General features: G+C 39.3%; 8 protein-coding genes and 3 long non-coding RNA genes across 26 annotated transcripts in view; 7 read left to right on the forward strand and 4 right to left on the reverse strand.

Moving 5' to 3' along the window:
* The first annotated feature begins 21,056 nt into the window (after window positions 1–21,056).
* Window positions 21,057–59,915, forward strand: SLC28A3 (solute carrier family 28 member 3). The gene is made up of 18 exons (XM_053931862.1): window positions 21,057–21,113; window positions 28,620–28,724; window positions 32,649–32,731; window positions 35,222–35,313; window positions 36,693–36,882; window positions 38,742–38,886; window positions 40,100–40,213; window positions 42,095–42,172; window positions 46,665–46,745; window positions 47,709–47,789; window positions 48,785–48,910; window positions 49,225–49,355; window positions 50,124–50,292; window positions 51,919–52,116; window positions 54,705–54,786; window positions 55,544–55,642; window positions 58,068–58,191; window positions 59,679–59,915. Exons 1-18 carry the CDS (start codon window positions 21,057–21,059, stop codon window positions 59,779–59,781), a joined length of 2,058 nt encoding a protein of 685 aa, XP_053787837.1. The 3' UTR covers window positions 59,782–59,915.
* Window positions 59,916–116,887: 56,972 nt separating this feature from the next.
* On the reverse strand, window positions 116,888–125,097 carry RMI1 (RecQ mediated genome instability 1). 2 transcript variants are annotated; one of them, XR_008435461.1, is made up of 3 exons: window positions 125,000–125,097; window positions 120,192–122,587; window positions 116,888–116,966 (listed from the first exon to the last, which is right to left on the reverse strand). XR_008435461.1 is itself a non-coding variant. In XM_053968922.1 (2 exons), the coding sequence occupies exon 2, from the start codon at window positions 122,557–122,559 to the stop codon at window positions 120,685–120,687; it is 1,875 nt and encodes a 624-aa protein (XP_053824897.1). In that variant the 5' UTR covers window positions 122,560–122,587; window positions 125,000–125,097; the 3' UTR covers window positions 119,792–120,684. The 2 variants fall into 2 exon arrangements, 1 of the variants encoding a protein (XP_053824897.1); XM_053968922.1 differs by lacking the exon at window positions 116,888–116,966 and having other exon boundaries at window positions 119,792–122,587.
* A 101-nt stretch (window positions 125,098–125,198) lies between these two features.
* Window positions 125,199–145,360, forward strand: HNRNPK (heterogeneous nuclear ribonucleoprotein K). Of its 6 annotated transcripts, none has more exons than XM_053968926.1 (16): window positions 125,199–125,286; window positions 127,724–127,802; window positions 127,898–127,973; window positions 128,836–128,946; window positions 130,256–130,312; window positions 131,828–131,871; window positions 132,756–132,828; window positions 133,335–133,448; window positions 134,396–134,524; window positions 134,986–135,293; window positions 135,639–135,693; window positions 139,459–139,509; window positions 143,268–143,289; window positions 143,367–143,449; window positions 143,909–144,078; window positions 144,899–145,360. In XM_053968926.1, the coding sequence occupies exons 3-16, from the start codon at window positions 127,926–127,928 to the stop codon at window positions 144,927–144,929; spliced, it is 1,296 nt and encodes a 431-aa protein (XP_053824901.1). In that variant the 5' UTR covers window positions 125,199–125,286; window positions 127,724–127,802; window positions 127,898–127,925; the 3' UTR covers window positions 144,930–145,360. The 6 variants fall into 6 exon arrangements, with proteins under 6 accessions (XP_053824901.1, XP_053824904.1, XP_053824898.1 ...); XM_053968929.1 differs by having other exon boundaries at window positions 125,200–125,286; window positions 127,898–127,974; window positions 128,849–128,946; XM_053968923.1 differs by having other exon boundaries at window positions 125,200–125,286; window positions 144,838–145,360.
* A 1,390-nt stretch (window positions 145,361–146,750) lies between these two features.
* Window positions 146,751–154,102, forward strand: QNG1 (Q-nucleotide N-glycosylase 1). The gene is made up of 4 exons (XM_053931689.1): window positions 146,751–147,187; window positions 148,189–148,448; window positions 151,883–152,078; window positions 153,402–154,102. Exons 1-4 carry the CDS (start codon window positions 146,851–146,853, stop codon window positions 153,632–153,634), a joined length of 1,026 nt encoding a protein of 341 aa, XP_053787664.1. The 5' UTR covers window positions 146,751–146,850; the 3' UTR covers window positions 153,635–154,102.
* A 724-nt stretch (window positions 154,103–154,826) lies between these two features.
* On the forward strand, window positions 154,827–183,181 carry KIF27 (kinesin family member 27). Of its 4 annotated transcripts, none has more exons than XR_008428751.1 (18): window positions 154,827–154,944; window positions 156,413–156,807; window positions 158,810–159,010; window positions 160,332–161,260; window positions 167,696–167,839; window positions 170,854–171,057; window positions 171,585–171,760; window positions 172,149–172,282; window positions 172,901–173,056; window positions 174,125–174,330; window positions 175,188–175,385; window positions 175,739–175,852; window positions 176,858–177,034; window positions 177,666–177,878; window positions 180,583–180,781; window positions 181,232–181,396; window positions 181,947–182,785; window positions 182,973–183,181. XR_008428751.1 is itself a non-coding variant. In XM_053932672.1 (17 exons), exons 2-16 carry the CDS (start codon window positions 156,510–156,512, stop codon window positions 181,375–181,377), a joined length of 3,495 nt encoding a protein of 1,164 aa, XP_053788647.1. In that variant the 5' UTR covers window positions 154,827–154,944; window positions 156,413–156,509; the 3' UTR covers window positions 181,378–181,396; window positions 181,947–183,181. The 4 variants fall into 4 exon arrangements, 2 of the variants coding, with proteins under 2 accessions (XP_053788647.1, XP_053788648.1); XR_008428750.1 differs by having other exon boundaries at window positions 181,947–181,991; window positions 182,096–183,181; XM_053932672.1 differs by having other exon boundaries at window positions 181,947–183,181.
* Window positions 183,182–183,959: 778 nt separating this feature from the next.
* On the reverse strand, window positions 183,960–190,113 carry LOC128782369 (uncharacterized). 2 transcript variants are annotated; one of them, XR_008428752.1, is made up of 4 exons: window positions 189,746–190,113; window positions 189,330–189,561; window positions 184,558–184,663; window positions 183,960–184,169 (listed from the first exon to the last, which is right to left on the reverse strand). It is a non-coding gene; the product is annotated as an uncharacterized LOC128782369 (long non-coding RNA). The 2 variants fall into 2 exon arrangements; XR_008428753.1 differs by having other exon boundaries at window positions 189,369–189,561; window positions 189,746–190,112.
* Window positions 190,114–190,189: 76 nt separating this feature from the next.
* On the forward strand, window positions 190,190–216,068 carry UBQLN1 (ubiquilin 1). 2 transcript variants are annotated; one of them, XM_053932674.1, is made up of 11 exons: window positions 190,190–190,460; window positions 201,948–202,099; window positions 205,846–205,961; window positions 207,368–207,630; window positions 208,330–208,488; window positions 209,098–209,341; window positions 209,840–209,982; window positions 210,869–210,952; window positions 213,367–213,482; window positions 213,796–213,964; window positions 214,754–216,068. In XM_053932674.1, the coding sequence occupies exons 1-11, from the start codon at window positions 190,305–190,307 to the stop codon at window positions 214,907–214,909; spliced, it is 1,758 nt and encodes a 585-aa protein (XP_053788649.1). In that variant the 5' UTR covers window positions 190,190–190,304; the 3' UTR covers window positions 214,910–216,068. The 2 variants fall into 2 exon arrangements, with proteins under 2 accessions (XP_053788649.1, XP_053788650.1); XM_053932675.1 differs by having other exon boundaries at window positions 214,757–216,068.
* Window positions 216,069–223,969: 7,901 nt separating this feature from the next.
* Window positions 223,970–232,867, reverse strand: IDNK (IDNK gluconokinase). Its single transcript, XM_053932354.1, has 5 exons — window positions 232,694–232,867; window positions 232,562–232,592; window positions 231,980–232,066; window positions 228,294–228,337; window positions 223,970–224,979 (listed from the first exon to the last, which is right to left on the reverse strand). Exons 1-5 carry the CDS (start codon window positions 232,732–232,734, stop codon window positions 224,619–224,621), a joined length of 564 nt encoding a protein of 187 aa, XP_053788329.1. The 5' UTR covers window positions 232,735–232,867; the 3' UTR covers window positions 223,970–224,618.
* Window positions 232,868–237,458: 4,591 nt separating this feature from the next.
* LOC128781974 (uncharacterized) lies at window positions 237,459–240,044 on the reverse strand. The gene is made up of 3 exons (XR_008428595.1): window positions 239,872–240,044; window positions 238,719–238,804; window positions 237,459–237,745 (listed from the first exon to the last, which is right to left on the reverse strand). It is a non-coding gene; the product is annotated as an uncharacterized LOC128781974 (long non-coding RNA).
* A 153-nt stretch (window positions 240,045–240,197) lies between these two features.
* LOC128781975 (uncharacterized) lies at window positions 240,198–242,225 on the forward strand. Of its 2 annotated transcripts, none has more exons than XR_008428597.1 (3): window positions 240,198–240,286; window positions 240,894–241,000; window positions 242,106–242,225. It is a non-coding gene; the product is annotated as an uncharacterized LOC128781975 (long non-coding RNA). The 2 variants fall into 2 exon arrangements; XR_008428596.1 differs by lacking the exon at window positions 240,198–240,286 and adding an exon at window positions 240,332–240,396.
* An 11,251-nt stretch (window positions 242,226–253,476) lies between these two features.
* Window positions 253,477–288,358, forward strand: part of FRMD3 (FERM domain containing 3) — a 123,544-nt gene continuing 88,662 nt past the window's right edge. The window contains exons 1-2 of one of the 4 annotated variants that reach the window (XM_053931589.1): window positions 277,489–277,780; window positions 279,988–280,042. In XM_053931589.1, the coding sequence (XP_053787564.1) occupies window positions 280,004–280,042 (39 nt within the window). In that variant the 5' untranslated portion in view covers window positions 277,489–277,780; window positions 279,988–280,003. Of the gene's footprint in view, window positions 253,576–277,488; window positions 277,781–279,987; window positions 280,043–288,358 lie in introns of those variants that run through there. The other 3 variants (XM_053931591.1, XM_053931588.1, XM_053931592.1) reach the window with 3 other exon arrangements.

The following is a 288,358-nucleotide window of genomic DNA, read 5'->3' on the forward strand; positions in this document are numbered from 1 at the left end:
GAAAGGAAGTGCTTAATTACTGTATATTTCTTATCTATTATGAGTGAAAGCAACCAGAGAGAGCCTGTATTATATAGACCTACATAAAGAAAGGGACTGTTTAGAAAATCCTTTGTGTTTTGCATCAGTAGCTTGTTCTCTGCTCAACTCATTTCCTAGCTCCCCTCACTATGTCATAGGTAATGTATGTCTGAAAGTCACATTTGCACCAGAACTGGCCACACAACACCAAGCACTAACAGTGAAAATGCATCTTCATTTCAGCTACTGATTTACAGAATCATAGAATCATATAGCTTGGAAAAGACCTCTAAGATTACAGAGTCAAACAGCTGTAGTGCTGCCAAATCCACTAAACCACATCCCTGAGTGCCACATCTACACATATTTTACATACCTGAAAAAATGGTGACTTCATACCTGAAAAAAATTTTGACTGGGCAGCCTGTTCAAAAAACTCTCCAATTCTTTCGTTGAAGAAATATTTCCTAATATCCAGTCTAAACCTCCCCTGGAACATGGCAACAGGCCATTTCCTCTTATCCTAACTCATCAAAGGTTATACATGTCCAAAACATGAACATCCACTTTCTCCAGAAGAATGCTGCCAAAGGTTCTGTCCTGGTTCTGACCAGGACATGGTTAATTTTTGCAGTAACCAGGAAAGACATTATTCCATTCTACCTCGTATCATGAGTGGGGACAAAAGACACTCTTCTGAGGAGAAGGGGTTCCTTCTGGTCAGGAAAACATAGTGGGGGAAGCCATCTGGTAATTGGCTACTGTTGCAGGCTTTCCATGTGAATTCTTTATTTTTTCATACATTTTGTCATTAATATTGTTGACATTACTGTTTGTTTTCTTACCACATTGCTGTTTCCAGTAAGTTCCTTTAATGTCAGTCCATGATCTCTGCCTTTGGTGCTTCCAGCTGCGGGGGTGGGCAGGAAGGGGAAGCAGTGTGTGGTTTTAGCAGGAATACTAAATTGGAGAATAGTGTGACAAAAGGCTTTAATGAGGTCCAGGCAGATAGCGTCCACAACCTTTTACACATCCAGGTCACTTGTCATAAAAGAAGACCAGGTTGCTCAAGCAGGACCTGCCTTTCACAAACCCCTGCTCAGAGGTCTGAGTACCCTGAGGATAACTGGTCTGACTATTAACCATTAATACAAAGAAGACACTAAGTACCCCAGTCTTTTCCTCATTCTTTGCTGCAATGTTTCCTCTAGCATCCAATAAAGGATTGAAATTCTCCTTGGTCCTTCTTCCATTCTAATGTATTTGTAAAAACATTTTTTGTAATCTCTTACAGCAGTAGCCAGATCAATTGCTAGCTGGGCTTTTACCTTCTAACTTGCTCCCTGTATAACCTAACAATATCCTTGTAGTTCTCCTGAGTTCCTGCCCCTTCTTCCAAAGCTAGTAAATCCTCTTTTTCCCCCTGATTTCGTATGAAAGTTCCCTATTCTTTTAAGCCAATTTTCTTCTCCACCATCTTGTCTTTCAGTACACTGGGACAAGTGTGCTCTTGTGCATGTAAGATTTTCTTTTTGAAGAATGTCCAGTCTTTCTGGAACCCTTTGTTATTAAGAACTGCCTCCCAAGGAATTCTTTAAACCATCATCCTGAATAGGCCAAAATGTGCCCTCCAGAAGTCCAAGGCAGTGGCTTTGCTGACCTCTCTCCTTCTCCTATCATTTTGGGTTGCTGGCCTAAGCTGGCCACCACATCACCCACCAGTATAATAACAACAGCAGGTCTAGTGTGTTGCGGAGTGCCTTCTTGCGTTACCCCAGAACCCCGGATTTCTCCCCTGAAGATTTCCTCCCAGGTGTATCAATCACTCCTCCTTTCCCCATCCTGACCCCTGCTGAGCACTGTCTGTCACTTCTGGCATTCCAGAAGTGCGTCAAGTGATTGGCAGATTCAAAGGATGCCCTCCACCCCCGGGGGGGCATTGGGCCATCCAAATGTCCTTTGTCCCTTGAGACCTCCTCTCCTGTACCTGGTTGGTGGGCTCCCTATCCCTTCCCCCCTCCCCTCTCCCAGGGAAAAAAGAGGGGAACCAGCCGGTCCAGGCAGTTCTGATGGAGCAGTGACGGGATTCAGAGGCCTGCAGGGAGTTCTGCTTGGAGCTGTTGCTACATTCAGAGGCCTGCAGGCCAGAATAAAAACTCTGGATTAAACCCTCCATCAGAACCAACTCCTTTCCTTCACCATTGCCTCTGAGGAGCAGACCCTCTGCAAGAGGAAGCTCCATGCCGCCGCCACCTGAGCTCTGGCTTGTCTGGGCTTGTCTCCATGCGCCCAGCTGTGACATCCAGCTAGCCAAAGGTGTCTCTGGGGTGAAACACCACAGTTGCCGCCATTTGGTCCAGCAGCAGGGGCCAGACAAGCCAGGGCACGTCCCATTCTCTATATTGGAGCCACCAATACTAGTGGAGTACCTTACCTGGCTGGCTCCCTCACAAGCTGCATCAGAAAGTTATCTTCCACACACTCCAGGAACATCCTAGACTGCCTCCTCTCTGATCTGTTGTTTCTACCTGTTTCTGGCAGACATCTAGTGAGTTGAAGTCCCCCACAAGAACAAGGGCCAGCAACCACAAGACTTCTCCCACCTGTTTATAGAATATTTCATCTACCCCTTCATTCTGGCTGGATGATGTCTAACAGACTCCCACTAGGATATCTGTTTTGTTGGCCTTCCCCCTGATTTTTAACCATAGACCTTACTGTTACTATCATTAAGCTCTAGAATATCAAAACACTCCTGACAAACAGGGCTACCCTACCAATTCTCAATTGTCTATCCATTCTGAAGCATTACTGTAGCACTTCAGTTGTGCAAGTTATCCTACCCTGTTTCCATGATGGCAACTATGTTAATGACTTCCAGCTCCTCCTGTTTGTTGTCCGTGCTGTGTGCATTGGTGTCCTGTCACTTTGGAGAGGGACTTTGCAGTCCTGTCACTTTGGAGAGGGAAGAAGCCCTAACTTCTATGTGAATATAAAATTAAATCTATGCCACCTTGATCTGGTCTTTCTATATCAGCTACCAGGATACAGCAAAAGAACACCACAGGAAAAGGTAAAAAATTATTTTTCTTAAGGTAGCATTTTTATATTTTTCTTTTTTCTTGCAGGGTAAAGTTTCTGACATAGTCAGGATTCTCTCAGACACCAGTGGGTTACATGAATCTAGAAACTCAGTCAGTTTCTCAGTTTGGTTAGAAGAATATGGTGCTGTGTTCTCTGAGCTTGCAAGTGTTTTTACATGGATGTTTTATGTTCTGCTTTCCTAAGCCTCCATAAATAAGACTCTAAGCCCATTTACTTCATTTGAGGCATTTTAACAGAATATTGAACAAAGCATTATCTCTTCAAAGAGAACTGTTACATAATATACTTATGGATTTAAAAATTGATACATGCTTAGAATTCTATGGATTTATGTGCTTGAGAAAGAAAGACCTAATGGATGTAGTTTATAGTAAGTATGTTAGATTGATACCCTTTTTTATAATCTATTAATATTTGAAATACAGTTCTATTCCTATTATTTATACATACTTTAGAATATAATTCATCTTATTTCTGTGATGCTTTATCAGTAACCTCTCCACATTTCTACTAATTACATTTTTACAATGACATATTTTAAGGCTATACTGTATTTGTCTCCAACTTTGAAATTCATGGGCAACCATAAATTCAGAACTTTAATACAGTGTTTTAATGTTTCTTAAGAGAGGAGAGCAGGTGTAGGTATGGAAAACCTCCAATTCAAAAAAAAAAAAAAAAAAAAAAAAAGCAAATAAATACAAAGCAAGGAATCAAAGGATTTTAAAGCCACATCAGACTCTTCATGGGGAGTGGGAGGAGGAGAAAAAGAATACAATATACATTCTAGCTGCAAATACGTCTTTAAGACAAGATACCTGCACCATTTTTTTTTCATCTTGCTTAGCTCAAAGTGCATAACACTAGTATAAAATCAGATATCCTTGCTGGGGGTATCTGTCTTACAGATATGCTTAAGCAGGATTTAGAGCCAGAATCTGGGGTGAATGCATCTGTGAATGCATCCATTCAGATGCGAAAATGAAACTAGGAAAGGTATATTAACTCTCCTGTTTGACCTAAAATTTTGTGAGACATTATTGGTTCTGTTTCTAAATTTGACAAGGATTGTCTACCTCCCACAAAAGCATACAAGAAAGAGTTCTTTGATAAGTACTGTCCAGTTGAATGTTGCAAGTACATTTCTTAAACACAAACTCTGACAAAAGTTCGTTCACTGCTTTGTCTCAAAATGCAGCCAAAAGAGATTGCCTCATTTTTGTAATAAACAGCAAATAAAGCAGTCATATAGGCAGCAGAGAATCAGTTTGTAAGCCTCCTCTGATGGGATTCAAGCCATGAAAATACCCAACTGACCCTGTTATCATCAGAAAAGATATAGAGAAAATTAGGAATATGAACTCGCATCCCTTTCTCCTACCACCTTCTCTTTTTGGTCTGAGAAATTTTATACTTTTTCCCCAGTCATGATATATGTGCAGGAGAAAAGAACTTGTTGGAGACAAGCAAAAAGTTGAGGAGCACAGGTTGAAGACCTGTACCAGCAAGCTTGTCTACATGGAGTGCCTTAAGATCAAACACTGAGGGTAGTCTAGCATATTAAGATAGCCCCTACCAACTCCTCAACCCCTCTTTAAAGGGATAAAATTTAACCACATCCCTGCTTTCAGGTATTTCCTATTGACTTATTCAGGTTACAGATTTTCTGGGGCACTATTCTGAAATACAATTGCCCTTACTTACGATAAAATGAGAGAAGGGCCTACAGCTCTAAGGTTTATATTTCGGTCCTGCACCACAACTTTGACTTCCAGATGTTCATATTTATTGGTTTGAATTCTCATTTTTTAGTGTCATTAGGTCAGCTTTCATAGTACTCTCACAGAATATGCCAGAAGAGCACTAAACAGTCCATCCTTCAAGAACGACCTCATGTAAACAATTACCACCTTATTTCATACTGGTTCAGCATGTAGCTCACTTACAATTTGTCTTTAATGAGGTGATAAGTCTTTCAATTTAAGACAAAAACTGCAGCGACACCTTTGCTCTTCACAGATGTGCTATTTAAGATTTCTCTTTTTCCACACCCCAGGTGCTAGCAACTGCTATCTTGCTGTAGGTTGCCCCCCTTGCAACACAGTGCGTGTGGATGATTCCTATCTCCCTGGCCAGCAAACCAGCTGCATTAACTTCAACAGTTCATGTAATAGTTTGAATTAACTTAGTTTATTTTGCTTGATCTGAATAAGGAAGTATTCCAGGACCAGTTTAACAAAACACAATAGTGGGAGGTGGAAATTTCAAACCATCCAAGAAAGATACCCACAGGGAGAGAACAGTAACATCTTTAGGTGATGCTACTGCACTCATAAGGGAACATCTCTCCATTATATAAAATGCAGTTTCAGAGTCGATAATACTGGAGCTTTAAACTACTGAATTACCAGACATTATCAATTTTATTTGAATCAGGTGTAGATATATAATTGTATTTTTATCAAAATAACCATTGCAAACAATTCCTGATCCAATAGAAAGTTATGGCAAATTATGTTTGTTCCAAAATAAAATTTGCCTGCAATGCCACAAGCAAAATACATTAAAACCACTTCGGGAGGGGAAGGTAAACATATTACTTTGGTAGGTTTTATCATAGTAGTGCAGCTTTTTTGATCCATATACAAGTACTGCAAAGTCTAGGATTAACATCTCTTGAACTACATGTGGTTTAAAATCCTGGCTAAGTTTCAGATCAACACTTAATCTCAACATTTAGACCAGACATTTAGACCATTTCAACAATATTGCAGCTCCTTTAACATCTAAGATAAAGGAAATCTATAAAACTAAATTAACCAGACTAATAAAAGTTCCTTTAGTCAAGTGAAGTCTGTATGTGGAGAAAAGCCCTGCCCTTGCCATTTGTATAGATGTGCTGATGAACAGCTGAGTGGGTGGTTGCAAGAACACAAGTCTTCTCTGCTCATCCAAACCGGTTTTTAATTGACAAGGGAGACAAAGCTTTCTACTTTCTGGCTGCTGGTTTTTAAAAGACCCACAAAATCCCAAAAAAACAAACAAGCTGCTCACAAAAATTTGCAACTCAAAACCAGCCTCCTATAATTTTAAATCTGTAGATTATTTTTTGTTTGTAAAACTGGGAAGGCAAAGAACTAGCTCAGAACTGATATTTGCACTGCAGATATTCTAGCCTCTGTTCTCTGAATTGTTTCCGTTTGCGTTGGGTTTTTTTTGGTTTTTTGTTCTATTGTTTGAGTGGAGTGTGTTCAGTTATTATTTCTATTATTATTTCTGTATTTCCTAGAGGCACTAAAGAGAATCTGGGTTCGAGTAAATTAAGTTATCCAAGACATTTAAAAACTTGCAGTCTTTTTTTATGAGTGGATTTTGCACTTTTAGTTTAAATTACTGGGAGCTTCATATAGTGAACATCTTTTCAAATGAAGTCATTATCTCTGTGTACTCAAGAAGATAATGGGACACTCCCTCAAGAAGATAATGGGATAGTCCCTCTAAAAATCCCTTTTACCATAAAATTTCAATGAAATTTTTCTGTTTGGGTAAAGCAGCAAATAGTATTACATACTCCTGAGCACCATCTACTGGTACCTGACTAATTCTTTATTCACTAGAGCAATTACTGTTTTTTCTCAGTGAGCAGCTTTGTATTTCTATGATTTGGACTCTTAAGGGGGGTGGGGGATCAGAGCTGGGGGGAGACTTCCTGTTTTACTAAAAAGGGGAGAAGCTGACTAAATTGAAAAAAAGATTGTATTTCACAAAAATATTCCTGTCACCCACAGCAAATGCATTACAAAGCTATCTCAGTTTTTACAGCTCATTTTTGGAATGCATCAGTACCTTGGAATGCACAGTTCAGGACTTGTAACAACCCAGCTTTTACACATGCAACCCAGGGCAACAGGGGCTTGGCTACATAGACTCACTTGGGAGGACAGCAAGAAAAGATTACATGAGATACTAGGGTATAAATATATAATGGGTCTTAATAAATTATGTGGGTTTATCTCACAATGGCTATAGTCATTACAGTTCCAGCATGAAGCAATAATCCACTCTCCAGAAGTGGTGCCTTGGGAGACAACAGCAACCAGTGTTTCTGTGTTGTCCTTCCACTATCCCCAATATTGACCTGTCTACGGAAAACAGTTGGCTAGGAGTTTCCATGGGAAATGGTTTTTCATATAATTTTTTTAACTGTACTCTGTAAAAACTGAAATTTTTCATGAAGAGAGTCGAACAAAACAGGCATGGCTGTATCCTCTCTGGACTCTTAACAGCTAGCTCTGGGAAAGCACTGGAACCACCAAGGGCTGCAGTTGCAGAATGGTATCACATTCCTACTAGGTATCCAGAGCTGGAGAGAGCCTCAACTGTAGGTTTCAGAACACCTAGCTTCTCCCTGGGAGACCTATAGCCAAGTCAGTAAGTTCAGAATGTGGATTCACAAAGGAAATAATAAAAGACCTTTACAACTACACCCTAAATAAATTATTTGAATCACTGATAACTAAAGGTCCTCAAATTCTTCATCCCACAGAAAATGCTAGAAAACTGATTTACTTTTTCCAAAGAGAAGAGAATATTTTTTGAAATTTCCATGGAGGGGAATTTCAGTTGCCAGAGTGTTCTGAGCAAGATTACTCAGTGCATTGCTATCTTCCTAAATCCAGCAATTGCTAGTCATTCCTTCAGGAGATGAAAAAGAGACTAAAGCTCTCTTCTCTCTCCAAACACATACACACACACACACATACATATACACACACACACATATCTTAATATCTCCTGGAGCCATAGTGATTTCAGCAAATGTTTTCAATGGACCCTGTAACTTTTGAATTCTGATTAGTTCAACTCCTAGCTCCCAGCAGTACTGCTTCACTTAGCATAAATTATTTATTTATTACCAAGAATTTCAAGGGGATGAGGAATAATTCAGCTTGATAAAAACAACAACTACCAGAAGGAGACTGAACTTCCCATGCAGTAAAAGGGGAAAATTAATGTTCATTGCTTTTCAAATAAAAACATATGAAAGGACGACTCAACTGGACATGAAAATCCCCCAGCCTCATCACTAAAATTATTAATAAGTGGATCAAGTATGTAAAAGCAAGCAATACTAAATATATACTGCTTTATATCAACTAAAGACCTCTCTTAGCATTTGAGGGAGACTGAGTTGTTTTCTTGTGTGATTTTTTTTAAATCTTGATGTCATTTTTTTTGGGCAAAAAATCCAGAGTTTTGAGCATTGTGAAGAAAGCCATAATGTAACATGAATTTATTGCATACTGTAAAAACTATCACTTGAGACCAACAGATTCTCTCCTCTGAAATAAGCAGGAAAAGAAGAACTGAAACAGAGAGGAGGGGGACCTTAAAATATATTTTCAGTCTAATTAACTGTAAAGAGCTGATTGCATTAAGGAAAGAAAATATCTACCCAGAACTCTTCATTGCTCAGTTTTACTGGGGCATCAGAATGCAGCTTTTACTTAGTGGTACCATTTTAATCTGCTGTTCATGTGTACAAAAACAAAAAAAAAAAAAACAGACAAAACCAAACCAAAACTGAAACACAAGCATTTACACAAATTTTATTTGATAATAAGGTAGGTTTGATGCAATTTTCAGAGCACAGAACAGGTTGAAATTAGGTACTGGTATATATGTGCTAAGGTGGTTTGTGCATTCCTGCTCACTGTAGCCCTTGTATTGAACCAGGGTGCACTTGCCAACTCCCACTAGATGGTTTCTTGATGCCTTTCTTCCTCTGCCATTTCTGTGCAGCATTAGTAGGGGATTGGTTTGGTCATCTGTACAAGCTAGACACTCTCAGTTAATCACTTCCAAAAGTATCACTAGTGGTGAATCAGCAGGAAGCTGTGCAGGAGGCTGTTCGTTACACCTGGGGACTGCTCTCACCTACTCACCTACTATGTTTAGAATTATTCTATAGCACCTGCAAGTTAACAAGTACTTCAGCCACTGCAGAAGAATTGTAGTCCCTTGAAGACAATAATTATTGGAGGCTAATGCTGTCATAACAATCCTATCTTCGTTTTTAATCAATAAAAACGAGATAAATGTTATTAGCTGCACTGTGATAGATTTCAAATCTGTTTACCTAGCTTTTGTCCTGAGATCGAACACACAGGGTCAGCAAGAGCTCCCAAGGTAGAAAGTCAACAATAACTAGGAAAATGAAATAGTTAAAGGAAAATAGTTTTTGGCAGCTGTGGCATTAGGACTGAAGAGACTAAATCATATTTATTGTTCTTCCACTCCTCTTCTGTGACTCCCTTCTGCCCTGCACCCCTTTCCCAAAATGTCTACAGCTCTCCGGAGACTGCATTAAACAGAGCTAATGGAGTTACCAGTGGAAGAACCCAGAACAAATACTGCCATCAAGTGTCCAACAAGCCTGTTTGCAATGCAGACTCTTCATCAACATCTGCACATGGAGATGAGGGTGTTAACTCACGGCAGCCATTGATGGTGGATGTTCATCGACAATTCTCTCTGATAAAAACTCAAACAGTTAACAAATCTCAACGTACAGGTCAATGCAAACCCATCCTCCTGGGGACAACAGAGATACATTAGAGTCTAAAAAGTGTAGCCAGGATGGGAAATCATCATCCCCATGTCTGGGCTTCTGTAAGCTGTACAGCCTATTCTATTTCCTGGAATGCCTCAAAATTGAATTTAAGTGTTTTCTCTTGGTTCAGAACTTAGGTGTGCTGTCAAGAGCTTCAGCAGAAAGAGCACTTAAGGGTGGGATCACTGCTGCCACCCTCATGGGCTGCCATTAATGTGGGTGTCAGTCAATGCACTGACCACAGTGCAAAAACACCCTACAACATCCAAAAGGATCTCCCAACCCACAGGGCACCCCCAGGGCACTGCCCACCCAAAGGCAGGAACCAGCTCCTGGGCCTTATCCCTTCTTCCCCCTTATTTACTTGGGAGGTGACACCACACTGCCTGCCTGGACCTCTGATTTACTGGCAACAAACCCTTTCCCCCTCTTTATCTTTTGATCTTGTGGCTCAATTTCAACAAAATCTAACTGAATGTATGTAGTTTTTGAAAATTGGTGATTTCCAGTAAAAACTAGAAACCATAGCTGAGTTTTATTCTTATTAATCTTGTGAGATGGCTGATTCATAAAAATGGCAGGGAACAGATGCCTTTTCATTAAAAATATTTATACTTCAATTTTTCACTGTTTATTATTTTAGGCAGGTAATGTATGAAGAGTTCTTTGTAGTCATCAAAAAAAAGTGTGTCCTCTGATGATGCTAATTTTCACTCTGTAACTTACTATATGAATGATGTAAATAAAAGTTTTGAGGGAATTGTGTTCAAACAACAATAATCAGTACAAAAAGCAGGAGCAGGAAAGTTTTCTGGTTAAACTGTCGTCAGAGAAGTTTGAAGGAGACTGATGGTGAACAGAAATTGTGCAGCTTCTTAAAGCTTAGGAATCACCAGGACAGGGTCTAGGAAGTTGAAAGGCAGAGAAAGAGATTAAAGAAATGGTAAAATTAAAGGATTAGGAAAGCCAACTGAAATTATAAGGAATTTACAATAAATAAAGCTGTAGACTAAAGCAGAAACATCATTATATGGAACAACCAAGGTAAAAACATAGAAGAGATTAAATAGAATACATAGCTTCAGTATTACATGTGGCATAAAAGTGAAGACTAAAAGCCTGAATATGACATAGGAAGATAATCAGATAATCAATGTCTCTAAATGGAATCCAAGACTCTTAACAAAAATATAATTTTATAGGCAGCAGTGGGTTAATTATTCCATGTGTATTCATTATCAGTATAATAGTAATTAGTACTACTGACCATAGTTGAGCTTTGGGATCCTTATATTGACAAAGAAAGGAAATCCTTACTTAGGAAGGCTAGATGTAAACAAGATAGGAGTGATTTAATATAGGTGTTGAAAAGAGGAAGATTACAGTTAATCCAAGTAGTATAGATACCACAGCAAAACAGAAGGTGGGATTTCAGTATCAACAGAGGACATGTTCCTGTGTCTCCACGAAGGATCTGGGACCAAGGATGACCTCCCCGTTTGAGAGCTCTCACAAGCAGCAGGGGAATCTAGCAGTCTCTTTCAAGTCCAACTTTGACACTTGTATGATGTGAATGTACACTAAAGAGTGCATCTGTCAGTATGCATGGACCAGATATGTCTTTTTAATTATTTCGTCAGGGAATCAGGGTATACATATGAATAATCATGTACGAGAAATAGGAAGAATAATGCTTACGTTCACTATTCAGACCTGAAAGACAGCTCAAAAGACCAGTGCTTGCTAACACTGTCACTTTAGAATAAACAGAGACTTCCTGCTCTGACAGTCTCTGGTGTGTGGCCTAGCTGGAGAGCCCCACACATACTGTATTTCTGCTACCAAGAAATGTTACTCCTCTGCTTAAAATTGCATAATTTATTAGAGCTTGTTTCCCCATTCCAAGAAAGAAAGGGGTCAGGAAGTGCACCTAGCCTTTCATAGTTCTACACATCAATCACTACGAGGACGGTAATACGATTCCCACACAGTGTGGTTTGGTGCTGCCTAACAATTAATCTTATATACAGCTGGTGCAAGACAACTCTGCAAGGCAATTTGCTTCCAGTGGAATTTTCGAATATACTTTAAAGCACTTATGTGTAATGCTTTGTAAAATGAATAATCCATCACAAATAATTAGAGCTGTCCTTAGAGGAATTGGCTACTCAGTCAGAAACAGATGTGTCGTGTTACTGGTTAGGCAGGGCCTGAAGAGTCAGTTTTTCTGATGGAAGGTCTGACTTGGATGTTAGTTAGCAACTCCAGAGGGTGTCAATGGACAGTCTATTTAATGTGAAAGAAGTCCACAAAGGAAGGTAAGAATCGAAAAAGAAGTAGCAAGTACTTTTTCAGTGGTTAAAGGGACATGTGACAAGCTATTTACTGGTTTGTTTTTTTTTTTCCCATGTGGTATTCACTATTCAACAGCCAATTGCTAGTTTTCTGCAACACAATATCTTTTCTATCATTATGCTCTGCACCCGGTTCCATAATTAACTAGAACATCTTGCCCTCAGGTTGCAATTCTTTCCTGCTTTTAAACTAATTATGTACTTTTTAGTCCAATGGTAAACAAATTATTTTCCCCCTCACTACTTTTAAGCTAGGTTTGACTCGTCATACATACTGAATATGCCTGACTCACGCTACTGTGTTGTGTTTGGGTACTCAACAAAGGTTTGGAAATGGATCCTGGAAGGATTAGAGTTTGGCTTTCTTCATGGTACACTCTCACCTAACTTCTTAAAAAGGTCTCATTTATTCACCACTAACATTCAAGGATCTCATAGACTTATACAGGACAAAACACGTGGAATTAAAGACATGTAGAGAAATTCCAACCTGTCTGCCACAATTCAAAGGAACTATATGGGGAATAAGAAGACTAAAGTGAACAGGATCCTCTGTGTAGAAGCTTTGTGCATATGTATCACCAAATTTCAAGAGTGTTTTTAGTTCAAGATAGATAAACAAGCTAGTGTCATCAATCTTTGCATCTAGGTCACGCAAATCTGCTAGACAGCACTCTGTTGAAAAATCTGGAAGAAAAATTACACTAGTGGTAGGGTGAAATAAGATAGATTAGTTTTTTCTGTCAGAAGCACAATAAAAATTGTCTTTAGGTTATGTTGAGTCAGTTTTATGAACAGGTTACTCTATCAAGCAGTATATTTTAAGAAACTCAAAAGGTCATTAGGTCAGGAAATATTTAGCTGAAATTGTACTAATGAACCAGCAATACATACAGCCTGCAGTACAGAAACATTATAATAAGCTTTGGAATGTCTTTGCGCACAGGCAAACGAGAGCTGCAAAAATGAGTCTGCAAATACAGATTTCACACTAATAGATTAGTTGCACAAACACAGGATCCACTGGTGAAAGGAGGAATAATTTATGGTACTGGTTGTCCAAATCCACTTGCGCCCTGTTAAGCCCTTTGCCTTGACAGACAAGATGTAGTTTTCTGTCTCTTGCATCTTAAATGAATATCCCAAATTTCTTAGTGAGGAGTGGGAGATTGCAACTCCTTGTATTAAACCGCGCTTAGAACATTTATTCTTAGGCATAATTCCAGGCTGGCTATCTTGCAAGATGAGTTTGACTGTTTCCCAGACAAAGCAAACAGTACAGGGCGTGGGTGAAACGGTCTTGCTGGGATGACACAGGGCACAAACACCTCCAGACTTCAACACTCAGTACATTTCAGCTGGAAGAACTGGTCTGGGCAAGTCTGTGATGCTGGGGCAGCCCAGAGGGCTCCATATTGTTCTCTAAGCCGGGTCCTGCCTGAAAGCTATTAGGATGATAACAATTCATCTGTGTTAACAGCGGTATGTTAAGAGTGCTATTTAGCCACTGTTGACCTCTTCTCTTAACACTTCTCAGCTGCTGCAAAGGCCTGAACTTCTAAATATCCATTAGCAATTCAAAAGATCATTTTAAATAGTGCTTCTCCCTCCCCTGGAGGCAGCAATCTTGAAAAATGCCCTGGAGTTCAAACCCAGTGCGCGTGTTGTCCTTGGTTGGTGTAGTATTTCAGAACCCTGGAATTTATTTTCTATTCTGAAGCATGTTTTACTTTGACTTCTACATATGGTCAATAAATGCAAAATACACAGATAGAAAAAATATTAAAAGGGTGCTCAATCATATTTAAGTATTTCAACGAACCAAGTTCTTGATATTCAAAGGGTAGGATTCTTTCTTGTAAAAGGTTTTCATGCTTCTGTTTCTTTCAAATTGCATTCAGCACTCAATAAATGACCTTTAATAGAATCATGCTGGGTGTTCCCATTGCATCAAGCAGAGAGATGCTGTATCATCTAGTGCACCTAGGGAACCAGTATGAGGGAGACATTTAGCACAGTAACTTAGAATTCAACCTCATTTGTCTTCAAGACTTTATCCTCCATACCGGTCTCATTTTGGAAGATTTGCTTTTGCTGTAGACCTCTGGAATATTAATTCAAAACCTCAGTGTGTTCTTGCCCTGCTTCCAAGTCATCCACTCCACTAAAATTTATGTATGTAATTAAAGTAGTATTGTTTAGTGGAAGTGTATGAATACTGTATTTGCCAGTCTCTCAGAGGAAGTATCAGCATCACACAAGCAAAAAAAACCTCAAAAAACCAAAATAAAACTCAACCAAAACAAACAGACAGACAACCAAAAAGTAAAAGTTAATGAGTAAGAAATTTGCCCCAGAAGAGCTTGTATTATATAGCATTTCATGTCCTTGGATAGGCCTTGTTACCTGTCCTAGATAAAAAGTACTTCTAGTACTAGCACACTAAATCAGAGGTACTCAGAGTGGCATGCATCCTCTACCTCCCATAACATTTTTTTAATGTTCTTAAGGAGCCCCTGACACTAGAGGTGCTGTAAATTAGAGCATAACCCTTAGCTCTGTTATTCCAAAAATAGAAGCTTGCTGAACTGCCAGTGTGACCAGGTGATGGTTTTTAAAAAAAGGAAAAATAGGACCATTTGCTGGCAGTTAAGACAGTCTTACAGAGACTTCAAGGTTAAATCTCTCATCAATGCTACTGCTTTTCAAATCTAAGCAACTTGGACTGCAGTTGAAGGTACAGTTCCATATAAAAGTTCTCAACCTCACTATGATGATTCCAGCCCTATAAACTGTGCTGGTTGCCATTTTTATAGCAGTGAATCTTTGTTGTCTGCATAATGAGTGTCTCCACAGGGAACCACACTGAACACTGTATATTCACAGCAAATTACCTTGGATCCCAATAACAATGAGTGATTTATCATTAAATGTAAGGAATGTAAGTTCAGATTTTTTTTTACTCTCTCTTCATTTCCCAGCCAGTGATGGTTCCCACTACCAGGTTTAAGCTCCTGCTTATCATCAACCTCTTGCAGTTCCAAGCTCCAGAAACCCTATTAAGTGTGCAAAGAAAGCAATAATCACACAGAAGAATAAGTTCTGTGTTATGAGTATAGCTTTTCTTGTAGACAGACATCTAAACACTTTCAGAACTTTTGCCCAGGTTTTTTAGTTTTCTGATCTATGGCTGTCCTCTTTTTACTCCTTTTGAAATTCTTTATTATAAGGAAAATGTTGATTTATGCTGCTAGAGCTTGAAAATCGATATTGAGCTTATACTGCACTGTCAGGATATCTCTATTTACTTATGTAGGAAACAGTTCAAGAAGTAGGTAAGTAGTATTGTTTGGATAGCAACTGCAACAAACAAATACACAACAAGCACTGGAGAAAAAAAACAAACCAACTTGTAATATTCTCACCTCACTTTTTAACAAGTAGCAATAGTTTATGTTGGTTTATACCAAATTGCTTTGTTTTAAGAAGAATACTCTCTGACCTGTACACACATTCACAGACTGAGTGGCAGTTACAAAAATTATTTCCTGTGATCTTTTGCAGTGATAATGTAATGCTTTTGTGGAGAACCAAATCTCTCTAACAGGACCGTCAGTCACTATGCAGATGGTGCAGGACTCCCCACTGAAAGCGTTGCAATGGCATCTTCACTGGATCAGATCAGACTCCTGAATTGTATAATTGAGATAAATTTTTACAACTCTAGTGATCCTGCTAGATTCTTGTCCTATAAGTAGGATAACTACCCTAATAAGGACATAATAAATTCCTATGGGCTAATTTTAAGTACCTACAAAACATTCTAATTATCTTGGCAGTGGATGAAAGACTATTCGACCTTACTATTCCTACATATGCTGGAACAGTTTCTAGTCGTTATTCAAATTTTCTTATCTGTGCACATTTTGGCCCAGAGGAGCTCTCAGGATTACTCAGTTCCTCCACCCAGGATATCCATTGGCACATCTCAATGTGCACGTAACACCTCTCAACTTGTGTCAGCCCCGTATGGGAGCTGCCAACATAAAGCTCTGGGAATCCAGCACTTGGGGAGATCCAGTGTCAACTAGGTAGTTGCTTTGAGACAAAGCAAGCTCGGAGTTCAGTGAAGTAATTTGTCACAAACGAGTCCATTGTCTCACCCGTACAGAAACAAGCTGGGAAGTTCCCCTGAAGCACTACAGGTACACCCAGAGGCATGCCTTTGTATACGCAGTCCTTGCAAATGCCAGCTACAATGCAACTAGAAAGAATTTGACTTTCTTCCTTATATCACTATTATAAATTGATTTCCCAACTGGGTTGGTCATATCTGCCTTACAGGAAGTGCAACAAGGTCCAGTTTCCACAACAGGAGTGATTGGCTGCCCAGGTTTCTTTTTTTTTTTTTTTTTTTTTTTTTTTTTTTTTTTTTTTTAACTTTACTTTTGCCTTTTGCCACAAGGTCAAACACAATAGCCCTCAAAGCCCTTGTCTTTCCTCTGAGGAGTCTTAACCCCCAAATTCATTCCTTTTGTTAAACATGCACTTCTTTTGAAGTGTTTCCATCCTGTGAAGGGGCAACTTTAATTCAGCTGGGAAGTATGCAAATGTTTCATTTCTACTGTCACAGAAAAACGAGGAAGTGAAAAAAAAAAAACAAAAAACCAAAGAGAAACAAGGAAGATAGTAAGTCTGCTCAAATTCATACTGATTTCAAAAGATCGCAAGGGAGAGCTGCGAGACAGAGTAAGAGCTGGAGATTTACTGGGCCAGGGTCTATGACTAGCAAGAACCAAAAACTGAACTCAGAGCAGAAGCTGGGAGTAATAGAGGCAGCACCTGGCCACTCATCCACCTCATTTACAGTCACTTTGTACAAACATAAACGATTTTTAAAAATAGAGATCCAGGGGTCTGTGTCCACATGTCATCAAACTTGACACCATTTTGATTTTTTTAAACTGATTTTATCTTACTAAGAGCTTTTCACTGTCTGCTTTTCCTTTAAAAATGTAAGAGCAGTACCTGAGAATTTGGAGGGGAAATTGCCATTTCATAAAAACAAGTCCCAAAGTCAAGAAAACTCTCCAAGAAAACTTTGTGTTGAGGGACAATTTTACACACATAAAAAATTGTTTTTCCTTTCCCCAAGACAGTACTTTCTTCCCTTCGCCTTTTATTCTCAAGATAATGTGGAGGGTTATAGTTTATCTTTGACACTGGTATGAAAATATTTCTAAAAACTGAATAGGCCATACTGCAAAAACCTGAAGCTTGTAGATTATAGACGTTAAAAAAAAAATCTTTTTGGCCCATGTTTTTTCAAATATGGAAGGTACCTTTTTCACTCTGAGAAGTCAGAAGAGGGATAAGCAGTACTGGCTAGATAAATGTTAGGATATAGAGCAAAATGTAAATCAGTCTTCTACTTCCCAACCATTTTTCAATGGTAACCAAGGTCTTTTTCATTCACCTTCCCTCTGAGGTGTAGTTTACTTAGGGCATGTATGAAAAGTTATGATTTGATTATTTCAATGCTTTTGAAATTTTTCACTGAAATGTTCTTGAAATCACAGCTGAGTAATATTTACAAACCTATACATAATGAATGGGATCAATTAAGAATGTAAAATTTTGAATTTCTGAACTTTGCGGGTTCTAACTATGAAGTTGCTTCTCACAGTTCAACAATGAAAAAAACCCAGAATGACTTTACTCTTTTTTAGATACCTTACTCATTTCTTCATACTCCTGCTAATCTTCTCTATGCACCTAGCAAATTATTAAGAATTATGTTGCTATATATTTGCCTGCTGTGTGTACAGTAAGCTGTGCTGTTTGTTAATATTTTTATACTACCCAAAAAACCTTTCTGGCTTTCACCATTCTGTGTGCCAATATCAGAGCAAATTGAGCATTGCTGTGCCCTTACTTGAAGAAAAAAGAGGTTCTGAATGCTTTACCATGTGACTAGGATTTCAAGGCAGGAGTATATAGCAGTGGGAAGGTTTCATTTGCTAACAAAATATTTTATTTACTTGACACAGTACTCTGTTTCTTTGCCACTCAGACCTCTAAGCAAAAAGCCATCTGAAAGCCTTTCCTACTAACAAGATTTCTTGTTTCCTTCACCTGCATTAGAATACAAGGTAAAACTCTCTAAGGGTGTGGCAACATTCTTCTTCCTTAAAAAATTTCTGGGGAATGAGAGAAACCACCTTTCTCATGTTTTGAGGACAGGATTCAAGAAAATAGCTGATTATATTCAAACCTTTTAAAAAAACATTAATTAAACAAAAGTTTATTCATTTTCTACATTTTAGTCATGGGTATGATGAAATAACAGTAGTTTGCTGTGTCAGCTCTACAATAATATTGTAAAAATACCCAACATGTTAACATTAAATTTTCTTTAGTCTGTATATGAAAAGTAGTTTCTGCTTTTCCAGATTGTTGGTTTAATACAATAAAATGCTTTTTTTTCCCTAGTTTCTCAGGCCTGCCAACTGAAAAAAGCATCATTCTGTCAATAAATTGATAAACTTCTACCACTAAAAATGAAAGTGAGAAGCATCCAGAAAAATTATTCCTTCAAATGAAAATAAACTTCCTCCATGTACCTTTCACACTAGGAAAAATATAAATCTCATTTATATGTGAAATTCAGTGAGACAATTAGGCCTTTTGATTGGTCTTCCTCTAAATAAGACAGAGATTCCAGAGTTTATGCAGAAATAGTGGGATGGAAGTTTCCTATCACTATTCTTTCAAAACAACGCTAAGATTATTGTAAATTTTTTCTCTGATATTAGTCAGTAGAATTTTGGCAACGCATATTTGTTTCAGCCTAGCAATTAATCTATTTTTGTAAAAACACCCTAAAATTTAAGAATGTGAGTCTTTAATGCTTTCTCGTGGGCAAAGGAATCACATAAGAGGAAAACAGACATCCAGGTTTGTTATCAGTTGAGATGGTGAGTTGCAATATTCCTCAGACACATAACATATCTTGATATAAAAAAGTCATATCTTCAAGTAAGTATTAAACTAACCAGAAACAGGAAGGGTTTGCTGTAAATCAAATATTAAATATAATTCTGACTTATCATGTAAAAAAAAATCAGTTAATTACCTAATTTTCTTTAAATATATGGTCCTCTGTCCACCAAGAAATAACAATATTTCATAGTTTTTATAGTGAGTTCAGGATTTTTCTTGGATGTGTGGGTATTTTTGTTTTAAAGATCCTGTGAGTTTTCTAACATAAAATAAAATTTAAAGGAGGAAACCACACTGAAATTATTGAGTCAGTGTTATTCTGAGGTTTTTTTTTTTAATGAGAAAAATGTTTTAAAAATTATCTAATGGCAATGAGGAACTGTCTTGTAACTGTTAGGAGGGTAGAACTTTCTTCCATCCATGCAAATGCAGATTACAGATTTTAAGATTGTATAGACTGGATTTCAAAATTATTCATTTCATTGTTTCCCCTACCTTCCTGTGGCAAAAGCATGTTCAAACCTGGAGGGGGGAGAGAAGGAAGAAAGGAAGGGAAAGCAGCTGAGGTATGCAGAAATCAGCAGGCAGTTGTATAAAAACTTGCTAAAGATATTTGCAGTTATTTCTTGCTGAAGATTATTGTGCAGAGAGAAATAATTAGTCAGAAAATGTCCTCTATTCACAGGGCACATACAATCACCAATAAACAAGTTGACTTCAAAACCTGGGTCTCCAAAAATATTCTGAACACTGCAAATCTAAAAATCATTAAAAACCATGCACTCCTGGCCAAAAAAAAAACCTCAGCTAGTCCTCCTTTTTGAGCAGTAGTTATAATATTCAGAAAGCACATATTGCAACAGTATGATTTATAATACTGTAAAAAAGTTGGAAGATTACTCAGAAAGATGCATCATCTTAATTTTCATGTAATTGTTCATTATTTTGAATAATATATTCAGTCATGCCAATCCATTCTGGTTTTATACGTAAAACAGGGCACAGTTTTTTGCTTTTTACAGGGTGAGGCATAACTTGTGACATTTTCCATCTGCATGTAAAAAGTTATGAATGTAGGCAGCTAATGAATTCATAAATATGCTTTGCTGTATTTCCAAGAAACAGAACACTGTCATTTTTTCTGTTCTTAATGGCAAAATTTTTATTCACACAAATCCTGACATTGGTGTCTGTAATAGTACTAGAGTTTTCAGGACTTATACAGAACAAGCTGTATACATGAAGTCCATAGTCAACAAAAAACATGGGTAAGAGGCCCAACTGATAGTTCTAAGAATATCTATTTTCAGTACTTGCAAACAGTAAGCCTGAAAAGTATCATAAAACCTCTTCAGTTAAAGATGAGTGATCTGTGGACAGATAATTAAAAGACTCTGTGCCATGAAATACAGGATGCCAACTGAAAGTGGCTTTACCAGCACTTGTCAGAGTTTTGAGTGTTGTTCACATTCTCGTTTTTTTTCTCCTGCTAGGTGAAGTCCCCAGCTACTATGAAAAATAAAGCTACCATAATATCACAAAAATAATGACTTGAGAATACCTTTAAAAAGGTTGGGGGGGGGGGAAATTTATTGGCCTTTCAAAATCTGAACGTGGAAGTTTTCATCCCACGCAAGTGAGGAAAGACAGAAGTCATATAAGTACACACATTTGCCTTTAGGACCACCCAGAGATATACTGTGTAAAATATGTTTCTTGCAGGTATCCTCCATTCTTGTCTCTGAAGGCCGTTTTCCGTGCTGGCCAAAAGGGGCTGTGCTAGTGGAGCGAGAAGGTGGAGCTAAGTGGGAGTAAGAGTAACCTGAGAAGGCGTCCAGCTAGCTTGACTTCAAGTGATACCGGTCCTGTGGATGCATTAAGCAGGTCCTGGCTGATTCTGCCCAGTACTGCAAGTAGCTTCCAACATTCCAACATTCACCCAAAAACTCCATACCACGCACATGGAGCTGACGGAGACCAACCGTGATCACTCAGGAGTGCACAATTTGGCCTTCCAGGTAAGCGTGGTTTCCTTTGCTTTCTGGGAAAGAGGAAGGAGTTAAAAACATTTGAACAATGTTGAATTCAGACCCCGAACAAAGAAAAAGCATTTTCTGCGCTCTGCCTGCAGGTATTTTACAACATTCTACGTGCTGATACCCTGCCAAAGTACACGGCTATTGTGAAAAAAAAAAAAAGCTGAGCACAATTGACTTATTCAGGAGTGTGCTCTACTCAGTGGTATACAACTAGCTTTGAAAAGTGTCCTGACTTGGTAATATTTCATAGGCTGGTGGATCTCACAACTAGCTCCCATTTGCTGTATCAGTTGCTGGCTTTTCCTGAGGATAGGTCATTTACAGTTCTGTTGAAGAGAAGGTCAGCATTATGCAGCAAACACATAATTCATCAAAGCAATGTATTTCAATAATATGAGAAAAATTATAAAGTAATAATGTAATCATAGTGGGGCATATCATTCTTCCATGCATGAAGTAAGCGCAATTGTCTTCTACTCTCGAGAAGAGCACAAACAGAAGGGGCCAACCCAGAAGGTTTTGCATTTTCTGGGCATAAAGTAATATTAACAGCCATTTAAAAACCGCAGATTTCATGAGCGGAAGCACAAACCACTGCAAAAAAGCAAACAAACACCACAAAAAAAAAAAATCAAAACCACAAAAGTATTTAGTTATTGTTTCTTAGTGCCCAGCATCCCTGTGCTTTCACTGGAATTAGAGCAGACACAAACAGAAACTTGCGAACCCGCAGCCGGGCTGGCTCACCGTACTTGTTGGTAAAAGTAGAATAAGTCGGGGAGAGACAGTGGCTGTGAAATACTCTCAAGAGGGCTATATTAACAAAGCAGATCCTTGCTCTCCTTTGCAGTCTCCGCTCCTTACACTGCCCCTGATCTCAGCTAGCAGGAAGTGGCTAGCTGATGTGGGTATCTGCCGACACTATCCAAATAACACAGAACCGTCTCTGTGGATGCTAAGCATGTGGACATAACATCATCGACATTCAACCACTCTGTATATTTATTCATTGCGCTATATGGACAGAGAGGCCCGTCAGGAAATATTTAAGGAATGTAGGTAAGAGAGTTAACTCTTAAAACACGATCGCCCAGTGGTTAGGGCTTTCTCCTGAGTAATCAAAACACCCTCAACTCATTTGTGCTTCGGAGCAGATAGATAAGCAAATTGAACTTGAGTCTGTCAGTTCAAGTGAACGAGATAAGAGGTTTTATCCCGTGTTTTCACACAAAATATGAGCCTAAGCTAGTGCCATCCGCTTCCTAAATCTGTGCTTACGAACTCAAAAACGCTCGGTATTGAATTCTCTTAAATGGCATAAGCCGAAAATCACCTTTTTTCTCAGAGATCTGTGTAGCACAGTGTAGTCACCCGGATTAACCCTCTGCCTTATGCAGCTAGCTTACCGGGCCATTTTTATTTACTTTTACACTGTCTTATCTCTGTTTCAATATGTAAGTCACTCCCTAGAAAAAATAAGACACAGAAGGAAATAGGTAAAATTCCGTACACAAACAAATCACAGTAAAAGCCACTGAAAAGGAAACAATCTCATAATTTCCCATTATTTCTTGTGTTTAAAGCTTTTCTTGCGCAAATGAACATTTTAATTCCTCCAAAATAAACGTGTCTTAATGTATTAAGCAATGAGTATCTTGCCTGAACCACAAAATATAAAAATGTTCTGGAAAAGGTGTAATTTAAACCATTTTAAGTATCTGTGCAGGTACCATTTTAAGTATCCATAGGTACCTTCAGATGCACCTGAACCACTTAATGATTAATGCACAAAGGGATAAAGTAAGAGAGGGACAAAGTAAATCCGAATTAGGCAATTTACAAGGTATCCAAGTTAGTAAAACAGCTCTCAATGTAATACAGAGCAGCTCAAAGCTAAGAAGTGATCGGTGAAGGATCATATCAGATCTTTATTAAGTCAAGAATGAGAAGCATTGTGCTTTCTATTGCAAAGGGACACTAACAGGATGAAGAAGTTGCAATAATATAGAGTAGTCTGCTTTTTGATTTGTCACACAAATGGTCAAAGGGCGATAACTATGAGCTCTTTTCAAATTCTCAGTTGCTATTGATATGTAAACACACCTCCATTTGTACTGTACTAGGATTTTCACTGCATCACCATTTTCAATGGTAGTGTAGTACACCCTCATTTAACAAATGTTAACTTTCAGATGGGATATGCATCCATGCAGCACGAAGTTAATTACGAAGTTAATACCATTAACTGCATTTTTTAAATGCCTGGTTCTGCAAAATATCAGCTACTTCTTTTGAACACTATGCAGTTTCCACTTGAGCATAGTGTTGAAATTGCAGGTCCTGCATTATTACCTTGTGATAATGCCAGTACCTGGGAAACCCAGAAGCAACTTTCCCCCTTATTAACAGCTCAAAATGGTCTCAAAAGACAACAGACAATAAACCCCAAACGTACACCTCTGCTGTTTCTCTCTTTGTTTCTCTCTTTTTGATATTAGGAGTATCTCAATTACCAACAGCTATTTGGGTGTAATACAATGAGTGAGCTTTTTCTCTAGTTTTTAAGAAGATACATAGCTTTCCTTACCCATACTGCCAGTCTTCTCTACCACACTTCTACCCTTCAGTAATAAAGTATTTAACTTAATAAAACCCAATGCAGTTGTTAAGACTTACATGCTAAAGTTACCTGCTTTGGATGCTGCCTCACAGGTAGAATCAACAGATTGCTGTACTGTTTATAATGAGACATCCAGATTGTTAATTTTTTTTCATCTTAAAAATGTAATGTAATTTAAGGAATTTAGATCATTATCCACAATTCAGAAAATTGTTCCTCCTAAGTGTCTATGTACCAGCATAACAGATTGTGTATCTATAGCTACAATAATATCATGCATAATGTGTGGAAATGCTACTGTGTCTCTTGTCTTCAAGGTGGTTTAATCAACCTCATACATGGCACTGGCTGGCTGGAGGACCACTATACTGCCCCCAGTTTCCTGCTCAGAAACCCTGTATCACTAACAATCACCCTAAAACTGATATTATATTTACTTAGCTTGTCTTTAGCCCTCATTAAAGAGGCAAAATTTTTATCTGATCAGTTCTGATGATTCAGATCTCTGATAACATTAGACATCAAGCCACACTTGCTCCATAAGGAATGATAAAAGCTGCATCTTAAAAAGGAACAGTAGGTGGGATGAATAAACTGCCCTACAGTTAAAAGCAACACAGAGGCAAACGTAAATACAGCACAAAGGGAAGATAACAGCTAATAAATATTTATTGTTCACTGGCCTTCTATTCCTAGCATTATGATGCATTAAACAGTCCATACCTGTTTCTGTAGCACAGCACGGTCTTAAGTTGACTTGAGGAAGGATCCCCTTTAAAATTATTACCTTTGCTCACAGTGCATAGGACATTTGTATTGCCATAATGCATGCATCCATTTAATTCAAACAAGGATAAAACATATCCTAAAAAATGCAATTTCTGTTTATTTCCATTTTTCACAGCTTCCTAGATACTCTTGTCTGGTTGGTTAATTAAGACTATAGATGTTATTAAGAATTTATATTTCATGAGCATCACTGTTATGTTCACCCTTGGAAATGAAGGTGGTATTGCACTGCATTATTTAACCAGATCCAGACAGAAAATTATGTAATCCTGCTCCACATTTTCTAAACTGGCTTTCCAAAGCCTTTTTTTTTCTTTTAATTAAAAATCCCTACATTTCAGGATAATAGCCAACTATCCTATCCTGACAACCTAAATTTTTTAAGGAAAACAACTTAGAAATGAAGAGTCTTATTTACAGTCCTTTTCAAAACAGCCCACGAAGATGTAGCCTGCTAAATTTATATCTAGCAGAACTTTTTTCTTATCTGTTGTTTATACAACTCATTTGCTGTAGTTTAGTGCATGGATAATTAACATTCATCCTTCCTGCCTTGTAGACTGAGTTTTCTAATTTGAAAGGTATTTATGAGTGCTGTAATTATTAATTTAAATAAATTCTTCCTCAATATTTAAAATGCATTTAAACTCCAGAATCATGCACTGGCTAACAAAAGTTAGTACATGAGGAAAACCTAGATGCATGGTGTTCAGGGTCACTGAATATTTAAGAAAAGCAAGTTTGGACCTGTAAACTAGATGGTTTCACTTCTACTGGGCAAATACAATTTAAAATCTTATGAGATGCAACAAAATCCGACATTATATATTACTTTTGAAGCATCTGTTTTCCTAAGTTTCTTGACTATCCTTATTCTAATCTCCAGTATAATGTAAGGACCCACCCTTAAACCATAAACAGTTTAAGCAGCTGCCTCCATGCAATGTTGGCCAGCCTATTTTCCTCCCTAACCAGCATAAGCAGTAACACCATCTACTCCAGAGTGTCTGCTATTGTTAAAAGCACAATAGAAGTTATTAGCCCTTTGCAAAATCCATCCTCCTTCAAAATCAAGGAGGAGATGGCAGGGTACATCAATGAATGTAGTCCTGCAACACTTCTGGGTGAATTAACAGCTTGTCAAGAGGGAACTAAACAAATATTGAAAGAGCATACACAGTTGGGATAGCTATGTCCTTGTCATTTAATCAAGTATTTTACAAGAGGGGAATTCCAAGCTCTTAAAGTAAAGCAGTTTGTGAAAGCAGAAACACTGCAAAGCACTTTTCATATTACAAACGTTCAAAATAGATGGACCAATACTGTAATCCTTTAACTGTGCACTAAAGCAAAGAAAATTTTCCCATCGAAGCTTCTCTGTGAACTTCCTACTCTCTCATGTCACCTGGAGGTCGAGCAGGTTCAGAAGTGACTTTACATGCTGCTGTACTGGCTTGTGCTTATAACAGGATTGTGCTAACTGTAGTTCCTAAGGCTTGAACACCCATTTTCTCTTGCACTGTTTTGTTCTCCAGACATTTACAGGGAGCTTGAAAAGGATACTGAGTAAATGAGGTAGACGTTTTCTGCCTGTGCTGAGTTGCTTACATATAGCAATCAGCAACAGTAGGTGATAAACACAGACTAAAATTTTGTTGAGGAGTTCCTTCAGCACCTCATACACTAAGTAAGCAGGAAAAGGGAACAGGCAGTTTTATTTGTCACTTGAATATTTCTCTTCTTATTAGAAATTTAAAATGGATTTTTTTTTTCCTTCAAGCAGTAGGGTTAAATAACGTGTTTTCACCAAACAAAACAAACAAAAAAAATCTATAAGGGGAGAATGAAGACACAGTTCTTAAAAATCAGCTGTGAAATAAGAAAATTACTCAGCTTCATAGCACTCATTCAAAGACTGTTCTAGTCAACAGAAATCTTACTAAAGTAAACGTGTTATCAATAGTAATTAACCAGTTTCTACTGAATCAGTAATAATCCAGAAATGTGATATGATCAGTTGAAATAGCAACATTTTAAATTCACAGAGAAGGACACCAGTCTGTCCATCTGCAGCGTGGGCTACTGAATTCCAGCAACTGTGTGATGTTCTTACTGGTGTTGTTACATTACTCATACATTCATATATTTTAATTATTCTATAAATGAAACTTCTTATGTAATTATTGCACTTGAGCAGTGGGTTCACTGGAGTGACTTCTAGAGGTGTCTTCCAACATAGATTATTCTTTTCTTCTGTATTTCATAAATAGCAACTTGCATGCTTATTTTTCACACATTTACTGAAAAAAGTTCTAAGAAATCTCTGCTTTTTCTTCCTCAGCAACAAGTATAGAAGTCTTCAAAGACACCATTCTCAGGAATGTGTGTATGTGAATTACAGAAGTATAGCGCTTTGACTTTGCTGTGCTGTCCTGTGTAGTATTTTTAATATATTTCAATGCTACAGTTAATCTCTGCTTCTTGTGATTTTTTTTTTTAATTGTATGGAGTGTTCAGTAGTTGTGTTTGTTGCTGGCTGCAAGGGCAGTTACAGCAAACCCCTATGATGGTATGGTTAGAAGGCACAAGTAACAAGTGTTTCTGAAACAGAAATACCTCTCTTAAGGGAAGGAAAAGATACTCTTCACCCAGAAGTGAGAAAACTGACATATCAAGGCCACAGCACTTGAATAAACAGCCTCTTGTGATTCCTCTCTTCTCCGATACACAAAAAGTTACAAAACCACTTTGACTGAAACTGATTTTTTGTGAACTTTAGAGGGCAAAGTAGTTTTTAAGGAAAAAATTTACTGAGCATTGTTCTAGTTGCTTCTAAGGCCATGCTTCTGCTAAGAGGCAAAATTCAATTTATTTCTAGTAGTACTGCTTATTCCTGTCTTTAGAAATTTTTATTAATTTACTATGATCCGGGTTATTTTGTATTGTTCATGTGGAAGTGATTGTTTTCATTGTAAATACTAATTTACAGAGTCTACTACCATGTAAATAATGAGATACTTCATGCAGCAAAACCCAGTGAAATTACTGTAATGTAACTGCTGCCATAAGAAACCACTGAAATACAAAACATTCACAACAATTGCAGATGTAAGTTATCTGAAATTTTGTTTAGGTAGCTTTCTTACAAAATCAAGAACTAGATGTTCTAGGTCTGTTAAAAAGAGGTAACTTATCCTTCAAAATTATAAGGAACAAGAAAATTGAGATTCAGGATTTATTTTTTAAAAAAATTAGAAATAATTGGGCTGGTAATGTCAGTCTTCATCTCTGTGATAAAAGGTATACCTTAGACGATTAATGTGGTAAAGCTAACTCCTCTCTTTAAAGATACCCTGAGTGTTTTATTCTAAGAGCAATACAAGTACATGTTCACATTTACTCCATATGTATAAGGAGCATAAATACTGGAGCAAAGGTACAAACAATTGGGGAAGGCCCTAAAGAGTCCATTTTGCTCTTGGTGAGACAGCCTGGATTTTTAGAAACTTGTTGAACCAGTCTTGAGACAATGAACAGCACAATTCACCATGGGAAACGTTTAGTCAAGAAAACAGCAGATTCACATTAGTTGAGCACCATTCATGACCAAGGCACCTTTGTGCACTAGTGCAGGGACCCAGCCAAGCTTTGCACACCAAGTTTTGGGCTCCCTTTTGTGGTAAAGTTACACAGAGAATTGTAGAATCATTTAGATATTTAAAGACCTATAAGATCACTGAGTCCTACCATTTTCCTACCATAGCACCATCATGTCCCCAAAGTGCCACATCTACATGTTTTTGGGACACTTCAGGCATGGTGAATCTGTTACTTCCCCAGGCAGCCTGTTGCAATGCCTGACCACCCTTTCAGCAAAGAAATTTTTCCCAATATCTAAATAATAATATTTTTTTTCCCAATAGTCTAAACCTCTCATGGTGCAACTTGTCCCCATTTCTTGTCACCCATTCACTTGCTTCCATGGTAGCCCAGGCATCAGATTATAAATCAGTTCTTACTATACACAAGAAAGGCTTTCAGCTTCTGATTTGAACCAATATAATTTCTGCTTCTAGAATGACAGTGATGAACGTGTGGATGATACAAGTCTGAAAGGCCTTGGAGACAATTCACAGAGAATCAAGAATTCACAAAATAAGGAAACAGTGCATATTAATCAGGTATGTTTTTTCCTTTTTTCTTTCTTCCAAATAACCTTATGAAAGTTAGTAAGCCTCAAAGTTAATGTCAACAATGTATTAGTTTATCCAAGACAGATATTCTAACAAAATCTGAATATAATTTAACATTTATAAACGGACAGGGAAGTATGTTCTCTTCTCAAAAAATACATTAAAGAAAAAAAAATTCCATGTGTAGGGTTCAGAAAAAAATGTATTCCAATGTCATAAGGGCTTCATACAAGATACAAAAGAGGCATCAGAAATGGTAATCAGAGGGAAGACTGGACAAGGAGTTGCCCTAAAAGCATTTTCTCATGAGAAGGTGAAAAAAGAGAATCTGTAATCATTGGTTTTAGAGATACAATCTTTCAGTCAGACAAAGAATTCATAATACTAAGTGTTTAATAATAAATTAATATTTAATTATTAAATAAACGTCCTAAATAGGGAGAATTTCAGGCAAACACAAATTGAGGCAACAGGTCCTGTGTAAAACTGACCAGAGGAGAAGAGAGCACAATGCAGATTATTGTAATAATAAACACATTCATTTTGACTTCTTTTGACTGTATGTTTGTTTAAGCCCACATACTGAGTATCCCACTATGAAAACATGAGTCAGGTTAAAAAAATCCGCAGGTATTTTACGATTGTTAGGTATTAATATTTTCACATCCTCACTCCAGAAATAACTTGCTACTCTAAACATTCTATTCTGTTGTAATCATATCTACTTGCCAAGTTTGGTAATGGTACTCAAAGCAGCATATAAGAAATACTTGATGCAGTGGGTACTCATTTCTATCTTCTACTGTTTTCTTGAATATGATCAGAGGCAACAAAGACATGGTGCAAAGTAATGTCTCTGCTTTCAGAGTTGAATCAATTACAGATATACTGTGATGGAAAGGATCACTTAGAATGTTCTGATAAGCACTCCTGGGAACTAGATTGGAATCTGACATCCTAGGAGAGAGAGGTGGTAGATGGTGTCTATACCTTCATCTTCAAAAAAGCTGGCAAAAAGGAAATTGTTAAAACAAAAAAAAAAAAAAAACCAACAACTCAAAAAGGATTTTCAGAACAGACTGAAACTGTAGAAAATTGGAGAAAAGTACTGACATCTATGAAAGCTTTATTTTTATCAGAGAAACCAATTTCCCAACTGAAAAAGTTCATCCGAAAACATTCTGCCACTATTTGGTGCAAGAGTATCAGAGATGTGTATATTTGCACCAACAGTTTCTCTGGCACACTGTGACAGAGGCATAAGAGTTTATTTTGAGGATCTTTACAGTACGGACTTAGCAGTGTCTCCCTTTGCAGAAGTCCACATGCTCCACACAACCCTTAGGTAATTCTCAGCAAGGGCCAATACTCCCCACGAACCAAACCTGGTATCTTGTTTGGCCATGAAAACAAATAAAAGGGGTTTGTATCCATTCTCCAATTTCCTTTTGTATCTACACGCTTTCACACAAAGTTGTCTTTGATTTCAGATTTTTTCACATTTTAATGTCATTGTAGGAAAGCATTTGTGACAATAAAAGAGTGATACAGTAATATTCTAAGCATATTAAATACATTGTGAACAATGTGAAAATATGTAGATTGATGCTTTCGTAATTGAAATACTCAAAAGAAAAAGAATAGCTTATATTCTCAAGATAAACCATATACTTCACAAATTCAGAGGACCAGAGTTCAGGCTATGGGTGATCTAGGCACAGGGAGTATGTTGTGGCATGGGGAAAAGAGATAGGAGAGCATGACCTGGCCTGGGCAGTGCATGAAGTGCTGGCAGTGGGAATGATGGTGGGGATGAAAGTAATATCTGTAGCTTCAAGCTGTGACCAGGGGAGTTGACACAGTGCCAAAGGGAGTGTAGCTGCCTGCAAACGTGAAAGCATGGCACTTCCACCTGGAGGGCTGGGGGTCTCCTGATTTTATAATGTAGGTTAAAAAATCTGTGAGAAGCACTGGTATGCAATATATTCCAAATGTAGGCTCAGGAATAAATGATATTTACATATAATTTATGACCACTCAGTGTCCCTCAGACAAGAAGCCTACCTTGTACAGCCATTGAGAAGAGTACTGCCAGTTACCAAAAGTAATAGTAACTTAGTAGGCATTTTTCATGTTTGTTTTATTTCACAATCAAGACGAAAGAGGCAAAGAAGTTGAGTTTAGTGAAGATGCAGTCATATATTGCAGTGCAGCTCCATAGAGCTGCACAGCACCCTGCTCCAAAAACTGCAGCCAAGAGGACCAACAGACTCCTGCTGTTTTTATGCTGAGCTTTCCCTAGGAGACTAAACAGCAGCTTCTGTGTATATACTACTCTGGTCTCACCATGTGTTACTTTTCCCTTTGAGACCATTAAAGCCTGAAGATACTTGACAGGCTGAGAGAAATGTGGCTGGTCAGCTGGGAGAAGAGAAGCTCCAGGATCCCACTGTGGTCTTTCATCACTTAAAGGGGGCTTACAAAAAAAAATAAGGAAGAGGAACTTTTTATAGGGGCATGTAGGATATAGGGGACTGGATTTAAATGGAAAAAGGGTAGGTCTAGATCAGATATCAGGAAAAAAAAATTTACTGTGAGGATGATGAGGCCCAGAGAAGTTGTGGATGGCCCTGAAGGTCCTCAAAGTCAAACTGGATGAGGCTTTGAGAAACCTGGTATAGTGTAGGGTGTCTCTGCCCATGGCAGGGGGTTGGAACTCTGATCTTCAATGATCTCTAAAGTCCCTTCTAACCCAGGCCATTCCATGACTCTGTGGTTCAAGTCTCTCCCTGGCCACTGAGAGCTCTCCAGGGCTTCTGGCAGCATCTGCAGCAGGACAGACAGAATGCAGGGGCCAGGACAAGGTCTGTGGTGGGCCTTGCTTTCCACAGCAGACTGGGGAATTGACTTACCATAAACAAAAGTGACAGAATAACAAAAGGTAAACTCACCTGTTGATTGCCACTGCTTCAAAAGTGGCTGAGCACTGTGGGCCGCTCTTGTAAAGAGGGTAGGACATGCCACCAGGCCAGGCCAAGACTGTCTGTCATCGCCCTGGTCATGGCCAGACACTCCAGGGCAATCAGCCGGTCACGGTGCTCAAAGGGAGAGGCACGAGTGCCACATGCAGGTAGGCTGCTGTCTTTGAACGCAATGGTCGCCTGCACTGGGCCCTGGCCACTCTGCAAGCCCCACCATGAGCATGGAGGTAAGTAGCCATGGGACAAGCTCCTTCCTGGTGCCCCACCAGAGTGGGACGGGGGAAGAGGTGCAGCGTGGGCATGACAGCCCCCACGGGTGTGCTGAGCAGCTTTGAAGGGCTGTGCCCTTCCTGGCTGCCTCAAGGCAGTCCTCACACAGGGTGCAAGGCAGCCTGTAGCTGTACAAAAGCTTTAACAGTGCCATGCTTATGTGGACTCAGGCAACAAGTTTTCTTAAGAATAAAATTGTTGGCTTAGTTAAATTTTTAAAACACTGAGATTCGCCCTGTTTAACCAGTCTCCATATACAGAAGTTCCATCATATTAAAGTTCTGCAAAGAGACAACCAACAAAACTGTGTCTATAGTAGGTGCTGGACAAGCTGGCTAATTCACAGCTTGCCCTTTTCAAATGTATGCAGTTGTACTACCTATGAGGCGCTGCCCTCTTCAGCTCTGAGTAATGCCGGTATTTCCCTGTCCCACCCTTTATTTCCCTTTTGAAAATGGTGTGAATGGCTTGGGAAGCTCTTCAGCTGGTCTAAACACTGATGACAGATTTGGTGGCAGATGGGAGAGCAGGAGCCATGAATGCAGTGCAGACAGGAAATTCTAGAGACTGCTTCAGCCAGCTGCCAGTGGAGATGGTTTTTTGCACCTTACCTAAGAAGCATAAACCCCTCTGACAATCTCGGCACTGATCTGCTTTCCAGGGAGATGAATACATCAATATTGAGAGTGATCTGCATGAAAACAAACGTGCCTCCACAGATGATGAGCAACCACACTTGAAAGGGTAATGTGTTTTTTGCATGAGTAAGTCTACCACTCCAACCTGGCTTAAGCAAAAACCTGCCAGTGTTTATGCTTCTGGAGTGACAGCTCTAAATTTCACTGCCAACCCCTATGCTACACAGACCTTTGTTATTGCTTAGCAGTTTTTGTAATGCAGAAACACAACTTGTTTAAAATTATTATATCTTACAAATGACATCTGTGATTGTGGAACTATCCTTTTAAAGCCTTGCAAATTAAAGGACCAATATTTTTTTTTTCTGGTACAATAACTTCTTTTCCAATATTTCTAGAGCAGTGTTTTTTACACAGAAGTCTTAAAGAGTAGTCTCTTTCAGGAAGTTGAAGATTCACTAGTGTCTTTCAGTTTGCACAGCCATTTGCTCCAGCACAAAGTAAGAACAGAATAGCTGTGAAAAAGGCCATTTTGATGGAACAAAAGTTTTACTTTGTGTTTGCTCTAGTGATCACAGAGTGAAAACACACATCCACATTTTACTTGAGGATTAGGTATTTTTTGTGAAAACTACAAACCCTGTTTAAGGCATTAAATAAGTTAAGACACAATACTTAAAATCATACTAAGTGTTCATATGTGTCACTGATCTCTTTCAAAAGATAGTACTGAATAGCCTGTAGTCTAAGACAAAGCCCTTTTGAAAGATCAGCCTGTTGATAACACAGATTCACTGCAAGTGCAAGGTTTTAACATTCCTTTAAGTACATGCACAAATGAGAATTATTTCTGAGTTACAAAATGCAAGCAATAATAGTTTCGACATATAAATATTTTATATTAATGTGCTTAAGTGGGATCTGTTTTTTCAACATCTTCAGTTATATTTCAAGTCTATAGGATCAGCTTTTAGAAAAGAATGTTTCCATATTAAATTAACCATATTTCATAAGAAACATTTTTTATGCCACCTTTCAGAACAGAGCTACATATTTATGACCTATGAGCTTAAATATTTAAGATATTCTGGTACCAAAGTAATAATAGTCTAAATTAATAAAATAAAAAGGAGAGATGTTAGTAAAAGAAGAAAATACAAGAAATTTTAATCTGAAAGTGACATTTTTAAATCCCACAGTGCTCATAAGTAGCAGTTACAGTATTTTTTTGCTTTTCTTGGGTGGACCATAAATTTGATAAAGTAATTGCCTTTTTAATCTATTTGTCTCACATTTCTCCTATTTTCTTTTCCTGTTGTATCTGATCTTTCTGCTGAGATTGGATAGATAACCTAATGTTCTTACAAGTTAGAAAAAAAAAAAAATTATGATTTGTGAAGCAACAGGAATTCCAAGAACTGAAACTGAAGTATCAAAAGCAATCAAGATTTCTCTGAGAACCTATTACTCTTTGTACTTGCGAAGGAGTGTGTACCTGCTCTGTTCTTCAGTGTGCTGATATAATTTAAATTAATATTTCTTGTTTCTCTCAAATTTATTTTAAATTAATTGAATTTTTTGAGTGCAAAAAAGAAGAAGAATATGCTGGATTTCAGCGTGCATCTAACTCCAGCTGCATTAATTTCCAAACAAGTACAGTCTGGATAATTAGCATCTCTAAATATAACATTGCCTTTATGGACTGGGAATGCAAGAGACTGCTTCAGAGTTGCCTCTCTAAAGCAGCACCTCTGAGATGACAGAGACATAGCTGTAATTTTTTCCAACTTGCACAATATGAAGGTGTTTTTTTAACCACTGCTTCTGTAATTGATATATGTTCACGTTATCAGCATATTTAACATTGGAAATCTCTGTTGAATTAACTCCCTTAACTGCTATTTCACTAAATTTTGACCTCCCTCATGAAATTGTGCTCTTACCTTTAGTGAGGAAAACAAAGAAAGTGAAATATGTTATAATTGGAAGAACTGATACTACAGCATGACATTCAAATATAACAAACCATTTTAACTTCTAAGAGGTGATGAGATGAAAAGTTAGTGTAATAACACCCAAATTTTAAAAAGTCCAGAAACATCTATGCTCACTGTAATAAGGTTTTAGATTGGTATTGGTTATTTTACACACACAAATGCAGCCTTTGGCCTTCGCAATTACAGCAATACTACTATTCCACATAGTAATGCTAGGCTGCCTGTATTAACAGACTTTGTGGGTCTAGTAATGGACACTGAATCTTTTAACTACCTACTCAGTTTGCACTAACCCTGTTAACAAATCTCTTCACAGAAGAGCTGCACTTCAGAGGGTAGCAAAACTGGCCTGCTGAATTTGGCCCATTATGTAGATGATAGATTATCCCATTAGATATCTGCCATATTTTCTTTTTCACCCGTACAAAATCAACCCAAAGAAGTCCCTCTCAAAAGGCACTTTATATTTGGCATTTTGAGATCCAAATATAATCCTCTCCAGGTTTAGTGAACTTCAGCGGAGAAATTTTGATCAATTTAACACAATTTTCTTCTACAAAAGTTTACATTTCTATTCTTTGTTAATATTTTTTTCCTAGGCATTTAGAAAAAAGGTATGATGAAGTCTGTGAATTTTGCAAGAAACATAAAACCAGAATTCATTATGTGGTCTATGGAATTTTAATAACAGGTATAGTGTATTACACCCAGGATTCCTGAAGCCTTATTTGTTTACTTGTATGAGATTATAGGCTGCACTGTCTTTGTCTGGCATAAAAACTCTTGACTCTCTTTAACAATACATTTCAAAGTAGTTAAGAATTTAGTCCCAGAGAAAATTCCAGATTGCAAAACTTCCACTCATTCCCAAACATAACAAAAGCACAAATCTTGCTAAACTGCTTCTCCAGCATGTTTAAAGTCTGACTAGCAATTACACTTGTGATAACAGCATAGTTCAGACTTTGTGTCTACTCCATTACCAGCTGACTCAAAAACTGCAGTTTCAGTAACTTGTCCAAGACCATGAAATCACTTTAAAAACTGTCAGGCACCAAATAGGACTGAACTTAAGTCATCAGGCTGGAAATGAAAATTTTCTTTGCTGCCCCATATCACTCAATATTCACTGCAAATTTTTTCTGGAGTAAATGTATTTATGACAGTATGCACTGCAAAATCATTCAGATATTCTTCTTTCTCCCTTTACTAATTAGCCAGTAGATTGGTTTGTTTCCTTCTACTTCACCAAGTTTGTTTTTGAAATCTTCCTACTTGAACACTGAGAACACAGAGACTTGAAATGTATCTATGAGACAGTACACCAGGAGGTGGTTATAAAAGTGTTGCTTGCATGCTGAGTATCCTGCCCTCATAACTCATCTTGTCTTGCTTTATCATAGTACAGACATATTCCAGCTCAAGAAAGTGAGTTCTAAGAATATGTCAGGATTTCATACATCAATTCCATAAAAACCAACTTGCATTACAAAAATCAGTAGTCCTTCTTTTTTTTTGCCACAGACAAAATCCAATCATTCTTTACAAGAACTGAATTTTTTGGCCAGCATTTATCTACAGTGAACCTGTCAAATAAATAATTAAATCGTTACTTTATGAAATAAATTAATTGTAAGCTTCTGATTACTTGAGGTCATCAAATCAGTCAATTGACATATAAGAGTTTGTTTCTAGTTTTATTCTCATCCTCTTTTGAAAAAAGGAGCATGACTCATGCTCTTAATTCATACCTTTTACACAGGAAAAAGAAGTTCTTGTAGATGGGTTTAATTTTTCTGAGTGATTAACATGTTTCATGTGAACTTACCTTGGCAAAAGCATAGAATCTGCTTTGACGGAATGAGAGTCACCTTTCATAGCAATAAGCATATCATAAGTAACAAAATTATCCAAAAAAGTAAGATTTTTCTGTATTTAGGCTGAGAGTCAGAAAAGTACAGAAAAGATAAACATAGGCCTGACTTTGATCACCTCTTATAAATTTAAAATTTGATCTTGTTTTTAAAAAGACCAACCTAACTGGCATGTATATTCTTGTTTCTGTGACAGCATACTTGGCAGTAGTCATTGCAGCCTGCAGTTTGAATTTTCAGAGAGCTTTGCCACTCTTTATCATCACTGTCCTAGCCATCTTCTTCATCTGCTGGGATTTTTTAATAGCTAAGAATGAAGACAGAATTGCTGTATTCTTTTCCCCTGGAGACCGATATCTGAAAAAACAGTGGTTTTGGCTGAAATGGTAAATATTAATTACTTTCTATTTATGTTGAAGGACAATGCATTAGTAAAGTTACCCCTATGATTCTATTTCAGCTTACTTCCCTATAAGAACAGGGAGATGGGTCAATCACATATATCTCAATAAAATCACAGAATAATTCAGTCTTTACCAGGAAATATCAGAAACATATTCAGGATTTCAATGCAGTAGCTAGGGATCAAAACTCTTGGCAGAAAGCATAGAAAAGTACCACGAATTGAGGTGGGAAGAGTTTCTGGTTTAAAGAGAATATGTTCACAAAAGTTTGTGTGTTGCAGCCTTTTGTATTCATTCTGAAAACCTGAAAGTTCTTCACTATTCACAGAGCTGTTAGGTCATAAGAACCTTAATTCTAACATTTGCAAACTGCTAAAGTATATTATCTAGACACTTTTTCCATGTATCCCCCTGGCAATTTTTACTTGACCTTCAGGAATCAAAACATGCCAGCCAGATTTAATGTCATAATAAGGTTGTATAACCTTAATTTGGGATTAGGAGACATTCATCTGGTAGATAAATGGTAGATAATTATACATTGCCAGACACTTATTTCAAGTGTTCCTGAGCAGTGATCAGGGATCTTGAAGTTATCCCTGGCAAAATGAGGAGAAAAAGGAGTCTTGTAGACCAAAGAAAAAACAAATGAAATATCATTAAAAAGGAAGACAAAATTGGCCAGCTACCATCTGTTTCAGCTAGGTCACCTACCAGCTGAGACAGAAAGAGTTTCAAGGAGTTTGGGATAATGTCCCAGATTATTCTTAAAATTTAGAAATGGCTTTACTAAGAAAGGTGTTAAAAAGCTTGTGGTCCTTCTGCTCAGGAGCCACATTAGAGAGCAGACACACAGAGGCATTTCCATTAGATGATCTGGCAGCCTCTCTGGGAGAAGGAGCAAAAGGAACAGGAGAGCCCTGATGAGTAGATGGAACAAGTCAGGAGCAGTAAGTGCTGCAATCCTTAAACTGTATATATCACAGATTAGGTGCTTAACTGTTTTCTTCCAAGAGGCAGAAAGTCCCTCAGGTGTAGAAAGGGTTACTCATCATTGCAATGGCCTAGCCATTTTGTGGAGTTTGCCTGCAACGTTTTTAATCCCCATCTAAAGATCAAATTGATGTTTGTAGGTGCCACTGAAATTAGTAAAACCTTACCGTTAGACAGAACTAGCATTAAAGACTTGGGACAGAGTTTGTTTTCTCTCTGTATATGGGATGATGTATTTTGTTGCCTTCCAGGCTGTTGTTACAATAATTCCCTTCAATAAATGAGCTTAACATGGTTCTGATAGTAGGGACCATAGAAACACTGAAACACAGATATACATGTCATTGTTTCTGAGATAGCTGAACAGACTATAAATGGTTACAAAGAAATGAGCTGTTTATAGGCTTCTCCTTAGTAGAGTGTGCTTCGTAGGCCCACCAGCTAAACAGCACAGTGCAAATCGTAAATACCACAGCCTCTCTTGCCCAGAACTAAAGATTCAATAAGGGAAAGGAAGGGAAAGAAAAGATGGAGATAAAGTGAGAATGGAAGATACCACATTTCATTTAATAGAAATAGCACCCAGACAAGAATCACTCATGCTTTTTTTTTGGGTTTCCTCCCATACAATGGCTTGGAGGACATTTCTTCCAGATGCCACCAAGTGATGTTGCCAGAGGTGCATCAGCAAAGGCAGGTTCCTGCTTGTGTAGAGCTGCAGGTTTCAGTGCAACACATTGTACAGAGAGTGTATTCACAAACAGACATGTAAATGTTTTGGGTATGGAAAGGGAAAGGAATATCCCAAACATCTTTTTCAGGATATTGTGATGCTTTTTACTTTATAGGGTGTTGTGTGGAGCTCTTATTATAATGATCATCTGCTGGCTCATCTTTGACACAGCAAAACGAGGATCCCGTCAGCTAATCTCTTTTGGTGGGCTTGTGATGTATGTTGTCCTGATGCTTCTCTTTTCCAAATATCCAACCCAAGTGAGTATTCCATGATGCACTTTTTTGCACTGTATTTAATTTCTGAGGAGAGTAATTTTGCTTTTGGGGACTCCAAGGTGTTGGAGTTGTACAGCACCTGTCTCTCACCATTTGGGAAGCTGCTGCCTACCTTCTGTTCCAGCCCTGATACAGTTCAAGCTGAGATAGGCCTTTTCCATGCTTTCACCCACAGGAGCCTCACCACAGTTCTCAGCGCATCACAGTCACTTATTTGAGGACATTGTCATAACATCAGTACAAATTGCCTGGAACCAGGGATATGATAGACTTGTGTAGGTCTTAACCCCTCACAAGATTGTTTTCCACTGCAAATTCAGCAGCTGGGGCTGAGCTGATGTCCTCACTTTTTGCTCACCCACTCCCATAGGTTCACAAATGCCATTTATTTTAATTTTCCATCAGAAATGTCCACTCTGTTTTGCTGTGGTATTACAAAGGGCTTTGTTCAGCCCTTTACCAATTACCACTTCAGCTTTTAATCCTGTTTGCATGCCTCATATACCTCTGCATTTTTTCATTAATTATACATCCATTGTCCAGGTCACTAAGTTTTCCTAATACTTTTCATGACTTCCATCAGTGCTGAGACTTTCTCAACAGGTGAAGTCCTGTCAGCAAGGACTAATGGACTTGCCCTATCCTTTGCAACTGCTGCTGTCTCCAGCTGAGGTGAAAACTCATACTTCAAATGTTTTATGCTCTCCCATGAGCCCTCATTACACCTAATTGGTTTGTGTTATTCAAATATGATCTGATTAAATTAGAGAATGCCATCTCATCTCTTTGTTTTGCCAGTGATTTGATTCAATTTTCACAAAACAAAGACGTTTTCTGAGGCAGCAGAACAGGAATCATCAGTGTAATGAAGAGAAACTCATCATAGGCAGCCACAGTTTCTCCTACAACTGCCTTTATATGATGAATCACTATATAAAACTGAGCGGTTCTCAAGTATCAAAAGTCTTTAATGCTACCGGACAGAAACAGAGTTGAAAGGACAAGCCCTGTAGCAAAATCTCCTTATGCTCTGTCCAGATTTGTGAAGATCCAAGTCCCCTAAAACCTGTTTTGGCAGCTGCTCCCATTCTGGAGTATAGTCAGATTATCTCTTTACATTATTTAAACAAACATCCAAAGTAAACTATTATTTATTTAAACAACAAGCAGCTTCTTTATTTTTCTGTCTGTCTAGGTTGCTTGGAGACCAGTATTTTCAGGAATAGGAATGCAGTTTATTCTTGGGATTCTTATTCTGAGGACCAAAGTGGGTTTTGATGTATTTAACTGGCTAGGCATTCAGATCCAGGTAAGCTGTTGAGCAAAATCCTTACTTGTTTAATAGAATTTTCTGTCTTGAGAGTCTTACATTATACAAACAGGCTGTTCAAGGGTCCATTTGTCCCTTGATTTTTTCTTCTCTTGAGAAAAACTGGATTCTCAGGTAATTGACTTCCTGAGTTCAACCTGTTGTTGTTGTTGTTGTTTAGTTAATACAATGGCCAGATTAATGCCATTTATTAATGGCTTTACCATCATTGAGCTGAATTTATAAATTGGAACTCTTGACACACAAATTAATGTTGTGTTAGGGCACTCATAGGAGCTGTTAGAAATGGCTCAATTCCAAATCATTCTTGCAATAAACACAATATGCTAAAAAGCCTTGGGATTTAGGGCACAGCCCTAATTATCTTCAGAGCAGCAACATTCCTGGCATCAGCGACATTTCATAGTCCTCATGACATATAAGAAAATTAATTCAGCTACATACAGGAGGCAAAATCCAGATCTGCATGCTAGAATGGATCTCTAGAAATTGGATGGGATCTATCCACAGGTATCCCTGCAGACACAAGGTTTTTTATCCAAAATATACATTAGAGAGTACTCACTGAAGGACATTCAGACTTTTCAGCTCAGGGATACTATTCTCACAGCTGTTCTTCACAGGTAATTAAGGACATGTAAAGCCAGAGAGAGCAGAATGTACTGTTTCTGTGCAGGAGCAAAGGCACAAATCTGATGTCTGTCTAATCTGCAAGCAGTGGGAGTCATCTGGGTTTTGTCATCAGGTTCTCAGTCTCTGAGTGAAGCAGGTCTGGTGCCCCCTTTTGCTAGCTACATATTTTCAAGTCTTACAGTCTATCCTGTCAGAACTAATTACTGTAGCTATTATAAACTGTATTTTAACTCCATTTTAAACTGTATCAGTAATGCATATATTTGCATCAGAAGTATAAAAATGCATTGGGTCAAAATTTAAAAGTAGAAGATTCCCTCAGGCTAGCTCTTAGCTACACCTTTCAAAACTCATTACGTCAGTGTATTAAAGTACAAGTCCTCCGGGCTTCACCCGGGTGCCCAGCCTGTCCGGGGGAAAACCCTCAGAGGACTGGTCCGCGGGGAGGATGTGGCGGGACCCGGATAGCTCCACCGTAAGGACGAGAGGGCTCCGAAGTGGCTTTATTCCTAGAGGCTTTATTTCAGGAGCGTCGCAGGAACAGGAGGGAAAAACGGGGGGCACGGACTCTCCAGAAGGGAGCCAGCTCCGGAAGCCCCGAGGAAAGGCGGGGCTGGGTATTAAGGGCAAAGAAGTGTGAGTGGTTAGGGTACAGAACAGCCAACGGGCAACGGGTGAAGAGGGGAGACAGAGTGGGGTGACATACAGAGAACTAATCGGGGTACAGAGGAGGAGTGGTATTCTAACAGGAGCCAATGGGGGTAACAGAATAACTGAACTTTCTGGAACTGGGGAGTATGCTAAACATTGATGGACAGCTCTTCTGGGGTGGAGAGCAGCAGCTGATTTCTAAACTGTTGCTGCCTCCCAAGGGAGAGCAGGAACCCCTCCCACACATCAGTTGTCAAATTTCCATTTTAAGCTGTATAATTCATTGAACTTATTTGCATCAGATGGAGCATAGAAGTGCATGACAGCACTGAGATTAAAAAGTAAATGTTTTTTTCAGTGTAGCTTATGGCCTCTGTTGTGTCTGGTACTCAACAGAACACAGCAGATACCCTCAGTTCAGCCAAATACAGTCAGCAAGGCTTGGACTCCTACAAATCAGAGCCCTGGCTTCTTGGACCTCACCATATTTCTGCAAGACAACTAGCAGTATTTTGTTGGATTTTGGCTCTGGGTATCCAGAGCTTACAGCTAATTTACTTTGGTTTCTGTTCCCAGACGTTTCTGGAGTACTCTGATGCAGGTGCCAAGTTTGTGTTTGGTGACAAATATACAGATCATTTCTTTGCTTTTAAGGTAAGATGGTTGTTATACGCTGTATGTGGCAGATAAACAATGGTAATTAGAACAGTATAGCTGGGAAATAAATGGTGTAGCTTGTGATACCTGTGTAGTCACCAGAGAAATCAACAGGTAAACTATTCCTTATTATGTGATACTCTGAATAGAAAATTTGGGAACACTTTCATTCACTGCTAATCACTGAGTTAGATTGCACTTATTTAGTCCAATTATAACAACATATGATGTTGACATGTAGACAGAATTTTGGAATATTTTTCTGCAAGGAATAGGTTAAAAGGCTTGTACCTGTCCACTGACAGAAATACTACTTCCTTTTATCTTACCCACCTCTCCATGACTAAAAGTGCTCTGCCATCCTATGCTGTTGTGCCCTTAAGTGCTGTACAGACCACTGCTTCACAGACTTTCCCCCTGAAAAAGTGGAGAGCCTAGATGTGTATTTATTCATGCCTGGGGGAAGGGCTACAAACTGCATAAGCAGGAAGAATTACATTATATTGCATTAGTAAGATCACAGGGAGATTTCCCATCTCTGTCTTAAGAGACCTTTTTGGAAAACAGCTGGAATACAGCTTATCTGCTCTGTGGTCTCCAATCTGCACCAACATCCTTCCTGGTTTTGCTCTGAGAAGTAGCTCATGCCACAATGCCTGCTTAGGCTGAAATCAAGAACATACAAAGCAAAAGAAACCCCAAACCAACCCAAATAACAAATAAATAAACTTCAAACAAATATGATAAATGTATCAAGACTTACTTGGAGACCATTCTTTTGATATTTCAGATATCTGACCATGAGCTTACATGCCTTTTCTCCTATTTTTTTCTTGAGGTGATATTCCAAACTAGATGTTCTGCAAACTTAGCTCTTTCATTACTTGAGAGAGAAAGCGCTATCTGTAAAATAGCCTGCTACTAAGAACAGTAAGAACATCTCAGAAGGGGGAAAAAAAAATTAGGGATTTTATCAATTAATATGAATTATATTTTAAGAGCAGTTTTTTTGTACCTTTTATTTCACCTTCCAGGCTTCTCCTGCCTTTAGTTTGGGAGGTATTTACTTTACTTATTTGAGCACTCAAATAACAATTTTGATTCTCAACTACATGTTTTAGGGATAAAACTATTTCATTCCCACCTCCCCCCATATAATTTTTCTCATAGTTTTTGACAATGCTTTATGAATATGTTTCCTTCAAGGTGATTCCTAGTCCTCACTGATGATACAAAATACTCTGCTTACTAAAGCCATAACTAGGGACTAGACAGCCAAAAGTTTGCTTCTGCATAGGCAAACATACATCAGTCTTATCCTATGGTTCAAGCCATCAAAACCATGGAATTTCTATAAGATGATAACAGGAACAAGTAGATTATTCTCATCTTGAAAAACAAGAAAACCAGCTGGTTTTCAGAGGTGTAGATATATAGGAATATATATATATACACACACACACACACACACACATATATATATATATATATGGTAAATAGAATTGCAGACAAGTGTACAGCAATATCAAAACATGCTCCAACTGCTCCTCCTCTAGACAGGGAATTCCCTCTTCCAACAATAGTGAGTGACAACCAGCCTGTTCTCCCTTGAAACACTTACCATTTATTTAGACATTAAGTTGGTCCAAGGTGCTTTTTTGCGTCTTTCAGACATTTTATGGGGTTTGCATGTTGTGACGAGCTCTTCACAATCTTGCCCCAAGATATTTCAAAGCATTGTCCAAAAGGCAATGCCTAGCTCCTGAGAGATTAGACAAGGGACAGGAAATGTCTGTCAGAGTCCAGTTGTATCCATACTGCACCCTGAGCAATATGCAGGGATATACCAGTTTTCTGCCAGGTGAAGTGGACATGTTACCAGAGCAGACAGATCCCATTTGTGCTTATGCACACTTGTTTATGTTCTGACCAGTTCCATCAGTCCCACAGTGTCTTTGAGCACACAGTTCTGGAAGCACTAGTTAGTCAAAAATGCACATATTTGCATGCATAAACCAGTTTATTTTAAACATGTATTTGTGCAGGCAGATGCAGAGTTTCAAGAGTTCTGAAAAAAACTTGCTTGCCCACATAAATAAGCACTTCCAAGTACTTAAGTAGATGGAAAAGACCTTTTAGTATTAAGTCTTTTGTCCTGGTGACTACGAAAGACAAAGTTGGCTTTGAGCAAGGAAGAAATTAGACTTCTGTTATATCTGTAGCTTCTTTTTTACACCAGGAGAACTATGGTTCCCTGATAAAAGCTTTGCTTTGAAGGTCAAACTTTAGGAGTGTATGAAAAAGCAGGATGTTTCTTAAACATCAATAGCAACTTCTTTAAAGGAAAATAGTGAAAAAGTTAAACATCAAGCCACAAATAGGAGGGGAGTTGAGAGCAGCCAACAGTTTTAACTTCCTCCTCTGTATGGTAATAACAAAGGAAAAGGCAGGGGAGAAAGATACTAATTTTACAAAACTAAACTGTCTGCTGTTACTGCATGGCAAACTATCCCTGCAGAATTGCAAAAAGAATCAAGGAACCAAGCTAGAGAAAGCAGCATTATATTAATTTATTGAACAGCACAACAATATTGGTTAATTGCACTCTGTCCTTTCAGTGAAAGGTTCTGATCATCAAAATTGAGTTTCTAAATGTTTATCAAAATTGTTTATAGTACCAACTCTCCTCTAGAAAGGCATAGAGTCTATGTACTGAAAAGATCTGAACTAACAAAGTGGTTTGTTGTTTTTCATTCTGTTACTTAATTTTATTTATAATGCATTATGTCATTAGTGAACACACATGAAAGCTTCCTAGTCTTCATGGCTGTGGGAAAATGACTGCAGACCCTGTGGACTGATAACTGGGGATACACTTCAAGGAAACTGAGGGGTTATATTCCTATTTTAACAGGAGTTATAATGCAGGGTTAATCACAGTTACTGCTTTCTGGATGGAATATGGTTGGTGCATGACCTGAAACTCTTCCAGAATGATTCTCCATCACCCGTTAAGGGGGATGGAATGGAGGGTGGAGGAGTTGAGGCACTGCAGCCAGACTCTGTGGAAATCCTTGCAGGGAAGGGAACTCAGTGGTACTTTGTAGCTGATAAACTGCATACCAGCTGATAAACAGTATACCAGGGAAAGAGGGGAAGATGTTTCACTGGTGAGCCAGCAACTGTGGCAAAATCCCTCTCCTTCGACAAACTTGCTTCATTAAAGCCTAATAATAATATTAATGTACACCTCCATGTCAAAGTTACCTGCTCCTGATGTGTGAACACCCCTCATAGGAATGCACTCTACATTCTTTTTGACTTATTTTTAAAAGCAAAGGGAGAGAATTTTTGCCAATCAGTAACAAAGGTATGTATGACTAGAGTCACTCAAACTCCACATAAACATAAAGAAATAGAATATAAGTAAGTTGAGAATAGGGGAAAGTTAGGGGAAACTCCATCTTAACTGCTGGGATCAGTCAATTAGCTGAACCTGTCTTCTTCCCCATAGGGACACTTGTAAAGTGGTAAGAACCAGTCTCTATGTGCCTTGAATACTTTTGCTCGGGATTAGAGCCTGTCTGTGTATTCCTTTTGCAGTCAGATACAATCAGCAACAATCTTCTAACCTAAACATGTTGCAATTTTATGTTAATGAGAGTGTTATTCCTTAAATTATTGTGAATCCTTCATGGGTGCTGGCAGTTGGCAGCAGGTAATACACTCTAGTAAAGGGCAAGACCTGCTGAGAGGACTCCCTTATGCTGGTGGTGTGTTTCTCTAAGACAGTCAAACCACTCTCCAATCCAGCAGGACTGCTCAGTTAAGGGTCTCCCTAATGGGATGCTGAAAGACTGATCAGCTGCAAGGGTCTTGGCTTTCCTGGGACATTGACAGACAAATTAAATGCGAAGGGGCAAATAAGTCTCTCCACACTAAGGGTCTAGGAAGCCTTCCCTTTTCACATGACAGTGATACTGTTTTAGCTGTAACTAATCTGTCTGACTAATTTTGGACCTTTTGGGGGTGGATTTTTCTTTCTGTTTTATACTAGCATAGAAATGGTGGTGTCCTGTGTATTTCACATACTTGAGAATCATGTTATATTAGTTTTATTCAGGGTGAAAACCCAATCAGAGAGTGGTTTTAATAGCCCATCAGAGAGTGGGTTAGGCATTCATGCAATTCTTTTAAATTATGTTGAAAGTATTTTTCAGTATCCACTGTAAGAGACCTATATTCACTTTTTGTATTTACTAAGTATATACCTTTAAATAGATTCTTTTTAAAGGATGTAAATGTTTGAATTGACTTAAACATAGCTATAAACTTGTGTATATTATGCTAAGCTAAACAGTTTCTAAACAATTAGAGTCGTGTTATAAAGCTATGTAGATAAATGAAAATTATTTAATTACACTGCAAACAGGAAGGTTAGGAAGGAAACCACTGTAGAAGTTTTAATTATCTTCTGTCTTCAAATCAGGTATTGCCAATTGTGGTTTTCTTCAGTACGGTTATGTCTATGCTTTACCACATTGGATTCATGCAGTGGCTTGTTGGAAAGGTATGCATTTTTGCCAATTAGATGTTCATTTGGCTAGTGTGGGAAATGTTTTGAACATGTGCAGAGGAGCCACAGGCTGGAAATAGTTCCAGATGTTACCATTGCAAAATCTTGATTGGCATCTCTCAGTCTGGTTTCTTTGCTTATGTCATATTAATTGTTAGATTTGTCTGGTTAGCTTTAGCGTTCCTCAGATGCCATACTTGCTTAAATCTTCCTTTCTGCCTGCCCTTCTCCCAGCCCTCAAAGTGCATGATGGAGATTAAATCACTGAGAGTGAATTTCTGCTAAGCATTTCAGTAGCAATTGCATATACCTTCCTATCACAGATACCCAGATAAGATCAAAGCATGTTCCTCATCTCACTCTCTTAAGTGTTCATTTCTGTCAGCATCTGTGTCAAGTGCTACTGTCTACTAAGATCAAGTCCACTTCTGTTGTCTCTGTCCAATAAATGTCATATGAGGGAAAAGATCTTCCTCTATGGTGTTAGTTAAACTATTTTGAAGATATTCTTAAATTAAAAGTTCTTTGCCCTTTGCATTCCCAGGATTGTTATATAGGCACAATGAACATCGTCTAGCTGACATTAGTGTGCTAAAATTGCAATGAGACATTTTTAGCCTTAGTCTAAGTTTCACATTTTTTTCCCTTCATATGATCCAAGTATTTTTGGACAAGAATATAAGTAATAAGAACACATCAAAATATCTGTTTTGTTTAATTTAGTTTAACATTTTTATGCCCAGAAGGAGCCTGGAGTACTTTCAGTTCTGTTAAATTACTTCTCCGTCTTATTCTAGCATGTACCAATTACATGAATGTGCTATACTTTTAAGCTGAAATCATTAACTCAGGAAGTATTGTAAGATATCTCTGAACTCTTAGATTGCTATGATTAACTCAAGAAGGGCATAGAACAGGCAGAACAAATTTTTGTTTCCTTTTTTATAATCATTTTAGGTTGGTTGGATAATGCATGCCTTCATGGGAACTACTCCTGTTGAGTCTCTGGTAGCTGCGGGTAACATATTTGTGGGACAGGTGAGCTGGAGCACTGAAAAACATGCTAACATGTAACAATATTACAGAATTTAGGGAAATAATGCTGCTCATTGAACAGCTGTGTATTAAAAAAATAATCTCTTTCAAAGCTAGGATTCCACTACGTCAAGTCTGATGATATGTTTCCAAAATTGCAGTATGTTCATTGGCAGTATTGGCAGTGATGCACAGTGGAAAGGATTTGGGAAACGATATGTTTTCCCAACAGAAGGTCAAGCATAATGTAGATGGTAGATCTCCCCGCTAGACTACTCCAAGGCTATGAAGAAATAACAATTTCAGAGTTCTTTTTCAGTTGAGAAGGCCAGTGATACGAAAAGATGGCACACAAAGGAGGCAAGGGCAGGAGAGAGACAATGAAGAAAACTAAGATCCAGGGTTAGCAGCATAAGGCCTTATTCACAAAAAGAGTGGACAGCATCTAACAGGCCACTTTAATGGGAAATGTATTAAACCCACATTTACAATAATGTCTGTCCCAAGCTTAGTAGCAATGTAGAAAGATCAACAATTGACATCCAAGCCCAAATGCACTATTAGCATGATATTTAGCAGTGGCGCATCACCACATCACACTGCTTCAAGATTTAGAGTGGTACCATTGCGCAACTCTGCCTCCAGGATGTGCTCGCACATATGCTAGAGGAATGTGTTTCACTTGACTAACAGCCTTATTTGTGGGTCAGACCTGTGGCTGTCTCTAAGTCACTCAGAATTGGAATAGAATTTCTTGGCAGTTTCACTGTGCTTTTCAGGGAGACAGCAAACCAGCAAGAATTGTCTTCAGACATTCTCTTTCTTGGGATAAAAAAGCCCAATCTATTGAAATTGGAGCACTTGCTAGCACTAGGATTAACTAGTCAAAGATACCTAAGAGAGTATGATGCAGACACTCATTTTCCTGCTCTTAATAAAAGAAATCTTTGGGCTTTTATTAGGGGTTTCTTAATTTGGTGCTTGTTTTTCACTTCCAGACAGAGTCTCCTCTCCTGGTACGGCCCTACTTACCATATATCACGAAATCTGAACTCCATGCAGTCATGACAGCAGGATTCTCAACTATTGCTGGAAGCGTCTTAGGAGCATATATTTCTTTTGGGGTAAGACAGGGGAAAAGAACTAGAAAATGTATAGTTTATCTGAAATATTTTGAGTATTTCACCCAGCTACAATGCTTTGAAAGTATCCCTCAATAATTCCCACTGTTTGTGGGGCTTTCTTTGTCTCTGAAGGAATTAGCCACAAAAATCCCTGGTCTTCTGGCAGCTCATTCTCTTAATTTCCTTATGAGCAATATGAACTTTTAATGACCTCCTATAGAAAAATCATACAAACTTAAAAAATTAATTGCATTCCTACATGTTTGTGCGTAATATGGTTATCATGGAATATTTTCTGTCACCTGGAATTCTAGGTTTCCTCCTCCCACCTACTGACTGCTTCCGTTATGTCAGCGCCAGCATCATTAGCTGCCTCCAAATTATTCTGGCCTGAAACTGAAAAGCCTCTGGTAACTCTGAGGAGTGGCATACAAATGGCAAAAAGGTAAGCTGATCTAGGTACTAGTTAATACTGCTGCAAAAATGAGGTCTGGAAAAATAACTCTTCACACATAAATTTTAGGTCAATTATGTGGTAGGTGTGCAAGCAATAAATTAATTACAGACTATATACTGCAAATGGTTGATTTATGAATTCAGGTGAATGCGCCCCATTACAATCTAACATACGCCAAGCACCTGGGCCAAGATGTAAACTCTCCAAAGAAAGAGGGAAATGCCTACCTGAGGTGACCTGCCAGGAGGCTTTCTCATTTGTAATGTTGCTGTCTTTTTTCTGAAATGAATCTGCAAATGCAAACCTGTAAAAAGCAAAGTCAAAGCAATCATTTCACAGCAGCAGCAAATTTGTTGCCCATCTGCAGGGACACTTCTCTTGAGAACGACAGGGAAAGCAAAAAGGCTTCTAAGGATCTGTTTCTGAATGGCCCAAGCATTTCTCTAAGGGCTGTGTGGAAGTGACCACTGCCTAATCCAAGCAGTGTTACAGTTTTGAGATCTGATCCATACCTTGCTCAACCCTGAATTTACCAGAATTCATCCTCAGGGCACCACAAGCATATGCATCGTGTCTGCCATGAGGATTGACAGGAAAAGCCTACTTCACCTCATCATTCCTCTTCATTATTTTCTCTATGAGTGTACAGGCTGCTTCAGTATTAGAATTCTAATCAAATGCATGTAGCTTTTAGTTCTGTTATTTGTTCTTGAATTTAAAGATATTCATACTCTGGTTTTCTCTTCATTGGCAAAGTGAATCAAAGAATCTGCTGGAAGCAGCCAGTCAGGGTGCCTCTACGTCCATCGGGCTAGTAGCAAACATTGCTGTGAATGTGATCTCCTTCCTTGCACTGCTGAGCTTCCTCAACTCAGCCCTTTCTTGGGTGGGCAACTTGTTTGACTATCCACAGCTGACCTTTGAGGTATGATCTCCAGTTTCTTTGTGCAGCTGACATACATGCATAATTTGTCTTTCTCCAATTTAAGTGCTTGTGTGGTTTGTTTGTTGTTGTTTTTTGTTCTCATTTTGTGTTTTAACATGATTTAAACCCATATTTTATTTGCATGTTCTGAAAAAATTCTTAACAGTTGAAGTAAAATTTTTGCCATTAAAGTATTTCTGTATCTATTTCTGTATATATCTACTGAACTGTATTAGTTTGCATATGGTCTCCCTGTGTGGTGTTCTTGCTAATGCTCAGGGTATCTTTACACAGAGTAGGGTAGCACCTGCCTCCTCTGACTTGGCAGTGCAGCACATCTGTCAGTTACACGCTTGCCAAGCCATTAACATCTCCTTCAGCTAAACATAAAATTGGCTTTAGCTTCAGAAGGTCCCATCAAACCCTTAATGCTCACTTAGATGGGCAAACTGGGGAAAGGCTGGACTTGCCTGAAACCAGACTTACTTGATATCAGCTAGTTCTCAGTACAATTACAAAGTAAAACCCAAATCACTCAACAGAGCAAATAGGTTTCAAATAGGACTTCTGTTTGAACCTAGGTCAATATGTCATTTTTGACCCAATGCAATCACCTAGTTTCAGTGGTTTGGGCCTTTTTGTTTTGCAAGACCCTAATAAAAGCCCAGTGAGAAACATAGATATACCTTGTCTTAAAGGTGCTGCCAAAGTGAATAGTTACTCATAACAGATATGGCTTCAGCAACACTTAGTTATTACCCTGCCAGGCTTTCACAGATATCTCACTGCACCCTGGACACCCATAGCTGAGGAGAGGCACAAGTATGCATTCCTTAGGCATACTTGTGCAGGGGCTGGTATTTTCATAACTGCTGGGTGGACAGGTACATAGTCCACAAGGAATTGAGACATAGAGACATGATGCATGCAGTCAGTCTTCCCTTGGGAGACACACTATCGTGTAACCTTCTGTGAGCAGAGAAACCAGCCAGAAATAGTAACTGCTTAAAGACCTCCATTATATTCCCTAAGGACAATCTGACCAAAGCCTTTCACAGTTGGAAATAAGCTACACTGTGATATGGGATTTCTTTTTCAATTTGCATAAATCTTATAATGCCAGCAAAAAATAGGTACAGCTTTAATTATGTCAGATGCACAGCTTTTATGCAGGGACAACTCTTTTGTTTACACCAGTTGGAGTCCAATAACCTGATAATTAAGCATGTTCATTAACACATTTGATTTAATCTAGCAGAAGAATTAGAATCCTCAGTTCTCTTATCAGCTCTTTTAGTTCAATCTTCATTCTTTTTGTCAAACACTGTGCCCAATTTGAAGCCATTATTTGATGGAAAAGAAGGCACAGAAACCTTTGTTTTATTTTACATATAAAATTAGGGATATATAAATATTTTCTTATATCTAGACTCTGGATTAACGTTTTAAAAGGTACTCAAGCATGTCTGACAATTAAAAACTCCCAGAGTTTGTGGCAGCAAATATTGAAGGCAAATTTTCCTCTGCTAAAATAAAACCATCCTTATTTTAAGTTTAGAAAACTTACTGTCTGCTATTGTTCTTTGGCATGTATTTTGACCTGTTTTTTTCTTATACATTCTGCAGAACATTTGTGCTTATGTCTTCATGCCATTCTCTTTCATGATGGGAGTAGACTGGGAAGACAGTTTTATTGTTGGTGGACTACTAGGTTACAAAACTTTCTTCAATGAATTTTTGGCTTATGAGCGCCTTTCAAAACTGATTCAAAACCGAGAAAAGGGTGGAAGCATGTACATTAATGGTGTGAAACAGTATATGACAGTAAGTAAAATTTTCTGTTCTACAGATTTATTTGATCAAATACTTCAATGCTGAAACTCGACATATTTTTTAATATGGGCATTAAATGGTTGCATAATTACTCTAAGATGTGTCTTTGAGCAACAGAGTTCAGTTATGAAAGTGTAGCATTGCTCTGTGCAGTTGCTGTGACTGTCATTGCCCTCGCTGTCTTGAACGAGCATAGAAACAGAAGGGCATGAGTTTGGGGAACATGCAGTATCCCACACGACACCACACTTAAGACAGAGGCTGTCCTCAAGGCAAGTTTCTTCTTACCTGATTCTCAGCACTTCTCTATGAGCTACTCTCCCAAGAAGACCCTGAGGAAGAACTTGAGGATCCTCCTGCCCTCAGAGGTTTGTCCAAGCATTAAACTTGAAGAGAGGCATCTAGCAAGCTCTAGCAGGTGGCATTACTGGCACATCTTTGCTGTAGGCTATTGTTCCCTCTGCAGAGGGCAGTAATAAGACATGTAGTACATGCCATACACCTCCCTTGCCACACTGAATCCAACCAGTCTGTCTCAATCAAGCCTTCCAGCCTTGTCCCACCTCTCATTCACAGTTTACCCAACAGATGTGTAGCTCCTACTACAGAGCCCTGAGAAAGGCAATGCTAAGGGCATCTTGCATGTGTGCACAGCGCCAAAGATGATTCAGTGATGAAAGACCTTTGTGGACATGACTGCTCCACTATCTGGCATTCGCACACACAGCACATGCTGAATTCGTCCTGAGCACTGGCAACTATGATATCCAACTTTACACCTCCATTGATCCGTCTTTCTTAAATCGAGACAGATTGTCACTGTAGAGAAACCCTGAATTAGGAGGTATTTTGTGCAGCTCTTATTTGCTTCTTTGAATCAGATTGGATGCTGTGGATACCTCTTATATTAAAAATCAAAACCAAATTCCTGACCACTTGCATTCCTGATTAACAGAACATATTTCACATGTGGAGGCAGAAAGCCAGGTGTTTTGAACAAATATTCATACTCTTGTCTGAGCGTCCATTACCAGCGTTCCTCAAATTTTGGGCAATAGAACCCTGGGCTAGAGTGATCTTTGATGTGCCATACTATAGCTGTGCTTCCTTCTACTACATGAATATGACACTGAATTCCTGCATGAGTGAATAAGGATTTTTTAGTATGGAACAGAGCCTTAAAACACAGATCCTAGGACCGCTATTTGACTTTTTTTTCCCCACATAAGATTTCATATAGAACTTTCACATTCACTTCGAATACCTACAAGGACCTGTATCAACTTCCATATACAGGTGAAAAGCTCTGAGAAACATAAACAATTTTGATTCATAATGCTGGTAAAAATTGGCTGATAAGCGTTATAATTATAGCACAACAGTTCAGGTGAGGGTGTGCTTGGCTTCCATTTTTAATTTCTCTTCAGCTTCAGAGCTCTCTAATTCATCCACACAGATATTCTAGTCAGACTGAGCAAACAAGTGTCTTCACCTGAGTCATTAATTACATGGCTTCCTGTTTTCAGAGCTAGGAAAGTGCAAATGAAAGCAGCGTACACAGAGCTTTTTCTAGGAAAAGCTGGTAGAGTGGGTACTTGAAAAACATTTTCCTGCATTTGTACAGATTGATTGAAAGTATCTACAAATTGATGTTCATAAAAGAGGAATTAATCCAGAGGAACTTCTAATAAAGAGGAAACCTGCTAGAACACTCACTCATTTTCAGCTTGAACCTAAACCACAGTAAATAGGAATTCGGAGCTGCCAGGGGAACAAAAATCCATTTGCTGAGATATGTTGTCTCCTTTCTCAAAATGTTTGAACTACATTTATCTGAAGGCTTGCAAGGTTGGTAGCCTGATTTCACCTAAAGGACCATTTTGTGTCCTGTGAGGGGTCCCTCTGTGGAGACAAAGGCCAACCTTGTCTCTGCTCTGCAGTCCAGGCTTAGTTGGTGTTACCCAAGGGGAGAAAGGTGGCAGAAGACAGAAATAAGCTGTTAGTGGGGATTCCAAAATCATAATGTCCCTCTCTGCTTGTCAACACACTCATGTACCTACTTACCTACTTAGTAGTAGACCAATTTGTCTTTGCACAGGGTGGAAGCATGTACAAAGTAGCTTTGTAATATAGAGCCCTCTGCTTCTTCAGGGTAAAAGAATTCAGGGATGCATATGAAAACTTGAGGTTTCAAAAGAGTTTTATAGAAGCATCCAGCTGTGAAAAACAAGTTGAGTTATAGCTCTCTGACTCATACTTTCAGAAAACAGCAGTTAAATTGCCACTAGTAAGATAAGATTTTTTTTTCTTTAATTACTACTACTCACTTCAAAAAGGCACAACAATATATGTGAAAGATAAAATCATTACATAGTTTGACAGTCCTCACATGGGCAATGGGTGTAAAAGTCTGTGACTTTCAACAAGGGAACAAGTCTACCTTTCTGAAAGCCAGACCTTGGGCACTAACCAAGCAAAACAGTTATTTTTGTACTCAGAGCCACAATGCCATGTTTTCAGACCTTTAAATCACAATGAGCTGTTTCAAACCACTCAGAGGGTGTGTCTTTACTTTTCAGGTTCGCTCTGAAGTCATTGCCACCTATGCTCTCTGTGGATTTGCCAACTTCGGCTCCCTGGGACTGGTAATAGGAGGCCTGAGTAAGAACCACTCTCATAGACAATTTGTTTGTTAAGCAAATCCCAAAGAAAGCACCAAAAGGAGCAGGCTGGGGGTGAAGCTTAGCAGCATTAGGGGCTGAGCAGCTGCTCTGCTAAAGCTTAGCATTCAATTGTGAATGGAAGGGCACCCAGAGAGGTACAGGCTTTGTCTGGGAGAGGTGCTGAAGGCAAGGGGAAGGAGCCAAGCCCCTCTGATAGACTTCCCTGTTTAGACCTCAAACATGAAGTTGAGCTACTACTGCCCATGAGCTTCAGGAGAAGCAGGTCAACTCCATAGCATGCTGTAGGCTTATAGGGAAAGAATTTTAAAAAAAGCTTTTCAGATCTCAGTGGAAAAAGAAAAATTTAAAATCTGAATTCCTCACCAGGCAGCCAGATGGCTGGCAATCATCTTTACCCTGAAGCCACAGTGGGCTGAGCAGTGGAGGAGCATAGAGGAGCGAAACCTAGCCATAGGGACAGACCCTTCTGAAGGGCACAGTCATCCAGCAGAGACATGCAACCTGCCAAAGAAAATGAAAGTTACCATTTTGAATATAAGCCACCCTCTTAACAAAGAGAGCCAACACTGGCACTTGGCCTTCAAATAACCCACTAAAAAATGTCCCATTTTTCCTCCATGTTTCCCCTAGTTTAAACTGCAGTGTGGGAAATTACTCCTGCAGGGAAAAAAGCTGGCAGATTCACCTTCCTTATATGTATTTCTGTTTGACATACACTTTTGTTTTTCTTCTAGCAAGCATTGCTCCCTCAAAAAAGAAGGAAATAGCTGATGGTGCTTTCAGAGCAATGATTGCGGGAACTGTGGCCTGTTTCATGACTGCCTGTGTTGCAGGTACAATGCTCGGGTTTGGTGTCCCCTGCAGTGAGTGACCACCACGTGGCAGTACACCAGCACCATACTATATCCACTTAGGCTGCCCCTGTCACTCAAACACAAGTATCTCTGTGCTTGGCAGGATTCAAAGTTGATATGAGATAAAAGGTTCTTGAAAACTAGAATTTGAAAAGATGTAAATATTTCAGTTCTCCATTATGCCTGTGTTTTTAGGAGAGGGGTATGGGTATGGTGTTTTAATGGAGGAGTGTTTTGTTGGGTTTTTTTAGTTAGTTGGTCTGTGCAGAACATGTGACTCATAAACAAAGCAAATTATAGATGAATTGCAATCCATCCTCCATACCACTAGTTACAGGAATAGAGAACTAATTTTGGAAAAGAAACAGAAAAGTGGAATGAAAGAATGTAAAAGAGTAACAGTGAGTGAGAATCTGAACAACTCTTCGTCATAATGTTAAGTCGATATTTTGAGAGAATATTATTTCCACAGAGCACTTAGGCTTGTGAAATGGTTCTAAAATGGGACTCCTTTTTTCCAAAATTTCAGCTTCAATTTGAGTGAAAAATCACAATGCAACAGTCATTTTAGGGAGTAAATTAAAAAGAACAAATTAATTATTCAAAAGATTAATTAATGGATATGTTTCAGTATGTTATAGGTAAAAATTGACCCAGCCAAATTAAGAAGAAATAAACAATTTTTATTATAGCGATCAAATTCTATCTGAGCCAGCCACAAAGAGAAGGACAGTGCTGAGCCCGGGATCAGCACTGGGTGAGACACAGGTCTGACCCCTCTAGCAGAGGGTCTCCTATGCTTCATACCACCCGTTCTGCACAAGCAGTTTTTATACAGTTTATTTTGCTTGAGGCCAGGATTTCGGTGCTCAGCCTTTTCTTTCCATTCAAAGTCCCACATATTCATAAGGTTTCTTTTCTCTGCGCCGGGTTGAACAATCCGAGGTCCGGGAAGCGATGTACATCGGTGATTGAGTTACGATGTACATCGGTGATTGAGGTACGGGAACCCAGCATTGAGATGCATCTTCTGGAGGTTCCAGTGATCCCAGTCTCGGGTAGATGTCGGGACAATCATCGCCTGGGAGTTCCTAGATCATCTTGAGAATCCAGGGAGACACATGTATTAACTTGTAAATGAAACCTTATCGGCAATGGTTTCAACATATGTGAGGCAACCCCCCTGACTCTGGCTCGCCTGCTTTATGCCTATATTTTAATCATATAAAACTTCTACCCATATATCACTTTATAGGCATGAATTATACATACTACGCATAACAAATAGGTTATAAATTTATCCTCAGTATTTCACAATCCCTTTTCCAGCTCTCTTTACTGAGCATGTAGTAGACAAAATTGGTATGACATGATATGACAAAGGTTAAAGCACTCATATTTCAACAATGAAGAAAGATCTTGGTACTTTATGTAGCTAAAACCACTATGTCAATTTCTACCATAATTCTCTATGCCTTGGTGTTCATGGTAGCAACAGAAACATACGTATTTTAAAGAAAAGCTCACACTATTTTCTGAAGGCTACAGAACCAGCACACTTGAAATAACATTAGTCTCACAGCCATCCATAATATTTTAATATGTGACACTACTCTGCATAACTGAGGAACCAGGAAGCCCTATTAAAATGTGTCATTTCACAATACTGATGTTAAGAATAATATTGTGAACAGCCACTGAGAAAATCTCTCCAAAATAATAGAATGTGCTTTGGAACGAAAATTGCATTCCACCCACTCCTGCCATGGTAAATGCTTTCCTTATGCTCAGGAGAAAGTAGAAAAGCCAAGCAATTTCTATTACCCCAGTTAAGATAATAACATATTAAAAATGTGTCCAAGTTCTACAACATTACATATAGAAGGAGCTATCACTTTAATACTTTTTGTGTCTCCATTACTCCAGTGACTGATGTCATTTGTATTTGTAGGAAATTTTAGAGAATACGTAGCAAAGCAAACTCTAGTTGAAACAAAATAAGAGGTTCTGTATTGACTTGCACTTCTATAAATGCAGCATAGCTTCATTTCAGTTAATGAAAACACACTGACCCAGCAGAGAGAAAGGCTTTACTATATAATATTAATACCATTAGAGGCAGGAAACCAAAATTATCCAAGTGTAACAGGTTGCTGTAGTTTAATTTCTACATATAAAAAGTAAATAAATTGTTGTGGTTGCTCCTTAATTCAGTTTTTAAAAAGTATTTAGATTAGAAGTCCCACAGTTCAAAGGTTTTGGCCTGGTACATTTACATAACCACTTCAAATGGTGATTTTGTGTCAGCCAGAATGGTTAATTTGATCATGACTTCATGACTCATATTCTCAAATCTTACCTTCCTCTTCATTATTCATTAAGAAAATTGTAACTTACTTCACAGGAATGCTTACTGTCCCTAGTCTGGAAGTTCCTTGCCACATCTTATTAGGAAATGCTTCCAACTTCACAGATTTCCCTGCCAACAGCACAGAGATAGTTGAATGCTGCCAGCAACTCTTGACCAGGTATTGAGAACCCTTTATCCTCTGAGAGTAAAATTAGGGAGTTCATGTCTTCACTGGAAACCTTTTTTTTTTTTTTATTTGGCCTCTTTTCTTAGGCATCTGCTTTCAGTGAACTATTGTCTTTTAGAGGAATGGCTATTGAATTGCTGTTGAATTGTATTCTTCTTGGGGCATTTTTCCATTGAATGACAAACACCTACAGAACCAACAGACAGTTCAAAATATCTTTGTTGAAACCTCCTCATGAGAGAAGGGTCAAGCACTGCTCTCTCTGTGGTGACCAGTGACAGGACCCCCAAGGGAATGGCCTGAGGCTGTGTCAGGGAAGGTTTAGGTTGGGTGTTAGAAAGAGGTTCTTCCCCCAGAGGGTGGCTGGGCACTGGAACAGACTCCTCAGGGGAAGTGGTCACAGCACCAGCCTGACAGAGTTCAAGAAGCATTTGGACAATGCTCTCAGGCACAGGGTGTGACTCTTGGGGATGGTGCTCTGTGCAGGGCCAGGAGTTGGCCCTCAATGATTCTTCGTTTATCTCAAATACTAACAAGAAAATAAATCAAATATTTGAACTAATATAATGTTAACCTAGTATTTGAGGTTAGCAATAGCTTAAAAAAAGTCAGGAGCCTTTCCCTCCCTTCCCTCTTCTGTCTGTAATGTGACTGAAGATAATAATAATCAGGCCTGTTTACATTGAGAACTTTACATGCATTTAAAGTAGAAAAATATTTCAAGATAAATGTATTTCACAACTCTCTATCCATGGTAGAGAAGAAATATTGATATTAATATATATTCAGATATACTTAACACTATCTCACAAAGAACCAAAGGTCTATGTGTTTAGGTTATGGCAAGAACCTTTCAAATTTGTCCTAATGCACTTTCTTTTTTATTTTTTCTTTTTTTCTATTTTCAAAACTAATTACTTTAGAAATAAATGCTCTTAATTCATAGGTTTTTTTTTTCTTGCTATTGAAAAAAGAACTTACACAGCAAAAATAATCTTTGGGTACATTCATTCATTGTTATTTCTTCATTACTCCAACTTTTCCTCATCACACTACTTTTGGCTCTACCTTGTTGCTACAAAGACAAGAACATGTTCTATTTTTAGCAGAATCAATGTTAAGCAGATGCTTTTAAAATGTAAAGATATTGAAAAGGGAAGTGAAGCCCTCAATCATTTCAGTCATCTAGGGGGATATACCAGAGGCATGAGGACTTGCTACAGAAAACCAGAAGTTATCCTGATAAAAAGTGAGAACATCTGGATGTAGCACTTGGCTGGAGTTGGGAAAGTCTTCTCTCTGTTTTGTTTCTCATGAAAATGTTAATACATCTAAAGTTGCTTTGGAGAATGTGTGTTGCCATGTGCATGTGTGTGTGTGTTTATATATATATACTGCAGAGAGAGATTCCCATGACAAAATTATGTGATTCTATAAAAAGGAGTTTTATCTGATTTCTGCTTTATTTCCTCCCCCAGTGCAAATCATTTGGAGGAGATCTTTCCTGGAGGAAACTACAGTCTGAATTCCTGGAAAGTGTGTTGCCAAATACTGGGTCAACCTTCTTTTCATTGCACTTAGGTTAAGTTTGATTTTTTTTTGACAGGATTGATCATAAAAAAGAACTGTGTTCCTTGGAAGAAAGGAAATTTAAAATTTGCTTTGCTACAATGAGTGTGAATTTCCCCATGCAATCTTTATTTTTCATCTCTTACTAGTCCAATTCCTCTGATTTGTTTGGAATTATTTATAAATTAAACTAGCATAAATGGAAGACACCTCTTGCTGCAGAATTCTTCTCCCACTACAAATCAAAATAGAAGAATATTTCTAAGCCTGCTTCTCCTGCTTTTATTTCTACCCTGAAACTAACTAATTTGCCAGGTTAAACTGCTGTAAAGAAAATCAGACTCAGAAGATTTGGCTGCCAGAAAGCTATGAACTAGAAATAATATTCAGAGTTACCATCAATTTCTAATGCTAATTCTGCCATTTTTTGATGGCAAAGAAGTCTTTACTGCATGAAGAGAAATTACTTTTCTGCAACAGAAAATGCAGAGAGATGACTTTTCTGCAGAGATAATTATATGCATACACATATATAGATATATATATATATATATTCCTACCTATACCTAGGTAGCTATAGCTGCACATGAACTGAGCTACCAACCTGTTTACGTTATCAGCTTGGCCACTGAAGCACCCAGACTGGGGGCTAGCCACTCAGCCACAGTCCCCCTTCTGCCCAAAGGAGAGTGCAGGAAGTTGGTCACTGTTTACAGTTAACTCACATTAATGAAAATGTCCAGCCTCCAAGTAAAGTTTCCTGTATTAATTCTTCTAAATCTATGTTTTTAACCATTGTGAAAATTGATCCTGGAGTCACCAACAAAGAACTTTTATACACATTTGATCATTATCAAGAACAGGAAAAATCAGGTCCATACCATGACTATTCCTGTCAAGCAAGCTTAATGTAGGAGATGTCCAGAGGATCCCCTTGAAGAAGAAAGTGTGTCATGATTTTAAGCTTCAGAACTTCCATAGACTCAAAAACTGGTAAGTTCTGTGCAGAGATGGGGGCGGGGGGGGAGAGAGAGTGATTACTATCCTATGACATCGCTAATGCTAAAGACTTGGGGAAAGGAGGTCAGAAATAAAGTACAGGAATATTGGAAAATTCTGACACATTCTGCAAATAAAAATTGTGCAGATGGTCTATTCAGGAAAAGCAATTACTAATTTTTCAAGCTTCTATTAATTACTGCAGAATCTTTTCCAGGAAATCCAAGTTCATAAACTTAGACAGCTGCCAGTACAGTTATTTCCAGGGAGTATTTATTTGAACTTACTGTGAAAGTGCTAGTTTCCTGTAAAGATCAGTTTATTAACTTAATCCCCAGAAAAGTTATAAATGTCAGTATTGCTACTACTTGTGATTTTTTATCTCTGGTTTTATATTGTTAGGTGTTTTTCTTTGGCCTAATCTACCTAGGTATGTCATCCTCAATTTTCAGTGGTTTTAAAGGATGTTGATAATGCTGATTAGGACAGATATATGCTCATATATTTAATGTAAATCCATCCTAAAGAAAATGCTTGGATTTGATCCGTGAGTTTTATCCAGCATGCTAGTTATAGCAGGGTTTGGATTTCATCTAAGTTTAGAGTCTGAAATAGAGTAATATATTATTTCAAGGAAAATTAATGAGAAACATTAGTTCTTGCTGTCAAGAAGAGCACACCCCATGCTCTGTTTACAAACCATCACCGGCACCCTCCTTCTTGCTGCTCTCTACCATGCTCTATTTAATATCAGTCTCTCAAAATGGCTGCTCTTTCCATTTCACAACTGTATGCTGGGTAAAAGGGCTGCTTGGGCTAGTAAATACAATGCATAAACTGCTAAAAAGGCCTCTCATATAGCTGAAGGTAGCAGCCTTCCTCCCACAGAAGAGATATTGTGGGTTTTTTTTTTCCTTTTTAAGACTCTTCTACGGCTGGATTAGATGGAAGGCAATTTTTGCAGAGTATATTAGATATTTCTCTACACCTACTCAAAGAGATTGCCCACCTGGTTTGATGATGGCTTAATCTAAAGACAATATATGTGGGACATTACATCTTAAGTGCAGCAAAACAGTTCATCACCTGTTGTCTCCACCCCTCCTTCTTCCTCAGGAAGAGGAATCACAGTGAATCCTCCTCTCTTCCACTGTGGCATCCCTACTATAGCAGACAGTCCTCCACAAACTTCTCCAATGTGAGTCCTTTGAGTCCTTCCATGGGCTGCAGTTTTTCATTAACTGCTCTATGTGTCCCTTCCATGGGGTACAGGTCTTCAGCAGCAGGCTGTTTCAGTGTTAGTCCCCAACAGGATCACAAGTCCTGCCAGCAAACTGCTCCAGTGTGGGCCTCTCTCTCCACAGGCCTACTAGGACCCTGCTCCAGCGCCAACTCCTCTTTCCATGGGGCCACAGGTCTTACCAGGAACCCTCTAATGTGAGCTTCCCACAGGATCACAGCTTCCTTTGAGCATCCACTTGGTCTTGGGTGGGTCTTTTCTGTGTGCTGCAGGTGGATCTCTGCATCCTCATGGACATCCCTGGGCTGCAGGGGCATGCTGCCTCACCATGGACTGCACCATGGGTTGCAGGGGAATCTCAGCTCTCTGCCTGGACCAGCTCCCGCCCCTTCTTCTCCACTGACCTGGGAGACTTTTTCTCTCATTTTCTCACTCTTCTATTTTGGCTGCTTCTTCTGCAGCAGATTTTTTCCCATCTCTTAAATAGTTATCACAGAGATACTACCAGTGTCATAGATGGGTTCAGCTTCGGCCAGTGGCAAGTCCATCTTTGAACCAGCTGGCATTGGTTCCATTGGGCATGGAGGAAGCTTCCAGTAACTTCTCAAAGAAGCCACACAATAGCTTACTTCCCTCTCCCCCTCCACTACCAAAACCTGGCATTGTAAACCCAGTACACACACTACACCTATAGGCTCAAAGATGTAAATGAACCTTTTGTCAATTCATAAATAACAGAAGTCTGTGTGGAGGTAGCTCTGTTTCAAAGGTCTTACAAAAAAGAGAGTTTAACTTTCTTCAAAGTTATCAGAATGGCAGTGCACAATAGGTTGGAGCTAATGAAGGTGGCAAGTGAATGAAGCATTAGTGGCATGACTCAATTTCTCACCCTCACAAGCTACCCACCGGATGTCAGTACATATCTAATAGCTTTGTGCTGTAGCTTTCACAGGGTGTTAGTCACTAAAAGTCACTGGTAACAATTCCAGGAAAACTTTTACGCAGTTTTGTGTGCAACAGTTCCAGGAAATCTACTGTATAGCCTTTATCATGCTCAGAGCATGTACAATCAATGAAAATTACCCTTGAAATAAGACGGAGTTCTCTCTCGACCCAATTTAGAAAAGTACCAAAATATGTAAATTAGAGATGTCTGGCAGGTAACAGGAATATTTCTATTTTAATTGGCTAAGATGAGGGGCAGATGGAAAAAACAACATTTAGGACATTTAGAAACAACCCTTTTCTAATTCTACATATCACAGCAGCCATTGCAACCTATATACCTTTGTGAACAAGTGAGTAGTTGACTCTATGTTTTGATTTAACTGGCAGGCAGCTAAACACCCAGTCACCTCCTCACTCCTTGCTGCTACCTCAGACAGGGAAGAGAATTCAAAGTGAAAAAAAAGAGTAAAATTTGTGGGTTGAGGTAAAGATAGTTTTAGGCAATAATAATAATAATAATAATAATAATAGTAGTAGAAGAAGTGATACATAAGGCAGTTGTTTTCTATCCACTGACTACTGGCTACTCAGTCTCTAGGCTGCAGCTCCCCAGCCAGCCTGTCCCCCAGTTTATAAACTGAGCATGACACCGTATGACATGGAATTGCCTTTCAAACAGTTTGAGTCAGCTGTTCTGGCTCTCTGTGTGTCATGGTTTAGGAATGGTAGTCCCCAATGTAGTGGTCTCACTGAGACCCTCCAAACCACACCACAAATCACTCGCTTCCCCTCCTGCTTCCCCTTCCCCCTGTTAGTGGCTGGAGAGAATTCGAGGCACAAAAGGTGAAGATCACAGTTGTCATAAGAGCAACTTACTGGAAACAGCAATGAGATAAGAACAGTAACAGCAGCAATATGAAGAGCAAGAATGTACAAAAGAGAGTGTGATTCACATGCAGAGATGCCATCACTACAGAGCTCAACCTGCCTGCAGCTACACCATCCCAACGGCTCCATCAGTGTCAGAAGCAGAACTGCCCAACTTTTCCCCTCTGTGTGGAAATCAGCATTACCCTACTGCTCCTCACTTACTCCCAGACTTACTCAACACTTCAGCAGAGACTCCCTTCCTCTGTACCTCAGCAGTGATGTGAGGTGGTATAGAATAATGAGGTGGTACAGAATAATAAGTTCGTATAGAGTAACTGCCAGGTCCTGGCCACACCCTCTCCTGCCTGCAGCAAAAATGAACCCTCTCCTGTCTGGAAGCAGGACTGTTTTTTCCCTAATTCTTGTGCTCCCCCACAGCCTATTCACTGTTGGGGTGGTATGAGAAGCTAAAGTTATTGACTTAGGGTAAGCACTACTTAAAAACAATTAAAACATCAGTGTGTTATCAGCATCATTTCATCCTAAATCCAAAATGCAGCACGTTACCACCTACTAGGAAGAGAAATCCCAGCCAAACAAGGACACAGTGAAACAGGCATGTCACACAGCAAGTTATGAAGCCAAATCAGTGTTCTCCAAAACAGGTACCACCTGTTTCTTACAAAAGTCATGAATAAAGAGAGGCAAGATGCCAAGATACAGAATACTGATCCCAATTCTTCTACAGGATGAAGCTGGTTTTGCTATGCAGTGGTGAATCTACTTCTCACTAGGTAGTGCCATAAATTCATTGTTCCCAAAAGTTGTGAGTCTGTTGATCACTGACAGACTTCCAAATTTCAACTAGAAACAGCTTGCATTAAATGCTTAGCAGTGCCATATAGGTGTGAAGGTGTCTCTGAATCTCAGCCCCACCAGTTGTTGTAGAAGAGAAATGTAGAAGAGGGCATTGGTGCAGGGCAAGGGAAGCTCTCTGTCCTTGTGAGGTACATGGCATGGGCAGCACAGCCCTGCTTGGCAGTCACCAGCACAGCTGGATTTGCCCTGGGAGAAGCTGGTGTGTGACAATTGTGGCCACAGTTCATCCATGTGGGACCATCTCAATTCTGTAAGCAGACCCAAAAAATATTTAGGTCTGCTGCAGCCCTAGGCTGTTTTCTGATATCAACATAAAACCAAGCATCAGGTCACAACACTTTTCATATTTGAGAGGCTGAATCAAATTCTCTTCTCATTTGCATCAGTCTAAACTTGGTGGATCTTCTGAAACTGGAGTTATACACACTTATGACAATGTAAATCAGACAGGAATTGTTTCTCCAATGAAAGTACTTAATAAAATATTGTGTATTGTATGTGTATGGCTGTACACATGATTCTGTTTTGTTTTGTGAAGCTATGCATCTGAAACATGAGAAATACAAAACTAGAAAACGAACTGGTGAAAACCAGTTCACTCTTTATGTCTTCATGGTTTTCTAGAGGGGAGGGGGGAATCAAAGCCTTGTTGCTATGGTATTCTGCAGCATAGGGATTCACTGTAGCAACCAGTGTATTATGTCATAAGACATTTATCAGAATGCATATGTTACCATGGTTTCCACAGTGAATATTTTATTTTTGCTGTATTGATTGATGCCTTTGATGTCAGGTGGCTAGAAATACAAGGGAGATGGGAGCACCCTACATGATAATCCGCTTGGTCCCTGACAGCAAATATAGATGGCAGCTAAGGATCACATTTGTCTAGATGAAATGAGAAAATTTTGAATTTTTATATGCAAAATCTTACTTGTTACCAGAACTAAACATAAGTAAAAAATATCATTTTTGGGTTTTCTTGTTTACTTGTTTTCCACTTGCTAGGGAAGTGTTCCTACCTCAGCACCAATTGCATTACAATGTTTGGAGTCCCCATGTTAGGGAGAATAGCCCTATACCTAATATAATAAACCTGAATATGTGTCCACTTGTGAGTTTTGTACCCCATGTTCGCTTGGGAAAGTTTCTCATCTCTGTTCCTGATCTGTAAAATGAAGCAGTAACCTGGGTGTTTTGCTGGAAGCTGTGTTAAAACAAAAGTTGTTAGCAGAAATGAGAGAGCGGGACTTTTGCAGGTGTGGGATTATACACCTGGAAAATCTACTTGTGTGATTCTCTGCTGGAAAACAAGGAGAAACTATACATTACATGCCTAGTCTCTTATATATGGATTGAAACAGATATAATTTCACCAGCATAGTACTTTGCCTGAGCTAACAGCTCTGGTTTGTGGTTCAGAAACAAGACCATGGATAGGTTCATACCAGTGTTATTTCCTCTCTCTGAAGTAAAACTCTCACACTGCTGCAGCATCTTAGCTCAAGTAACAGCAAGGACACAAATTTGGTGTCCATACCAAACAATTAGTTACATCACACAATCCCACATGTCTTCCACATTGTTCATAGCCCTAAATAATCCAAGTTTCATTAACTACTGACTGAAATTGTCTTACAAAACTGTCTAGCTTTGACTCTAACTGGCTATGTGGCCATATTACAATAATTATTACATAGGGAAATTCTCTGAAGTATCTTACCTCTTTATTTGGAATACTTTCTTTGTTAAAAGTACTTCCCCAAGGAGCCACTAAAAAAAAGCCTTTCTCTATTTTCAGTTCAGGAATACCACATAGAAGACATTCATCCTCCACGGTTTTTGAATAGTCATGCTCAGGCATTTCAGAAAAGGAACTGATCCTTGCAGCTATGTGCTATTCTTGCAGACAGCGCGGCTGAAGTCAGCTAAGGTACCCTCTGTACTATGTATATTTTCCATTTATAAGTGATTATGGGACCTGGCTTCACCTGAAACCAGTAGGAAAAGTAAGAGCTCTCCCCATAATAATCACTTTGCCCCTTATGCTACTTAACTGCTATAATAAAACCACAGCAGAGCCCAGACTAAGACTTCATTTCTCAGGTATCTTGAATTCCCAAGCATCTTGCTTCCCTCTCTTTATCCTTTTTATCTCTGATCATTCCATGACTTTACAGAAGCACTCTTCCTATCTTGCTTTCTGTACCTGCTAATTTTGATCACCTTTATTTTGATTTCACGCACGACAACGGGAATGCTGGAATTTTATCTTTGTTAGGTCACTAGATGGCAGAAGAGACTCAGTAAAAACTCTTCCCCAGAAAATAGGTAGGGGTCCAAGTATCTAGCCTTTTTACATATTGTGTGATCCACTTGTGGTTTTTGTTGATCAAAATTTTGCATTGAGTACTTTTTTACCCTGTTTTCAGGATTTTTTTTTTTTTTAATTAAAAATGTGATATGCTTTGGCTACGGTGGTTTCCTTTTAAGGGGCCACTCTGGGCACCTTACAGCTCTACTTCCTGGAGTGGCACACAGGCATTCCTGAAGACCATCTTTTCCTAAAATGATGTGTGCTGGTTGCCCTACATTTCTTATCACCATTGTAGGTTCTGGTGAACGGTGTTAGTACCTGTCTGTAGTAACCTTAGAGAAAGTAGTAGAATGAATTATGGAATACATAAAATTTAGATGCTGAAATAACTCACAATAGATGGAGGTGTGAAGAGGGTAGTTGTGTATCCTGCTACAAAATCCTTGTTCTATTTACCTGCAGGTAATACAGAGCTAAAGGTTTCTCAAAATTATGCATGGCCTAGAATAGCAACAGCATTAATAGTTCCAAAGTCTATTTTATTGTAATCCCCACCACCAGTGCAGCTCTCAGCTTGTCCTCTGCCTTTAGGATTGCTGGACACAATAAGGCTTTTCGCAAGCTGATATTGATGCCTAAAGATTTTTGCATTTTGTGTAGCTTTATAGATTTTAATGTATAGCTGTGTAGTTTCTAACTCGTTGTCACTTCAACATAGTAGCTGCACTTTCCAAGATATTATGTTAGCTTTTTGGAATTCTGCTTAGTCTTGCTTTTTAGTCTAGCAAGGACACTTTGTTTTCCACTAGAACTTAGAAGACATAACAAGAAAGCTCCTGGAATTACTCCACTGGGGCAGAACACAGGGGGAAATTACCTATTCAACTGTTCTTTTAATTGGACAATATTTGATAGCTATACAAATCAACTAACCCTGAAAAAATTGCAGGTGCACTATGTGTGCATATTGCCATATTGTGCACCTTGAAAACTTCAATTAAGGGTTTGATTGTATATAATCATTTTAATGCTGTTTGGGAAAGATGGTGTTTTATTCCAGGCAACAATAAAGTTTTCCTTAGTTGCCTTGTAGAGGTAAGGGGGAGCAGGAGCAATTATCTCACTGTGGGAGAGAGGGTTCAGACAAACATACTAATAATGAAATAACCTTGAGTACTAGTCCTAGACAGTCCTAGAAAATGGTACCCTTGGAAAGGAGAGGGAAACTCAGTGTGGAGAAAATAATGACAAGACATCCTTATGAAATGTACTCATTTACTCAAGTAAATGGTTTGTTTCTGGACACAGTGTCTGGCAAACTTTTTATTTACAAGGAAAAGGGAAGAACAATGAGCCTTCCTTGCCTTCCAGAGCTACAGGAGCCACTATTCAAGAGCTTAAATGCTTACTTCTAAATACAGCAAAGTAAACCACTTTTCAGAGCAGTAACCTGTTCTTAGTTATTTGCAAAAGCTTCAACAGAATTCAAAAGGCTCCTTAAAAGAGATTGGATGGATATAGTATTCTCAATACCTAAATAAGAAGGTCTCACCATTACTTTCACTACAACTGTGAAAGGTTTCGTCTAACAATATGAGACAGCAGCTACTGACTTTGGACTGCTCTTCATCTATCAGATCTATGACTGCTAATGGGAAATTCTGGAGAGGCAGCAGATAAGAGCATGTATCCTTCAGGAACCATCCAAAAACACTCTCAAAATACTTGAAGGGCTCAAAGCCCTTCAACAACAATGTACTGTTGAGAGCTTAGATAGATTTGGCTTTCTTGCATTAGCTTTTCTTCATATTTCCTTATGTCATTCTATAAGGCCTGGTGTGTATGTTTGTCAACAGAATGAACTGCAGCCCTTGGGAGCAGTACAAGATGGGTGGTGGATTTGCTCTTAATATTGATGCCTTGAGAGACTGACCTGGAACAGAGACTACACAGAGCTAAAAGAATAAAGTAGATATTTATTAAAAAGCCTTAGTGGATAAACCTTGGGCAATACAACAGCCTGCCCAGGACTATAACTGAGATGGACCCAAAATGGTCACAAAATGGATGACCAGTCAAGAGGTCTCACACTTTTATTAGTTTTGGCTGATTTACATATTGGGGTTAATGGTCCAATTAACCTGTTGTTTATACTTTTCAGGCCTGGGGCAGCACAGAATCTGAAAAATATGAAAGATGAAACTTAAGGTATCACTAGCACTACCCAGATTTGATCCTTTTTTTCCTGGTCACCTCAACCTGACTGCTTCCAAAGAAGACTTTGCTAAATAATGGTCGAAATGAAAAAAACTGAAATGTTGGTCTTATCCACCATAGTATTTTGTCTATTTTTTTTTCAACAGGGAAATTCTAGATTTTAAATAGAAATAGATTTACTTTCCATAAAGCTTGCTCCCTAAAGTTCCTTCAAAATATTCATGCCAAGGGGAAGAACTTTCTTTTCCACATCTGAGTATATTGCAATAACTATAAAAACATAATTTTTTATCTAACCATTCCTATTCTGATCTCTAAAGACCTTGTTCTTTGTAGATTTTTAAGGATTCAATAGGATGCTAAAAATGTACCAAATTTGTTTCTGCATTAGAAGTTACCTTCACTCCCTCCTTAGTCTTTAAATAAATAATCCCTAAAATAGCAATAGGTGCTTTCAGCTGCATCCAGATTTATTTCTTCTCTGAGGCAAGGTCTTTGGTCTGTGCAAACATCTCCAAAAAATCCTACAACACAGACATCAGGCAAAAATGGCTTCTGCACTAGGCTCCCTTGCATATTCTTAGGCAAAAAAGTATTTTTCAATGTCTTTTACTCCCAACTAAAACTGCATTAGGTGGCCACAGTTGGTGAACTGCATTCTTTCCATGCTTTATGCTTTCCCAGATACGTTTGTTATAGTTTTACACAAACCCAGTCAGATAGTTTACTCACTAACCATAAAAAAAAAAACCAAAAAAAAAAAAAAAACCCCAAAAAACCCCCCCCCCAAAAAAAAAAACCAAAAAAACCCACATTAATCTACTAAAGAAAGCTTCCATTCAACCAAACTTCATAATGCTGTCCAAAGCACAGGAGAATGTTAATTCTCCTCCTGGTTTATTTTAGTAGGGGAGATGGAAGAAACCAGTTTTCAAAATACAAGAAATCTTCCACTTGCAGATTATCTTTGCAAATATAGACATTGGAACCCTTACTGTTGTCTTTGTAAAAGTGATCTCATTTACATTTCTTGGAAGATCCTCTTATGTTTACATGCCTGACATGGTTTCAGCTAGAGTAGAGCTAATTTGTTCTCAGCAGCTGTTACAGCGCTATGTTTTGGATTCAGAATAAGAATGGTGTAGATAACACACTGATGTTTTGGATCTCTGCTAAGTCATGCTTGTCTTGAGTAAAGGACTTTTTATTTCTTGTCTCATACTCCACCAGTTAGGACATAAAGAAAAGAAACTGGGAGGGATCACAGCTGGGACAGGTGGCCTGAACTCACCAAAGGGATATTCCACACCATAGAACATCATGCCCAGTATATAAACTGGGAGAGTCACCAGGAAAGGCAGCTGATCTGTGTGTGGGAACAGGGTCTGGCATCCATCAGAGGAAGAGGTTAGGGGCTGAGCAAGCAAGCAGCTCTGTGGTACTTAATTTCCATCTGGGCTTAAACTACAACAATGCCACAGAAAAAAAAGGACAAAAAAATCAAAACACCAAAACACCTGCTACTAGATGTCTGATTGTGACAAAATAAGACTATGTTGATGGTACCTGTTCTGTCTGATGGCACTGTCTGGCAAAACATGTTCTAAAACACAATAAGTGTAATTCTGAATATATTACTTTATCAGAGACAATTAGCAGGCACAAACCTTCCTTTTAGTCTACATTATGGAAAGAAATAGACCAAACTACAGAGAGCTTTTGATCCAATTTTTATGGAGCAAACAGAAGAATGTGTAGAGCTCAAGGCAACAGACACTGGTGCATGCAATGGTAATCATAGAAGCGCTGCCATAAAGTCAGTACAAAATAAGCAGCCACTAATAATACAATACAGAGCACAATACAAATATGACCAGGCCTCTTTTCTGAAGCAAGAGTATGAATGTGTTACACTTGTATATTATTTGTGCATTGTAGTTCTCTTCTCAACTGCTGGTAAAACCATATGCTGCAATCAGGTAATCTGCTTTTGACAACATTTAGTGGCCCACTGCTGGGTCTGTATCAGTCAGTTCCATTGCTGGCAACGGATAAGAGACAAAGGTCTCTTTTGTTATCAGAGATGGGCCCTTGGGGCTTTGTTCACACCACAGAAAAACATTGCCTCTTGGTGGGTTGATACTTGAGTTTTATATACATATGTCTTCTGAAGAGACTCATATATTGCTGTAGAATCAGTGAGATTATTCAGGGTGAGTATTTCTTTTTAACCAGTCTTAGCCCTGGCCTCTTCACCACAAGTCTAGGCAGACCAGGACTGAGCACATATGTCTCCCATGGTGCTGCTGGCAGCACCTGTGGGGCTGAAAAACTGTCGACAAAGACAAACTTTTCATAAGTGTTTGTAAAGGGAGAGGATGGGAGGCAATTTCATTTGGAGATATTGTTTGCTTAATTTATAACTAGACAGCTTGATAATGACCAAAAATGAAAGAATATCTTGATTTTGTTTGATTTTGAAAGAATATCTTGATTTTGTTCAGCTCTGTGCTACATTGGTTCTAGGACTGGTCAAAGAGGTGTAGATGGCTCTGTGCTAGATCTCCACTGTAAACCAATATAGGTGCTGCCATTAGAGCTCTTCTGAAATCAATGTCAAAAGTTATGGAGCTGCTCTTGCTGGAGCACTTCAGCACACAACCACACAGGAAGCTGTATACTGGTTTTATGTGGCAAGGTTTTGGTAGTGAGGAGCTGCATGTTTGCCCTTTGCAAGAACAGACAAGGGCTGTCCCCATGTCAGACGCAGCAAGCTCCAAAATGGACCCACCACTGAAGTCCACATATTTTGTATATGAAAATACTTCCACAGACTGTCTATGTGCAGCTATGGAAAATATTCAGGTTATGAAATTGGTCTGAATGCCCCAGCAGACTGGCATAAAAAAGAAAAGAGTTAGCAAATTCCAAGTAGTGTCTATTAATAAAGATTTAGAAATAACATAAACAAAACTAACGTAAATACTACACTTTATACTATCCCTCTGTCTCACTAGAGATACAGAACAAGCCAGTTTAACAATGTTATTTAACAAAAAAGGGGCTACATTAAGGAGTCTGACCCTTCTAATTAGTGTGATCATAATCTATGTTATTTTTTCTTGTATAAACTCTAAGAGTCTTTAAGGATAAAGTTCTTTTTTTTTTCATTTCAGTTACTTGAGTTGCAATGTGTTCTTGAATAGTTAAAACCTGCCTGATAAAGTCAAAAGAAGAAAAGGACATCTGCAGAGGCAGGCTTTGTTTCTATTCCTATATGCATTTTTACAGAGCTCACAGAACAACAGAATTGCTAGGATTGGAAGGGACCTCTGAAGATCACCCACTCTAACACTCCTGCCTAGGCATTTCAATCATGCTGGCACCAGGGCTGCCCTGTGGTTCCACTCCCAAGAAGTTTGAGTGCAACAACAATAGAAGTGACCAGGCTCAGAGCTGCCATGCTTCTGTACATGTGTTAGAAGAGTTTGGGGACTGCTTTTCAAGCATGTCTCACTTACTTTTACATGCTCATTATCAAGCACTTGGCATCCTGTCACACATGGCCAGAATGGCCAGAGAGGTCAGAATCCAGAGTCTTCTACATCTAATGCTGAAATGGGATTTGCACCCTTCCCAAACTACGTACCAAAGGAGTTCCCTGAGTGAGCTTGTCAGAAGACTTTCCATAGGGTTTAGGCTTATGAACTGTGGTGGTCTCTGTCATCAGCCAAGGTTTTTTCCAAATACACCTTCCTCATCATCTTCCTCAAATTTTTCTACTTAAAAATGGCTTCAAGGTTGCTTCAGTCTGCCAGAGCATTGGAATCCTATGATTCTTCTACAAACATGTCAGAAAAGAAAATAATTTTAGAAAATAGCAAATAACCAGTAATGATGGCATGAGGTATGCAGGATTGAATTTGAAACATTCCCCGGGGTTGAGAGGTCCAGGTGACAGTTTTGTACTGCTCATCCATCAGTAATAAAGTATCCTAAAGTATCCTGAAGTATGCCTACTACTCTAGGTAGACAGTACTGCCTATTCCTCTGGATTTCAGCTCTAGTCAAGGACAAAGCAGCAATTCACGGGATTTCTGGAGGAAATGCTTTATGCTATAGAGTTTATTATAATGATATGCTCTCAATAGATGAATGCTACAATTGAAGTTTGAAATCTTCAGACTGAAGGATCCTAACCTCTAACCCATCATATGTTTCTAGTCATCATTTACTACTGAGATCTGAAAAATCTCCTCCATGCTGTTTGCACTGTGAGACTGTAATGATCCATATGGCATTGGTGACATACTGACATATGTTGTAGCATATGTTGTGAAAGCTTCTGAGCATCAATCTTCTCCTGAAGAGTAAGAAGGTGGGGAGGCAGGAAAGAATGTGCATCTCCAAGCATGGAAGGCATGGACACCTCCTCCTACTTGAGTGTTTGTGGTTTTGGCAGATATTTCTTTAAGTCTGTGGCATCTTTTTAAGATTTTCAAGCCTCTTTTCTGTCCTTCATGTCTGGTCTGACCCTTTTGTGAAGGAGTTTTCCAAAGGTCAGTGGGCTCACTCCTCTCGCCAGCATCCATGGAATGGGGACTTCCCTGTTCCTCTCTCCATTCTCCCTCTGATCCTTTTCTGTCTCTTTTCTGTTCTCACCTCTGTGCTTCCCTGTGTTTCCTTGTTGCTCTTTTCAGAGGCCAGAGTGTGTTGCTGCCTCCCAGTTGACTGCTTTTCCTCTGGGGGACAAGAAGGAGGACAAAGGGGTTCCACAAGAAGGAAGGGGTGTAGGGAAAGGAGCCGTGGGACACACAGTATGGGGTGGGATGGGAGTGAGGGCTTTGACCATATGTGGAACACCCAATTTCAAAGCTGTCTTTGCAAAACAAGAACCTAAACACTGCTCATGAGTTGAGGACTGTCATACTCCAGTAAGATTTTCAGTACTGTGTCCTCTGGAAATACGCAGAAATACCTAAAATTTCTCACCAGCCCAAAGGTAAAAGATTATATCAGTTAAGAAACCCTGGAAAGTGGACTTGAAATACAAAATTCAAAAGAGTAGGAAATGAAAACCTCTGTACATTTTCCATGCAACTATTATTTTCTGAGACAGATTTTTTCAGAACACACTTTGGTTTTCCGTATGATGGCTGAGACCATCACTCATTTTTCTTAGTGTTCTGTGTTTGTACTTCCCAACCTGCCAAAATTATTATCTGTAACACAACTGACATATGATAGGTTCATTGCTGCTAATCAACCAATTTGTTTAAAGCTGTATTTTTTCCTGATACAGACGGTGACAAAAGCTTAAATTTAAAATTCGTTTTCAAACAATATTTTAACAATGTGCATGTCCAGAAAAATGTGTAATAACTCCCATCAATGTTGAAAATTTGACTTCTCCATCTCTCATTTGTGAATCTCATTGTGAATGTATATATTTAATGTTGTTGTCTGATATTTTCCCCAGTTCTTGTGTCACCTGGTTTCCAAAAAATAATTTTAAAATTTAAATAATTAAAAACAGAGGGATGACTTGAAATGTTTTTCAGAATTGGAATTAATTTTTACTTCGTCAACTTCTTTACTTCCTGGATGGGTGTATGTCTGTTTGTTTGTTTGTTTTGTCTAGCACAACATCTCTTCAAACAGCTAGGGGATATTTACTGTGATGAGAAACACGCTAGAAAGAAAGGCTTGAAACTGGCTTGTATCCATGGGCCAACCACTTTGTGGGAATGACTGATCTCACTTCGAGCTTCCTGTTATTTAATCGTAAGTTTTCTGAGCTCGGGTTTGCAAAGCATCAAAGAAGTGACAAGCACAGCATTTGAGAGAAGATGATAGAATAATAAGTGCACTCACTTTTCATCAAGTGAGTTTTCTGCAATAATCATTCTTGAGCCCAAAGAGGCCTATTACTTAAAACACCTGTCTCTGGAAAACTCTAAGCTTCAATGTGAAAATGGAACATTCCAACACTCCAAATTTTGTGTAGACTTTCACAGAGGCATGTTTGTTCTTTTGTCACCTCATCATCTCTGGCTGATTGAAAACTCATCTCTAACCTCTTCATTCTCTGAGAATAATGGGAAATTCATCTACTTTAGAAATTTCTGCCACCTTCTAAAATTTCCTCTTTTTTAAACTATTGCTTCTTTGCTTCTTTTCTCTGGTTTTAAGCTGACTTTGTTCCAGTCATGTCCTACTGACTCAGCTGTGTGCTGTTTCTGTAGTTCCACACTTTTAAAAATACTTTTCTGAGCCTATTAGCTACACTGCATTCTATTTTCTAGTCCTTTCTCAAAAACCTGTTGAACAGTTCAGCCTTTCTGACAATTAAGCATATTATGACCATCAGTCACAGTCATTCCTAGGTTCTTGGCATCCCTCACTCACTGCTGGATTTCATCCTTCTCCTGTTTTTCCAGTCTATTTTTGAATAGGGAACAGCTGTAGATATATGTAATTAAATGTCCATGTAACTAATATCTGACCGTAAAAGGGGAGAAGGCCATGCCAAGCATTAGGAAGTCTTCCTGTCTATTGCTCTGTGAGAGAGTCACAGCAATGTACAGCCTTTTTCAAATGCAAGCAGAGTCAGAGGAAGTCACAACAATTTCAGAGAACTTTTGTGTTTGACAGTAGCTGAGGTTGGATGTGTTTTTGTAAAATGATGAAGTAATAGATCTGTATATGTAAATGTTGATTAAGTTACCTGTCATTTTAATAACCTGAAGTACATGAATGTAAAAAACATAATGTATGTGGGTTCTTGAGATGCTGCTGTCAGGGGAAATTGATGGGAAGGAGATTGCATGTAAGAGATACTGTGTAGACTTAGATGTTTGACACAGTCTTTTCAAGGTCACTCTGAAGTGAGATTGAAAACATCCAAAAATATTGAAAATAGTAAATATGTGTTTATACAGGACTAAGCAACTAACATGTTCTCTTATTTGATTTACATCTGAATTAATTAATAAAACCCTTGGATTTTGCCTCTTTTTCCCTGAAGGAACTTGAAGAATGACATCAATATCTGAACAATGAAGCTTTTAAAGTTTAAGTAAAGAGACGGCTATCTAGATTTTCAGAGGGTTAGTTATATTTTATTGAAAGAGAAAAATCATTACTAGGAGCTGTAGTAATGTAAAATTATACTGAAGAGTTGATTACATAGCAATCATAAGTGACTCTCAAGCGGCTTGCCACATTGGAACCCTTAGGGGCTGAATGTTTGTTACTACCCTCAGTGGCAGTGCAGTTCATGGCTTGATCAATATTGTCATCCTTTAAAAAGAAATACTTTCTTGTTTTGGTTTCAGCTGGGATAGAGTTAATTTCTTCTCAGCAGCTGTTACAGTGCTGTGTTTTGAATTCAGAATGAGAATGGTGTAGATAACACATGACGTTTTGGTTTTCTACTGAGTTGTGTTCATCCTGATTCAAGGACTTATTCAGTGTCTCATGCTCTGATAGTGAGTAGGAGCACAAAAGAAACTGGGAGGGAGCACAGCTGGAAGAGGTGACTTAGACTGGCAAAAGGGGTATTCCACACCATAGAACATCATGCCCAGTGTATAAAATGGGGGGAGTTACCAGAAAGGGAAGCTGATCTGGGTGTGGGAACAGGGTCTGGCATCCTTCAGTGGGCAGTGAGCAATTTCATTGTGCATCACTTGTTTTTTTCCCTTTTACTACTATTATTATTAACCATTATTACTGTATTTTATATTCAATTTATTAAATTTCTTTTCAATTATTACACTGTTCTTATCTCAACCTACAAATCTTACCTTGATTCTCCTCTCCATTTTACAGAGGGAAGGGTGAGGAGGAGAGAGTGGAGGTTGAGCAAGTGTCTGTGTGGTTCTTAATTTTCAGCTGGGCCTAAAACTACATTGGCCCTCTTCCCTCTAACATGAGAATGTAAGCTGTAGATATAATTTCCACAGGCTGATTTATTTGTGTTACTGTAATTTGCTTTTGCTTTCATTTTTAATTCTGCTTGCCAAAGAAACTGAACAGTCTGCTGTCATTTGGGCAGGGATTAAAAAGAAAGGGTGAGTGGAAGAAACAAAGGGGATGGAGTGAAAGAAAGGTTGCAGTATTGAGAAGGAGCATTAAATTTATACGATCAGGATGATGAAGTGGAAATAAAAATCAGAGAAGACACTATTAGGACATTAAATAATTCAAACCCCCAGGAAAACATGCAAATGCAAGCCGCAATTACAGATACCAATTTTTTCCCTATGCATTAAACCTCTTTCTATGGTATATTTCTCTGTGAGGAAAAAAATAACAAAAGGATAGCAGATGATTCAGATTAAGAAAATATTGGGCCAGTTCTGGCCTACACAAAGTGGATGAAAACCTTCAGTCCCTTGCTATGAGCAATCCATAGGTCAGCTAAGTAAGAAGGCCAGAAGGAGCTGCTTGTTTCAGAGTAACAGGAGTATCTTTCTAAATTATTAAATGGGGAATACAGTGAAAGGGTTCAGTCTCAATGCCCTGCCCTTCAACTTGGGGACATATTGCTTAAGGTCCATTAAAGCATTTCTTTGGCATACTTCCAACAATCTATTAAAACTGCTACTATAACTAGTATTTTGCACACTCGAGAAAAAGACTCAATTTTGCATCTTGAACAGACTTTTTTGATAGTTCTGAAACTTCTCCAAACATTTTTTGAGCTGAAGAAATTGTTGAAATTATTGTTTCTTCAGAAACATTTTTTGGTTTGAGAAATTTGCATTTTATGGGAGGAAAAGGGTGCTTTGAGTGATTCCAGACTCTATATACTTAAGGAACAATAGCTCATTTGAAAAATCTTGTGCAATTAGCTGACATGGATGTAGAATCATTTACCACTGTTTCAAAGTTAAGACTTTATAACCAAATATAGGCTTCATGAGTAATGACTCTCTCATTACTCACTCTGATTAATACAGGATAGCCATAAATGTGTTTATTATTAAACAAATAATGTCTGTTTAAAAAGTTTATCTCCTTGTGGTTTTCAGCAATGGGGAAATACAGATTAAAGTCTTCTGGAAATGCCTTTGCAGGTGGATGACAGGAAGCTGGACATGTACAGTCTCAACAAGGATTATGCCAAATGTCTTGGCTTGTCACCATGTTCAGGATGACGGTGAATTTTGCACAGTAAATGAAACTCAGAGTTTCTTTAAAGATTTTATAGAATTTGTATGGGAAAACATCCAATCCAGCTGTTTTCCCATAATTCAGTGAATTAATTAAGCTAAAGCTAATGCTTTTTCTGCGTCAGCCCTGTGTATGTAGGCATGTCAGGGACTTGGAGGCTGTTAAGGAATACATTAATTTTATTTTTATATGCATCAGAGTAGTGATTTTTCAAGTATATATCATCAGAGACCTGCCTAAAGGCTTTATCTTTTTGATTTCTTCATGTTATTTCCTTTTATCTTGAATTTTAAATGGACCTTGCTTTATTATTGTTGCTTTGTTTTCTAAGTGTTGCCCTCTTAAATGCTAATGTACAGCATATTCTACATTGAGACTACAGACAATTTTTTCTGTAAAAGCTGTAAAATGGGAGATTTGTCCCTCCACCACAATAATGTGTCCTTGGGTTTTACATTTCAGAAATCACAATTTGAGAGGGATCAATAATTATTGGCATTTCTGTAACAACCTGCATTTCAGGAACTTAAAGCACTTTAAAAATCCCCATGACCAGAGGCCTGAGAATGTCCTGAAAATGTTAGTAATACTGTGGTGTGTTATTTTCTCCCACATGCAGGGCTACGTGAACATACTTTCAAACTGAAAGCAGCACAAACAACTCATCCTAATTCGGCTGCAGTAAATGCAGATATGGTTGCCCACAGTCCATGAACAGCACTTAAAGAAGACTGAAGAGGTTCATTTGTGGGATTCAAGGGGGGAAGGGATTTACCTAGGTCAGATGGGGAGCTGAGGTTTTTGGATCAGAGTTATTATATAACAGTAGCAGGATAAGGAAAAGCAGTTGTAGGGGATTAAAAAAAGCTTCTTATTTGTTTGAACAATACTATTGCAGCAAAAACCCTTTGATTAGGTCTTTCTTATTATGTCTATAGTATACCAATGCAATGGTATACATTGCATAGACATATAGACATGTTATTTTCTAATGCTCATCTCCTTTCACTATTTTTTTAGATGCAGCTTCAAGTTACATGGCATTTCTATTTGCTTATTTAAGCTCTGAAAGTTTCATTGGAAGCTTTCAAATGAAAGCTGATCCACTGAAAAAAAAAAAATTTTATGTCTGAAGAAATCCCCAAAACAAAAACAAAAATGAAAGGTAGCGGGAGGAAAAGAAGGTTTTCTTTTTTTTAGTTTAAATCCTTGATCTGAAAACAGCTGCTGAAAATATGAGTGATAGGATCCAGAGACCCCAAAAACAAAAGTCCTTTTTTGAAGTCTGAGAGACTTGGAAAATCCAACTGGAATAATTTGTTTCATGGTCATATTTCTTTACTTTGAATGATTTAACATACCTGGAATAGAAAGCAGTTGATCAGCAATGTCAGCCCTAGATATAGCAAATAAAAGAAATGAGGATGTTTGCTAAACTGAACTTAGTGATAATGTTCAGGAAATTCACACTTTTGCACTCAAATATATTTTCTTCACCCTAATACAAACTATCTTCCAATATCTGTTGCTGATGTTTCTAGGGCAATAATTTTTGCAGCCCTTATGCCAAACTGAGTTTTCCCTGGTGAATTTACTTGCTTTTGGTACTAGTGCTCCTGCAACTTTGCTGCAGGATGTAAATCACACAGAACAAAGAGCAAATCTCCAAGTATTTCCTGAGGGTCCAGTGTTTATACAAGCACTGATTTTCTTCTCTTTCAAATACTACTCTAAGCTGCATCCAGTACTAATACTGATATTGTTCATTCCCTGTTATGAGAACTGTAAGACTGAAAGCTTATCCTTTGTGTATTTGTTTATTTTTCAAACAGGGAGATCATTCTCTCTGAAATATAAGTATTTCATAACAATCATGGTGCAGGTGAAGCTCTATTTAGTGAACTTGCAAATTGAGGAGGGACTGAGAAATAGATTACTAAACAAACAGCACCTTGCAAAAATAAAAGAAAAAAAAAGGGAGTATAATATTATTTATATATAAAATATATTTCAAATATTTCACTTCCCAGGAAAATTCCAGCTTTTGATAACTCTTTGTCCAGTAAAATCCATTTACTAAGCTGAGCAAGACTCTCTCTGCATGCTGTGGCTGTCTATGCCAAATGGCTGACTGCCTGCAGTTTTGCTGGGAGTGGGAGCCATCTGATATTACAGCACAGAGAAAGAAAGCAAGTGCATCAGTAGGACATGGGGATCAGAGAACCAAATGGCATTCAGAGCACAGCCTGTGTTTTCTGTACAGCTTGAGAGACAGCACAAGTTGATGAAGCATGAAGCATGATTTTGTTGGTAACCATCTTTTATCCAATGGGCTATTTTTAAGCACTAAAAATGTAAAATATGTGCTTGTTAGTTACAGCTTGTTAAATAAGGGCTTGAACAGCTCCAGTCTCAGAGTGGAGGAGGAACACAGAATCACAGAACTAATTAGGCTGGAAAATCACTGTGTCCTATGACCCAACACCACCTTGCCACCTAGACTGTAGCACCAAGTGCCACATCTAGTCTTTTCTTAAACACCTCCAGGGATGGTGATTCCACCATCTCCCTGGGCAGGCTATTCCAATGCCCAGTCACCCTGATAGGCAGTTAAGTATCACACAGCTGTTTTCTCACTTTGCCCCCTCCCCCAGTGGAATGGAGGAGGAGCAAAAAACCTTTCGGATCCAGCTAAAAATTGTTCAGTAAGTGAAGGAGTGGAAGAAGAAAGGAATACATTGAAACAAAACAAGTGGTGCAAAACTACTCACTGCCACTCACAGGCAAGACTGAAGTAAAGCATGGCCAACATCTCTAAACCCTCTTCTCTTTGTTTCATTGCTGCCTGTGGCATGACACAATGTGGAATATCTTCTTGGTAACTCAGCTTATCTACCTTGTGTCCCAACATCTTGCCCACCTCCAGTCCCTTCACTGGGCTGGCAGAGGGAGACACAGAGAATCCCTGGATGCTGGGAAAACACTATTCACCAATACAGCTGTGTTACCAGTATTGTATTGGCCACAAATCTAGAACGCAGTGCTGTACAAGCTGCTACAAGACCATTAACTATATCCCAACCAGACTCAGTACTTTTGGGTTTTTTTTGTATTATCTCCACTGAAATCCTTGATTGATTTTCTATAGCTGAAAAGGGAGACACTATCATGTTTTCTCTGACTAAGGGGATTGTAGTACAAAACTGCTTTGGTCTCTCTGGAAGTATGGCACAAGTCCTGCAGTAGCCACAAGAACAAGCCCATGAAAAGTAAAACCCATATCATACTCAGAGCTACTAACAATTCTACGAAGGGTGAGGGATTGGAGTGAAGTGAATGAACCCTCAGCTGGTCCTGATCAGCTCAAAAAAAAAATTAAACTGAAATGTGCTTTGTGCTGATAATAGTTCCTCCAGATTCAGAAAACACCATGCCATTCCCTGGAGGAGGTAGGCTCTGACATAAGGCAGACATTGCTGAATAGTCTCTAACAGGCAGTAAGCACATCTACTTTCTGTTTAACATAGTATCTTGTCTGAGGTGACCCCCAAGTCGCCAATGTCTGCACACTTTATCAGTGTCATCCCCACAGCTGTTTTCCAAACAGGACAAAACCAAGAAGACAGTATAGTTGCTGACTGGAGGTCCTACACAGGCATGGGTGGAATCATGTTTAAACATGACAGCTGTTTTCCATGAGGACTGACAGGTAAGCATCATTGCCAGAAGGGCCCCAGTAACGTGGACCACTGAGGTGTTGTGTAAGAGCATTCAAGAATACAAAATGGTGTGCCAAAGTACTAGCCTGTATCCTCATTCTACTGTTGGTCTAATTTTATTTTCTTTTATATATTTGGTAAGAATTTGCATTAATTTTAGTGAGACATGATCATTTAGGGAGTTTTTGGAATGAAAGCTGAAATTACATATAATGAGGTGGCACTAATAAATGAAAGCTGACCCATCACTGAAGCAAGGCAATGCAGGAGTATTCAGCCTCTAGAAATATGTGCTCAGGTAACAAATAATAATACTACTAATAATTACAGTTTCAGAACTTTTGTCCACATTTATCTTGAGTTTTATTTATCTGTCTGTGTGAGTTAATAGGACATAAATCAGTAAGAGTGGCATAATTTTCTCTTCAAATTATTGAATTTGTGTACATATGTTGTGCTGAAAGAGACAGAGACAACAAATTTTTAAAAATATGAGCTGGCTTAAATATTGCTTTCAAATTCACTCAAATAATGCATAGGCATCAATTATTTCATGTGACTGCCAGGAAGGTGCTTGTAGGCAGTTTTGGATTTGGTTTCTCTTCTTAATCAATGAAAAAACATGTTAAAGGGAGAAGAAAGAGGATAATTTCAATGTTTCTATTGTCCTAAAAAGCTAGCACTGGCTGACAAGGATAAAAAATGGGAGTCTGATTTCTTAAGTACATCTAAATGAACACAAATCACTTAAGATTGGGCCATCAAACACCTTATCAAGTGCCCATACTTTATACTTATGAACACTATTTGTTGTTAGTATGATACAAGGCAGGTTTTCTAAAACTGAGCAGTAGGGCATATTAAGGTTTTTCTGTTTTGAAAAACAAATTGCTAACATCAACTATTTAAAATGTACAAGTCACTTCATAGTTTCAAATTTATAGTAGGATTTGTGACTTCAAACTGACAGATGATTTATAAACATAAATTCTACTAATTTCAAACATGGCAAAATGGTTAAGTGCCTTGGTTAACTCTAGGAAACTTTTTCTTAAATCAAAGCCTAATAGTGATTAGTATCTGATCTTGGCTTTGTTTTTCTTGCAGATGTTTCAAACTGACAAGGAAAGACAGTAGTGCCTAACCTTCTGTTCAATTATGTTGCTTATCCCCAGTTGCCTTTTCCATTTATTCTAAAAACCAAAATCTTAATAATAGCTTCTGAAGCATTATTATATTCCTAAGAGCCAAAGTGAGGTATGTTTGAGTTTATTTAACACGACCCTTTTTATTTGGGAACACATATACATGCTGCATAATTGTGAAACACAGCTACTGAGAGAAAGATCATCGACCCGGGGTTGAAATGCTCTAAAAACTCTCCTTTGTCCAAGTTAGCAGCATGTATTGTATTTTCATCTTCATTTGCATATATTAAAAGCTATGCATGCAAAATAAATTCCCCTTTGTGGAGAATGAACTATGTAAATGCAATTTATAGCTTTAATTTGGACTTGGAAATTTAATACATTCAAACATAAAAAGGTTTTCGTGCACTGAATATTCCTGAGGTGGTTTAAAATGGTTAAAATAAATATTGAACAGATGACAGAAAAACTTGTCCTCCATATCACAAAAGCTTTTTTAAAACAATAATTTAAGTGCCTAATTAATATTGACTACTCTGGAATTCTAAACTATTAATTGTGCAATCTATATACGTGGCAGGCATTGATGGAAATAGAATGCAAATAGGCAAGGCAAAGGTACATTATAAATTTTGCTGTATTAAAAAGAACTTGCCATGAAATGAAAGAAATTGATACAAAAGAGAGTTTGTCCCAGGTCTTGAGCTCCCAAGTTTCCTGAAGGCAAAGGTTATGTAATTTGCTCAAAAACCTTTGTTTGAAAGGATTGTGTCAGTCACACATGGTCAAAAGCTTGTTCTCCAAGTGACAAACATACCGAAGCTCACCACAAATGCTACAGTGAGATTGCGACACTGTAGCTCTTTGGGATTGTGCCTGTCTTTTGACCATTAACCGTTTCAGTTTCCAAGCTGACCCATATCTCAGAACTTGCACAATGCTACCAGAGGGAACTAACATGTCTCTATATTTTGTTTTTTAAAAAAAAAAAAAAAAAGCTGGACTGGGTGAAATAAGCTAAACCTCTCAAGCCAAATGTATACCAATTTGTTTTCTAGATAATTGAGGCAGAGAGAAGGAAAAAAACCTCATATGTCTGTAATTACAAGTCCTCTACGATTTTCTGAAGTGCACTTTCATGTATCTCAGGGATTATAACATGTTCTGCTGCAATTGTTCATCTTGCCTTGCTTTGGCCAATACTCCTTATCTTCAATAATGGATTACTTTGCATCTAGACTACAATCAAAACCCTCATGTTATTTTTCTGAGCACTGTACTTACTAAAAAATTCTGTTTTGCAACTTCAGCTTAATGCAAAGTAGTAGCTGCATAATGTTCAACCTTATTATGTGTCCATCCAACTGAATGTGAGTCTGAGGAAATCAAGACCAGAAACTTGAGATCCAGGCTTAATGAAATTTAATCAAGCTACTGGTGGAGTAACTTTTGTAACCTGATGATGATGCTTTCCAGGCTGAAGGTGCTGCATCTGCTCATAAAGGAAATTAATTTATTTGAACTGAGTGTTCTGCCATGACCACTGAAAAGATTAAAATATAAGAGCTAGAGTGTGGGTAGCACATCTGTTAGGCGTTTGACCGCCTGGCATTAGAATGTAGTGACGTCAGGGCTTGAAAAGGAGGAAACAATGCTTTGGAAACTCTTTCTGACCTGAAGGAGTGGTCCCCAGGGACATGGACATAATAATACATAATAATATGTACAATTATGTACATATTTGATGTTTCAAGCCTGGCTGCGTGTGGCATACACTAGCAAAAGCCAAGAGCCAAGAGAGTTCTCACACTTTCAAGGTATTGATTATTGGTTAGTGTTGATTGGCCTGACAGTCAGGCTACTATTAAAAATAGAAATGTGTTGAAGGCAATGAGTGATATTTAAGTAAATACCTTAGTAGTTACCTATATACAGTATGTTCACTGAAGTGCGAATTAATCTAAATTTTTTATTGCATATTCTAATCACAGAAGGTGCATGTGATCTGAAGGTACACTCATTCATAAACTCTTACTCTCTCTTATTTATAATGGAAAAGAAAAATTACCTACAGAGGTAATCATTGTAGAGTGGCAGCATATTCTTATAATTTTCATGCACTTTTGCCAGGAGGCATAATGCTCCTTCCTGTTTCTGTATTATGAAGTCTAGATTTGCTCATATTTCTTGTAGACATTAGAAGCTGTATAAGTAAACTGCAATGACAAACTTCTTAGTAGCTGTTTAGGCTTCTAATACATTCAAGTCAAATCCTGGATTTTATGTAATCTGTGAAAAAGGAAGAGAAGAAAAATATTTTCTTTTAAAATGTTTAAAATTTTTAGCAGAAGGCTGTTCCTCATGGCTTACTGAAGTCATTTAAGGCTTACTAAATTACTCTTCTGGTAAAACGAAAGCAGAACTTCATGCTTTTTCAAATCATATTGAGTTTGGATAGGAGCTATAACAGCTTTTGAAAGAGCCTTTTAGTGCTCCAGCAGTTAATTAATTAATTAATTAATTAATTTTGGAATAGGGAATCTGCATCTTGCTGAAATTTTTTTCTGAATCCCTGTTGGCTATATTTTAAGTGGGATTCTTGTTGTACAGGTCACAATATTTAGGAAAGTTATGGAAATTCTAACAAAGAGCATTTTCAAAGATGTTGTAAATTTACTAACTCTCAATATTTTTAACTACTCTTATGGTATATATAAATTACTATATTTATATATTATATATTATATATTATATAATATATATTATATATTATATAATAATTATTATATTATTAATATTATATTATTATAATTATATTGATAATATATCATAATATATTATATTATGGTGTATATATATATATATATATATATACACACACCATATATCTATGGTATATACCATATACTTCCTCTGTACAATCTGTAGCAGGACTGTAACACAGGAAAAATGAGGGAAATTAATTATAGCAAAGCAGCTTTGTATGCAGCCTACCTTATTTCACTGGTGCAAAAAGATATGGTAATAATACAATGGCAACCAAGTGCAATGAAGCACAACTCAACAAATGTTACCAGCTGGCTCTTGAAAGTTTCTAGGGTATACATTTCTCCATGTTTCCTCCTCCTGTCTCTGACCTCAAAGCCAATTTTACAAAGGTGTAGCTCAGCAACCTTTGGCACCTCAGACCCTTTCTTCTCCAAAGAGCCTGGGAAGGCTTTTGCTGGTCATCAAGAAGACTCTGGTATCCCCTTGTGGCTCTTTCAGTTAAGCATGGGAATAAGTGATAGTGGCTTCAAAGATGCCTGGGATTGAGCCTTTTAAGATAATAACTATGAGGAGATGCCACATGATTCTATTATAAAAATGATCCAGAGTGACAGAAGGTATCACATGGAGAGAAAGCTGGAGATTAGCTGTCCTCAGTGACTGACCTCTAATCCTGCTGGGCCATTTCTTCTGGGGTGAGACAAAGAAGGGCAGAGATTACACAAGTCAGTGGCAAGCAGGGTCATCATCAGGAGCTCTTGGTGACAGGAGAGCAGGATGCAGTGGTGGATATCAAAGAGCAAGAGCTCATCTCCAAGTTACAACCTGTCATGGGAGAAGAGGAAACTGAGCATAGGATGGAGGATGAACACCAGTGCAATCACAGCAACTAAGTGGAGACTGGGAGACTATTAAAGGGTGAGAGCCCACTCTTTGCCCCAGGGAGGGGGGCATGGTCACAGAAGGAGTGTGTGAAGGGAGACAGAAGCAGTTCTCATCACGTTTCTTTTAACTATTACAAATCTTACAATTTTACTTGTGCAAGAAGGAGACAGATCCTTTCACAGAATGGGACCACTAAGAATTAAGAGATGTGTGTAAGATCAGACAGCTACAGAAGCTGAGCTGGGTAGTGCTGCAGACCTCCTGACCCTACAGTGGAAGCCATGGGAGAGATAAACTTAAGGCAAGAACAAGAAATTAAGATGTCTGGTCACTCTGACTGCTCTGATGAGAGAAGATGTAGGACACTGATGGCACAAAAGACTGTATGAGCAACTTGATAACCAATAAGATTGTGTTGCTAAGGGAACGGGGAAAAGGGATCCAAGTGGAAAATTTTGTACTGAAGTTAGAGAACTATAAATACTGGTGATTAGTGTAATAAAGTGATTTTTGCTTGCATAACATGGTCCATGTCCTTCAATCACTGCAATGGTGCAAGAAAAATTCTGATGTGTCAGTTCTGCCATAAACCACATATTTCTTGCCCAAAAACCTAACAGGAAATCTAGTATTATTCTAGAGAACTATCCTAACCACTCCTCTGTGGCATGAGTGACCTAGTAAATTTGCTGTGCCCAGCAAAGAATGGCCTAATGCCAGATTAAAGTAGCTCCTGTGAAGCAGCTGAAAAATGAGGCCATGCAGTACCTCACTGGACCATATCTGTGTAACTTATATTCTTCCTCTCATCCCTACTCTTCACAAGGACCTTTGACCCTTTTTGTCTATGGAGAGCAGCCAGCTCTCCATCCCTACTTTCATTCATAGGACATGCCTATGGTGTCCCAGCAAATCACTCTTGGTATAGAGACTGTTTGGCCTGGCAGGATTACAATTCATGGCCTAAAAAAAAAAAAGGAAAAAAAACCCAGAACCTTCAGAAATCCAAAGATGCAGCACTATATTTCAGCTATAACTAACTATATATAATTTACTGTTCCCAGATATTTTTTATATAAAAGATCTATTTGGAAGATGACTAATACAACTTCTCTCCTTTGGCTGCAGGATTTGTAATTTAATTGCAAAATTCTCATGTCATTACCGTTAGTGTGTCTGTCAGAATTAAAAATTATTATTGTCTTTTATGTAGTCTGTAAATTTTTCCTGCAATATAATAAGAACTCTCTTCTACTCTTACAAATTCAAGCACAAGATTCCCAGCCAGCTTGATTTTAATTTCTTTTAGCTATAATATATTACCCCAAATATATTACAAATATATTACCTTTAAGAGAGATGAAAATTTGAAAGTCAACACAGTAGTCTTTCAGCATAAATCATTATTAGAAATTAATTAGAGTTTGCCTGAAGTAGAAAAGCCACTATTTATTGCTGACAGTGTTTAGCGATTACATCTTGGTTATTTACAACAACAACAACAACCCCCTTTTTCTGCCTTGGGAAATGACATTGTGTTTCAGAGTGTCTAACAGTGTTGTGGTATAGCTTTGGAATAAAAAATTAAGAATTTTTCTGTCATATCAATAATCACCCATGGGGAAAGCTTCATAGCAGCAGGATAGACAAAATCCATAATGCAGCTAAATAATTTTACCATTATTCCAATAATTGTTTACTTGTAAAGAAGTTATACATGACTGTGAATGACAGAAAAGGAGAGTTTCTCCCGACGGACAGGATCTGCTCTAGCCATGGCAAAACCCACAGGACCCTGCCTGATGCTGCACAAACGTGGAGTGCCCAGCACTCCTTACTCCTGAGGGGATGTAAGGTGCTTCTCACTACCTATAATCCTCTTCTTAGTCTGTCTTATTAAAGCAGATGCCTTATTAAGTTGGGTTTTTCTCACTGAGATTCAGAAATATCCCTTCACTGGCTCACTCTCACCTCACTCCACTTTCTACCCCTGTGCAGAACAACTCCTTGAGTAGCCAGCCAGTATCTCCAGAGAAGATGGCTTGCTACTTCTAAAAGGTGTATTTGTCGTTAGGACTTCGAATAAGACTGCCTCAGTTTTTCCCATTAGACAGCCACCCACAAGTTCAGCTCCAGGCAGGCTGTACCAGACTCAGCACACATATGGAGGGGAACAGATCTACCTCCCATCACAGAGTGTTTCATCTATCTACTTATTTTGCACATAAACATTTGTGAGTGTAACAAATCACCTTGCTGTCAAAGTTGCCAGGTGTGGTATGCTATATCCTCACTGTGTTGGATGCTCCAAAAGGGGATAGAAATTGTCCAAATAGGAGTGTCTGATATTTTTGAGGGCAGTGATATTTTGGGAGCAGTCTTTGGCTCAGTAAATCTGTATGCATTCAAATGCATGCAGAAATAGATCTTCATGTTTAGTAGCATGTTTAAATGCTGAATATTGTTAATATTTAAAAGAGCACATCCTCAGAAAAGGGGACCCTTTTAACAAAGATAAATGAATTTTATCTTCTACATTTTCATGGGCTCTCTTGCTTTCCTGGCTTTCATTTAGGTAATTTGTTTGGATGGTGCCAGGGTACAGTGGAAACCAGCTCAACAGCCATTTGTAGTTTGGGCACTTCAGATGGCTAAGTATTGGCTTTTCTGAACTGATGTCTGTTGCTCTGAAATACTTGAATGACCACATTAACACTGCTTTTCTTTAGAAGCTTAGCATTTATGTATGCAAGAAATTATGAAATTCTCACCCCAAAGCTGGTGAAAAAAAAGCTTTCCTGGCACACCATCTGTTGTGGTGCTATTTTGAAGCTAGAAGCCAGAAAGTAGTTTGTAGCTATTGTTATTATCAGATTGTTCTTCAGTAGGCACAATTTGGGCATTATAGGATGGGAGAAAGCCATTTGTTGCCCTAAAAAAAGCTAAATATGGGTGTGTTTGACTCCAAAACACACCCACATATTATGGGTGTCTTCCAAAAAAAAAAAAAAAAAATTTCCTGTAAGGTAAGCATCATTTTGTTAGGTCCTTGGGGCCACAGCAAACAAGTACAGTAAGAACTTCCAAGACTCGTGCTTGAGCTGGGAAATCCGCTTTAGTTTGAAATTTCAATACACGGATCATCAGCTATATTACAGTATATGGTTTTCTAATTTTACAGGAACCAAAATCTCCCAATAAAATACAATAGAATATTTATGTTGGAAGAGACCTACAGCTATCATCTAGTCCCCTTGCCTGACCGCTTCAGGGCTGATCAACAGTTAAAACACTTAATTGAGAACATTGCCCAAATGCCTCCTAAACACTGAGAGTTTTGGGGCATCAACCACCTCTTTATAAGCCTGTTCCAATGTTTGCCTACCTTCTTGGTAAATAAACACTTTCTAATGTCCAGACTGAACCTACCCTGACATGGCTTCCCATGCACCTTGTCACCAGATCCCAGGAAGAAGAGGTCAGCATCTCCCTCTCCACATCCCCTCATTAGGAAGCTGCAGAGATCAATGAGGCCTCCCCTGAGCCTCCTTCTCTCCAAACCCAGAGTCCTCAGCTGCTCCTCACAGGACATGCCTTCCAGCCTTTTTCTGGCTGGCTGGTGATGCTGTGTCTGATGCACCCCGGGATGGGGTTTGCCCTCCTGGCTGCCCGGGCACACACTGCTGGCTCAGCCTGAGCTGCTGCCGACCAGCACCCCCAGATCCCTTTTGCAGGGCTGCTCTACACACACTCCTCTCCCAGCTTATACTTGTGCCCAGCTTTACTGCATCCCAGGGGCAGAATCTGGATTTGTTCTTGCTTAATTTCATGCCACTGATTATTGTCCAATGCTCCAATGTATTCAGATCCCTCTCTGAAAGTCATGTTAGGTTCTTCAGCCTGGTGGTCCCAGGGAGGCAACGTATTGCCATCAACAGAGGCTCTGGTCTGCAAACAGGTGTTTCCATTCCATACCACAAGGCATCTCACAACCATACCTTCCTGCTGTTTCTTCTTGCATTGGTCTTAATGCAGGTTATGTTAAACAGCTTTAGTAGTCACAGTATCACAGCACAGCTGGGGGCTGTCAGGCAGCTCAGCAGACTGTGCAGTCTAATCCCCTGCTGAAAGAGGGGACTGCTAAAAAAAAAAGAGAGAGAGAGAGAAAAGAAAATAAGAGAAAAAAAGAGGGAAAAAAAAGGCAGTATTATTTTGTTTAAAAGGAACTTTCTCTATTTAAATATATGTTCATTGTCTTTTTGCTGGGTGCCACTGAGAAGGTTGCTCCGTAGTCTTCTTTGCTCCTCCCTTGCCCATTGAGCTAGTAATTTTGGTTTAGAAGGCTATCAGCCTGGTCACACATGATTCACCTTCACAAGTCCATGCTGACTACTTGAAGTCACCTTCTTGTCCTTCATATACATAGAAATTATTTCCAGGATTATGTCCTCCATCAGGTTTCCAGGGACTGAGGTGAGGCTGAGTGTCCTCTAGTGCCCTGGGTCCTCCATTTTGCCCTTTCTGAAGATAGGAATGACACTTTCTCTTTTCCAGTCCCCAATAACCTCTCCCACTTGCCACACCCTTTAAAAGGGAATTAAGAGTGGTCTCAGAATGACATCTGCCAACTCTCACCACACTTGTGGGTGCAACCCACCAGGCCTCATGGATTTGCATGTGTCTACTCTGTTCAAACACTGCCTAAGGTGATCCTCTGCACCAAAGGTAAGTCTTCCTCGCTTCAGATTTCCCCACAGGTCTCAGGGCATTCCTGAAGATGAGCTCTACCAGCAAAGAGCAAAGCCAAGGAGCAGGTGGGTTTTGGCTTTCCTAATTTCATTCCTGCATATTTGGGCAGTGTCTCTCTCTTTATTCTCTTGAATTCTTCCATTATGTCCAAGTTCTGTTATGAGTTCTTTGCTCATCTTTGTAGGTATCCTGCCATCTGTGCTTTAATTCCTGTATGTTCTTGAGGTAATCTTTGGGCATCAGCCAATATAACTGTTGTAGTTACCTTGCAATTGTTAGTCTTCATTATAGGCATTAGGGTTTCTTCATTTTAAATAAAGGAAAAAAGAGAAAATGGTCATGGCATTTGAACGCCAGCAAAATTGTTTTCCATATCACTATTAAAACAGAAAAAAAAAAAAAAAATCTACATTTCAAGGTTGTGGGGGTTTTTTACATAATGTAGTCTTGATTGTTCTTCGCTAAACATTTTTATGTATTTTTTTTTAATTTAAAGATTGTAAGTTTTAAAAAAAAATAATTTTGTGCAATATTTGAACCTTGTAAAGTTGCCATTTACTAGTATAATACGTAAGTCAAGCAGTAAATAAATAAAAAGTTTCCTTCCTGAGTCCTGGTTTTCCCCAAGACTCAGTCTTGGGCCAACCTTGTTTAGTATCTTCATCAACAACATGGTTGAGAGGATTGAGTGGACCCTCAGCAAGTTTACAAGTGACACCAAGCTGGTGGTACTGTTGATCTGCTGGAAGGCAGGAAGGCTCTGCAGAGGGACCTGGACAGTCTGGATTGATGGGCTGAGGTCAATTGTTTGAGGTTCTACAAGGCAAATTGGGGGTCACAACACCCCCAGGCAGTGCTACAGGCTTGGGGCAGAGTGGAAAAGGACCCAGAGCTACTGATCAGCAGTGGCTGAACGTGATCCTTGGCCCAGGTGGCCAAGAAGGCCAATGGCATCCTGGTTTATATCAGCAAACAGTGTGGCCAGCAACACCAGAGAAGGAGTTTTCCACCTGTACTTGGCATTGGTGGGGCCATACCTAGAGTGCTGTATCCAGTTCTGTGCCCATCACTTCAGGAAGGTCATTGAGAAGCTGGAGTGAGTCCAGGGCAACAAGGCTAGTGAAGGGTCTGGAGCACATGTCCTGTGAGGAAGAACAGCTGAGGGAGTTGCAGTTGTTTTAGCCTGGAGAAAGGAGGTTCAGGGGAGACCTTATCACTTCAACTCAGAATATTCTGTGATCTGGAAAGAAATTAAATTAAATGTTTCAATTCTCTACAACTGCCTGAAAGGAGGCTGTAGTCACATGGGGGTTACTATCTTCTCCCAGAACAAAAGGAAGTTACTTCAAGTTGCACCAATAAAGGTTTAGATTGAATATTGAGAAAATGTTGGCAAGCGTTGGAGCAGACTGCTCAAGCAAGTGTTGAGTTACCATACCTGGAAGTGTTTAATAGACGTGTGAATATTGAGAACATAGTTTAGCAGTGAACATGGTAGTGTTGCAGAGTTGAAGGTTAAACTTAATGGTCTTAGGGGTCTTTTCCTTTTCCAACTTTAACAATTCTATGATTCACGATGCAGTATCAAATAAAAGAACAAGAAATGGAGAGATAGATGAAGTTTTTATGTCACTCCTATTTCAATTTAAATATAAGAAACTGTGATGTGGAAAAAATTGTAAACAGAGAAAGACAATATATGGAATTTTTGATTTAAACCAATATTTAATGATGTAATTATGTTTTTGAGGTGTCTTTAAGTATCAATTTACATTTTTATTTTTTGTGCTGTAAGTACAACTCACATGTTGAATTGATATTATTATCTTTGGAAGTATCACTTTGAAGAACATCTGAAGAGCAAGAAAATCTTTAAGAGAAGCCTACATTTTACATAATGAAACTAATTATTTACAATTAGGATTAGGATTTGCTAATGTCTCTGTTTCCATGAGCTCAGAAATACCACAGAAAAATCTGCTGTGGCATAAGAGTATTACTCATTCTGGCCACCTGCTTTAAAGAACCTTTGCCAAAACTCTTTATGGTCAGTTTTGGGCCTTGAAATGAGCAAGAATTAAGAAGCATCACTTCTTCAAAGGATTTTCATTAAAAAGGTGGGGAAAACAGTGTTTGCAACTTCATCTCTTGATTTTCACTGTTTAATAGCACTTAGTACTTGCAGCTCTCTTTTGGTTCAGTCATACAATACCTCCACATATTTAGAACTTCTTAAACCCAGGCCATCTTTACCCTAATAGAAGGAAAAAAAACCCAACTATTTGAGCACTCTCCAGACACCCAGATTTGAAGTCACTGACCACACTAAAATGATTAAAAAGCTTTTCACATTATAATGGCAATATTTTGCCCAGATGGTTTATCTGAAGTGTTTTATCTTTTTACCAGACAGGAACATAGCTGTGTTTCATGATACAGGTAGGTATAGCTCTAAAAATCTTTGGAAAAGAAAAAAAAATTAAAAAGAGTTTTTGAGTATTTACTCATTTGTGCCTAATCTCTGTGTATATAACAGCAAGATAAATCCATTTTCAGTGCTTGCACACCACCTTTGATAGACTTCTCTCGGCCAGGTTCCTGATCCTATGATGGGGAGGGAAAGGTGATAAAGTTACAATCTACTGTTCTGCTCAGCAAAGGAAAGTGCAGTGCTACCAGTTCCTCTTGTGAAAGTCAGAATTATTTTATCAGGAACTGAAGTGACAGCAGTACTTTGCTCCTTGCAAAGAAAAATGCTGCGCAAGAAAGAAATCTAATAATGGAAAAGAACCAAAGAGTCAGCACATAATCATTAATTCTTCAGTTACTTAATCAGCTATACAATATACAATATGGGGGTTCTCCTGCCCTTTCCAGTACGGTGCATTAATAAATAGCAAACTTTAAACAAACACAACTAAGATGCACTCCAAGTGCACTCCAAGACTTAGTGGATCTTGTTAATGGAAGAGAATGTAGTAGAACATATGCTTGAGGAGGTTCTCTTTGCTTCTTAACAGTGGTTGTCTGGTTAACATGTATGTGTATATATTTTAAATGTCATTGGTAAAAAAAATTGATTAAATGTAATGCTATAGTAAACAGGAGGCTGCAGTACATAGGTCTACAGTAAAACAACAGATGGTACAGGTTAAATCTATTTATTAGCAGTCACTTGGCAAGGAGACTGGAAAAGAGAAACAAAAGAGACAAACAGCTGCCAGGTGTAATATAATAACACTTGATATAATAGTTCCTCTAAAACATGTTTTATTTTCTTGTCTCTCTTAGCCTTCCACCAGAAATTTCAAGAGTCTACTGTTTCTAAATAGGATTTTTTAAAAATATGCACAATGCTTACTCTAGGATATGCTGAATAGCTAATTTTCTACTGCTGAAAAACAGGAACATTTTTATTACTTTAGTGGAAAATCAAGGACAAGAAGCAGTGCAAAGTCATCAAACAGTGATAGACAGTTTCCCACGGCAAAGCTGGATAGCTTAACAGCATTTCTGTCTGTTAACTGCTTTCACACTAAACTCCGTCCCCTCTTTGATTATTGTAATGCTGCACTGTAGTTCTTTCAGAATTAAGATTCCATTTTTCACAGATATTATTCTAGTTTTCACTGTGAAGTTCCTGAAGGGATTAAAAAATGGTTTTAGTGTTTTAACTTTGGTTTTAACCTCGAAGTCCTAGTGAGCAATACAGTGGCCTATGTGTTCTAAAAAAAATTACCCTGTTATTGTTCCCTTTAAAGATAAATAAAATGCCAGTGCATTTTTTTTCAAGCAATAAGGCTGTTAACTGGGGTGTTAACAATATGGTGATCATCTCACTGTTTTTTCCCTCCTCTTCTTTCAAAGGTTTGGAGTTCATGGGCAACAAGCTAGCTTGGTCACTGTTAAATCAAACTCACCTCATACCCTTTTGTAAATGTAACTTTAATTCTGAGTGATACTGATGATAGCAACTGTATCCCAGCCATGGTCAAAGTGAATTTCTATTTCATGTGTATCACACTGTTATTGTTTCCAGGTAATGTGGCCTCTCTTTCACATGGCAGCCTTTTCTTGTTAGTGCATAGCAAGAACTGAAAAACCTACAAAAGTCTAAGATGAAAGGAGTCTCTTTTGCATTGTAAAAAGGGTATGTGGAATAATAAATACATTAGGATGTGTTACTATCCATTATTCAGTTCTACAGTTAGGAACATCTGGCATGGGGAAGATGAGATGCCTATTTGGTTACCATCTGTATTAATGTTGATTTCCAGCAGTCAATGCAAGCACACCACTTTCATCTGTTTAAAGGAGGCAAATGTGAAACAAAAATAATTTAACTAATATTAAGAGACATTTAAATGTTATCTTTAAAGATTGCATATTACATGCCTTGTCTTAAAGCATCATTTATACATCATTTCTTTATGAACTTGAAACAAGTCTAACAAGGATTGTGAAAGATCAGTTTTTTTCAAGTTTACAGAATAACAAGAGATATAACACTGCAGGTGAGTTTAGCCAGATAAAAATAAATTTGTTTTGTCTAGCTGATACTATCCAGTAAAGCTGAATTGTGCTGATTTTCAAATATAGTTAGGGGAAAAAAAAAAAAAAAAAAAAACAGCCTCTTCTGTAAACACAAAAACAGCCTCTCCTGTAAATTGCAGTTATGAAAGCCTGATAATGTTTGTTTGACCTCTGCTGGCTGTTTATTTGTTCCATGTCTTTGGCCTCCAAATTTAACACCTTTCCATTTTAATGTGCAGATTAGAGATTTGAAAGAAACATATGGACATGTCATGTTTGCAAATCACCAGTAACTTATAAAGAAATTAATTGTTGAACAGAATTAAGAGGAATAGATTATGTTAAGAACAGCCATAAAAACCTCCATAAATTCACATCTAAGACTGCAAACGAAACAAGTGGCACAGATGAAAATACTAACTAGTAAAGATTAGTTAGACTACTATTCATGAAATAAAGGAAGATTATGCAAAAATTCGTGGATTATTTTTCTTTAATATGTGCAGGGGTGTGTTTTTCTCAGCATTGAATGAACTTCTGGATGGTTTACTAAAAACAATGTAACCTTTACATACCAAGTAGTATATTTATCAAGAACATTGAACTTTTGACCCATTTATGTCAAAGTAACCCAGAATGCTTTTCAAAAAGGAATGGGCAGAGAAGGAAACAAAAAGCAATTCTTATAGAGAACACTGAGGAAGAAAAAAGAAAGACATCTAAAGGAATATGTTTTAAATACAAATAAAATCATTAAATCATCCTTGTTATGTATCACATGATAGAGAGGGATTACAATATAACTGGGTAGGGAAGTTGGCTGTAAAAGTACCTTATGAGATGCAGATGTGCCCAAGAGTTGGGCTGCTGAAGAACGTTGCTACAACAGACAGGTGGATCGAGCTGCCAAGATTAAAATGTCTCAGGAGGAGCTGGACTGGCAACAAAAGGGTGAATTATTTCTGATTTTGTTACAATTATATAAATGTATGTGCATAGAATTGGAAGGTGAAGGATCTGGACATGATATAAATGGTATGGAATACAGGGTGGATGATGTCCTAGTTCCAGCCATGATGGAGTTAATTTTTGCCATAGCCATGAGGGAATGGAGCCCTGTCATAAATAGAAGGTTGTTCTATGCCACCTCACATCATTGCTGGGAGTGGGGCTAGGGGGTCCTCTGGCTTCTGAGAAGAAGGGAGTGGTTTCCAGATGAACAAATATGACAGATGGAGGAAAGCAGATATTTCATCATCAGATGTTTCATTGTCTTGGACTTTGTGAGCATTTTACATGTTAATCACCCTCTCTTTGTATATTTTTCCCATTTATATTGTTGCTGTTATGGCTCATTTTCTTGTCTCATTGCTCTTTACTGTAAATTGTTCTTATCTCAACCCATTATCTCCACCTTTTGTGCATTCTGTTAGGGTGTAGGGAGGGGAAGTGAGTGGTGGTGTGGTTTTAGCATAATTACTAAATTGGGGAATACCATTCTTAAACTACAACAGTCTTATTGTCCTGCATCCCAATTCCTATGTTCCTAGCTCCATGTTGAGGATCGCCTCATAGAGGAAGGTCCTGATGCCATATTAAGTTTTATTTGCACAGAAAAATCACATGATCACATTCTGGCCACCTTAGTTTTCCATTCCCAGTAGATAAACCTCTACTTTTAGTAAGTCATCACAATATTCAGTCTGAAGCCCAGTGCCTGGGACCATGTTGCTTCCCTCAGTTCTCATCCTTTCAGTTCAATTTCTCATCCTATCTCACACAAGGTAGTGACAGCTGTTATTGCTCAGTTATTTTCTACTAGGCTCATATTGGGAAAAAAAAAAAAGCATAACAAGACCTTGAAGGACTAACAAATATAATCAGAATCTGAGTTCTTTGTCACAGATCTGCCAGAGACTTCTGTTGCCTGACCATAAGCTTATTTATCCTTTTTAAGGTACAAGAATAGCTCAGGGAATTCCAGACCTTCTTTCAGAAAAGTCTGTCGACTTCATTATTTGGAGAAATAATTTCCTGAGGGCAGAATTTGTTCCTCCTCTGCTCTTCTGTGTAAGAAAGAGAGACTGGAAAATATAGTCCTTTTTGATTTCTACTTTTTCAGGAATCCCTAGGAAGATGTAAATCTGACAAGGATTGTTATACTTCTGCCTGTGAGACCAGTGAAGACTAGAAGTGTATGGCAGCAGTTCAAACATCAGCTTGAATCTCCAGCCAAGCCCTAGTTAGTTTTGGGGTTTGGAAACAGATAAGGAGACACAGAGTCACATTTGCAGTCACTTCTGAGTGGAAGCTACATGGGCTTTAGTTCGGTCTCAGGGACAGTATATTGAAGTTCATGGAAAAAAAACTGTTAATTTTGTTTACAAGATTATATTAACTTGGGGTTGTGGCTGCAGTCTTTAAGAAACAAAATATGCCACACTTCTCAGAGTCACATATCAATAAACAGGTAAATAACTCAGTTCCACGCCTCTCCTGGTTTTCTACAAAAATGAAAAAAAGTACATATCTATCTTCGTATGAAAATCTCTACACCTATATACCTTCACATTTTCATTTACAGAAACCAACACTTTGTCTTGGTTTGAAAGACAGATGTCTGCTGAGGAAGGCAGGAGCCTCCCTTGGAATGGAAATGTAAACCCCCTCCCTCCAAATGATTACAATTTTGAAATTAAGGGGCTCTCAGGCAAACAGATGAGAATAGGAACAACAGTCCTTTACTGGTGTGTACGATAAAGCAAACAGACAACAACAGCTACGGCACTGACACCCCACAGAACCAGGGCCCCGTCCCGGCCTTCTCAGCCGCGGGCACTTTCCCTTCCGTGCAGTTCCGGTCACGGCCAGCCGGGGCGCTGGTGGCTCCCGGTGGGCGGGGCAGGCGCGGTGATTCCCCCGCGCCTGCAGGGGGCGCTGTGCCGCGGGCTCGGGGCGTTCATTCAGCCAAGAGTACTCGGTAGAACCTCTTCTGCCAGGGCATCTCAAGAGCAATTAATTAAGCCTTGCAATATTTCAGCCATGAACATCACACCTGCATACTACAGAAAATGCAGATATTTAATAATTTCCTGACAAACTAGTAGCCTACCATCATATCTCCTAACTGTTCTTTAACCTGAACATAATGAATATTATATTCTAGGAGCTAATGACTATCATTAAGCCAACAAAATACTGTTCACAAAAGAAATCTCTGTAAGTCTCAAGAATATAAGCCAAAAAGAACCCTTATTTAGTAAGTGACTTGCTATCCATAAGTAGGAAAGTTCAAAATAATTTGGTTTCCTTTTAAAAAATAAGACAGTTTATTGTTGAATCATCACCTTGGATGATTGGTTCAAGGATCAGGAACACAGGTAATGCTTTTCTTGGTCATTCCAGTAGCAAGAAAGATTAACAAAAGGAATAAGCAGACCGATCAGTCCAACACATGGATACAAGTCTGATGTAACTGGGAAAATGAGCTTTTTGACTGTGGGATGGTGCTTTTAACATCTGGTCTACCAACATCTGAGAGGATGCACCTTTCTCAGAGGGGGGAAAGTGTTTTAAGACAGGAGCTAGCAGCACTCATTGGTAGAACTTTAAACAAGTTTTGAAGCAGGTAAGGGACAAAATCAGGCTTGCCAGTGGTAAGGAATGGGATGGCATGCCAAAACTTGAGGAACTGAGTGCTAGAGGCATCCTTCAGTCTGCTTCAGGAAGTGTTAGCTACACTTGAAATGTTTCTACACAAACATATGCAGCAAAAAGACTGAGCAAAAGGAGCTCAAAGCCTTGGTCCAGTCTCAGAGACATGACATCACTGGCATAAATGAGTCCTAGTGGGATAAGCCCTGTGAGTGTTGTGCCATGTTGGATGGTTACAGGACCTTTAGGAGGGATAGGTAGGTGATGAAGGTGGGTGACACAGTATGTAATGGAGGGCTGGAATGTATGGAGCTTGCAGTTGTCACTGGCACAGCTTAGAGCCTTTAGGAAAGGATTAGGAGACAAACAAATAATGTAGATGTCAGTGTGAGAATCTACTTTAGACCTCCTAGCCAGGATGATAATGCCAATGAATTATTCTTCTAGAAACTAACAGACACCTGTAAATCAACTGTCCTTGTCCTGACAGGCGACCTCAGCCTGCCAGATGTTAACTGGGGAAACCACACAGATGGCACAAACAGGTCCAGAGGATTCCTAAACACCTGAATGATTGTTATGGATTGAATGAGAGCTTTAGACAAGCCCTGCCTTAGGATCAGATTTTTGGCAGCAGCTCTAAATCCTTGCACCTAAATCACTCAATTTTGCAAGTTCTTAAGGATGCCCAGTCACATCTATTATAAAATGAGTTATTTACTGAATAGGAAGGAGGTTAACAGACAAAAGGCTTTAAACAGAGCTACTGACTAGACAGGATAAAATAAAGAGAACTGCTAGTGGATTACATAAAACAGCGCATGGCATAAAGGTACCTATATTATAGCTAGCAAAGAAATAGCATAGATTAGGAGTCAATGCAACTTACTACTGAATTGATGATAGGGTACAATAGTGATGATAGTCCTTTTTCTCAGCCCTCAGGAGAATAATCACAAAGTAGGCATCCTGATTTCAGGGAGAAAGCTCCACACATTTCAGGGAGTGTGCAGACTTCTGCTTGTGAAAGTATGGTGTAGCTTTTATAGTTTTTTAAGTGAAGTGTCTGTCAGTCAGAAATTCCAGCTTATCTTTCCACATCTGCTTCCACAGCAAGATGTTTACTATCAGCTGAAAGCACCAACCATGTGGCATTGAAATAACTCACTACAAGGCAAACTGTCCTGATTGATAACTTCACCAAGGCTCATCTGAGGCTTATGTGAGAGAAAGATGTCCTAAGTTATTGCACCAGCTAATAAACAGCAGCTAACCTCTCCTGTGGCAGGGGGAGAAGCCCAGCTTCAGAAGCCCTGAAGTTACCATTATAACTTCATGGTACATGTACTAAAGAAGCTGATAAAAAACTCCTTGATGTGTGCTTGTTAACAGAGAAGGTCTCATGAGTGAAGCACTGATTGGTGCTGTCTTGGCCACAGTGATCATAAAGCAATCAAGTTTAAAATCTCTGTTGTCAACTGAAGAAGTGCCAGCAAAACTTCAACTCTGGACAGGGGTGGAGCAGATGTCAGGCGCTCAGAGTAACAGTGAGAAAGATCCTGTGGGGCAAAAGTTTTTGAAGCTGCTGGGGTCCATCAGTGCAGGTCACCTTTTAAGCATTTCCTCTGAAGGGCAGAGGAGATGACGAAGGAAAGCCAGTTGTGATGTTTCTGGATTTCAGAAAAGCCTTCAATACTGTCTCTCACAGGATCCTTCTGAAAAAAGAAATGTGCAGCCCGCATCTGGATAAACACATCATGGGATGGGTGAGCAGCTGGGTCATGGGTCAGGCACAAAGGGTTACAGTGCATGGGGTGACATCAGGCTGGGAATCTGTCACTGGAAGGGCTCCACAGGGCCCCATCCTCGGCCCTCTGCTCTTCAACATCTTCATAAATGACCTGGACACAGAACTGGAAGGGATACTGAGCAAGTTCACAGATGATACAAAACTGGGAGGAGCTGTTGACTCCCTCGAGGGCAGGGAGAGGCCCTGCAGAGAGACCTCCACAGATCAGGGGTCTGGGCAATCACCAGCCACATGAAGTTCAACAGGGGAAAGTGCTGGACCCCGCATCTGGGATGGGGCAACCCTGGATGTATGGACAGACTGGGAAATGAGATGCTGTAAGCAGTGCCATGGAAAGGCACCTGGGGGTCCTGGCAGGTTGAACATGGGTCAGCAGTGCCCTGGCAGCCAGGAGGGCCAACCCTGTCCTGGGGTGCACCAGGCACAGCATCACCAGCCGGGCAAGGGAGGGGATTGTCCTACTCTGCTCTGAGCTGGGGCAGCCTCACCTCCAGTGCTGGGGGCTGGTTTGAGTGCCATAATATGAGAAGGATCTAAAGCTATTAGACTGTGTCCAAAAGAGGCTACAAAGATGGTGAATGGCCTTGAGGGGAAGCTGCATGAGTAGCAGCTGAGGTCACTTGGTCTGTTCAGCTCAGAGACTGAGGACAGATCACACTGCTGTTACAACTTCCTCATGAGGGGAAGAGGAGGGGCAGACACTGATCTGTTCTCTGTGGTGATCAGTGAGAGGACCCAAGGGAATGACATGAAGTTGTGTCAGAGGAGGTTTAGGCAGGACATAAGGAAAAGTTTTTTACCCTAGTAGTGGCTGGGCACTGGTACAAGCTCCCCAGGGAAGTGGTCATAGCATCAGCCTGACAGAGTTCAAAAAGCATTTGGACAATGCTCTCAGGAGCGTGGTGTGCTGTGGGGATTGTGCTGTGCAGGGCTAGGAGTTGAATTCGATGAACTTTCTGGGTCCCTTCCAGCTCAGGGTGTTTTATGATTCTATTCTATGAGTCTATTATTGTAAACAAGAGGTGCATATTTTATTTATTAAATAAGAGACCACTATTACATCTGAAATGTGAACTAATTATTCTAAATGCATTGATCAATTTGTTAAGACCTTTTAGGTAAAAATATAGAGTCTTTCTTGCTGCCACAGTAAGATTTACCTTACATAGCCATAATCTGCTCACTGATACAAATACCACTTCCTTTTATTTAATTTCAGGAAAACATCTCAGAAGTACTGTTGGCCAAAAAGGGATGATAAATGATTTTGAGATAGAAAATTGAAGTGCATTGACTAGGAGCAATTTTTTATGTTTTACACAATAAAAAGATGAACTACATGATTCATGGAGACAATTTGCAGAGCAACTTCTCTCTAATTGCTAATGGACTAATGTAGAAGCACACTCCTAGAAAGTAGAGAAATCCATTTACCCAATCATTTCATTTAAGCAATGAAGAGAAGTAGTGAATTTTTCCATTACCTTTTATATTAGCTTTGCTACATTCCACCTGTGACCATTATTTTGAGAGTGCTATGCTCCTTTAAACAATTCTGTAAGCATAATAAAGTTCCACTTCAAAATTTTTCGAAGTAGACTAAGTAAATTTCAAAAAACCCCATAATTAGGGACATAACCGATCTCACTAATTCCTGGTAATCTACTGTAAAACTAAATTATTTGCTAAGAGGTCTAATAAATTCTCATCTTCAGGAGCAGGAAAGAACATTTTCTGTATTCCCTTTGGAACAAAAATTAGATGCTATTCTCTTCCAACTACTTACTCTGTGGTTGTCCCAGGATCTGTAAATTTTGTTTTTAGTATTGTTTGAGGCTTTGGGGTTTTGTAATAGGAAATAGAGAGTCCTATTTAAATCAAGATAGGATTTATTTTCTTTTAATACTGTTCATGGGATAATAGATAGCTTTTTGTTGCTGGAAAGTCAGAAAGCATATCCTTTGCTCCCTCATTGTATCAAGTCACAGTACACAGAATAATTACCTTTATGTTCCAGATGTCTCCACTCAGAACCATTTCTATTAATTGCTGTAACTGCATTAAAAAGAATAACATCAGTAGAAACAACCCTGGGAGCAGAAGTTGATTCTGTGCAATGCTTTTAAGTTTTTTTATTGAAATAAGAACTTGTGAAAGGTATTTTCAAAAATACCAGAAGGCAAATGCAAACATACTTGAAGTAAGTATTCTTCATTAATTCATACTGAAAACAAACAACACTAGCAGTGTTAGGTTCCTTAGGAAGCTGAAATACTTTTATACATTGTTTTCTGATCTTCAGATGAATGTATGCAGTAAATGTAACATGTGACACTCTAAAATATTTTCTATGTTATAGCAAGACCAAATTAAAGAATTTATGCAGGAATAACAGCATAATAAATTATGCTTGAATTCTGAATTACACATAGAAAAGCCCCCCAAAATGTGAAAAAATGTTACAGCTTTTATGGTAGGATAATTAAGATCTATACAGAGAAAACTGAAGAACTGAAAATGCCAGCTTATTTCTTTTAATTACAGCAGCTCTACTTATAAAACATTAATATAGCTAAAAACAGCCTCATTGCACAATGCTCTGTTTTAAAACATCAGAGAAACCTGCAACTTCCTGAAATCTGTATTAATCTTAACTGCAGTAATTCAAAACCAATGTTAAATATCAGCTACTTGACTAAATACCAATTTGAATGCATAATTTAGCTACTGTGAGAGCAAGGCTAGCATAGATACATCAGTGTTACAGTATTGAGGATATTTCAGCTGTACCTAGGGTTGTACAACAGGCCTCACAATTACCTTATTAGGATGTTAGGGAAAAAGAAAGGAGTTAGTAAATATAAATTTTACAAAGGCACATTCTAATTAACATATTACACCTATTTGGGAACATGGGAAGTAATTTTTTTTTAAGCAATTAGTATCTCAAAAAGGGGTCAGTAGTTTTGATCTGCCTGGCATGTGCTGGTAATCCCACTATGTATAAAGGATTTACTGATGATTTATGAGATAAGTAAATCACTCTTGAAAGGATTTCTCCAAACTAAACAGAGCTCATTACCTACTCCAGGAAAACCAAGGAACAAGTGAAAAATGGGCTATGATGTCCTGTTTGAACAGCATGAACTGGATTAGCAAAACCTGTCAAGCAAGACTTGAATTTTAATGTCAAAAGACATTCTGATAAGCAAGGTTTCAGATTTGAACAATGTAGATATATACATAGAGAGATATAGATATAGATCAATATATACTGATATTTGAAGCAAATTTACTAAAGAAGCAACTTTTGCAAACAAAGAGATACTGTATTTTAAAATTAGATGGTGACTTTGAAGACTGGAAAACCTCCATTTTTTTTAGTACTGGAGGTAGTTGTCAGTACTTAATGTCTTTATGGATTCAGTTGTGGATTTCATAAAGGTTTTTCTTTCTGCTACTGTGACTGTATCTTCTTTTTCATTTCTTGCTAATGAATTGCACAGGTTGCAGACCTAAAATTAGAACCATGCAAAGAAGCCCATTTTATATCACAGATGCCTTAAGATATGATTGCTAAGGGACAGAAGATGGGCCAGAAGAAATTCCTAGCATAAATAGGATTCCACTGGCAAAAAGTGCCTTGGTGATTCTACATGATAGATACAGAAAGTACACAGCTGTGGATAAGCAAAAATGGCACATTTACAGGTCATAGTCCAATTTTGTTAGGGTAAAAAAAAGCCTTTCAAATAAACCCACTTTTTGTAGGTCTGACTGCATCCATCCTGGGATAGCTTTAGGAATATCTCAAGTGTTGATATCCTTCAAAAGGAAAGCATTCTGTATTTTGACCCTAAAAAAACTTTACAGCTGCTTATAATTTTACAGTCATGGGAAAATGCATTTGAAGGAATCTGCCTGTTTTATCTTTCTTCTCTTTTATCTCTATACTCATAGGCACTGCATGTCCAGCCTGGCTGCCTGTCCTTTTCTTCTATACCATGAAGCTTCCATTTATTCCCAGTCCTGCCGGTTTCTAGAGTTCCAGCTTTTAGCATCTGCCCATTTACCACCATCTTACAGTTCATATGCAGACCCTTTCCCATAGCTGTTCAAGTTTCTCACCTTAGTTGTTCTTCCCTTTTTCTTCTGCAGGCCTCCATATAACCAAATTTCCTTTTTCTATGTCTGTCTGGGCCTGGGCCTTGCTTGCCTCTTACATCTCCAGCTTTTACTTCCTGGTTGTGGATATTCTCAGCTCAGTCAGAGAGAAAGAGAAAGGTTTTCTAACCAGGCGAGAGCCTGGGAAACAGTTGGAAAAGAATGTAAATAATTCTCTGATCTATCTTGTTATTCACATTGTTTATAGATATGTTCTGCCACTGTGCATCATTCACTGCACACCAATGGTGTGACATGTTTTTACTCTAAGACCAATGAAATTAGTCTTCTCAATGTTCTCTATATATAGAGCAGTGCCTTTGAAATAAAGGAGAGAGTTAATTTTCTTTGCCTTCTGATCTGGAGTTCTCTGTTCCCGTCCTGCTCAACAGCATCACTGGTGTTTTGTCCAGGTACTCAGAAAAAAAAAATTGCTGTAGCTTTCATGCTTTCTTTTCCTCTAGCCTATGCCTTTTCCTTACTTTCTGTCTTCTGAAAACTCAGTCCTCTCCACTTCATTTGCCCACTTCTCTCTTTCAGAAGCTGAGGTCTGCAGTGCAGGAAAAACTACTCTCCTCTTAGCTATTGTGGTAAGCACCAGAATGCCACTGCTGCAGTGCAAGCAATTATAAGGAATGTCCTCAGCAGACATTTCAGTTTAAGAGGCAGCACACATCATGCTGTCTAGTTAAAGCAGAGTGCCTTTAAAGGAGGGGTTGTGTGTGTAAAGTGGTTACCAACACAGACCCTGCTTTCAGTAGAGTATCTATAACATAGTGTGTACCAGAGTAAGATAGTAGATGCTGCCTCTCTTCCAGCTGTTATGTGGTTACCTGAAATCAAATAAAACCCAAAATCCTTGACTTTGTAGGAAAATGAGTGTGGAGAAAAATTTCGAGAGTATGCATCCTCAGGCTTGCATATCAGTAACAAAAACTTAATATTTTTGAGATGCAATATAAAAAAGTAGTTACACAAGTAGTTACTTCTGCTTCTTGGGACAGAAATACCTACTCTGCTCCTGCTATTGTTTTCCTATTGACTTCTTACTCATCACTGAAAATACTAGAACACGAAGGAAACATGACGAAAAATTGCTGCCTTCTGATAATCTTCAGCTTGTAAAATAATCACCCAAAATTATCTTCAGGATTGTAAACTAAAAAGTAGAAAACCAGACTTTTTCTGGACAAAGAATTTATTCTACTTGATTTCCTGTATCCTGAAAGGGCAATAAGTTGGAGATAGCAATAAGTTACAGGGGTACCTGTAGCAACAGCTCTGTGGCTACAGAGAACAACACACAGCTTTCTCACAGCCTTCCCTAAAACAATGCTTAAGAAAGTTGTGTGTTGTTCTCTGTAGCCAGAGAGCTGTTACTACAGGTACCCAGCCCCCTGAAGTGGAAGACAGGGATAGGGAGTTCTATCTATCCTCACTGAATTTATCAGTTATCAAAAAGATCTTTCAAACAGTATTATAAAAGCCCCTTCATGTAGCTTTGCTATGAATTCCAAATTATTTTTAATTAATATTGTGATAATTAATGCTACTTATAAATGTTCAATTAGTGTTTTAAATCAGTTTTCATACTTAGATGAACTTGTGTGGAGATCTTTGTTTGCTGGGTTTTTGGTGTTGTTTTTACAGTTTAAGTAATACTAATTATATGTGGATTATGGCATTAACTGTACTTGTATTAGACTGTGCACATACCAGATTTTTTAAAAACAAAATAACCTGACTAAGGTTTGTGTGGTAACATAAAGACATAAGAATTTAAGAAAACTAGGAATAGATCTTATATCCAATAAATAGTTTTTCTTTGCAAATAAGTGCTGCAGTACCTGAATCAGAGATGATAGACAAGAACTACATTTTAACAACATTTTATGTTCATTAAAACCTCTGATCATCTGGCTTAGTCTGATTATCTCATTTTCTTGATTTCTAACTATTAAGTGCAAAGATACAACCTCTGGCTGAAGATGCCAACAAGCCTAAGATTGCTGAAAGAATCCAGGAGGTACTTTATCCTTGCCATGTTACCCTCCACACCTAGTACTAGATATTTTCAAACAAATTATTGGACTTCATGGGTTATTGATCTAGTCTTTACAGGCTTTCTTTATTGTTGGTTATATATTAAAAAAGTATTAAAAATTTCATGTGGTTGCCATACTATTCTACCATAAGTTAATATTTAAATTCTTGTGTATGAGTATATTTTGTTTACAAATGGTTTTCTATACACTGGAAGTGTGGAAAATCACATTTTGTGTTTACTGTATAATTTATATATTTTAGTAATGTCTTCTGAGAACTCGTTAGGATACATGGATTGAAAATTCTCATTTAAAGTTGAATAGTTGTTTAGCAACTTTAATTAGAACCCTTTCCTGCATTTCATTATGAGGTTATTTCATAATTACTCAGTAAATAGGTCCTACCTATTTACTAATGCAGAAATGACAATACATGACACTGCTGAATTACAACTGCACAGCTGGAGAGGATACTTAAAGAAATAAAGAGCAGATAAATGCATTATTTAAAAAACATCAGGGGAAAAGTCAGCATCAAGAATCCTTCCTCAACCTTCTCCCATGCTCCTCTTCACTGTTGTAAATAGTGCTACGAAATTCAGTATGGTTTTATATATTCTAATTAGAACAAGTTCATTATTTACTTATGCAACTTAGAGGAATTGGGATATTGGTACCTAGAAGAAAGCTATGCTCCTAACCAGTGGAAGGATGGCTGAAGTGCTGCAACAGACCCTGTACTCACTGCATAGAGTTTAGTCCAGTGAGTGAACAGGATGGTGTAGAATTGGGTTCAAAATATACCAAGACACACCACATTTTGTTTTTCTTTGCACTGAAGTCCTAAACATACAATTCCCTTTGCTTGTGTGATACCTGCATTGCGTGGCCCTCTGAATTCTAACAGAAAAATGAAGTTAGTTAGCACCATGATTCAAGACTGTTTAAAGGTCTATTAAAGGTAATGTTTTATTACATTAACAGTTGGACTGATGATCTTAGAGACATTTTCCAACCTAAACAATTCAATGATTCTGTGTTTCCACCTTTCAGAAAGACAAACATATTATTATTACTGTTACCTTATTTTTGTACTCATTCACAAAACTACAGTATATACTTTAACACTTCTAAGAAATTAGAGCAGTGGAATACTTATGAGAAAATAATGATTCACTGTGCCTTTCTTTCTCTTTCAATAGGAAAATTTCAACAAGAAACATACTGTAGATACTAAGCTCCCTCAAATTTAGCAATTTATTCCAATTATTCTGTATACCTTCACTGCTAGTTTTAATCAGTATTAATATGTGTGATTTTCATTCTTAGCTGCTTTGCAGTTGAATTGGGCTTTCTACAGTCACACATAGTTTTCAACATCGCAGAAAGCTTTGAATTTCCCTTTTTCTATCCTTTATTATTCTTTTCTGCTCCTAATAAAGACATTATTTGATTCATGAAAGAAAACAAAGAATACAGTAAGCTTTTTCTCATTTTGATATTGATAGCTCTACCTTTTAGCCTCCTTCCCTTCAGTTCTTGACTTCCCTCTTCGTATATTTTCATCCTATTTTCCTCCTGCTGACTCCAAAGGATGCCTGTTGCTATCCTTCATCAGACCAGTGGCTATGGCTCCACACACAAAAAACTGGCAGATGCACTCTCAATGTCCCTCCCCCTGCTTCTTTCCACCCCTGCAGCATTTCCTCCTTTTTACCTCAGTGAACGAATTCAAGCTAAAATCCAGCCCAACAACTACAGAGAATTTTTAACCCAGCAGTTAATGGTGATGGTTTTGATTGTTTTTAACACAGATGTAGAAGATGGCATGCAAGCATGAAAACGGGGCCAGAAAGGGTTTAATACCTTCTTTTAATGGTCAGTATGGTTTATAAAGATCTAAAGCAAATGCAGAACTAAGCTATGAAGTGATCAGGTCCTTAGTATTTTTTCAGCCTGCCAAATTTTACCTAAAATTTTAGGTGCAACGTGGGTGTTATTGTATTAACTAGGGTTATTACACAACTTTCTGCAAAATGACACAAATTTTATCAACTTACACATCTTTATACCAATACCACAATGTCCAACAATTGTCAGTCTGTGTCAACTGTACCACAAATAATTAATTGCACTGAACCTATTCCCCATAAAACCCAAACAAATTCACTTCCTGTGTCTGAAAAGCATGAGGTTACCCAAAGCATCTGAGAGATTTGCAGGCTTCTTCTGTAGAATTAATATACAAGTTTTTGATTTCAACAAAATTCCAAATGAGACAGAATGGTTAAAAAAACCATAGAGCAGCGTGAAGCTTTTGGCAGATAAGTTCCACTGTGAGAGTGTCCAATAAAAGTTTTGCTACTGAATGGTCTGTGCATACCACTAGAGCAACATCAAGCACACTATATGTGTAAAGCACATGGTTTCCCTGCCTAGGACAGCAACCTTAGTTTATTTAAATAGACTTTCCTACAGAAACCAAATCAAATTAAAACCAGTATATGATGCTTGGGTTTTTTAAAAGTTGTTCTATTTAAGATTTGCTTTCCCCCACCTCTAATCAAGTATAGAAACATCTTGCTAAAATACACTTCCTTTAAAATACCTGACTTTCTTTCCAACCACCCTTTCCTTTTCAACTAAAAAATTCTCCTCCTCTAACAAGCCCTTAAATTCCCAAAATGCAGGCAGAAGCAGACACACCATTTCCCAATATTAGAATATACTTCTGATATGATAAAAATGTGTTTTGTTTACTTCCATCAGAAACATTTTTATTAAACATTTAAATGCTTGGTATAATATAATATGAAAGTATTTCTCTGGAAGATGTAAAGTTGTAAATTGCACTGAAGGCATACTACTGGATTCTTAGACTCAAAACTATTAATGAAATAATGAGTCATCATAAATAACATAAACTGTGTTTGTTAAGTTTATCAGAAGATTAATATTATCAGTTTGTTAAGATTATCAGAAGATTAATATTTTTCCTTACCACATATTTTCTTGTATCTTCAGAGGAGAAAAAAAATTCTATAAAGAAAGCTTCCCACTACAAAGAAGCAGCAACAGAGGCCTTAATATTTAATTTCTATCTACAAGTTAATGGTTTTTAAAAGTTCCATCAATACAGACCATACGGTTGAAACGTGTCAGATTCTGTGTCACATGGATAAATTACTACTAAAAAAATATGGAAAACATAAAAATACGTAGACATGCTGTGTTTTGTATACTTGTTTCTGTCTTTGCAGAGTGATTAACAATCACTACTCATATATGGAGAAATACTACTGAGATGTCAATATTCACAATTATGCTACCTCTTTATTTTTGTACATGTACCCAAGGCCTAATTTACTGATTATTATAAAGGCCATTATAAAGATATTATTAGATCAAACGAACCCCAATTCTATTTGTCAAATAATAGAAATGGAAGAATGGCCACTGAATCAGGAGTTTTAAATGCATTTGGGAAAACAACAGTTTCCCCAAAGTGTCATTTGGGGACAGTGTCCCCAGAGTTCCCTAACCAGTGTCACTTGATAGAAGAAAACCAGACTTTTAGGGCTTTTTGGTCTCTTGATAAGTCATCAGCCATCACCAATACTAGACAATAGATAAAGTACTTGGATTATTTCACACTGTCCTTTCTTATTTTACATTAAAAGATTATAATTCATATTTTAGGACACTGGTATCAGAAAAAAATATCACAAGCATTAGCCTCATGTTCTTTCATGAATAGCAACAGGCCTCATAAGTAAGACATCTACTTTTCTCCTATTTTGTCTGCCTACACTATCCAATGTGATCCCATAGCATTTAACAGCTGATGCTTGCCTTTGTATCTGACCATCTCTAAACAAAATGTAATATCTATATGGAAGTGCTCTTCCATACACTAACATTTATTTTAAAGTAATATATTATTTATACTGGCCCTTACTGCACATATGCTTGGCAGAATATTCTTGGCAGCTCAAATGAATTTTTCAGTATTTGTATTTGAGTTATCCATTTGTAAATAAAAGGTTTAAGACAAAAGATGTGTTTTCATAAAAAGGTATCTAATGAAAGATAATTTGAACTTTTAAAGTTACAAGTAGATCCTTATTTACACTTTCTACTTAATACCACTTCCTAGTTTGGAGAAACTGTATAAGGGAATTACACTAACACTTGGTACAAGGGAGTAAATTACCTAAGCGTATGCTTAGGCAGTCAGCAGCATTAGGGGCTGCTGTATTTCTTTATGAAAAATGATAATTTTATTGTTTAATAGCAGTAATACTTGCCCAAATTTTATATATAGTATACGTCTGTTAAATTATGATTGTGCTGGAATTATAAATATAACAAGAGATTGTCCTAGGAGCAGGAAAGCCAGTTGTGAATACTTAGGTTGAAATTACATTTATTTTGTAAATGCTGTTAGTGGAGCACAACATTTCCTCTTAATTATCACAAATCACAATCTTTTCCATCACAGCTTCTTTCAACATAGGTATGTTTTCACCTTAGCATTTTGATGTTTCATTTGAAATAATGCTTTGTGAAGGTTGTTATTCTCTCAGTACTTTAAAAATGAAATCAGACTTTCATCTTCTGCAGTTAGTGCCACCATTGCCTCATTCTTGGACTGTGATTATCAACATCAATAAAATAAATCCTTGACCCTTTAAGCAGAAATAATAATCTGCTTTTCATAGAATAATCATAGAATTGCCAAGGTTGCAAGAAACCTTTAAGATCATCCAGTCCCACTGACCAGCATTACCACTGTAACCCCTAAATCACTAAAACACACCATTCAGCAACAGATCCAGACTCCTCTTGAGCACCTCCAGGGATGGTGAGTGTACCACTTCCCAGAGAAACCTATTTCCTGATCAACCTAACATTGAAAAAAATATAGTAATTTTTATTATGTTCCTATAATAACTAATCTGAATCTCCCCTACCTCATCTTAAGTCCATTTCCTCTGCTCCTCTCACTGCTGGCACAGTAGAGGAGACTGCCCCCCCCCCCCACTACACCCTCCTTTCAGGAAGTTGTGGAGAGCGATGAGGACCCCCACCCAAGCCTCCTCTTCTGTTTAGCCCTGTAGACTAAACAAACCCAGATCCCTCAGCCATTCTTTATAAGACACATCTTGTAGTCCTTTCAGGAGCCTTATTGCCCTTCTCTGGACACTCTCCAGCACCTCAATGTCCTTTTTAAAATGAGGGGCCTAGAACTGAACACAGGATTCAAGTGTGGCCTCACCAGTGCCAAGTGCAGGGGGACAATCACTGCCCCGGTGCTGCAGGCCACACCATTGCTGATACTGGCCAGGATGCCATAGGGCTCCTTGGCCACCTGGGCACACTGTTGGCTTATATTGAGCTGGCTTCAACCAGCACCCCCAAGTCCCCTTCTGCTGAACAGCTCTCCAGCCACTCCTCCTCCAGCCTATAGCACTGCATGGGGTGGTTGTGACCCAAGTGCAGGACACAGCACTTTGCCCTATTGAGCCTCATGAAGCTGTCCTTAGCCCACTGATTAAGTCTCTCCAGGTCTCTCTGTAGAGCTTTTTGTTTTTTTTTTTCCCAATAGAAAAGTGCTGCGTCTTGTCCCAACTTCGCAGGTGCAGATCCCTTGCTAGCTCCAGGTAGCTCTTTTCGGGGCAATAGGGCAGTGAGAGGCACTCCCTGCTGAACCCAGCTGGGCTTTAGAGAGTGCCTTCGTGGGTCCGAGGACACTGCTGATCCCACCGGCCAGGAAGGGGGCTACACCCTTCTGGGGGTAGGTCGAAGATTTATTGTGACTCTGAGGAGAGCCCCAGAGCCCAACAGCACTCGAATAGGTCTCAGAAGAGAGGCAGCTCTGATCCTCGAGCAGGCCCTGATATGGCGGGGCGGGGAAACCCGATCGGCCAACGGGAGAAGACATGGAAGTGGCCCTCCGAAGAAAGGACAGCCGGGGTATCCACTTAGCAGGGAGGAGGGGAGGGACCCCAGGCCATTGTCCAGTCGCTCAGCGATCCCGGGAAAAGCCTCCAGACAAAGGAGAAGGGTGGACAAGTCACCTAGGAGGGGTCAGGGGCATGAGTCAGGGTTTTTGGGATTGATGGACACACCGGTGCTGCAGGGATGAACCAAAAAGGCACAAGGGGGGTACAGAGGGATAAACCATTTTGAACATACATACAGTGGAACCTAAAAACACAACTCCACATCTCCCTCTTTTTTTGTTTTAAAAAGAAGAGAAGGAAATGGATTAAATGGGGGTTTCTGAGTCCATCTGATCTGTGAACCAGGGATCTTGATTCAGAGGCTCTTCTTCTGGAGCAGGATGTTCATCTTCATTGATGGAGAGACGGACTCGATTAACTGAGATGGTGGAGTTCAGAGCCTTCAGAAGACAAGACTATTCTCATCCTAGAAGAAAATTCCAACCTATCAAGTATGCAAACAAAAAGTTGTTTAACATGTCATGGTGGACTATACCAGCTAAACTAACTGTGTTGAATATATCTGAGGTTTATACAAGGAATTAAGCTAAAAAATCTAAGTCAGTGTGCAGGGAAATGCTCATTTAGCTACTAAGAAGCATTAAGTATGGAATGTCTCCCAGCTCCAATCTCCACCTACCATAAAGGTGCTCAACAGGGCTGAAGATTAGATGCTCTCTCTCAGTCAATTGGAATTCCTACTGCTTTTTGAATAGCCACAGAATTAAGGCAAATTTTCTTTCCCACAATGACGCTGTGAGAGCTTCCCTGGTAAATAGGGAAATACCCTTATCCTGAAAGGCCTCTAATCTATTACTCCTTCTATGAATATACCTCTCAGTTCACCCAACTCAGTTCACCTCTCTGGTTTATGTTGTATTACCAATTCAGACAGTATTTGTGAAGCCTGCATTTCCCCCTTTTTTATATTAAATGAACTTTGCTGAAATCAATGTTAGTTTTGTCCATTAAAATAAGGTAAAAGATATTTTGGTATTCACCTGCCACAAAGCAGTAAGTTATATATTACCATGCTTTTTAAGTATTAACATCTAGCCAAAAATGTTCTTCTATCATCTGCAGTGCCACTACAGTAAAACTATTTTAAAGCTAGCATAAATTGTGACTTGTATTATGGTATGAAACCTGTGATACAGCCTAAATAACTTACAGCTTACAGAGGCAACACATATACTGGAAGAAGCAGGTGATCCATGAGCAGATGACAAGAAGCCTACTAAGTTTCCCAAGCCTACTAACAGTATCTGTAGAAAGGTATTACAACTGACTGCAAGTAATGGGACAGGGAATGCGGAGGTGCTGACAAGAAGATGTTGAGGGCTCAGTGACGTGTCATGGGTAACCTGAGCAGGCAAGGTCTGTGCTCTGCACAGCCAGTGTGGTTTTCAGGCTGTGTTGGGCGGAGCAAATCTCTTGGTGGTAGGACAAGCTCTGGCAACACAGTGTTGGAGGAGCCAGCAAGCAGCTGCTTGTCTTGACAAAGTTCTTGTACCAGAGCTTATGCCACCTGCATGGCCTTACCTTTATCTGAAAGTGTTAGTTCTAATAACTTATTATTGGAATACTGGGACACAAGACAGATGATGGACTTTGGACCTGGTTAGCATAAGAGATTTGATTACAGGATGCCTTGGCAAGAGTAAACAGAATTTTGAGAATTAAATCAAGATTGCAAGATCAAATCAGATGGGTTTACTGGAAAAAAAGAAAATTACATCAGACTTGCAAGCAAGAGATGTTTAAAATGCATAAGTTTGTTTATGCGAATTTTAACCCAATTACTGTAGTAAAACATCACTAGCCTTTCTAAAATACTATATACACAGTTGTACTTCACAATGAATTCAGATTCTTTGACCACCTCAAAGTCTTCCCTGTCTGTCCTCATCACCGATAACTAGTGTTTTAAATGGTATTTTAGAGTGAAATTATATGTATCAGTACCTCCTTGCAGCAACAGACTACTTTATCCTGCAAACACATACAATTCCCCATGGGACCAGAGAGGGTGCTGGTTTGTGTCCCACAAGGACATTCTCAATGACACTGGAAAGGTTTCAGCAGTACCTGATGAGTGGTAAAAGGTAAGTGCCACACCCATGTTCCAGGAGGAGGATCCAGGGAATTACTAACTTGACAGTATGACCTTAGTCCCAGAAATTAGAGCAAATCCCCTCTCAAACCATGAGAGGCATATGAAGATGGTGGTAGATTGAAACACTCAGCACAATGTCAAGCCTACAATGTCAAGTCATGTCTGCCCAACCTAACTCCCTCTAGAAAGAGGTGTCTGTGTAGATAAGGGGAAAGTTCCACACATAGCAGGCAGGGGCAAGAAAAGAAAAGAAAGCAATTAGAGATAGAGAACCATTATGGCACAGGCTGGACACACGGACTTGTAGAAATACAAGTTCAACAAAGACAAATGCAAATTCCTTCATCCTTGCAGAAATAACTCCATGCAACAGTATGGGTTGGGAACCAGCTGGTGAGGAAGCTTTAGAGGAAGAGCTGTGTGCACTTGTGTGCAGCTTAACAGAAGTCAGCCGTGTGACCTTGTGGTGGCAATGACCATCACAGCCAGTAAGCACATCCCAGAGAGCAACCTGCCTTCTGCTTTCAGACCTTGTGAGACTGCATGTGGAGTGTTGTGTCCTATTTAGCATTCTGCTAACACTGCTGACAGGGAAGCAGGTGACCAGCGGACACTGCCAAGGTGGTCAGGGAGATGGAGCACATGCCATTTCTTGGAAAGGATGAGAAAGCCAGGTTTTTTTAGCCTTAAGAAAAGAATCAGAAACTGGATAAATTCTAACAGCCACACACTGCAATTTCACCCTGTTAGAAAACCCAGTACAATAAGGAAAGAAATCCTTAAGGAAAAAAGTGACAAACTGATATATTTAGATGAGCAGCTGATTTGTAAGAAACTTGCAAACTCTTCTGTTGAATTCAGGAATTGCAATGTCAGTTTTTCTTTATCCTCTCATTTGCTGTTATTACTGTTGGTATTCCTTCTAGGAGCATAACACCAGAGAACTGGATCTGAAATGAGAGGTGTTGCTTACATTTTAAAGTCCTTTCTACCTTTTCCTCTAAGATAAATACATTTAATTTTAGTTGCCACCAGATAATTCAGAAACACCGTACTATAAATCATTCTTTCCTCCCTATAGCAAAAAGCTTAAAAGTTATTAACTTTTTACTCAAAACAGAAATGTTTGACATTATTACAGCGAGACATCCAGAAACAGGTCCTTTAGAACCAAATGTTATATTTATTGTTCCATCTAATCATGTTCCATTACCATCAAAAATTCTTGATATGACTTGAAATATGTAATTCTTCTACTGTGAGCTCACATTACTGATCAGTTCAGAATATCTTTCAAGAAATCCCTTAACATTCTTCACTCATACTTTGAAATTACATTATCTCAACTAGCTGTTGCTTCCTGAGAACACTGCCTGCATTTGACAAGAAGCACGTTGCTGGGTTATAATGACATGCATATTTGTGGCCAAACTAATATCCAGTAGGATTAGACTAGTCCTCAGGCTGTTTTTGGCAGCCTAGTCTATTTGGAAACATGCCATATTTCTTGATCTAGCCATGGCCTTGTTCTACAGTTTGAGTGAGTACCTTGAAAAGAACTAGGGCACAGCAAAGTTTCTGAGAGCCTTCTGTTTTCTACTAGCTTGACTTAGTGACAGAGCTGTCAAAGGGTATTCTGATGCAGGTACCTGGTGCTGCCATAGCACATTCATTGGTTTCATTTTCTTGAATAACCATAAAGCACATACTGACTTTCATTGTTAACAGGGTAACATCCATGTCCCTGTGTGAGAATAACGTAGCTTTCATATATTGACACTGAATTAATTGGAAGTGTTCTCTGTGACCGGGGTTTTTTTTTTCAACAAAAAAGGCACTTATTTTCCCCATTAAAAGGAAAATATTCTTGAAGAACATGGACCTTGAAACTTCAGTCAGATATGTTGCAAGTGCAGAAGCCTACTTAGCACCTGAAACAAAGATAAAAGAAGAAGCTGCTTGGTGATGCACTGTAGATAAGAGGACAGAAAGTGCAAAGGCTGCCTTCTGCCAGAAGGCTACATATAACTTGTGAGAGCAGCTGCCACGACAAGTGCAGGAGTGCTGTTGTATTCTACAGAAATGTGGCCATACCTCTGCTGGGGTGGCAACCTGCGTTGTGAATTCAGCCTGTAAGAACAGTGGTTATCTGAAGGGCTCTGACACATTCCACTGCCAGGTACAGTGAGGCAATATATGCACACCATGCATACAAACAGCACCAAATCACTAAGACTGTTAGGAGAAAAGTTGATTCTGAAAGCAAAGTGGATAAGGCAAGAACCAATGACTGCTACGCATAGCCACACAAACAATTTTCTGTTTGGCATCAGCTCTTAAATAAGCATGCTTTCTCAATATAACTAATTCAGTTCCTTTTCTTGTTGGAAAAACGATGCAATATTTCTCATTAATTCTAAAAGCCCGAACGCAGATCTGGAGACCTTATACACCAGAAAATTGCACTGAAATATCTGCAGAGCAGTCATGCTGTAAACAGCTTTACTGAGATCTTCTTGCTTGCACTAGACCACAGGCATGACAGCGGCTTTCTAGAGAGCACATGTTGAAAATTAAGACAATGACAAATGGGGGTGACGGAGAAATGACAGACAAGTAACATTGCATTTAAGGTGGGAAGGTGGGGGAGGGAAGAAGAGAACAGGAGGTATGTGCAATTATTGTAGCAGAGATGGCTAAACATTGATGCAAATGCAAAAAAAGAGGGGCAGGTGTGACTTCATCATCTAAACCAAACACAACACTTTATTTGATTTTGCAGTTTAAATAATATGATTCTTCCTCTGCACAAGCAGAATAAAATCTGTGGATTATTTGTGCCATTTGAAGTTTGAAGACTCCTATCCTTTTACATGCTAATGCAAAAACTTCAAAGGAAGTGTCCTAACTCATTATAGGAGAACTATTTCCATAAAATGGCACTGAAGGTTTACAGTCAGCTCTATTAACTTCCACAAGGTTTACATGAAATGAAGCTTGGTCAATTTCCTACTAACAAGCAATTTTTTTCTGAAACTGTAACTCAAGATCCAGTAATGTAGGTTCCAGACAGGCAAAAGATTTTGCTGTTACAGTTCTAAACAATGTACTGCTCCCAAAAGCCTCAGAAAATAAACCTGGAGGTGGCTCACAGGGTTATAATTTCCTCAGGTTCTCTTGACAGTGGGAGGGGCAAGGAAAGAAAGGGATGTTTGTGTTTATAAACTGTACAAAATAAAGCCTAACCCCCCCCTTACACCTCAAGCATAAAAACCCTCAAGATGGCCCATGCTCCACCTTCCTCCATTTTTACCCTACTTGGCAAATTACTTCTAATTTTCCTTGGAGTCTTCAGGCATGGTTCTCAATTTGGGATTGAGCAGTAAGGCTATACTGACAATCTGTCACAGTAAATCTCAATGGCCTAACAGACATTGTTCAGATAAAGAAAAGGCTTTGAAAAGAGCTAATGACAGGTGAATTTAAAAAAATCTCTCTCCCAGACACCAATTTACATTCTTTGCAAGCAGTACCAACACTGGGCAAACTGCTTCTGTCATTGGTTCCCCTATTCTTGTCAGAATATTAATTCTTCTGAATTTACAAGAAAAGAAGCCAACTCAAACCAATCAACCAAAGGAAAAAAAATCAAACCAAAAAAACCACTCAAAACAAACCAAACCAAACACAAAACCAAAAAACAAGCGAAAGGGAAAGGATGGAAAGAAGCAAAAATAAGAACAAAAAACTTAATAAAATAATTTCTTATACTCTATACACTCAACAAAATATTTGTATTTCTTTTAACGTGACTAAGCAGCACCCACCAACATTTAAATGAAAACTTTAATGTTTTATTTTAGAAGCAGAAATTTTAAAAAATCAATCAAAATTAAGACCAGCATTAGCTATACTATACAACATGTGTGCAGCACAAATATTTGACTACTCTGTAAAAAGGTTAGTCAAGTAACCATATGAGTTAATTTGCCTCTGATTTTAAAACTACTAGCAATGATTAATATTAACATGACGAAAAAATAGAATCCCCATACATTATGATAATTTTCTGCTAATAAACACTTTAAAACACTTGGCTTTCTTTTAAATTATTTGTAAAAATAGAGGGTTTTAAAATCTCCTTTTTGTATAGGATTGGATTTTTTTCCTCATACCTAAATATTTAGAAGACAATCTTTCATTTCTCTATGCTTTAGGTTCTTGCACAGTGACAATACAAATTTGAGTCTTCAGATTGGCATAGGCAGATGGGACTGTATTTGATTTATTCTCCAAGAAAAACTGAGTCTCCTGCTGCTTTCTTTTAAAAATCGGGTAAGTACTTGAAAAAGTAAAATAACAAGATAGCTTGTTCATTGTTATACATTCCTGACAAATTCTGCTAGTTGGGGTTACCAGTCTAGAACATGTAGGATTTTGCAGAATGAAAAAGTCAAGACACAAATATTCGAAATCTTATTCCAATACTGTCACCATAAGAAACAATCCATCCAGTTGTGTTCCAACAAGTCATTTCCTTGTCTCACTTTTACATTATAATTCCTGATAAAAGACACAACACTTAACTTGAAGTTTAATTTTCAAGAGTTCTTCAAGGTAAATCTGACTTAAACATTTCCTAATATATAGTCTGAAAGTTTGCACATATTATTTATTCAAACGTTTCTTCAATTGTTCTAGATGCCTAGCATCAGCATCCTGGAGAATTAATACAGTAGCTTTAGACTGAAATGGATTAAACTCAATAGTCATCAAACAACAGAGATCTATCAGCTGTTTTTGACATTTCTCTAAACCATCCTTAAGTTTTAGACGTAAAGCTGGATCCTTTTTCAGCTTATTCATTTCAGGCACTGAAAAGCCAATTAAACTTGTTAGAATATCATCAGCAAAATCTACTTCAAGATAAGCAGAGCCATCAGAAATTTTTGCCTTTATACCCCAGAACCCATTGCTTTTTGTGAGGTTTCCAGTGAGAGTTACAATAAAACATTTAACTTTCAGAATTGTAACAGCTTCTGGTTTTTTTGCAAGGAGAAGGGAAATATATGTGAAAGGTGGAGAATCTAAATCTAAATGTGTCTCTACTGCCTTGCAAGGAAAGATCTGTGAATCACATTTCTGCTGATCTCCTTCTGGATCCATTTTTAAGGGAAATACAAGATCATAATTTAAAACCCTGCTGTTAGAAATGTGTTGGTGTTTACATCTGCTCTCATCTAGGTCTGTATAATTCTGCCCCTCCTCAGGAGGATTTTCCAAAGAGAAAGCTGATGAACTGCAGGTCTGACGTAAGCCCTTGTGCAGCAAAAAGTTACTCATGCTATTTCTATCCTCATCAAATATTGTTCTTCTCAGGTTCTTTTCCTTGCAGGTAGTTTCCCTGGGCTTATCTCTTTCATTCACATTGTCTTCTTCACCAGTGCCATTTAAAGATGAATTGCAGTAGCTTCTAGATGTATGTGGAAGTCTGCCAGTAATGTTTCTGTTCATCTCCACTGGTGGCACTTCTTCCATTTCTCTTTGCATCTCTTCTTCCAGAAGAAAGTCATCTTCTAAAGGAAAGTCATTTAAAAAGTCATCAGCATATTCTGTGGGAGGTAAAACTTGTTCGTCTGAGTGAGGCAAAGGACTTCCAGATTTTTGTAGCAAAACGTTTCCATTGTGTGCAGTCAGTGAACCTGAGGCTGTGTTAAAATTGTTGCTTCTACTACAGTATCCACTTTCTAAAGACGTTCTGTTGTTTAAAGTAAAATCATTATTTTCATCAAGGCTGGCTAAAAGCTCTTCATCTGAAGGACCAAGAATTTGTTCTAACTCATCCACAGGCCTTGAAAAAATCTGTTCATGTCCAGTTTGTCCAACAGAATTAGGGTTTTCAGCTTCTCCTATTAACCTAGCAAGGACTCTCTCCTGACAATAATCCTCAAGAAGAGCATCAACTTCACCCCCCAACAGTTTCACATTTTCTGGTTTAAGCAGAAGAACTCCAAGACGATATGCAATATTGCCCTGTACAGTAATTTTTGTTCCAGGAGGGAGATTATTGCAGAGAACAGGCACTGGTTGATACTCCATGCCCTGAATTTCATGTATGCCATCGGTTAATTGTAGTATCAGCATTCGAGTGGGCTTTGCTTCCCAGGGCTTCTGAAATGCCTGAGTACTGGCTGTCACTTCTTCATTTACAGTGCTTTTCCCTCTTAGCTTCTGCAACTGAGAATATGCTGGCTGGCTAACATCCACCAGTGAATCAATCTGTATAGAGAAGCAGCCGGATAACTCTCCCTTGGGAGTATCTAAGATGCAATTAGGTAAAATAGGATATTCCAAGTCTCTCAGATCGGTAAGAAGCCATTGCTCAAATACCTGCTTGTTAATCTGAGCTTGACTTAAATTACTACCAGTATTTTCTTCCTGGATCCAATTAATACATGCTTCCAGCCATGTTAAAGGAACTTTAACGTGCCATGTGGATGAAAGCCAGGTTTCCACTCTCGCTACAATGCTAGATGTAGACATTTTCTTTTATGGTAAGAGAATGAATGGCCTAAAATGGAATTCAAAAAGACATATTTAATCTTCTGACAAAAACTGAAATTATTACAAGGTTCATGCTTATATTGTATAAAAAATTTAAATTAAAAACACTTCTACAGACAATGAAATTCACAGGCATTTCCAACATGTAATGTTTCAATCAGCATAAAAGGTATGTGCAATTATCAGCATAAAAGTTATGTGCAAAATATAAGAAGAGTATGAAGACTTAAGCAACAACACTTTTCTTCTGTTGATTAAATTAGAAACATATAACTGAAACCCTTTCCTTACAGATTGAATGAGAATAGACAAAAAAACCCAAACCATAAGACCATAAGAGCAGTAGGTTTTAAAATATATTTCCTCTTTTTTGATGGTTTTTTTTTTTCTGTTAACACAGAGTTTACTTTAGAAATTGACCTGAGATGTTATTCTCCCACTTCACCAGCACTGTTACGAACAGAAGAGGATCTACAGAACCAAGCTGAGGTCTACCAACACTTATATCAGAGGAGTGACTTTCAGTCCGTGATTGAAAGCTTTGTACCTGACAACAAAAAACTGGCTTGAAACACTTATCTGGAGACCCAGTGCAGGGCTTGGCTGCAATAGCACCAAGTTTTGGCAGCTACCATTTCAAGGACATCAGTGACTAATAAACGGTAACTTCTTGTTAGTTTAGGAAGTAGTTCTGCAAAAACAGAGTAGAATATAAGTATTTCAGTTGGAAGGGACTCTGAATGACTATTTAGTCCAACCACCTGACCAATTCAGGGCTGACCAGAAGTAAAAGCATGTTACTAAGGATATTGTCCAGACACATCTTAAAAACTAACAGGTTTAGGGCATCAGCCACCTCTACAAGAAGCCTGTTCCAGTATTTGATCATGCTCTTAGGACTGGAATCATTCAGGTTGGAAAAGACTTGCAAGATCATTGAGTCCAATCTCTGACTGAACACCACCATCCAACTAGATCACAGCACAAAATGCCACATCCAGTCACTTCTTGAACAATTCCAGAGATGGTGACTCCATTATCTCCCTGGGCAGCCTTTTCATTGCTTAAACACCCTTTCTGTGAAAAATTCCTGATGTCCAATCTGAACTTCCTTTGGTACACCTTGAAGTCTGTTCCAGAGACTGACCCCCACCTTACAAAAATTTCCTTTCAAGTAGATGTGGAGAGCAATAATGTCTCTCTCCTGAGCCTCCTTTTCTCCAACCCTGCTCCCTCAACCACTCTTAACAGCACTTATTCTCTAGGCCTTTCACAAGCTTTGTTGTCCTTGATAAAGAAAATATTCCTGTTTCAAGTCTGAAGCTCCCCTGATACAGCTTTGAACCATTCCCACATCTCCTGTTACTGAATGCCAGGAAGAGACCAGCACTCCCTCTCCAGGTCCCCTCCTCAGGGAGCTGTACAGAGCAATGAGGTCACCCCTGAGCCTCCTTCTCTCCAAACCAGACAAACCCAGAGCGTTCAGCCTCTCCTCACAGGATGTGCCTTCCAGCCCTTCCACCAGCTCTGTTGTCCTCCTCTGGACCATTCCAGGACCTTCCCACCCTTCTCAGGCTGTGGGACCCGGCACTGCACACAGGACTCAGGGTGAGGCTGCCCCAGGGCTGAATCCAGCAGGATGATCTCAGTCCCAGCTGGTGATGCTGTGTCTGATGCACCCCGGGATGGGGTTTGCCCTCCTGGCTGCCCGGGCACACACTGCTGGCTCAGCCTGAGCTGCTGCCGACCAGCACCCCCAGATCCCTTTTGCAGGGCTGCTCTACACACACTCCTCTCTCAGCTTATACTTGTGCCCAGCTTTACTGCATCCCAAGGGCAGAATCTGGATTTGTTCTTGTTAAATTTCATGCCACTGATTATTGCCCATTGCTCCAATCGATTTCAGATCCCTCTGCAAGGCTCTTCTCCATCGAGAAAGTCAGCAACACCTTCAAATCTGGTATCGCTAGCACACCTGCTAATGGTGCATTCAACACCTGCACCCATGTCACTACTACAAAATTAAAAAAATAGTAGGTTGCCTAACTGTGCTTGGATCATGTTCAATCCCTTAGAAAGAGCGACTGAGTAACTCAATCTCTCTACAGAACACAACGAAAACAAAACCTATAGTAAGAATATTTAAGAACCAGGTGTGGGTTCTGCTGTGTTTATTGGGGTATTTTTGTCATTATAGCCTTTAGAGCGAACAAAAGAACACCTTGCCTCCAAGGTCTCCCCAAAAGATCCACCACTCGGAAGATACCGCCTAGTTAACCCAAGTAAAGCGCCAGCTTTCAACAGAGGAGTTGAAAGGAGTGAATGAGGGAGGGAAGCAGAGGCGAGGGGAGGAGGAAGATCTGAATGAGAATAGGTTGCACTTCGCAGCCCCTCGGAGGGGCCGAGAGCTCCAACTCACCGGGGCGAGCGAGCGGTCGCGGCGGGGCGGCCTCGGCTCCCGCCGGCCTGAGGGATCGGGCAGCGCCCGAGCCCGCGCTCCCCAAAACCGCCGCGAGCACCCACCAGCCAATGGGAGGCGCGCGTCGAATCATCGCGAGAGTTTCGCCACAGCCGGCGCCAGGCTGCACGCGCAAGGCGGGGTTTTAGCGGTCGCCATTTTCTCGCCTCCCGGCCGCAGCCGCTGCCGCTTTTCTGGGCCGCACCCTCGCTGCCCGCGCCGCTCCCAGCTCAGGTCCCGCAGCCCAGGTAGGAAAGGCAGGCCGGCCGGCCGCGGCATGGATCTAGCGGCGCCACCCTTTCCCCGGGCCCGTCTCGTCCTTTCCCTCACGGAGGGCGGTGCGGGTCGCGGCACCGCCTCCTGTTCTGACGGGCAGCGGCCTCACCCAACGAGGCGCCGGCGGCGCCGCGCGGGGGGTGGCGGCGGGGCCAATCGCGGGTGGCGCTGGTGGATGTGCGCGTCAGAGTGTGGGGCTGCTCCCCTTTCTCTCCCGTACGCGGCGGGGCCGGCGGCGGGCGCAGGTACGCGCAGCCCGCGGCGCCGTGCGGCGGGGGCCGGCGAGGAGGGGAGGGGGGGCGGGAGAAGGGCACAGGCCGGTTAAGGCCTTCCCCGTGTCGGTAGAGCCGCCGATGTACTCCGCTCGGCGACGGGGCGTGACACAGCGGTACGAGACGGCCTGTGTCTCCAGTCGTGGGGCCTCAGCCGCTGAGGGCTGCCGTAGCCCCAGCGCTTCCGTGGAGTCGGCGGTAGAACGGGGAAAACGCTGCGTGGAGTACATTGGTGTGTCGCCGCCTCGGCTATTGCTGAGGGCCCTCAGATGGTCTCTGTCCCGATTGCCCCGCGGGGACAGCGCGGGTTTCGCAGCGCCAGCGGGTGCGCTCCAAGGGTGGGGGGGCCACTGTGCCCAGGGAGAGCTTCTGATGAGGATTATGGCGAGCGCAGCGAGGGCGCTCTGGGCCGCGGCCTGCGCGGAAGCAGCCGCAGAGGCCGATCGGGGGCGGAAGCTCCGCATGGCAGCCGCGCCGCTCTAGGGGAAGGGCGGAGTGCCCGTGGCGCTAGGGCTGACCCTGCTCTGCCCGCTGGCTGGGGCTTCGAGCCGCCGGGCACCTCCTTTGTGTTCGCCCGGGCCGAGCCGGGTAACGCTCCCCGCGGCCGCGTGGTGGTGGCGGCGGCCCTTCCGCTCCCGGCTCCGCCTCGCAGCGGGCCGGCGGGCGCCATTTCGTAGGGCGCCATTTCTTTTGCTCCGCGGGGGGTGCCGCAGCGCCTCTGCGCTCGTCCTTGTCCCCGCCGCGCTGGGCGGGCGGCTGGAGGCGCAGGGAAGAAGGGGGGGAAGAGAGGGGCAGGCGAGAAGTGGCGCTGCTCCCTGGAGGCGCTCTGACGTTTCTCAACTCTTAGGTCTGTGGTCGCTGGTTCCACCTCTCGTGTCCGCTTTAGCCCTTCGGTGTTTATAAGGAGCCTGACTTTATTAGTTGTGTGAATGTCCTCGATTTGCCTAGTTGAGCGAGATTACTGAGAATACGTGACGTGTGGGGAAGTTTGACTAAGAGAGACTAAGCCGTGAATTGTAATTGTAACTAATAAGAGTTTGCTGCCTGCTGCCTTAAAATTAGTTGGAAATAGATTAACCGGTGTCTGAAAGGGCTGTTACACTTTGTCCGTATCTTCCTTACTGCCCGTCAGCGTAACAGCGCAATTTTGGCAATGTCTGCCTGAGATCCCCTTATTATTATAAATAAACTCTATTATAAACTTGTGCATGCTTGTTAGCCCCTTCAAGTACCTGGAAATATCGGCATGTGTTGGGAAGACAGAGCCTGCTTTTAGCCCCTCCAAGCAGAGCAGCAATTACATAGCTGTCTGAAAGTACGTTTAATGAGTCAGAATCAGTTTCTTCCCCACCCCCATTCCCCCTCCCCTGATTATGGATACAAGAATGAGTACCGGGTGTTTGTTGAGGCAGTGGAAGTTAATGGGATGCAAGGGGAAATATGTGATTATTTGGCTGGATTTGTAAATCACATTTTTAATGACAGTAAGTCAGAAAATAGTTTTTTTTATTTACACTTCTCGCTAATGTGACTTAGTCGTTAAAAGCAGGTCACAGTCTACTTCAGAAAATTGTACTGAAGTACAGTGCTTTTGGAGGTTTGGGGGTGTGTGCATGCAGTTGTATGTAACTGCAGAAGGCGATATTTTTAAAAAGACGTTATTTTAGTGTAGTTGGAAGTTGTAATTTTTATTTTATTCATCAATTACAGTTGAGAGGAACACATACTCAAATGTGTGCTAGTAGAGAATTAATAGAACAAATGCTGATGATTACCGTGGCAGGACTTTTTATTAAGTGTCAATAGTGTTGACCTAAATAGAGGGACCAGGTTTTGGTGTAGTGCCCTTTAGAAAGTGAAACAGAGGCACATATCCCATAATGTTGAGATTATGTGGTTACTTAAAACTTGCGTGTGCCCAAAAAGTGTAATTCAGACAGTGTAATTAAGAGTTTATGTAAGTCTACAGATTTGGCCTTTATTTTCTCTTAGTGGTGTGTTTGGCTTGGCAATGCTATTTCTTTTATGAGGAAAAAGTTTGCAGCAATAGTTTAGGTCAACCCTTTGGTTTCTGACTGTAGCAGAATCAGACACACAACGTGGGAAGATTCACAACTGATAAATGCTGTTTTCATAGGCTCTTGAAGCAATAGGCTGTTGGATTTGGATCCCGCCCAGAATACTTGAGTTTCTGTCAGCAAGGATATATAACAGCGGTAAGTTCTAGCAGTTCTGCTATTTTTTTTTCACTTTAGCATGAGGTACAGTTTGTCTTTAGACAGAAAAATGTACCATCTTTATTTTTCAACAGGTTTTGCTTGCTTACATAAAAAAAGGCAATGGAGACTGAACAACAAGAGGAGACCTTTACCAACACGGAGACAAATGGTAAATTTTTTAAAGGACTATTCCTTTTTAGAAAGACTCTCTTAAAAATTCTAGTATTTCAAAAAAAATTATAATTATTTAACTTTGCCGTATGTTTGCATCAGCAGTAATTTTTTGTTCTGCATTAAATGTCTTCTATTTTAATTAATGTGTCATTACACATGCTCGTGAAGCATAAATACATAATCTTTTTGTTGGTATTTTTTAGACATGAGAACTGAAACTTTTGATTAAATACTGAAAAATATTTCATAGCTATATGGAAAATGTGAATATGTATGAATACTGTAGGGCATAGCTGTAAATTGCATTTTTTGTTCATTGTAATTGTTACCTGCAGGAGTACGAATATATGAAACATTGCTAAAGAGCTTAATGGGAAATTTCTTGGGAATTACGAGGGAGGTTTAGGCATTGTTGTTGTTGATTCATGCCAGTTTTTCCCAGAGTATCTGAAGTGCTACTTTACTATTATTTCATCAGTATTTCAGTGCTGGACAAACTACATTTGAGCTTTATGCCTGAAAGGTTTTCCCCAGTTGAAATTATAAATGAATACTAAGTGGGTGATGCTGCATTTCTTTAGATGTGTCTAAAATGTGAATATCTTACTGACTGTTCGCAACATTCTCATTTAAGCCACAGTTCACAGATTTTTAAACGCATTTTCAATTGTTAATCAATTGAAAGCTGTTGATGTGAAGACTGGTTTCTGTGCTGTGGATGCTCAGAATAGACGTCTGTAATTAGTTTTGTGCTAATATGAAAGAACATATTAATAGTACAGAGCATAAATTTGGCATGTCTTCCACTTCATTATGACTTAGAAAGTTAAATAAATGTTTATGTTTTCCCCCTATGGACCTCTCTACAGGCAAACGTCCTGCAGAAGATATGGAGGAAGAGCAGGCCTTCAAAAGATCTCGGAACACTGATGAGATGGTTGAACTGCGCATCTTGCTTCAGAGCAAAGTAAGCTTTTTTACTGGTTTTGTGTGTAGCATTGTTCACTTATCTCAAGTGTATGTTGAGATAAGTGTAGAGAGATAATATGCTTTTTTTGCAATGAGATAACTTACTGGATTAACTTTCAGTATATCGGAATGGTAGTTGCAGGTGTATTGCAATGGAATTGTCCTTTGGGTTCTCTTAAAAGGTCCTTAGAAGTCCCTAAGGATCAATATAGGGTTTATTAAAAAGATATACTTGCTAAGAAGTAGAGCAGTAAAGATTCTAAGATATTTTTACATTTGAGTGGAAGGTAGCTATTTTGAGCTGTACATGAGTCTTTAGAAAAGAAGGTTTTTAGAGGATTATAAATAAGTGATTTTATTTTATTTATAAAATAAAATATGTGAGATGAGGACTTAGGATTTTAGTAATTCTCCCAAGTAGTTCTACTAAACTTGTTCAACTCTGTCAACAGGAAGAAGTGTGGGAGTAGTCCTTCAGGGATTGCAGTGATTTTGTTGACAAGTGTAAATAGTTAAAAGTTACTGTGTGTGAATTTCCTTTGGTATTTCCAGTTGCTACAGATGATGTATATTTTCTGAAGTATCTCAGTCTGTTGTGTTGGTGTGAAAGAATGTAGCCTGAACCCTGTGTGGCATTTCTGACCAATAGCCATGTTACATGGAATACCATTAAATGTTTTGCATGCTGTTAACATAATGTATGTATGTAATAAAAATAATACTTTTCATAGAATCCTTGAAAGAACCTGGTAAAAATGTGGTTTTCTAATTACTATTTTTTACTATTTGTCAGTTTATTCCTGTTAATGTTGGTGGCTTTAATGAAGTTGGTTCATTTCAGCCTTTTCCAGTTTATATTGCTCTGAGAAATTAGTTATTTTACCTATGTGCAAAACAATATTAGCACTTGAAATTATCAAATGTTCGGAGCTTGAAAGTGGAATTTGCAGACATATTCCATAAGAAAAAAAAAAGATGATCAGATAATTGAAGAAGTAATTGACCTATATTACACTAATTTAGTTTGGTTTTTTTAATAGATCTAGTCTGTGAGAAGTTCAACATAGGCATAATTGCCTAAAACTTCTCTTTGGAATTGAAATATTAGAGGCAAAGCTGAGTTATCTTTCTCTGTGTGCTGTGTTACGTGGTTGTAAGAGCTTTCAGTATTTTTTTTTTTATGCCAAAGTGGTGCCTCCCCCCATCTCTTGGGCCAGCAAGAATAGATCTACTGCTTTTAGTCTTGAGTTCAAAAACTTAGTCTGTGCTGAGTTGTCATAATGTAACTTCTGAAAACTATTTTCCAGAATGCTGGAGCAGTGATTGGAAAAGGTGGCAAAAATATTAAAGCACTTCGTACAGACGTGAGTATATATGAGTTTGAACCAATTTAACACCGCTTCTTTCAGAGCACTACATCGAAAACTTGATTGCGTGCATTTCTAGAAATGGGAGCAATTCATAGACATCCAAGTTAAAAGCCATTTGTATTGATTGTCAGAGTAGATAACAGTTCTTCAATTTATATTTCAATTAAAACTCAGCTTGATGCATGGGAAGAGAGGTTTATATTAAATCTCTTCACTTTTCTAATAGGATTCTGCTAAATTACACACTTGAAGTGGATTACCATCCTAATTAAAAATATTGACAAAACTTAAACCCCTTAATATTACCATTCCCCATATGTGCGCATCAGTTATAGTACTGCTGAAACCATCGCAGTTGGCTGGCTTAACCCAGTGATAGAGGAATTCTTTAACTTCCTTCAAAAAAGCAAAATGAAATCATCCATCTGTTCTTTAACAGCTTGCATATGAAGCACAAAACCATTAATATTAAGGTTTCTTGCTTTAAATATGAGTATAAAACACTAAAGGAACATTGTATTCTATTACTTGGAAATATTTTTAAATGGTCATGACTTAATGCCTGTTCACATTTTACAGGGGGTTGACTCTGGTGATTAGACACATGCTCAGCGTTAATGTTGTGTATTTATAAAACTTGGCAACACTTCTTAAATTCCATTTGTTTACACTCCTGTACTTAACATCTGCTACAATTTCAACGGTTTTTCCAATCAAGACTCTGTTCAACACAAGATTTGGCAGTATATCATTACAAATCAGTTCCAACTAAGTTCATAAACTACCGCGACTAGAGTTGAGATTTTAGTTGAAATGGTCAGGAATCATACATATGCTCACTAACTTTGGCAGCTAGTTGTTCCTCTTTCTTTAGGGTTTTTTAAATCAGGGTTTTTTTTTGTTTGGGTTTATTTTTGGTTTTTTTTTTTTTTTTTTTTGATTTTTTGAGTAAATCAGTATGTCACCTATATCCGGATAATTTAGATTTGTCTGGAGCACAAACTTCCCCGATTTGCCCAAGGTTCTAGTACTATCAGTCTTGACAGTTTTTGCGTCTACCCTCATGAGCCAGCCTGCTACTGAAACATAATTTATTAAAAATAAATAGTAGTTTAGTCAGATCAAGTGACTCATTTTTAAAGTCCATACTGTTAGGCCACAGTCGGTGTAGCAATCCATTATTGTGTTAGTCTTCAGAACAACTTAAGCTTGTTTCATTAATTGAGAGTAATGAGTATAGTTTGTATTAAATTAAAATTTATTGCTTTTCCCCCTTTTCCCTCTCCTTGTTTTTTTGGCCATATATCTCCGTTGCCCATGTACTGGATCGACTTGCCCCTGCGTTGCCCACCATGACGTTGGCCCATCCGCCCCTGAACGCCCATGTGAAAACCCTGGTTGGCTATGCCCAAAAATGTGCTCGTTGCCAAACGGGTACCATACTTGACAACTTCCGATTGAATACCCATGCCCAATGCCAACATCCACGAACGCCAATGACCAATGCAGTACAATGCCAGTGTTTCAGTCCCAGACAGCAGTGGCCCCGAGCGGTATGTCCCAACAGTTTATGCCTCACTGCCTGAATAGAAAGAGAGAAATGTATTTTATTACCTGCCTTTGATATAATTAAATAGTATCCCCTTATAGACGGTGTATTGTTTTTTTTCAAGTTTTCTGTCTTATTTTCCCCATTAAGTCTTTTTGTCACTGAACTTTTACGTGAGTTGCCCACCCAAACAATCCACTAATTTTATTTCAATGGAAGGAGCACAGCTTCAAGTGTTGCATATTTGCTGCATTGTAAATCAGATTGGTTCAAAATAGTCTCTCGCTCTGTCTTTGTGGCCCACCTTGCTCCCTTCAACATTGCCTGTTCATAATTATTTCTGATGAAGTGCTAATTCCGGTTCACTTTCCTTCACTTCTCATTTGTTTCGTCTTTTTTTTGTCTTGCATTTGTATTTGTTTTCTTGGAGGGCCCATTAGTAATCTGCGTTCCATAACCTTATTCCAGATACAACGTTCACCACTTGCATATCCTCACTTTTAATACAAGAAGGTGTGCCAATTCTACGAATGTAATAGCGAGGGTATCCTAATTAGTGGTGGCGGGGAACATGAGTAGTCACTTCTACTTTCCTCTTCTGCATCAGTTTCTTGCCCACTTAATTTGAGCCCTTCCAAAAGCCCATTCTGTCTTTCTCTCTCTGCAAGACCTACCTAATCTTAAATTTCTCATGCATATATTCTGGGCATAAACAAAGATGCATGTGTTGTAAATTGGGCAAACAGGTTTACTTTAAATGGGGAATACTTGTAAACTCTTCTTTGTAGTAAATCTTGTTAGAATTTTGTGTGTGATGATAAAAAGAATTTACTTCTGCTTTTTCTTTTCTACCTTCTCCATATTGTCTGTCATCGTGGCTTCCAACAGCATCCTGAGTATAAGTGCAGATATAGAGACAATTGGAGAAATCTTGAAGAAGATTATCCCTACTTTAGAAGAGGTATTTATCTTGAAATTTTCTTCTGTTTAGAATTAAAATATTAGCTTTTGAATGAGGTGGTTCTAGAGTTTGCTACTTTTTAAACACAGGAAATTAGAAAAGTGAAAAATGTCAAAAGCCTTTTTAAGAAGGATTGTGGTTGTCCCACTACATGTTGGCATTTTTTGGGTAGAGAGCAGAGTCTGTCATTGTTTATTAAACTAAGATTTTGAACAACCTTCCTTGTTTTCCAAAAAATAAGTTGCGCTATTTGATACTGTCTTAAATCTTTATAGCAAGCGGTGCAGTGTAATTTAATAAATAATGTAAAAAATAGGGAAAACTGATACTTAAGTTGAGGTGAGGTGTTTAAATTGTTGTGGTTGTATTGAAAGAAATACACGACTACAATTCAGCAATAAATTAAATTGCCTCATTCTGTTTAAAGAAAAAGCTTAAAACCCCAAATATTTTGAATTTTTGTGATTAATCTTTATTGCTTCTCCCTATATGCATCTTATTTACAGTATCAACACTACAAAGGCAGTGACTTCGACTGCGAACTTCGACTTCTTATTCACCAGAGTTTGGCAGGAGGCATCATTGGTGTCAAGGGTGCTAAAATTAAAGAACTCAGAGAGGTACTTGCTTTCTGTTCTTCTGAGATTTCATTTTGTTCAATAACAAATATTTTCTGTTCATAAGAGGCACATCTAAGTAATTCCTTCTCAATGTGTTGCTTACATGCTTTTGATGTTGTGGGACAGAGCTGGGAGTTGCAACTTTATTGCAGAACCTCAGAAATAATGTCAGTGGCAGAGCCAGGACTTGGTTAAACATGTTTTTGGTTGAATACTGCTTTTAAAGAAAGGATTTTTACTTCATTTTATTAAAATTGTATTAATTTCTCCTTTTAAAATAAACTGCTGCATAGTGTAGAATTATTTGTGTGGTTGGACACACAAAATAGCAAGAATGAAAGCATCTCTGCAGTAGATGTACTGTAAAGAACTTCATGTTTGGTTTTGTATTTTTTAATTCTAACTCCTGGAAGACTTTTTTTTTTTGAAGTGAAAGAGTAAGATTCTAAAAACTTAATGGTCTCTATGAACTGAAAACACATGGTTGAGTTTCTTGGCATTGTGTCAGGCAGTTTCAGGTCAGTTCAGGTATAAGCCAATACTTGTTTGTATGGATTAAGAAAGGCAAGATAACTAGACATAATCCTAGCAACATTGCTGTCTTAGCATCCAAAGCATGTTTAATTTGAAAGCTAATAACAGCCTGTAAGCTCACAGTGGTTATGTGGTCCTTTCTCTAATACTTAATTAAGTAATGCATTATAGCTGTGTCATAATTGAAACAGGAGAAAATTGATTTGTTTTTTCATCTTCATACAAAACTTAGAGCAGCAAGATCTTTAAAATATGTAATCTTCAAATTTTGTATGATAACTCAAAAGCAAGCATGCAGATTTAAGTGGATGGGAACTTAATTGTCTTTTGAATCTATTTTTTAAATATTTTAATAGTTTTATAAAGTTTTTAAAAATATATGTGATAATCTTGGATTTTTTTTTCTTCTGCAGAACACTCAGACCACCATTAAGCTCTTTCAAGAGTGTTGCCCTCATTCGACTGACAGAGTGGTGCTTATTGGTGGAAAACCTGATAGAGTTGTTGAGTGCATCAAGATTATCTTGGATCTTATCTCTGAGGTAATGTTTATTAAATTTATTTTATTCTTTCATTGGCATTTAGGATTTTTTTAGACATTAATTGGATGAAAAATGGTGTCTTTCAGTTTCTAGTTGAAATTTAGTACCTCCTACTTTCCCAACAGCAGAATGATGGACAGTTACAAACCTTGTGAACTGTTTCTATTGTTTAGTATAGAGGAAAGCAGTTTTTGGTAGTAGCGGGCCATTTATGCTTTGCATGTGATCAGAATGAAAAATTCGAAGAGGAAGGAAAACCAAATGTATCTGCCACATCTAAGTAGTTTTACGGTCATAGTTAAGTTCACAGGAAGCACATCAACATCTCCTTTCTTGGCATGAAATGAAGCATTGTGAAATCAAGAAAGTGTTCCAAATGCATAAATGTGTTAGTTTAATTAAATACACCAATTGTAATAGAACTATCTGATTTGAGGAATTGGTTTGTTTGTTTGTATTAGTCTCCAATTAAAGGACGGGCCCAGCCTTATGATCCCAATTTCTATGATGAAACGTATGACTATGGTGGCTTCACAATGATGTTTGATGATAGAAGGGGACGGCCAGTGGGCTTTCCAATGCGTGGAAGAGGAGGTTTTGATCGAATGCCCCCTGGTCGTGGTGGACGACCTATGCCTCCCTCAAGAAGAGATTATGATGATATGAGCCCTCGCAGAGGACCACCACCACCTCCACCAGGTCGTGGTGTTAGAGGTGGCAGCAGAGCTCGTAATCTTCCTCTTCCTCCTCCACCACCTCCTCGTGGCGGGTGAGTTGTTGCGATAATTGCATTATACAAAAACTCATGTATATCTGAGTCATATTTTCATTGATTTTCCCATGCTTCCATGTTGGTAGTGATTATGCGGGATTGAACCTGTATTATTTGACAAGAGTATTTTGAAATTTACTGAAATTTAACTACCTGCTGTGATGTAGTAAGTTGCCAGGACTATAGTCAGTAGTTCTGGAGCTTCTGTTACTCAGTACTTGGGGAGAGTAGTTTGATACCAAGTTATATATGAACCCTGAATGGGAAAATTCAGATGAGAATAAACAAGCTAGCTTGTAACATACGTAGCACAATTAACATGCTGCTGCCTTTTTCGTTTAGAGATCTGATGTCCTATGACCGAAGGGGCAGACCAGGAGACCGTTACGATGGCATGGTATGAGTTTAAAATTTGCTGTGTTGTGTCCCAAAGCACAGTTAGCATGGTGACCTGTTGCTGAACCACATGCATGTTCATGTGGGACGGTTCACACCATACACAGTTCTGATTGTAAAACCAAAATGTTTTGTCCATAGAAGTGGTCCTCCTGTGGATGAATATTTGAGGTGTAAATGGTACTCTTCAGTTTTCTTTCTTTCTCCCAGTCATCAAAAAGATTCAGTGATTTTGATTGTGCTCAGCTCTGTAGGTTTTCTTGCACTGGCCATCTTTCAGAATTTTTTAATCAGCATGACGGAAATAGCAACTGGGAGATTTTTCAGATAGAGAAAGCATGTCAGAGCAATGTTGTCTGGTGCCTTACACAAGCATTCTTAACACTAAAGGTTGGCAAGCATGAGCATTGATACGGTAATACAGATTATGGAGCAGCATCTGAGAAGAGCTCTAGTTGATGGAAGGTGATGGCTCTTTCGAATCAATTCTTCTATATTTGCTAGTTTCTCTGCAGAAAATCCACTCTTAATTCCAAGTGTTTTGGAAGTAGAACCACTGCTTAGTTGAATCCTACATCAGTTCTTTCTGGGGGGAGAAAGAAATCTCATAGTATGTGGAAGCTTAAAACAAAGGATACAGATAGTCTTCTGTGTTGCATTCTGAACTGCCACGCCCCAGCAGCAATCTGCTGTTCTGAGGCAAGATTTCCTCTTTCCTCTGGAAGTCCAGGAGGTTGTCCTGGTTTCAGCTGGGATAGTTACTTTCTTCTCAGTAGCTGGTCCAGTGCTGTATTTTGAATTTGGTATGAGAATAATGTTGGTAACATACTGATGTTTTTGTTTTTCCTGTATAGTATTTATACCAAGTCAAGCACTTACTCAGTGTCTCATGCCCTGACACTACTGAAGTTGGGAAGTATTACAATCGGTACAAGTGACCCAAACTGGCCAAAGAGATATTCCACACAATAGAACATCATATGCAGTATATAAACTGGGGCAGGTACCCAAACAGGGAGGGGGTCCATAGAGGTTTGAGGATGGGGCCTGGCAGTGGTCAGCAAAGTGAGCAATTGTATCATGTACCCTTGATTTTATTCTTGTTTTTTTTATTGTTTTGGGCCATGGTGGTGGTGGTGGTTTCATTTTTTGTTAGTTTTTCTTGTTTTGTTTTTTAACTTATTCTCAGTTACTAAACTTATCTCAGGTTGTAAGTTTTACTTTTGATTCTCGTCCCAGTTCCTCTGGGGGTTGGGTAGGAGTGTGTGAGCAAGCAGCTCTGTAGTGCTTAGTTGCCAGCTGGTCTTAAACCACAACAGAGGTAGATCTCTATAGTAGCAATATTCTTTTCTCCTCTGGCTTTGTTTGGCACCTTCTTTAAGATGACAGGTGACACGTTATTTTTTTATTCTAAATGAATGTAAAAGGTAGAAATTAAAAAGAGCTATGAAGTGGGCTACCTAAATGGGCTTCACATGAACTCCTTGGGAATAAGAGTTACTGGAACTACAAATTGCAAGAATGTCATATGCTTATTAGAAATAATGAAAGGAAAGATTTGCAGTTGCAAATATTTGCAATCACAAAAAAACCCCAGCTGTTTCCCATGGTACTTTACATGCTAAAAAACTGGAAGAATGGAGAAGTACACCTCCAAGATTCCTTATCTGTATTTACAGATTTTCAGAGCTTAGGTTTTGTGTTCTTCTGTTTGCAGCTTATACAGCCTGTGCTAGAGTACATAAACTGAGCAGCCTGCCCTTCTTTGGGTATTTGGTTGAGCACAGTCTTACTTACCTTGATCTTGGGCAGTAGTGTGTTCTATTTTTGTTCTATTTTTATTTCAGTTCAGCTAGAATAGAAAATCCATTTTAACTTAGGCTTAGCCTGTCAGGTTGACCTTCACTTTGTTGACATGAGTTTCTACATGCAAGTGGAGTAATTTCTGCCAGTTTGGTTTCTTTCATGGAAAAAAAAGGCAATTTCATTTCTTTTTCATAGTGAAGCTGCTCAAAACTTTGGCTCCTTTGTGACTAAGTATTATAGCCCATTAAAGTAAGGACTACTTCCCAACAAAGATAGTATTTAATTTCTAGTTTTAGTTAATCATGATCCTAGTATCCTAAATTGTGTAAGCAGAAAGGAAATTTTCACACTGTGACATCACAGCTTCGAGTATTATGCCTAAAGGTATAAAGTCCTCCTGTGCTACAAGCATCGAATATAAACTTGTGTAGCTAACAGTTTAAACTAAACCAATATTACTGTGGTTTGTGATGGAAAAAGCCGCTCTTAGAGAGTAGAAACACTGTTTTCACATGGATTCTATCCTACACAGGTGTAATAAAGGGTAACAATTGATGAACATCTCAGAAATGTGGGAAAAATTTAATGTACAAAACCAATTTTTTTGCCACTTCTCCTTTCCATTAAAGGCAGAAAGATTGAAGAGTTGACAGTTTTTAAGACTGGATGCTGATCTGTGGTTTTTCCTGTATTCAGAGATACGACAGTGTTGACAGCCTTGTAAATACTGAGATGAAAAAAACCCATTTTGATTTTAAAAGATGGCAAAATTCCTCTTGGCCGTACAGAGTTAATCACTTAAGTTGATATGTGTCTGTTAGCCTGGCTTAAAGTCACAGTGTAAATATGTACTGCTGTTTAAATGCTCATTTGACTTACAGTCTGTTCTGAAGCTTTTTCTCCAAAGTACAGACTTGTTTATCAGCATCTAGAAATATAGCTACTACAGTGTGTAACTACTCCAGATCAAATCCTGTGTACCATAAGGGCTATGGTGATCTGAAAAATACTGAGTTTTCTGTATTTTTTAACACACTCATTCTCAGGGGCATGTAAAAAATTAGTAAGGAAGACCATATGGCAACTCTACTATTTATTTGTGAAGATGCTGGAAGGAAGTAACAAAATCTAACTTTCCTAGGTCACTCTTAAAAAACAGAAAAACTTACAACAAAATAATTTGACATCAGTTAGGACTGCATGCAGGGTTTTTTATTAAATGTAAAAGTTAAGCTCTTTGCCTTATCCAGCCTGTCTGTTATCTGGTTTCTGTTCCTGTTTGAGTAGTGACTAGCACAAATTAGTCTGAACGTAAAATGTTATGTATGCTAAGACACCCTGTTTCAGAAACTCAGTTTTGCACAAATAAACATCACTTGCTGAAACTGTAAAATTCTGAAAGAAATGCCATATATCATATGTTTTAATAACATAATTAAGTTTCTAATGTAGTTAAACAGCAGTAGATTGTTAGTCTACTTACTGGCTAGATGAGGTATGTGGATAGTAGAACATAACAAGCAGTGTCCTTTCTGCTTAACCTGCAGTTGGCATAATCACTTGCAGTTATTTGTTTCAATCTTACTAAACCTTTTTCTAGTAGATGGCAGAAATAAAAGATTGATAAAGTATTTCTACATGTAATAATGTAAAAAGATTTTCTAAAATAAAAAATAAGGCTTAAGTTTTGCCTTGCCATTAGTTTCTGAGTTTCTTAGTTAGAGGAAAAATCTGCTAATACCATAGAAAGAGAAGGAAGACAGGAGTTGCCCATATAGAGTTGTCCCAAAGTAAAATTAAAAGCCAGTGAGTCTTGAAAGTAGTCTAAATCACATAATTTCAAGTCTTTGTTAATAGTATAAGGGTTTCTTTGTACCACTATGCATTGTTTGGTTACAACATTCTCTAAAAGTCTGTATGACCTGGATTTCCTTTCTTCCTCTTATGTTGTGTCTGGAAGATGATGCAGTGTCATGTGGATGCCTGTGATGACATGCAGCCACCAGAGTTGGTGAGTGTTTTCAGCCTGTTTTCTGAAAACTGCTTTATTGAATGAGTTAAGTGATAAAGCAAATTTAAGAGATCTTGAGTGTAGTCCATGGCAACTTGCGCGTATTAAAATTTATAAAGCCATTCTTCTGACTCTGAATTTAGGGGCAGACTTAATGGTGTGTCTTTTGAAGGCAGGTAATGTTAATAGAAATGTGGAATTACGCAGCAGCCTGGTAAAAATAGAGGAGCTTTTCTGTACCTCTTTTGCCTCCTTTACACAGTATTTTCATTTTGCTAAATGTTAACTTTCTCCATAATTGATGCACTGTAGATGCATCGATTTATGATTTATATTTTGGTTTACTTCCATAATGTTGTGTGATTTTACTTCAAGCAGCAAATATTTGAAGTAGCTTCTCACTTTTATTTGTCAATAAACTGTTTACCTATCAATCTATTTGAAAATATATCATTTGATCAGATAGGTTTTGGGATGTTATCACAGAATTATAGAATGATTTTGGTTGGAAGCAACCTTAAAGGTCACTTAGTTCCAACCTGCCATGGGTAGAGAACCTTGAATTAGACTGGGATGCTCAGGGTTCCATTGAACCTGGCTTTGAGCACTTCCAGTAATTGGGTGTCCACAGCTTTTCTGGCCAGTTTGTTCCAGTGCCTCACCACCCACACAGTGAAGAATTTATTTCCAATACCTAAACTAAACCAACCTGCTTTCAATTTAAAGTTGTTGCCCCTTGTCTTTCCTCTACATGCCTGTGTGAAAATTCCTCTCCAGCCTTCTTGTTGGAAGGCTGCCTTCTGGAGCTGGAAGGCCACAATAAGGTCACCCTGGCGCCTTCTCCTCTCCAAGGTGAACAATCCCAGCTCTCAGGCTTTCTTACAGGAGGGGTGCTGCATCCCTCTGTAATCTTTGTGGTCCTCCTCCAGACTTAATCCAGTAGGTCCAGGTCCATAATGTTGGGGCCCTCAGAGCCGGATGCAGTACTCATGTTGGGGTCTCAAGGCTAGACCTTTTGATGTAGATCAGGACACAGTTGCCATTCTGGGCTGCAAGTGCTCATTGCTGGGTCATGTCTAGCCTTTCACCCACCAGCACCCCCAAGCTGTTATGGGCAGGCTGTGTTCATCCCCCAGCCTGTGTTGGTACTGGGGGTTGCACCAATTCAGGTGCAGCACCTTGCTCTTCATCTTGTTAAATTGAATGAGATTCCCATGGGCTCACTTTTTGAGCTTGTCCAGGTTACTCTGGATGGCATCCAGACCTTCAGGTCTGCCACTCATTTTGCATACTTGCTGCAGGTGTACCTAATCTGTTTGTGTAATTGATGAAGCAAGACATTGTGTAGCCCTGGTCCTAGTGGAAGCCAATCCCTGAGAGACACCACTTAATGTCTGTTGAAGCTCTGAGCCATTGACTCTGCCCCCTGGATGTAACTATCCTTATTCAATAAACAGTCTACCCGTGGAATCCATTCCTCTCCAATTTGGAGGGAAGAACATGGGGACTATGTCAAAGCCTTTACAGAAGTCCAGGTACGTGGTACCTGTAGCCTTTCTCTCATTCACTGATGTAGTCACTCCATTGTAGAAATTACGGAGTACATCAGGTGTTGGCAATGTCTTGAAGATGGCAAAATGCTGCCAAATTAATAATTTTGATTAATTCATGTGAAAAGTCAGTTCTTAGCTTATATACACAGCAACTGCTATCAAATTCTATTGTTTTGTAGTGTGGAGAGGCAGATGTGATAAAGGAAGGGTATTTTCTTTAAAAGAAATGAGTTCAAAAAGGTATCCTATGGCAATATATGTGTGTATGCGGTATGCTATGTGATCAGCTTTTCAATTAAACCTTAAGCAGAATCCTTCATTGTCTTCTATTTTGGACTCCACTGTGAACTCGATTATGTTGTCTTATAATATGTATTGCTTAGTAACATGATTAGACAATACAGGTTGCTTAGAGACAGAGGATAAGCGCAACACTTCGATCTGAGTAGCTTCCATTTTGATGTAAAAAGAAAGATGGTGAGGAATATTTTTTGGGAAAGTTGTTTCTTTGTAACTTCTATGGGCTGGTACTTATGAGTGGCTGAACTTGACTGACTGCCAGCTGCTTTCATGCCCCTTCCATAATAGAGTGAGGGAAGAAAGTAAGACAGAAAAGTCTGTGGCTCATGATGGAGACAGGCAGATCACTTACTAATTAACATCATAGGTAAAAACAGAGTTGGCTTGGGTAGGTTTCCTGCCACTTAGTATAGCGTGGTGAGAAACATAAAAACGCCTTTACCCATCTTCCACTTCTTCACAGACTCAGCTTTCACTCCTTCACTCATTCACTCCTTACTCTCCTACTTCTCTGCCATGAACAGTGCAGGGGTGATAGGAATGGCAGGTTCCCAGTCAGTTCATTGCACTTGTCACTGCTCCTTCCTCTCTGCACTGTTCCCCTGCTCCAGTGTAGGGTCCCTTCCATGGAATCATACAGTTGGAGCTGCTCAAATTATCTTTTTCCAGTGGACTGTAATACTTAGGGAACTGTTGCAGTGTGGGTCCCCTTCATATGGTACAGTCCTTCAGGAACAAACTAATTTGGTGTTGGTCCCCTCACAGGGCACAGGTATCTGCCTCTGCAGTTTCCTTCTGGGCATTTCTACCTGCTCTCAATGGGCTATAGTGTAGTGATCTGCTCCAGTGTGGTTCTCTCCATGGGCTGCAGGGAAGTCTCCATTCCAGTGCCTGAAGCACTTTTTTCATCCTTGTTCACTCTAAAAGTCAGTGCACATTGGGAATTTTTTGCTCTTTCCTTAAATATTGTCACTGAGATGTCACCAGCTTGGTTGAAAGTTTCAGCTTTAGGTAGCTTCCAGCCTCCTCTCACAGACCCCAGGAGTCTCTTCAGAAGTTGAATTTGAGAGAACCATGTATATTTATTCTCTGCTTCTGTAGCAAAGTATAAATACATGGTTTTGCACACTTAAAACACATTGATGAAATGAGAATTTGATGTCAAATGCAAGTTTACAAATCCTAAAAATAACAGGGCCAGGAGTGCTCGTTGCAGTGATTTACATTTGGTATATGGTGGTTCAAATGTAACAGAAGTAATTCATGTCATGATTGTTTATTAAAAGATATAAAGGGTTGTAACACAGTCAGAATCAAAAATGTAGATGTAGTAGGATGATTTACTGGGCAGACTTCTTGCTCCAGAAGTGGAGACTTGAGATCTTTTTGAGAGTTCTTTTTGGAGTTCATTTTAATAAGGCTCTGATTTTGTAATTCTAGTATTTAGTACATAGGTCACAAGTAGATCAGCATCAACAGCTATCTACAAGAAGCTGAGATAGTGAGACTGGCTTGGTAAACTGGCACGACTGAATTCTTTGCCATTTTATGTGCTATTCTTTGGGGTTTTGATAGGGTAGGATAAAAATCACAGAATATCTGGAGAATATAATTTATGGGATGGACAAGAATCATCACCTCCAACTGGTGGTCCTGCACAAGACGGCCTCTGGTCCAAAGGGACAGAGGTTTAATGAGATCTCTCCCACCCATCTCTTTTATTTCTGGTCTTCCGTCTTTGCCTCAGGATGCCCTTGATGGTGTAACACTGTTGTATTTATATCAGCTTGAGGGTTGTGATGTTTGATTAAATGTGCTCAAAGTTAACAATATAATGCTTAAGATAAAAATGTGTTAATGAAACATGGCTGTTCATGTTAATGTTTTTTTCTCTTTCTCTTGCAGTTTGAGGGTGGCTCTGGTTATGGTAAGTGTTCATATAGAACCTTTGCATGTAGTTCATTATGTAGTTACTAAAGGGCTTGATGCATACACTTAAATCAGATTATTCTTATGCAGGGGGGCGTGGTTCATATGGAGATCTTGGTGGACCCATCATCACAACGCAAGTAACGATTCCCAAAGATGTAAGTAAAGTTGATTTGCTTTCAGTTCAGGCTTTCTCTTTAAAAAAAGGTCACAGCCATTTCTCAGACTGTTTAAGAAAATCAGAAATACTTAAAATGCTCGTTAAAGTACTTCTAATACAAAACAAGTGTTTCTAAATCGCCAGCAGTGTATTGCTTGACTGTTTGGTTTCTGTCTTCAGAGACACATTAAAGAATTCTACTTGTGGTTAATACTCAGTAATAGATATGGTCCTTGTAACCCGTGTTTTGCAAATGAGAGCTGGTTCTCCCAGTTTTATCTCACCTGTGTTTATACAATTAATACTGCAGGGGAAATTTTTAGGCTGTAAAGAAATAAGCTCCTATTGCAACATTTAAAACTGAATTTGTGGAAACTACTCAAATGCTGTTGTAATTTTCTAACTTTTTGGGAAGATAGTTGTATCAGGAAATGAATGTTTTTGCTTTCTTCCCTAGTTGGCAGGATCCATTATTGGAAAGGGAGGCCAGAGAATCAAACAAATACGTCATGAGTCAGGAGCTTCGATCAAAATTGATGAACCACTAGAAGGCTCCGAAGATCGAATAATAACTATTACAGGAACACAGGACCAGATACAAAATGCACAGTATTTGCTGCAGAACAGGCAAGTTAAAGTTTAATGTTGTCCCTACTGTCAAATTAACTTGTATATTATAAAACTGCTCTCCTCTGTGAATCAGTTTTTGAAGAAGGCAGGTTTTAAGTAACTATTGGAACCTAACTTCTCTAGTGGTAGTTCTGCCTTGATTCTCTTCTGCTCTCCATTCTAATTAAAATGAAGACACCCTCAAAACTAATCTTGCTGGAAGACATCTTAACCAAGCAGTCCTCTCCTTTCTCTGGTGAAAACTGCTGCAAAAAAAAACTACTTGTAATAAATTACATAGAGCCTGTAGAAAATATAGAAGATTTCAGTGGATGTTGGCCTAGTTCTGTGTGGAAGACTAGTGATTTTGTTGTTTTTAGATAACTAAATTGACAACAAATCACAGTCTGCCATATGGCACAGACCATGCCTCTACAGGACAAGTTGAAATCGATTTGGGGCTGTTATGCAGCATTTGACACCTTGCTGACAGTACTTTGCCTTTTCTGCCAAATATTAACAGCTACAGATAGCAGTTGCTGTATTAACATTCTGGCTGCTATAGCAGTTTTAATGTCTTAACTGGAGTGTTTGGCTTTAGATTACTAATATTTAACTGTGCCTGAAATACACTAATATAATTGTTAGCCATTGACATTTTTAAATCATGTATTTTTAAATGTATTAGTAATTTGTAATTTAATATGCTTTATGAATGTTGATGCAAGATGTATGGTCCATCATTCTAATACATGCTTTTTTCTTTTTCTTTTATAGTGTGAAGCAGTATGCAGATGTTGAAGGATTCTAATGCAAGATTATTTTTTCTTTTTTATAGTGTGAAGCAGTATTCTGGAAAGTTTTTCTAAGACTAGTGAAGAACTGAAGGAGTCCTGCACCCTTTTTTTTTTTTTTTTAATCTGCTTCTGTTTAAAAAGCCAACATTCCTCTGCTTCATAGGTGTTCTGCATTTGAGGTGTAGTGGAATCTTTGCTGTACACCAGATGTAATGTTTTAGTTCCTTACAAATACATGGGGTGGGGGAGGGCGCACGAGACTAACATTGAAATTTTGAAGCGGCAGAGAGAGTGAATTCTATTTTTGTTCATTGTTGGTGGTAAATTGTACTGTTTTTCTGTAATTGTTGTGAACACCCTGCTTTATGTACACTGTATCTTACTTTGAAGAGGGAGAATATGGTAGGCCATGTGTCCCTGGCATTTATTGAAAGCAGTGTGCAGAATGTAATGCATTTTTGTAAGAAACATTTTAGGATTTTTAAATAAATTTAGTGAACCTATTCTTGGTGGTCATTTTTCTTCAGGTCTACATAAGGTCATCACTAAAATGGATACACCTGGTTTATTTTTTTTTCCCTTATAAATTAAAGTTGCTGTTAAGCTTGCTCTTCAATTTCCTTGATATATACATGGAGTATATGGGGTTTTTTTGACAAATTAAAGAGATCGTGTGAAAACAATGACTGCTTTGCTGTTTCAGGGTGGGGGGAAAGGTGAAAATACTCATGCAAATGTGTAAAACTTGACATTTTTGCAAGTGTTTGGCCCTCCTTGCAATACATATATATATTGGTGACAGTATATAAATAAAATACTTTAAAACTTTGTGATGTCACTGAGTAAACTGGTAAAGTACACCTGATTTTAGACAGCTTGCTTAATGCAGAGTTGCTCTATCATTACTGAATAAATTATACCTGTTTCCTGAGCTTTCTTTTGTATAAGGTAGGAATTGTGAATTGGCAGGATGACAACATAACTATGTAACTTGTTTTTCATTGTATGCAAAACTTCAACTTGTTTCCCTGATGTATGTTGAGTTCCATAATAATTATTTGTGAGAAATTAAAAAAAATATAACGCCTCTGGATATCTCATATAATACCTTGGCATTTGTATTTATCGTTTAAAGTTTTAATTTCACTTCCTGAATAAAAACATATTAAAAAGTGTAAAGGTGTGTGGCACATAGAGATATGATGGGTCCAGACTAAGTGAAGATTTTTTTTTTGGTTGGTTGGTTTGTTGTGTCCCCTCCTCCCCATTATTTGTGGTGCATGAACTTGGTCTTTTTAACGCAGCTGCTCTTTAAAATAGCATGGTAAAGGTGAGGAGCCTGAAACGTTATGCATAAGGTTGGCTCCCTTGGTGGAGGAGAGTGAATTCTGTGGAAAGAAATGCCATCACACTCTCTAGTCAGTGGGAAGTTAGCTGGCTTGGTACACAGTTTGGTACCTAAATTTTAGAGAAGTCTGCAATCGAAGCTAAGGTTTTGGGCAAAATGCAAGTGAACTAAACAAGGCTGAATTTCTCTGTGTGCTTCCAACTTGCGTATGTATGCAAAAGGTTTTGGACTGTCTTTCGTTTGGTTCTTTTCTGTGTTGATTGGGGAAAAGAGCTCAACAACTCAACGCGCACATTTTTGTTCGTTCCTCTGTCAGTTGTTTTTTTTTTTTTTTATCCCTCTCTTTTTCAGTGAGGGGAATCTTCTGGAAAATTTCGTTGCTATGAAGCTGCCCGCTGCTCTAGCGTGGCAGGATTTGAGAAGGCGACTCTCAATACGGTCGTGCCGGCCCAGGCGCTCCCCGGGCCTGGGGTCTGTGCTCGCCCCCGCCCCGAGCACCGCCCGAGCCCCGCCTGCGCCTGCGCGCAGCGGGAGCACCGCGGGGCGGGGAGCGGGGCCGAGCTGCCAGAGCCGCTCCCCGTGCGCGCCCCGCTAGAAGCGCGGCGGAGAGGCTGGTTAGGGTACCGTGCGTGTTTCCTGCCAAGTATGGAGGTGTTCCCGTCCCCCCTGGAGTCCGCCAAGTTCATAGCCGAGCACAGCAAAGATGTCTCCGTGGACGAGGAGGGAGTGCGGCGGGTGGCGGAGAGCCTGTTCGACAAAGCCTCGGCGGCAGAGTTCGGGCTGGCGGGGTGGAAAAGCCTGCACGAGCTGAATCCCCGGGCCGCCGACAAGGACGCTGTAGACTGGGTGTTCCTGGTGGACACCCTCAACTTCTCCTTCTGGTCCGAGCAGGAGGAGCTCAAGTACCTTGTGAAGTACAAGGAGAAAACCTACAGCGGCTACTGGTCGCTGTGCGCCGCCGTCAACAGGGCCCTGGACGACGGTCAGTGAGCGCCGGGGAAGCGGGGCCGGGGCTGCGGGAGAGGGGCATCGGAAGCCGAGCGTCATGTATTAAATGAAGGCGGCGCCTCGGAACTGGGACACGCTCTTGGGAAGTGCTGCTCGCTGCGTCAGTAGCTCTGTATGTGCAGGCGTCCCATAGAGCTTGGGGAAGAGAACTGGAAGTGCTTTCAAAATACCTTTGTACTGAAACTGCCTAACTCTTGACTTTAACTGGGTTATCTCTTCCATTCAAAAGACTTCAAGGATTGTTAGTAGTCAGCTGTGCATGACTTGGGTTATTTCACATGTATTCTTAAGTTGAATTGCATATTTCCATGGCAGATGAAAAAATGAGGCATAAAGCGAGAATTCTCTGGACTAATCAAATATCAGAGTGTCTGAAGTAAGTCTGAAAACCCATATGCCCCTCAAATCAGTATTTTAAAATCAGTATTTTAAAGTTTCATATTTAAACCCACTACTTTAGCACTCACACTTTTTGCTGTTCTCAGAAAAACCCCAACTGTTAGTAGGTATAGATGAAAGTTTTAATTAATTTTCTGCATAGTTATTTAGTAAATTAAGGGGGTATTAGCATTAAGACACTTTTTGTGAATGCACAGCATGATTAGGATCCATGGGAAAACAGGCCTATGCTGACTAAACTAGTTGTATATGGACTATATTTGCCAGTGTGCTATGTAAACACCACACTTAAAATACGAAAACCAAGCAATTGGGGAAAATTACATACAAAAGGTAACAACAGTTCTATGGTTGTATGTTGGAAATTTGCTGTGGAAGAAAACATTGTGTGCTCTTACAAATTTAGTTGTGAGCAGCTCTGTGGATGTGGTTGTTGCTGAAAGCAAAGGTGGGTTTAAGAATTGATGGACTTCTTAGATCTTCCTATAGCAGTGCTTTCCTTTAGCAGACCACTGCACTAGGTCTATATGCTATGTTATGTGATAGCCTAAATATCTTATTTTCACTTTTCTGAAGGAATACCTATCACCAGTGCATCCTATTTTGCCACCATGACGCTTGACCAAGTTAGGCACGTATTTCGCTCTGACACAGAAGTGCCTTTGCCTTTGATTGAAGAAAGACACCGGGTGCTGAACGAAAGTGGAATAGTTCTGTTAGAGAAGTTTGGAGGGTCTTTCCTCACCTGTGTTAAAATGAGTGAAAAAAGTGCTCAGAAACTGCTACATCTCATACTGGAAAATTTTCCTTCTTACAGAGATGAAGCTGTATTTGAGGTAAGCTAATTCTAAAGCTCTGGAAAAAAATCCTTACTATTTAGTAACAGTAAAAGACACTTGATAGTCCACAACTAGTCAGGACAAGAGTCACTTCCTTTTTCCCACCAGAGTACCTTTTTTCTCATATGCTGTCTCTTTATCAATTTACTGTAATTTATTTTGGTATACTCTTGAGTTCCCAGTTAGATCACACCTCCTTTGTACTCCTTAAAAATGTATAGTATTTGAGATAATTCCTGCCTGAAAAATGGGAATCCTTTTTCTTTTTTTTTTCACTTCCCTTGAATTGCTGACAACCCTCCTTCTACCATCTTCTTTTTCTTTTACCTTAAGGCTCTCTGCAGCTAATGAAGGAAGTGAAACTCTGCTAGAATTAATGCATAGCTACTGGGACTCCACCCTCTAATGGCTGTTGATTTAACAGGCATTAGTCAAATCACTACAGATTAGAAGTAACTCCCGTTTTTACAAATGTTGACAGTATACTGAAGCGTTTACTGAAAGAAACTGATGGGAATTAAGCACGGATCATCTGGTATTTTTTGTCTCCCAGGTTTCACCTATACAGGCATGGCTTTCATTTAGCACCTGTGACATACATAGCCGCTCATGTGCTCAGTTTCATGTGAAGTAGTACTCAGCTGTTACATCATTAAATCTAGAAGACTTTGTTAGTGACAGTTCAGCCTATACTACTAGTCTGTGCAGTCTTTTCAGCTTCTTGGAATATCAGTCACTGAAGCTTTGAACCTTTGCATTGGTTCAATATTTTTGCTTTTTCATTGCATTTATTGCCCTTCAGTAGGAAGTGTCATTTTCCTTTGTCTCCTGCTGTGAAGCAAAATATATTTACATTAAAAATCAGAGGTTCTTTTGAATCAATCTTTGAAGCTACTGGTTTCATTTATTTGGGGCTTTTTAACATAGAAAGTAATATTTTGACATTTTTTGCAATCAAAAAGGGAATATTTTCTAAGTGAAGTGGTATTTTCTTATCTTTATAGTGACTGTATTCATTGATGTTATATCTTTCATGAGATGACGATGAGTGCTTTATAAAGCAAGCCTCCTTAAAAGCAGCAGCAGACTACAGAATGAAAAGCTGTTCCAAAAATGATCCCAGACCGTAAGCACTGACGTAGTAATAAAGCCTGTTGCATGAATATGGAAGCTTTTTATCTGCTTTCACTAATCAAGTTGTGTATTTTGAAGGTGGTGACATGGATCGCATTATTTTTATGGCAGCAGGTTGAGCTCTTGCAAGTAAGACTTCTAAAGGGTTAGGAGGGAACTGGAAAGATGGTGAAATATTCAACAGCAAACCAGTGCTTTTCAGTAACTCTCCATAGGAGAAATATATATAACTTAAGTCTTACATTAGAATCATACTATCACAGACTGCTAAAGCTGACCTTCTAGGGAAGCTTCTCAAATTAGCACAATTATTTGACTGTATGTTTTTCCAAATACATATACAAAATACTTTTTGTATTTGATTACATGTGTGATTACACATTTAATCACAGAAATTGCCAGTGTTAGTTTTTCTGAAAAAGAAAATGCAAACCAAGACCAAAATCTACAAAATATTTTTTTCTCCTCGGTGGATAATTCATATTTAGATACTGTGCTGCATTTGATTCTCAACAGCAGTTTAAGTTTTAGACCATATTGTATGCATATATCAGGGTTTTCCTGTTCTGACAGAGACTTAATGGAGTCGTTTTTGATCTTCCCCTATATTGCATGTATTCATCTTTTACTTACCATCCATCACCTAGGACTGAGGTTGTAAAATTCTTATGATCCTATTCTTTGCTTTTTTTTTTTAATGTCTGTGCTATCACATTTTGCTCTCTGCCAACACAATACTGCTCCTTTCTTTTAATGTCAGTAGGTCATAATTAGATAAATTCCTTAATATTAGCGCATTGTACTGCAGAGAAGAATGAAATGTTCCTGTACATGGTACTATTTCCTGGAAAGGCAAGGTGTTGAGAAAAAAAAGATAAAAGAGGTACAGTTGTATTGCCATGTAGAAAAAAGTTGCATTTTTTGATAAATTTAACTATCTTTACTGTCTTTCACAGACAGAATCAGAGACTGGGTAAGAGTTTAAGGAACCATACTGTAAGTGGGTCCAACCTCCCTGCTCAAGCAGGGTCATCCCAGAGCACATGGCACAGGCTTGTGTCCAGACAGTTCTTGAGTATATTCCATGAGGGAGGCTCCACAATCTCTGTAAACAATGTGTGCCAGTGCAGTCATTTGCTCAATAAAGAAGTTCTTAAGTTCTTCCAAGTTGACATGTAGTATCATCCACCTAGTGTTTTTCTGCTTTCTGATAAACAGTGGGAAAACTTACTCAAAATGCTTTGTAGTCTTTTTCATGTTGAGATTTTTATATAAACTTAAGATGTTCTCTACAACATAAAAGTTAACAATTGAAACAATGAAATTGTAAATTTATCTGCTCAGTGATGAGTCCCAGACAATATTTTTTTTCCTAATGAAGCTGCAGCATGAATTGAAAAGTTCCGTTCTAATTCTGCCTTTCTCTACTCTTGTGAAATGGTGTGGTGCTAGAGACAATCAGTACTTTACTACTGGGAAATTCCTAATGCTATTTAAGAATGACACCCTTGCTTTGGGACAGTAGGAGCTATGATAAAATTTGGTCTGTTAATTATTTATTTCTTGTTACCACTTCTTGTGTGATGTTTAAGGTGGTGTTTTGTTATTTAAGGTACAGAATCACGTATGTTCTCTAGAAGTAAGTTTGTGCATCTATGTCAAGTATAGAATGAGGCACAGGGAAGGCAGGAGTTTTGAGGATGTTTTGGAAGTTGTTCTTTGAAATATAGTTGAACTTCTCTGTGTTTTTGGAGAATATAATTCAAGGACAAAAAATGTGATTTGCTGTCTGGAATAGTTGGCAGTAAACAAAGAGGAGCATTCATTGAAGTTTTCACCAGAATTCTATTTCTTTAAAAGTACAGATAAATGGATTAACAAAATGTTTTAATTGTCTAGTAAAATACATGCCTATTATGCTTCTCTTTTCAAATTAAAAGGTTGGATGTACTGTAGAGTTTCTGAAAATTAATGTTGCTGGACCTTCAACTACATTGTTTGCCAAGTGGCAGTAAACATCTGTGAATGTATTCTGAGATCTGGGCATATTCTAAATTTTATTTGCTGCAGTAACTTTCATTATGTTATTTTTTAATTTCAGTTTATTTATGAGTATTCCACAGAATCCATGTTTGTAGTTCGATATCGTTTAGATTTTAAGATTTTTAAGAGTGTTGCAGTTTTATTCTGTTCTAGTTAACTAATGTTTGCTTAACAATATGATATGCTTAATGTATTATTTGCTATATTTATTGTTCAGGCACTTAAATAATCCATAAATTTCTTTCTTTCTTCAGAAGAAGAAGGTGTCTTTCTACAAACGGGCACAAATACTTGTGGCTGACACATGGAGTGTTTTAGAAGGCAAAGGAGATGCTTCTTTTGATGATATTTCCAGTCTGACAATATTTGCTGACTACAGAATTCCACAAGTTCTTGTTCACTTAAAAGCAATGAAGTATTCTGAAAAATTAATGAAGAAACTACGTGAAGGTTTGTTCTGTCCTTGCTAATATCAAGTAATCTTACTGCCCGATATTGTAGACTAAGGCTAGTTCTAAAATGTAATATGTTGTCCATGTAAGGGACAACATATTTTTCCTTTTTTTTTCCTCCAGGAATTTCTTAGGTACTGATGAGGTAACAGGAAGGAACTTTTTCTCTAACCATGATCTTGAGTGAGATCTCAAGGTTACTTTTTTATAAAGACCTGTTTTGTGAATTAAACATTGATAAGGGAGGGGTTAAAGAGACTCAAAGATAATTTGGGTCTCTGAATGAGTTTCTGAGAAGCTGCTGTAGTAAAACATGAGAATAGTTACAATTTTTGAGGTTTACATAAAAGAAACAATGATTTTGTCATTAATTCAAATTTGATATAAAAGAATGGGAATTCCTCTTTATTTGTACTGTACTGTACTAAGTACTAACTTAGTACTTAACTAAGTACATAACTGTACTTAGTTAATAAGCAAAGTAATATTATAAGCATCCATTAAAAATATTGCTTTAAATTAATTGCATATGACTAGGATCTCATTTTTTAAGCATGGTTTCATCTTCCCAATACTTATTAACCATGAATTTTAGTGCATAAAAATAAGCCAATCTCTTTTGCACTGTAAAATGACTGTATTTAGGTGTAGAAGTGCTGTTACACAATTTCAGAAATAAGCAGGAAGATAAACAGATTAATGCCGTTGCCCATGAACTTTAAAAGAATGGCCATACATGCATTCATGTCTTTATGCATATCTATATAACTAAATAGACCTCATAGACATTTTATCCTTCCATGAATCCTAATGAGAACATTCCCATTTAAATAATTCTACTGTTTCTGTTTACATTCAGTTCTTTTGGGGGCCTGTTTGTTTTTAATTTTAAAATCTTAGACTTAGGTATCCTGGTAGAAAATATACTATGAAGCACAATAATTATATACTAAAAAGTATACTATAATAAAAGACTACTTTTTTTGTTTCTGCAAGCAAAGAAATGATCATATGGTTTGCAGTACACCCTGCTTCTAAAGCAGTTCTTTAGAATACAGGATGTTGCTTTAATTGAATGGAAGGGAGGCTTCTAAGTGCAGTATGGTAAAATTAAAGTGACTGTTAATTGCGGTTAATTATTGGTAATTAACTGTATTAATTAGTATACATAGCAACACTGTTAACAGTTGCAGGGTAACTCATGAGAACTGGACTCCTAGAACAGAATAAATGTGAAAGGGGGGAAAAACTGACAAATTTAGTTAGTGCATGGCCTTCTGTCTGTTCCATGTAAATGAATTGCTGTCTCTTGTGTCTGCAGGAACACTTTTCCAGTCTGGAGACAAAGAAGAGGTAGAGATCCGGGGCTGTTCTATTTGGTGTTGTGCACTGATTTGTAAGCACCTTCAGGAACTCTATCAGAAGAAGGGTCAGGACATGCATGAGAAGATCAATGCAGTTTTACTCGATTATTATCTTTGGGATTATGCCAGGGATCACAGGGCAGAGATGAAAGATATCCCGTTCCATCGAGTAAGGTGTATATATTACTAAGTCCACTCTGATAGCTCTTGTATTGCTGCCTTATCTTTTGAACTGCAGTTTTGCTTTTTATATGGTGATTTGTCATGCAGTATTCTGGAACTGTTAAATCAAATGCTTGTTTTCTAGTGATGTAGTAACAATGTGCCTTTTTTTCCTCATTGTTTTATTACCTTTCTTTTAGTCTTTTGCTTGCTCTGACTGAAATTAAGAGTGTAAACTTTGCGGGCAATCCATGTCAAGGTGGGGTTTACTACTCCTGCTTTGACCTTTGTATTGGTGTATGTGGCTACCTGTGCACACAGCTAGATGTGTGTGGAGATCCTGTGGTGTACCTTGCTCCTCGGCCTCTTTGTGTTCCTGCCTGTCCCCTCTCATACCTGCACGGAGGTGGCAGGTGCTTGGCAGATGCTTCACTGCTCAGACATGGAAGTGTAATCCATCCAATAGTTCAATAAAGAGTGAACTGTTTATTTGTGACAGATGTGCCATGGGGCTGTATCTATGTTTTTACTGGTAGGGGTGAGATGGGGGGGGCTCAGTCCATGCAGGGAAGGAGGTAGGAAGGGATGGGAGGAATCACAGAATCACTTAGGTTGGAAAAGATCTCTGAGATCATCAAGTCCGACCTGTGACTGAACATGACTTTGTCTACTAGACTGTGGCACTGAGTGAGTGCTACGTCCAGTCTTTCCTTAAACACCACCACGGACTGTGATTCCATCACCTGATTAGGCAGCGTGTTCCAGTATTTAATCACCCTTTTTGTGAAGAAATTTTTCCCGATGTCCAACCTGAACCTTCCCTATCACAGTTTGAAACTACTTCCTTTTGTCCTCACACCTGTTGCCTGTGAGAAGAGGCCAAACACCATCTTGCTACTCCTTCTTTTCAGGCAGTTGCAGAGAGCAGTCAGGTCCCCCTGAGCGTCCTCCAGGCTAAACACCCGCAGCTCCCTTGCGCTTCTCTGGACACGCTCCAGCGCCTCACCGTCCTTCCCGGACGGAGGGGCCGGGACCCGGGCAGGGCGGGAAGGAGGGCCGGGAGCCCGCCGGCCGCGCTCCGCCAGCGCTCGTCCCGCCGCTGGGGGCGCTGTGCGCGCGGCGGGCGGCCGGCCATGGCGGCCGTTGCCTAGCGAGGGGCAGCAAACAGCGCGGGCCGCCCGCCGCCGCCGGCTCCGGCCCTCGCTGCGGCCCGGGCCCGCGGCACCCTGCGGCAGAGGGGCACGGCACGGCACGGCACGGCACGGCACGGCACGGCGGCCTCCGCGGCTCTAGCGGCTCCCGACACTCACGCGCGATACGATACTGGCTGCTCCTCAGGTTTGGAGACGTTGCAAACACGGAAAATCTGCTGGGCCGCCCTCACAACATCCCTGCGAGCGGAAAGGTTGCCTGTATCTTTGCCTCTGCCTTATGGCAGCTGCGGGCGTCGACACCCAAGTATCTGTCTAGCCTTGACGTGTTGGGAATGTGTCATATTCCCACGTTCTTTTACAAAATACATTCGTAGGAAATACGGTTTCCCTCCCACAGCCGGGACATGGTTTGTTAATTTGTTTGTTTGTTTATTAATATAACTAAAAAGAGAGTAGGAGATGTTGGCACTTAGGAGCAACACTTGCTAGGGGCACAAAAATAACGCACCCAGGTAACTAAACTCAGTTATCAATCAAAATGTGGTTTTAATCTGTAGTTAGTATGTTTATGTGTCTGTTTCTGATTGCCATGTCCCTTATTATACAAGTCATTCTCATGCTTTGCTTATTTGTTCTTGTGCTCAGTCATTAAAATGAGGCTTTTCTTTTTTCAAAGTTCAGCCAAGTCCTCAAATTAAAAGGAGTAAAATGAAATGCAAAAGCTCTTATCTTTGCTGCTGTGAGCTAAGACTGTTTTAAGCTATTAGTTTTCAACAAACTTGAATTTTGAGAGCTTAGCTGATTTCTGCCAGTTCAGTAATACAGCTTTCTTGAAGACAATGTGCGTGAGAGCAGGAAGTTTAGCAAACTTTCCATGACAAAAATTCTCAGAGTTAGCAACAACAACAGAAAACATGTGTGTGGTATCCCATGCAGATTTTTGAATTCTAGTGAAAAAAAGCTATAAAGAAAGGCAATTCCTTAATATTTACTAGTGTGCTACTGTGCAGTGCCTATGCTGTAAGAATGAATATGCTCCAGACAGTATAAGCAACCATGTATGCTAAAATTATAATTACTAATTACTTATATAATTACTATGCTAAAAAAATAATTACATATGTGCCTAAAGTTTCAGATCAAAATCAGAGGAATTATTTACATGTAGTAAATAGATAAATTTAAAACCACAGTTCTTTTGCTTGTTGAGTTAGAAATATTTGGTGCTTGGTAAGTGGAAGAGGGTATTGAAACATGTATGTATTTTCAACTTCTGGAGAAAAAGGTTTTGTTTGACTGATTTGTGTTCCCTATGCAATATAAATGCAGGCACAGGAAAATGAGAGGATCCATTGTAAGCCTTTGCTTTATCAACAGTGTTTATTAAAACTCTTACAATATTGTTGCTTTGTATGACTGTTATATTCAAATATGATATCAGGCAACTTTCAGACTTAAGCCTGCTAACCTGGAAATTAATAGATGCAAAAATAATTTACTCATTTATTATGTAGTTATTAATAGAGCTGCATTTATATCAGGTGCTTGTCAAGATTGTAATGGTGCTTACACGTTCCTTAGGAAATCTCAACTTTTCACTTCAGGAGATTCATTATTTTCTATTAGATAACATGGAAAACTTTTTTTCTTAGTTGCAGACAGCTGTGAATGCGGTGAACAGATCTGTGGTAACAGATTTCTTCTTGGCTATGTCAGTACTGAGTGGGAAGCACAAGTGTGGAGTTTGGCATGGAGGAGATCCCAGTTAAAGTTGCAGTCCGAGTCAGACCTCTGCTTTCCAAAGAAATACTTCATAACCACCAAGTGTGTGTCAGATTAGTCCAAAATGCTAAACAAGTTATCATTGGAAAGGACCATGTCTTCACTTTTGATTTTGTATTTGGCAAAAACTCAACCCAAGAAGAAGTTTATGCTGTTTGTATTAAGCCTCTTCTAGTGTCTCTGACTGAAGGATACAATGCTACAGTGTTTGCATATGGACAGACTGGTTCTGGGAAGACTTACACCATCGGTGGTGACCACATTGGTAAGTTATAGAAAGTTTTTGGTTTTTGGAGTTTTTTAATCAGAAGGGAGTGCATTTTTGCAAGTTAAATATTTATTACATAGCAGATAATGCTGCAGAATTTTAAGGATCAAGGCAAAAACCTGTAGTGAAAAAACCCCAAACTTCCAAAGTTTATGTGATAATTAAAGTTTTAAAAACTTCTCCATAAATTAGACTATACAAAAAAATCGAAGAAAAACCCAATTTGTTAAGTGTTCTTTCATGTTCCACATTTTAACATGAAACTTATATTAGAACTTTTTTTTCTGAAATGTAGTGGTTTTGAAAATTTTTGCTACATTTATCTTACCTTGAAAAAGTCTTCATTAGGCACTTAATTGTTTACTTGCTCATTCTGTGTTGGATTTGTTTGCTTTTTTGGGGCTTTTGAGAGAAATTTCTGTGACATCAGAAATTTATTATTTACTTCTTCCAAATGGATACAAATATAGTATTGTAAATGTCCTTGTAGAGTCTTCCATTTATTTAGAATCATAAGATCACAGAACCGTATAGAAACTGTTGGAAAAGACCCCTAAGATCTTGAAGTCCAACCATTAAACCTGCATTTCCAGGTCCACAACTAGGCCCGTTCCATTGGTTGACCACCAGTGAAGAAACTTCTCCTAATATCCAATCTTAACCTCCCCAGGTGCAACCTGAGGTTATTTCTTCTTGTCCTGTCACGTTTTACCTGGGAGAGGAGACTGACCCCCCTCCCCAGTTACACCCTCCTGTCAGGTGGTAGTAGAGAGCAATACGGTCTATCCTGAGTCTGCTTTTCTCCAGCTTAAACAACTCCAGCTCCCTCAGCTGCTCCTCACAGGACTTGTGCTCCAGACCCCTCAGTTCTGTTGCCTTTCTCTGGACACGCTCCAGCCTCTCAATGTCCTCACAGTGACGGGCCCAGAACTGAACACAGCACTGGAGGTGTGGCCTCACCAGTGCCCAGCACAGGGGGACAATCACTGCCCTGGTGCTGCTGGCCACACTCCTGCTGGTACTGGTTAGGGTCACTACCTTCTTGGCCACTTGGGCACACGCTGGCCCATGATCAGCTGCTCTCAGCCAGCACCCACAGGTCCTTTCTGCCTGAGCATCTTTCCAGCCACTCTGCCCCAACCCAGCCTGTAGTGCTTAAGGGGACTGTTGTGACTCAAGGGCAGGACCCCGCACTTAGCTTTGCTGAACCTCATACCATTGGCCTCTTCTGCTTATTCTTGTAACTTCCCTTCTATTCCCTTCACTAGTAGTTATTTAATGTTCCTATAAGTACCATTGCTAGCTGAATTGTTTGGGTAGTGGATGTCACAGTCTAAGGCTGATCTTAGCTCTGCAATTAGACCCTTTTAGTTTAATGAATCTATTTACTAAATTAATAGTTAGATGTGAACAACCTGTTAGTTTTTTGGTAAAAGAGATTCTTGGTATTGTCTCATAGGCAAACAGTTTCCGTAGTCTTAGATAAAAAACACAGATTATTAATGGAAACACTGTCCTATGCTGAATATTCTTTAAAAAAGTAGAGTTTGGCACCAGTGTTCCATGTCTATGAAAAAATAGGAAATTACTGTTAATGTTAGTCATAAATCTTGTCTCATTATGTTACTGATGATTTTGCTTTACATAAGTAGAATTTATAGTTTCTCAAACCCTTGAGATGTCATTGCTAACCATATTGAGTAGGGAAAAAGAAGAAATCTGTACTCTGAGGAGTATAGTTTTAAAGCAGAATCCATGAAAAACTTTCATCACTATAAAATTATGTAATTTAGAACTTAAATTTGAATCCTAGTACTGGATGCAAACAAAACTTCTGACGCACACACACAAATTACAAAAATCCTTATGAACAATGAGCTCTTCTGATTCCTCAGTGTGTTGCATACTAAATATCACAGGCTTCTTTCAAATTTCAGTCTTTGTAACTTATGTGACAGAATGGCTACAGTTCTCTGTGACATTTGTGCTTATATTTTAGCATCAGTTGCAGCGGATGAAAGGGGCATAATCCCACGGGCTATTCAGGAATTATTTCATCATATTTCTGAACATCGAAATATTAACTTCCGTGTGAAGGTATCCTATATAGAGGTTTACAAGGATGAACTTCGAGATTTGTTGGAGTTGGAGACCTCTGTGAAAGATCTACATATCCGAGAAGATGAGAAAGGAAATACAGGTAGGATTCCAGCTCTCAAATTTGATGTTTTGGGTTTTAGTTTGTGTCCAAATTATTCTTGCTTTCTCTGTAAATGCTTATTCTCTACTAATGAATAAAAGGAAAAAAAAAAAGTTTCAGAATATAAACTCAGTTTAGCTGTTTGGAAGCAGTTTGGGGTTTAGATGCCTGTGAGCAATATTGATGTTCTATTATATGGATGGAAGTGGCAACAGATGGTAAAGTAAATACACAATTCTTGTTTCTGCAAGTTCTGTCTAGAAACAAAATAGCGTGTGATTATTCACTTGAATAATTATTTTAAGATTAAACCATTGCTTCTTCCTTCAAAATTACAATTGTTAAGTCAATTATATTGTAAATATCTGCTCCCCTTTTACAATGAAATTGAGTGTAAGAGACCACTTAATTAAGAGGAGGGGAAGTATATATTTTTAGAGGCTTTGAGATTAACACTTGCCCTGTAGGTATCCTGTTCACCCCATGAAAATACTAGAAGAATTCACATCAGAGGTATTTTATTCTGAAAGTACCTAATCTGTTTTAGGTTTGGATCTTTTTTTCTTTATATTCTAATTGTTATGTTTACTCTAGTATTATTATACTGTTATATTAAGCTGTTGTGGGTTTTTTGTCTGTAGCTGGGAGAAAGCACTAGTTCAGCACAAATCTTGCAGACAATATCATTGCTTCAAAAGGATCCCACAATATATTTTAAATTATTTCTTTTCTTCAGTACAGTTACTGTCAGCTTCCTGTGCTAGGACATTTTCCATTTTTCTTTAAAAGAAAAATCTGATAAAAAAGATGATTAGTAATAGTACTTAGTAGAAGTACATTTACACCTATTAGATTACTAAGAGATAGCTGTCCTAAAGGCCCAACTATCTGTGCTATTCAGAATAGAAATTCTTTTCTTAGTACAGGCTTTAGTCTTTTTTTTAACTGGCAGAATATCCTTTGAGCTCACGTTGCTCATACTTTTTCTAGGTAGCACTACACTGTAAATTGTAATGGTAATGTGCAGTGTGTAATGTGTAAATGAGTTGTGTCTTGTGTCTGAGATACTGTTTCAAATGTTATGGCACAATAGACCCATACATTAAATATCTACAGGTTTCAGATGTGTTGTGCCTCATGCTTTTCACATATTGTATCTGCTATTTTTATAGCTATATGCTATGACCTCATTGGTAGGTCATAGCCGTAGCAGGCTTGTATGTTTGTCTAATACATGATTATAGTTATTGCTGTAAGCTTTTGCTGAAGAGTTTATATTTAATTAAATTGTTTTTACTTTCATCTGGTTTGGTGTTTGAAGTGATTGTCGGTGCTAAGGAATTCCAAGTAGAATGTGCAGATGAAGTGATAAGCCTGCTGGAAAGTGGCAATGCAGCTCGTCACACAGGCACAACACAGATGAATGAGCACTCTAGTCGATCTCATGCCATTTTTACCATCAGTATTCATCAGAAGCAGTCTGCAGAATATCAGAATGCTGCACAGGATTCAATCGCTTCAAAGTTTCATTTTGTGGATTTGGCTGGATCAGAGAGGGTAGCAAAGACTGGAAATACTGGTGAACGCTTCAAAGAATCAGTTCAGATCAATAGTGGTCTCTTGGCCTTGGGAAATGTCATCAGTGCCCTTGGAGACCCAAAAAGGAAAAGTGTACATATTCCATATAGGGATGCTAAAATTACTCGTATTCTGAAAGACTCCCTTGGAGGAAATGCCAAGACTGTTATGATAACATGTATAAGTCCATCCTCACTGGACTTTGATGAATCTTTAAATTCCCTCAAATATGCCAACAGAGCAAAAAACATTAGAAATAAACCAGTAGTAAATTACAACCCAGAAAAAGACCGAATTGATGAAATGGAACTTGAAATCAGATTGCTTCGGGAAGCTTTGCAGAGCCAGCAGGTCAGTAATCAGCATTTACATGACTTAAATGAAGAAAAAGCCCGTATCAGTTCACTTGAGGAGCAGCTCACTCGCCTTCAGGTTCAATATTTCAGTTACAGAAATTGTGTAGATGAAGCCTTACCTTTTCTGGTTGATTTGAATGATGATGTTAGCTTAAGAAGAAGCCAGCGAGACAGGTTGCAGAGCTGGATCACTATGGTACAGAAAATAAGGAAGGAAGCTCTCATCGTCCAGGAGACTGACACAGGGACTGAGACCAGCCCTGTACCACATCACATTACAATTCTTCAGCTGAAGAGGGAACTAAAGAAATGCCAGGTATTTAATTATAAGCTGTTTATTTAAATGACTAAGTAAAAAAACAATCTGCCAAAATTTGTACTCCATTTTGAAAGATGGATAAAATTGTCACCTGTACTTAATTTGACAATTAAATTTAATTTAGAGCATTGTAGAATTTCATTTGGCTAATCTCTGGGACATAGGTGTTTTGTAATGGATTTTTGAATACACAATCAGTGACAACAGAGATCAGTAATGCTATATTTTCTCTAGTCAGTTTCAAGGTGATTCTTGAGGCTGAGCTGTTCTGTCTGGTAGATTTTTGGTTTTAGCTTTCCTAGTATGCTAGGTCTGGCTGAAATGAAGTTAGTTTTCTGTATAGCATCTCTGAGGGTGCTGTGTTAGATTTGTGACCAATACAAAGGTATTAAGACAGTAATGTTCTTGCTCTTGCTGAATGGTGTTTTGTACAGTGACACGCTTTCTGTTTTTCTGCCTGCGCCCCCCAGTAAACAGATTGGAGGATGCATGAATAGTTCGAGACACAAACATGAAACAAAGCAGATGACTTGAACTAATCAGAGAGATTTCATACCACATAACTTGATGGTAGCAATAAAAAGGGAGAGGAGGAGGTTTAGGGAGACTTAGCTGTGTTTTGCCCAGAACTGGCTGAGCATTAGTCAGCCTTGGGAGGTTGTGGGTGATAGCTTTTGCATCATCTCTTTTGTTTTATTTTCTTTCTCTCTTGCTTACTGATCAGTTTCTATCTTGACTCACATATTTTCTTGCTTTCACTTTCCCTTTGCTCTTTGTCCTCCTAGGAGATGGGGGTAGGGAGAAGTGAAAAGATAGCTCTCTATGCTTAGCTACCTACTGGGGTAACCCAAAACAGTTTATTTTGGAACCCAACCTGTTGCTCAAGGCTTTCAAGATAATAACAGATTTGATTATAGTGTGCTAGAGTAAACTTGTTAATACCTGTTTAGTTAAGATGTTTAATGACTGTTGCAGGTCTTGAAGCTGCGTATTTGCTTTGGGTGCTGATTTGTATGTGTCCTTGAATATTTAGATGCTTGATTCCTTTCTAGCTGTACAACAGCCTCCAAGAATCATTAATGACTATTTTCAGATTTTGCTGGTTTGTTTGCTTTTTATCACTTTGTTTCCTTTTGCTTGGGAGAGCTATGACAAAACCATGGGCCATCAGCCTAATCTGGTACTTGGATCTTACATTGTGGATGTCCCAGTACTCCAAGAGCCACCTCACGGATAAAATCAGCAACTATACTTTTCCCCTCTTCTTCTCTGAGAGACATTTTGCAGAGAGAGGGGAAAAAGTGGCACGTATCCCTCTCCTCCAGGGCAGTTTTTTATAGCCTTGATGTAGTGGTTTCTGAGTTCCTTCAGTATCCTTACGTAATCAGACTGTTCATACTGATGTGTTGTGATCCCAACTTTGATTATTGTTCATAAGGTTAAACAGCTATTTGGGGTTTGCCACACAGGAACATGCTCTAATGTGATTGATCCCTGGATCAGTATGTGTGGGAGGAGTTGTCAGGAGCACAGGGCCATTGCTGCCCCTGACAGCGTGTGATTTCATATCTGAACAGGCTCATTAACCCATCAAAGTAATACATTATTTGAAGGAGCTAAGGTGAAACACAGTGACTTCTATAGCTGTGTTGTATCTGCCCCATGCCTATAAAGTCAGCATCCAGTGTCCTTAGAAATGCAAGAGGGTGTGGTCTAAAAGCCCACAAACAGGCTTGTGGTGGTCTGAGACTGAGAAGGTGTCTTGATCTGAGGCCACAGAGACACTAAACCAGAGACTAAACCCTCAACTGTAATAGCTGAAGAAGCAGCTCCTGCTCAGAGGAGAGAGGAAGAATGAGAACAGGCAGCCTGTTCCACAGCAGGATAGGAATGGGACAGAAATCATGAGAGGCAGAAGCTACTTGGTCCCTATCCATGACCTAGCTGCAAGATAATGTGTAAAGATTTTGCCTGACAAGATGAGCTAATTGCTACCTGTTGCTCTGGAGCTGGAATGGTAGGGCTAACAGTCTGGAACTAAAAGGTAGGGGAACACAGCAGCTGGGATTCTTTGCTAGGGGTTGTGGGACTGACAAAGGGATTGGAAGAGGGTCAGCCACCTCCAGGTTCCAGAGGTGACTCCTACTGAGCATGAAGACAGAGTAGAGGGGGGGGAAGGAAAGGAAAGGAAATTTCAGGAAAGGAAATTTCAGGAAAGGAAAGGAAATTTCAGGAAATTTCGGGAAAGGGAAAGGAGGACGAATGACAGAGACAGATTAAATAGAAACGTACCTTCATGGATCTTAACGATGTCTCGTAGATCCTCTCCATCTGGTCTTCTTGGTGGTGAGGGTCCCCTGGCAAAAGCATAGTATCCAGTGGATTAATATACATTTATATACATTAATATACATTTGGGCCAGGTGGGAATGCCCAGGTGCCTCCCCTGAGGGGGGTGCATGTTTGACACTGTCTCTTGAAAGACTTTGGGTCAGTTGCATCATTTTGCATGAACAGTCCTCTGGCACAGGGTCTGGCGAACCCTTCAGAGGGCCTTTGATGGATCTTGATGCCCCCTTAACTTGCCCTCATGTGAATGTCCCATAGATGTGACTTTTCTGTCGTGGAGGGCCCCACAGCTGAGCTAGTCTGCCTGGGGCTATGGCCTCCACACTGAACCTGCTGGGCTTGGCTCTTCTGTGAATGCTCTCCCAGCCTTATCCATTTCTTCTCAGGCTTGAGATGCTTTAACCAATAGTGTCACTTTTCTTCTCTTGAATAGTTCTAGTCAGCTTAACTCACAGAGTTTCAATCAGGAGGCACATTCACCCTGGGCTTTGGTGTGCAGCTTTGTTGCACAGTTTTGCCATAACAGCAAAAATCATTATGACGATGTTTAAACCGTGAATGATAACATTTCAGTCTCTGACACCATGTAAGGATTGTGCTGGTCTGTTGTAGGATTATACAACAATTCTTGTAGCATAGCCTGGGCTCCCGTCCTGAGTGATCACTGTAACCAGACAGAACCCACATCATGGACTTAATAAACTCAGTGGACATTTTAAGAGTATTTTACAGAAGTGGTCTATAGACTAAAGGAATGATATCTGCATAAGTCAAAGGATGAGAAGGGAAGAAAGGATGGTTAATAAGGTTGCATTGGATAGTATAGGGCTTGAGTATGATATAAATGGTGTGGAATATGAAGTGGGGGTTGTACTAAGTGACTGGGATAGAGTTAATTTTCTTCATAAATGCTTGCAGGGTGCCATGTTTTACATTTCTGACTGGTACAGTGCTGATAAAACACCAGTGATTTATCTTGCTGCGGAGTGTTTGCACAGCAGCAAGGGACAGACTCTGTGTCTGTGACACCAGTGAATAGATAAGCGAGTGTACCCAGGGACAGGAGGAGCACAACCAGGCAGATGACCCAAGTCAACCAAAGAGATATTTCACATCATATGACGTAGTCAGAAACTGAAAGGGAGAGGAGGGGGATTTAGTTATGTTAGCTGTCTTTTTGCACAGGAGCTAATAGGCATCAGTCTACCCTTTGGAGGCAGAGAGTGATTGGTTTTGCATTAATTAACTATCTCTGCATTACATGTGTTATTTTCTCTGTTCTTTCACTTCACCTTCACTTACTGAACAATTTCTATCTTGACCCACAAGTTTTCTTTCTTTTACTCTTCCTTGGGACTGAGGGCTTGGAAGTGAGGGAGTGTACTTAGGTAAGTTAGTTTTCCCCTTAGTTAGGGGGAAAAAGAAGAGAAAGGGAGAGAGAAAGAGCGAAAGAGAACTTTCCCTTCTCTTGGAAGTATGTACTTAGTTGCATACCCTCAGCAGTTGTCCTGTGAACCCAGAAATTGTTTTTAATCCTGGGAAGATATTACTCCATCAGAAGGATTACAGATGTAATTACAAAGATGTTTTCAAATATATCAGTGAGTTTACAGATAACCCAGGGACTAAGTTTTGCAATTTTTGTCAAATATTATCCAATAGTATGTATATAATATGCTAGTCTGTCTAATATTACAAAGTTACAGTCTCATCTCTTATCTCTTAGCAATTTCCTAAACTGTATTTCTTCAGCTGTGGTCTCACAAAACCTCCTGTATTTCTTTTTCCATTGCCATGCCTTTAGCTAACTGAGTTTCTAAACTATTTCCAGATTTCTTTGTCTAATCACATTCTAACATTTACTTTTGTGTTAAACATCAACTTTTGCTTTTTGGTGACATCATACTTCTTTATGGTTTTCCAAATAAGGTGAAAATTTCAAAACATCTGTGAGTCTTAGTATGCAGATATCCCATGAGGATCCTGTCATATTGCTAGTGCAGATTAGCTGTTTCTCTCACAGCACATAACAGTCTTAGAGATGACCTGTGGAGAGAAGAGCTCTCAGCCTTCTGAGAGCATGTCTCCTAACAAAACTGACACATGATCAAATAAATAATTATTTTTAGAAACATCCCCGTATACTTTTAGGAAGTAGTTATATTGGATGTGCTGAGTTAAAATGTTGACTGTGAACATCAAAAGAAAAGAAATGCAGGTTATTGTACAGTGAAAATAATCTCAAATCAAAAATAATTTTATTACTTAAAACAACTCTAGACCAGTTGGAATCTGAGTGAAGTTCTGATGCCAGATGAATACCTCAGAAAAACTGATTTGAGTTTGTCATGTGTGGAAGGAGGCAGTGCTCCAATAAGTTAGAATTCTGTAACATCAACCCATTTTTAAGTTTGCAACCAAACTGATAAAGCTATAGATTGTTATCAGGCAATTGCATAAACAAATTTTGTCTTTTCTTTGTTCTCAAGCAATCTAAATCACAGCTTTTTTTTTTTTTTTAACTTTTTAATTTTCTTCTGTGGCTTGTTTTAAACCTCTGTTTCCCAGCTTCAAAACAGTGTAAAAGCTGAGCTTAAACTTAGCTTAAACTCCCTTTACTAGGTGAGTATGCCATCCACAGCCAGGAAGAGATGGTTAGAAAAAGGCTAAAATAAATGAGACACTACAGACTCTAGAGCAGGGTTTGCATATGGACAGATTTAACAACTAGTAGAGTGTCGGAGTCCAGAGCATCCCTTTGGCTGGTCTGGATGCCTCGAGACCCTGGCAGGGGGCTCAAGGACCTTAACAAGAAGTCAAAAACACCTGTAGCTTCAGTTTTAGCCCATGGGAGAGGCTGCCAACCTTATATGAGGAATTACAAGCCAAAAAAGTTCAAGTAGTGTAATAGGGGAATTGACACAGAGTGAAAAAAATAGAATTTTGGAGTTTTTTAGAATGTAATTTAAAAATACAATATAGAAGAATCTAGGCATGCCCTAACCTTTTCTTCCTTCTTCTTGTCCTCCATGTCTCAGTGTGATAGTGACACTTTTCTGTTAGTCTAGGATAGGGACACACTGTCGAACATAAATTTTCGGTATTAGTATGAGAACTGTAAACATAGTACACATAATTTTGAATATATAATGTGAGAGATGCCCAGAGCTCAGGGCAGACTGCCATAGCTTCTGTACTAAGTGGACCTCAAAAAGTCAAAAGAAAAATATTTTAGATAAAAAGAAATAACCTTGAAAACTCAGCTTCATGCCTTCCAAACCTTTTCTTTGGCTACCAAGCTAAGAAAAAAGAACTTTCACACTGTTAAGGTCTTACCAACCCAACCCCAACAGTAGAGGACCTGTTCTTGTCTATACATACACATTTATTTGCTAGCTGCTATTATTGCCTGGATAAAGCTGTCTTACATGATATTAAAACACCAGTTTGGCTGTAGCTAATACCCAAACTCATTCCTATGTCCACCACCAGGACTCTTGGAGGAAAAAATAGGAAAAGCAGAAATGAGAAGGTTTGTGGGTTGATGTAATGTTTCAATACTTTGTCTTTGGCTTCTGCAGGCTTTCTGGAAGACTAACAACATTTGGAAGTCTCCATCAATCAGTATAAATTCATTCACAAGAACATATGAACAAGCATTCTTATGTTTTCTTTAATCTTTAAACTGTTATCCAAGTTGCAGATTGAGGACAGCTATTCTTACTGTTTTCATTTGAGAAGTATGTTAATCACAAGATGCTGTGATCTTGTAGCTACATGTAACAGCATACTAAAGAGAATAATTGAATTTAATATATACTTCAATAAATTAGGTTTGGTTGTGAGTACATTATCTCCTTGGGAAGAATGAAACTTGTCAGAGCAAAATCAATAGATGAAACAGAAGTGAAGAAATAGCTGCTAGAAACTGCAGATAACCACTTAGACAATTTGCTGTACATACCTCAAGACTTTGCAGTTCTGGTCATGTCTTTTAACAACAAATGAGATTTTATTTTGATTAATATTCCAGTTGTAGGAATAATAATGTCCCTTTCACCCAGCTGAACTTTTATTATCTAGCAGGTACTACTTATGGATGCAGAACTATTTAGCCAGAAGAATCATGAAGTGCAGATACTGCAGAATCAGATAAAGGCATTACTACAAGAAAAGAAAGAACAACAGGAATTTTTAAAGGAGGCTCAAGAAACACAAAGATTACAGGTATTTTTCCACTGGTACACATTTATCTGCACTGAACCATCCTTCTACCATGTGAATGCATTCAATAGGTCGCTCAGAATTTTTTTTTACTTAATTACCATTCAATATTAGGGATATTTTGTTTTAATTAGAGCTGTTTCACAGAATGAATTGGGTTCTTCTAGTGGATGTATCACAGTGATGTGATTCCTGGAGACTGTATATGAGCCTATCTGTGCCAGAAGCCTTCTGCATAATTTGAACTGAACCATTCATGCTCTCCATGCTACCTGAAGCATGACACACAACCCTCTCCCCAGATTTGTATCACTGTTAAGGAGTTTCAGGACAATTAATAGATTAGGATTTGAAAGATGCTTTAGAATTTAGAAAAGACTATATGGATCCTACCAAATGCTTTAATTGAAAAGCTGTATAGAAAAGTTATTTTGTTGTGGCTTTATTAAGAATTAGAGTATTGGCCCCTTTTGATTTTATAAGACAGAATTCCATCCTAACTTTCTGATCATTTACCATTAGAGAAGACTGAGTGACACAGTGGAAAGTGAGGTAATGACAAAGTGGCTGCTTTCCTCTTTCTTTCAGTGGATCTTGAGTTTGCTAATGAAATTACAGTGACTAGTATGTGCATAACATTTCAAGATTGAGAAGACTGGGCATAGAATAGTTAATATTCTGCTGGTGTTGCTGGACATGCAGACTACAGATAATTCATTATATGATTTTTAAAAGAGAAAAACATAAACATGGATAGTTAGTGCTCTTCTCCTTATTATACTTTTTCTCCTTTTCCCTTTTCTTTTCTGATGGCTTGGGGAGAGTCAGTGCATTAAAGGTAAGTAAACTAGTAATGATCTTTTTCTTCCTTCTTTCTTCATTCACTTCCTTCACTTTCTTTCTTTTCTGTCACTGTCGGCTAGATTTTTTTTTAGCCTGCACACCATAGTGTCAACTTATATTGTGATAATGCTTATATAAATTTTGGAGGATACAAGGTAGCTGTCACAGTGTAGATAGAAGATTCTTCCAGTATCAGAGGCAGGAGGGAAGCTTGAGAACTTTCAGGCACCATTTTGGCATTTAGTTCACTAAACTGCCACTTTTATTTAAAAACTTACAATGTAAAGCGAGTGCTTCTGTCAAATATTTTACATTGTATTCACAGGCATATGTAATTTAATGGTACATGATAGAATTAGGACTTTTAGAGTAGCAGGTATGAGGTAGGAGGTAATAAATGTTTATACACATATGTATTTATGCAATGGTGTTACACTGTGGAGTTGTATCAGGGACAAAGAGCTTCAGGGTGGATCAGTTGGCTGTTGCTTCTTCCAAAACAATAACAACTATTATATTCATACATATATTCTATTTTCTATGACATAGGAATAATATGTAGTGTATTCCAACACAATGTCAACTTCTAAAGCATTGTTTGTGTTTGGAAGGAACTTTCAATCTAAGACAACAACATAAAGAATTAATAAAAATGTGTCAATCAAAATAGAAGAATGCAGAATGTATCATGCGCTATATTTCAACTTCCCTGTTGTTGCTAGGCCTGATTTTAACCATATTCAAAAAGAATAAAAAAATAATAGAGTGAGTAGAAAATGGAAATAACCAGGCCTTATGGATGAATCAGTTATATAACATAAGTACTTTTAAACAATGTAGGGAGAATGCTGTAGGAGAAGCACATAAGGTCTCAAAACTAGCATTATCAACAAACCTGAGACTGGGTGGAAGAAAAAGCAGCAAGTGATCCTGGGATCATGTACATGTTTAGTTTATTAATATAAGTAATCTTTAAAGTGGAATTGTACAAAATGGAAGAGGAAGCCCATATACATGTTTAATTAATAAGACTCAGACTATATGTTTAATTTGAAAATATTAGTATAATTCTCATTTCTCCATAAGCACACATATAAAGCAAGCATGAGCTCCTAATTATGTCATCCACTTCTCACTAGATGCCTGGATAGGCTAATGCAACTAAACTGGGTGTGCTGTGGGAAGAATGAAACCCACACAATTACCTTGAAAGAGATTTCAGGTCAGAGTCACAATTTAACAGAAAGGTTAAAATAAATGTAATGCCATTAAAACTGGCTTAGACCCATAAAGTCAGACTACAACCTGGCATCCTGTTGGCCAAGGTGGTGGCCGCAGTCCTATCAAGTGGTGATTGTAGTCCTGTTGAAGTGATGGTTGCAGTCAAAAGTGGTGGTCCTGTGGAAGTTCTGGGCCTCGTCTGGATCTGTCCAGGTGTGATGGGGGTTCAAAGTCCCCAGTTATATATGGTCAGGTTCAAGGGAGAGTATTCAGCACATCCCCTAGGGTGGACAGTTGCACAGTGGGAATGATGTCATCCTGTGAGTCACAGGATATTTTTGGGAATCTTTGGTGGTCTAAGTTGGTACAGCTATCCGTTATGGTGGTGCCATTGAGTCCACTATGGCCCATCGGCAGAGATGACGCCTTCAGGATCGGTGGGACTGTGCTGGTGTTTCCCCAGAAGGAGTTAGCACTGCACAGTCATTTGTGAAGAAAAAGAAACACTCCCCTTCTCACAGGGTTTGGCTCTTCTCCCTTTTCTCATTTAACACCCAGCTTGTGGCCTGAGGTGTCAGCTGGGCATCTAATGGGCATCTACTGAAAATGACCAATCACTAACAGTTTGTCAGAAATGGTGTAGAATACTCAATTTGGTTACACCCCATTGGCACCCACTGGCACTCTTTCTGTAACCCAGGACACCTGGGTAGGTCTTTCTGAACAAAAATGTATCTAAACTTTACTGGACTGGGGAGTGGGAGGGGGAGGGGGGCTGACTGAAGATATTTCATAAAATTCTCAGTTTGTTGCAGAATTTGCCTGTGCCCTGCACAATAATTAAGGGTCAGTGGGTGATTTACAAGATTCATGACCTTTGTGAGGAACTGGAAGTCGTGAATATGATACAGAGCTCAGTTTTGCTTTTGCTTTATTTTTTTTTTCCCCATGAGACTGAGAAAATGGTGGAACAACATATAGTCATTGATCAGCTAAAATTGAAATTAGAGAAGTTTACAGATGCTAAAGCTTTAGATTTCCCAAGTGCTTATGAAGATGGGCCGGCTGTCATGGCATTTGCTAGGAGGCCCTACAGTGTCTCAGTCACAAAAAATCTGCGCCCTCTTCACCTACCTTCAGGGACAGAGATCCAAAAGGTAAGGTCTACCCAGATTTTCCCCCTTCTACTGTGTAATGATTATAGGCCAATGATTAGACATGACATGATAACATATGATGTCTTTCTCAAATACTGCTGCTTAACTTCCCACTGAAAAACTAGTTTCGTAATATTTGTTTATGCCACAATTATCCAAAATATTTAGGCTTAAAATTCCCACCTACAAGTGCTATGGCTGTCATGTTTTCTCACCCCTCAGCTGGTTTTCTAGGGGTTTTGAGGATTCCAGTATGAAACATTATAAAAAATGAATTATTAGTCTTATCAATATGTTGAGTACATGGGATAATGAATTGCTACCAGTGCCCGTTTTCACATTTGGAATGACTCCTCTAGGCTCTTGCAAAACATTATGTTACAAAGGCATTCAGAGTTATTATATAAAACCTGTGTAATTTTGCTTACAAGCTCAGGTGGTGAAATATTTTTTAAAATATGAATAATGAAATGCTAAATTATTGCAAGTATTTTTACCCATCACTATTTTTGTGTGCTTTTTGACAGGGGTATACCAGCCCCCCCATCTTGTCTCTGGCCCAGATAATGGCAGAATTCCATATTCGCAGACAGATTATACTGAGCAAGTTAGAAGATCAAGACGAAGTCCTTCACTGCCACCTCTCTGATCACAGTGATGAAGAGGAAGACAATGCAGGCTGCAAAGAGAAAACCTCATATAAGTAGTTTTTTGTTGTTCTTTAACTTTTGTTACAGAAAAATGTATAGCAAAGGTAGTATTAGTGCCTAATCCTTCCATGATATGAGACCATCTGTAATGATACTTAACAGTAAACCAGTGGGACCAACTGGGCATACTACAAAATAAGTTTAATATTTGTAGGTTTAGCAAAGATTGCATAATCCTTGCTTGTGGGTCAGAATCTACCTTGAAGACTGGGGGATTGGGTGATGATGTGTGTGGGAGTAGTGTGGATGAGGAAAAAGGTATAAATGCTTTTGTAAGTTTGAGCTTCTTCTCTGTTAAGATCATCTACTTTGCATGATGCTTAAAGAAAAAAAAAAATCCCTGTGTATTTGCAGAGTAGCATATTTATTGTTCTTCCATAGGCGTTCCATAAACCGAACATGGACACAAAATCATACATCTCTGTGCTTTCTTCCTGATGTAAGTGGCATGAAATGTCAAGTAGACAAGTCTGGTTTGTCCAATAAATCTGCGCTACAAACTGACACAACCACAGGTATAATGGAAGTCATTAGAGCAAATCCTACTACAGTATCTTTAGCACATGTAATTAGTTTTCCCAGTAAAATATGTGTATTTGTTACAAATATTTTTTTCATTATAATTCAATGTAGTATAATTCAATGTATAATTTCATTATAATTCCTTCAATTCAATAATTCAATAATTTCATAATAATTAAAAAATATATTTTTTCATTATAATTCAATGTTTTCCAATTTCTGTTCTTTCCCATTCTGAAACTGATGTTAGCAACCTCTTAAGTAAAACCTACTAGCCAGAAAGCAGTTCACTTATCAAAACGTTTCTCAGGTATAAATCTTTAGTATTGCTTCAATGAGAGAAAATGGGTGCTATTATTTTACCAAAAATACTGAAGTGGTTTCTGAAATATTTTTTCAGATTTAGGGTCTTGAAATGCAAGTGCATACTATCCTTTTTTTCCTGTTTAGACACATGGCAGGGAAGAATACCCTGCTTTCTTCTCTCCTTTTGATTCTTGTACTTCATATGGAAAAACAGCACACAGTCAGTATTGCAGAGCACTACCTTTTGAATCTGCAATATATCTATTGCAGGTTTCATAACTCTATTTAGCTTTGTTTTTTTCAAGGTGAAGAGATTGACAGCCTCCAGAAAATCCATGTTGTTAACATGCAGAAGTTAAAGAATTCAGAGTTGAGACTTGCTAAGGCTGAGCAAAAAATAAAAGAACTTGCACTTAATATCAAAAGGAAAGAGGAACTTATTAAGGATTTAGTAAGAACAGGTAACTGGCTACTGTAGGAATACTAGATACTGAAGGGAATGAAGATGTTCTGAAACAAAGGAAAAGGCACTGAAAACCTAAAGTCCTGTATGTCTTAGTTTTTACATAATTATCTTTTTATAATTATCTTTTTATGATTATCTTTTTATAATTTTACATAATTATCTTAGACAAGAATACTTTTAACAACCTAAAAATCCATAATTTTTGCTAATTACTTGCTATGATCACACTGAAAATTTTGATTACAGCCTACTCTGCTATGAAGATTATTTGTTAAATAGTTTTTGTGCTTTGTTGATTATTGCTTTTATCCAACGGTAGTGTAATTTTGAATGTATGGTCAGTGCTATCTCTTTGTAGATGTGTATATGTGACATAGTGTCTGGGATTGGAGAAAAGATACATCATTGTATCTTCTATAACAGTAGAGAAATGGGGGTCAGAAGTGGATGAAGGAGAAAAATCAGTGTTCCTGGTAGCATACATCCCTTACACATCTGTCCCGACAGAGAGACTAACCTTGTGATGATGACTCAGGATCCATCACAAGGACTAAGGATCTCTTTCCTTAGCCCCTTTAATCACATTCTTCTCTTTTGTTTACATTCTCTTGAGGTGGTCTGGGAAAGATTCTGTGCCATCTCAGATTGCCTGAACAGGACAAGTCACAGAGTAGAAACACAATCCAATTATTAAGCTGAAAGTTGAGTAATAAATAAATGGCATATTCTTCTGGGGAAAAAAAAAAAAACCAAACAAAATTATGAAATACAGGATAGCTATTTTGCCAAAATCTACAGTTGGCAGAAGAATTTAACTCTGGCACTCAGATGGCACTTCATTTGGTGGCATGAGGTGACTCATGAAATGTTCAGATTCAGGACTCTCTGTGTCTCCATTTCAGAGTTATAAGGGAACTGCAGGTTCCTTTAGTGTTGGAAGATGTATCAGAAATTACTGACTTAGCCAGAACAAAGTAAATAATATTTCAGCTCCAGGAGTGAGTATTGCATTTCAACTGATGATTATGTTGGTTTTAAACTATTTGTATATGTTGTCTTTAAGGTAAGGATGCTCAGTCTGTAAGCAGGCAGTATTCTTTGAAGATAAGTAACCTGGAGCAAGAAATTGAGCAGGCCAAAAGAGAAGCGGCTGAAACACAAAAGCAGCTTCAGGAGCTGGACAGTAAAGAGCTGAGTGATATTCCTGAGAAAGTCATGTTACAGAAAGAGTGCCAGAAGAAGATGGAGGCAGCAAAGTTGAAAGTGCAGGTATTTCTGATCTGATTATTAAGATTTGCAAATCTCTGTCTCACTGTCTGAACCTTAACACTGTAAAATTCGTACCTGTTTTACACACTGGAAGCTGGTTGGATTGAAGTAGCTAGTGGGAAACTTAATACTATTATACTCAAAGTGCTGGTTAACATCTGCTTGGTTAGATATCTTCTTGGTATGTAAGAGGCTAAGAAAATTGGGAGATACGAGATTTCCATACATCATTGTATATAGTCCAATAGAAGGACTTATCCAAGAGAGGGTGTTACAAATTTATTACTTGCCGTAAATAAAATTGATGATTTATGGAAATACTATATAAATTGTAGGTCTAAGCAAATCCCTGTGATGCTTTGCAAGGTCAGGCCCAACACAGGCATACTTGTTTGACACTGACCTTCTATTTTTAAGTTCTGCAACATCTAAGTTAGTATTCTGTATAGGACCAGCTTAGGTGCCCTGCACCTCTCAATCCTAGAATGACAGGTCAGAAAAGTTCCATACAGAAAGAGGTAGTTTGCTTATTGACTTGAGCTCAGGACCAGCATTCTGACACCAGCATTCTGACACCATTGTGTCTCTGCAAATTTTCCAGAACTGTGGTTTCTGCTAGATTTTAGTACTTTTACTGTATTGCCAAGCATGAACTGTACCTTTTCATGTTGTTTAATTCTGCCTGTGCCAACTTCACCAGATAGCTCAGAAACTACAGTAATAACAAGTGATTGTTTGGGCAGAAGTTAGTAAATCTTGGTGATCCTAAGAATTCAGTGAAATAAAGAATGAAGCTGAGTCATATTTTAGTTAAAAGTTTTCCTGCTCTTAAGCTGAAATTTGACATGAACGTTCAGACCTTACAGAAGAAGCAGGAAGACACCAAGAATTTGGCTTCATTATCTAACCAAAGTGAGAGAGAAGCAAGAGAACTTGAGCAGAAAGTGGCTCAGATGAAATATCAGCAATCCCAAATACAGAAGAGATTGTGTGAGGAGAGTGAAAAGAAGAAGCAACTGGAAGCAGAGCTTCAGCAGGACCAGCAACAAATTAAAGTAGGATTCTTCCTGTTTCCCTATGACAAAGATTAGGATGGATAATTTTTGCCCCTGCTTCCCCAATAAACTACACTACCAGGTTTTCCCTTATTTTCAGTAATGCCTTAATGAATTTCTTGATAAATGCACCAAAGAAATTGTCTATAAACATTTTACATCAATCTCCATTTTGCTTTTCTCTTTCTGCTTTTTTTTTTTCCTTCATTTTATTACCTAGTGTCTAGTTCTGAATTGCAATTTTATAAATAAATTTAGGGTCAGTATTTCAGCTTATGTCTTGGGGGGACTCTCACATGAAATGTATTTGACTGACTGATGTAGGAAGAATGGTACTTTTTGTTTGTTCACAGGAACTTCAACTTAAGATGCAGCAACAACAGAAGATCCTTAAAATTAAGGATAAAGAAATTGCTGCTTTTAAAAAGAAGAAAAATAACTCAGTGGGAACTCCACAGAAACTACAGGTAGTTAATCTATTCCAAGTATGTGTGACCCCGAAGTAAAAAAAAAACCTTTCTTCATCTCTAGTCATCTGTTTTTGTAAACTGTTTGTATGAAGAGTATTCCCTCATAGTTTAGTCTTTTTTTTTTTTTCTGTAAAAAAAATTGGGAGTAGAGCCTAGCAGCTCTTGTACTGTACTCTTTTTGAATGAAAGAAAGGAAGGCCTTTAGTGTCTTCTTCTTTTTCCCCCTATAATTTGTCAAAAATACTGATTCAGAAACCTGTGAATTCAGCAGATTTGGTTGTCCAGTAGGTTTGAGGGACCTTGATGTGCTGTATTTTAAGGGTTCTGTGGGTTGTTCAGGTGTTTTATTTTGTTTTGGTTTCTACTCTGATATTAATTACAGTGGTTTCTAGTTTCAGTTGTTGCTAACAGGGTTAGAAAAGCGTGTATCCTATGTAGCAGTGCCACCTACATTACTTCAGATGTGGACACTGAAATATTAATTACCCTAAGTCTTTAAAGGTGAAAAGAAATTTTAAAAGTTAAATAAAGGAAAATTTTTAGCCTTAACAGGAATATATCCTCTGATAAACTGTGGGTTCAGAATACCTTTATATGGACCATGCTTGCAGGTCCAACAAAGAGCTGGTTTTGGGCCACTAAAATGCAATGAGGATGGGCTAGCTGAATTTTCATGGTACCATCTGAACTTAGTTGCTGTGCTTGGGTTGATGACACCTATTTATGTAAATAGTTTTAAAAAATATATTCTTTAGAAAAGATACTGCATCTGATACAAGTTTGTTTATATGGGATGTAGCAATGTAATATTGCTGAGTCCCCTTTAAGTCAGCCCAGTTTCTGTATTATTCTGAGTAAGGATTCTGTTGCAGGATTAATACTGACATTAGAAATGTTAATGTCTTCTACATTTTTATCAGTAATTCTGAAGAGAGGTAAAACATAACATTCTGAGTCAAAATGCCCTGGTTAATATTCTCTGGATCTCTCTTGAAACTTTAGAAATTAGAAGAGCAGAAGAAGTGGCTGGATGAAGAAATGGAAAGAATTCTTCAACAGCACCAACAATTAGCAGAACTAGAAGAAGATTTAAAGAAAAGAGAAGCCATTGTAGCAAAAAAAGAAGCATTATTGCAAGAGAAATGCTACCTGGAAATCAAGAAACTAAGATCTAGCCAGGTGATTCAAGAAAAAAACCCACAAAACTCACCACAGTCATAAGGCTAACCGAAAGACTGGTGGTGGGGGAGGGCAGATAAGATAGCAGAGGAGACTCAAGGGACCTCCTGTGTCTATACTACTGTGATGCAGGTATTATGTAGTTTGGCCAATTGACATTTAAATCGTAATTAACACAGTCATTTTAATTCACTTTTTCTCCCCAAAATTGCAACAATGAAACAAAAACCAAAACCAAACAATTCTGAACTGTGGAATCATTATTGCAGAGCATTAAATGATATTATATTTATTATATATAATTTATGAATATGACTAAGTCTTTCTGCTATCTAGAGAACACAGCAGGGAAATATCTTGCAATATATACTTTCTAGTAGGAAGAGTGAATACAAAATATCATCGTTACATATAATGACTAGTGCCTTTAATTTTTATTATGTAGAAAACTGCACATTGAGGGTTTTTTTTTTTTTTAATGGTATCGGTCCACTCAGAGTAAATGAGGTCCCATTACAAGAAACAAGCAATTTTTTCACTTCAGAATGTGACAGTGTGACCTACGTTTTTCTGAGTGGAAAGGAATATCTCATTTTTATATCTGTGGTTGCCGTATTGTTTTTTTTTTTAGGCTTTGAACAAAGATAGTATGAAATTGTCTACCTGCTTAAGTATGCTGGATCAGGAGCTGTGTGATAAAAGTATGCAGCTTCAGGGCAGCACCACTGACAAGTCAGACATTTTGGAAAAAGTTCAGGCTCTCCAAATGGAAAGGGATCAGCTGCTCAGAAGGAGAAATAGTATGGATGAGAAACTGAAAGATGGTAAAGTGTTGTCAACTGAAGTAAGTAAGCACTTCTGAGATAAATAAAGGTTTTAGGTATTGTTTGATAATAAAGAATTCCAGTCAGAACCTAAAATGTCTCCAGATAATCAGATAAGCTAGAAATAAGGAGCAGAAGTTGGATACTTTTGTAAATAGCTATTTTAGAGTACTGCTGTGATAGCACCAAGTATGTACTGGTGAATGAAGTTTAAGATCAGAGGAACATAAGTCAGATTGTGTCTTGCCAAACTCTGTTGGTCTAAGAGTCATGTAATGAGAAGTAAGGGAACCAGAAGCTAATCTGTTTATCACAGGCAGGTTCGCTCTTGAGAATGAAGTTAAAGATGTCTTGAAAGATTACTTCTGAGCTTTTTTTTTGTAAAGATCTCACTCATGTGAGATTCTTTTCCAACTAGAAGAAGGAATTGAAGCCCTTATAGCTGCAATTGATTACAAGAATGAAAGTGTTCATAATCACCAGCACTTACTTAAGTCATCTTCTCAGAGTCTGTCACAGAGCCAGCATAATGTAATAGGGAAACTAGTTTCCCTGTCTGCTGCTGAGCTCAGAGCTATCATCATCAGTTATTTCAACAAGGTTTGTTTTCAATATGATTTTATCCCATTTTCTATTACTATTCTAGATATTGAGATGGTGGCAGGAAATAAAAATACATTTAAGAAGCTTTTGGTTAATATATCTTCATGTTACATAGTTCTGCTATTAAATTGTTTTTAATTTTTATGTTAACTTAAATAGGATACTTGTGGGTTAACTTTGTATATCTTGTTTTGCTGGATTAGTTAGAAACGTGCTACAAATCTGGAAATTACCTTGCCCTTTTCAACTGCTCTTTGTAAGGAGAAACAATGTGTTTAAACAGTTGTAGTCAAATTCTTGTAGTGGTGTTGTAGTCAAATTCTTCCTGACTGCAGAATTTCAGAAAGCTTCATAAAGCTCAGGCTGTTATTCCTATTGTGTTTTTCCTAAATCTGGTTGGTTTTTTTTTTCTTTGGTTTAACATAGCCTGGCTTTTAGAGGGGGCAGTGGAAGCCATGGAAGCAGCTTCTGTTTCCTGGTGCAGCCACAGCCATCTTGGCACAGTCCACAGGGAAGTGTGCCTGCTTGGCCACTTTTAGCCAGCTCTGTTGTGGGCAGAAGGACAGGGACAGTGGTAGTGGTGTCTCCTTGCAGGTGCGCCGCATCAAGAGAGGCGCTGAACGGTGCCAGCACCACAGTGGCTGGCACTGCCCAAGCAGCAGTGGCAGGGACCATCTGGCCAACAGTGAGGGGCATGGCAAGCATTTCCCCCATATAGAGCCCAGACGAGATCAGCCTTTTAGCACTGCAAAACCCTATAAGAACTTTTCAATGGATAGAACTTGAGAACAAACAAACCTGCAGACAACAATTTTCTTCTGAGTCAGAAAAAAGGAGGTGAAGACATGTGAGGAGAACAACATGGTGGCACTTAGGTCAGTGAAAAACCTCCTCCAGGAAGAGGAGGTGCTCCAAACATCAGAGGTGAGATTCTTCTACAAGGTGTGGTGAGGACCATAATACAACAAACTTTCCCCGTAATTCCATGAAGTGCATAGGGGGATGCAGTGATCCACTCACAGCCCATGAGAAAAGGTGCTCATGCTGGACAAAGTGGATGCTGAAAAGCTGTAATTTAGTGGGAAACTTGAACAAAGAAAGAGGAAGAGAGCCCTTGCTTCCAAACTAGAACAGCTTATCCTTAAAAGACTACACCCCATGAACTAAAATGACCCACTTTATGCAGTTTTAGGGAGACTGCATTAACTGTGGGAGGCTCTCACATTACAGCAGGTCAGGTGGGACTGCTACTCATGAAAATTAGAACCACACTAGAACACTAGAAAAGTTTGCAGAGAATTGTCTCCCATGGGAAGGACCCCACAACATAGCAGAAGAAAATCCTCTCCCTAAGTGAACTGAAGGATTTCAAGTGAAAAAACTGAGCAAAACTCTCACACCCTGTCTCCCTGTGCTGTCAGTGGGAAGGAAGGAGGGACTGGATGGGGAGAAAAAGAGTGTTCTAAAAGTTTTATTTTAGTTCTGATTTTCCTCTTTTAATTCTGTTAATAAATTTTTCATTATACCTTTTAAATTTGAGCCTGTTTTGCCCTTAGAGTGTTTCCTCCCAGTCCTTACCTCAACTCAAGAGCCCTTTAGTTTTTCTTTCCCCCATCTCTGCTAAACTGCAGCAGGGGAAAATGAGTGAATAGTTTTTCTTGAGTGCCTGGCTTTTAGCCAGCATCAAACCACAACACCAGTATAAACTGATACTTTGCAGTGTGTGCAGCTATGTGCTTAGGAATCATACTTGCATCTGGAAACATAAATATTAAATGCATTATGACATGGTGCCTTTGTGAACTTGGGTGAGCCTTTGGTAATTTTGTAAAAAAGTTGTCTGTGGAATGCAAGTTGGAAGTTTTTCAGAATCCAGAAAGCAGTGTTCTTTCAGTTTAAATTTTGCACAGGGTATTAAAAAAATCCACTAGTCCTGTGATCAAAATGTATGCATTTTTGTTCTGAAGAGTCAACCTGTAGCAGTGGCAAGTCTATTTCCACTATAAGCTTAATTACTTGTAGAGATCCAGTGCTTTTGTATGTTTTAATCTATTAGGCTGAAGGGTAAAAGATTTTCTTAAAACCGCTTGATAAATCAAAATAAATGTGTTTCTTTCTAAGATTGTTGGCCTGTGTGAGTCTGAACGAAAATTACAAGTGCAAATTGAAGAACAGGAAATGAAGTCCATACGCCAGAAAAACATGATGCGTGAATTAGAATCTGCACTTGAACACATCAAGTTGCAGTGTGACAGGCAGCTGACTCACCAGCACCAAGAACATGAGAAAAAAATACAGTTAATATTGAATAATTTCAAAGGTATTTTCTTCTTGGGTGGGGATTATACACCAAGTATTTTCTTTGGTCATTAACGGAGAAATAGTATATTCAAACTGAAAAAATGTATAAGGTTCAGAGATATATTTTGGCTGTCATTAATTCTATCACTATGTAAGATGTCAAGGAACAGACACATGGTGTCCGTATGAATGCAAAACAGAGTATTTTTTAAAGCAGTATGAGAATTGTTGTATTTTCATATTGAATTTACTGATACTGAAAAGTTGTAAGATACCAGTTCTCTTGGTCTTGATCTTCTAAATACTATTACAACTATAAGGTAGGATTAGCACAGCCTTTTTGATCTTATTTCATGTTAGTTAAAACATGCACATTGCAAGCAAAATGCCATCAAGATACTCTGTCTAATTGGGCATCTTGATTTTTGATAAAGATACTTGGTTCTTAAACTGGTTTTATTTCTCCTAGAACAAAATAGTGAAGGTATTGCAGAAACCCTGAAAGGGTATGAAGTAAAAATCCAACAACTGGAAAAAGATTTATTTTTCTATAAGAAAACCAGTAGAGAGCTGAAGAAGAAATTGAAGGGCCTTCTTGGAGAGTCATCTGAATAATTATTGTATTCCAGTAAATGTAAGCATATTATCTGATAATGTTTATACAATTATCAAGAGACCATTTGAAGAGTGGTGAAAACACAGAACTATGTCAGATAGCTGTAAAACATCGTATTTTTACTGTATTAACTGTTCTTTGGGAATATATTCCACCTCTATCCCCGTTTCAAGTGAGAGACATTTGTTTATAGCAGTAGCTTTAGCAGTGGTGTGCCAATGGTTTAAATTCTTGTTCTGTTTTCTCCGGATTCTAACAATTTCAGCAATTTTGTTCTCTGAAAGCATCCGAATGCTATTGTAACTAACAGCTTTCTTATATGTCATACATTTGATTTCTTAAAAGTTTCTGGGAGATTGGCAATGAAAGTGTCACACTTCCAGTTAGTAACTTATTTTAGCTACTTACTTACTAAAGCTGTAAGAGCATTTACACTCTTGAAGGGGAAAAAGAAGTGGTCTCTATTGCAACTCTGTGCTTTGACATAAAAAAAACCCAACCAACAGAACAAACAAAACACAACAACAATTACTATAAGGTTTTAATTGTTTCATGTCCTTCTTGCCAGAATCCAGATGTACAACAGAGCTATTCATGTGGAGGAGAAAAGAAGGTTCAGTTTCATCACTGTTTCTGTTGTTTCATACCTCTCAATGCCACCACAATACCTTACATATACAATATAGCCTTCTTGGCCTGTTGTTGTTTCTTTTTAAGGCTCAGCAAGACTGGTTCTTCCTCCCAGCGGATGCTTCTGTTTCTTTCACTCAGTGCCGTGCCTTCCTACAGAGAGATGCTGATCACACGCCTCTACTCACAGAGTGAATTAGGGCTCAGCCCTTTCCCTCTAGGCAAGATAATGAGCCTTCATATTCATTACTATAAAGTACACTATCAGACTATGAACATGAATATTCTAGAGACTGGATAATGAGTGAGCATGGGAAAGACTATTCTGTGTCTAGTATACACAGAAGCATGTGGTTTAGGATATGTATCTTTGTGGGCAAACACGTAGCCTTGGCAAATTATAGCAGTAGGAAGAAGGGAGAACACCCCTGTGAATTTCCAACTTTTTCCAATGCATATATTTGCAAGTTTTGTAAGAGATACTCTGCATGGAGTTATTTTTCTTTTTAGTCCATTATGAAATATGTTGCTATACAATGCAATTAAACTGTATTTTGTTACTGAGCTTTAGAAATAATAAAATCCCTGTTTGTATATTGCAGTCAAATTTGCAAATGTCTTTTGTCTCTTGTATTAGTATAGTTGCTGACTGTTTTTCAATATATGAATAATTTCATATTTGTCATGGTTGTTTTTAGACTGCTTACTGGGATACATGACAAGTTAGAATGGTGAACCTTGTATTAACAGCACCTTCTCAGATGACAGTAATGGCAGGTACCACTTATGTTTTTGTAGATGGTGAACTTTTTGAGTAGAAAGGGCAAAATGTGAGGTGCGGATAACTTTTTTCCATGTTCATGCTGTGAGTTGCTGATACTGTAAAACCATATTGCCTACCTATGTCAAGCACTCAGAGAAATTGTAACTTTTAGTTATTTATCGGCTGATAATTTCATTCTAGGTAACAGTATTGGTGTTATCCAGTCAAGAGGAAGCAGAAGTTGCTTCTGATGAATTCAAGTGAAAACAGCTGTTAACAAAGTTCATGTCTTTACTAACTACAAGTAAAAGTACTTTTTGAAGTATCAGAAAACTCCCATTCTGTCAGTCTGCTCAGTGTATACTTTAAGCAATGAATAAAAATAGTAATAAAATAATTTAAAATAATTCTATACTGCTTTATTGAATTTGTAACAGTCCCAATTCCTCATGGAAATTTTTTGGGTTTTGCTTTAGATACTATCTTGGCAATGGTAACACAGACTGAAAACAGGGAGAGAAGGCAATTTTCCTTAGCCACTGTGGTGAATAGCAATACTGTGTAATTATTAACAAACAAGTATTTTCTTCCTGATGGTGAATCAGATTTCCAATTTCAGTTATGTGTAATAGGAGAAAATACAGCAAAGTACAGCTCTGTATTCTTGTTATACTGCAGTTTTGAAGGAACTTCTCTTAAACCTGAGAAAATGCTAATTTTTTTTTAACTACTTCAGTATTGGACTGAATGTACAGAAATATCCCCAACAATATATAGCTCTTAAATGCAAGAAAATCTGAATAAAATTTAAGAAAGCAAATAGGTTGGAAATAGGTTTTGGATAACAATATGTTTTGGATGCCCCATTTGTGGAAGTGTTCAAGGTCAGGCTGAACAGGGCTTTGAGCACCTTGACCTAGTCCCTGCCCTTGGCTCTCAGACTGCTAAGAGGGTACATAACAGACACAGATATTGAAAGGTCCCTTCTGACCCAAAGCATTCTGTGATTCTAAAATTTTATGGTCTGTGTCTTGTTTATACCTACATGACTTTCAGCTGGAAAATGGCGATGCCAACATGTGCAACTAACCACAGAAAAAGCTCCTCCCTGCGTCTTAAGTGTTAAGGAAAGTGCCATATGTCGTCATTCTCCAGAGCCAGCCTAGTAATAAACAATTCCTCTGGTACTACAAACACAAAGCTCAAACATTTATTTTGTCCCATGTTAACTGTCACTGAATACAGTATGGCTATAAAAATGCAGAATTGTTTGTGCAGCACTGAATGTAGTACTAAATCCTGGGATCTTACTAAGTAGTGATAATTGCTGAAGTTGAACATTACAGACTATTAAACTATGAGACAGAGCCGGCAGATTAGAAAACCTCTGTCAGTTACCTGGGAAAAAAGCAGAGAACACAGAAGTTAGAGGGAAAGAACCAGAGAAGAGACAAAAGAGTAGCAAAATACCTGTAAGTCTTCTTTAGACTTTTTTTTCCACACACTGTAGCACTAAGCCATTTCCAAAGCAAAGTATGTGTGAAGAGAGCACTTCACTTTGGTGGGCAGCAGGGGAGGAAAGTGGGACAAAATTCTTTACTAATAAAGGTACCATGAATCTGTAATGCTGTTACAACTTATTACTGATTTCTGAAAACTAGTTTCATAAAGATGCCAACAGTGAAATGACTTTTCAAAGAAATGAGACAGTGTAACTAACAGTCCACATTTACTGAGATTTCATTATAATGCTGAAAGTCTTATTTCACCAATTTGTTTGTCCTACCTTTGTTTGTTGCTTGTTTGTTTTCTGGGCAACTCTTTGAAAATAATTTTCAAATACGGTATCTTCATATTTGATGGTACCAATCCACTGTTCAGAACTGTGGACCCTGTGACCACAGAGGATAAAGTGTGCATAATTATATCCTGACAGACAGAATGCTACGGGGTGGAATGAAGTAATCTGTTTTGTTACAGTCTAATTCAAACGAAACCCCCTTCATTTGGAGAGGTGGTATGTGTTTTTATTATCTGCTGCACTACAGAAAATATTTACCAAGGGTTACAAGAACAAGACTTTTATCTAATCAAATCAGTGGAGCCTGTAACTTGGAGATGACTTCTATTCCAACATGTTTGTATTTGTAACAAATTTTGAATTAGGAAATCTAGGATATTTATCTTTTCACAAAACCTAATTTGTCTGTTTCAAGGTACTATAAAATTGCTAGATTATTTTTAGAGAGAATAATTTGATTATTCTATATTATAAAATAGAAGTCAAAATCCAAAAGACTGATTACCTGCTAGTCTATAAATTTGTCTTCCCTTAAATTTTAATTTGTCCACCTATCTCTATCTGACCGATTTAGTTTGATGTTCTTTCTCTCTCAGGACATTTATTTAAAGCTTCACCCATCCCCTTCCCTGTCATCCCACACTGTAGAACTAGCTTATGTTGTTTCTAGTGCTATTGAGTTTGACATACTTAAAAATTAGTTTGTTTTATGCTTGCTGATTAACAGAAGTTCTATTTAAATTAAACTAAAACTGAATTCTAGAAGTGCCTGTTGATGCCATCATAAAAAAAGTCCATAAAAACCAGTTTGTAAGGGTTCAAGTAACACACATGTTTCTAACTTGGGCAATGCTGAATACAATTCTTATTCAACACAACTCTATTTTCGTTCACCACTTGCTGTATTAGCCTGTCCAGAATAGAATTAGTCTATCCAATATAAATTACACAGAAATTCTTCAATCAGCTGATTTTTTCTCTTCTATGTTGTTCTTACTCTTAAATTCTTTCTATGTCTCTTGGAAAAAAAAATTGTATTTTCTTTTTTTTTCTCATATCTAGTTCCTTTTACATTTGTAATAACTGAATGTTCACAAAGACAAAGCTTTTTTGTAGTTGTTGCAGTTTGTTTCAGGAAGGATACTTTGGAAAAGTATCAGCAATTATTTCAGTATTATTTTCTCACAATGAGTCACTTTAGAATGGAAATGTATGTAAATTGGCAATAGACAGCTTTGTTATTATTTTGATTTCCTGTACAAATGTTCAACACTATTTTGTATCTCTTCTAGTTACTTTGAAATAAGCTGTAAATTGTGTCGCAACACAAAAAACCCCTTCTTTTTCAAGAAGGTTAATTAAAAAAAAAAAATCAAACCCACATAACTAAGGCTGAGGTAAGAAAGCCAGAATAAAGATAAAAATCAAAAGGCTGTCATTTACTGAACACTAAGTTTAGACTTCATAGATTCAGTGCTAGCTTTAAATAGGCAGTTGAAGTTCTGAAATGAGAGAAACTTTCCCAATGAAACAAAAAGTTGCACATAACAGAGGCTAGGGAGATAAAGAGGCTTGTTGGAAAGATCAAAGCACAGTATACATGTAGAGAGGAAGTGGAGAAAAGAATTCTGGGATGGATATGACTAAAGACAACTACAAAACTTTAAATATTTTTTTTTTTTTATGAATCAAACTAACAAAAATATCTCCGGTTAGGGCAACAGTTATGGAAAACACCTGCTAATGGACTGGGATAATGAAAAGGATTATTCATTTTCCTAGACTTTTGAATGGGTGATTCTTTGTAAGAACTAGAAAAGCAATCACTGAAAAACAAATCTCACTGAAAGTGAGACAAGATAATTTAATTTATCAGAATTACTGAAGACCTGGCAAGGATGCTGCCTTCTGCTTGAGACCTAACAAGGACATATGCTTGAGATTTGATGTACTAAAGGCAGAGAATCTGCACAGTGAGGCCCCTATAAAGCATAATTGGGTGTAAAGCCCCCTGAAGTGTTACTGGGTAGACAGTACCAGGGTAGGTAATTGCTGTCTACCCAGTTACACTTTAGCATGAAGCTTTTTTAATTTAACCCCTTTAACTGAGTCAAAAACAAAAGCCCTAACCTTTGTTCTGGCAAATCAGGAATGGAAAAAAATATATAGAGTATCTTTTTAATGCCATATGAAAGTAGAAGTCTATATTCTTCCCTTTTACATTAAAAATAAACCACAGGTGTTTGTATTATGTTTTGGTTTGAATATTCAGAAATACAAGGAACGTTACTTGTCATTTACAGCAAAACTTTGGAGATATTGTATATAGATATTTACTGTCATTGGACCACCTGAGGCCTCATCTAAAGTCAAGATTGTGTCACTAATATCAGGTAAAACATTAAACAGAATTCAGCCAAACTGGTTCAAAACCTTTTGCAAATATTCTTAATTTGATTCAACTTGGTGTGAGCCACTACTTTCACTTTGATTCAAAATACTGTCTGGTCACTGCATGTCCATTTTCAGTTTTGTTTGTTTGTAGCCAATTTAGATGGCTTTGCACTGGTTACATCAACTAGGAAAAAAATAGTGAATTGATGCTGTCTAGTCAAAGTTGGGAATATTGCTGAACTTCTGCAGTAAACACCAGTAACTGTAGGTGAAGAAAATGAAGTGGCATAAAAATTAAGCTGGCCTGTCTAATAAACATGCTGAATTCTGTTCTTTAATATCAGCAATTAATGATGAAAAGTTGCACAGGTGGTTTTAGAACGGGGAAATAAAAGCACAGGTGGGTGAAAGTGGGAAAGAAAAGGAAAAGCAAGAGGAAAGAAAGAAATGTTCTTAAAAATCCGTCAGGCTAAGAGGATTAAGAACTCAAAATTCTTTGCTGTATCGTTTTCATTTTCCATATGCTATTTATAAGCTTTGCTCTCAACTATCTGATGAGAACCCATATGCGTGTTCTGGTTTAGGGTATTTTCCATCTGGACTCTTGTCAGTTCTGGCAAATGAGATCCCATATTCCTGTTATCTGCACCAAAATTAACATGAAGATAAAAACATTCTTTGTTAAAGTTCTCTCCCCGCTTAGTTAAGAACTTTCAATAACTTCCAAGTTATTTGCTATAAGTTTTTAATATCCTTGCTGCTTATAACAAATATCCTTCTGTAAATAACACAAATTCCTCTCACTTGTAAAATTCTGCTAGCTATAGCCAGGTAGAAGTTGTGCTACTCTGGTACAAAGTCTATTCATGTAATGTTACAGTCAGCATGAGCTGTATCCATAAACTGTGAACACCCTGTCATGAGGAGTATCTCCTTGCTCTTTCATCTAATTTCTGCTTGAAATCACTTCTTTATTGCAGTGCAGGATTCTACTGTGTGATGTTCCTCACTCTGCCAGACAACAAGATAATGTGGCAGAGGCACAAGTTCTGCTGCAGCAGAAGTCAACACCTTGTAGCGTCATAGCCAATGGGCAAAAGGAACATGTGTGACTTAGGAAAGGCTTAATACTTGAATATGCCTGGAATCATTCTTCTCTGCAACAAACAAAAGCTCTAGAACAGGCAAAACCTGGAATTCCCTTCAGCCAATCTGTGGTTTTCCTATTTTAAGGTCTCTTAGCAGGTCTTCAATTCCTTTAGCAAAAATGTTAAGAGTTGTGGAGCCTACCATGCTGTATTACACAGGTTTTTTTTAGTACTAGCTGAACCAATCTACAAAGGGTGTTGAGAGGTTATCCCAAGAGCAGACTGAACCACCAAATCATCTTGTGGTTCAGAATACTGTGGGAAACATCCGTTCTCGTCTAAGCAAAAAAGGACATTTGATTTTACAGTTCAGCCACATACATACTTTACACCAAAATAGGAAAAGACATCTTGAATTTCCTGAGAGGCAAGAATATTTTGGGAGAATGCCTAATTTGGTAATGCAATTTTAAGTTGTGTTTGAGGTTTTTTTGGTCCAAGTTTGAGGAAGATTCCATAGCATTCCATAGCATTCCATGCTATGGAATGCTACCTTAGCAATACCTTTAAAGTAGTAAATGTCTAGGATTTATTCCTCTTTAGCTGTGGCCAAGTAACTTAAAAGCAAAAGGTACTGAATTATTTCATTGATGTACATTTACAAAGTACGCCAAGTTAGTTTTCCTGCATCTTCCGACACCAAACCCCTACATCTCACTACAGGCCTCTGTAACACCTCATGTCTTATGGATTGGAGCTCCAGCAAACCACTGTTGCATGCCCAGCACCTGTACTCCCAGACCCTAGTTGACCTAGGTGACCTTCTGCATGGACCTCTGGAGATCCATCATCCAGGCTAAGCCCTCTGCCAAGGTAGGGTCAGCTAGAGCAGGTTACACAGGAACATGTCCAGATGGGTTTTGAATGCCTCAAGAGAGGGAGAATCCATGACCTTCCTGGGCAGCCTGTTCCAGTGCTCTGTCACCCTAAGTGTAAAGTTCTTCCCCATGCTGAAGTGGAGTTTCCTGTGTTTGAGTTTATGCCTATTGCTCCTTGTCCTGTCACTGGGCACCACTGAAAAGAGTCTGGCACCATCCTCTTTGTGAAAAACGCCAATCACTTGTTTAAAAAAATTAAAAGTTTACTAGTGATAAAATAGTTATAAAAATAATAGTAAAAATTAGAGCAATAAGAATTTGGACAATCAGAGTTAGGACAATAAAAAGCAAAGAATTATGGATGTCCGGGTGCCTTGCACTCTGCCACAAAGCACACCTTGCTAATGAAAACCAATAGCCTGTTGCATATTCATACATGATTCAAAAATTCAAAGAAAGGATTTCTTCTGCTTCGTTTCAACTCCCCTCCTCATCTTGTAAATCAATCGTGTTGGTCCCTTGAAGTCTGTGTCTTCCCAATAAGGAGGCCATAATTCTTCTCTTGGAATCTTAGTGTCTTGTAGCTGTTATCTCTATGCGAAGAATTTCTTAATTATCCGTTCCTTGAGCTAGTTGCAAAAAGAATCATAGTTTCTATTTTAATATTATGTTATAGCCTAAAACTGTATTTACCACATTACTTAAAAGAGATTAATACAGCATAACTTTGCAACATAACACATACAGTATTCATTTTAATATTTGCGAAGAGCCAATAATATAATATGCATTTTTCCCACTTTTTGCACCCACCTTTGATATATTTACATGTATTGATGAATCCCCTCTCAGGCTTCTCCAGACTAAACAGGCCCAGCTCCTGCAGTCACTTCTCATACGAGAGGTGTTTCAAACCCCAAATTATCTTCGTGACTCCCCACCGGACCATCTCCAGCGGCTCCCTGCCTCTCTTGTACTGAGGAGCCCAGACCTGGACGTGGCACTGCAGACGTGTCCTCACAACGTGCGGTCCATGGAGGCGGGCAATGGCCAAAGGGCAGGGATGTGAAGCCCAAAGCCCAGAAGGCGGCGGGAACGGGAAGGCTCCGCTCGCGTCCCCTCGGGGGCGCGCGCGGTGCCGACGCCGCGCGCGAGCACCGCCCCTTTCTAGTACCTTCCCCGTTGCGCTGCGTCATCACGGCGCGCGGCGGCTGGCCCTGAGCCGTTTCCGGTGTCGCGGGCGCGGCGCGAGCGCTCGGCTGGAGTCGCCGGGAGCCGGCGGCCAGGCCCCCTGCCCCGGCCCGGCCCGCCCTGCCCTGCCCTGCCCTGCCCCGGCCCGCCCCGCCTCGCCTCGCACCGCCCGTACACGGCCATGTCGGACAGAGCGGAGGGGCCCGCGGGGGGCCCCCCTGGCTCGCCCACCCGCGACTCCGCCGGTGTCTCCGAGCCGCGGATCATCAAAGTCACGGTGAAGACTCCCAAGGAGAAAGAGGAGTTCGCCGTTTCCGAGACCAGCAGCATCCGGCAGGTGAGGGGCGGCGGAGCAGGCTGACTGGCGGGGCCACGTTGGGGCCGGGGCCGAGCGGAGCGCCGCCCGGCGGGGAAGCGCCGGCCTGCGGCTCTCGCCTCCGGCAGCGCGGGGCGAGGGCCCTGCCCCGTGACAAAGCAGCTTTTGCTCGGCCGGGTCGCGCCGGGCGCTGTTGGGCGAGCACCTGCACCGCCCAGGAGAGGACTGCTGCCATCTGAGGCTAGCGGAGGTGGTGGAGAAATGTGCCGCCTCGTACCCTCCTCTCCGACTTCTCTGTTACGCTGTAGAGGGCCGGTTCGGAAGGTGGATGTAGCTCATTCGTGAAGTCATTGAGTCGTAGAATCGTTTGGGTTGGAAGGAGACGTTAAAAATCTTCCAGTTCCCCTGTCGGAGACAGGGACACCTTCAGCTAGACCAGCATGCTCAAAGCCCCATTCAGCCTGGTTTGGAATACTTTCAGGGATGGGCCATCCACAGCTTCTCTGGCCAGCTTGTTCCAGTGCCTCACCACCCGCACAGTAAAGAATATTTTCGTAATTGCTAATCTAAACCTACTCTCTTTTACTTTGAAGCTATTGCCCCTTGTCCTGTCAGCACATGTTCTTGCAAACAGTCTTGCCTCATCCTTCCTGTAAGTTCCCTTCAGGTCACAATTAGGCCACCCCAAAGCCTTCTCTTCTCTCATTTTCTAGCTGTGAGTTGTCCTGTTCAGCTGACTGGTTTTGGTGGTAGTTGTCTCACTGGCTGGCTAATATGACTGTAGAAAACATACGCAGTCACTTGTATCTCTGTATTTCCAATGTTTATTTTGATCTAACGCTGGCTTTAAAAACAGCGTAGGCTGTTTTTAAAGTAGGCCTTCAACTTCGGGAAGCCGTAGCTTTGAACTGTGTTTGTAAAATCGTCAGTCTCCTGTGCTTTGATGTGCTAGTTATGGATATGGTACTTAGCATACGAGGTTATGTCAGATAACCAAGTTATTAGGGATTTTGTGCCTTCCTGTGAAAGTTTGTGCCCCAGCTGCCTCGGTCTCAAACTAGTGACACCTGCTGATTCATCGATACTGTTTCCTGCAAGTCTTCTAGTTTTGTAGGTTTGCTGTGCAAGTATTGACTAAAACGTCATTTACTTAAATTAGAAAGCAACAAATCATAGCAAAGATGCTATCAAAATGTAAAAATGCAGTCTTCTGCTTATAAAGAATGTAGATGTTGCTAGCTTCAGAAATTCTTTCATTTTCCATAGGATTTCCCAGTTTTCTCCTTGAAATGGCTCTAACTGTGGCAACTTCATGCTATTCCACAATTTTTTGTGTGTCATTGGTATTGCAGACCTCATCAAATAAAGATTACATGTCTGAAAGACCACTAATGTCTAGATACAGAACTTGACATCATTCCTTAAGTGTAAGCTGAAGGATGCTGATTGGTTAATAGAAGAGGATACAAAAGATGAAGTAAAAGCTCTGAAATTTCAAATGTAGTGCTAGCACTTCAACTAGATTGTCAGACTTTTTTTTCACCTAGTTGCTGCGAATAGAGAAAATGCTAATATTTCTTTCAGGATTATTATATTTTCTTTTTTTTGTCCTTATGTCTAATCTACATTCAGTTTGGTTTTGTGGTTTTGTTTTTTTTTTTTTTTTTGTTTTTTTTTTTTTTTTTTTTGTTTTTTTTTTTTTGTTTTGTTTTGTTTTGTTTTGTTTTGTTTTTTTGGTACATCAGTGTTTGGGTTAGAAATGTCCCAGACCTGAATTTCATTGAGGTTTTCTCAGCTGCCAATGCATTGAAGCTGCTTTCTTGTCTTCTCTGGTCTTTTGGCAGCTGCAGTGTTGTGTGCAGTGAGCTACTCTCTCTGCAAGCTTGATCTAGACATTTCTCCCAAAAGTAAAAAGACTATGTTTGCTTTTTAGTGTTTTCCACTGCTTTCCCAGCAATCTCAGTCTGAAAGGGGTGCTTTCCATTTCTCTGTTCTCCATATATTTGTGAGCAGCATCAATGCAGTTTTTGTAAAAGTCTTTGCAGTTTTGGGACTTTTGTTTTGTTAGGATGTTTCAAAAGAGAGATTCATAAACTGAATTTAATCTGAGGATTGTGTTTGTCCTGTAAAGCAGTCAGCCATTAGTTGGGTCCTTTGGAATTAATGAAGAGATTTACTTCAGCTGTGAATTTCATAATACATTTAACTTTAACAGGTTTGTTTCAGATTTGAATACTGGTGGAGCTGCCAGGTTTTCAAATAAACAGTTGTCATAAACTGAAATGGTTGTACAACCTATCAAGAGCATGAATTTTTACTGAAAGCAGTCATGAAAGTTTAGGGAATTAACAGAGCACACTACTTCAGATGTCCCTGTTGTCTACAGATGCCTTAAGCTGTGAGTGTTTTCTCTCTTGGAACTGTTGTTAAAATATTAGATGTGCAGTTATGACTTAATTCTTGGGAAGTAAGATTGCCCTGCTGGGTTGACCATTGGATTGAAGTCCCAGGCAATGAAACAGCACTAAAAAATGCACTGTCCCCGTAGTGTGACTAATACTGGCTTTTTCTCTTAAACTGGAAAAATGAGCTGTTGATAATAATAAGCATCAACAGTAGATGCAGTGTTTCTAGAACCAGCCTTCAGAATAGGTTAATCTCAAATACCAGGCAAGTTGCACATCTGTTCAAATGCATCTGGGATCAGCAAGTGGTTTGTACAGTTGAGATAGGTGGGCCAGTAACTTGTAGGCTAAAAAAACAAAAAAACAAAAAAAAAAACAGCAAAAGCAACTCCCTCAGTATATTTCTATAGCTAACAGCTTCAAGAATTGAGTTGTTTATTTCTTTACGGTCATTTCAACTACTGCTAGAACATGAACCTAGATTTTCCAGGAAAATATTTTGTGTCATCAGGGTCAAATTTAGGGCTGAAAAAATTATATTTTATGTTGCCCCATTAATGTAAACCATGTCTGCAACTTTTCTGTCAAGATTTTTTCCTGTATTGGAAGACTTCAGGAGAATAGATTTGTTACTGTCATCCTGTGTTATGCAGCTAGAGCAGTCAGTATGCAGGTTAGTTGGAAAATAAACTAAGTACAAAGCTACTCTGGGAAATCAGTTGATTGCAACTGCTGTCTGTCTGTCTTTTATTTTCTGAAAACAATTTGATTGTGCTTAGCACAGTTTGGCTCAGTATTAGGACAAGGACCAAATATTTACATTCTTGACTGGGTATGATACCGGTCTTTCTCAGAGCAGAGACTTAGTGAATATGTGATGGGAAAAAGACGGAATACCTATAAATTTGTTGACTTTAGCTGACCCTGGCAGTGCTGATACTCTGGCTCACTAAAACTGTCTCTTGTTCTGTGTTTTTTTCCTTCGGTTTATTTTCTGAGTTTGTGTGGCAGTACAGTCTTTGCAATTTCTTGCTTAGCAGAGTTGTCTTAATGTGTTTGGTAAAGCCTGTAAACAAAGAAGAAGCATGCTCATTTTAGGAGCAACTCATGCCTTCATGTCTTAGTGAATGACTTGAATTGTTTGAGTATTGAGGTGTTGGAACCTCAATACTCATTTTTTTTACCTTCATCATTTAGAATGAGGGAGTTTTAGAAGAGTTAAAGCTTGCTGATGCTTCCTGATGTGTTCTTGTTTTAGTGCCCTGTGTTGACATTTTCTGTATTCATCAGTTTATTATAACTGGTCCAGAGTTACTGTCTGTGGGTGTGTAGCACAACAAAAGATACTGAGTTGTCCATTCTGTGAGCATTACAACTCTGAAACAGAGTAACATGTCTGTGTGTTATTAACTACTGGGACAACAAACAGTGGATACAGTAAATCTGTGCTAATAATTTCAGAAACTTAAAGTTCTTGCAGAGAATGATTGCCAGTCCTTTGATTATATGAAAATTTCAGAGCAATGCCCATCAGGAAGAGTAAGTGAAATTGAGTTTAGTTCCACAGAAAACAGATTAGATCCTCTTGCAGGTTTTGGAGATTTTTCCCCCTTTTTATTTAGCTTCAATCTTTAAATAGAATATCTCATTAGTGTGGAATACAGTTTTCAGTAACAGCATATTTAACAGCTTCTACTGTGTTTGTTAAAGTAGTTGATCACAAATGTGCTTTCTGCACTAGACTAAACTACAGATAAAGTCCCTGAATTACTTAATTTTGAGTGTATATGTATCCATTGTGTTGAGACTGATTTTTGTCAAGTGGAGAGCTTCTAAATTTCTTATTGAAATTTCAGTACTGTTTATGGTTGAAACTTTAAATCAGTAAATCCAGGGTTTCATTTTTGTGCCTAGTTCTCACAATCCCAAATTGGTAGTCTTCTGCTTTATGAAGATCACACAGGTGTAAATGTTAAATTGTTAAAGCTTTGGGTAGTTTGGTAGTGGAGCGTCTTTCCTGGCTTGCATATGCTTTTAGTATTTTATGTAATTTTTACTTTTTAAGAAACTGTACTTTATAGGAACAATTCTTTTAACATGATCCAATTCTGTTTCACTGTTTTTCTGTAATCCAGGGATTAATGAATGCTACAAACAAAATAGGTTGAAACTGTATAATGGAATCTAGTCTGTTCTTTGTTTCCAGGATTGTGATTCAGGTTTCTGTTGTTTCTCAGGTGTCTCAAGGCACTTGAATACATGGAGCATTTAGTGTTAAATTTTCCATTGTCTGGTGTCTCAGTGCATTGTAACACATCTGTGTGATTCTTTATGTAGTCTGCCTTGTGGTATACTCTGATTATACTTATTTCTTAACCTGTTTTTTTTTTCCCCCCATCATTTTGTGATATCAGAATTGTTTTGAAGCAATGGTAGGTGATTATTTGATAGCAGAACCATCAGAAGTAAAAGTATATTGACTTTCCTGACTATTAGCTTAGTTAGATGTAACTCAAAAGTATCAACAGGTGTTTTCTGATAAATGACTGGCAGACACAGTAAAATAAGAAAACTTATTTACGTAGTAGTGTGAAGTGTCTTTTGTGTAGATACATCTCTGCATAAAAATAAGATATTCATGTTTATTTTTTTTAATTTTTTTTAATGTTATCTATGTCAGATGCGTTTGTCCTGTGAGTTTGTTTTGCTAAAATCCCTCACCCTCAGTGAGGGGTGTCACACAGTTTTAAAAAATTGCCATACATACAGTTCAAAATTGCCAACAGCATAGAAAACCTTAATGAATAATTAGCTGTGGTAAAAGTGCAATGTAAAAAAAAACAGAAAAATATTTCAATCTAGTGACTATAAACCTTGTCTCTGTAAGAAGGGTCATTGTCTGGGAGTAAAGTTAGGGTAAAATCTTAAAAATTTGGAAGATATGGTGACGTGGTGTTCTGGTTTTGACTGGGATTGGACTAATTTTCTTAGTAGTTGATATGGTGCTGTGTTTTGCATTAAGTGTGAGAATAATGTCAATACACTGATTTTGGCTCTTGCTAAACAGTGTTGTTGTTTTTTAGGAATGTTACTCCCTAACTCAGTGACCCCACTGAGTTTCCAAACCACACTGCTGCTCTCTCTCCCCTACCTTTTCCTCTCCCTCTCCCCCCTGAGCCTGAGTGCTTTATTTGTTTGTTAAATAACGTTGAATGTTGTATAAATTAGTTAAGTTGTATAATACAGTTGAGAGTTTTCAAAATGAAAATAACAGTGAAAGAGAGGAGTTGAAGCATTTCCTACTTTTATGCAGCACAAAAACCTCAATGGCTTAAGTTGAATCTTAGTGTCCTGTAACTTGCAAAGCTTTTTCTCTTTTCACTCTTCTTAAGTTGTCCGTCAACCAAAGGCATGCTGGAGAGGAGAGCTGGAAGCACGAAAGGTCAAGATCACAGGTCGAGATAAAAATAATTTACTGGAAACAGCAATGAGATAAGAAAACAAATATTAACAGCAACAATACTAATGACAGAGGGTGCAAGAAAATCAATGATTGACACGGAAAAACTCCCTTGAGAATGGACAATACTGAACATCTCCCTCCACCATGTTTTCTTGACCAGAAGGAACCCCTTCTCCCTGGAAGAGATTCCATTCCCCAGCTGCTGTCAATGACAAGAGGTGGTGTAGAACAACCTCTGGGTTCAGGCCATGGCCCCTCCTGGCTCCTGCAAAAATTAACCCTTTCCTGGCCTGAGCCAGCACAGTGCTTATTCTAAATGGAATTTTCGGTTTGTGTTGCTTTGCCAGTGATCAGGTACGTAACTAACAGGCAGAGGGTAGATTGGCAAGTGCTTTTATGGGAGAAGCATTGCTTCTCCGAACAAAGGCTTGGAGAAGTGCAGTGGCTTGCTGAAGAATCCCTGAAGGGAATAGAAATGGCTAGAATTTGAGTTGTGAGTCCTTTACACTACCATGCACTGCTGCAGTTCACCATTTATGGACTGCTAGCCTTTTAGGCTCATCAAGGATCTGACTTTGAGTTTTGAAATGTGGGGGTTTTTGTGAGTTTGATTTGATTGCAGACATTTGAGGAAATAATTCTGTTAGGAAACTAGCATGGGTCATTGGCAAAGCCACCATAAGATAGTAACTCCATTAAGACATGAAAGACAGTACTCTTACATAGAATCCTTATTTTGTGTGTTATTTCTAGCTGTGCTTTATCTGTTGTGGGGCAAAAGTGCTTGTATTTCTGCTTGAAATGACAAATTCTTATTTTCCTTCCTGTATAGTGTCGTAGAGTTGTGCAATGAAACCCTGTTTTTACTGACTCACTTTAAGTCAGTTATAAGATGTCCAGGTCATGATTCATCCCGAAAGGAAACCACAGCTATCAGCTGTGGCCATGAGTGTGTTTGGTTCCTTACTTCTTGGGTCAAGATGACCTGTAACCATTAATTCTGTTGTATAAAAGAAATCTGGAGCTCATCAAAGTGTGCTTCTAATGCTGCTCAGTGTGAGTGTAAAACAGAGAGGAGTTCAGTCAATATGCTTAACTGTGTATGTTGTTAGGAAAAACAATTGAAAGTTTAAATATTATGGGTGTGTTTTGAACAGCAGTGCCAAGCAAGGTAATACTGTTTCAAAATCTTTCTTTGTAGTAGAACTATTTGAGAGACTGCTAGGAATGAAAACTGCAGTTCAGCCTTCTGTGTACAAACATTTGCTTCCATGTCATCCTCTATTGTGTTCAAAACAGAGTTTCACGTGGGGAGAGTCAGAAATCTTACTTTTTTTTACAGTCATCTGGATAAAATTGTAGCTTAACATTTTCAGAGTGGTTGAAGTTTCTAGGGATCGGTTTTCTGTTACTTTCAATGGACATAGATATTAATTGCCCAAGACCTCTTCCAGGTTGTTACTGTAATTTAATTTTTAAATATGATTTACTAAGCTGAGGTTGAGAGAATTTTTCTCAATTCTCTCAAAAAAGAGAAAATATTTTTAAATTTATTTGTTTTCTTCTTTTTATTACTTTATCACAACACTATGTTTTGTGAGTGGATAGTAAGATTATTACAGTTGCTGATTTTGATGTCATAAAATGTGTCAACAGAAGTTTTGTAACTATTATATGGTTGTAATATATCAAAGGAGAGTTTGAATGTTAATACTTTCACTTTACCTGGAATAACACTTTACCAAGTTCTTCCAAGGCCAGGTTGTCAGATGTTAATAGGTTAATGTTTAAATTATGGATCTGTTCTGCAAAGTGACAGTGCAAAACAAGATCTGGTTTAGTCAGATGTTCTACTTCATGTGTATTCAGATATTTTCTTTGTTTGGTGACAAAGTATTTGCTTTGACTAGCTCGGGTACCAGTATGCATTTGTTTAACACTAGACATCAACATTTTATGGTGTCCATCTGTACCTTGCAAAAACCTTGAGAGGCAGTCATGTTGAGCAGGTGTAGTAAAAGTCGTAGCTTGCTTCAGAGAGTTGGGTTTTTTTTTCCATGTGTCTTAACATTGAACAAAAAAAGGCAGCTTTTTAATGGTGATTATTTTAAAGTTGCTATGAAGATACAGGTATTTGGCATGGAATTGAGAGTATAAACAAGAAGTGCTGGTGTGCTGCTAAAAAGCCAATGAGTGTTCTCAATATGAAAACCTCTTCTGCTTTTGTATTTCAAAACAAAAAAAGTTTATGTAAACAAGTTAACTTGAGGTAAAATGGCAATTTGCTCAAAGTCCTTCAACAAGACAAGCTTTGGATTTGTTCTAATTCATTTCAAATCTACAAGTTGCCATGCTTTGAGGAGAATGTAACCTTGAATCAACTCACTCTGGTTAAGAATGCTTTTTACTTTTCTCCCTAGGACAACCAAGCCTCTCTCTAGACATTAGTCCAGTGTTTTAGTCTGATTCCCACTGTGTTTCTCTCCACATATTTTTCTAATAATCTTGTAAAAAATACACATGATTTTACATTATTTTGCTGTATTCAGATACTAGAGGAGTACAGTGAACTAGCTTCCGTGAATACACCAGGTTTCAAGTATGTTGAAATATTATTTTCACAACTTTGTGTCCTTTTCTGTGCCCAAATATGACTGAACACCTTTGTAGTACCACAAGGCATAGTATTATTACAATGAAGTAAAATTTGCATTTAGAACAATAAAGCAAATGAACTGACATTGTTGGTTGAATTATTACATGATAATTAAAAGGATGAGTCACTGCATTAGGAGAATTGGACAGAAATGCTCATCATTTCCAGCCAGTGACGTCGAACTTCTGCTTTTGGTTTTCCCGGTGGATGAAGTATTTAAACTGTAATTTACTGATACTGTTATTTAGTTATGCTGTACAAACTGAAAACCTCAACAACACCAAAATTATTTTTTTTAGAACTGCCTGAATTTCTATCATCATAATCTGTCATGGTTTAAACCCAGCCAGCGATTATCATGCAACTGCTTCCTTACTTCCCTTCTGCCTAGTGAAATGGGGAAGAGAATCAGTAAAAAAAGAGTAAAACTCATGGATTTATATAAGAACAGTTTAATATGTAAAACAACAACACTAATAATAATAACAACAACAATCATAGTAAGGAATGAGAGGGAGAGAGGAGTAAAACCCAAGAGAAACAAATGATGCACAGTACAGTGGCTCAGCACCCACTTCCTGATGCCCAAGCCTCTTCCCTTCACTGGCAAATGCTCCAGCCACAGTCCCAAGTTTGTGAAAGCAGGGGTTGGGAGAATGAAGAACCATCCTCTGTGGAAAATAAGGTTCAGGACCCATGGGATCTGATGAGATACATCCATAGGCCCTGAGGGAACTGGACAAGAAAGTAGTTAAGTAACCACTGTATTTGCAAAGTTGTAGCAGTTCTCCATGGAAGTTACCACAGACTGGAAAAGGCAAGAGAACATCCATATATTTTTGGGAAAGGAAACTGGGAAGACTCAGGGAACTACAGGCTGGTCAGACTTACCTCAGTACCTGTCAGGATCATGGAACAGAGCCTCCTGGAAATTATGCTAAGGAACATGGAAGGTAAGGAGAGGATTGGTGACAGTCAGCACAGCTTCACTAAGGACAAATTTGATGGTTGCCTGTGATGGGGTTGCAGTGATGGCGGATGAGGAAAAAGTGCGTGACATAATCTTCCTGCACATATGTAGAGTGTTTGACACTGTGCCACATCACTTGTCTCTAAACTGGAGACTCATGGTTTTGACAAATGGACTACTCAGTGAATAACAAATTTAAAGGGTTGGGGTGAATGGCTCATTGTCCAAGTGGAGACCAGTGATGAGTGGTGTCCTCAGGAATCAGTACAGGGGCAAGCACTGTTTAGCATCTTTGTCAGTAACACAGACAGTGGGATTTAGCGCACCCCAACTATATGTGCCAGTCAGTCTGGTGTGAATGAGGCACTGGAGGAAAGGGATGCCATCTGTGCTAGGCTTGAGAGGTTGACTCATGTGAACCTCATGAAGTTCAACAAGGCCAAGTGCAAGGTCCTACACTTGGTTTGGGGCAATCCCAAATACAAATACAGGCAGGGTGGATTGGGAGCAGCCCTGAGGGGAAGGACTTGGCAGTGCTTGTGGATGAGAGGCTGGACATGACCCAGCAATATGTTCTCACAGCCCAGAAAGTTGATTGTATCCTGGGCTGCATCCAAAAGCAGCATGGCCGGCAGGGTGAGCGAGGAGGATTCTGCTCTGTTCTGGTGAGACTCCACCTGGAGTGCTGCATCCAGCTCTGAGAACCCCAACAGAGGAGGACATGGACCTGCTGGAGTGAGCTAGGAGGAGGCCACCAAGATGATCAGAGGGCTGGAGCCCATGTCGTGTCAAGACAGGCTGAGAGACTTTTGTTCATCACGGAGAAGAGGAGCTCTCGGGAGACCTCAGAGCAGCCTTTCAGTGGCCAAAAGAGGCCTACATGAAAGATGATAGGGGATTTTTTATAAGGGCATAGAGTGATGATACAAGGGTAATGACTTTACCCTCTTTAATATTAGGAAGAAATTCTTTACTGTGGGGACACTGGTACAGGTTGCCCAGAGAAGCTGTGGATGCCCCATCACAAGAAGCATTCAAAGCCAGACCAGACTTTGAGTAACCTGGTTTGGGAAGGGTATCCCTGCCCGTGGCAGAGGAGCTGGAACTAGATGATCTTTATGTTCCTTTTCAACAATGTTTTTAGCATTATGTTTTCCATATGTGTAGATGATTTTCTTCCTCTGCCTCAGAAAAAAAAAAAAAAAGTGTATGAAGCTAATCTGTTATTTTAGGTGTTTTGGACAGTTAACAAGCAGTTAGTTAGAAAGCAGTCTCTTTTGTAAAAGGTCTTGTATGATTATGATTTCTCAATGAAATGAAAAATGTGTTTATTCACTGTGCCCTGGGCTGTAACTGCATTTCATGTAGTTGTGTCGTGCATTGAGTAAGAAAGCAGAGCCATATATAGGTGTAGTATATATGGTTTTGTCTGTGTGGAAAGGAATGCTAGTTTTGACAAATGGAAGGAAGGCAGCAAAAATATATCTAAGGAGAGCGTATACTCAGTTCAAGCAAAAGTCTAGACAGATTTATCCTCTTTGTGGCATTGTGTCATCAGTCCTTCAGCAATGGATGGCTTCAGCGGTATGCACATTTCGTATGTGTGTACTTGCTAGTATACAATTATATGCATACTTACCATGTATGTACATATGGGTGTGTTTAAGTACTGTATATACTGGTATGTATTTATATCCTGGATGCATGCCTGATTGAAGTCACAGTGGTCTTCAACAGAAATCAGATTTTTCTTGTCACAACTTATGTAACTAATGATCTAGATGTGAAATATTTCAGATTTCCTTTTCTGAATGACAAAGAAATATTTCCCATCTTCCCATGGACAGAAAGAAGTTCAGGAAACAAAAGTATTTCTAGTTTGTGAAATACCGAATATTCAGTACAAGTGAGGTGCTATAGCAAATGTGAAAAACTGGTTGTTCTTAAATTATTTTTTTAAATTGCAGTTCAGTGTTTAATTATATAAATGTATAATATTAATTTTTTTCTTTAGTTCAAGGAAGAAATCTCTAAGCGTTTCAAGTCCCACATTGATCAGCTTGTATTGATATTTGCTGGAAAAATTTTAAAAGATCAAGATACTTTGACTCAGCACGGAATTCATGATGGACTCACTGTTCACCTGGTTATCAAAACACAAAACAGGTAACCTTAATAACAAGTGGTCTTCTATTTATCTCTAGAGAAGTTAAAGTACTCTGCATTATTAATAGTTTTCTGTTGGGCAAAACTAGATTTGAATAAATCACCTTAATCAGCTCCTTAGTTACAGCTGCTGCAGGACAACAGTGAAATTATGAAATTACTGTGGTTTTTTTTTTTTATTTGCCTCGTATTTTAATCTGGCTTATGCTTTTAAATACTTTACTTTTTCTTTTGGTTGTTTTTGGGGAGTTTTTTTGGTTGGTTGGTTTTTGTTATATAGCTTTTTTATTTTTCGTTCCAGCTGTGTTTTGGCTTCACAGTTGTTAGATATCATCTCTTACTATCCATTAATACATTAATGTGTGTTATGCAGAATTTCTTTTCACAAATGAAAACTTGCAGTGAATCTTTCTTTTTTTTCTCTGCAGTGAATTTTCTTTCCTTGTTTTACCAACACAGTGAATAAAGACTGTTTTGGTAAAACAAGGAAAGAAAATTTTTGGGAACTGCTTTAGTGTAATGAATTTATCTGTCGAACTAGACTTTCAATTTTAAGGAGTTTTGGGATTTTTTTGGAGATTTTTTTTTTTTCCTGGTTGGTGTTTTGTTTGTTTTTTGTTTTTTCCTTTGGTGAAGAAGCATTAGAATGATGGTCAAAAAGCTGTATCAGTTAGCTATGGTGTGTGCACTTCCTGTGAAGTGCCCAAAACTCCTTCCAACAAGTAGAGCAATAGATCCCTCAAAAGCAGTTTGACATTAGTCAATAACATGTTCATTCTTTTAGAGTCAAAGTGGTTTTGCTCCTGTTCTACTTAGGTCTTTCCTGTTTATGGTAAGGATCCCCTCTGATATGAAAATGTCATATGTTGAAGGAAAGAGCATGGAGTATAGGAGAGAACAGAAATAGGCCTTTCAAGGCCTTACCAAAACACAAAGGCTGGCTAGTAACATTAGCATTAAATACAAATTCTTGTTGAAATTAGTATCATTATCATTAAATGCAGGTGCCTTTTGAAATTGATACCTTCAGTTCTATATTCATGCCCTGGAAGGATTATGTTCTCTGTCCTGGAGTCAAAATACATGTTTGTACTGTCAGAGGTCTCCCTTTCCTGCCCTGTGCCTTCTCCACCTGAAATTTAGACTGATACAAGCCATGCCAGTCTTGAATATAGTATTAGTTAATACTGCAGTGCTGGTCCTTTTGCATCTGAATGAGTATTCTCCTGTTGGTATTTTTTTTTTGTTGCTTTTTTTGCCTGCAGTCTTAAGTGAGGCAGAGAGGCACCATGAGTACTACTAGGAGGATGCGTTTGACTTGTACTGTCTTCAGAGGGTTTATAGTTTGGACCTACTATAGCTGTACATACTGAAATACCGCTGCCAGCCTCTTAGACCTTCTTGCACTTTGCCTCTGAGCAGAGGAACCCTCAGGAGCACAAATGTCAAATGTGTGTCTGGGGAATTTTTGGTGTTCCTGCATCTGTCTTATCATGCATCTGTCTTATCAGCATTGCACTCCATGTCTTCATTTGTACCTGCTATTTTTTAAATAATTTTAGAAGACTCTATTTCTATTATCTGCAGAATGTTTTAATCATGTCTGGGAAAATGAAGTATGAACTAAGAACTACAGATCCTTTACATGTTCCTGTGCTGTGCTCAAATGGTGCATCGAAGTTTTCACCTTCTAGCTTTGCTTGAATAAAGTAAAAACATGCTAAAAGCTGCTGGAGAGAATGAAAATCACTTCTGAGAAAGTATAGCATTGTCCTGCTAAAATATCTCTATTTAATGCTTTTCTCAAAAGACAAGATTTAGACCCTGCCAGAGTGGTCTGGAACATGCTGATTTTTTGCCTTGAGTATCAAGATTGATTTGTTCCCACCTACTTTATGCTATGCCAGTTACTTTTCTGTTGACTCTTGCTGTTACTGTTGTTGCTGTGTATCTGAATAAGTAAGTTATTTTCCAAAACTGGATCTGAAAGTGATCTTTTCCCTTCTAAGCTATGCTATATGTGTAATTTCAAAACAGGAATCATCATATATCCCAGCCAAATGCTTGTTAAAAAAACAAGATTACTTTTTTTACTGTGGTACATTTTCCAGACTGCTACAGACTTTTAGTGCAATCTTGTAACCTATCTTCTACAGTGTCAGTGTAGCAGTGAGGGATTAGCAATGGGCAGTGAAGATAACATGGAATTTCTGAATAGAGTTCTAGGTCAACAGGTATCATTTGTTCACAAGTGCTGGGAGGAAACATAATGGCAAAACGGATATAAAAGGCAATGTGCACTTGACAGGAATATCACTGGAAGACTGGAGGCTCACAGGCTTGACACTTACATGAACCATTATCCTCAGAGAATGCCCTGATTTGCATGGGAGCACTACTGAACTTCAAGTTTCAGTGTCATCTACTTTTCTTGTCAGACTTTTGAGAAACCTTCCATGTCTATGACATTAAGCAGTGTAGTTGCTTCTAAAAATAGTTTCTTAGTTGAAAATACAAATAGGATTTGATGCTTATTATTTTTCTTTTGCTTGTGGAGGAAAGATGTTTGTGTTCTCTAGATTAAAGAAAACCAAATATCTCTAGCAGGAGAATCACGATCAGTATACAGTTTATAATCTTTCTCATTCAAGTTACAGCTGCTTGGCTGATTATAGTCATCTTGTGTTCAAAGTTTGCAGTTGCTGATAATGAAGTTAAAGAACTCTTAGAAACCTCAGGAGAATATCTGCATTTAAGGCATCTCTCTGATTTTCTTTTTTTTTTTGGTATAGTTGAGTTTTGGTATAGTTCTGATGTTTGCTTGAGTGGAGCAAGTACTGAGTTATGTTATAGGAGAAAGGTCCTCCAAGGTGAACTGAACTATGGAGTCTAGGGTACTTTGAAATTCTCAAATCTTTTTGTGACATCTGAATTCATAGTTTTAAAAAGTGTTTTATTCTGTAGTACTGCAAATATAGGTACTTATTGATTGTTGAACCACAGTGGAGAATTGATTTGGATTTCCAAGTAGTCTCTTTTCTTTAGAACAGAGAGGTCAGGTTAGCTTTATTCAAGCTCAGTTCCTTGATCTCTTTTACTTCATGGCAGCATTTGTCTTTACTTCATGGCAGCATTTGCTTGCAGTAGAAGGGTGTGGTGAATACACAGCCTGGGCAGCCTTTAGAGTCTGTGCTAAATTATGCTGGCTTTAGCTTCACGTGATGTGATTATCAGCCTTTTCTTGAAGTCTTAAAGGTTATTGAGAGTTTGAGATTTGTCTTCTAATAAAATGTGACTTTAACTGAATTTCACATTTAATAAAGCATCCTATTAGAGATGTGACATGAAATAAATTCCACATTAAATTTGTCAGGCTTTATTTCTTGAAGGTTTGGGCATGTTATCAGTAGTATGTGAGTATAGTGAAATAAGACATGGATCCTTAAAGCAAGATAAAGACAGAGAAAACAATTGATTGGCAAGCATCATGTGGTAAGATAAGAAAGTGGTAATGGCTGCAGTGATACCTATCTGGGTTTTTTACTATTTGAAACTACGGTTCTGAAAAACTGATGACATGACAGGTGTCTGAGAAAGATTTATTACAGGAAGCCATCTGGGGATAACTGGGTTTTGACCAACAATCAAAATGTAATTTAAGATTCTGAAGTATAATACTATAGCTACATTTAATGAATGTAAAATAACTTGTTACACTCTATAAAGTTTTAAAATTGCTTTTTTAGATCACAAGACCACCCAACTCAACAGGCAAACACCACTGGGAGTACTGATACCACATCAACATCAAGCAGTAGCACCTCAACACCAGCGTCAACAAATAGTAATCCCTTTGGCTTGGGTAAGGATATTTGTTAGGTAGTATGGTTTCTTCTCTTGGATTCTGATAATCGTCCCTAAAGCTGTACTACAATGTAGACAGAACTTGAAAAACAAAACCCAAACAAACACATCAGTCAAAAAACTGATTACAGATATATATTGAATTGGCTGTAGAAGGTTTCTGATCAGTTGGTTACCAGAGGAGAGTTGTTTCATTAGTTTTATATAGAATCACAAAATAGTTTGGGTTGGAAGGGATACCTTTTAAGGTGATCTAGTCCAACCTCTGTGCAATTAGCTGGGACATCTTTAACTAGATTAAGTTGCTCAGAGCCCCATCCAATCTGACCTCGAATGTTTCCAGAGATGGAATGCCCCAGAGATGGGGCATCCATCAGCTCCCTGGATAAACTGTGCCAGTGTTTCACCACAAATTTCACTACAAGATTTGTACTGTTTCACCTTCAGTGGTAAGGCACTACTGATGCTATATTTTGGCACTATGGGTAATGAAATGCCTTCCAGTGTCCTTGTACTACTTATAAGTGCATCTGAATTCCTGTTACCTGAATACAGATGAATCATAGAAGTTTGGACCTGTAACGTGAAGCCAAGATCTGCAATAAAAGCAACAAAATTGCTGTTAATCTTACAATTAAGTATTTCTCAGGTTTCAAGTCTGATAGTGTTACGAGTCTTCACTTCTATGAATGAAGAGGCTGAAGTCTGTTGACTTAAAAATTATAACCTATTTCCATAGTTGCAGTGGGGTTTTTTTTCTTTCTTTTTTGTCCTTTTTTTGCATTTGGGAGTGGGGAAGAGGTAGAATTGGAAAAGCCAATTACAGTAAGCAGATGATTTCTTAGGTTTTAATAGCTCTTTGGTCTGTCTAGTACCTTGTGAAACTTTTTATCTGGCTTCAGCAAAACACAAAAATTCAAAACATAATTAGCTCTTGGTGCATTATTACCAAGAGGAACGCAGATTCTGCATTTAATTAGAATAGGGAATATTACTCATATTGGGAGTTCACTCTTAGTTATAGTCTAACCAAGAGGAGACAGATAAATGATTATTACAAATGCAATTGTTAAGTGTTGCTAGAGGGAGCAAGACATGGACCTAAAGCCCCCAAACTCAAAACATTTCTTGTATCTTGGCTTTGGAAAATGAGAAGAAAAGTTATTAGAATTATAACAAGTTTTATTTAAGAATAAAGTTTGCAGAATTTTTAGTTATGTGTCTTGTTATTTAAGGAAGCATATCCATAGTGAGAACTCCTGAACATCCTTGCAGAAGATGGGACTTCCCATTCATTTTTGTTACTTTGAAGTATGAGATACGTTCAAGTATTTTGTATTTAGAAAGAATCTGGATGTGATTGGAAGTATAGTCAGTCACATCCTTTTTTTCATCCTCTTAAAGGTGGCCTTGGAGGTTTGGCAGGCCTGAGTAGCCTGGGCTTAAATACTTCAAACTTCTCGGAGTTGCAAAGTCAGATGCAACGACAACTTATGTCCAACCCAGAAATGATGGTTCAGATAATGGAGAATCCATTTGTTCAGAGCATGCTTTCAAATCCCGACCTGATGAGGCAGTTAATTATGGCTAACCCTCAAATGCAGCAACTGATGCAGAGAAATCCAGAAATCAGTCACATGCTGAATAATCCAGATATAATGAGACAGGTATGTAGAAAGATCTATTAGTTCATGACTTGTGATTCTGCTGTTATGTAAACAACAGAGTAGGAATTGGACATGCTTAGTGGAGTGTGTAAGCGTTCTTGAAGTATTTAGTCTTACTCAAAATCCATAAAAGGTTGCCATAGAAAAACAGTGTCTACATTTCTTGTTGTTAATGTCCAAAATAGACTGATATTTCAGAAAATCTGAAGCATAGTTTTTGGAAGTCATTGAATACATGTCTTCTGAGGCTAGAAGTGGATGTGGTTGTCTGCCCTTGAAATCTGTTGTCTAGCCAGCAATTTTACCATAAGTAGTAATTCTCCAAAATACTGCATATTTTCATTGTGTCTTACTGTGAGTACTTCTAAATGCTTTTTAAATTAAAGGATAAATAAGATATGTCGTGCCAAAATGTATCAAAACCCAAAGAGATTAATAGATGCTTTTGAAATTGTATGTATTTATTTTAAATTTCATACTACAGGCTGCCTGCTGTAGTGATGCTAGAAATAGAATTATGGTAGAATGCTGGCTAAATACCCAATTGTGTTGATTCACACTGAGCTGACAGGTTGATTCAGCTCTAATCATAATTTTAAACTAGGTTAGACAGGGATAACTGAGATATTGCCAAATGCTGACGTTTTCACTTTAGAATGGATTTCTTATTAATACAGATTAAACGTTCCACTTCTCTAGACACTAGAACTTGCTAGAAACCCTGCAATGATGCAGGAAATGATGCGAAACCAGGACCGAGCGTTGAGCAACCTTGAAAGTATACCAGGGGGATACAATGCCTTGCGGCGTATGTACACAGACATTCAGGAGCCAATACTGAATGCAGCACAGGAACAGGTGAGAAAAGATTACAAATGACACAGAAAGGAAATACTTATTTTTTTGCATAAAAGAATTTAAGTATTTCAAATTTCCAGATGCTTACTTGACAAAACAATTCTTGAAACTTTAAGTTGTTATGTAGCCTTTTGCTCTTGAAAGAGCTTTAAAAATCCTGTGTTCTTCTGAGCCTGAAGAAATACAGCTATCACTTTGTGTGATTGAGATGCTATTTTAAAGTTAATAGATTAGTTTGTTACTTAATTTTTAATTCCTTTAATTCACTGGCTTAAGATTTGGAGGTCCAGTAAAATCCTTTTAAGGGTGTTTTTAGAAACTTTGAACTGAAGGCGAGAAGAATAAAAGACTTTAAAATCAGAATCCAGTATGCAAGACAGAATTTTACTGTGATCAAAATACAATGCAGTAGCAACACTACTTTCAAAAAGAAATATTATTTCATTTTTAGGGGGAATCCTAGTATTTCTCAGTGTTAGTGTCTTTTCACAATATTTACATTTAATTATTGTAGACTGAATGAGTATAACTTGATTAGAAGCCATAAACGTTTATTTTCATGTATAATTTAGAAATTTGTAGATGATAAGTGTTTGCTTTCCTTCGTAGTTTGGAGGTAACCCATTTGCTTCTTTAGTAAGCAATGCATCAGCAGGAGGGAACAATCAGCCATCTCGTACAGAAAATAGAGATCCTCTGCCAAATCCGTGGGCTCCTCAGTCCAGCTCACAGACTTCCACAACAAATACCAGCACTAGTGGAGAGACCAGTGGCAGCAGTAATGCTGACAATAGCACTTCAGGCACAACAGGACAGAGCTCAACTGGACCAAATTTGGGACCTGGGCTTGGAGGTGTGTTTGTTATTGCAACTGTATATATTTGCACATACTTGCAAGCTTACTGAAATTATTCTTTCATTAGGAAGAGAGTTTTTTATTCAGTTTTTGTTCCTCTTTGCTTTTGTAGAACATTTTACTGTTATCAAAGTCCTCTGAAGAAAAATAGGAAAAATAAATATGAAAAATAATCTAAGTGATAATGATCCTTGTATACTGCCTTAAAATAACAAAGGTAGCGAATCTGTAGATGAATTGTAGTATTTTTTCTGTTCTAAGGCAAGTGGGAAAACAGCTAATAATGTGGATATTTGATGGGAGTGTGTGTTGGGTACAATGTCTCTCTTAACTTCTAGGGTAGATATGTCTCTGTAAGCAGAACTGCACTGAGGTAAGATTCAGGGTCTTAAACTCATGAAAACCAAGTGGTTATATTCTGGGTTTAGATAGTGTACTTTCTCTGTTGGTAATCATAATAATGCTTACTAATGTGCCCTTTACTTTTTCTTTAAGCTGGTATGTTCAACACACCAGGAATGCAGAGCTTACTACAGCAGATAACAGAAAACCCACAACTTATGCAGAATATGTTGTCTGCACCCTACATGAGAAGCATGATGCAATCATTAAGCCAGAATCCTGATCTTGCAGTACAGGTAAATTGCATTTGGTATAGTAATATATTGTGTATATTAAAGTAAAAAAAGACAAAACCCAAAAGCTCAACAATTGCCTGTGGCAAATGGGCCAGTTTTTACTGTTAATTCCTAAGTCACTGAAATTATTACCTACTTACTATGAACAATTTGTTGCCTTAAGTTTCTTCAATTTGGAATTGGATATCATGCCTCACATGCTTCAAAAATCACTTGTGGGATTGTGTATGTTTTGCACAGCCCTAAACTTTTGATCCAGCATTAGAAACAGACAAAACAAGTGCTTTGGTTATGAATTAAGGTAGAGCTAACAGTAAATAAATACCCCGTCTAGTCTGGGAAAAGTGAAGCGGGGGCGGGGTGCCCTATCTGTGTTTTACAGCGGGGGGTGCACTTGGTGCCCTATCTCTGTTTTACTCTGGCTTTAACTTTTCATTTCTGACCTGTGCTCATTGTAAAAGTGGAGATGCTGTTTTATGAATGGTGTTGTAGAAGTGCTTTGAATTTTTATTTAAAGTGGTAATATTGAAAAAATATTACCTCTTCTCTCTTCTGTATTAAATACTTGGAAATATCCTTGACTTCAGATGATATTTATAGCAAAAAGATTTGTAGTGGAGGCTGAACAGAAAAGGATTTTCTTGTAATACTTGGCAAAACTGCCTTATTTGTAAAAAAATAAAACAAAACCCAATGATGCAAAAGTGAAACAAACAAAACAAACAAAAAAAAAAGACACCCCCAGAAAAATTTGGCCAAAGGAGTAGATGATTATTATTCTATGAGGTAATTTTCATAGACTATTACTGGATTATCTGTAGTTGTTTTTAAACCTCCAGTGGTTTTTACTGCTTGATCATTGAAGTTAAATATTTTTGTCCTATAGATGATGTTGAATAATCCTTTATTTGTTGGAAATCCTCAACTTCAGGAACAAATGAGACAACAACTTCCTACTTTCCTTCAGCAAGTAAGATGAGATATTAGCTCTTAATAAATGTCTTCCAAGTCAATGAGCAATGTTTTTAGTAACTGGTGCCTGTCTTTGATTTGCTTAATAGCTAGATTCTGTAATATATTCTCATTAGCTTTAGATACTAAGTTAGATTGTCCCTTGATAATATTCTTGCTAATGTCTCCATCTCTTTCAAAAGTTAAACCTAAGTGTTGTCTATGACTAGCACAACCACTAAGATTTGTTCTTGCTTCTTTGCTTAGAGGGAATAAATGCTTTTATTGCACACCAGCCAGAAAACACCTGTTTGTGACAAGATTTATTTCAGAAATTAAAAGAAATAGTACTTTTCACACTACTAGTTAAAGTTTCAGTGTGCTTTTCTCATATCTCTTCAAACCTGCATTAAATATTTGGAAAAGAGGTCCTAGAGCATGTCCTGAAAGACCCAAGTCATTAGCTAATTTAAAAGAAGTGAGTTTTGAAGTCTTTCCTGGAAAGATTGCTCCACTGTTGTCTTCTGTTCATACCAACATTGTGTTTGCAGCCCAGGTATCTATTTGGTGTTAGTTGCCACAGTGTGTAGTAGTACTGTGTTTCCTAAATAGAAGCAAGCAAGATTTTTGTAGGGATTGAAAACCTAATCTGCTGCATGAGTTGGGCAGTCCTTGCAAATCAGTGTAAATATGTGTTACCAAGATCTGACTGCACACGGGAGGTTTTATGAGTAAAATAATGAGCATGTACATGAATTACAGTAGCATGTTCAGCATTCAGAAGATAGCTTATATTGTTTGAACCACATGAATGGCTGTGGTGTCTTGTATTGCCACTGCTTTGTAATGACTCAGTAGTATCCAAGAATACTAGCGTACATTTGTTTTGAAATATGTTAGTAATTGGTAATTAATGAAGGCACACTAGGAATCATATCTGTTTCCTTTGTGTAGCTCCTTCTGTTATTATCACCTTGGAATTTATCTGTACAAATAGGTCTCTGTTGTATTCACTGTCTGAAGTTAGATGATCATTAGCAGGTGAGATGTGGAGAATTATCTGGATATTCTCAGAATGTTGGCAGTATTTCAACTTGTGTTTTCTTGCTTATCTACCTGTGTTTATATTATGGGATTGGGAGATAGAAACCATGGAATCTGCATAATGGAAGGCATCTTTTGCAATTAAGGGCAATTGCCCAGCAGAACTAGCTACTGGCATTAATAACATTAATAGAGATGATATTCAGGTCACCTAGGTGCTCTAAGAATTGTTGGGCCAGCATTTATGTAAGACAGCTTCAAATAGCAGACAGTAAGTGAAGATTTAAATATTTTCATAAAGTAGTTGCAGCAGCTTTCTTTGGAGACCCCAAAATATTTATCTCTTTAAATTTAAATAATCTTTTCCATCTACTATACATTTATTCATTGACTTTTAGCTATCATGAAGATAAAAGTCCAAGGGATGAATGGAGAATATTAATTGCTCTTCTGAAGTCTCTTTAGGCACTCAGATCAGAGTTCCTCAAGTCTTATTCTGCAGTTCTGCTCTGGAGTAGAGGAAGTTTCACCTTAATCTGTGATTTCTACATTAATCAAATGTGGTTTTTCAGCAAAAGTAACCTGGTCTAGTTGCCAGGGGGAAGTTGCTAAGATTAGTAAGCCTATCTGGTCTTTGGTCTGATTACCAAAACTGTGTTATTTGTAACTGACACATTGCTTTTCACTTACCTGTTGCATCTGTATGCAAAGCTGAGCATAAGCCACTAGTTTTGTGTTTGTGTCTAAAATAATGAGGTTTTTAGATGTTTCATTTCAGGAATGAAAAGGATCTGCTTTCTAAATCATTTGACTATATGAAAGCCAATTTGTAATTGAAGTCACAGTAGACTGAGAATCCTTGAATATTTCACATTTGCTTGCTTGTATATTTTCCAGTATGTTTGTTTACATTTCAGGCTGTAAGAGCACTACAGATAAGAAGATTTGTGCAAATAGTCACCATCAAATTGCTGTGATCTGAAATCAGCTAGGAAAAAGGAACTTAGTACTTTTTATTAGGTATTTTTTTGGTCAAGTTTCATCATGTTCAGCATTGTTGCTTACCAGTAGTATGATATAGGAAACTAATTCTAAAATAAAGTACTAACACAGTCTTGTGGCCTTTGAAAGATTGAGATCTGTAATGAAGAATACTTCTTCTTGTATAATTGTTGTTCAAAAGGCTTTTTCTACATCTAGAGAGCTCATTGCTCACCTTCTATGGAAGTTTTCTCACAGAAGAAAAAATAACTGAAGGATTTCCTGTAATATTCAACTACAAAATCAAAAGCCAAGTTCTGAAATTATGTCAGATTCTATGAGACATCTAGCAATAAAAATTACCTTGGAACATCTACATATAATGAAGAGTTTCTCTCCTTCTCTTAGATGCAGAATCCTGACACGTTATCAGCTATGTCAAACCCCAGAGCAATGCAGGCTCTGCTACAGATTCAGCAGGGCTTGCAGACATTAGCAACAGAAGCACCGGGGCTTATACCAGGGTAAGAATTGATCTTACAAATTTGGACAGGAAGTCTTCCCTTGTGTTGGTTATTCTTTTTAGATTTAGAGATTTATACAGTCTTTATGAAAGATTCATCCTCTTGTCTTTTTTAGTTTAACCAAATTTGTTTTAGAATCTGTCACATTTGTCTGTGTGCAATCCTAAACAGTGATAACTCTGGTCTTTTTCTCAGTACTTTACTCAAATTGTTATCCTCTCTTTGACAGAATTTGTACCCACTAATTAATAAGAAGAGACAAACTAGTCTTTATTATTCAAGTGGTGTTTTTCTTTTTCTGTAATTTATACAGGTTTAATCCTGGTTTGGGTGGAGTGGGAAGCAGCGGAGCTCCTACAGCATCCACTGTACCTAGTTCTGTTTCCACTGAAAATACAAGTACAGCTTCAGGAACTGCTGAACCTGGTCACCAACAGTTTGTCCACCAGATGTTGCAGGCACTTGCTGGTGCAAATGCTCAGGTAATGGACATCATTATATTCTATTCTATACTTTTATTCTTAATTGTAAAATACTGGAAAGAAGACAGTTGAGGGGAGAGTGCACTGGATGCTTCTGGTCAAAGGTCGGTAGAGGAGGCTTAAAAGTGCTATTGCAGCTGTGCAAGTAAATACTGAAAAAAACATCCTCTGTTCTGATTAAAAACATGCCTCTGAAGGTCATGTTAGGTCACCATTAAGACAGTGCAGAATTTTGCCATGGGTTTGTGTAAACAGGATCTTCCTATAAAGCACAGCTAACAGTTTGCCTTAAACTCAAGCTTTCTAACGATCAGGATTTTGGTAATTTCAGTCAACAGATACTTGGGAGTGTTACAAAAGAAATGATCTTTATGTCAAGGAAAAATAAATCCTGTGATGTTCAAGATTGCTAACAACAACATAATCTTTGCTGTTCCACATTGCTAGGTTGAGCTCTGTTTTGTTTTTAAAACAGCAATATGCATATCTTTGAGAAACTGTTCATGGGACATACATGTACCCAATTTAATTTGAATCCTCCTCTATTTGTCAGTTTTTCCTGGAGTTCAGGAATGGTATATAAGTGTAGATAATTTGACATTGCTGACTTGTAATAAAAAAAAATTTCTTTAGTTGCTAATTTAATTTATTTGAATATATTTTTTGGAACTTGAAAAAGGTGTAGTCAAAAATTAGAAAAGACAGAGTGATGCAGAACCCACTTATGTTTAAATTGTGTATTTTGCTAAATATGTATTATGCTTTTATAGCTTGAAATTTTGTTCTTAGCAGCTAGAAAATCCAGAAGTTCGATTTCAGCAACAACTGGAACAGCTGAGTGCAATGGGCTTTCTGAACCGTGAAGCAAATTTACAAGCACTAATAGCAACAGGAGGAGACATCAGTGCAGCTATTGAAAGGCTGCTTGGCTCTCAGCCTTCATAGCAGTGTTTCTTTTAACTTTAAAAAATGTAATTTATTTTTGATAACAGCTCTTTAATCTTTCACATTGCTTTATTTCATTCTGATTTTTGGGATTGTCTTGTTATAACTAAAACCAGTTTGATGCATTTGAAGGTGGAGTGCAGTAGTTTTCTTCAGACATTGGGAATCAATGCATTTTCACTTTTGAGTGCATCAGTTCTTCTGTTCAGCATTATTTGTGATTTTTTGGAAACAATATCAGCTTTCACAGTTGGATGAACAAGTTTTGTCTGACCTACAAATGGCCAATTTATTTACTACTTAAACAGTATCGTTCAGTAGTAATTTATGTAGATTACACATTAAAAAAGAAACAAATGAATTGAAGCTGTGGGTACCAGTACTGCTTATTGTGATTTTGGCATGGTTTTTTTTTTCTTGATTAGCAAAATGCTAGAAGATTTATACCACTTGAGTAATCTACCATCTTTTAATTTGTCTAAGGTATAAACACAATATATACAACAGAGACAGCTCATTTCTAGAGATTTACACAATACAATAGAGTGAAATTGTAAGCAATGAAAAAACAAACCAACCCCCCCAAAGCAACAAAAAACCCACAAAAAAAACCAAAAAACAAACAACAAAACTCAAAAAAAACCCCAAAAAAACCAAACAAACAAAAAAAAAACCCACCAAAAAAAAAAAACCCACCAAAAAAAACCACAAAAACCCACACACAAAAAAAGTCATAGGCCTTGAATTTGGTGTAGAACTGCCCAGAATCTTTGGTAACTATCTGAGAAAAAATGCCTAAGCAACTTCAGTTAAAATATACTAGAATTACAGTTCTGGTTTTCTCTTTACATTTAACTGTACAGAAACTTGCATTATAACATTATTTCAATATTCACAGATTATTGTAAATTACTTCTGTCATTGTCCAAATTAAAGAGTCACAGCCTTGTGCTCTGAAGTTGCTTCTATGGCTATTTGGCTTGTTCCACTGAGATTTTGTCATGTATTCTGATTTGTAATTGGAGAAATTAATTCTGTTCATGGTCATGTGATACTCTAATTACTTTTGACCACCAAGTAAAAAAATACTGTATAGCTTTTGAGTTTCTATTGGTAGTTACTTCTCTTGTGCACAGGTAATAAATGAATTGAAAAAATCTTTAAGCATCTTGTTTCAGTGTGTTTGCAGTTGATCATTACCTAAAAATCAAGATGACAGTCCATCTTAAGAGCATTTGAGAGAACTCAAGCTCTGGCAATACTTACCAGTTCTGCACTAAGACTAGTTAACAACTCCTGCGGTGTGAGGTGCACAGAAGAGAATAAGAGATGGATGATGTGGAAGACTTCTAGCTTAGATGAAGTGGGGATTGCAGAACAAAAGTTGAAATGAATCTGCTTTTTATTGCTCTTTTGCGTCAGTTTAATGGACTTGTGCATGTTCAGGTTCCTTCAATGTTCTTGAACCTGATCTTCTGCAGAGTGCAGTTCTTCATTTTCCCAATACCTGTTCTCACCTTCCGTGACTTGCGCAGTGGGGCTGGAGCACTTGCTGGTGAAGACTGAGACAAAAAAATCAAGTACCTCAGCCTTCTCCGTGTCCTATGTAACCAAGTCTTTCAAATCCCTCCTGAAAGGAGCCACACTTACCCTAATCTTTTACTGCTAATGTACCTAAAGAAGATTTTTGTTACCCTTGATATTCTTGGCCAGATTTACTTCTGTCAGTGCTTTAGCTTTCCTGACCATCTCCCTCCTTTTACCTTCTGCAACTAGGGCAGTGTGGCTGGAGCATTTGCTAGTGAAGGGAACAGGCTGGGTATCAGACATTGGGTGCTGAGCCACTGTACTGTTTATCATTTGTTTCTCTTGGGTTTTATACCTCTCTCTCTCTCTCATACTAATAATAACAGCAACAGCAATAATTTCATCTCCCTGGCTGTTTGGACAATTTCTTTGTATTACTCCCAAGCTACTTTTCCCTCTTTCCATGCTCTATAAGCTACCTGTTTGTGTTTTAAATTTGTCCAGGGGCTCCTTGTTCATCCATACAGGCCTCCTGACATTATTTTCTAATTTCCTCTTTGGTGGGATGCATTAGTCTTGAGCCTTGAGGAAACAATCCTTGAATGTCATCCAGCCCTCTACACTCAGGCCTCTGTCCCATGGTATTCTGCCAGAGAGATCCTCCAAGAGGCCAAATTCACCTTTCCTGAAGTCCAGTGTAGTTATCTTGCTTCTCATTCTCCTTGTTGCCCCAAGGATCTCACTTTCCACTGTTTCATGGTCACTGCAACCCAACCTGCCTTTGGGCTCCACATTCCCCATCAGCTCCTTGTTGCTGAGAACAAGATTCAGCCTAGCACCTCTCCTCTTTTGCTCCTTTATCAGTTGGAGAGGGCAGTTGTCATCAGTGAACCTCCTGGAATACACATGCTCTACTGTCCTGAGCCTCCAACAGGCTGTCACAACCCAGAAGTGTGTGTGAGGTTTCTTGTAAATTCTTGTCTATCTCAGCAAGATTCACATGTCTATACAGTAGCCTTAACTCCAGAAATTATTTAGCTGTAAAAAGGTGGCTAACAAACTCTCCCACTTCTATAGCAAACTTTCAAACTAGCTCCCAAATCTCACAATAAACTTCAGGTGTTAAGTGGTAGAATATGATTGCTGGGGCAAAACAGGAGAGAAAAAGGTGGAAAAGAGAGAGAAGGAAAGAAAAAGGTCAGTCCTTAGATCCTGCATTGGTCCTGCTGCTGTGGATGGTTTGGATCTGGGGTCCACAGAGACAGTGCTGGGGACCAGTCCCCTTCCTTTTATGGTTTACCTGGTATACGCCTCTCACGTAAAATAGGTTTTTTTGGTGCTGTTTGTGCTGTATTGTTCACATGTGTGCCGTCAGTTATTTAGAGCCCTCCAGGAAATGAGGGAGTTAGTGGACTGTGGTGTCCTGGAGCCCCTTTTGGTGAGGTGTCTGGAACTTGACCCTTGACATAGGTGCACTAAGCATGAGTCTCAAGACAGACTTAAAAGCTTAACAACTTAGGAAGGAAAAGGAAGTTGGTTCAGAACAGGACTGACTGCCCCACCTCTGCAGGACCCTCTCAATCCAATCAGTGCTTTCCTGTTGCGGTGGTTGGAATCCCCCATGAGGGCCAGGGCTTGAGGCTTTTCTTCTCTGCCTGTGGAGGGCTTCATTGGTCTTCCTGGTGGCCTGTAGCAGGCCTCTACTATAAAGTTACCTGTGGTTGCCCTCCCTTTAATCCTCACCCAAAAGCTCTAAGGTAGCTCTTCGTCCATTCCAGGTGGAGTTCCATGCATTCCAGGTGGTCACTGACAGAGAGGTTGACACCTCTTCCTCTTCTCCCCTGCCTGTCCTTCCTGAAGAGACTGTATCCTTCCATTCCAACACTCCAGTCACAGGAGTTGCCACCATATTTCCATGATGCCATTGAGATTGCAGACATGCCTATGTCTCTACTTTATTCCCTATGCTGGACGTGTTAGGATAGATGCATTTAAGTTGGGTCACCTTCTCTCTGGAGTGGCTGGAATCCCTTTGTGCTGCCCTCCAGGTGTTCTCCTGCTGACCTGCAATCTCTCTCCAGACTCTGGGTGTCTCTTGCTGGCTCGGGCACCTGATATAAATAGAATGGCAAGTCATCCCATACCTTATCACTATTAAATAGGATACCTCCCTTCTCCCAATCGTAAATTGTTTAAAGCTGTGTCAATGCTAACACTTTACCAAAGGCCCTCTTTTCTTTTTGAGAGAGGTGATGCTTCTGATCCCATCTGATACCAGCAAGAATGGTGCTATCTTAGCTATCCCGCTGTTTAACAACCCAAAATTTTGGCAGCGACATGAGCCTTAGAGCCACATTAATAGACTCAAACCATTTGTTTCTTTCAATCACTACCAGCACATGGAATAATGGCGGAAAAAATAACCTGTGCCCCTGATTCCTTCACCAGTTGTCCCAAGGCTTTGAAGTCTGTGATGGCCTTTGGACTGACTACATATTGTCATTTCATCACCACTCTCATGGAGGATCAGCAGTGGGTAGTAGTCTGAGCACTGTACCAGGCTGGGAAATTTCCTGGTGACTTCCTTAACCTTGACCCCAGGGGTGCAGCAAACTTCCTTGAAGGGAATATCCTTCCAAACATATTGGACCTTCCATTCCCCTGAGAAGGGAACCATCTACCACTACAACCATTATTTTCTTTCTCATGGAACTGATCTTGTTTTGAGCTCTAGGCCTGTCTGGCCTTGATAACACCTCAGGTGGAGAGGGACCTTCCTCCTCATCATCTGTTGCATGACCTTTCTTACCTGTAACTCTGTAACTATCGTACAGAGAGGCACCCAAAGGGTGGGTGAGATGGGCAAGGAGGCATCTTGGCCTGTTGTCCCAAGCAAGTACTTGCCTCTGTTCATCATTTCATTCTGACCTGCAGGCAGAGGGAGGTTACAGGACCCTTTGATAAGGAAAGATAGAGAGCAAGTAGTTTCTATAGAATAATCTCTACTTTTTTACAGTTATTTCACAGTGATTATTAGGATCTCCAAAGAAACAAATTCAACTTAAGTATGCCAAACTGGGACCTTGAATTTAAAAAAAGCTCAGACTCCCTCATCATTCAATAGGCAGATCTTTTTGAGAATACCGTCCATGACACCTAAAAAGTCTGTCAGATGGAAGGGCAAGGGTGATGTGGAGAACAGTTTTTACCAAGACACTAAATCAATAAATCTAACTAGCACAAACACTCTCTCAAGACATCATTCAGCTCACCTTTTTTAAGCATTTCAGTTGCATGTTACAAACTAAGAGACATTACATTTGAAGAAAAATTTCATTGCAGTTCAGCAGGAGATGAAGTTTGACCTAAATTCCATACTAAGCCTTTACTTAAGCTTACTTCTTGAAGTAGAATCAATATTTATCAGTAACTACTGTCAACTAAACTGGCTTTCTAGTGGTAAAAACACTGACCTATTTTTTAATAGAAGTTTTAGTTTTGTCTGAAAATATAGCAAGCAGAGCACACTTTATAGATAGGATAGACTTTTTATTTCATCTTTAATGATGAAAGAAAACCCACACTTTACTGGTTTAAGATTATATTACAGTGTTTCTTTTTGTTTACCCCTCCCCACTTCTCCCCCTTGCCTTTATCCATCTCTCTTCAAAATTCTTTCTTCAGAGTTATCATCTACCTATTTCAGATGAGCACTTAGATAACTTGTATTTGAAATCTGCAACTTGCATTTTGGACCAGAAGGGCATGTGTTCCTGAAGGTTGTCTCTTCATTTTCCTGCTTTCTTCTTTTCCTCTGCTGTGGATCAAGTGACTTGACAGGATTGTCTGCAAAACTGCCCAGCCTGATTATCAAACTCCTGCTAGAAAATGTAACTGATGCCAAAACAAAGAAATCTAAAAGTTATGATGATCTGAACTGACAGATATAATTTAAAAGACTCAAAATGCGTGCATTCAGTATTGGGAATATGACTGCAAAATGGCTAGTTTTGTAAAGGATGTGGTCTGCCTAATTCTCTTCTGGATTCAGTGACTGCATATACTGGGTTGACCCTGGCTGGATGCCAGGCACCCACCAAAGCTACTGTGTCCTTCCCCTCTGCAGCTGGACAGGGGCAAGAAAATATAAAAAATGGTTCATGCGTTGAGATAAGGACTGGGATTGCTCAACAAATACTGTCATGGGAAAAACAGGCTAGAATTAGATATATTAGTTGAATTTATTAGTAACAAAATCAGAGCAGGATAATGGGGAGTAAAAACAGACCTTAAAAATACCTTCCTCCTTACTCCTCCGTCCTTTCTAGCTCTACCTCCTATCCCCATCAGTGCAGGGAGATAGGGATTAGGGGTTATGGTAGTTCATCACAAGTTTTTTCTTCCACTGCTTAGGGAGAGTTATTCCCCTGCTCCAGCAGGGCGTCCCTCCCACGTGAGACAGTTCTCCATGAACTTCTCCAACATCTCAGTCCATCTCATGGGCAACAGTTCTCTACAAACTGCTGAATGTGGGTCACTGTTCATAGGGCGCAGTCCTTCATGGACAGGCTACTCTAGTGTGGGTCCCCTGCAGGATTGCATCTTAACAGGAAACCTGCTCCAGCATGGGCTCCTCTCTCCACAGGTGTGCAGGTCCCTGCCAGGACCCTGCTCTAGCACAGGTTTCTCACGGGGTGACAGCTTCCTTTCAGGCATACATCTGCTCCAGCCTGGTGCTCGTCCACCAGCTGCAGGTGGATCTCTGCATCCCCATGAACCTTCATAGGCTGCAGGGGCAAAGGTGCCTCGCCATGGGCCACACCACAGGCTGCAGGGGAATCTCAGCTCTGGTGCATGAAACACCTCCTCCCTCTCTTTCTCCACTGACCTTGGTGTCTGCAGAGTTGTTCCTCTCATGTGTTCTCACCCCGCTGTATTCTGCCTGCAGTTACATCTATGGAAATCACATTTTCCCCCCCACCCCTTCTTAAATCTGTTTTCACAGGAGCATTACCATCATTTCTGATTGGCCCAACCTTGGCAGCAATCCCCATCTGCCTGAGAGCCAGCTGGGATTAGTTCTACAGGGGGTGGAGGAAGTTTCCAGCAGCTTCTCACAGAAGCCATCTCTGTAGCCACCCCCTTTCCCAATACCACAACCTGGCATAATAAAATAAATGTTATTAATAAAAAAAACCCAAAACATATATCAATTTATAGTTGAGGTGGCAGGCAGCTAGTCTGTTCCTTTGCCTGTATAGGTAACTTGCACAGTTTGGGATAGATAGCATTTCATTTTTATTTCCTCATTTTAGCACTGAAAAATATTTATGCTGTAGTAGGTACAGTATTTACACAGCATGTTACTAACTATGCTTAGCATAAAGTCATGAGGATGTATAGTGCATGTACCTTGCATAGATAATTTGTGCTTAGAGATAGAGAAAGCAATTTCTAACTCCAGGGGTTTCCTTCTCAGTTTTTGCTCCATTTCCTAAATACATTTCAAAATACATACAGAGCACTTGCATCCAGATAAGCTGTGCTAAATATTAATAGCCTACCCAACTAACCTGAATATGACATCCCTAGAATAGTGGTGTTAGTTTAAAAACAACAACATAAAAACCAAAAAATATACCCTCACAAAAAAAACCAAACCAAACCAAAACAAAAAACCAACAAAAAAACCCCAAAAAAAATCCCAAAAAAAAACCAAAAAAACAAATGAAACCAAACTCAAGTAAATGGAATGTTATAGAATTGTGTTTGGGCAGGGATTGTTCTGCTACCTTTTTCTTCCACTGCGCACATGCACAGCTTGATAAAATCTGAGAGTAGTTTTATGTGCTTAGTATTGCAATAATTCATGCCTTAATCTATTCATTTGTAATGCACGGAACATAACTGAACAGAAATAATGCTCTGTTGCCTTTCAGAATAGCAGGTAACAGACAACTGATTAGGTTGACAACAACCTTCTTTGCAGCACCTTTTAAGTAAATGCAAAATGTAAATATATTAAAAGGGTAAGGGAAGGAAATATTCCCAACATAGAAGCAAAGACTGAGAAATACCCTGACCTAATTTGAAGAAGTATGAACTGCCTGTAAGTATGAACTTTGTTTAGAAGCCTTCCAAAATCCAAGCTGCTTACATAAGACTCTCTGAAAAATAATTATTTTTAACTGCTGAGTACAATTTTTTTGTTGGTGGTGAAAGTGGTGAAGCCACTTTGAGAGTATTCTATAAAAGCGGACAAGCAGGTCTAAAAATCAGTCTGGTCTTCTCAGAACTCACACTTAAAAGTGTCCCTTAAAAAAATAAATTATTTGAAGTTCTGATCGTATCTGTGTGTGAGAGGATGCAGCTGCTGTAGAGTGTCCTGTTCTGGCTTTTTTGTATGTGAGAGAAGTAAGCATAAATATGTATTTTATAATGGGTACATTAGTCAACTGTTTGTAAAATGGTGTATTGGAAAAGATGAAGACTTCATTAACAGCAGAGGTGCCACAAGAGGGTGCTGTATCTGTGATTTTCACAGCTACAAAATTTGTACAGGTCTGACAAGTCACTTGGTCTGAATGGGTCTCTGAAATTTGAGGGCATTAAGCATACAGACATCCATGTCTCTTGCACTTAACTTTGCCTCTATGTCTTCAACTTGCACCCTGGCTCTTGGAACAAACAGGCTCTGAGGTGAGAGCACCCTGCAGTAGACTGAAACTGGTAACTACTTGGTATTCTCCCTTCAGGTCACAAATAAACAGGAAAACACCATGTCTGGGTAGGTTAATGCCTAAAATCCCAACTCAGTGTCTAAGAATTGCTGCTTTCAGTAAGATAATGGCCATTTATTGCACTAATTTAAGCACAGTAGTTTGTCTAGTAAACCACAAAGCCCTTACTATTTTCATACATAGTGAGAACCATGACTAATGTTTTTCAACTACTTACTCAGGTAAAAATTGCAATAAAGATGCTTTCAAACATTAGGTGTTCTTCTACAAGAGGTCATCTATATTGCAGGAATAAAAAAAAAAAAAGCATGACACACTAAAAAGAATCCAAGTGTGACAGCACATGGAGATGTCTCCATTTGGACAAGACTCAAATCTTTCTTACAGAAACTATCTGAAGTTTTTATAACATTAAGCTGAAAAGGGACGTCTTGTATAACACGATATGAAGTACTTTTTGAAAAACACCTTGGTGGTAAAAAAGGACTTTAACCTTAAATTCTGTGAGCTAAGTGACTGACTGGGCATTTGGAATTTTCTTCTAATCTTCATCAAAAAAGATGAGAAAAATACATATTAGGAATAGTTTGATCAAAAGCTTTAAAGCAATTGCACTGACAGGCACTGAGGTGCCCACCAGCACTGGGAAAGAGAAGGTCCAACTGCAAGAGTAAGTTTTCAAAAATAAGGAGATGTCTATCAACCTTGCATTCAGTACCTTAAATCACTGGTTGACTCACACTTGACTGCAATTTGTACACTTTGTACATGAAAGCTCTAAGTTCAAAGTCAGTATGATGCCACTTAAGCTTTATTTCTGAAGTTTTTCATTCAATTAAATTTTGTATATTGCATCGCCACCACTACCTTTTTCTTTTCTCCCATTTTTCAGCTTGGTGGCCAATGCATACAGTAAGAAATAAGAAAAGTTTCTCATAAGTCATCAGTGCTCTGGTGAGGTCAACAAGGATACAAACACAGAACCTACAACTCGATGAAAATCCAGCAGTGAGACAGGGGTAGTGTCATGTATGGAACTTCATCATGCATGTTCCTGCCTCTTCTAGGAAAATGACGTTATTTTTAACAAAGCTGTAAATTACTTAATCTTGTAATAGCAGGTGTGCCCATCTCAGGGTCTGACAGAGTAAATATTAAAATTTAGAAAATAAATTATTCTGTGTGACCCTTGCCAGGATTTTCAAAAGCAGGCTCTTACTAAAAGGAGAATTTTAACTTCATAGAGTGAAGGGCTTAAAAAGTTAACAGTTTTTGCAAATTACATCTTGTATGTCTTTTACAGAGCCATGATTAAAAAATTGAGTAGTAATCCAGCTCTTAAAAATATGTTGGTTTGATTTAATAATCAATTTAATAATTAAAATCCTGTCTCATAGCCTTGCTATCCTTCAGGGAAATTTCTGTATGTGTCATTCAGAAAATTACTCTGGCAAAGCCTCACCCTGAAGAATGGCACTCTCAATCTGTAGCAGTATTTCTGGGAGAGATTTTTCTAGACTGACAGTAATGAAGTTTTCTGGTGGACTGGGTGGCTCTAGAGTATCAAACTGAGAATGGAGAAGTTCAAGTGGCATAAAATGACCTCTCCGCTTCTCCAGGCGGCCAGCAATGATGTCCTTAGGTCCATCCAAATGAACAAAGAGGATCTTCAGTGCTGGGTTTTCTCCTGGTTTTTCTGGCCGGTTGCTTTCAATTGCAGATGCTCCACCAATTAACACACGCCTGTACATCTTCTTCAGTGCGGAACAGGCCAGAATTGTATCTTGTCTAGATGTGTCTTCTCTATCAAAAATCAAAAAAAAAAAAACAGACCAAAAAACTTTACATATCTACATCTGGTATAACAAAAATGGCTTGTTAGTTCTGCGGAACAAGATAGACATGCCCTAGCTCCTCAAGAAGGCCAGCCATGGGAGTAGTGGCATTTTGACAGTGGTATTTGAGTGATTTTGACAGGATTTTGAAACCAAATTTCCAGTCCAGATGTGATTTCCAAATGTGATTTGAAAGTGAGGCCAAGCTAGCCAACCTTTTGTTAAAATCTTAGTCTTAGGGACCTTTTCTGTTAGCCACCATTCTTTCCTAAATTAAATTCAATTCTAGCACAAGGAAGTGTCAAGCTCATTTCTTTAATTGCTAAGAACAGGAACTAAATATCCATAGTGTCATGGTTTGACATGGAAGTAAATTTTTCAAGAAGTTGAGTCAAACCAATCAGTGGTCAGGTTTGGATATTGGCACCTGGAGTGACCAATGAAGGCATGGACACGCCTCTGAGAACACGGGGTTAAAAGCAAGAACTCCCAGGGGAACTGTCTCTTTGGTTCCGGTCGTCGGAGAGTGCAGTGCAGACTCTCCCCTGCCCGGCCACGGGCTGCGTGCGGGAGGGGAAGCCACGTGGCCTGGTCCAGGTAGGCCGAGGGGCTGAAGGACTGGAACTGAGCCAGATCCTGAGGATGGAAGGGTGGAGAGAAGCAGAGATGCCTTTGTCCCCCCAACCCAGAGGGAAAGAGACAGAGAGCCTGACAGCACCTGGAAATTTGCTGGCAGAGGAGAAGGAGAAGGGGCGGGGGGGAAGATGCCCAGTGTGGGAGTCGAGAGTTCTGGGCAGAGATTTCAGCCATCTGGGGAGTCTGAACTTTTAACCCTATCCTGGGAAATGAAGGCTTTGTAAAATATTACTCCTCCTCAATTTATAGTAGAAGAGAGACAGTCCAGGACCTGAGATGTTAAAAGAAGAAATTTTTAAGTAGGAGGAGATGATGGAGTAGCTTTTAGCTAGACTTTTCTTGTTAGCCATAGACTGAACCAAATTCTCCTGCAACAGAGACTGCATTTATAAGGAGATGCAGTAGTGAACCAAAGAAACCTGCTTCAGCAACTACCAGCACTATAATGGGAAGAACAGAAAAAAGCTGAGGAGGGAATGGTGATGCCCTCTGTCTTCAAGAAGATGATGATCTCTGTTCTTGAACCCTTGGCCCCAGGGGAAAATGGGGGGGACTGTAGTCCCAAGATGAGAAGCTGAACTGTTGTCTCTTTTAGTCCGTGGCAAAGCATCCTTAAAGGAGCACTATGAGCAATCTGTCCATGCATAGTAGTGAGAGCACTGTAACATAGAAAGGAGAGTGTCATACTAACAGATTTTCTCTGGGCGGTTGCCATGTGTAACATGGAAACACAGGAGGTAGCAACTGTGTTTTCTAAAAGGTTTATGGTACCAGAGAGACTCCTCTGTCCCTTAATAGACTGAGTCTTAATTATCTGAAGGGTGGCAACTTAATCAGGAATCCCGGGTGATGTCTCACTGTAGTTGTTTTAAAAACTGGGTGGGAGGAGTGCTTTAGAGGGTCTTCATCCTGGATTTAGTGTGTGTGTCTTATACAGTAGTAGTAGTTTAATAAAGTTTTTTTTTTTCATTTGTTATTAAGCTTAAGCCTGCTCTACTCTGTTCCTGATAACATCTCACAGCATTTCTATTAAGAAAGTGTATTTTCATAGAAGCGCTAGCATTGCGCCAGTGTCAAACCATAACACATAGAAACACCTATCCCTTCTCTATAAAATTACTATACTATTCTCTCTAAGGGTAAGTGGCTGATAAGCAATACAGACCACTGTTCCTAAATACACAATATTTTCAACACCTGCTGTCACTGTCTCAGATTTAACTGTAATTTATGTTTCCTGCAACTCATTGGTAACATTGCATCTATATTCACTTCAGCTTAAACAAGGGATTGCAGGTCAGTGAATGCATTGCATATGTATTTTCTGCTGACAAGGTTTCTTCAAATAAAGCATTTAACTCTGGATGTGTCTGTTCCACCAAAAAGCAAATGCAGAATTAGTTGTCTCTATGAAGAGTGAATAACATTCCTGACTGAGAAAATATATTTTGTAATAAAATTAAAATCAGGTATACACCTATTTAAAAATCATCCTACAGTCATCAGATTTTGGTTCAAAGGGAAGTAAGAACTTCTAATACTTACCATTATCACCTAGGTAAGTCAGTGACAGCCTCCGATACTAATAATTAAACATTGGCATTAGGCTCTTAAAATATAGTTGATTTTGTAAAGCTTCCAGACTGGGCAGTGGCATTGAGCTATCACATAACCAGAAGCATGGATCCAGCAAATCAATCCAGACAAATTTCTCAGTGAGAAATGAGGTATGCTCACCTAATGTGCACAAGCAAGTGTAAAGCTTGGCTAAACAGTCCCTGCCCTCCCAACCTTTTCCTTTTCTGGGACACACTCCAGTCCCTTCATCATCCCTTCATCACATGCTCTCCAGTATGTCCATCCCTCTCTCATAATGAGGAGCCCAGAACTGACACAGCAGTTCAGGTGTGGTTTCACCAGTGCAAAAGGGGAGGGGAAGGATCACCTCCTTTGACCTTCTGGTAGTACTTGGTCTAATATAGCCCAGGATGCAGGATTTTGCTGGCCTGCCTTGCCAGAAGAGCACATTGCTGCCATATATCCAACTGTGGCTGTCCACCACAGCTTCTTCAGGCCCTTTTCTGCTGAGTGCCCCTCAGTATCTGTACCAGTGCTTAGGGTTGTTCCTTCCCAGGGGCAGGATTTGAATTTTTAAAGGGTTCCTAACAATCCGTTTCTACAGCCTTTCAAGGTCCCGCTTGCATCAGTTACTCCTCCCATTTTGGTGTCATCTGCAAATTAGCAGAGTACACTCAAACAAACAAACAGTGTCAAACAAACTTGACACAGCATCTTATTCAAAATAACAGTATTTTATCCTATTGTTATTGGTGTATTCTGTGGTTATGTTCTTTGTAAGTAGCTAATGTCAGGCTTATTAATTAACTGGATCCTTGAAATTATTTTTACACAGATAGCAGAAAAACAACCATCATTAGCAACAATTTCCCACTTTATTTCTCAGGGATTAGCTCACCACCAGCAATTACCGTGACAAGTTTAGATTAGCAAAAATAGAATGATTTTACTACCTGCAGAATTTCTTTACAATACCACTTAGATTTCTGCTTTGCATTGCAGTGGGGAAAAACACTTCTGGTATTTCTGTCTTTAGCTAAAACGTTTTAAAACTAGATATTCTCTTACCTCCTTAGTATATCATGCAATGCACAAAGCCAAGGAATCCTGTCCTAGAAAGAAAACAAGTTAGTTAAAAATTCTTCAGAAATTAATTTGAAACAATTGCTTCTAGCATCTCAGATATTTGACTAGACGTAAATATTAGCATTAAACTGTACAGCAAGTTCAGTTTTGAATCTCTCTCTTCCTACATAGATATGCTCCCACTGCCTGAAGGCTAATAAGAAGTGCTAGGCATATTATGAATAAGATGCTTTTAGTGGAATAATAGTTTTTATATTACAGGTCCCTACAAGTATATGATGGAAGTAATATGTATGCAAATGCAGCATACACCTTGTAAACCTCTGAAGGACAGTCAACTTATTTCTTGCTTCTATTATACTATTCAAATGTACACCTAGAGTTGTTATTTCTTTTCCCTGATATAGTGTCATACACACACCCCATCCCCATTTTGGATCCAAGTTGAAGCTTTCAGTAACAGATCTAAATTTAGTTATCTGCAATAATTATATTTATGTCAGTAGCACTCACAAACAGATATAACCACAACTACAATTTCTCAAAACTTTTGTCCATTACTTAGACAAACACGAGTGATCAATCAGATGCTTACTTAATATGAAATTTTAAGCTGCTGCAAACTTCAGTCATGCCTAATGACCACTAAACAGCTGCTCCCAATTAATGTTCCAATGCTGTTACTGCTGGGTGAGCACAACAAATGATAACATGGGCAAATAAATGCAACAATTTTTTGCTGCTGTCATTACATAGTAACTTCCCCTAGGCATTCAAGAAGGCCCTCACAGTTTTGTACCTCTCATTTTTCAGAAGAGATGCTTTCCTCTTGCTGAGCACCACACACCAGTGGTTTAGTCATTCAAGTGTATAATGCTGCTACAGGCAACATACACGCTTCCAACCACTAGTGAAAGACTCAAGTTTTTAACCAGAATCTAGAATTTTTTTTCAGTTTAAATTGGCTAAGGACATCTCCCAAAAGATTTGAGGGACTAAAAGAAAAAAAAAAAAAAGTGGAAGCCTTGCCAAAAAAAAAAAAAAAAAAAATAGGAAAAAGGGTAGGAGCTTTGCAAAATTTTTCAATTCCAGCTAGATTCTTAAAGTCTTTTTCAAAATATCCTATTACTGCATCTTGCCCTGTTTCTAGACTCCATATGCTTTTAGATTGATTTCATATGTTCACCAGGATTGTTTAGTTTATATTCTTTGTTTAAAAGTCTTTATCTACAGTCATAAGTGTATTTTTCTCCAGAAGTAGTGGACATTAACTTTTTTTATTCTTCCTGATTCTGTACAGGAAAAGTGGCTTTAACTGTAAAACTACTGTCCTAATTGATGGCAAATGGAAAAATTCTTTTTTTCAAGCTGTACCATTATGCTATTAGTACTTCAAGCATTGTCAGCCCATCAAGGGATGGGACTGTCCCGCTCTGCTCTGCACTGGGGCAGCCTCACCTTTGTGTGCAGTTTTGGGCACCACAATATAATAAGAATATATATATATATTAGAGAGCATCCAACATCCAAAGGAGGGCCTTGAGGATGCTGAGGGGCCTTGAGGGGAAGCTGTATGAGGAGTGGCTGAAGCCACTTGATTTGTTCCGCCTGCAGAAGAGGAGATGGAGGACAGACCTCATTGCAGTTACAACTTCATTGTGAGAGGAAGAGGAGGGGCAGGCACTGATCTCTTCTCTGTGGCAATCCACTGATCGCCAGGGAATGGCCTGAAGTTGTGTCAGGGGAGATTAACATTAGATATCAGAAAAAGGCCCCACCCCAGAGGGTGGATGGGCACTGGTACAGGCTTCCCAGGGAAGTGGTCACAGCCCCAGCCTAACAAGAGTTACAAAGCATTTGGTCAGCATTCTCAGGCACATGCTGCAATTCAGAATCATGGAAACATTAGGCTTGGAAAAGACCTTCAGGATCATCAAGTCCAACCTTTGACTCAATACCACCATGCTAATTAAACCATAGCTCATAACCAAGTGTCTACTTTTTTTTAAACACTTCTAGGGATGGTGACTACACCACTTTTCTGAGCAGCCAATTCCAATGCTTAGCCACTCTTTCAGTAATGACATTTTTCCCAATACTCAACTTGAACCTCCCCTAGCAAAGCCTGAAACTATTTTCCCTTGTCCTAGTCCGTGTTACCTGGGAGAAGAAGCTGACTCCCATCTCACCACCTTTCTGGTAATTGTAGAGACTGATAAGGTGTCCCCTGAGCCTCCTTTTCTCTGGGGTAAAAACACCCCTACCTCCCTCATCTGCTCCTCACAGGACTTAGGTTCCAGATCCTTCACCAGCTCCTTTGCCTTCTCTGGACTGACTCCAGCACCTCAATATCCTTCCTGAATTAAGAGGCCCAGAACTGGACACAGCACTCACGGTGTAGCCTCGCCAGTGTGAGATACAGGTACAGGAGGGACAATCACTGCCCTGATTTTGCTGACCACATAGAGGCCAGGATGCCACTGGCCTTCTTGGCCACCTGAGTGTGTGCTGACTCATGTTCACCTGCTGCCTACCAGCACTCCCAGGCCCTTTTCTGCTGGACAGCTTTCTAGCCTCTCTGCCCCAAGCCTGTAGTCCTGCCTGGGGCTGTTGTGACTCAAGGGCAGGATCTGGCACTTCACCTTATTGAAACTTATATGATTGACCTCAGCCCATTGATCCAGCCTGTCTGGACCCCACTGCAGAGCCTTCCTGCCCTCCAGCAGATCAACACTTCCATCCAAATTGGTGTCACCTGCAGACTTACTGAATGCAGTCAATCCCCTCCATATCATTAATAAAGAAGTTAACCAGAATTGGCCATGATGCTGATCCCTGTAACTCCATTCACCAACAACCTCTGGGCCTGACAATCCAGCCACTTCTTAACCAGCGAACAATGCACTCATCCTAGACATAAGAAGCCCATTTCTCTAGGAGGATTCTTTGGGAAATGGCATCAAAGGCTTTACTAAAGTTCAGGTAGACTATCCACAGCATTTCCCTCATCCACTAGTTCACCTGGATATAGAAGGATGTAAAGTTACCTTTCCCAAACCCCTGCTGGCTGGCTGGCTGGATGCAGTGTTTGTCCTGCACATGCCACACGATCTACTCAATCTGTTCCATAACCTTCCCTGACACTGAGGCCAGACTTACAGGCTCCCTGGATCCTCCTTCCAACCCTTCCTGTAGATGGGCCACATTGGTCAACCTCTAGTTGTCTGGGACCTCCCAAGTTAACCACAAGTGGTGATAAATTATGAAAAGTGATTTGAGAGAAGGCTAACAAATTTTTGGAGTTGTTTTGTGCAGGACCATGCGATAGATTCTGTGGTTCTTGTGGGTCCCTTCCAACTCAGGATATTCTAAGATTCTATGACTCATATCCAAAACTGCAACTCTATGTGTGAACTGTAGAGGGGGAAATTTCTCACAAACCCTGAAGAAGCAGCATACCACTTGCAAACTGACAAGCATTTGATAAACTGCCTTTTTATGCAGAATCTTTTATGACACATGAAGCCTCCCTCACCTTAGCAAATTCAGACCTGTGTTTACAGTCAGATTAGCTATGTAGTAAACTACAATCTACTTCAACAAGATGTGCATGAAATTACAGAGATAAATGTGTGGACAACAATTTTTTCGGGGCTTATTCAAGGTACCTCATCATTTAGTGGTATCCCTTCTTCCATTTTCTTTTTATTCTCTAGAGGATGATAATCATCTGCATCGTAAAATTTCCATCCCAACTAAGAAAAAAATAAATTAATTATAGATCGTTCAGCTAGGTCAGGTGGGGCAACAATGACTTCAGAATTTACAAAGACAACACTTAAGAAATTACAGGCTTCTTGCACCACAGTATGAATCACCGTTTATAGCATAATGATTAGCAAAAACAAAACAAAACAAACAAAAAAAAACACAAAAAACAACAAACAAAAAAAAAAAAAAAAAAAAAAAAAAAAAACCAAAAAACCAACCAAACAAAAACCAACCAACCAAAAAAAAAACAACAAAAAAAAAAACCAACAAAAAAACCCCAACAAAAACCACTAAGGCAGCTTGGTAGCAGCAACAGCCGTTGCATCACGGCACTGGGCCGAAGTCCGTGCAGCCAACACTGCGCCAGCCAGACCCGGCTCGGGGGACCAGCAGCCCGGGGGAAGGCCGTCGGCCCGGCGCAGGGAGGTGCCTGCCCGCCCCGGCTCGCCTCCAAGGCGGCGGCTTCCACACGCTCCTACCTTCTCTGCCAGCCGCGACCCGACCGTGGTCCTGCGGGAAAGCACAAAGGGCCGATTAAGCACCCGCACCCGGACCGCGGGGCTCCGGCAGCGCCGTCGCTGCTCCGCCCCCCGCCTGCCCCCGATACCTACTTTCCTGAGCCGCTGACGCCCATCACCACCACCAGCACCATGGCGGCCCGGCACGCTCTGCCGCGCTCTGCCGCTGCCCCTTTGCCCTCCAGCGCCGCCGCCCCGGCCCGCCCTCGGCCTCCGCCGCGGGAGGTGGGTGCGGGAGGTGGGTGCGGGCCCGCCCACGGGCCCCGGGCGCGGGGCGGCCCCAGCGCGGCCGTGGGGAAGAGGCCGAAGCGCCTCCTCCTGCCCCGCCGCCGCCGACCCGCGCGGCTGCCCGGGACCGTCCGCTGCCCTTCTATGGGAACCCGGGACACCCGTGTCGTGTCCCCGCTCTCTTTCCCCCTAGTCGCTCCTTACCGAGTGCTGAAGTTACCTGATCTTCTCCCGAGCCCTCTTTGTCTCAGGCTTTTCAGTCTGGTTGGGCGTTTCTCTTCCAGCGATTCCTAGCACAGTGTTCACCGTTTGCGGCCTCAGCAACACAGGCGAATTTAATAGAAACAATAATTTCTGCAATGCTTGTTAAAGTGTGCGTTGATGCCCGTTGAATTCTGTATTACCCTTTGGTGATAAAGGTCTGCCTTTAAAATTTAATCAAGGCATCAGCCATGCCGTGACTAACTCCATTTTAGTATTTCTTAAAGCATTGATTCAGTCATACTGAATTACTTACTTGGTGGGAAGGTTGGGAAGGCCCACTGATAGGGTCATCTAGTTCAACACCCTGGCTCAGGCTGGACCCCGTAAAGCACATTAGGATTCTGTCCAGGCGGCTTCTGAGTATCTCCAGAGAGAGAGACTCCACAATCTCTCTGGGCCGCCTGTTCTAGTGCTCAGTCACCTTTGCAGTAAGGAATTTCTTCCTGATGTTCGAGTGGAACTTCCTCTGTTTCAGTCTGTGCCCACTGCCTTATGTCCTATTGCTTAGCACCACTGAGCAGAGCCTGGATCCATCCTCTTGATACCCTCCCTTCAGATACTGACAAACATTGATGACATCCCCTCTCAGCTGTCTTTTTTCGAGGCTGAACAGGCCCAGGTCCCTCAGCCTTTCCCCATGAGAATGACCTAGTCCCTCAGTCATCTTTGTAGCCCTTTGCTGGATCTGCTCCAGGAGCTCCATAAGTCTCTTGTTCTGTGAAGCCTAGAACTGAACATGGCACTCCAGATGTGGCCTCACCAGAGCTGAGAAGAGGGGAAAGATTGTGGAAAATTGTGGAAATTCTCTTAGATAGCAAGTATTCTTACTATTATCATGTGTATATATCTGACCTAGCAACACTTTTAAAGAATCAAGAATTTTTAAAGAATTCTGCAAGAATCAAATGCAGTGATGCTGCTGACCAGCATTGAAGTTTTTCTGTGCAATGGAGAAGCATCTGCTGCACCTGTACGAGCTGCTCCACTTGGTGAGGGTGGCTTCAGGAGGGCATTATGTGTGCCCCCTTCATATTTTTTACATCAATCAAACCTTGGAATAAATTCTCAGAACATTAAGTCTCCCAGTCTGCATGAAATTTTAGTTCCTTTGCATGACACTTCAAATAACATTATGAATGATACATATATCTTTTTTTTTTAATTCTTGCCTGTCTCTGACCATTTAATTGAGATGTGGGATTTCATATGCCTATTTCACATACCTATTAAGAAATTCTTAATGAAGACCTGAACCTTCAATGTTATTAAGCTATTATTGAATCAGGCCAGTTCTCAAATTACTAACAGAATACAATGATATTTAAGGCACCATGTGACTGGATACATATTTTACTGTAATAATTTATGATTTTGCTAAAGTAATTGAATTTGCATGTATCTTTTCCATTTGCTGGCTTATTAATTGTGAGACAGGGAAAAATGCTCAATTTGGATGAGAGTTCCTGGGAGATACAAATGAACAAGCTCAAAAATACCAGCGGTCACTTTGACCCTGGAAGCATCACAATTGCTATTCCCATTCCTAGAATTAGAACTTTTAACTGCTCTGTCACAACAATTCCAGAGGTTTTGCTATCATGAAGAGCAACCGATTAGCCTGCCTACAGTACACGGTCAATGGCTTTTGTTGTAACCAGCTTTAACAAGATTCTCTATTTGATACCTTTTCTTTTCATCATTTATATCCTTGCATTTTGTAAAAAGAGCCATGTTAGACTGGTGTGATGTTATCTCATAGCTATTTTATATCCTTTCTCATGCAGGAAGTTGTGCCAGGAGTTCTCTTTTACTCAATCCCAGGATAACGTAACATGAGCATGCACTGGCAGAGCTTGCATGCACTGTACAGGCAGCAGTGTGTTCTGCAGATGCTGCTGCAGGAAGAAGAAAAAGATCTGGAGAAAGCTGATTGAATTGTGCAAACACAAGAGCCTAGAGGCAATGTGAAGAAGGCAATATCATTCAGACTTTCTGCTTGTGTGGCTGATCTGATTTGTGCAGATATAATTCATGTTAGTAGTCAACTGGAGAGATGACTGGATAAAAATCAGCCAAATTGTTGACTTAACAGCATCAGATTGTATATGCTTTAGTTAAGCATTTAAGATGTGCTTAATTAAGTTGTAGATCCAAAAAACAAATGTGGGTCCTTTTCATGTGAGGGAGGATTTCCCTTTCACTCTGTTGTAGTCACAGGACTATTAAATATTTTTACACTTACCATTTCTTTAATAACAGGGAAGAGTTTTGTATTAGTCTTCATCATTTAGTGATATATATACATCCTAGGAAATTTGTCCTGATGCTTATTCTTTGAGGATCTTTTGCTGGAGGTGGCATGGGTGCCTTCTACCTATCATTTAAATTTATTTTTATTTCTAATGTTGTCAGAATTTAGAACTTGATTCTGAATCTCTGATGTAGTTATATAAAAAATCTTGTATGGTTTCATGAGTTCCAGAGTACATTCATATAGCTGAAACAGGAGACAATGGAATGTAAATGTCTTCGGATGTTTTATTTATTATATTTAGTAATAGTTGAAATTACAATATAATGGTGACTGATGAACATTCTAGAATTGAAAGCCAAAAAACCTCAATAATACCTACCAGAAAATCCATCAAGTACTTTTCAGCCCCAAAAGAATTTTCCAGACACTGTATTTTAAATACTTTTTAAAATGCCATTTTGTATATTTTATGGCTATTAGGAGTATTTTCAGTGCCTTTCTGAGACTTTCTGGTTTGACTAATTGACTAATATTGAATTTATGGAATTCAGTAAAGCTTCATCTTCTATTAAATTAGCTGCCTAATTTTAGAGAAGGGTAATATGAAATATGAATGAGAGAATTTAATTTTTCTGGAGTTATTTCTGTTTGCCCTCACTGTATCTATCTCATTCCCATGGATACTAGGAGATGTCTGTTGTATTCAGAATATTGCCAAATTCAAAGTAGAAAAAAAAACATTCCCATGATAATTCCTAATGGAAACTTATCACAGTATAAAGGTGAACTAATGTAAAAGTGCACAGGCCTCTTAATGGATGCCAGGAGCATCCATTGTCATGGACATCTGCTTCTTGTAACAGTGAGGGCTCAGATTCATTGAGTAATCTGAGCTTCCTGAATCTTAAGGGAAGCAAGACTGTTTTTCAAGCAGCTAAGACCCAAATTTATGGAGTCATTTAGGGGTTCAAATCAAATCCTGAATATGCATTGATAGTAAATACAAGGCAGAGAGTATTAATACAATATGTTCACTCTGAGGAGAGTAGCTGAAAGAACCTATACTGCAGTGTTCTGTTGGTCACAGTTAGTCCCCATGTGAAGAAAATAATCATTAAAATTACAGCTATGTTGATTAGAACATTACCAACAATTTTCAGAATTTGTTTTATGCTATGCAAAGTCAGTCATACTTGTATGGAGTCCTTTCTGAGTAGAATTTAGTGCATAATGGCTTTCTGCACCCAGCAGGATTTGCCAGTACTGAGAAAAAAATCATCAATTTGATAAATGAGCCAAACTTTCAGACATTTGGGATCAGTGAATCAAACTAAAGCTGTTAAATGTTTTTAAAATCACACTAAATATTTATATATATTACCTCATCCTTTTTTTTTTTATGCTGAAATTCAGAGCTGATATTCACAAAATAAAAAAGGAGCATTGTAAATAACTCTTCTTATTTCTCCAGTTTGCAGTACAAACACAAACAAACAAAAATATAGGTAAGAGGAAATAGGAGCGGCTTTTCTTTGTTGCTTGTGACACAAGTATGTTCTCAGTTTGATTCCAAAGTTGAATGACAAAATCATCTGAGCCTAGTTATAGGTAAAAGAGGAATGCAGTACTTCATACCATACTACAACCTGAACATGTCCTAACTCACTAATTTCTGTACAGGGAAGCTTATGAAAACATTTATCTAAAATTTAAATACACATATCTCTAAACAGAGAAGCTATTGTTAAATGATTTAAATTTTCCTAACAACAGCAAAGGGAATACTATGATTTGCTTATAATGGCTAGCTGATTGACTTTCAATGACATTAATGTAGACAAGAAATAGAAAATTAGGTGAGTTTTTTACATGGCTATTCCTTAGGTTTTGAAAGCTTCTTCATTTCATGGACTTGATTTTATTAGTATAATCCTAGTTAAATCTTTCAATAACAACTCCAGGTTTGCATAAATATCCTACCAAATGTAATTTTGTAGAAGAAATCACAGTGTTTTACCACATCAAAATTTCTGAATGTGATGTGACCAAAATCAGTGAATTAGCATAAATACTCCAGAGAAGTGCTCAAAAAAGCAAAATTGTCTGAAACACTTAGTTTATAAAATAACATTTTATTTAACTGCCATGTTGAGAGTATAAAAAATGTGAACATTACAGTAGTTTCAGTTCAAAGTAACAACTAGAGCTGCAGCAGTATGATCCCAAAGTGATGGTGAGAGGCAAGGGGTTATGTCTGACACTCCAAACACAGTCAGGAAAATACATGGATTTTTCTGCCTGGACGTGGAAGGCTGCTAAGAGAGGTAATGCACAGCTACTGCTTGCAGGCCACAGTCACGTGCAGTCTGGAGTAATTTCAGTGTTACTGTGGAGACAGACTGGAAATAAAGAAGACCACAGAGTTACAGAAAGACTTTTCTTTAGTCTCCTCAAAAAGAAATCAGGCAGAGCTGAAAAGAGCATCTAAGAGAGCTTTACTGTTTCTATTCCAGTCCATGTGAGAATAACTGCTGCTTCTACAGGAGTATTTTGTTGCTTTAAAAGATTCTTACCTCCACTGGAAGTACAGGTTTTGCAACAGATTAATTATTTTATCTTCTCATCTTGTATTTGTCTCATAAGACCCAGGATGGAAAAGTTATGCAGTCTATATTTCAACATCACTTACAATACCAACTGTATGCACTGATGTAGAACCATTAATTTTGGAAGCACTCAAAGTATTAGTAAGATGGAGCCACCCGCTGGCTCTGGAAAGTGTCAGGAAGAATATGTATCTTAAAATGCTGCTTCTGCAAGTAGGTAATAAGATTACTATTTCTCAGCAGTTTCTACTGGGGGCTTTTGAAGTATGCCGTCTTAGTGTCTGAAGAATTTTTCCATGTAGTTAGTCCACATCTCTTCCCTGGGTAGCCAAGCCTCCATTTTGCAATCACTTACAAGCACACTTAGCTCTTACGCCATAGAGCCTCTCATGTGCAAGGAGGTTCCACAACAAGGTTTATTGCAACTTCAAATCCTCTCCATATTAGCTTTTACATAATTAAAAGAGCCAGACCAATAGAAAGTCCATACACTAATTTGGAAAGGAATTAATAACAGAACCCAGAAGCTATAAAGAGAAATGTATCAGAAACTGAATATTGTTGCATATTATTATTTAAAAATCATGGTACTAATTACTTTAATAATAGATTCTGGATACAGATTAGATGCTGACAAGATGAACAAACTTGAAATACGTGTTGTATATCATACACGTTTTTCCTGTAATACTTACTTTGTTCACAAAATGCACTAGGAACCTGACATAATTTTGCAAAGCAGAAGTTTTATTTTGCTGGACTTTACCTTGATTGATGCAAATTAGACATGGTGTAAAATATGATTCTTCATATAGACCTCAATTTTGAGGATCATTCCTGGGTGGAAAAGTGCTATAAACACATTTGAAGTTAGACAACTGCCACTGCAGATAAATGATGTAAAATTCAAATCATGTAATGGGAGTATTAAAAGTCAGAATAACCCCAAAAGAAGAAAAGGAACTTAAAAACCAGCTGAAATTGGTCTACACATTTGGAGCTCTTTCAAAGTGCACGTGCAGCAGCCATGGAAACAGGATGTTACTGTAAAAGAATTCTGTCCATGAGCATCCAAATTCCACCCAGTAACAAGAACAGTATAAAAGGATACACGGAAAGGTGTGTGATGGGGACTATTTCTCTGTGCGCTCCTTAAGGAGGGTTTCTGGGATGCTGAGAGCTCTTCAAAGCCTGGCTCTGAATATTTTGCTGGACTGGCCACCATGCAACTGATGCTAATATAGTTTTTAATGTATTTTATGATGTATTTTATGATTTCTCTTACTGTTACAGGAAGGATCAAATTTAATCCTACCTGCAATAATAATGTTGAAAAAATGTTGTCGTTTGTTGTAACATTAGATTGCATTTGAATTGGAGTCTTACAAAACATTTAATTAGACAAATTCTATAAAAGGAATAATTATTTATATATTATAAATTCTATAAAAGGAATAATATAACTGTTCAAGCTACAGACAGGCAATATCTCTTTTCTCCAATTATTAATACTGCCTGCAAATATATCTCTACCTACTTAAAAAAACTTTTTTATTGATCAGATTGCTGTATTCTTTGTCTACGCATAAATACGGTCAGGAGAACAGAGCTGTGATTTGTGGCTTGATCAAGAGGTAGAGAGTGCCTTTTTTCTGGATTACCAAATCACTGGTATGTTAATTTTTTAAAAATTCATCATAGACTAAGGAGATACATAGATGTGGCAGCCACTCTGCATTCAGCATGAGACAATCAGGTTCTTCTAGGTACTGAATTAACTCTAGACCTCTGAAACCCCTGGCTGTGTCATGTGCAAAACCTGTAAATCTTTCGTCAGTAGTAGCTGCAGGGTTTCTCTGGGGCTGTTAATAAGCCTGTAAGAGTACTGCATGAATTGTGTGAAAGCAGCTAGAGAGAACCTGTGTGGCGTTGCATTCTTCTCCCTGGTCCCGGGCAGCTCGGGGAGCCCGGCTAGGCTCTGCGTACCGTCCAGGAGTCCGGGGCTGCTGCGTGTCCGGGCGCTCTGGCGCTGAGCGCACCGATGCGGGCTGCCGCGCTCTGTAACCAGCGCTGGGAGGAGATAAAGAGGCAAAGGAATGGCACACCTTGCCTTGCAGTTTGCTGGAGAAGGTTTATTGCTTCATAGTCGCCGCAGTGGAGAGCAGCATCCACTCCTGGCGCCCACATGGACAAGATGGTGACAAAACAAAGGACGTGTGGTTTCATAGGGGGCGGGCAGACAGGGGCGGAAGCCCTCCTCGCCCAATGGGGACAGGCAAGGGAGTGACATGGGGAGTGACATGGGCCACGACAACCAATGGGAACATGACAGGGGTGGGTATAGGGTTCTGGGATGAATGGGATTGCGGGGTGGGGTGACTGGCACAGAACTTTCAGGAATGAACAGGGGGTGGCTACAGGACTGACATGGGGAAGCCCCAGGGGTAAGTGACCCAGAGTGAACCATTGTGGGGGGAACATGGGGGTACACAGAACCGGCTAACTAACATTATTAAAATCCCTAACTGAACTCAACCCGGGATGCAACAAACCTGTAGTGAATGAAGTTTTTGGGAACAAACTTGGTCCTCAGAGCACTTCTTGGAGATGCAGCATGGGAAACAGAGAGTACACTGCCTGCTGTAGTTTTCCAGAGAAGGATATTAGATTCACTGGATTAGAATTAGATTAGAATATCTGGTTATATATTCCCTGAAAAGAGAAGAGCATACCAAAGAGACATTTTGATCCTACTGATAAGAAAAGCTTGGCAAGTCCCAGGACCCAGTGAATCACAAGAATCATCTCACTGACTTTGTACACTTCAAACCAAAGGCTAAAAGCTGACATTTGCCTTTTTGGTAGTTGTACTATGTAGATTAAAATCAATGTAAAGTTTGCTCCCATCAGCAAATTTCAAGTGTGGTATTGTGCAATCCAGTTTAACGCAGACAAATGTTGATTGGAGTTTGAGCTTCCAGATGACATCTGCAAGAAATTTGCTGAGAAGTTTGTACAGTAAATTCAACCTGTCATTCTCTACTGCAAGTGAGTTCTGTAATATCCTTCCCGTATTGTGTTCTGAGTCTTTGTAGAGATTGCTAAACTTAAGCAGTGGAAGAAAATACCTACTTCTGACTCACCACTTCTCCCCCTGAAAGCCATGGTTGGGGTGCACAAGTGCATCCAAGGAAAGTGGAGGCTGACAGGACCATCAGTGCCGTGCAGGTTGCGATACAGCCCTGCAGATTGCAATAACACTCCAGGTCTTTTTCACTGGAGCAGCTGTGGGCAAATATAGCCCTGATAGCCCTGCATTTTTAATGGACTTTAGGGATTGACAGCTCCCTTTAGAGTAAAAGCATGAAAATCCTGAGTCTTTTTATATTGCTGTCAAATAATGTAGAATTTTATGTATCTTGTTGCTTTCTCATTCATGCAACAAATATGTGATGATTTTGTACTGATTTTGTAATGCAAAAGAAAGTAGAAACCCTATATGAATTCAAGTTTCACCTTCTGACTCAACTCTGCCACCAGTGAACAGTAGAACTTTTGCTATTTAAATATATCTTTCTTTGTAATTTATGTATATTTTAATACTTTTAGAGATTTTTAGATATATGTATTAATATTTTATACACAGTTTTCAAGTTACTGGTATAATATTTACATGTAAGAAACCTTTTATTTCAAGATGCAAACCCCCTGGGTTTTTTTTTTTTGTTGGTTTTTTTTTGGTTTTTTTTGTTGTTTTTTTTTTTTTGTTTTGTTTTGGTTTGGTTTGGTTTGGTTTTTTTTTTGCTTTGTTTTGTTTTGTTTTGTTTTGTTTTTGGTTTGTTTTTTTGTTTTGTTTTTTTTTTTTTTTTTGATCCAAAGTGATATTTTTAGACAGCTGGTTAAGACTGAAACAAGAGAGATCCCACATGTGTGGAGTCTCTTACTTGTTTTCATATTTTGCATGCTGCCTGGTATGCCCAACCCTTCAATTACCTCACTGCTAATTTCAGCTTAGTTACTAGGTAGATTTTACAATTATACAGTGTGTGCCTTTGTGCCTTTGACAGCAAAACTCACACTTTCCTCACTACAGGAACCTACTCCCTGAACTATTGATTAATTGCTAGCTCAACTCTCACCTCCCATTCTTTAGGATACGTTCCGGAGAAACCAAATGCCCTGACCATCTGTCTTCATCTGAAATATTTTAGTGTTGGAATTCCTAATACGATTGTAGAAGGGAACTGACTAAAATATAAACTGTCACAGACTTCACAAATACGTCACTGTTTACTTATGGCACCATGATCTCTGAGCAATGGCTAATTGCTAGGCCTGCTAATGATGGTGACAGCCCTGTGAGGGACCCATGGCTGAGTCAATGGGAAGATGTGGGCCTTGGGGAGGGATTCCTCTGGGGACAGTGATTTGTGTATTCGGCCTACCCATGCTGGAACTCAAGGTCTGACCTATGGCAGGCAGTGTTTACAGCATAGCAGTTGTATTTATGGATTAATCTTTGAGTATTTGGAAAAAACCCAAACAAATCCAAATCAAATGTCTATCTATTTGGTTAAATTATAAATATTAATTGAAAGACTTAAAGTTGCTGTTATTATCAGCCATTGAAGGGAAAATCCTTGACAATTATATTCTGTAATTTGACTCAATGCAGAATCATCCAGATATCAAAGTGCTACTCAAGCTCATTACTGCTCCCTGCTGTCCCTCAATATAACTTTGTTTCTGGCAGCAATTCCTAGGTAGTTAGGCTACTGTCCTTTAGGCCATCCACATGCACATATCCCAAAGCACAGTCATTCAGTGACTGGTTAGATGAAGAAAGAATGGGAATGTGGCTATTGCATGGAGTGGTTCTGAGACTGATGAATCTAAAATGCATTTTGAGCTTGTGTCTGCCTGCGGCGCCTACCTGCCATGACCTCAAGCAGTCGAGAAGCGCCGGCTAGCACTGCCTGTGAGAGGCCGGGTGGCCGCCACGTGTGAGCGGGCACTCCAGGGGTACGGCGTCTGCCTCCCTGGTAATGCTGAGCGCTGCGGCATGGGTAATGCAGCTTTGGTAGCTTCACAGCCTGAGAGGAGATGAAGGGACGAGAGAAGGACACTTTGTTTGCGAGCCCTAAGAACTTTTATTCCCCCACGTGTGGTTGGAACAAAATGCTCCCAGAGCAATGCAATGCAAAATGCCGGAGAACAAAGAACAACAACAGATTAAGCAGGAGGTGGGCGGACAGGGGTGGAAACCTGGCTCGCCCAATGGGGCCAAATGAGATAGGTATGACATAGATTATAACAACCAATGGTAACATAACAGAGGCGGGTACAGTGTCCTGGGATGAATAGAAGGGCTAAGGTGGGGTGATTGATACAGAACTTCCACGAAGAAGCTGGGGGTGGTTACAAGATTGATACCCCAAAAGGGAGTGACAACCCTGACTGATGGAACCAAATAAGGAGAAAACAGGGAGAGGTGAGAAGATTGACAGGTAACTGTGGATCTGAGTGGCAGGAACTTTCCTGGTAAAAAACTTGGAGCAAACCACTGTGAGGGAAAAAATAGGGAAGTACAAGGAACAAACCTAACTAACATTAATAAAACACCTGACTAAATCAACCCAACCTACAACATCTCCCCATTTTTTACTAAATAAAGAAGACAGGTGTTTGAACTTCATCGCCTTTCGTGCAGTTGCTTTCCCACCAAGTCTCTTTTGCAGCTGCGACTGCGATGATGACTGCTTTTGAAGATGGAGAGGGCCTGGAGATGGTGGTGGAGATGATTCTTTCCTGAATGCCAGAGGATGATGGAACTAGGAAAACAACTACAATGAAAGACAAATGAATGGAGAACACAATGAGACTAATGTAAGAGAAAGGGTTTGCCACTTGTCTCCAGGGAAAATTTTCAAGCACTGTTTTAGGTAGAAAGAGATGTGGAATCTCTGTTTTCCTTGTGGCATTTGTGATTGGATGCAACCCCTTGGTTGGTGGGATCATTTGTTGCATCCACAGGTACCTTATCAGTCTGACTCACCACCTGCCCTGGGGTATATGGTTTCACCTGTCTCTGAGGGACTCACTTGACTCCTGAAGGCGTGGATGCGCAGGCATATCCCCGTCCCCAGGTCAAAAGTTGGAATGGATCCTGGATTTCTTTAGAATCCGGGTACCTCACCAGCACCAGTGGCCGCTCTTCCGGCCGAAGCTATTGGTGCTGCTTGAAATGTCTCAGGATTGGTGGTTCTGGCCTGTCAAAAGAATAGTTTAGAAAATTGATGGTAAATAATGCCTTGCAGAGTCTCTCATGAGCACTCGCACATCTCCCCACAGCCATCGGAGGACCTGTTTTAAAGTCTGGTGGGTTTGTTCTATTACTGCCTGGCCAGTGGGGGAGTGAAGAATCCCAGTCTTATGTTGGACCCCCCATTCCTGCAGGAAGTTACTGAGCACCCTGGAAGTATAAGCTGGACCATTGTCGGTTTTAATTGTGGCTGGGACCCCCAAGGTTGCGAACGCCTGTATGAGATGTTTTCCCACATCTGCAGCCCTTTCACTGATGTGGGCTGAGGCAAAAACTGCCCCCGAGAAGGTGTCCACTGACACATGGACATTTTTGAGTTTCCCAAATTCAGGGACTTTGGTGACATCCATTTGCCATACCTCACAACTGCGGAGACCTCTGGGATTCACACCTGCTCCCAGTGTTGGTTAAGCTGTCTCCTGACAGTTGGGGGATGTGGCCACAATTTCCCTTGCTTGGTCACGCTGCAGGTGGAATTGGTGGACCAGACCTGGGGCATTCTGATGGAACTACTGATGGCTGAGCTTGGCCTGTTGGAGGATGTTAGGCTGGCTAGCTAGTTGTAATGGCACAGCCAAGGCATCTGCTCTGTGGTTCCCCTCGGCAATAAAGCCTGGGAGATCAGTGTGTGATCTCACATGCACCACGTAAAAGGGTTGCTTGCGGTGGGAAATCAGGTGTATTAGCTTTGCGAGCAAGCCAAAGATGACCGGGTTTGAGACCTCCTTTAAGACAGCATGTTCTGCTCTCGATACTGCTCCTGCAACATAAGCTGAATCAGTAACCAAATTAAAAGGTTCACTGAATCTCTCAAATGCCCTTACCACTGCGTCCAACTCAGCTACTTGTGGGGAACCCTCTACTATCTTAACATCTGTTTCCCACAGCTGATTCTTGGGCTCCCTCCAAGTCACCACTGACTTGTGGGATTTTCCTGACCCATCTGTGAACACTGTCAGGGCTTTGAGTGGTCTTTTACTTTGTATCTCTTTTGGCAACAATTTGAACTCTGTGTTGAATAAATGGTGACCTGGGTGCCCAATCTGAATTTGCCCTGAGTAGCTATCAAGGGCAAATTGCAAATTTTCATTTTGCCTCAAAAGGTGTTCAGAGGTCTCCTTGGTCATCTTCCCTGTAGATGTTTTGATGGGAAGGTGGATACGTGTGAAATCACACCCTGCTAACACTCGCAGGTGAGCCCTGGCCTGCATGATGAGCCAGGCCGTCAGCTCCTGTGGCCTGGTGATGCTTTTGGACTGTCTGTGGCCAAGGAACACCCACTCTATTATTAAGAGGGGATCCCATTGACCCTTGTCCCACTGAAATACCATCCCACAGAGATGTGGCAACTCACCTAGTACAATGAAGCGGAAAGGCAGCCCTGGTTGACAATGATGGGCCTGCCTGCTCACGATGGTAGTCTGGACCTTCTCGAGTGCTGCTCTGGCCTCCTGGGTCAGGGCCCTCGGGGAACCTAAGTCATCATCCCCCTCTTTTTCTGTTAACAGGTCGAAAAGGGGGGACAGATCCCTCGTGGTGAGCCACAGCCAGGGCCTGATCCAGTTTAAGGACCCACACAGGTGCTGGAGGTCATTCAGCGTTCTTGGATTGTTATATGTCTTTATCTGCTGGGGCCTAACAATTCTGTTGTTAATTTCTAGGCCCCGATACTTCCAGGGTGGCAGCAACTGTACCTTTTCTTTTTGCAGCTCAAATCCTGCCACCGACAAAGCCACAATAGTGTCCTCTAATGCTTTTTGCAGGACATCGTTGTCAGGGGCACAGACCAACACATCATCCATGTAATGATAGAAAATACAGGATGTCCACTTGGCACACACTGGGGACAGAACCCTGGCAACATACCACTGGCAGATGGTAGGAGAGCTTTTAAGGCCCTGTGGCAGTACTCTCCAGTGGTAGTGTCACATTGGGGCTTCTCTGTTGATGAAGGACACAGAGAAAGCAAAGCGAGGAGCGTCGGCTGGGTGAAGGGGAATTTGGAAGAAACAGTCCTTTATGTCAAACACAGCCAAATTATAATTTTGGGGCAGCATAGAAGGAGACAGCATACCTGGTTGGAGGGACCTCATATCCTCAAAAACATCATTGGTTCTTCTCAGGTCGTGGAGGAGGCGTCACCTATCATTCTCCAGTTTTTTAATAACAAAAACTGGAGAATTCCAGGGGCTATTTGTTTCTACAATATGACCTTCAGCTAGTTCCTCCTCTACGACCTTCATGAGCGCCTTCAATTTCTGCTTACTCAGCAGCCACTGCTCCACCCAGACTGGCCTATCTGTGAGCCAATTCAGTTTCTGGGTGGGGCGCTCCTCAGTGGCTGCACCTAAAAACTCTGGAGGGCCGGAAATTCCAATTTGGCTCCCCACTGCAACATGGCATCTCTCCCCCACAAGGTAAATTTGCTGTCAATCATGAATGGACGTACTGAGGCCAATAGTCCGTTTGGTCCCTTAATTTGCACTATGCTTTTAGATTGTTTTGCAAATTGAGGCCCACCTAGTCCTAAGACTGGCGTGGCCATGCTTTGCAACTCCCATTGTGATGGACACTTGTGCGGTGGAATGACTGTCACATCTGCTCCGGTGTCCATCATCCCCTGAAGATGTATTGAGTGCCCCTTGCACTTAAGGCCGCACCATATGAGGGGTTTTTCCTCTCCCAACTTCTCAGTGTAAAAAACTGAGAGTTCCAGATCACTACACAGGGCACGAGGGATGGGAATTACCTGTGCAATAATCTGGCCCTTCGGTAGGAAGAGCGGGGTGTGGACACAACGTGCCATGAGATAGAAGACCCTCAGGTTAAGTGTGGAAATCACAGGAGGAATCTCTATCTCCGGTGACGTGTGTTTTGTGTCACCAATGACGAGGTACCTACAGTTCAGGAGACCTTCTCTCTGTCGGGTTTCACCGCAGCAGATGTGCGATAGAAGCTCTGCATCCGCTCTAAAGAAATGCCAGTCCTGAGAACGAAAATGGACAGGGTTAGTGAGTTGAATCGGATAAGGCTCCCTTTTATCAGTTGTTGAGAGGCAGCCGCTCACAGATGGAACTATATGATGGATCGCGGCTCCTCTTGCGGTGCCGCGACCTGCCTCATTTTTATCTGCATGCGAGGCAAGTCTGCGTTCTCCTTTTAGTTTTTCTGAAAGGTGGGGTTCCCCTCCCCCCACTGCCCCCGCAGCCCCTGGCGATGCACTCCTTAAAAATGGACGTTGGGCTAGAAAATGTCCCTCCTGATTGCAGTGGAAGCACTGATGCTTAGATGGAAACTGCCTTGAAGCTGAGTTCTTTGAAGATGCGGCAGCCAGGTTGACCGCTTTGTCTCAAGGTTTCTTCGTAATCTTCTCTGTAATGAGCTGTGCTTTCTGTGTGCATTCCTCTATTATTTGATCGAGGGTCGGTGGTGGTGAGACCAGCAACACTAGGATGATCCTTTTGCACACTTCATTGGTGTTCATGGATGCAATTTCCAGGACAAGCTTGTCCTGAAGTTCCAGTCCCTCCACACGCCTTTCCACAGCTGCCCTGACTCGGTCCACAAAATCTATAAAAGGCTCAGCAACAGATTGTTTAATTGCTGTATATGGTAAGATTGGCTCCTTGGTGGGCACAGCTAGGAACATGCGCTCTGCCACAGCCCTGGACATGTCCAGCACCGCACTTGGAATCCCCCTAGCCTGCAGCCGGGCCTTGCTCCACTTTCCCTCACCAATAAGGTGATTTAAAGTGATTGATTCTTCTGCAAAATCGAGGCTATATGGGCCCTCTAAGATCTCCGGGAGGAGATCCGCTGCCAATCTCTTGCACTTTCTTTCCCATAATTTGTATTCTGATGGAAGAAGCAAGCAACTAAACAGATGCTTAATGTCTGCAGGGACCATTGTTTTTGATGTCAGAGTTGCTCGTAAAATGCCTTTGAAAAAGGGACTTTTGGAGCCAAAATCTCTTTGCATTTTGCAGATCTCTTTTATAGATTTGTAGGAAAGGGGTTCCCATTTAGGGTTTTCCCCTCCCGTGCTACAGGAGACTGGAGTTAAAAATGGCTGCTGTACTATACAAGCCCATTCCCGCTCCAACCCCGCCCCCCACCCCCCCCCCCCTTCCCCCTCCGGAACCGTGGGAACATGAAGGTGGGGCATGGGAAACAGGATGGGGGCTGTCCCAATCCTGAGACAGAGGGGCAGAGCTGACAGAGCCCTCCATGATTGGAGAGGGCGAGGCCGATGGTGGGGCTGTGGGGAACATGCAGAGGACCGGAGGGAACGCCCACAAGAGGAGGAGCAGAGGGAGGGGGAGCAACACGATCTCCAGGAGGGGCAGCACCCACGTCAACAGGGAAGCAGGAGGGGTTTGAGACAATGGCGGGAAAGGGAACAAAGGGCACAAAGGGATTATGGGAAGAAGAAAAGCCCATGGGTGCCTGTCCTCCATTTTGTTGAGACAAAGCTGCCACCATTTCCCGCCGGCACAGTGGTGGTGCCTCTCCAGGGGAACAAAGGAAAGGGTTCATGGGAACAGAACTGCATTGGGCTGCGCCAAAACCAGGATTTATAACTGGGAAAAAGGGATCGGAATGAGGGTTAGGGGTAGGGTTCCTGGCGGCGTGGCCAGCACCATCAGGGCGGGGGTACCGGGGGAGCCAGGAGCACGGTCCACGTTCTGGGAGCTGCCCTGCACCCTCGACTAGTGGATTTCTCCCCCCTGCCCACCCAATCTAGGGGAAGAAAGGGAAGGAGAGGATGTTAGGGACACGGGTTTAGGGAAAACTGGGGTTTTGTCCAGTGGCCGCGCTTCTGCCCTTCCCCGGTCTGCATCTCACGCACCTTTCATTTTAACTACTTCCCAAATCAACACAAACAGCTTAATAAAGCTATCCTTGACAGAGGGATCACCGTGTTTGATTCCCTCGATTAATCTCGCACCAACTCCTTTCCAAAACTCCCTTTTTCTGACCTCTTCTGCTGAAATTCCCAGGAAGGTAAAAAACAACCATTGGACAGAATTCTTAACTGAACTTTTAGGAATACTCTCAACCTTTTCCCGCAACTTACAACCCTCCCTTAGGATTTTTTTAACTTGGATATAAAATTCTCTCTGGTGAGTGGTCAGCACGGCTCCCATGCTGCCCACCCACGCGGTCCCACCCACTCACTGCAGGGAAAGAACAAATAAAAAAGAAAAAAAGCCAAAGTCGCCAGCAGCTGGCCACTCATGCTGTCCACTGCATGTCCCCTGCCTCAGGACTGTGGCCAGCCCACACCCAGTGAGGGAAGCCTCGGCCAGATCTGTCCCAGCCACCAAAACTTACCCAACTGGTGTGCTTCGGAAATAAAACTGTGGCGAGGGTCCTCGCTCTCGAAGGCGGCTTCTTGTTGTTGTCCACGACCAGTGAGAAGTTACGCCTCCCTCCCTCATGGGCATGGCAGGACAAAAATCTGTGTGCGCCCTCAAGGGCGATGGAGCTTTCACTGACTTAATCTGTAGAGCCGATGTTCTAAGTTTCAGTCCGGCGTGGGGCACTTCCACGCAGTGATGGCGGCATTTGCTGCAGCGCAGTGGCGTGTCTCTGCACAACTCAGAAATGCCCTCACAGTGCGCCCCACCGCGCTGGTTGCCACCTGCGGCGGCTACCTGCCATGACCTCAAGCAGTCGAGAAGCGCTGGCTAGGACTGCCTGTGAGAGGCCGGGTGGCCGCCACGTGTGAGCGGGCACTCCAGGGGTACGGCGTCTGCCTCCCTGGTAATGCTGAGCACTGCGGCGTGGGTAATGCAGCTTTGGTAGCTTCACAGCCTGAGAGGAGATGAAGGGATGAGAGAAGGACACTTTGCTTGCGAGCCCTAAGAACTTTTATTCCCCCACGTGTGGTTGGAACAAAATGCTCCCAGAGCAATGCAATGCAAAATGCCAGAGAACAAAGAATAACAACAGATTAAGTAGGAGGTGGGTGGACAGGGGTGGAAACCTGGCTCGCCCAATGGGGCCAAATGAGATAGGTATGACATAGATTATAACAACCAATGGTAACATAACAGAGGCGGGTACAGTGTCCTGGGATGAATAGAAGGGCTAAGGTGGGGTGATTGATACAGAACTTCCACGAAGAAGCTGGGGGTGGTTACAAGATTGATACCCCAACAGGGAGTGACAACCCCTGACTGATGGAACCAAATAAGGAGAAAACAGGGAGAGGTGAGAAGATTGACAGGTAACTGTGGATCTGAGTGGCAGGAACTTTTGGGGTAAACAACTTGGAACAAACCACTGTGAGGGAAAAAATAGGGAAGTACAAGGAACAAACCTAACTAACATTAATAAACCACCTGACTCAATCTACAACATCTACAACACCTGACACCCTACAACATCTTCCCACCACCAATCAGTTCTTGCAGCTGGCATTACCTGGTATTGAGATCTTCCAGCATCTGCAGTACAAAGCCAGGTGAGCACTTCAATAAACTCCTCAACAACATGGCATGCTCTTGGCAGCAACAGCAGTAGCTGATAACCTTCCCCTGAGTCAGAAGTGTATTCTGCAAGTTCAAGCAGCATATTTTTTAATATACTCCATCAGCTCAGCATTTTCTGGTATCTGAATTAAATTTATCTATGTGTTGATTTGTGTTTTCCTATATTTGCCATACTATTTTAAATGTCAGTTCCTCAAGTACTTGACTTTTCAAGTGGTATTTCCAAGTGCTAGCTACATAAGGACTGTTTGGCCTCCAAGATCTGGCAAAAAAGGGTGCACTGTAATATCTGTTGAGGTAAGTTTGTGGGTTTTTTCTGCATAATTTATGATACTAAGAGAACTTTAAGAGCCTTCTATTTGAAAGGGGGGGGAAAGCCTAGAATTTGTTTTCAATAAGGAAGAGGTGGTAGTACTAATCTGTGATGCAAAAGTCATCTGATGAATTTACATTCTGAAGTTGCAATGGGGCAGAGTGTTTGGTTTTCAACCAAAAAAACCTTTCATTGCTTTGTTGGGTTTTTTGTTTGTTCTTTGTTTTTTTTTTTTTTCTCTTTGGGTGGAGTATTTGGTTTTGATTGTTTCATTTATCTGGTGTCTTCCTGTTAAATGACTGCCACATTCTGTGCATTAAAAACTATTGCTGAGGTAGCTGAAACACAGAAATGGTTTACGTGTCTCACAGAGTTCTCAGGCACCTCAGGTCAACATGGTATGAGGTATTAAAGAGGCAAATAAGGTGACCAAAAAGACAAGAGTGACCTGTTTTTACAACAGGCAAGTAAAATTCTGCTGAGCCCTGTGCTCAGGCAGCTGCGCGCTGTTAGTACGCACTAGTTCACACTTGCTGTGCTCACACTTGTTTGGGGATACAGATTTTATGTTGAAGTCATCGCTGTTGCTGTAACTCTGAGAACTCCTGGAAAGCTCATCCCTCTCCACATAGTCCTGAAGGTAAAGCAAAATCCCCCTTCAGACAGTGGTAGACTATGACCTGCTCACTAAATCATCATTGGCTCAGCTCCCTCTTGTAATTCCCCTTTTGGGTGGAGAAAAATGTGCTGGAGAGATGAAGGAAAGCTAAAATACTTGACTTAGAAAGAGAAGATTCCTTCTCTATCAGAAGCAGGAAAATCTGTGTCACCTGAGAGTCAATCTGCATGTGGGCTTAAATCCTGCTATTGAATTCCCGTGTTGCAATTCTGTAAGACATAACATATTATTTTATTATTAATGAGTGGGTGTCCACATCTGGTGTCTCAGCTGATAGGGACCTTCTTCCATAACTTGTGGGCTGACTTTGGCTGCTGAGGTGAATAATCTATTTAAAATACTCACTGGTTTGCTTCGCTATCCACTAGGCAATTGAAAGCATTTATCATTTCTGAGAAACATATATCTATAACTTTTCTTTTATGTTCCACATTAAAGGGCTCTGCATATTTATTAGCGGATGGTAGTGAGCATTATATATTTCACATTTGTTTGTGGTTGCCTGTATTTCCTGCTGTTAGCAGTCCAGCAGAAAGTCAGAGGAGTAGCAGCAGGAGTACAGGAGTAGCAGCACTTAGGCTTTTACACAGGGTTTTCTAAAGAGCAACACATTCACTCAGAGCTCTTTTCAAAATATGGACATTTAGAGCTAATCATAGACAACTAGGCAATAATAACTGAAATGCATCTTCTGTGTGACTGTCAGTGCTTCTTTTATATTTGTAAACTTCCAGTCATGTCACATTTTGCCCTGGCTGTTTTTCATTTCATATTTCAAAAGAAAGTACTAATTTTTTAACACAGTGCTGATCCTTGTTTCAAGGCTGGTTAAACCTTGTTTCAAGGTTTGGTGTTTGCTTTCTGCCAGCAAGGTTTTACACAAGTGTGTACACCCTTTTGTGGTGGAGAACGTAATAATGAAACCACTGGATGGTTTATTTTGTTTCCGACTTAGACAACAAATGGGGTATGACTGCTGCTCCTAAATGGGTCATTTTTTTTTTTCCCTGAGGAAACAAGTTTCCAAGGCTTGCACTCTTACAGTAAGTTACATTCTGTTTTCTCCTGTTTCATTAGGGTACACTCATCTTTGGTGACGTTTCTTTATATGACTTTGCACATGTATTCCACAGGCTTCTCCTCCTGCCTCGGGCTGTGTTGGGATACGCCGGAGACATAGGCGGCCAGCCAGCATGGGGCTCCACTCCCCGCCGGCAGCCTGGGGGATGTCCCCCGTTTGCAGGGCATCGGGCATTCCCACGCGAGTACCAGTGGCTCAGGTCACTCAAAACCAGGCGAGGCACGCCTGTGGCGGAGAAGACAAGCAATCACTTCCCTCTGGGCGCTACCAGCCCGACGAAACGGAGCCGCGCGGGGAGCCCAGCCGGGACCGGTGGGGCGGAGAAGCGGGAGGAGCAGGTGAGGGCGGAGAGGTGCCCCCGCGGGCCGTGCCGTGCCGTGCCACGCCGGGGGCGGGCGCAGGAGGATGCTGAAGCCGGCCAGCGGAGCGCATCCTGACGCACCGGCGGCCCGAGCCGCGGCGGGCGGGCGGATGGCTGGCGGCGGCGGAGAGCCGCGGGGCTGAGGGGTGGCGCTGCCGCCGCGCCTCTCCGCGCCGTGTCGCGCCGTACCGTGCCGTGGTCGGCCGGGCGCCTCTGCAGGCTGGCCCCCTGCGGCTGCCTGCGGGGCGGCAGCGGCGGGCGGGCTGCCGGGATGATCCGGTTCCGGAGCTCCAGCATCAGGTCGCTGAGCGCGGAAATGAAATGCACCGTGCGGCTGCTGGACGACTCCGAGATCTCCTGCCACATCCAGGTGCCGGCGCGGAAAGGGGCGGCGGCGGCGGCGGGGCGGCTCGGGGGGCGGCGGCTCTGGGGGCCGGGTGCGGGCGGCGGCTCGCAGGGCCCGGGCGGCGGCTCGGCTCGGCGCGGCTGCGGCGGGAGCTCCGCTCCCCGTTTTCGGCGGGAGCTCCGCGCACCTGCGGCGCGGCAGCCGCGGCTGCTCCGCCGCCTCCCGGTGCTGCGCCACGGCGTTGCTCTGCACGGCGTGGAGCCCGCCCGGCCGCTGCCGGAGCCGCGGGATCCGTCAGCCTTCGGCACGCCCGGCACAGCGTCCCTGTGGGCGAGAGGAGCGCTCTGGGCTGCGATGGCTCGGACGAGGAGGGAAATCTCGGCGGCGACTTCCCCGTCCCGCGAGGCGGTAACGGGGCGCCCCGGACGGCACCGCAGGCTGCGGAGCCGATTGCGGGAGGACTCGCTCTCCGATACCGGGAAAGCCTTGCCTTGGAAGCAAGGCCCACGGCGTGCGGTGTCGGGAACCGCCGTTACCGAGATAGCGGGCAGAGTTCAAAATTAATTTCTGCCCCTCTTCCTCTTCATCTAAGACAAAAGATAACTTGGAGTAGGCTTTTCAGTGATAGTAGTTGCTGTGCGGTTGGGAAAAAAACATACCCAACAAAAAACAACTTAGCCGTAGTCCATCTTCCTAATTACTTAGTCCCTCTTTTTATTCCTTCAAGTAATAAGGATAAAGATTCGAACATTGAGGAGTCTGTGATTTTGTGGTGGAGCAGCAATATTTGTAGTGTGTGAAAGCAGGGGTATTTCAGATGTTCTAACAGGAACTGTAACTCTGGTTACACTATGGAAGACTTACAGATTCTTACAGATTTAACTGCAGGCATTAAAATCAAGTTACCCTCTGAAATTTCCATATTGTTCACAGAATAACAAAGATGAACTTGGCATCCAGATCAGAAGATGTGAGTGGTCTTTTAGGAAGTTGTTTGTCACTCACAGTTGATATTTTCTGTCTCTCTGACAGAAAGAACTACAGCTTTAAATTGAGTTGGTAATCTTATACTAAGGCCATTATGGCCAAAAATCTCCAAATGCCATGAAATACAAGTTCTGTTTTTGCTGGGACTAAAAGATGGTTTTTGTTAGTTCCAACAGCGCTATTTAACACCAGAATAGAGATAGTTCCAGTTTAAAAGGGCCTAAAACAATCACCTAGTCCAACTGCCTGACTGCTCCAGGGCTGACCAGAACATAAAGCCTGTTACGGAAAGCATTGCCCAAGTATTTCTTTTTAAGGCACTGGCAGATTTGAGGCATCAATTCCATGAAGCCTGCTCTAGTGTTTGTTTCTCTTGGTAAAGAAACGTTTCTTGATGTCCAGTCTGAACCTTCCCTGCTGCAGCTTTGAGCCATTCCCATTCCTTGTTGCTGGATGTCAGGAAGAGACCAGCACTCCCTCCCCAGGTCCCCTCCTCAGGGAGCTGTACAGAGCAATGAGGTCACCCCTGAGCCTCCTTCTCTCCAAACCAGACAAACCCAGAGCCCTCAGCCTCTCCTCACAGGATGTGCCTTCCAGCCCTTCCACCAGCTCTGTTGTCCTCCTCTGGACCATTCCAGGACCTTCCCACCCTTCTCAGGCTGTGGGGCCTGGCACTGCACACAGGACTCAGGGTGAGGCTGCCCCAGGGCTGAATCCAGCAGGATGATCTCAGTCCCCGCTGGTGATGCTGTGTCTGATGCACCCCGGGATGGGGTTTGCCCTCCTGGCTGCCCGGGCACACACTGCTGGCTCAGCCTGAGCTGCTGCCAACCCCCAGATCCCTTTTGCAGGGCTGCTCTACACACACTCCTCTCCCAGTCCATGGTTGCGTACTAGTTACTCTTGAATGACATGTAACCTGGAAGTAACAGGAAATTACTGAAAACATTTTGTACATGTATCATACTAGTGCTCTTATTAATGAAGAGCATGGTTAGAAGATTTATTGAGTAAGAAGCTGCATGGCCTTCAGAGTCTTTTATTGAAGTTTAATGCAAGCTTTGCATAACTTATTTGGCACTTTAAAAATTAATCTCTTTAAGCAATCATAAATTTAAGGTCAGATTCTGAGACGGTGTTATGACAGCTCCTTGGATTTGAAGTATTCAACAGACTCACATGTGCTGAGAGTATTCCCTTCAATGCCTACAGGGTAGGAAAAAAGAGTTACTTTAACACTTTAGGTGTTATATTAGGCAAGGTGAAGCAATGAGCTCAGAACCAGTTGTATTGTGGCTCATTCTGCAGGCAGGAAAAAAATCACTGTTGAAAATATTTTAACTGTTAGAGTTATAAGGATAATTCTGAAGATTGAATTCTGTAATAATCTCATTTAGAACTTGTTTTCCTGAGTCTGCACTCTGACAAAAACATTTAAAATGTGTGAATAGCTCAGGTTATTTCTTTATCCTCCTGTATGCACATAGCTTTTTAGACATTAGAATTAATTAATGAATCCCAAACCACTCAACTTTTTGTCTTTCATCTGTTTGTCAGACTGTATTTGAACTTCATAATGTGGACAAAACTTGCTTGGAGTATTTAGCAATACTAATTTTTTTTTATTAATGAAATAAACTCCCACTTGCCTGTTAGATCTATGTGTGCATATTGATGCGTGTTCACTAGGACAAAATAGCCCAGATGATGGGCTGCTGGGTTAACAGTAGAGATGCCAGGGTTGTGCTGGCTGGAACATGTTGGACAGCTGTGTTTTAGTCATTAAGAGGATAAGAAATCCTAATTCTACAACACTGAGAAATGCTATCAGAGTCTCCTAGGGACACAGGATGCAGTAAGAAATGTGACAACTGAAATTCTTGCTGTGCATTTTCAGGGCAAAGAGAAGGGAGATGTGTAGCTGGTCTGGACGGTGAGGTGTCTAGGTATGATTTGATACAGCTTAGCACACCAAGTTTTACCAAACACTACTTTTTCAAGTATATCTTTCCAGCAGTTGGCTTGTGTACATAGCTTAGTATCACAGGAACCTGGTACCACTTCTGGGCAGAGTTGTATTCTAATTTTCAGATGCACTGTAGATCTTTGGCCCTACAAAATTTGCAACCAGAATTGTGTTACTCATCTAAAATAGTGGGAGTTATTTTTCCTAAAACTAAGCAACAGCACATATACTTAAAAGCTGCATGTGCACATGTGTGTATTTTTTTCCTTCTTCTGTAAATTTCAGTGTTTAGGTAGAAAAAGAAAATACATGTTTCTTTTTATTATTGAAGTTCTTTCAAAGTAGTGTTTCATCAAGTCACCAAGCTAATAAAGTCTGCTTTTGGAAATTACAGTTTTTTAGCGATTAGTCTAGTGACAGCATATGGTGCAATGTAGGGAGAATCATAAGTGAATCATGCATTTTTAGACTCCAGCCAACTAGTTATCGACTTGTGCAGCTGCCATGTAGGTCACCAAGTTGCTCAAGGCTAGGATTGCAGCTCAAAGGTCAAGATTCAGTGTGTCGTCCTCCTCATCTGAGAGACTTTGTGACTACAAAATAGATGAAGTGGTGACAGACACAAGAATGGGCTGGGACCTGAGGGACACCTAACTAATTATTATGGTGATGTTTATTTTCCCATGATTTTTGTTTGTGAAGGCTCTCTGTGTTCTGTAGTCAGTTTTATAGCAGCAGCATTTTTATAGTAGGGTGAAGCTGCTGCGGCAGAGCTGAAATGGAGAGGTTTTGAAAAACAGCCTGAAGGGCCAGTGACCACTGTCTGTTTCCATTTGCAAGAGAAAGAGGTGACCTGCTTGTGCAGCCTGCCTGATAAAGCACAGAACCAAGGTTTGAAAGAGGGCAGTGGTGGAAGTAGGTCTTCAAAACTATTGGAAATGAGTCTGGAGCAGCAAGAAGACCTCCTTTCTGGAGGTATTAATGAGATACTTCTCTTCTGACTCAATGGCATGATGGGTAAAAACTTCCAGTTTTGCAGACTTCAAGCAATAACTTAATGCAGCAATTTAGCCTTTTAGTAACAATAGCCTAGACCAAGCCTTGGTTTAAACTGTGCCACTTGCTCACTCCGTAATTCAAGTTTTGCTTTGCTCCTTGAAATGTTCAGGTCCAGCTGTGTACAACTGGAAATAAGTTTGAAATAAGCATGGCTGAAGCTTTTCCTCTCATTTGGAGCTTGTTATTGAAAGTGGTATGAAGTTTGCTCTGTGTGTGTTTGTTTGTAGAAATACTGCATAACTAGGTCTTCTCGTGCCTCAGCCCATGTGTAAAATTCTGTTGTAATGGGGCCTTTTTAATGACACAGGTTTTGCTTTGAATGAGCTTTCCTGAACAAAAATCTCTTTTTATATTCCCAAAAATATCATTTGGCTACAATACTGGTTTTTATTTTTTAATTGTACTTAAATAGTTATTTGATTGTTGCTTAAAAGAAAAAAGTTGAATTTCTATTTGTGTCCAGATTTTGAACAAGGAGAAGATGTTATTTTTAAAAACTGGTTTAGGAATCAGGGAGAAAATATAGCAGAATAAAGCTTTGATTTAGTCATGGTCTGTTCTTAGACCTTTTAACGTTTTTTTGCAGAATTTAAAATGAAGGTGATAAAATCCGAGAAAGCTCACTTCTTTCTGCTGCTGATAGTTCAATAGTGTGGAATGGTCTTGTGCTTTGGTAATCTAATTTTGGGAGCAGATTCTGTGCAGTTTGAATACTGCTGCCTGTACTTTGGCTAATAATTTGTTTGCTTGATTATTTTTTTTTTTTAATTTTCTTTTAAATATGACATACACTGTTCTGTCTAGTTCTTTTTGTAGCTCATTGTTCACTGAAAAGTTGTATACTTGATTAATATTATCTGCTTGGTCTGTGTCTTGCAGGCAAATGCAAAATTTAATAGAAATCTGCTAACCAGAGAACACTATTTAAAATTCCCATCCCTCAATAAAATGTAAAAACCAAAACAACATACTGAAGCAGGCTGTGAAGTAAAAGAGCAGTGACCACAAGTCTCACTGTGAAGGTATGCTGAATGTCAATGAATTAAAAAAAAAAAAAAAAAAAAAAAAGTGGGGAAGGGAAGGCAGAATGAAAATAATGGAGAGGCCAGATATGAAAAAAAGGCAGCGAATCATAGCTGTGGAAAGGGAGAGGTTAAGGGATTATGTAGACAGAAGGCAGGAGATTTAGTGAATTTATATTTATCCTGTAAGCGATGTCAGAAGCGTAACCAGCAAGCGCCTTGAGCTGCTGGATTGATACTACAGTGGTTCAAAATAGTAAGATGAGATAAGGAAGGAGATGCAGGTTAGGAAGAATTATTCTCTATGTTCTGTTGACACATTTTAGAAACTGCTCACTAGGGCTTGCATTCCTGACTTCATGCTTGAGCCTCTAATTGTACAGTTACAGGGGGTACTCTTGGTGAGAGATGTACATGAGAATACTCTCTAATTAAGCTAAGCGTATGGGTTAAAGCTATCTCTGTTGTAATTGCATGTGTTTGATTAAAGTTGATGTAATGTATTTATATTCTGTTTGTTTCTTGGGATTTGTTTTTTTGTTTTGTTTTTATACATTAATAATTCTTGAAGATGTGCTTTTATCTCCTTCCAAGGCTGAAAAGGAAGCAGGAATAGAGCGTGGTGCTAGAAGATTACTAGGGTGTTGGCAGTTTTCATTAAAAATTAAGAAATTAGTTCTCTTGATGGATTTTGATATGTGCTCCTGAAACTTGGTACTGCTTAACATTAGTTTCTTTGTCTCTGATAAAGAACAGGTGCATACCTAGGTGTAATACTGCCATATGGCTAGCAATTCATAAACTCTGTTGTTCTTTCTTGCTATTTTTTAAGTGAAAATACTCACAAAGCTGGTTTATACAGGATTTTATCCAACATATACTAAACTGCAGCTGAACAGCTTTACTGTTGGCTAAAGCTTATTAATGATGAATTAGTTTTTTTTCCACACTCTCATGCTGTCTGGTTAATGATCAAAATCTAAAAATTCTCTGTCCTAAAGACCATAATCTTGCCTTTAATTTTTAACTGCCCATTTGCTTTGTGTTGTGATTGACATTGCAATTCATATTTTGGTTGCTAGTAAATAAAAGCATGTGTGCTTAAAGACTTACCCAATCCATGGTTGAAGATGAATGTGTGTTTCAGTAAAAAGAAACAATGTAGATGATAAGTAACTTAATATATTGGTGGGTTTGCTGCTGAAGCCTAGAAACAAAAAGTCATTAAAAATACAGGTATCCTTACACACAGTTGTCTATATAAAAGAAACAGGCTAAAAGGAGAGTTGCCGGTTAAAAATATATGTATAATCTTTTCACTTTTCCACTCTTTTCAGTTTTGCATAAAAATTTTTACATTGGTTATGGTCAGGCATGTTTGGACACTAACTGAACAGTAGAAGGGGATCTGAAGTAATAATAAAAGGCAACTGGAAAATCAATAGCACGATGCAGCACTGCTTATATCTGCAACTGCAAATCATAATTTTGATCCTGTGCAGTAGGAAAGTGGCTCCTGTGAGATACAGAATGCTTTGCAGGATCTTCATGCACTTTTTTGTCTTGAAAGGGCTTTTTGCACCTCACCACAAGATTTTCTTGTACCTTGAGACACCCTTGTCTATATAAGCATCTTCAGTGCACTGATACAGATTGAATAGAGGAGGCAGCCAAGAAGAAATAATATGGCAGAATTAACCGGCCAAAATAATTAATTTGTAAGGAAGTAATGTATTGTCATGTTTTGGTTGTATTTTCCTAGATAGAATTTCCTGTAGAGGGTAGAAATTATTTAATAGTGTGTCGCACTGCTCCTGAACTTTGAGCTTTAAGAAAAGGAGAGATTAATGCCTTTCCTATGGGAAGGTGAAATAGAGAGTCTGAATGGTTTTTGCTGGTCCCCTGTAACAGATATTGTATTAAAAACTCAAGTTCTAAACAATTAGGTTAAAGAATGGGAAAAATGGCAGCTGATTTTTCTCTTCCTCCTCAAAAAAGGCAGGTGGGTTGGAAAACTGGAAAGTAATTATCTCTGTGCTAAAATACTTGTTTTCTGTAGCGCAGGTTCTTGTTCTTCCGGGTATTTTGGCTTATTAAATCAAACATACTGAAGTGGTTCTCTTTATCTTTTTGTTGTTCTATCTCTCTTTTTGCACTTCTCCTCCATTCCAGATAATCCTTCTCTCCTTTTCCTGTTAAAGTCAAGCTGTCAGCATACATCTTTGGCTGTGCCTTTCTCTGCTGCATATGGAATGTATCTCCTTATAGTTCTTCCTTTAGCTGAGGCTTCTTGTCTGTTTCTTCATTTTTGATTGCTTAAATACTTCTCATTTTCCTCCCTAGCCTTGTCTTCTCACAGACCCATTCTAGACCTTACAAGTCACATTTTTGTTCTTTCTTTTCACTGTGTTTTAATTCCTTGTCTGATAGTGAAAACACAGTTTTAATAATTCAGCAGTAAATAAATCAATATTAAATCTTCTTTCTGGCATGAAAAAAAAGATAATGATAACAACAGCAACAATAATAATAGCAATATCACACTTTTCTTTCTGCACTCCTCTACTGTCAGTTTGTTATCTTTTCCAGCTACAGGCATTCAATTCCTAAAAGTGTTTCTGTTTTCCTCTTTTCAGGGTCTAACATGTTTTTGGAGGCGTATTGATAATCAGCTCTTGCCATTTCAGTGTGCTTGCCATTTCAAGATAGGTGCTGTTTTATGGCAGTTGTAAGCCAAGTGTGAACAGTAATCATCATATTTGTGATTGCTGCTTGTAGGAGTTACTGAAGAATAAACACTGATGATCTAGTACTGTTATATTTAGAGGAAAAGTTTCCCCTCTGGAAACTTGATAGGAAATATATCATACTAATTTGTATATGGAGCTAATTTGTATATTATATAAAATTTCTCAAGGCTGTTCATGGTCAGAAATGAAAAGGTAAAGAGAGGTAAGGTATTAAGCTCTTTTTCAGCATTAGTTTTCACAAATGGAAATAACTCGTGCAATAGTTGGAAGTCCGGTGATTCAAAATAATTGCAGTAAGATACATAAGTATTAAGTGGCTGCAAAATCATTGCTCCTTAAATACTCCTTTAGGAAGACATGTTAAATGAGCCAACACTTTCATTAACAATACTGTTATTTTTCCCTTGTTTGCTTGAGGCCCAAGAAGAACTAAACAATTTGTATTGAAGACAAATTTTGCTCCTTTCAAATTTATTATCTCACAGTGGTGTTTTCCCATAGCAACTCCCTTTGGATTAGAACTGTACTTTAAAAAAACACAAACTAAAATGATGATTTCCATCTGACCATTTTTCCCCTGATGTTATAATATTTAAACTTGCTATGAAAGGGCAGTGTTGCAAAGATAACTTTGGAACTTCTGACAACACCATGTAAAACCTTTTTCATGCCATCAGTCTGTATGCCCATTTTTCACATAATAGAAAGCTAAAAAGAAATGGGATTACAAAATGAAAACAAACACACAATACCCTCATCTTCCAAACCCAAACAGTGTCAAAAGAATTTACAACAGCATGTAATAATTTATTAAATATAAATAAGGTGAAATTGTGAGGATATTGATGCATGAAGTTCAGACTGCAATGGTGTGTATTTCTTTTGTTTCCAGATGCAGAGACTAGTCAAATGCTTTTGTCTCCAAAAGAGAGTGTCTATGTGTGAACTGCCTTTTGGGAATGGCCCCTGGACTCTCTACCTACCCATCATTACCTGGGAACTAGTCAGCAAGAATACTAATTAGGAGAAGCAGTACTGTTGTGTCCTAGCAGTTTGTCTGGCATGGGTGGTGCATTTCAACACTCCATAATGCTTGGAGGGTTTTAGTAGTCTTAGTATAGATGCAATCTCAATTTTTAAAAAGGAAGAAAAAGAAAGAAAAGAGGAGATTTTTTTAATGACTGAAGATGTATTTTACAGTTTGATACTAAAACATGTGAAATGGTAGCTGTGTTTATGGTGCTTTCATTTTAAGTGGAAAATCTGAAGAATTTTGAGGAGGTTCTTAAACAGTTGTTGGTCACTAAACCAGGAGTCACACTGGTTTTAGTAGGTGCTTACAAGACATCTGCATTTAGAATATGTGGCTGTAATCTTGGATTTATACCTGTAATCTGTTCTGTCATGGCAGTCTTGATTTTTTGGGGGAGTGTAGGGGGCATGTGTGTGCTGTTTCACTTGAGTGTTCTTAGCAACAGAGTCTAATACAAAAGTACTCTGCACAACTTCAGTTAATGATGTTCTGTTTTCATTTTTATGGACACAAGCTCCAAACCCTATAGAGGAGTGATATATGAGATGTGGCTGTTTCTTTATTTGAAGATACTTGCAAAAATGCAGATGAGAATGTAGTGGAGTGCTGTGCATGCTACAGAAATGCTACAGAACATACTTCTAATCCTATTTTTTTTGGGGTTTTCAGAACAAAAGGCAGCAGATCTTTCACATTCACCCTATTAATTTAAAATTGAGAAACAAAAATAAATGCCGCACAGTCAGAGGATGATACCTGCTCTTGTGTTAGATGGGACAGTTAGTTGTGGTATGAGTTAAACTCTGAAGCTGTGCTGTGCCAGCCTGAACTTCAGTGACTTCAAGAATTTATCTTGAGGCATTAAGTGTACCAGTTGATGGACTCACACTGCACTGACCTTGCTTGCTCCTGCTCTGTGTGAGTTTTCTTTAGCTCCATCCTTGGAAAGGGAAGGAAACAACAGAAGCTTTTACAGACAGTGCTGTGAGTGATTCAGTGTGCAGATTCATCCATTCAGATAAAAATCACTCCAGCAGCTCGAAGTGCCCCTGCCATTTGCTAGGTGCATATCCAGGGAGGTTTTCTGTTTTGACTGGAGAATCCACTCACATTTCCAGGATTTCTGGAGTTTTCTCATATGGTCTCTCAATTGGTACTTAACAGCCAGCAGAATAGAGAAGAGTTGAGCAGTTGTCAGTCCCCAAACCAAACCATGCTGCTGGCTCATGGGATTAAAGCAAGAAGAGTGGCACATCAAAATGGAAAATTACCAATCCACACAGTTTCAGGACAGTATGTTCATGACAGTTCTGGTTATTTTTTGTGTGTACATTGTGTGCATCAAAGAAATAACAATTTTCATCCTCTTACCTTCTTGAGAATCAGAGGCTTGTATCTTGCCCAGAAGAATTTATGGTGTAATTTCAGTGAAAACACAATGGGGGAATGCTTCATGCATATTGTGATGATGACACCTCACAAAGTAATTAATGCAGCTGGCCTGAGCTTTAACTTAAGTGTGGAAAAATGCTGCTGTAGAAGAGAAATTCCAGTAGTGGGATGCTGATATATGTGGGCATGTGGAAAATTGTGCTGCTGAAGGCCAGTGTCCACAGAGGAGACAGAGGCAGAAATCAACTTTATTTGAATAAATGGAGAGACCCTTGTGTCTCCTTTGTGCTCATGAGGAAGAGAACAAGATTTCAGTTGTGTAGAGATTTTGGTTATTATGTGGTAAAATGCAAAGATAGCAGTATTGGTTACATCTTACCAGCATTTGCACCCGTACTTCTGTTTCATTCTGTTATGTAGAAATTCTTTCCAGTGAAAGAACACATAGTTTTTAAATCTACAGTCGCAACCACTGAGGTAATTTTTACTAATCTAATATGTTCCCCTCCTTGTTTTATATTCACATTTGCTTTCAGGTGTCAAGGGCTGAGTTCTGTTTCAGCTAGGTTTGTGTGAATAACTGGTCTCTCCTGACTCTGTTAGAGGCTCATTCATCTTGTGAGTGTAGGAAGAACTACAGAAGGCTGGGTTGGATTGGGGAGGAAGGGGAAGCAGGAATTACAGTTCTTTGTGGCCACAGTGGTTTTGATTGCTACTCCTGCCTTTCAGCAACTCCCAGCTTACTGCCTTCTTTGTAATGGGTAAATATATCAAATCTGTGCCTAGACACAGACTCCCTTCTGAGTCTGTGTCTAGGCACAGATTTGATATCTTTACCCTTCACCCCAAAGTACTTTTTCAGATCATTGTTTTGATGAAAATGATCTGGAGTTAGTCTTTGGACCAGGATGGCTAGAAGTTCCATGCAATATTTTGGACAGAGATTGTTTTTCTTGGGGTGTTCTTGCTTTAGTGGTGTTTTGTTTTTTTTTTTTTGGTTTTTTTTTTTGGTTTTGTTTTGTTTTGTTTTTTTGTTTTGGTTTGTTTTTTTGTTTGTTTTGTTTTGTTGTAGTTTTTTTTTTGTTTGGTTGGTTTTTTTGTTTGGTTTTGTTGTTGTTTTTGGTGTTTTTTTAATTATTTGTTTGGGTAATCTTTTGGAATTTATTTACTCTGTGAATTATCTGACTAGCTTGTTATATTTTGTTGCTCTTGTAACATAGTCTCTGCATAGGGTAATGTGTATATCTGTGTGTTTGGGCACACCCTATAATTTTCCTATATAGTCTGTACAGTTGTAAGGCTTTTATAATATCCTAACTGTCTCTATGGGGTTGTTTTGCAATTCTTTTATATTAATCAGGTTTTGCAATAACTGTGTTGTACCTTAAAAACTTTAATTTCTACACCTTCTTGCTCATTAACTAGGTTATTCTTACAATTTATTTTAATTGATTTTAAAATTAAAAAAAATCTTATTTTTCATGGTCTGCTTGGCTGATCCCTCTCAACTCAAATCACATTCTTAAAATATCTCTTCCAAAGCTTTAATGGTATTTATGCATTTTTAAATTGAGATTTAAAAAACCTTACTGTTAAAAACTTACAGTATTTATTGTTCAGATTTTTTCCCATTCTTTTTATTTGCACTATCATGTGAAATCCTGAATAATACTGGGGTGGTTCAGAAATAGTGGAAATGTTTCTAGGTCCTGCAGATGCCTTCACAAAGCATGAGGAAACAAATAACTTTTGACAACTAAACTTCCTATTCTTCCTGTTAAAACTCAGCACTGCTAATATATTATTTGGTATGAATAATACATATAAATAATACAGTGAAAAAGCATCTGCTTTTTCACTGTTCTTTGTTTTACTCTATGAATGCTCTTGTTTCTTTGTGATCAGAACTATCATTAATCCAAAACCTGTAAGAAAGTTGTATTTTGTTTTTAGATTTTCCATAAATAGTCTTCATTCTGATGATGGAAGAATGTAAGCACTGCATTTGATGTCTTCCATTAACCTGCTTTTAAAAGCTTTATCTTTTATTGTTTGGAAAATTACCGGGAAGATGCAGATGTGGATTTAGTTGCCTTTGGCTTCTTTCTTCTTCTCTCCACCCTTTGCAGGAGGAGATTTTGGTAATTTTGAGGGCACCAATTTCTAAAAATTATTTTGATGTCTTTCTTCTGCTTAGCCAAGCCGTACTTTGGTGGTATTCCAAGAACAATTAAAATTCTGCCAGGTGTTGACAGGTGTGGCCCAAGAAGCCATGTATTATTCTTGATTCCCAAGCAGGTTATTGGTTTTGCTGGTGATGTCCTCACTCCTCTCCTGCCTGAGAGACAGCTCTGTGGTTCCCCTGCTGCCTGTCTAATATTGTGAATATACTTTTTATTGACCTCTTCCCCTTGAAGCAAAACTATATGTTTTCACATTTGGTCACAAAGGAAATCTGTTGAGAAAAGAACTTCTTTGTTCTGTTCACCGCATCAAAGTGAGTTTTAAACTGCTCTCCTAGTTTCTGTTTTTTTAAAGAACAAGAAGGTAGGCACAGTGACATGACAATTCATCCTGAAATTCTCAATTCACTGACTTTGCAGTACTCAAAGAAGACAAGAAGAGCTGTGATTGTGGTGAACATGCGGAGCAGGTTTATGCCCTACATAATGTTTGCACTTCTCTGAGAGATGCAGAAGAAATTCCATTGTCTAACCTCCCTCTGCCTTCTCTGTCTCCAGAGGATTTGCTGCTTACGCAGTAACCAAAACGTTTACTGGAGGAGGATTCTGAGCATTTTATCCTGCAGACTGGATGGTGCAGGAAGATTATGAATCCATGGGGAAACCAGTTTAACAAATTCTGTTTTCCTACTGTGTCTGTACAAATTTGATATTGCTTTGTAATTAAAGTTGAATCTGCTTCTACAGGATATTGTTTTTCTCATTTTGAACTGTGAAGCTTTGCCCATGCATTCCTGAAATAGATCAGCTAAATATATGAGGGAAAGTACTGTCCTCCCAAAGGTTCAGTGGGATTCTTGTAGCAGTATTTCTTTGCAGAAAGAAACCATGAATTGAGTTGTCTTGCTGAGAGAGGGGTTTCTGCTTTATGAACAAGATAATTGTACATTTCTGTTCAAAGTAAACATCATTCTTACACGATTAATGAATTCTAGATATTTTATGCACTCACTGGAATAAACAAAACAATGCCATCTCAAGCACTTAGTCTGTGGTTAATGTTGTGCCTGCTTTTGCACATCTTTCAGCAACATCAGAGATCAAAATGAACTCCAGCACTTGAGGGCATGTGGGGAGGATTTTAGACACTGGAGGAAAGTGTGTCTGTAAAGCCTTAATGATTGCTCCTTCATCTACACAAATTTGCTTGAACCAGTGCCAGATCTGCTGTAATATTGATGGCGTCCTTCACCTTATTAGTGGCCCAAATGTAAAAGAGCATATGCTAGTAGTCAAACCTTGTTCATGGTATAGGGAGACCAAAAATATTGAAGGCTACAAAGGGGATGTGGGCTACAGCTACAGATTTGGTGTGGAACATGCTTTCTGTTAAGTAAATGAAAAATGTTTACAACACTGACCTTTGTGCAGTGGGGACACCCCCTGGCTTAGCTGGTATGAGAATTTGATTAAGCAAATTCTGGAAGAGTTCTCTGACAGTGAGGCAATTAGTAAAATGTTGCAAGATATAATGGTAAAGTTGTATGTTGAGTGACTGCCTTTATCCCTGAAAGAGTATGAGTGTGTGGAGTACAAAAAGCCTGTTGCTTTCCATCTTCCTTGGTCTTGGTCTGGAGATTTGATTAAGCATTTGGCATTTAGGACACAGCAGTATAGTTGGTGAAAAATTAGACATGAGCAATAGGAATGTTTAGCCAGAGTGGGCAGTATTGGAGTTCAGTTTTATGGGCTTACAATATGAGATTGCAGAATGCCTGAAGTGGGGCTGCATTTACCCAGGGTCATTGCCAGGGCTGTGCCTCGGAAATGGGCTGACTGAGGTGGTCCAGTCCCTCATATCCAAATAAAGGATTCTTTCCATTAATTTTGTGGTTTTAGTGGGACTATTCATCCCCTAATATCTATTTATAATGTTCCATTGGGCATGCTGAGAGGTGTAGGTTTTAAGGATTAAAGGAGATTTTAAAGATAAAATCTGATGTTGGGAGAGAGGCTGTAATGGCTGTTTAATTTGAAGCACTTTCTCAGTTCTGCAAGAATGATGATAAAATTCAAAAATCTGAGATAGAATGATCTCCCTTCTATACATGTGGATACATTCATGTGGGAATATGCTCTCTGAGATTTGTATTTCAAAAGAAACATTTAGTTCCTCAGGTGACTGTGTGGGATAGAGTGTTCTGCACTGCACTGGAACTTGTCTTCTGCAAAGCTCATGAATGAGAATGTGCTTTGCTATGAGTAGTGTAGAAAAATGAGTTACCATTCTTATTCATGGTCTGCCTTCTGAGCTTCTCCCATTTTTCAGAGAGAGAGGATGAAGCTTGCATTGATCACAGTGTATCTGTAATACTCACCCAAGGTGCAAGGTCACTGTGTCCCCCTGAAGTGCTCAGGAGAGAAGTCAACATGCAGGCTGTTTCTACACTGTCACTGTTCCAGAGCTGGTGGGCTTAATTGAAAAATTTGCTTTTGTGCTGTGCAGGGTAGATATTGTGTCTCTGAGGAATGTTAAGCATTAAGCTTTCCTGTACCTTTGCCATTCTCACAAGCTATGACCTTGTGTACAGCAGAGTTACTGCCAGACCTCAGGTGCACCAGATCATCTGAAGCACTCTATTTTTCGATATTGTTTACAAGACAACCATTTGGGAATATAAATGGAGACTACAGCATAGGTAGCATTCAGAATTTCCAGAAATCACACCATATACCTCTCAGGGGCTTATAATTTGGTGTGGTGAAAGCAGAATCATGTTCTTTCAGAGCCCATTGTTCCTCAGTGCCAGAATTTTCACAGATTATCAGTCTACCTTTTTCTTCTTTTTTTGCAAAAGGAGCTGATAATAATTTTCCTCCATACTAGTAAATTGTTTTCTCTAAGATGCTAAAATTTTATTTTTGCAGGACTTGCCATTTTTAAACTAAAAATATATGTTGTGAAAGTTTGAGCAACTTTCATTAAGAATATGTGTTATTTTATTTCTGTAATTTAAAAAAGTCATACCAGACAACTAATACTCAGATGCTTCAGTTATCTCTATATATCTAATAAATGCAAGCAACTGAGAGCCAACATGCAAATGACAGCTTGAAACAGAATGAAACATGTGGAGTGCATTTCCATGGGCAGTGACAGTAGTGTTTACTGCATTATCACAATAGTGCCACAGAGCCTGGATAAAGACCCCATTTTGCACAAAGTAACACAAAGTAAGATGCAATTCCTTGTCATGTCTAAGGATACAGATAGAGTAGAATAGTATATTATATATATAAATAAAATAGCTTCCTGCAGATGAGAAGTTGTATTTGAATCTGTGTGTGCTCTTGGTTCATGACAAATGGGAAGGAAAACATAGCAGTCTGTATGCATGTATTAACATATATTTTGCCAATATAGTTAATAAATTTGATTGGACAATATTCACAAAGGAAGGCAATAATTATTGAATCATCAAATGCAACTGAGTTATTTTCTAAGCCAGGGTTCTGAGCCCAAGTCCTTAAATTGAGACTGTTACCTACATGGGTGCCAGTAGATGAAGAAATGACGCAGGGCAGTGTGGTGTGGTGGTCTCTGCATATTGCAATCTTTGCCAAGAAAAGAGGGGATTGGAACATTATAATGAAATGTGTTTTGCATTCAGTTTTTTTCTGCAAAAGGTCTGACCTGGAATGAAATGCAGCTCCTTGTTTTGGAAGTTTAAAAAAGGTACTGTGGGAGCTAAGAAGAATAAGTGATTGTTATCCTCTCTCACTCATGAGGAAGGAGACAAGGAGGCTTAAAGTAAGACGGTCCTGATGGGCACCTGATAGGCTGAGCTACAACAGGGAACAGGTGGGTGAAAGTTATCTGTAGATAATCATGTTTGTGGCCCTCCACTGAACTTGCTTCAGGACCTCCATGTCTCTCTGGCACTGAGGAGCCCAGAACTGGGCATAGCACTCCAGATGTGCCTCAGCAGGTCTGAGCAGAGGGCCAGGATCACCTCCCTCACCCTGCTGGCACTGCTCTTCTTAATGCCCCCGAGGACACCATTGGCCTTCTTCACCAGAACACACTGCTGGCTCATGGACAGCTTGCTGTCCACCAGAAACCCCAGGTCCTTCTCCACAGAGCTGCTTTCCAGCTGGTGTCTGGGGTTATTCTTCCCCAGTACAGGACCCTGTATTTGCTCTTGTCAAATTTCAGACAGTTCTTCTCTGCCTATCTCTCCATCCTGTCAAGGCTGCACTCTGGGGTACTGGCCACTGCTCCCAGCTTTGTGCTGTCAGTGACCAGCTGAGGAGACATCTGTCTCTTTGTCTAAATCATTGGGCTCAGTATTGAACCTTGGGGGCACTACTTGTGACAGGCCTCCAAACAGACTCTGCGTCACTAACTGGTCACTGAGTCACCTTCTGGGATCTGCCATTCAGCTGGTTCTCAATCCACCTCCACATCCACTCATCAAGATGGTATCCCTGACTTTGCCTTTTATGGTATCATGTTACCTAGAGCCTTGCTGAAGTTCAGATAGACAACATCCACCACTCTCTCCTCATCCATCCAGCCAACATCCCATTACAGAAGGTGTCACGATCTGCTTATTGCAGGGTGTTGTGATGGTTCTTTTCACCGATCCCAAAAGTGCAAAAAAGGCAAACAACAAGGGATTATCAGTTAATCACAACAAATGCACCTTTATTAGGGGCCAAAACAGTAGATGCGATAGTGGGGATCAGAAAGGAGATAAAAGGATAGAGAGAGAGAGCAGGGGGATGGGAATAGCTACCAACACAGGCGAGATCCTCAGTGGTCCGGATGATGGGGATCCGTCTGTTGTGTCAGGGGAGTCTTTGAAGTTCTGGTCGACTCGGGGGTCCAGTTATAGTCCACAGAGAAAAGAGGGGGGAACAAGTGTAACAATGAAAGTCCATTGTAATCGTCATGAGGGAATAGGTGAGTCCACAGAAACCACCAAAGCAAGATGAATACAATGAAGAATAAGTCCATTGAAATTACTGAAGGGAAACAGGTCATGTCATTAGTGGTCAGACCACCAATTTCCCCTCCTCCCTATAGTAGGGGTCTCAGTCTCAGTCCTTGGGAGAAGGGTTCTCATTCTTTGTCACAGTGGTAACGAGGCAAATGAGATGTCTTCAATGAAGGACCACGGGAGTCACCCCAAAAGTTCATTTGGCTTAAGGACGGAGATTAGAAGCAGGCCGCGCATCAGGCTGTCCCGTGCTGGGTCCACGTCAGGTCTTTGCCAAGTCCTTGCCATCTCCTTGCCAAGTTCTTGCCAGGCCTTGTTCGGGACAGCCAGCATGACGGTTTAGTGGTTCCACCTGCGCTGTGTCCTGTTCTAAGCCGGAGCTGCAGTGGGGGAAGGGATTCTTTCCCGTGGCAATCGGAAGGCAGAATGGAGAATGAGGGGCTTCAGACGTGCTCTTACAGAAGGTAATCACTTCAGTAAAGCATGACTTCCTTTTGGTGAATCTATGCTCAGTACTCCTTATCACCTTCTTGTCTTTCACATGCCCAGAGACGGTATCCAGGATGAGCCATTCCATCACCTTTCCAGGGACTGAGGTGAAGCTGACTGGCCAGTAGTTCCCTGGATTCCCCTTTTTGCCCTTTTTGAAGACCAAAATGACATTTGTTTTCTTCCAGCCCTCAGGCACCTCTCCTCATCACCACGATTTTTCAAAGATGATTATGAATAGCCCAGCTACAGAGTCTGTCACCTCCCTCAAGCATTTGTGGGACTCCCATCACTCCCATTGGGGCCCATGGATTTGTGGATAGCAGGTTTACCTAAGCAATCTCTAAGCCAATCTTCCTCAACCAAGGGAAAGTCTTTCTTCCTCCAGACCTTGTTCCTGGGTCAGGGATTCCTGAGGGCTGGTCTTGTCAGTGAAGACTGAAGCCAAAGCGGCATACAGTATCTCTGCTTTCTCTGCAGCCTCTGTTGCAATGGTTCCTGTTTTCGCACAGAAATAGGCTCACACTTTCCTTTTTGCTTTTGATGTATTGGAAAAAGCCCTTCTTGTTATCCTGGATGTTTTTGGCTGGATTAATTCCAAATGGGCCTTGGGCTTCCTTGTTGCATTTTTTCATACTCTGACAACATCACAGTAATTGGCCCAGGTGACCTGTCCCTGTTTTCACCTCCTTTATATCTCCTGCCTATGTTTGAGTTTTGACAGGAATTCCTTGCTCATCATGCACTGGTCTTGAGCCTGGATAAAGTGATTGTTGAATACTCTAGGATCCTTCTCCCTGCAGAGCATGTTCACATGAAATTCTTCAAAGAAGGTCCCTGAAGAGACTGAAGTTAACTCTCCTGAAGCCCAGGGCTGTTTCCTCCTCAAGCAATACAGAATTCCATGGTCTTATGGTTACTGTAATGAAGCTTGCCACAGCCTTCACATCTGCAACCAGATCTTCCCAATTATTTAGTTTAAGGTCCAGCAGCCCAGTTTTTCTGGTTGGCCCTTCCATCACCAGTAGCAGAAAGTTGTGATCCATGCTTTCCAACTACCACTTGGATTGTTTGTGCTTTGCTGTGTTGCTCCTACAACAGACATTAGAGTGGCTGAAGTCCCCCATGAGAACCAGAGACTTTGACTACATAAAGGAATATGCTGAAGCAGGAGACCATGGAAAAAATCTTTGTGTGATTTTTTGGAAAGATACCAGTGGAGCAGAATGGCATTTAGCAGGCTAGAGGATATGATATTGGGATAATGTACTCACATAATAACAATAATGAAATAATATCTTCATTTATTATACTTTAGTGTGCTTAGGGGTTAGGATGAATAATGATTATTTGTAGTAAGAATATGATTTTAGGAAACAAAGTAGATGTGTGTTATGAGAGCATGAGCTTTGTCATACTTCACAATTAACTGAACAAGAAAGAGGTTTTTAAAATTGTTCCTTGACAGACCAAGGATGCATGGGCTGTGAAGCTGGCTGTGTATTAGGTGTGCTTAAAAGAAGGTAATAAATCTCTGGATGCTTAGCAGTGGAATATCATTTACAATTAATAAATGATATTTTAATACTTTGCTTTGAATTTGGCATGGAAAATTCTGACTGATTGCTACTGCCCTGTTGTGTGCTGGCAGAGTCACAGTTTTCTGGATGATATAATCTAGATTTATATTTGCTGTGTTTCAGGGTTGTCTCTAATATTATCTACAGCTTTGAAAGGTGAGATTCAAATCTATTGTGCACTTCAATTACTAAAAATTGCTATAGTTTTATATAGCAAATCTCTGACCTTGAAAGATGTATGATTTTCAGTTCTTAAAAAACATTACACTTTTTGATAATAAAAAATGGCTGGCATCTCTAATGTGAAAATTTTAATGTGAAAAACTCAGAGGTTTAGCAAAGTATTAGGGAACATTGTATAAGGTGCAAGTGCAGGTGAGCTGCTTATTGATTTTCAATGTAGCTTGCTGTTTTGGAGAAAAAAAAATTGAGGGATTAGGGAAAATGAAACTCCATTTAGGAAAAAAAGCAAGTGTTTCTTTTGATTTGTATAAGGTATTTGACTAGCTTAGGTTGAATTAGACTAGATTAATTTACTAAACTAGAATAGTTAAAATTAGACTAGGTAACAGGCTTTCAGCATAAGACAATCAGTTTATATGTTAGTGCTCAAAGACAGCAATATAAGGAATGTCTGCTAGAAAATTACAAACTTAAGTAACTTTAATATTTTTAAATGAACATTTCACAGTTATCTTTAAATGGCTGTTTAGAGTGATTTAAGATTGTGGGTTGAAGAATGCCAACTCACTGTGTCAGTTTCTATTCCTGAAAAAAATATGTGAAGGAAAACCATTTTTATGCTTTCTTCATTATTCATTAGCTACTCAGCGATATTATGTGTAAAGTTCAATGTGGTAGACCTGATTTATGAAAGTGGTTTTCTTATTTTGCAGCAGATTTCTCTTTAACTACATAGTGCTCTCCTTACTGCTGTTACTAGAGATGCAGGAGAGGGATATTCAAATACATGCACCTTTCATTGCATCTAAATTTTAGTGTACTTAAAATGTTTTTTTCCATTATATTTCCATTATATTTTTTCAGTTATAAGTAAGCTGTATGACAGATTACATGTTCATTAACTACAGAAAATGAATTGGGCCAATGCCTTTAAATATGAAGGCATATAAGTTTAGGTACCTTAAAATGCATTGATGCCAGTTAAATAAGCATGTAACTAATTGGATAGATCCATGCTTGTCCAACTCTTAGCAGAGTGGATTTGGAGGGAAGTTAGAAGTTATTTGTAATGCTTTACAGCTAATCTAAGTTACTGTGGGAATGGGGTTATGATTTGCATCAACTTTAGGCAAAACCATACCATGAATAATACACAGAGCTTGCATAATTTTTAAAATTTCAGATTAAGGCATGTACAACTTCTGTTTAACCAGTTTGCAACATCCCCTTGAAGCAGATCTATGCAAAACATCACTGGAAAGGATGCAGGAAATAGATCAGTTTTTAGGTGGAAACCACTTCAAAAGCTCAGGGTGAGAAACAGAAATTTATATCTAGCAGTTCTAGTATGGAGAAATGGTAAGCTCTTTTTGAAAAATGACTCCAATGTGCATTAAGGTGAGTGAAACAAACTGAGTGGTTTCAATGAAGTTAGTAAAAGCAACGTGGTGGAGGATATGTTGAATTGTATGAATTGTATGTATTATATATTGTACATGGACTATACATGAGTCACCTTTATTTCCTGAATTATGCTTGGAATCTGGACTCTGCACATGAACAGCACATAAGAGCAGTTGCTCTGAAATATTTTTAAAAATTATTACAGTTATATTAGCTTACACTGAGGAGGGTCATTTTCTCAGAGGCATGACTTCATTTTGGTACTGGTCTTCATTTTTTTAAACATACTGTAAGTGGTTTCTTAGCTTGCTGTGTTGAAGTTAACAGAGGTTTGGAGTATTGTATCCAGCTCTGCTGGTACAGACCTACTGTCAGTCTTGGACTTCCAGCAAGAATAGTAGCTAATTTAAATGTTACACCTAGCACTTCAGTAATGAAACTGAGAATTCACTATCTAAATCACATGAGCATCACATGAGCTTTGAAAGTTAATTTTATGCAACAATTCTGAACTGCTGTCAGGTGAAATTAATAATTTGTGTAAGGCTACATAGTTCTCCCAAAGACTGTCTTATTCAAGCACTCAGAATGCTGAGGCTGTTTTATGTACTATAATAAAGCTGATTTTATGCCTGATGCAAACAGATAATAAGCTGGATTTTCTTGCGATGATGTTAGTCCAGTCTGTGATCCTGAATTGTAGTCAAGGAAAAAGAGAAAGTTACAAACCATCCTATTGTCATAATAGAGTGTTATCAATAGTTGTTATAGATGCTTTGCTTCATTTTCTCTGCACAATATTAAGGATTAAATAATTAAATACCTAGTAGAATCTGAAATTTGAATTGTTTAATAGCACCAAATTAAAAAAAGTACAACCCTTTCCAACATGACAAACCTTAAAAAGGTCAACTTTTTAATAATATTTTTACATACAATATTTGCAGCAATAGCTTTCCTTGAACAGTTACACAGATTGTTCACCTCAATGTCTTATACAAATTTCAGAAACTGATAAGAACTGAAGAAATGATAAGAAAAAGATATAAGCCCAGGAACACACATGAAAGTAGTACTATAGACAATCCACACTTCCAACTCACTTCCAAGCCATAGTTTAATTTTAATTAGTAGACATTTATTTTGTTTACTTTTCAGTTGAATTCTAGTGCCCATCCTCCCATTAAAACGGAACACAAATGGAAATTATGTCTAGCTTTAGGAAGTCTTCCAAATGCAAATGGAAGCATTGAACCCAGGCTTGGTGATATTTAATTTCTTAAATAATTAGGTATGTATATTTAATATAATGACATGGTTGAATTGGATAATGTTTTTGAAGATTAGCAAATACAGACAACTAATCTAAAGGAAGAAGTACAAATATTAAAATGGATTTTTTTTAATTTTGTGTCAGTAGTTTCCTGGTTGCTATTTTAAATCAAGTGCACTTGCCCAATGGTTTTCATTGTGTATAATGGCTGAAGTGCCAGTTTGGCTTCAGGTTTTACTGACAAAAATTAGCAAGCAAAAATCGTGACTAGTTTGCAACTGAAAATCATTCCTTACTACTATAAATTATGCCTGATGAGGGATTTTTGTAAACATTTCCACCTTTGCAGTTCATCTTGTGGGTTAAATTCTGCCTTCAAATGCAAATGTCTATGACTGCAGGCAGTGTTTGCACGGTGCAGGGTAGGTCAGGGCTGAGAATGCTGGCATGCATATTGACTGTGCTGCTGTGCTGCTGTGCTGCTTTATGTTCCTGGGCACTTCTGCCACTGGCCTGTAAAGCAGTGAATTGTCAATTTAAAGAGAATTTGCAAGGCTGTGTTTTCTGTGTTTTCTTTAATTAATTGTTGTGCTTAGGAGGAGACAAATATAAAGGTCCCAGGTATTCACATTTCCTGAAACAGATCTTTCAATGTAGGTAATATTCTTTAAAGAAAGGTCACAAAAGTATGTCAGTCCTATTTTTGTATTATTTTCTTTTTATCACAACAAAATGATGTTTGAAAGCACTTTAAAGGGGAGAGACAGTGTTAGATTGGAAATTCATTTAATAATAAATAATTTTCTGAGAATAGAACGTCAGTGTTTTTGAAAATATAAGTTTTACTCAGCTTTTGAACTAAAAGTAATCAAGCCTATTAATAATATAATTTTTGTAAGTAATTTAAGAGCAAGTTTTTAGCTTCTTCCATTTTCATAAACCTAATTTAGCCTATATGAAAGAGCTGTAAAGTGAATTGAAGTGTAAGTCTCTAAACACACCTATTTCAGTTAAAGAGAAAGACATTTTGGGGCATGCAGTTTCTCATGAAACATAATTTATAGAAAGGATTATTATGAGCATATTTCTGATTCCTGCTCAGTACTTCACTGAATTCTATATAGTATTACTAAAGGCTGAATTACTGATCACAAAGATGTCCTTGTATCAGCAAAGGTTTTTTGGTAAATGGGAATCAATACATTTTATTACTTGGTTGTAAAAACATTTACTTATTTATTTGTGGTTTTCTGTGCAGAAAGGACATGTTCTAATGTATTTATCTGTTTTCTATTTTTAAGATGCTGCTTTTTTTTAGGGGAAGGGTTTTTTTTTATTTAGGGGCAGTGGGTTAAAATTATTCTGAAAATACTTGAAGGCTGGAAGCTGCTATCATTATCTGAAATTTTCAGCTCAATTATTCAGCTCCTGAACCACTTGATAGTTTCAAACAGAAACCTTTCTGGTCCATTATCTTTTGATGTGTAACTAAAGTCTCTGTCATTTAACATCTCAGGTCTTGAATTGATTCTATCTATCTGTGATGTCATTGAGCAGAGAGTGTTTTCATTTATTCATACACACCTGCACACCCACTCTTTATAAGGCTGTCTTGTCTCTTGGGATGGAGGCAGGACCTAGGCTTTGCTCTTGCAAATTTTTAGCAATGTAGTGTTAAGAACAGGAACCATAGCATTGCTACATGTACTTCACAATTCCCTTTGTGCCTCAAGATCTGATGGAGGGGTGACAGTGGTAGCCTGTTGCTGTGCCACCAGGGCTACTGACCACACCCTGGTGGCCTCTGCTGCCTTGGCTGGTAGAAGGTATGGCTGCTTCCTTGCCTTGAGACAGAGGACAGCACTTCATCAATATCTTGGAGAAGGATGGAGTTCATTGGCAATGGTGAGGGGCTGCACAGGATAGGGATAATTTGCCATGCCACCTGTATTAGGCAGTGGAGTTGTCTACGGGGCAAAATCTGTGTGTAGCTGGGGGGCTCCTGAATCTTTCTGTGTATAGGTCCATGAGGTGGTCAGCTGGGACCCCAAGGATTTGCTTTGTTGCTAATGCAACAAGGACAAGATTTTATTTGTGTAGAAACATTAGAGCTTTCTCTGACTTCATCCTCTTTATGTGTTTCCTTATCAGCTTCACTGGGCAGGTGCTCTTTCTTTGGGTCTATAGAATGCTTGCAAAACAATTTTAGTCCTATTTATGCCATAACCAACATCTGAAGCTGGCAGCAGTCCAGTTACAACATACAAATTTGGTGTATTTCTATTCTAGTCACTATAGGATGCCTCAAGGTGTAGTTGGAGCTTGAATATTAAGATGTGCTTACAATTTTATTGTAGAGTAGTGGGCAAGTTCTGCCAAAAACTTGCCATTGAACATTTCTTTTTCAGTGTGCGATTCATATTATTCATCTTATTGCAGTTAAACTGTATATCTTCAAAGTTTTTTCATGGTAGTATCTATACTGTGGTTGGGGATATACTTAGGGTACAAAGAGTCTTCAGGAATGGGACAGAGTCATTGGTTTAAGCCATACTGAATACTCAAAATGGTACTGAAGAAATTCAGCAAATCTGAATTGGGCCTTTACCTCTTTGCTTTATGAATAATTCTTGGCTAAGTTGTAAGCAATCTTCTTATATTAATCTAAGTTCTCTGATTTATTCCTAACTTGTAGCAATCCAGAGGCATTTGCTTCAATTTTTTAAAATATTCTCAATTGTTGTCCCTTTTTTTAAAAAATTATATGTTGAATATATCTTCACAAAAGGCAAAGTATTCATATTCTTATGTAATATGGCAAGGTCTGTATTTTCTGCTCTAGTCAATCTTTAGATGAAGAATCAAATCTACCAGAATCCTTTCTGGAATTCTTTGGTTTGTGCCTGTTCAGGTTTTGATTTTTTGTTTTGTTGCTCACTAACTGAGAAGGTGTCACTTATGAAGTTGTCATTTGTGCTTGGCCAGAGTGACCATGAAGCAATTGAGTTTAAAATTTCTGTTGTCAGGAGCAAAACTTTAACCCTGGGCATGGGAAGAGCAGACTGCAGGCTTCTCAGGGAACTAGTTAGTGAGTTCCTGTAGGAAATGCTTTTGAAGGTGCTGGGATACATCAGTGCTGGTCACTTTTTAAGCATCTCCTCTGAAGGGCACAGGAGCAGCAGATCCCAAATGTCACCTGTTAAGCAGGCAAAGTGAAAGGCTGGCTTGGCTGAACAAGGATCTTCTTTTGGTGATAAAGTAAAAAAGGAAGGTGTAAGCCCAGTGGAAGCAAGGTCAGGTGACATGGAAAGTATACAGAGATGCTGCTCATCACTGTAGGGAGAAAATTTGTGTGGCAAAGCTCAACTGGAGTTGAAGCTGGCCAGAACTGCGAGGAACAAAAAAAAAAAAAAAAAAAAAAAAAAAAAAAAAAAAAAAAAAAAAAAGAGTTTTAAAAAAATACATTAATAGCCAAAGGCAGTGTAGAAATTACATTGGCCAGTTGCAGAATGAGGATGATAACCTCATGAACAGGGACACAGACAAGCCAGAGTTGTTAAATGCTTTATTTGCCTCTGTCTTCAGCACTGATGATGGGCTCTGGGAGTCCCAGTGTCCTGAGATGGCGGGCTGTGGGTGCGACATTTATAAAACCTCAGCTGACCCTGAAGTTGTGTGGAATCTGCTGCTCCAGTTGGATCCCTACAAATCTATGGGGTTTGATGGGATTAATCTGAGAATACTAAAATACTCAGTACTGTCTGCCGTCATTGTGAGGTCTCTCTCAATGATTTTTGAGTGATCTCGGGAATCTGAAGAGTTCCTAGTTGACTGAAATGTGTCAAATGTCTCAATTTTCAAGAAGGATGAAAAGGAGGAGCCTGGAAGCTGTGGGCCTATCAGTCTCACTCCAGTGACTGGTAAAATTATGGAGAAGATTATTCTGGGAATTATTGAAAAACACTACAGGGTTATGCAGTCACCAGTCGTAGCCAACATGGCTTTGAAAGCAAAACCTAATTGTCTGTTGAACCTGGTTTCCTTTCATGACCAGGTAACCCACCCAGCTGACCAAGGGAAGACAGTAAAGTTTTTGATACTGTCTCTCACAGGATCCTTCTGGACAAAATGTGCAGCCCGCATCTGGATAAACACATCATGGGATGGGTGAGCAGCTGGGTCATGGGTCAGGCACAAAGGGTTACAGTGCATGGGGTGACATCAGGCTGGGAATCTGTCACTGGAAGGGCTCCACAGGGCCCCATCCTCGGCCCTCTGCTCTTCAACATCTTCATAAATGACCTGGACACAGAACTGGAAGGGATACTGAGCAAGTTCACAGATGATACAAAACTGGGAGGAGCTGTTGACTCCCTCGAGGGCGGGGAGAGGCCCTGCAGAGAGACCTCCACAGATCAGGGGTCTGGGCAATCACCAGCCACATGAAGTTCCACATGTGATGTAGTACCTGCTTCAGCGGAGGAAATTAATGACTTGTATGCCCAGTTTTACAGCCTGGACCGGTTCTGAATTTGCAACTACAAGTATGTCTTTTCAGTAGCTGCTGTGTCATTCAGCACAGTACTGTGACTTACCAACTTGAAGCCAGTATTGTACAATCTGTCACTAGTTGAGCTCTCTTGCTCTTCCTTCCCATCTCTCCTTCTCCCTGCATACAAACTAATTTTGAAGCTGAGATGTACTTTCCTAACACACTAAAGAAAAATAGTTAATTTTGATGCAAGCTCTCATAAGTGGTGATTTTTAGAGAGATTATAAAAGTTTTTTTCTAGAGGACTGGATGCAACATCTTGGAATGGCTCACAAGAATGAACTTCCCAAAGCTCCATTCACAGGTTTTGGACCAAAATCTCGTATCCTGATGATGATCTGTAATTATTTTATGAATCACACTGACTTGGTCATTGAGATATTTACTCTGTGAATATTACAGTTAACAAAGAACTATGTCATTAATTTGAGTCTACTGAAAGTAGATGTCGATTAATTCACTGTCCAGAAGGACAGGCATCAGGGAGTAGTTGTTCTGTGCTGATTCCATCTCTGCAATGCCAAAAGGCACTACATGTTTTCTAAGCAACTGGGAACTGAAAGAGCAAGTTGCAGCTACTTCCCAAAGCTCTGAGAGAGAGGGGGAAGAATTTCCTGCCAGAATGTAAAAGGCATTGCATATCTGGGCCATTGGTGGAGCCTTGACAAAGTACAAGCTGGCTGTGGACCAGAATCTGCCATTTAAAATAATTTAATGCCTGGTTTAACATGTTGGAAACCCATAAGCAGTAGCAACCAGTAAGCAAATAAAATGGTTCAGCATCAGCCACTGCTTTCAAAACACTGAAGAATTAATTTGGAAAAAATCACAAAATAAATGTAGGATTTTTTGCATGTAGTAGGTTTTCTTTTGTGTTTGCACTGCTGGGCAGATACTGCTGTCATTTTACAACACATTACAGTACTATAGTCAAAATATAAAACTTCAGCCTACTCTTACTGGCAGTCACCTTCACTTTTGCTTTCTTACTCCTATATATTTTGTGCTTCCTTTATAAAGTCTCCTTTTACTAATTTGTAATTATTTTTACTTATAAATCTTACTTGGAGAAAATGGAAAGTAGGAAAGAGGAAAATGACTGAATTAGAGCAAGAAAAGTAAGAAATGAAGGAGAATATAGAAAGTGATGCTGTGGTCAGAAACTGGATTTGAAAAGAAAAGCACCTATTTCTAAAGCTTTAAATAAGCATAATAGATGGTAAGTTGCAACTTTTTATTGTTTTCTTGTTTAACTTCTGCCAATTAATTCAGAATCTTTTCAAAGGTCATAATTATCTTTTAATAGCTGGACTGATGAGTCAAAGTTTTTTGTTCCCTTGTTGGATAATAAGTGCTTCATACAATTAAGAATTTTATCATTCTTAAAGTATGAGACAATATATTTCTGCATTTAAATATAAAATCATTTAAGTTGAAAAAGGCCTCTAAGATCATCAAGTCCAGCCATAAAACTAACACTGCCAAGTTCACCACTAAATGATGTCCCTAAGCAGCATGTCTATATGTCTTTTAAAATACCTCAAAAACTGGTGTTCTCAACCATGTACCTGGGGAGCCTGTTTCATAGTGAATAATTTTTTCTAATATCCAATATGAAATAGCCTTTTAATGTTGATTAGTAGTACATGAATAAAAGTTGCACCTGCAAGCTGTGAAAATGTCTGGCTAAAATTCAGCTCATATCTTTAGGCCATTTTTCAGAAGTCCACTTTCCCAGAGTCAACTTAACTCCTCCTTCTTGTGTGAATGGCACCTCCCATTTTTTTGCAGGGGGGGTGATAGAAAGAGCAATTTCTACCCCGGACGAATCTACTGGCATGCAGGTCAAGTCTCTGTATTAGTCTCAATAGAAACAAAAAATAAAATGCAGCATATGGGAAACCACAGACATGACCAGCTGAACTATAGCCAAATTGCATTGCTAGCAAAAGACAGCATCTGCTGTGTAATTTTTGTCAAAAAACAGTACTAATCTCGTTGGATCAGTATTTCACATGAGCTAATTTTCTCCTTTTGCCTAGCTCAATATGCACGGTTAATACTGTTTGCTAGGCAAGATATGTATTACTAAGATTAAGTGAAAGGCCTTGGTATGGTGACCAAATCTGTGGTGAAGATGGTACATGGCAACTCTGGCGTTGTAACACAGTGGTGCATAAAACCAGTATTCAGGGCATTTCAATATTGTAGTGAAACTACAGTACCGAAATTCAGTACTGCACAATTAAGTACTGTAGCCAGCTGCAAAGTAATTTGAATCAAGTGGTTTATTTTGAAATGTGATAAGAAGAAGAAAATAATTTGAATGTGGAATGTTAGTGTTGTGGTTTTGGCTGAGGTAGAGTTAATTACTTCTCAGTAGCTGGTACAGTGCTGTTTGGGACTCAGTAAGTGAATAATGTTGACAATTAATGCTACTACACTGGGAGGAGCTGTTGACACCCTCAAAGGCAGAAAGTCCCTGCAGTGAGACCTCAGCAAACCAGAGACTGGCAGTCACCAAGTGTATGAAATTTAACAAAGATGTGCCAGATTCAGCACCTGGGATGGGCCAACCCTGGATGTATGGACAGACTGGGAAATGAGATGCTGTAAGCAGTGCCATGGAAAGGCACCTGATGGCAAGCTGAACATGGGTCAGCAGTGCCCTGGCAGCCAGGAGGGCCAACCCTGTCCTGGGGTGCATCAGGCACAGCATCACCAGTCGGGCAAGGGAGGGGATTGTTCTGCTCTGCTCTGAGTTGGGGCAGCCTCATCTCCAGTGCTGGGGGCTGGTTTGGCTACAGCATATGAGACATTAAACTGTTAGAGAGCATCCAAGGGAGACATATGAAGATGGTGAATGACCTTGAGGGGAAGATGTATGAGAAGTAGCTGAGATCACTTAGTCTGTTCAACCTGAAGAAGAGGAGACTGAGGGGAGAGTTCATTGCAGTCTACCTCTTCCTCATGAGGGGAAAAAGAGGGGCAGACACTGTGCTCCTGTGCTTAACTACCCTCTGAGTAAAGATTTTCTTTCTAACATCTAAGATAAAACTATCAGCTTAAAAACATTGCCCATTGTCCTGTCACTACATGCCCTCTCCCTTCTTTTTTATAAGCCCCCTAAGGTACTGACAGGCCTCAATGAGGTCTTCCTGAAGCCTTCTACTCTCCAGGATAAACAACCCCAATTCTCTCAGTTTATCTTTGCAGGAGAGGTGCTCCAGCCCTCTGATCATCTTCATTACCCTTTGGACTTGCTCCACTGGTCGATGTCCTTCCTGTGCTGGGATCCCAGAGCTGGATGCAGGGTTCCAGGTGGGCTCTCACCACAGCAGAGCAGAGGGGCAGAATCCCCTCCCTCCCCTGCTGCCCACCCTGCTTTGGATGCAGCTCAGGACACGTTTGGCTTTCTGGGCTGGGAGTGCCCATGGCTGGGTCATTCCAGCCTCTCACCCACCAGCACCCCCAAGTCCTTCTGAGCAGGGCTGCTCTCCATCTGCTCATCCCCCAGCCTGAGCTGGTACTGGGGGTTGCCTCGACCCAGGTGCAGCACCTTGCACTTGGTCTTGTTAAACCTCATGGGATTTCCATGAACCCAATTCTTGAGCTTGTTCAGTTCCTCCTGGATGGCATCTTATCCTGTGGGTGTGTAAGCTGCATCAGTCAGCTTGGTGTCATCTGCAGACTTGCTGAGGCTGCACTCAATCTCACTGTCTGTGTCATTGACAAAGACATTAAAGAGCAGCAGTCAGATCCCTGATGGACAACACTTGTCCCTGACCTACAGCTGGGTGTAGAGCCATTGACCACAACTCTCTGCCAGTGTCCACCCAGTCAATTATTTATTCACTGAATACTTCATCCATCAAATCCATGTCTCTCCATTTTGGAGATGAGGATGTCATGTGGGACCATGCTGAAGGCCTTACAGAACTCTAGGCAGATCATATTTCTCAGTCTTCCTGTGTTGATTGTTGCTGCCATGTCATAGAATGCCACCTTACTGGTCAGGCACAATTTGCCCTTAGTAAAACCATATGGCAGCTTTGGATCACCTCCTTGCCTTTTATGTGCCTTAGCAAATCTTCAGGAAGGATCTGCTTCATGGTCTTCCCAGGAACAGAGATGAGGCTCCTGGGCTGTACTTCCCTAGATCTTCGTTTTAAAAATGGGGGTAATGTTTCCCTTCATCTCTATGAAAACAAAACATAATTTTTTTCAGATGAACTACATATAAAGGCTTAAGGGACAAAGAAACAATGAAGTATCAGCTCTATATTTTGATGAGTCCTTGATTAATATAACTCATTTTAATTCACAAGTTTAACATTCCTGAACCTACTGCTGTGCACCAGCAGCAGCTCACTGCAAGCAATGGTTCAACTTCTGAGCCAACTGGTAAAATGTCTTTGAAGACATATACTGCATCAAAACCACTAATCTGCATCAACCAATAACAGGATTAAAAATACATCAAAACAGAAACTCAAAATATAATTAGGCTAAAGATATAATGAGGCTCCTCCCCCATACTCCCAATTATAGTCTCAGGAGCTATCATAAATGACTTGTATGCAAAAAAAGCTCTTTGTACGTATGGATGCAGGAAATATTTCTCCCTCGCAAACACGTTGTGAAGCCCACATGTATACAGACCCTAAGGCATAAACAAATCATCTGAGAAGCATGGTCACATCAGAGTTCCCCTGACTCACACATTTAAGAACTGACAGAGGCAAGAGGATGAATGATTGTAGAACATTCCTCCCACAAACACTAAAAATAGTTTTCAAAATACTGGATGGAGTCTAGCCAAGAAAAGGAGAAAATCTGTTTTAAGATAGAAGAGCTTTGTTTCTGTCAATGGTGATTTTGAGAACAATATTTACATGAAGCAGAACACCTCTTAAATTTTGAGGTAGTGTAGTTAGTTAATACAAGATACATCCAAAACATGTAGTAATTTTGATTACAGGAAAAATAATATCTACCACATTAAAAGAGTTTTGTATGTAGCACCTTCAGCAACTTTTATTAAATATCACCACAACAGGATTATAGAAAAACAGAATTTTCAGTACACCAAACATTCTTCTTGTATTACACTTCCAAGGGCTAGCAATATATGGCGATACCACTACAATAGTTCTCACAATCAACCTCAGTTACATTGTTTTTTCCTCTTACCCTCCCCCTTTTCCTTTCTAATGGAAGCAATTAGAAGTTAGCTTTCCTAGGAACAGCAATTAAGGGATACACAACAGAGCTAAAAAAAAAATATCTCACAAATTCCACTCATAATCACCATTGTATTGGTATTAACAGATATCACAGTAACCTCATATCTTAAAATATTAAGTACTTCAAAGGTCAACAGTCCAATGATGTTCCAACAAGACAAGGGTAACAAATGCAGACACATTTCCATATTATATTGTGAACTTCTGAATTTTAGAGATCTGATCCTAACATCTAATACTTATTATTTGAAATTTAATATACTGGATAGATTAGAATTCCAACTTTAGAATAATTTTAAATATCTATAATTAGGAACATGCTGATATCATAAAATATTATCATTTAGTCTGGATTGACCTTACTTCTCCCTTCTCTTTTTGCCTCATCCTAGCATCAAGCACTACAGAAAAACCTTTTTGCAAGTTTTTAAAATGTTAATTCTTTTCAGATGCTAATTCTTACTACAGAACATTTTTATAATGGGCTAAGAATAGGCAGAAGTCTTGTTCCCAGTTAGCCCTCCCAGCAGAAGGTCTTAATCGGATTCCTCAAACTATGATGTCCTACTGCAGCTGTTAATGGAGATGACCACTGCATCTGTTCACTGTTCACTGTTCACTGCATGTCCATGGAGAATTTGCTGCTTTTGTGTGGTCTGCTTGCCAGCTTGTCATCTGGCTATGCAAGCAACATAATTGCCCCAGGAAATGGGGACTGTGCCTGCTTGCAGGAGCAGCCCCTCAGCAGGAATGCTTTCACTGTGACACCAGTACTGTCAGCACACATATTGAATACTGCTGAACAGGATTCCTAGATGAGCTTCAAATGCCATGGCCTGACATCCTCTTTCCTTAGGACAGCTTCTCCTCATTGGGCTGAACCATCAGGCAGACCAGTAGCTCAATCTAGATGCTGTGGTGTAGATTTTAGTTTAGTAGAGAATAAGCCTTCTCACAAGGTTCAGTTCTTGGCATTGCTTTGTTAAATAGCTTTCTTTGATGTCAGCAGAGGTTCCTCTCTCTGGAAGAAATTTCCAGATTTAAAATTGTGCCTGCTCCTCCTCTCTACACATATGCCCACATGCACACACATACACACACACACACACACTTGCTCTTTCTGAACCTCCCCTTCATCTTCGGCATGTATTAAATACAACAAAGAAAATGGAAAACAGGTTGAAATATGAGACTAACAGTGTAATGTACATTTTACTGTAATACTTGGAGTTGTAAAGATGAAAAACATTAAAACTGTAAGGCTTTATACCTAGGATTGTTCTAAAAGGTGCTGGACTGTTTGGTGTCAGCATTTTTATCTCCAGCATGTTTGGACTTTGAGATTTTAAGTCTAGAAATCAGTTTGGAACACCTACAATCCCTATAGATTTTTATATAATCCTGGAATTTTAGGTTGACAATTATTCTTAGCAATATCCACTAGGCAATAGACTTTGCAACATAAGATTTCTTATTTTCAGTTCTACTTTCTTTTCCTCATACCCTCACATTATTTCCTATGTCTGTTCTTGCAGAATTAATGGAACTAAAGCAAATGTGCATTCCAACTGGAAATTTATAATCACAGCTTTCAAATGACATGCTGTGTTAATCTCCACTCGTTCTCGCTTCAGATCCTAATATCAGCTAGAACTATATTGAAATTACAAAGATGAGACATGAAATAGTAGTACTTCAGTACTACTTCAGTAGTCAGTAGTACTACTGACCAATTTTGAGAAAAGAGGAGTTTCCAGTGGGTTTATAAGTGATTTTCTGATGTTTTGATTATTGAACTCTTCTCCCACATCTTCTCAGGAACAGTGGACGTCACAGTGCAATGCCATTTCTCAGAAAATATGCAATAACCACTTGAGACCATGATAATTTAGCAGCAATGTTTCCTGATTTTCCAGTTAAGAGGAAGGTGTAATGGGAAAATACTGGAGCTAAGAAGGATGATAATGAACCTGGTTTTTGCTAACATTTTCTGTTAGCAGCTGCACCTTCTCCTTCTCTTAGGAGCAAAAGCTACACTAGCAGTAGCAGCAAGGGTTCTACATTTGGCATATATTAAAGTAGCACAATGCAGTGCCAAGTAAAGAAACATCAGCAACTTGGAATGGGACTCTTCTGGCAGAAATCAAATGATTGCTTGGATGAAATTCAAGTTTCTGCTACTGGCTTAAAATTGGATATACTGCTCATCTATCTAAGAAAATTCAAGTACCAGCAAATACTGAACTAAACAAAAGGTGCTGTTTTCTCAGTATAAACATTTGAAGTGTGAGGTGGAGTTTGCAAGCAGAAAAGCTAAATGCACTTTGTCTTTTACCACTTATCACTTAATCACTTTTTATCACTTTATGTTTTTAATTTGTAAGTCAGTTTAGTCTTGATCAAATTTCTGTATCTTTATATCACTGGCTTAACTGACTGTCATCATAAGCCCAGATGGCAACTAAGCATCAGGCACACACTTGTTCCCACCCCCCACTGCACCCACACCCTGGTGGACTGGGAAGGAGAATGAAAAGGGAAACTTGTGGTTTGAGATTAGAACAGTTAAGCAGCTGAAACAAAGTAAAATATACTAAATTAATAGGGGATTTTGGTCAGAAAAAGGATAAAATTCAAGGAAAAACAAGTGATGTACAATACAATTGCTCACCACTCACTGACAGA

This window comes from Vidua chalybeata, chromosome Z (genome assembly GCF_026979565.1).
Source record: "Vidua chalybeata isolate OUT-0048 chromosome Z, bVidCha1 merged haplotype, whole genome shotgun sequence".
Lineage (NCBI taxonomy): Eukaryota > Metazoa > Chordata > Aves > Passeriformes > Viduidae > Vidua > Vidua chalybeata.

Excerpts from the sequence above, each read along its gene's own strand:
- HNRNPK (XM_053968923.1), top strand. The coding sequence starts at position 127,926 with ATGGAGACTGAACAACAAGAGGAGACCTTTACCAACACGGAGACAAAT. Across the intron at positions 127,974-128,835 it reads TTACCAACACGGAGACAAAT|GACCTCTCTACAGGCAAACG; the intron begins GGTAAATTTTTT and ends TTTCCCCCTATG. Across the intron at positions 143,450-143,908 it reads AAGTAACGATTCCCAAAGAT|TTGGCAGGATCCATTATTGG; the intron begins GTAAGTAAAGTT and ends TTTCTTCCCTAG.
- IDNK (XM_053932354.1), bottom strand. The coding sequence starts at position 232,734 with ATGGTGCTGGTGGTGGTGATGGGCGTCAGCGGCTCAGGAAA. Across the intron at positions 232,067-232,561 it reads GGTCGCGGCTGGCAGAGAAG|TTGGGATGGAAATTTTACGA; the intron begins GTAGGAGCGTGT and ends TTTTTTTCTTAG. Across the intron at positions 224,980-228,293 it reads TTGCATGATATACTAAGGAG|AGAAGACACATCTAGACAAG; the intron begins GTAAGAGAATAT and ends GATTTTTGATAG.
- UBQLN1 (XM_053932674.1), top strand. The coding sequence starts at position 190,305 with ATGTCGGACAGAGCGGAGGGGCCCGCGGGGGGCCCCCCTGGCTCGCCC. Across the intron at positions 190,461-201,947 it reads AGACCAGCAGCATCCGGCAG|TTCAAGGAAGAAATCTCTAA; the intron begins GTGAGGGGCGGC and ends TTTTTTCTTTAG. Across the intron at positions 210,953-213,366 it reads TTCCTACTTTCCTTCAGCAA|ATGCAGAATCCTGACACGTT; the intron begins GTAAGATGAGAT and ends TCCTTCTCTTAG.
- RMI1 (XM_053968922.1), bottom strand. The coding sequence starts at position 122,559 with ATGTCTACATCTAGCATTGTAGCGAGAGTGGAAACCTGGCTTTCATCC.
- SLC28A3 (XM_053931862.1), top strand. The coding sequence starts at position 21,057 with ATGGAGCTGACGGAGACCAACCGTGATCACTCAGGAGTGCACAATTTG. Across the intron at positions 38,887-40,099 it reads TTTCCAAATATCCAACCCAA|GTTGCTTGGAGACCAGTATT; the intron begins GTGAGTATTCCA and ends CTGTCTGTCTAG. Across the intron at positions 54,787-55,543 it reads ACTGGTAATAGGAGGCCTGA|CAAGCATTGCTCCCTCAAAA; the intron begins GTAAGAACCACT and ends TTTTTCTTCTAG.
- KIF27 (XM_053932672.1), top strand. The coding sequence starts at position 156,510 with ATGGAGGAGATCCCAGTTAAAGTTGCAGTCCGAGTCAGACCTCTGCTT. Across the intron at positions 167,840-170,853 it reads AAGAAACACAAAGATTACAG|ACTGAGAAAATGGTGGAACA; the intron begins GTATTTTTCCAC and ends TTTCCCCATGAG. Across the intron at positions 177,879-180,582 it reads GTAAAGTGTTGTCAACTGAA|ATTGTTGGCCTGTGTGAGTC; the intron begins GTAAGTAAGCAC and ends TTTCTTTCTAAG.
- QNG1 (XM_053931689.1), top strand. The coding sequence starts at position 146,851 with ATGGAGGTGTTCCCGTCCCCCCTGGAGTCCGCCAAGTTCATAGCCGAG. Across the intron at positions 147,188-148,188 it reads CAACAGGGCCCTGGACGACG|GAATACCTATCACCAGTGCA; the intron begins GTCAGTGAGCGC and ends ACTTTTCTGAAG. Across the intron at positions 152,079-153,401 it reads AATGAAGAAACTACGTGAAG|GAACACTTTTCCAGTCTGGA; the intron begins GTTTGTTCTGTC and ends TTGTGTCTGCAG.